A 288,358-nucleotide genomic window follows, 5' to 3' on the forward strand; every position below is an offset into this window, starting at 1 on the left:
GAATCGAAACTCCCAGCATATCGCATATGGCAGTGTAAACTGCCTGTTCTGCAGATGCAATGCGGGAACACGCTGTATATTTGCAGTGTGAACCGAGACTGAACCTAAATAAGAGACGTGGCGTCTTTTTGACCCCCCAGATCTTTTGATAAAGAGGACCTGTCCTGCTTATTTATATTAGTGCTGGTTCACATTACTCCGACTTGTCAGGCAACTTGGTCGCCTGACAAGTCGTGCTCCATTCTGTGCAATGGGAAACCGTTCTGAAAGGAGCGACTTGCATTGACTTCCATTATGTGAAGTCAGTGCAAGCCGCGCAGAAGTCACGGTGAACAGCGACTTGTTCAAGTGAGACACAGATGGCAGGAAAAAAATCTGACACGGGTTATAACCCTCCCTTACTCTATCCAAAACTGAAAAAAAGTTTTGCCTATAGTTATACTTTAATCACCACTGTGTTTATTTTTTTGCTAAAAAAAAAAAAAAAAAAAAAAAGCCATAAAGACCGAAAAATGTGAAAAAAAAAAGGTTTTCAGTGATGTGCGCTGATAGGCTGCACTGATGAGGAGGCACTAATATGCAACATTTTTGGGCACTGATAGGAGGCACCAATATGCAGCACTTATGGGCACTGATGAGGTGTCACTGATGAAGAGGCACTAATATATAGCACTTATGGGCACTGACAGGTGGCATATATGGGCAATGATAGGTGGCACGGATATGCAGCATGGATGAGCACTGATAGGTTGCACTTATGGGCACTGATAGGCTGCATTGATGAAGTGTCACTGATGAGGAAGCACTAATGGGCACTGATATGCAGCACTAATAGGTGGCATTTATGGGCACTGATGAGGAGGCACTAATATGCAGCACTTATGGGCATTGATGAGGTGGCAAAGATATGCAGCACTTATGGGCACTGATAGGCGGCACTAACATGCAGCATTTATGGCATTGATAAGGTGGTACGGATATGAAGCACTTATGGGAACTGATAAGTGGCACTTATGGGCACTGATAGGCGGCACTAATATGCAGCACTAATGGGTACTGATATGCAGCAATGATAGGCGGCACTTATGGGTACTGATGAGGTGTCACTGATGAGGAGGCACTAATATGCAGCACTTCTGGGCACTGATATGCAGCATTTATGGGCACTGATAGGAGGCACCGATATGCAGCACTAATGGGCACTGATATGCAGCACTAATAGGTGACATTTATGGGCACTGATGAGGTGGCACGGATATGCAGCACTTATGGGCACTGATGGGCGGCACTAATGGTTACTGATATGCAGCACTTATGGGCACTGATGAGGTGTCACTGATGAGGAGGCACTAATATGCGGCACTTATGGGCACGGATGAGGTGGCATGGACATGCAGTACCTTTGGGCACTGATAGGTGGCACTACTGATGAGCAAGCACTGAAAGGCAGCAATGACTGGCATCACTGATGATCAGTGCCCGGATTACCTGTACAGGTCTCCCACTGATCGTCTCTCCTCTCTGTCAATGTCAGGAAAGGAGAGTCAATAACGGGCATTTCCATGTTTACATGTGATGGGCTGTGATTGGACACTGCTGATCACATGGGTAAAGAGCCGCGGCGTTGGCTGTTTACCCAGATTGGGGATGCCCCGTATCCCAGGAACACAGAGCGCCGCTGCTCACCACGCTGTGCGCCCCCCATGGGCATGCAAACACAGCAAGAGTGGGACAGCGTCACAGAATGTTGTCCTGGGAGAAGAGAGCCACCCTGCCCCCGTCATTTGTCTGTATGGTGAGCGGGAGGTGGGTAAAAACCCAACAAACCTCTTATACTTACCTGTTCTGTGCACAGAGCAGCCCAGATCCTCCTTCTCGGGTCTCCCGCTGACGCTCCACCGAGTGCCACCACAGCAAATCACTTACTATGGGGTCACTTGTGCGGGTTCAATACTGAGCCGGGCTGTGTGCGTCTATTGACACACACAGTGCAGTTTAGCCCCGCCCCCCCAGCTCGCTGTCTGTGATTGACAGCAACAGGAGTCAATGTCCTCCTCCACATTTCTGTGCCCCCATCATAGCCTCATTCATGTCCCCATCAGTTCCCCTTACATTGGTGTCCCCTCTAATCTCTCCCCGTGCTCTGTTGGCGGGGTGCATTGAGTCTGAGGACTATAGCTGAGCGCCGGTCATTGTAGACCCCACATACAGGCCGATCCCCCTACACCCGGCCCGGTACCTGTAATATTGCAATCCTTATGAGAGGAAATCATTCAGATTCTGCTCCTCTCCAAACCGGAACTGCAGCTGAGACAACCGGAACCGGAAGTCTCCGCCTACTAGGGAGCGCTGCATTGTGGGAGTTGTAGGCACGCCGCGGAGTAGAATTCTGCGCATGCCCGCCGCTCTCCAGCCGTTCTGTATGAGTCGCTGTGTTCCCGATTCCTTCCCCGGAGTCCTGGAGCGCTGAGGGGGGATGGGAATGTTACACACAGTACTGATACTCCTCAGTCTTCTGTTCCTTACAGCGTAACTACAAGCAGCAGCTTTTTTCTTTCATTCTGTATAAATGAAGGGTTAGAACCCCTGACAGGTTTTTTGCTATCGGTGTCCCATAAGGAAATTTCTCTTCACTTCCTGTCCCATACCCAAAACAGGAAGTGAGGGGAAATCCCTGCAAAGTGATATCCCTGGTTGTCACCAGAACTAGTGTCCCCATTGGAGGATTTCCCCTCCTTTTCTAAGGGGGGTTGGTGAAATTCTCGCGCTGTCACTATTTATTACTATATGTCTCCTTTAATGCTGCAGGTAGTATTATTGGTAACCTACACAATACAGATACTTATAGCAGGGGGGAGTACCGCGCTTTAAAGGTGCTTAGTGAAAATTATTAAATCATATAAAATATATTGTATAAAGGTGCCTCAGTGCTTCTCAATATAATGGTCCCTAATATCCATATGTGCATCCCACCATCATTAATAGAAAAATATAAAACGGTATAATCAAATATAAATAAATATTCTCCAATATACAAATAATATCTTAAGGGTGATCTAAAAATGCTGAATAATAAATATAGTGCTTAATTAAAATCAACAATACATATGTAATCAAGTGATTAAATTATTAAAGTGCCAGTAGTATTAATAATGTCTAATAGGTGGACAACTAGTTAAATTAAAAGTAAACAATTATAGTGCTCCTGAATCCACAATAAATAATTGAGTGATATAAATATTAAAGTGCTGAAGTGTCCTTAACCACTTAAGCCCCGGAGGATTTTCCTGCTAAACAACCAGGGGGTATTTTGCGATTCGGCACTGCGTGACTTTAACGGACAATTGTGCGGTCGTGCGACGCTGTACCTAAACGATTTTGAGGTCCTTTTTTTCCCACAAACAGAGCTTTCTTTTGGTGGTATTTGATCACCTGTGCGATTTTTTGATCACGCGCTATAAACAAAAAAAGAGCGTCAATTTTGCAAAAATAACAATATTTTTCACATTTTTTTATATGAAATTCCCCCCAAAAAAAATGTAAAAATCAAAATTTTTTAACATTTTCGGCCAATTTGTTTTATGCTACCTATATTTGGTAAAAAAAATCGCACAAAGCGTATTTTGATTGGTTTATCGCATTTACTAACAAAGGGAAAGATTTTTGTCATTTTTGTTGTTTTTTTTTAACGCGTAATGGCGGCAATCTGCGATTTTTTTTGCGGTACTGCGACATTGCGGCGGACAGATTGGACCCTTGACTGACATTTTTGACACTTTTGGGGGTACCAGTGACATTTCTACAGTAATCAGTGCTATACATATGCACTGTTACTGTAAAAATACACTGGTAGTGAAGGGGTTAACTTTATTTGAGAGGGAGGGGCTGTGTGTATCCCTAGGGGCGTGATTCTTACTGTGATTGGCTGTGGCTTGAGCTGTATGCAGAGTGATCAACGGATCTACATACTAGATCCGTATGATCATCTCTCATACAGAGGGGAGAATGACAGGTGGCTTGTTTACACAAGCTGCCTGACTTTCTCCCTCTCCCCCGCCGATCGCAGAGTGGCCGGCGGACATCGGGTCCGCCTGTCACACGCGCGGGGGGGTCCGTGACCACGCGGGAGCGGGAGCGCGCCTCCGGCGGCACGCGCTCGCTCCCTAGACCCTCACAAGCTAGTGACGTAGCCCTACGTCACTTTGCCTGTGAGGGGCTGACCGCCGCCGTAGATAGTCGTGCGGCGGTCGGCAAGTGGTTAAGGGTGGTCTAAAAATGCTGAATAATAAATATAGTGCTTTATTAAAATCAACAATACATATGTAATCAAGTGATTAAATTATTAAAGTGCCAGTAGTATTAATAATGTCTAATAGGTGGACAACTAGTTAAATTAAAAGTAAACAATTATAGTGCTCCTGAATCCACAATAAATAATTGAGTGATATAAATATTAAAGTGCTGAAGTGTCCTTAAAATTGTGATCAAACAAATCTTTCCAAAACTGCATGCAGGTGCTCTTCCGTGCAGTGACCACTAGGTGTCCTAAGCGCTCACCTCAATTCCCTTTTAAATACGCCTTGTATTATATGCCTCAGAGTAATGCTCCTTCCTCCTCTATGGCGTGTAGGTACCGCTATTGGTGGCCGACTTCCCTCCTTATATAAATCGGTGTACCAGGAGATGTATATGGAACCTTTATGTCTCCAAAATAAACGGGCCAATATAGTGAAGTATAGCCAGTACTTTTTTTTAGAATAAATAAGAATAAAACTCACATTGTTTCCATCTTTCGCATTGCATAACAAACGAATAGTTGCCGATACGTCACTTCCGGTTGGCTATCCTACGCGTTGCGCTGCGTGCCGACGCAGCTTCTTCCAGGGATAACCTGCCCACCGGTGTGACGTCCTTTATAAAGCACTAGAGCCGGAAGCGGAAATTCCGCCATTTTCTATGTCTATATGTTGTTTATTATAGACCGGATATAATTCCTCGGCCATTTTTCTGGAGTCCCGTGTACACATCGTTTCTAATGCTTCCTTTTTCTCAAATTTACCCTTTCTATTTGTGATGATTCAATTCTTGTACTGATCTAAACCCCTTTATTATATAATTAAAATTCATTTATTAGTTTTATTTAAAATCTCGGATAAAATATATACTGATTTAAAACCCGGAAGTGATGTATCCGCAAATCCTTAATCCATATAACATATTGCTATTTACATTGTCTTTCAATTTTTCATGCATATTCATTTATATTTCCATTACCATTGTTCCTTATTTTCCATCCTTCTATTCTCTTCTCATTAACCCTAAACTGCCCCCTTTTTTATTACAACAATCTTGATGATGATATATTTCCTCTAAACTATATTTTTATTTATTCTACTATGTTTGCTTTTATGCTCCACTCTGTTTCTTATCTGAATTCAATTCTTATTTATTCCTCCCTTGAACCAAATCAATTTTTATTTAATTTTATTTCTCACTTAAATTATTTTTTATTTTTATTTTATTTCTCACTTGGACAACTGGGGTGTGATTATTTTTCTACCATCTAAAATATTTTAATATCAGTTTTAAAATTCCTAAAATGAATAAAATTATTTTTCTAAAAAATTTTTTTTTAAAAATCACTTATAAAACAATTCAGATCGAATTCTATATTTAACCCATTTGGTGTTAAACAATCTAATGTATGGATCCAGTTAGATTCCCGTTGGCTTAAAGTGCGGACTTTGTGGCTCCCTCGCCAATGCCTCTTGTATGGTTCAATCGCCCACAATTTTTAATTGTGAGGGATCTCTTCGATGGTGTTGATCAAAGTGCCTGGATACGCTGTGCTTGTCGTAACCATTTTCAATATTTTTCACATGTTCCTTTATCCTAATTCTTAGCAGTCTCTTGGTGCGGCAGCACTGGTGCGCAGCACTGATGGGCACTGGTTGGTAGCACTGGTGGCCACTGGTTGGCAGCACTGATGGGCACTAGTTGGCAGCACTGATGAGCACTGGCTGGTAGCACTGATTGGCATCAGTAATTGGCAGCACTGCTGGGACTGCACTGATTATCAGTGTAGATGTCCCTTTCACACAAGCCAGTTATCAGCTCTCCACTCTCCTCATGCTATCAGCGTGAAGAAAGGAATGCAGATTACCGAATTGTGTTTACATTGTGATCAGATGTGATTGGATACAGCTGATCACATGGTAAATGTCGGCTGTGATTGTCCCTGTTCCCTGATCTGTGATCAGCTGTGTCCGAAAGACGTATCGATCACAGAGCGCGCTGCAGGGGATGCACAGGCAGTGCGATCACAGGAGGACGTCCATGGACACCCTCCTGGCAAAGGAATTGTGGCCATCTTTTGGCTATAGTGTGGGCAAGAAAAGCTTAACCTGTTACTAAACCCAGGAGCCTGCAGTCACTATATCTGGTCTCCCCAGGATCCTGCAGTCACTATATCTGGTCTCCCCAGGAGCCTACAGTCATTATATCTGGTCTCCCCAGGAGCCTGCAGTCACTATATCTGGTCTCCCCAGGAGCCTGCAGTCACTATATCTGGTCTCCCCAGGAGCCTGCAGTCACTATATCTAGTCTCCCCAGGAGCCTACAGTCATTATATCTGGTCTCCCCAGGATCCTGCAGTCACTATATCTGGTCTCCCCAGGAGCCTGCAGTCACTATATCTGGTCTCCCCAGGAGCCTGCAGTCACTATATCTAGTCTCCCCAGGAGCCTGCAGTCACTATATCTGGTCTCCCCAGGAGCCTGCAGTCACTATATCTGGTCTCCCCAGGATCCTGCAGTCACTATATCTGGTCTCCCCAGGATCCTGCAGTCACTGTATCTGGTCTCCCCAGCAGCATGCAGTCACTGTATTTGGTCTCCCCAGGAGCCTGCAGACACTATATCGGGTCTCCCCAGGAGACTGCAGTCACTATATCTGGTCTCCCCAGGAGCCTGCAGTCACAATATCTGGTCTCCCCAGGATCCTGCAGACACTATATCGGGTCTCCCCAGGAGCCTGCAGTCACTATATCTGGTCTCCCCAGGAGCCTGCAGTCACTATATCTGGTCTCCCCAGGAGCCTGCAGTCACTATATCTGGTCTCCCCAGGAGCCTGCAGTCACTATATCTGGTCTCCCCAGGAGCCTGCAGTCACTATATCTGGTCTCCCCAGGATCCTGCAGTCACTATATCTGGTCTCCCCAGGATCCTGCAGTCACTGTATCTGGTCTCCCCAGCAGCATGCAGTCACTGTATCTGGTCTCCCCAGGAGCCTGCAGTCACTATATCTGGTCTCCCCAGGATCCTGCAGTCACTATATCGGGTCTCCCCAGGAGCCTGCAGTCACTATATCTGGTCTCCCCAGGATCCTGCAGTCACTATATCTGGTGTCCCCAGGAGCCTGCAGTCACTATATCTGGTCTCCCCAGGAGCCTGCAGTCACTATATCTGGTCTCCCCAGGACCTTGCAGTCACTATATCTGGTCTCCCTAGGAGCCTGCAGTCAGTATATCTGGTCTCCCACAGTACACAGAACATGGAAATGCAATAGTTTTAGTAAATGTAAACTGTTAAATACCTTTTCTCATCAGCAGTATAAAGTAGTCTTGTGACTTCTATCAGTGCCTGGTTAAAGCTTGTAGGAGGAGTTTTCATTCTGCTCTTACTGTCCTATGAGACTGCAGGACCCCTGACCCTGTGTCTAGACAGTGCTGATTGGCCCTGTGCTGATCACATGCACCCTCCCAAAAAAAAAAAAAAACTCTAGCAATACACACCAAACTGAGCATGTGCAGAGTGTCCCCTGGCCCCTATAATATCCGGAGATTGTTTGGGGACTGTGGAAGAAGGGAAGGATCAGGGAAGACAGAATCAAACAGCCTTTTTACACAATGCAGAGGATTAACCCCTTAGGTTCCACAGTATAAAAAGAATGCTTTACTGGCTGATTTTACTGATGTGGGTTTAGTATAACTCTCTGTATTAACGGTAGCATAGCAAATAGGGTCAATTTCCCTAACAGTTCTGAAGTGGGCAAATGCGATTGTGATCTGTGGTTGGGGTGTCATTAACCACTTGCTGACGTGCCAGTATGTGGCTGGACATCAGGTGGTCATACTGGGATGATGATGTTTTTTAGAGCCAGCGGCCGGCTCTCTTGTAAAAGCAATACTAGCAGCTAACTAGCCACTGCATAGCATTTACCAGCAGTGGGAGGGGACGCCCCCCTGTCGCCTTTCGCAGCTTTACTGGGAGTCCCCATCAACAAGCCCAAACTTCCACTGGTTGATCATAGAGCCAAACAAAGACTGGATCAGATTTGTACGGCTCTATGATATCGTAACCCGGAAGCAATGACCTGACATCACCTCTGGTTTATCGGGATGTAAGCGCCATTTTTAAAAATAAGGGTCCATTCACACTAGCGCAACTTGTCAGGCGACGGGGTCGCCTGACAAGTCGCGGTCGGTCGGTCGCCATTGAATAGAGTCGCTCTGACTTAGAAAAAGGGTCCTGTACTACTTCGGGGCGACCTGGAGGCGACTTGCATTGACTTAAATTATATGAAGTCCGTGCAAGTCGCGCCGAGGCCAAGTCGTGTCGCCCCAGTCTGAATAGGGTCTAAAAGGTAGGTGACTCCCATGCGATCAAAGTAGGAAATGTGGTGATAGCCTGGGTATAGCAAGCAGCGCCAATATAGTGTACCCAAACTATTTAAGAAGAAAAATGTAAAAAGGTGCGTCGCTACATGGATGTGATGGGAGATTCTTTAAATATTCAAAATACGTAAGAACAATAATTTATAAAGTGCATGTGCTAAATAAACGTGAACATGAAGTGTATTAATATATAAATAGATGTATAAATGCTCAATACAAATACATAGTAAAATAAATAATACATAAACAAAATAAATTAAAATAAATAAATTATTAAATAAATGTAAAATAAAGAATGATGATAAAAGGTGGTAATAATGAAACACCTTCACTCTTTCCCTTGAGAAAGTCACGTGATCTGTGACGCAACGCGTCGGGAGGCATCAGGGTGACGTCGACTTCTGGTTTTACGGCCGTAGCCGGAAGTACCCAACGGAATCATACCGCAAGAGTGCGGCTGCCTCATTGCTTCTGCCTATTGTTTCATATCGGAAATGTGAGTGTTTCTTTTCCCTGTTTTTTATCAATAAAATGAGTATTTGCATACTTCACTATTGGGCATTATTATCTTTTTTTGGAGTATACTGGTATCGTTGGAGCATATTTGAGATCGATAGCTATGGAATAAGGAGTGGAGGTCGGAGTGCATTTTATCTAAAGCTACCGGAGAAGCCCAGCATCTCGCCCCTAGGGGCAGATATCAGCTAAAGCGCCTTAAAAGGTGCAGTGAGGTGAGCGGCCACTGTATCTATATTATCACGGCTCACTCCGGATCACATCACGGGATATCCACAAATTGTCCTTGAGATTCACTAGTTGTCACCTAATTATATGTGCATTAAGGAACTCTACTTGACCACTGCACCAGCTTTATTTTTTTGCACATGGACTGTTAATTGCACAAGATATATATATTTATTTATTGATCACCGCACCAGCTGTATTTACTGCACATGGACTGTCAATTGCACAATATATATATATTTATTTATTGATCACTACACCAGCCCGATATTACACTTGGACTATTTATTTGCATGAGATATGTATAGTCATTTATTTATTCAATTATTTATCTGATTTTCAGTACTGTGTGTTCATCTATTTCATTTCTTATTTATTTGGATATGGATATTTATTATCACGCAGCGATTTGTTATTTATTAGTATCATGCATTGACCACATTTGATTTAGTTTACTCGGAATTATTAGTTATCACACCAGTTACTATTGATTTTACTCTATTTTCTGACAACTATGAATGTTCAGTTATTGGATTAACCGTATACAGCGTTTTTTCAATCCTGCGATTTCAATCGCTTGATGCTGTTATTCGGCATTCTTTCTGTGATATTGTTTTCTTTTCAATGATTTTTATTGAAATTTTTTAGCATACAAACGTGTGTTATAACAAAATAGCAATAATTGAAAAACGGTACGAAACCGTATAACAGTCCCAGTGGTCAGGTAGTACAGTCCGGGATAGACAAGCATAAAAATACAGTAGGAAACTTGTTATTTCCCAGGAGGGAGACCTTGCGAAGTGAGGGCTCAAGGACTCCCACACACGTGGAGATATACAGACGTCCCCCCGCAATGCGTCAGAACTCCAACAAACAATTTCAGCCTTCGCTAATTGATAAACATATAGGCTACTGCTAGATAGCTGGGCTGAAACCAACCTAGAAGATTAAACCACAGCCGATGACCACCGAGAAATCCTCAGCAAAAAAAAAAATAAAAGAAAAAGGCTGCTGAGAGACAAATATAGCGGATAAAGGAAATGGAGAAGAAAGAAGAAATGGAAAGAAAAGGCAAGAGAAAGAGGAAGAAATGGACCCAACCCCGCCCACCGGACCCCCACCTCCAGACCCAAGCGGACTACTTATTCGTTCCCAGTAAGATAATTGAGCCAGGGTTCCCACACTTTGTCGAATATGTGCATCTTATCATCCAGTTGAGCCGACAGCCTCTCATTCAGCATTATCCAGGATAGTTTGTGTCTAAGTTGCTCAAACCGCAGGACAGGAGACCTCCAAGATCTAGCAATCATAATTTTGGCCGCTGTAAAAATAAATGTTATAAGTTTCCTTTGCGCCCTGGTTGCCGTGTCCACCTTTCGTGATATTGTTTTCTATAACGGAAGTTGGATACATACTGCAGCAGCTTTTTTAGAATATTTTTATCTAGGACAGACACATATTTTGTTTTTGGATTCGGATTGACTTTTAGGATTCGGATTTTATACAATTATCATCTTATATCGTTTTTCTTAAGCCCCGTACACACGTACCGATCGTCGGCGAACGATCGGCCGTCTTTTGTCCCCGGGCTGTCGGTGTCTGTTGAAAAGTGCAAAGACAGCACAAGAATTTTGTCCGCCGACTGCAGAAGTGATGTCATGTGATGGTTAACTTTCCCTGTGTTTTTTCTTTTCTGAGCATGCCCAGTCTTGCAAATCTGCAGTCTGTCGGCCGAATTCTGTACTGACTGGCGAATAATCGGCCGCTCTGGTGTCGGCATACAAAAATTTTAATGCTTGCATGACAGATTCTTGTCGGCAGAATGTGCGCTGATGGCTGTCGGAGGCATCATACTAACAAGCCTACAATCGGCAGATCGGTCGTCGGCCGAAGCTTTTCGGCCGACGATCGGTACGTGTGTACGGGCCTTTAGACAGATATACATTTGGCTTTAGGATTTTATGACCTGATATAGTAGTTTTATACATTTTACCCATAAGTTATTTCGTGGATTTATCTCAGAAATAATGAGATATATTGAATGGTGATTTCCGTTATACGCAACTGTAGGAGTTTCTGCTGAGCGTTTGATATTGGGTGGCTCAGTTTTAGCCCCTCTAAGATTTTCTCCCACTAGCGCCGGCTCACTTTGTTATTTGATATTTATTGGTATTTAGTGATAATACTAGAGCTGGCTGCGTGTGGGATAGGTTTGATCCTAATCTCATAGCCATATAAGTTTCTCTATCAGCTGCAACACACTACAGGAATCCCTTCTATTTTGGATACCTAAGTGACAGCGCACATATCACCTCCTATTTATACAGTTGGTCAAATACCACCAAAAGAAAGCTCTATTTGTGGGAAAAAAAGGACATCAATTTTATTTGGGTACAGCGTCGCACGACCGTGCAATTTTCCGTTAAGCTAACGCAGTGCCGATTCACAAAAAATGGCCTGGTCATTAAGGGGTAAATCCTTCCAGTCCAGAAGTGGTTAATAATTGTTACCACCTCTTTGATGTATACTTGGCAATTGCACCATATGTGACAGCCTGTTCTATCTATGTCATGGCATTAGTAAAACAATAAAAACATAAAATAACCGTAAAATTCATTTTTACTGTTGAATTGTAGTTGACTAATATTTCCACTAGAGGGCAGCCTCTGACTTCAGCTTGTCACTAGGTCTATGAAGGGTACCATTTATCCAGGTCATGGTAGAGGTAGTAGTCAGTCACATTTACTGATCTTGTACTGAACCGAATGAGCTGCTCGGATAAGCAGTGAAGTGCTTTCAGCATTATAGAACATGTCCAGATAAATGTCACTACTGGCTAGTAACTCGCTGTTACATTGGTCAGTGACATAAGATTAACTACTTGTTGTCCAGGGCAGTTTTTTAGTTTTTCACACATACGTTCAAATCAGCTTTTTTTGCTAGTAAATTACTTATAACCCCAAACATTATATATTTTCGAAAAGCAGAGGCCACGGAGAATAAAATAGTGGCTGTTGCAATTTTTTTATGTCACACGATATTTGCATGCGAACACACATTTTCTAGAAAATATACACTAAAATTAATTTTAGGGAACAAAAACACAATATAATGCCCAGATTTTTGGTCAAATATAAAAGATGTGGTTTGCGTTGAATAAATAGATACCAAATATATCAAGACCCAAAATTGCGCATGTCTGTGAAATGGAGACAAACTACGGCACCTAAAATTGTCCACAGGAGTCCCTTTAAAATCGTTTACAGGTTATCAGTTTAGAGTTAATCATGAAGGATGGGCATTGCTGGCATACACTGGTCTGCTGACACGGGGACTGGTGTGGCGGTGGTGGGAATACTGTAGCTGGGATATACTGGTCTGCTGACACAGGGACTGGTGTGGCGGTGGTGGGAATACTGTAGCTGGGATACACTGGTCTGCTGACACGGGGACTGGTGTGGCGGTAGTGGGAATACTGTAGCTGGGATACACTGGTCTGCTGACACGGGGACTGGTGTGGCGGTAGTGGGAATACTGTAGCTGGCATACACTGGTCTGATGACACGGGGACTGGTGTGACGGTGGTGGGAATACTGTTGCTGGGATACACTGGTCTGCTGACATGGAGACTGGTGTGGCAGTGGTGGGAATACTGTTGCTGGCATACACTGGTCTGCTGAAACGAGAACTGGTGTGGCGGTGGTGGGAATACTGTTGCTGGCATACACTGGTCTGCTGACACGAGAACTGGTGTGGCGGTGGTGGGAATACTGTTGCTGGCATACACTGGTCTGTTGACACGGGGACTGGTGTGGCAGTGGTGGGAATACTGTTGCTGGTATACACTGGTCTGCTGACACGGGGACTGGTGTGGCAGTGGTGGGAATACTGTTGCTGGGATACACTGGACTGCTGACACGGGGACTGGTGTGGCGGTGGTGGGAATACTGTTGCTGGCATACACTGGTCTGCTGACATGGGGACTGGTGTGGCAGTGGTGGGAATACTGTTGCTGGGATACACTGGTCTGCTGACACGGGGACTGGTGTGGCGGTGGTCAGGAATACTGTTGCTGGCATACACTGGTCTGCTGACACAGGGACTGGTGTGGCGGTGGTGGGAATACTGTTGCTGGGATACACTGGTCTGCTGACATGAGGACTGGTGTGGCAGTGGTTGGAATACTGTTGCTGGCATACACTGGTCTGCTGACATGGGGACTGGTGTGGCAGTGGTTGGAATACTGTTGCTGGCATACACTGGTCTGCTGACATGAGGACTGGTGTGGCAGTGGTTGGAATACTGTTGCTGGCATACACTGGTCTGCTGACATGAGGACTGGTGTGGCAGTGGTGGGAATACTGTTGCTGGGATACACTGGTCTGCTGACACGGGGACTGGTGTGGCGGTGGTCAGGAATACTGTTGCTGGCATACACTGGACTGCTGACACGGGGACTGGTGTGGTGGTGGTGGGAATACTGTTGCTGGCATACACTGGTCTGCTGACACAAGAACTGGTGTGGTGGTGGTGGGAATACTGTTGCTGGCATACACTGGTCTGCTGACACGGGGACTGGTGTGGTGGTGGTCAGGAATACTGTTGCTGGGATACACTGGTCTGCTGACACGGGGACTGGTGTGGTGGTGGTCAGGAATACTGTTGCTGGGATACACTGGTCTGCTGACACGGGGGCTGGTGTGGTGGTGGTGGGAATACTGTTGCTGGCATACACTGGTCTGCTGACACGGGGACTGGTGTGGTGGTGGTCAGGAATACTGTTGCTGGCATACACTGGTCTGCTGACGGTGGTCAAAAAAACGTTTGCTAGCTGTACTGGTCTGGTGAGCTGGCAATTAGGAACACTGATTCTCGCTGTACTGGTCTGGCGACACTGTGGCTGGTGTGGTGGTGATCGGAGAACTGTAACTGACTGCACTATTAGGGTTCATTCACATGTGAGGTTGGGGGGGCAGTTTTATCACCCCTCAACCGCAACCCCCTTTACCTGCAAAGGCAGTGGCTGGGGGTGTACACATGCCGTGGCTGCGATCCTTTGCTTTTCAGTTCTGGCAAGATTTATACCCCCTGTATGCCCACTAATTGTGGCCCATCCAAGTCAATGGGTTGCTTGTGTGGGGTTCAAGGGGTGACAGCAGGTGATACAATGCCTCCTCACTGCCTGTAAAATGTTCTCTGAAGAGCGATCTGAACTCATGTGGACAAGCCCTTATGATGACACTGGTACTGGTGCGGCAGTGATCAGGGACACTGGGACTGGTGCAGTGGTGATTAGGGACACTAAGTGGGTGACGGTAGTTTGGCACACTGACTGGTGACAGTGACAGGGCTGACTGTCCTTGGCAATATCGCAGTCCCACTATAAGATGCTGACTGAGCCATTACTAGTAAAAAAACAAAAATATGTAGCAGAATACATATTGGCCTAAATTTATGAAGAAATTCGATTTTTTACATTTTTTTATTGCATATGTCTTATAGCAGAAATTAAAAAAATATATACATTTTTTTTTCATATTTGTCAGAATTTTTTTGTTTATAGCGCAAAAAATAAAAAACGCACAGGTGATCAAATACCACCAAATGAAAGCTCTATTTGTGGGGAAAAAAAAAGATATATAGTATTTTTGGTGCAGCGTTGCATGACCGCACAATTGTCAGTTAACCGGTTGCCGACCGCCGCAAGTACATGCGGCGGTCAGCCCCGGCCAGGCAAAGTGACGTATCGGTACGTCACTAGCCTGTCACTAGCAATTGTCCGTTAAATTCACGCAGTGCCGAATCGCAAAATAGGCCCTCGTCAGGAAGGGGGTAAAATCTTCCGCGGCTTAAGTGGTTAAAGATACGTAGTGCCATTTCGCAAAAAATGCCCTGGTTATGAAGGGAGGTAAATCTTCCGGAGGTCTATTGGTAACTCAAAAAAAAGGACTGTCCTGACAAATCCAGGACAATTGGCAAGTATGTAAAACAAGTAAATAAAATGCCATGTGTAGGTAAACTCTTGATTTTGAACAAAGGTGAGATTAATTTGCCTAAGGCTCCTTTCACACGAGCGGTGCACACGGCGGACTGCGTTTTGCTCAGCGGGGATCGATCCGCCGATCCCTGCTGAGCAGGCAGAGGACAGCTCCATCTCCGCTTACTTTGCAGAGACGCAGCTGTCAGATTCCCATTCTCCTCTATGGGAGATCGGATGATAACAGACTGCCTGTCTGTTTTCATCCGATCCGATCCTTCAGATGGATAGAAAATAGGGTTTCCATCTGTCCGGATTTCACAGATAGGATCGGATCGGAGAGCAGCGGGTGTCAGTGGAGATGTCTCCGCTGCTCCATAGAGGTGAATGGAGCATCCGATCAGGTCCGCCTGAAAAACTGACAGGTGGGCCTGATCGGAAAGCCCGTGTGAAAGGGGCCTAATCTCATCGGGGGATCAATCCGCCGATCCCCCGCTGAGCAGGAGAATGACAGCTGTTCCCCGCGCTGTGTGTGGAGACACAGCTGTCAGTTCCTCATACATCTCTATGCGGAAATCGAATGGGAACGGACCGTTGGTCCGTTCTCATCCGATCCGATCCGCTGGACGGATGGAAAATAGGGTTTCCATCCGTCCAGATTTGACGGATCCGATGTCAGCGGACATGTCTCCGCTGACATCCGATGCCCCATAGAGATGCATTGGGGGGACCGTTCAGATCCGCCAAAAAAACGGACAGGCGGATCTGATCGGTCAGCCTGTGTGAAAGAGCCCTAAGTAATCTTTCCTAATGATTGCATCTGTTCCCACAGTGTGAAAGCCAGAACTCACAGAGGAGAGCGCTGCAGTGTCATGTATGAGAGACCTGTATGGACGGTATTAATGTCTGGAGAAAGGAGAGAAAGGTAAGATCACAGTTCTAACAGGAATTAACTGTATCTGATGGATGTTGGAGTAGATGTAAACCCTAAGGCTACGTTCACATGTTAGCGTAGCGGATCAGGGGCAGAACACCGCGATTCTGCCTGCGATCCGGAAATCATTGCAAATCGCGGGACGCCTGTGCGTTGCTGTTGATTTGCAATGGCACCCCTAACGCTGTGCGATGTTGCCGCGATTTCCGCCTGCCAAATCGCGGTAACATCTCGCAAACAAAATCGTGGGTAGCATGACGCCACAAAAAAGGTACAAGAGCTCCTTTGGGGCGTCATGCGACCCGCGATTTTGTTTGCGTGATGTTACCGCAATTTGGCAGGCGGAAATCGCGGCAACATCGCACAGCGTTAGGGGTGCCATTGCAAATCAACGGCAATGCACAGGCATCCCGCGATTTGCAATGATTTCCAGATCGCAGGCAGAATCGTGGTGATTCTGCCCGCGGTCCGCTACGCTAACATGTGAACATAGCCTAACTGAATGATATTTAGTATGCCAAGTACTATTTATCATAAACTTGTTCTCTTTTTTTTTTCTCTATATCCCCTATTGAGGAATATAGGAATACAGTAAACCCCCGTTATATCGCGGTTCAGTTTTCAAGTTTTTTTTTCTGTAAGACCTATTAATATTATTTTACTAATTAAATCATTGTTAATTAAATATTTTTGTGTTTTCCATTGCTCTTGCTCTGTCTCTCGGTATCTTTTATATGTTTGAGGCCCCGTTCACATACGAGCGACGCTACTTCCAGGGGCGACCTCCGAGATCGCGGTGCGAGCAGCGCGCCGCGACCTCGGAGCGGCCGGCACGGACTTCATAACATTGAAGTCTATGACGGTCGCGCCGGGTCGCCCCAAAAGAAGCTCCGGACCCTTTTTCTAAGTCTGAGCGACTTGTGTCGCTCCTATTAGAACGGGTCCACAGCTTCCCTATGGTAGGCGACCTACGGCGACCTGTGAGGCGACCAGGTCGCCTCACAGGTCGCCTTAGTGTGAACGGGGACTAAATGTGTTTCTTTTGTTTTAAAAGTGTGTTTAAAGACCTTAAAATGCTTTTAAAAGTACAGAGAAAGTTATAAAAACATTCCTAGGGTGTATTTAAATAGAGTCTTTCTATTTTGCAGATTTTCACTTTTCGCAGGTGGGTCCGGAACGTAACCCCCGCGATGGAGGGGGGTTTACTGTATAGTAATTCTTGAACCTGTGGATTATAGGGTTGTCACCTCATCCCTTTAATCCAGGACATATTAATGACACGGGTTCTGAGGCTGATATAATACACATAAGGCACCAGGTGAGTTTAATTACCACCTTAATCAGACACAGAACCTGTGTAATTAATATGTGTGCCATGGTTTAAAGAGATGAGGCGGTAACCCTAGTGGATTAGCTGCCATCAGGAGGTGGATGCAGGCAACTAACATTACACTGGAATTCCCGGCTATTGCTAACTATGCTTAAAGCGTAACTCTACTTTTGTTGAGAGAGAAAAAAACATTCCCCACTGGGTGATCTCTGTACATTACAAGGGTTTTGACAAACTTTGTTGCAGATTCCCCTCTTTTGTTATTCTGAAGAAATCCCTGTTTGTTCCTCTGTGCTGAGTGGGTCTAATTATCAATCAGCTGTGCAGCTGCAGGGCACTAATGCGGAAATCTGCTGGGCCTGCATCCCTTTAGACGTGTTCCTATTGGGAGAATCTCACCAAAAATCACATTTTTATTGCAGGGGATGCCAGAGACGTGTATGTTAGTGCAGACTTCTGGGAAAATTGGTGAGCCAATCACACAAGCAGGAAATGATGTTTCTGGGGTGTGGTCAGTATACATTCTGTGTACAGAACAGCTCCAGGCGGCAATTTTCAGAAAATACAGCGGCTGCAGATTGAAAAGGAAAGGTAATTTTTAATAATATTCAATTACAATATGATTTGTGTCACAATTGTATACGCTATATAGATTTTTTTCTTTATTTGCCATTTTTCTTTCCACACAATTTTTTACAAACCTGCTCACACCCCCCTTCTAACTCCTATACTAACAACCCTGTGATAGGAAGGTGCTTATACTTACCTGTTCTGAGGGTGCTCTGCTCTGCTCATGTAATCTCCCCAGTGGCCGGCTTCAGGGAAGCAGAGTGATCATTGACAGTGGCTGCAATGCATGGGCAGTGACGTCCTCCATAGGCTTGCTATGGGTCATCAGTTTTTGGCTGTCCTTCCTCTCGCTTAAAGCCGCCACTTAGAGTCGATCATGTGACCGGACCGGAACGCCCCCAGAATAGGTAAGTAGTAGCCTCCTCCTTTCACAGGGTAGGGTAGCTAGTATAGGATTTAGAAAGGGAGTGATAGCAGTTTTAAGCATAGTTGGCAGTATTCGGGCACAGTGTTTCTCAACTCTGGTCCTCAGGGCCCACTAACAGGCCAGATTTTAAGTATTACCTTGAGGAGATGCAGACTAGAATACTGCAATCATGGAGCAGCAAATGATATCACCTGTGATGTATTTCAGTTTTCTTGCAAACCTGGCCTGTTAGTTTGCCCTGAGGACCAGAGTTGAGAAACACTGTCCTGGGATTCCACTTTAACCAGTTAACAACCACCCTATAGCAGAGTTACTGCTACAGGGCGGCCGTTCTGTGCAGAATCACGTGTATATATATATATACCGTATTTATTGTCGTATAACACGCACTTTTTCCTCCTAAATATGGAGGAAAAAATAACAGTGCGTGTTATACGCCGATATAAAAAAAAAAAGTCCAGGAAGCAGCGCCGAGGAGAAGGAAGGGCGCGCTGTCATTGGAAGTCCCACCTCCCATGCTGATGTCTATCATAGGCGCCGGGACTTCTGATGACAGTGCGTCCTTCCTTCTCCTCAGCCCCGCCCGCCCCCTTCTACCTCTCGGCGCTGCTTCCTGGACTTTTTTAAAAGTGATTCGGATAGTGTCAATGGCGCTGGCGAGGCTGCATGTATGGACACTGCGCTGGCAAGGCTGCATATATGGGCACTGCGCTGGCGAGGCTGCATTCGTGGGCACTGGTGAGACTGCATTTGATTTAAAAAAAAAATGTTCTGAGTTCAAAGCTGATTATTTTAAACTTCAGCTTTTTTCCTGAAATTTCTCTCCTAAAATTTAGGTGCGTGTTATACGCCGGTGCGTGTTATACGCCGATAAATACGGCATATACCTGATTCTGCACTTCCTGGTATGGGGTGCACACACACGCCGCTTCTGCTGTGGTTAGTCACAGCAGAAGAGGATCAGCAAGTGCCGGCCAATGGATGTCCACTGGCACCCGCTGATTGTCAAGGAGAGACATGGGACAGGGCTTTGTCTATGTAAACAATGCAGAGCTCCGACCTGTCAGCAGGGATGTGATGGATTTTCTTTCCCTGCAATAGACGCTGTAACTTTTGCGCAAACCAGGCAATATACGCTTTTTGAGATCCTTTTTTATTTTTTACCAAAAATATATAGCAGAATACATATTGACTTCAATTTATTAAGAAATTTGTTGTTGTTTTTTTTTTGTTTTTGTTTTAAATTGTATGTGTTTCATAGCAGAAAGTAAAATATACTGTTCAAAAAAATTAAAGTAACACATTTTAATCAGAGTATAGCATCAAGTTAATTAAACTCCTGGAATATTGATCTGGTCAGTTAAGTAGCAGAGGGGGTTGATAATCGGTTTCACCTGCTTTGGAGTTAATGAAATTAACAGCAGGTGCACTAGATGGGCAACAATGAGACAACCTCCAAAACAGGAATGGTTTCACAGGTGGAGGCCACTGACATTTTTTCCCCTATTCATCTTTTCTGACTGTTTTTCACTAGTTTTGCATTTGGCTGGGGTAAGTGTCACTACTGGTAACATGAGGCGATACCTGGACCCTATCAGAGATGTATAGTAACGAAGTAGAACTACTTAAGTACTGTACTTAAGTACCGAAATGCGGTATCTGTACTTTCCTAGAGTAGAATTTTTTTCTCCTACTTCTACTTTTACTTCACTACATTTTTTCGATGATTTCGATACTTCTACTCAAGTATTTTTTTTTTGTGCTGCATAGTTACTCGTTACTTTTAAAAAAATTACCACTGCCAGAACAGTAGATGGCAGGTTGCATAAAGCTCAAAAAAATGTGTATAATGTCATTTGTTAATCAGCGCATACGAAAATAAAGGCTGTGTATAATAAAAGCTGCTATACCAAATCTTTCCAATAAAAAGAAAATATGAAACAAACAAATAAATGGTGCTACAGCGCTTAAAGTGCATCAAGAAACTACTAACAAACACAGGTTAATCATTTGAATAAATCATTTGAAATAATAAAAACAATATGATGTTCATACTTTTGACTTCTTTCTTTAATAACTACATAACACAGTACTTGTACTTCTACTTTCAGTACTTGAGTAGAAATTTTTTTTCAAAACTACTGGTACTTTTTACTTTTAGTACTTAAGTAGCAAATTTTTTGAAAAAACTACTTGCAATACTTAAGTAAAAAAAATGTTGAATACTTTAGTACTTCTACTTAAGTAACTTTTTCTGCGAGCACTTCCACTTCTACTCAAGTAATTTTTTGATCGAGCACTTGTACTTTTACTCAAGTAGAAATTTCGAGTACTTTATACAAGTCTGGACCCTATAGAGACTGCACAGGCAGTCCAACTCCTCCAGGATGGCACATCAATATGTGCCTTTGGCCTTTGCCAAAGATGGGCTGTGTCTCCCAGCACAGTCTCCAGAGCATGGAGGAGATTTCAGGAGACAGACAGTTACACTAGGAGAGCTGGACAAACTGTCACAAATGCATTTCACATGATTCAAAGTGGAGGTGCACCTGGGTGAAAATTCCATGAAGTATTTATGCTCACTTACATTGGATATTCACTTCAAGAGACTGTGTTCACTTACATTGTTTGTTTTTTTGGGTTTGGAGACTAATATTAGGCTCCTTTCACACGGCCGCTCCGTGTGAAAGGTCCGCTGCGGGACTTTTTTTTTTTTTTTTTTCCACGGAGCGGATGACATTTGTGTCATCCGCTCCGTGTGCCCGCATATCATCCCATCCGTTTGCGGATGATATGCGGACCTAATGTAAGTATATGGCACTGCGGATGTCAGCGGATGACACCGCTGACATCCGATTTTCCTTCCTTTCCGTTTTTTACACGGAAGGAAAAATGGGGTTCTGTTCCATTCGTAAAAACGGAACAGAACTGACAGGAGGAAAATCGGGTGTCAGCGGATGGTATTCCTCTGACACCCGCAGTGCCATTCACTTACATTATGTCCGCAAATCATCCGCAAACGGATTGGATGATTTGCGGACACACGGAGCGGCTGTGTGAAAGGACCCTTAGATGTTTATATATGGACACTGTTTTCACTATTTTTATTATTTTGATTGTTTAGTGTGGCAATTTATGTTATCTTTGTTTATATCCATTCTGAAGTTGTCATTCTGATATCTCTGCTTGTGCTCTGGTGTCTTCCACAGCCAAGTCTGCTTCTGACAATGCTGGGCCTTTATCTCTCAGAATGCCCCAGGTGCCTATCACTATCTCTGATTCAGATTCTGAGCTTTTACAACCTGCCTCTAATGACACTGTTTTTGAGCAGATTCCATATAACTCAGATGTCCAAGCTGTTGTTTTTAATCTGGTGGGTGCAGTATGTTCTATGCCTTTAGGAGATTAACCTATTGTACCAGATATTTTTAATACGTTTTTTTTAATAAGTATTTTAAAGCTTGTGCTTCTGCAAATACCTTTCCCATACATTTAGTATTTGAAAATTTCCTCTGTGAGAACTAGGAATATCCCATGCAATCATAGTTTCCTCCTAACATTGTTGTAAAGCTTTTTGCCTTTGATGGAGAATTTATTAATAAATGGCCCCTGCCTTTCTGTGGACCCTATAGTTCTCCACTTTACCAGGCATACCACTACACTTGATGGTGTCTCTGCCTTTTGGGCACATTTTGAGTTTTGAAACTATGTCAAAATGGATCTTATCTTTTAAAAGAGTCCATCCCAACACAAGGGAAAATCTCCGTGTTCTGGAACTGGTGGATCAAATCTTTGCTGCACTACATTTCAATTAGGTTGTGTATTTTTTTTTTAAGGGCATCTAAGTTTTGTCTCATGCATGGCAGTAATGTCTGTTCACTTTGGATTCATGTCTGGGATGTAAGGGATATGTTTAAAGAACGCCTTGTTCAATTACCTTTTCATATAAGATGTTTCTTTGGTCATGCACTTGACAGTGACACTCCCAATCCTCCTGGTTCTTGCACTTTGTGCCTGCTAGAATGCAAGATTTCTTCAGCTACTACAGCCGTAATATTTCATAGGAGATCCAAGTATGTCTCCCATGTGAACCACAGATCTCAAAGCCATATACCATCTGCTTAGGAGTATAGAGCATGTGCAGTCTACTTTCTCCACGATAGGTGGCACTCATCCTCAGTGGCCCTGTAGCTGGGCAGCAAGTCAAGAGGAACACAGTTCCTTCTATGCTTTCCTGCATACTAGGTCACTAGGAAAGCAATCTGGTTGAATGCTACCGCCCCATGTGACTTTGGTGACCAGCTTGGGGCTGGCAGAGCCTATTTAATGCCCTGGCTCCCAAGTTTGTTACGCATTTGTGAGTTGGTATAGTAGGGAAGTGTACTCCGCCTGTTAGGGACAGCACTAGCGGTAGAGACGCTGACGAGGAGGAAAATCGTAGGGTTGCAACTCCGTGGATCTCAACCTGCTTGGGCAGAGGGTGGCCAGGCTGCTCTCTTAACAAACGCTGTGAGTCTAGCTGATGCCTGCTCTCTTCATTATTAAAAACATGAGTGAACCTAGTTGGGCAGCCTTCCCAATGGGTTTGTTGTAAACTGTTGCTGTTCTATTTCAATACAAGTTTTCCATTGCACTGGACTGTGTGAACTATTGCCGCTGCACCCCACCTACAAGTTTAACTCCATTTTAAGGGGTTATCGTTTCTTCGTTGCATTGGATCTCTTGAAAAGGAAGAATCAGTGAAAGGGGAGTGGGAAAGGGTAGAACCTTGCCCTGCTGTGTCACTGCCTATCTGAATCTCTGTCAGATACATAATAAATAAGGTTTATTACATTTGTGGTTGACGCGAGGATGGAGATGTAATCCACCATATTGGTGTATTCATCCAATAGAACAATCTCTGCTGCAAAGCTTCTCAGTTCCCTTGACTGTACAAGTAAGGTCCTCCATAAGTTTGACTGAATTGATTCTCGGAAATCATTGTGGCAAAGTAGGGGTTTTTTAAGGCCAATGTAAGAGAACGTTTGCTGTGCAAAGACGTGTTCCTGTCAGAAACCTGACAATGGCCAATGCGCATGCGCGAGTACGCGAACGTGCATTAGACATTGGCACCAAAGGGACTTTAAACCCAGCCCTTACACTGCTCTAGTGCTGCTTTGTCTTCAGCCTTGGATACCTGTTACCTGTTTACCTGCATCTTGTTCCTAGTTCCAGACCCGGCTTGTCCTGACGATTCTCTGTTCTCCACCTGCACCGACCTTGGCTTGTCCCGTGACCTCTCTTCCTCTCTGCTCCTACTGGCTTCTACGTTCCCGATTGGCTCCTGACCCGTCATGTCTTACCATGCTTCTGTCATTCCCAGATCTGTCCATCCTGCCCAGGAGGCTCCTCCTGTTACCCAGGAACCCCTGCTTCCAGCACCTGCTGCCTGCTCAACACCCTGCTCATCGGACTTCTCTGGCGACCTTCACCAGTGGCCATCATCCGCTTCACGCAAACCTCCAGGCACTCGTGCTACTCTATACTCCGGTGTCCCCTGTCTGCACTATCAGGGGTCCCGAGTCGGAGGCGCAAGGGAGGCCTTCCTCACAGTGTCAGGCTCATCTCCAGGTACGTGATAGCCAATGTGCAAGGATGCAAGCTCTAGCAGCATTCATAAAAGAAGAGCTGAAAACAATTGTATGTTTTCCATGTAATGGCATTGCGGTGTGACAAACGCAGGGTTATTGGAAATTTGGACCCTGTAAATTTGTGTGTAATTAGTTCCAACCCTTCCCAAAAGCCTAATATTTTGTGGCAAGCTAAAAAAAAAAAAAAAGTTTACAAATGGCGCCATCTCCTTCTCCACATTACCAACAAGATAGTGAATGGCCCGGAAAGGTGAAGCACAATAAGAATAATTTACCAGCACGTCAAAAATATGTACCCTGGTAGTTGTTACTGATCGATTTATTTAAGTGTAAAATTACATTATTCTATCCGCTTGTCCCTGTGAGAAAGCTCGCTGTAAAATCGCTTTCCCACTTCTGTAAAAAAACAAAGTGGTTGATCTGGTTTTGACCGATACCTTCTCCCACTTCCAGTCAGATTGCTGCGGCGGAAGTCCCCCCCCCCCCCCTCCGCAACCTTCTGGAACACGTCACAGGTCCCAGAAGGCTGCAGGACCATTCACATAGAGCAGTGGGCAGCTGGCTGTGAAGCTGCAAGGAATCACAACCAGCTGCCCACAGTTAACATGCTTGCGCCAGGACCCAAAGACAGATGAAGAAGCCTATCGGGTGAGCATGGCGCTGGACCCCTGGACAGGTGACTATCCTTTTACTAAAAGTCAGCAGCTACAGTTTTAATACAGGGCAAAGATATGCTATGCAGAGCAGACACAGACACAGTCCCACTCTCCTCTATGGGGCAATCGGATGGAAACGGGCCACCTGTAGGTTTCCATCCGATCTGCCAGACCAATGGAAAATAGGACCACCATCTGTTTTTGGTGAACAGGATCAGATCGGATGGCGGTGGGTGTCACCGGACATGTGTCCTCTGACATCTGCCACTCCATAGAGTACAACCCAGGGTCCAATCAGGTCCACCTGAAAAACCGACAGGCAGACCTGATCGGACTGCCTGTGTGAAAGGGGCCTTAAGGTCAGCTGTAAATGCACATATCCCTGGATCCATCTTTTCAGACCCCTAATCCCCTCCACAGCAGCACTCAGACTGGAAGAGAGAAGAGTAGGCAGTCTCAGTTCTACTACCTGATGAAGTTCTTTCTGTCTAACATTATGAGCAAACTTGTGTAATTGTTCATCACAAGGATGACCTCCCTAATAACAATTTGAGATGGTTTCTCTATCAGGCTGTATTCTTCTGCACTGGAATAATTTGTATATATTAAAATATCTTAAAAACATTGTAACATGTCACCTGTTTATTTGCCACCAAATACAACTCAAGACTTTGCACAGGACGCACAATGGTTGCAGATAGTGTGTGCTGAGTTAGCTAACGGCTGACAATTAGGCTGACACAGCTGCTATGACACGTTTATTTATAAAAGGTGTAACATTTCGGTTGCACCTTCTCAGCTTTTTTCCAGAAAAAGTGATAACAAGCAGCATTCTAACATGTCTTCTTTGTACAGCTAAGTATAGCACCTAAATTGCGACCAACTGTATTTGAGGAAAGAACTTCCATGAGTTCCCTGTGCTTTTAAAGAGATTGTAAACCCTCACCTTGTAAAACAAAGCATTCAGTTTAAAATAGAAATGAAAGGCAAAACATTTTTGTGTATAGATATAAAAAACATTACAGTGCATTGCGAAAGTATTCGGCCCCCTTGAACTTTTCGACCTTTTTTTTCAGGCTTCAAACATAAAGATATAAAACTGTATTTTTTGTGAAGAATCAACAACAAGTGGGACACAATCATGAAGTGGAACAAAATTTATTGGATATTTCAAACTTTGTTAACAAATAAAAAACTGAAAAATTGGGCGTGCAAAATTATTCAGCCCCTTTACTTTCAGTGCAGCAAACTCTCTCCAGAAGTTCAGTGAGGATCTCTGAATGATCCAATGTTGACCTAAATGACTAATGATGATAAATAGAATCCACCTGTGTGTAATCAAGTCTCCGTATAAATGCACCTGCACTGTGATAGTCTCAGAGGTCCGTTTAAAGCACAGAGAGCATCATGAAGAACAAGGAACACACCAGGCAGGTCTGAGATACTGTTGTGAAGAAGTTTAAAGCCGGATTTGGATACAAAAAGATTTCCCAAGCTTTAAACATCCCAAGGAGCACTGTGCAAGCCATAATATTGAAATGGAAGGAGTATCAGACCACTGCACATCTACGAAGACCTGGCCGCCCCTCTAAACTTTCAGCTCATACAAGGAGAAGACTGATCAGAGATGCAGCCAAGAGGCCCATGATCTCTCTGGATGAACTGCAGAGATCTACAGCTGAGGTGGGAGACTCTGTCCATAGGACAACAATCGTTGTCGTATACTGCACAAATCTGGCCTTTATGGAAGAATGGCAAGAAGAAAGCCATTTCTTAAAGGTATTTATAAAAAGTGTCCTTTAAAGTTTGCCACAAGCCACCTGGGAGACACACCAAACATGTGGAAGAAGGTGCTCTGGTCAGATGAAACCAAAATCGAACTTTTTGGCAACAATGCAAAACGTTGGTTGGCATAAAAGCAACACAGCTCATCACCCTGAACACACCATCCCCACTGTCAAACATGGTGGTGGCAGCATCATGGTTTGGGCCTGCTTTTCTTCAGCAGGGACAGGGAAGATGGTTAAAATTGATGGGAAGATGGATGGAGCCAAATACAGGACCATTCTTGAAGAAAACCTGATGGAGTCTGCAAAAGACCTGAGACTGGGATGGAGATTTGTCTTCCAACAAGACAATGATCCAAAACATAAAGCAAAATCTACAATGGAATGGTTCACAAATAAACATATCCAGGTGTTAGAATGGCCAAGTCAAAGTCCAGACCTGAATCCAATCGAGAATCTGTGGAAAGAACTGAAAACTGCTGTTCATAAACGCTCTCCATCCAATCTCACTGAGCTCGAGCTGTTTTGCAAGGAGGAATGGGCAAAAATTTCAGTCTTTCAATGTGCAAAACTGATAGAGACATACCCCAAGCGACTTACAGCTGTAATCGCAGCAAAAGGTGGCGCTACAAAGTATTAACTTAAGGGGGCTGAATAATTTTGCACGCCCAATTTTTCAGTTTTTTATTTGTTAAAAAAGTTTGAAATATCCAATAAATTTCTTTCCACTTCATGATTGTGTCCCACTTGTTTTTGATTCTTCAAAAAAAATTACAGTTCTATATCTTTATGTTTGAAGCCTGAAATGTGGCAAAAGGTCGAAAAGTTCAAGGGGGCAGAATACTTTTGCAATGCACTGTAAATACCTTTTTTTAATAAGTGATCACATATCCTCTGTTCTCAGCTGCATAAGACCTGGGGGGTGGGAGAAACAGCAGCACACTGATCCCAGTGAAAGGCTGTGTGTGTGTGTGTGTGTGTGGGGGGGGGGGTGGCTGTGTCATTGGGGGAGACCACACGCACACTAAGTTACCAGCTTAGCTAGAAAAGTGACCACTGTGTGGTCTCTTGCTTACAGTTGTAGTAAACTCCTGAATGTCATTTTTACCTACAGGTAAGCTTACAAGAAAGCTTACCTGTTGGTGAAATGAATATCTCCCAAAGGTGCACCGTTTAGGAGATATTCCAGTGAGCAGCAGCCGGTGACATCACCAACGCATGCGCTCTGAAGGAATGGCATACCCTTCCCGTTCCTTCAGAGCCGTGTGCTGTGGCCATGACTCCCGTGTGCATGTGCGGGAGTGACGTCATTGCGGCTTGGCCATTAAAGCTGCTGCAGCCCGCGAACCCAGAAGAAAGACCGGGTAAGGATGGCCTCTGCAGGGGTGACAGCATGCGGCTGGAAGGCTTCGTTTCAAGGTAAGTCTTTCATAACTATTATGTGGGTAATTATACTATTATTATTTATTTATTTATTTTTAACAGAAAAGTTTTAATTTATCTCAAAAAGAGAAAAACAATACATATAAAAAAATAAAAAGGTAAATTTAAGGCACAAAGTTTAGTTTAGTACAATAGATATAGAATATAGCTCAAAATAAGCATTTTTACAGTATATAATAGGCTTTATCCAGAGATTTGTATGGTCACCCAACTAGGTTAATGAGGATAATCAGTTCAGCTAGCCTAGGGGGGCAAGAGCTGGGGGGAAAGGAAAGGGGGGGGCATTTTAAAATAACCCTAATATCAATTATCTCAGGAGGAGAGGTCAGGGATTTTAAGGAATTAGGCATTAACCCAGGTACCCCGGATCTTATCAAACTTCTTAGGGTATTTTTGGCTCATATAAGGGAGTTTATATGAAGGTAAGACTGAATCCACCATAGCTCTCCATTGCGAGACAGTGGGAGGTTCACTCTGTTTCAGTTTACACAGGGTAGCCATCCTGGCATAAAACGTTGAATAGAATATAAACAACTGAGTATTGGAGGTGACAGTGTCACAAATACCTAAAAGAAGGATCCTAGGATCCATATCTACAGACAAACCCCCCACAGACTTTCTCGTCCACCACTGCTTCTTAGAACTTTTGGATGAGGGGACATGACCACACAACATGCATGAAGGTACCAAGCTGATTTGTAACATTTACTGCGAATTCTAAGAGTACTGCTCTTATTGGTCTAGTATTTTGGATAAGTATTTAGGACATTTATCAGTCTAAGTAGGGTGAATCCTTGAGAGTCTTTGAGGGGTGTAGTATGCTCGGTTAAGGACTTTTTAAGTTGGATATACCTATCGCTGTCTGATATCATCATTGGGATATATTGCTGAATGAGTTCATTCCAATCCTCAGTATTGAGGATGGGAATGTCCTCCCAACAGGTGTGAAACAGTCTGGTCCCTTTTACCAGTGTTTCTACCAAAGATTCTAAGATATAGAGAGGAAAGAATCTTGTCTGCATTGCTGGAAATGAGGAAACACTCCACCACATGAGACTGCACAGTCACCTCATCAGGAAACTGCGACTGTACCACGTGGCATAGCTGCAGGTAGCAGAAGAACATCCATGAGGGCAGTTGAGAACGTGGCTTTTAGACTATCAAAAAGTATCAGTCTTCCCTCTGGCATAATCTTCCCTACCTGGGGGTTAAACTAACGCCTAATAATGCCTCCTTATTCCGAGTAAACTATACACCCCCCTATGACTCCACTGAACAATATTTAAATAAATGGCAAGCTCATGTTCTTTCCTGGATGACAGTTCTCCCACGCATACTTTACTTTTTTAGGACCCTCCCGATACCGACCGTTTTTTTTCCGACAGCGTCAAACTCTCATTTACAAGTTTATCTGGAACAGAGGTGGGAACCGGCTGGCCCGATCCACCATGTACAGATCTAAGTGGAGTCCCCCACTTTCTACAGTACTATAGGGCGGCACTATTGGTGCAATTATATCACATTTTTTCAAAACAATATAGGCCTCACTGGGTCGACCTGGAAGCACAAGTTAGCCCGTCTTTTCCTTTAGACCTTCTGATGTGGCTACCTGCTAAGGAACGGAGGGCGGTGTTGAGTCCCACCTTATCCCACTCCCTACGGCTATGGGACATAGCCTGCAAGGCATACCCTCTAAAATCCTCCCACACACCCAGGCAGCCCCCCTTTTTATAACCCACACTTTATACCAGGCCTTCAGAGTTCTCTATTCACGTGGTGGGTCAACAAAGGCCTTTATAGAATAGGGCACTTCTTAGATCATAGAGGGGTGAGACCTCAAAGCTACTTTAGGGAAACGCTGAAAATGCCCCCTGAGGAATCTTGCCATCTACTCCAAATAACCCACTTCCTTCGGACCCTTAAAACTGATCAGACTGATATCACGACCAGAACACTGTATGAAAACAGGTGTATGGGCGGGTCTGGATCATGCGGATGGATCACAAATTGTATGGCCTATTCACTAACCCGGATACTAAGCCTTCATATCAACTGGCATGGGAGTCAGATCTAGGGGAGACCATTGAGGAGGAGGTATGGGACAGATGGTCGACCATGGTGCACAGGGGTATACTTAATACCTCATTGGTGGAAGCTAACTATAAGGTGCTGTCGCGATGGTACCTGGTACCAAGGAGGCTGGCAAAGTTGTTTTTAGAAACTTCACCCCTGTGTTTCAGGAATTATGGACAGCATGGGGACATGTACCACATCTGGTGGAGTTTCCCAAAGGCCCGACGCTACTGGTTCAGAGTGAATAATCTGATCCACTCAGTGACGGGGCAGAGAATTTACAGGGATGCCAAAATGGTGCTGTTCTCTGATTTGCCGGAGGAAATACCGAGATATATACGCTCTCTTATATTTTTCATTCTCCTAGCGGCCAAAATAATTATGGCACGTGCATGGAAAACACCTGGGCTCAATGTCATGCTATTGAAACATAAAACGTCGTAGATTATGCTTAATGAAAAGCTAGCATCTGCAAAGACAAACAACTTAGATTTGAAAAAGTATGGAATCCCTGGATTGCATATTTACAGGCCCCCTAGACATGACTTTATGGTGTGGGGGGGATCCAGTGTGGGAGGACGATTCTTCTTTTTTTACTCTCTTTTCTTTTTCTTTTTTCTTTCTATTCCTTTTGTTTTCTCTTATGTCTTTTTCCTCTTACTTGGGGTTCTTGCCTACACGGAGTAGTGTAGATTCCAAGATACGAGGCTCGGGCTTCGGATCTAAAGGTGGGGGTCTTTGCCTCATAGGTCACTATATGGGTGGATACAAGTTTGTTATACCATTACAGCACTTTTCATATTTCTTAGGCATGCCTATATGCAGGTTCCTATGTTTAGTATTGGTACGTACTGGAGTGAGGGGGCGCCGTGTCTCGCCATTGACACAGCTTGAACCCCTTCGGGGTGTCTGGGGCGGGGGGCCTTTACCCATCTGTCCGACAATGATATTGCACAAAATATGGACGCTGATCATGCCTGCCATGGCGAGGTACCCCTATTAGACTCTCCGTGTTATCTTTTCTGATAGAAATTGTACACTGTTTTGTACGATTGAGAACACTGCTGTTTGCTTATTTTTCTGTATGTTAAACATTTTTCTTACTTTTCTGAAAAAAAAACAATAAAAAATATTGAATACAAAAATCGGGATCGTAAACCAGGTTAAATCCTCCCATCCAGAACTCAGAGAAGATACTGAATGTGGTAATGTTGCACCGATATTTTTTTACCGGCAAGTTACGAGTACAGATACTTTTGGTCAAGTACTTTTGCGTGTGATTTGAGCCCATATAAATGGCTAAATTTGAACTGGAATGCAGTGCGATTCATGTGTGAATCTCATGTGGTTTCCCACACTGATCCTGTGTAAACCCAGGCTGAAGTCACTATAGCAAGCCTGGGTTCACACAGGAGTGGTGGGCAGTGTTGGGCATATAACTTAAAAAAAGTAATTAGCTAGTAACTGAATTACATCAGTAAAAAAATAACTAATTACCAGGGAAAGTAACTATTGCGTTACTTTAAAAAAATAATCAAATATGTCAAATAACTTGTATGCCCCCAATATAAAATATGTTAAATGAATGAAATGAACACTAAATAGAAGCAATTATTATTATAAAACATTGTACAGTAATCTACGCTATTTTAATGTTGCTGTGGGACAATGAGACACCTCTCAAATATATATTATTGTAAATATGATCATTACTATAGACAAGGCTTCCATATAAGAGTGTTTTTATAGCCTTGCCCTTGATATCATACGCACTGTCTGTACTGTACTGTGGTGAATCCTGATTCCTGAGTGGTATTTGCTGAGTGGCACTGGTGGTACCTGAGTGGTATTTGCTGAGTGGTATTGGCTGGCTGCGGGGTACACTGGTACCTGAGTGGTATTTGCTGAGTGGTACCTTAGTGGTATGTGCTGAGAGTGGCACTGTAGTACCTGTGTGGTTCACTGGTACATGAGTGGTATTTGCTGAGTGGTACTTGCTGAGTGGCACTGGTGGCACAGGTACCTTACTGGGTATTTGCTGAGTGGTACCGACTGGCTGCATGGTGGTGGTGGTACACTGGTACTGGCAGTGGTACCTGACCTGAGTCCTCCTGAGTGACTCCTGACTGAGTGGTGTTTTTTTTTTTTTTACTCGAGTGGTACCTGCTGCTGCTGCTGGTGGTGGTGGTGGTGGTGGGCAGTGGTGGCTGGTGGTGTGGCACTGGTGGGGGTACTGGCAGTGTGGTACGGTGATACCTGACCTGAGTCTGACTCCTGAGTCCACTCCAGTCCTGACTGTGGTATTATATGGGTTTTTTTTGGTACCTGCTGGCTGGTGGTGGTGTGGCACACTGGTGGGGTCTGAGTCCTGACTGTAGTATTTTATGTTTTTTTGTTGGTACCTGCTGGCTGCTGGTGGTGGTGTGGTAGTGGCACACTGGTGGGGTCTTTCTGGCTCCGTCCTCCAGGCTATCTGTGACTGACTCCTCCTGTGCTGCTGTCCCTCTGTCCTGCTCCTTCTGAGTCCTCCTGACTGAGCGCAGAGTGCAGTGGCTATGCCTGTGGATGACTGGATGGTGGTGGTGGATCGGGTACCTGTGGCTTGCTGGCTGGTGTGCTGTAACTCTGGTCTGGTCTCGCTCCACAGCCAGTACCGCGAGGAGCAGACAGCGCCGGCAGGGTCAAAGAGGAGTGAGGAGTTACACTACTACCTTTAGTGGTGGTAGATGTAATTGCGGAAGTAGAACTTCTGCTTTAGGTAGTCCTAACCCCCTGACATGCCACATTTGGCATGTCATTTTTTTGGGGGGGGGGAGCGGGTACCTAATTTTGACAGGTACCCGCTCCCACTTCCGCTCGGAGCGCCGCAGCGCCCTGAGTGGAAGTTCTCCTCTCCCCCTCCCTCCCTGCAATCTTCTGGGACATGTCAGAGGTCCCAGAAGATTGCCGGCCAATCAAGACTCGCATCGCAACTCGCGCATGCGCAGTGTGTACCTGGCTGTAAAGCCGCAAGCTGTCACAGCCGGGTGCCCACACCAGTAATGCTGGCACCGCCGAGACCTGAGGAACAGAACTGAGGCTTCGGGCGGCCGCATCGCTGGACCATGGGACAGGTGAGTGTGTGTTTATTAAAAGTCAGCAGATACACTTTTTGTAGCTGCTGACTTTTAATAAACACAAAGGGCTGGAACTCCGCTTCAAGTAATGGAAATGGCGGAAGGAAAAGTAATCAAACTGTTTACTAGTTACCTGCAAAAGTAACGGCCTTAGAATGGCCATTTACTTTTAACGCCGTTATTCCCATCACTGGTGGTGGGGGGAACCACATGCGATTTGGACAGGAATCACACCGCATTCCTGTTTAAATCACATGTAATTCTTTGCAGCATGATTTGAGCAAAGGTATAGGTTTCAGGTAACAGAGCATTTCCATGAGTATTCATGCAAATGCTCAGTATCGGCACCGATACCAGTATCCATGCCACCCTACTACATAGAATAAATAACACCGGTTGAAAAAAAATTTAAAAAAGAAATCAAACTACCAACATGCAGATTACACCACTTTCTCTAACATTACCCAAAGATCATTAGACTAAGGCACTTCTGTATCAGGCACTTTCCCCCTCTTTCTGCCCAGACCAATTTTCAGCTTTCAGCGCTGTCGCACTTTGAATGACAATTGCGCCGTCATGCAACGCTGTACTCAAAACACATTTTTTACCATTTTTTGAGACAGATAGAGCTTTCCTTTGGTGTTATTTAATCACCACTGGGTTTTTTTTTTTTTTTGCTAAACGAAAAAAGACTGAAAATTTTGGAAAAAAAAAAAAAAAAGTTTTTCTTTTTTCTGTTACAAATTTATGTAAATAAGTAAGTTTTTTTCTTGTGCGCTGATGAGGCGGCACTAATGTGCACTGATGAGGAGGCACTGATAAGCAGCACTAATAGGCAACCTTTATGGGCACTGATGGGCAGCACTGATAGACAGTACTGGTGGGCATTACTTATGGGCACTGATGAGCATAAAGGATGGCACTGGTGGGTCTCACTTATGGGCACTGGTAGGCATCACTGGTGGGCATCGCTGATGGGACTGCACTGATAATCAGTACAGTGATTATCAATGCAGATCCCCCTCGTCGTCAGGAGAGTCACTTATTGGCTCTCCTCTACTCACACCCTGTCAGCGTGAGTAGAGGCATGCTGATAACCGGCACTTTCCTAGTTACGCCATGATCAGCTGTGATTAAACACAACTGATCACATGGTAAAGAGCCTACACCATTGGCTCTTTACACTGATTGAAGATGCGGTGTGTCGGAGCGACACGCTGCGCGCACGGACGCCTTGTTTTGGAGGACGTCATAGGATGTCTAGTCAGAACGGGTTAACCTAATAACATAATGTAAAAACTAGTGATTGACCGGTATCATTTTTTAACCCCGATACCGATATTTTTTTTCATGTCTACAGGTACTGTGTGTGGAGGGATCTGGGGGTCTAAAAGACCCCAAACCCCTCCTCTGCACTTAAAGCATTCAAAACGCCAAGTTTGGCTGTTTTGAATTCTGTAAGATTTTGAATTCGGCGGCGCCATTACCCGGAAGTGATGTCATGACCGAATTCAAAGAAATGGAGCCTCAGTCAGATGGGGACCCGGTCAGACGGCGGCGGTGAAGCTAGGATGCTCGGGTCTTCCGGTGGGACAGGAGACCCGGGCGACCCACAGAAGGCGGCAGGAGGGGGGGGGACGTCCCCTGGCGGCAGGAGGGGGGGACGTCCCCTCCCGCTCCTTGGAATGACAACCGAGCAGCTTCTCAGCCGCAACGGTTGTCATTACAAGACAGTCGGCTATGGACACCCATACCGGGGTGATGCCTCTAGCTGCAGGCATCACCCCGGTACATGTTCTTTCCCAAAATATCGGCAATATCGGTAAATCAAAAGGCCGATTTCGATATATTGGGGAAAGTACATATTGGCCCTCGATATATCGGCTTTGCCGATAATCGGTCGATCAGTAAAATCATAAAAATCTGGACCATAAACCAGGTTACATCCTCACTTGCAGCACTCGGAGAAGATACTGCGTGCCGTTTTATTTTCTTTTGAAAACACAGAAGTAAAAAAAAAAAAATACATGTAATGTCTTTATATTTGGATAGTAACAATTTTAAAGTAATGCATAGTGCTGAATGGTTTACTAAATAAACGTAAAAGCTAATCATTAAGGAAAAAACAGGTTTAACTTGGTCATTTTGTAGGTCTTTGAAAGAGCGTCTTTCATAGTTTTCGGATCAGTTCCCCTGATCAAACCCTTTCATTGTTAGCAGAGCTATTTACGTGTTCTAGGCAATGATGCATGAAAAGAACTAAAAGAGAAAAATGGAACATTTCTGCTTGTCATCCGGCCACCTGAAAAGACGCAATTATTACCGATCGCAAAAATAATGCTGCTTTAACACTTGGAGAGAGCGAAGCAGCATATTGCATTTTGCAGACAAAGGTATCTCACCAGCCTAAGCTCTGAAAAAGACCCCTTTCAGCTGCTTGGATTTAATTTCAGCGCAGCCCCGCCCCTCCAAGCTCTGGATTGGCTGCCCCTCCTGGCAGTATTACCATACTCTCTGTTCTGTGTTTGTCAAGCTGCTACTTTGAAATAAGTTTGCAGGCATTGGAAGGGGGAGCAGCTCTGCTCTATGGGATCTCTTTACCTTTCTTCATAGGATTTGGATTTTTCTTCACATCAAGGAGGAACAAAGGCGTTGACCCTAAATCTTTAATATTTAGTTTCTTGTGGAAATTGCACGCTTGATTTTTTGCAGCTGACTGGAGTCTGGCAGTATTCTCGCTGGAGTAGCTGGATCTTTAAACGTCTACGTACCATGGAATGTTTTGAACGTCTCTTAGACTTCTGCAAAACATTTAAAATATCAATGCCTTCAGTGAAATGCATTACAGCCTAAGAAGCTTCGGTTGAACCTCAGGGTTTCCACTAGTAGTTTCCAGTTTGGAGTTCTTACTGGCCGCTATGGCTGGAGTGTACAGCTCTACCCTGAAGACCCTGGAAGACCTGACCCTAGACTCTGGCTATGGAGCAGAGGACTCTTGCAGGTCCCTCAGCCTCTCGTCCTCCAAGTCCAACTCCCAGCCACTGGCATCTTCCCAGCACCGTGGTACCTGGTGGTACTATTCTGGCTCCATGAACAGCAGGAATAGCAGCTGGGACACTATGAACTCTGCACTGACAGAGGACCCAGACCTGGTAGACCTTTTCTCCAGGTGCCACCGGCTCCCGGAGCTGGAAGAGTTCCCCTGGACAGATGAAGACATTGGCAAGCTGTTGAGGACTGGGAAAGGTGATGGTGGAGTCAGTTGGGACTTCTCCCAGGATGCTGTCAGGAGGATGTCCATCTTACTGAGGAGACCTCTGATCAGGATTTCTAGAGAAGCTCAGAGGCTGAGCGTTCTTCATGCCAAGTGCACTCGCTATGAGATCCAGAGCGCCATGAAACTCATCTTGAGTTGGGCACTATCCCAGAGTTGCACCCTTGCCACGGTTCGGGCAATGTCACTCTACAGCATGAGTGCAGGGGATGGCCTAAGGCAGGGCAAGTCTGCCAGATGTGGTCTGTCTTTGTCGGTGGGCAGGTTCTTCAGGTGGATGGTGGACACTAGGATATCTGTGAGGATCCATGAGTATGCTGCCATCTGCTTGACTTCCTGCATGGAGAACCTGTTGGAGGAGATCAGGAACCGTGTAGTGGCCAGCCAAGGAACTGATGGAGCAGAGATCTCTCTGGATGCCCTAGAAATGGCAATCAACAATGACGCAGAGCTGTGGGGGGTCCTACAACCCTACGAGCACTTAATTTGTGGGAAGAATGCCAATGGTAAGAGACAAGCTATATTTTCTGTCAATGTTTAACAGTGATTGGCATGGTCCATGTGCCTCTTAGTGTTTTCAAGACTTGTCTCCGAAAACAATTTTTGACCGTGCATTGCATCTACATTTTCAAATCCCAAACATTCTACCAAAAATGTATTTGTTCTGCAAACTTGAATTTAAACCCCTGTTGTCCAGCCTGTGGCCTTTTGGTATATGATATGCAGCCCTTAGACCTTAGCAGCCTCTCTTAGCAGATTAGGGTAATAACATTAATCTCTACCAGCCTCATGTAACATGTTCCCAGTTTCATATTGTCTTCTGCAGCATGGCTCCAGCCAATAATGTAGCATGTCCACACTCTCAGACTCTCATTTCCTTTATTAGGTTTGCAGTTTCAGATGGATGGTCCTCTCAAGCATTACATATATGGAACATTATGTGTGGCCCTTCGGTGATGTAAGGGGGTGCATTTGAGGCCCCCTTTGGTTCATAAGTTGACAACCATTGACATTTACTTGCTTTTTAACTTTTAAAGCAGTAGTTAAGTCCGCTATGTTTGTCTTTTTAGGGGCTCCTAGATGGGTTATGCCATAATGTACTTGTATGTACCACATATTAGCACTTGCCTGTTAAGTGGTGCCCTCCAATGCCACGGTGTGATCAGTTCGGTGAGCCCACAGCACTTCCATCTTTGCTTGGTCTTCCGGGTTCAGCGGCTTTTCCCTTTTCATTGGCTAGGCTGCGATGACGTCACTCCTTCGCATGCGCACGGGAGTCACATTGTCGCGACAAAGATCTGGGGTGTGGCTCAGTGTACATGATAGCTGACAGGCAGGAGGAAGCATTTATGACAGAACAGACCAATAGGCAGGGTATTTATGACAGAAGAGACCCTATCAGCAATTTTTAGCAACTTTACTACCACTTTAACATGTTTTAAATTAATTATCCAGATAATTGTATCTGGATGCAGTTCAGTCACAACCAGCTTGCATACAGGTTCAGCAGGAGTGCCTGAAATTGTTTTTCGAGGTGTTGCCAACTATGTAAATGCTACTTAGTGTATATATAATGCCAATCAGTATCTTCATGCACTCACAAAACTTTTATTTCAATTAAGGCCACGTTCACACAAGCGTACTTAAGCGCACACCTGCGTGAGGACCATGTTTGCCCGCATGGAATGCAGAGGTGTTAAGTGCATTCACATGCAAGCAGTCCCATTCATGTCAATTGGGATGCAGCGGCTGCACGGACACAACTGCTGCTACCAGTTTGACACCCATGTGGGTGTGTGCCCTAAATGTAGACAGTGCGAGTTCAGGGACAGGCAAACGCACAGATGTCAAATCGGGAGCAGCGGCTGGGACTGTGCAGATGCTGCGTCCCATTTGACATGAATGGGACTGCCTGAAAGCGGATGCACAGAACACCTGTGCGTCCCATGTGGGTAGACATGGCCCTTTGCATGTGTATACGCTTCAGTACACCCATGTGAACAAGTTGTACCAGTTTGCACCAAACTGTTATAGCCAATCAGATCTATGTTTAATATAGTCATATTAGAGACCAGCCTGTATTATTGCTACACTTTGCACACTGTGCTGCGCCTGCAGAAAGAAATCCAGTTAGCACTATACTTGAGTGCTTGTAGTAGTTGCATGGAGTAGCAAACCTTCTGTTTTCATGTCAGTGACTGACAGCATGCAGCTTGTATTCCACACATGGTCAGTCAGTGCCACTAGCTGTGTCTGCTGCAGAGAGCTGTTTGGATATCAGTGGGGTATGAGTACATAGACTGTCATTCATACAGTAGTGCAGTTCTTGTACAGCATGTAGCATCAACAGTAGGACCCCATTCACACTTCATGAAGCTGGAATGTTTTTTGGCGCGTTTCAGCAGGCTGCGCATAGGGCAGCCAATTCACTTTATTTGGCTAACTTACGGGCAACAAACATGCCTGAAGAACCTACTGTGCATTTTTGGTCATTTTTTGTTTTACAGCAAAACACGTGTCAAAACGGGACCCTGCTAGACATGTTTAGGGTGCATGTTTTGCCACTTTGGGGGCGTGTTGCTCATTTTAGCATTAGCTGGAATCGCATTTAGATCTCAGTTGCGCAAAGTTGCCCGCAATTTCAGTTGAGCAAAGTTTAAATGGGGCACACCTGGGCATTCTGAAAATGCAGGCATAACTGAGCAATGCTGCTCGCGTTTTCAAAAATGCAGCAAGACACGCTTATAATGGCATTATTTCCTAATGACACCCCAAATATGGTGCAATTTTGATGCGTTTGTTGCTTGACAAAAATGCGTGGAAATCTCTGCAAAACGTGGAACACTAACATGTTTGGCTCAGTGCCATAAAGTGGTACTTCAGCTCCTTTTGGCGCCATTGTCACACAAGAGAAAACAGGAAAAGTGCTTCTAAGTAAATTCTAAGTAAATTTTCAGAAGAAAATGTATTAAGACTCCACTTAAAATTTGTCACACAACAGGCAGCCTATTCAAGTCAGTAGGCTGTCGCATGAAAATGGGAAAAATGCGTGAAAACGCAGACAGTGATTATTGCTGTGGGTTATTGTTTCCTGACTACTGGTGCTACCCACTGTCAAAATACCTGAACAGTGCCTGCTTCTGATTGAATGCAATGTTCGGCCCACAATTTTCCATTTGCACTCTGCTTCATTCAAAGAAATTTGGGCAGATTGGTGCTGAGAGAGTCGCCCACTAATTTAATTTTGGCCGGTTTATTAGCTTTACTTGCCCTTCTGCGGCAGTAACAGGTCCAGGATCCTGCTGCTGATCCATCAGACTTTGCCACTTCTGGGCTTCCTCTTTGGCCATTGGAGGGCCACTGACCATGTCAATCCAGTGCACAAGAGTTACACCCCCAGCACCAGCTCTATTCTCAGCATGCCGAGAATGAACCAAGATGAATGCTGCACAGTGCATGCGCCATACATTGTACACAGGGAAAAACTGCTAGGAGTTAGGGGGGGGGTTTCCTTGCATGTGATTGGGTATTCTGTTCAAAGTGAAGCTTTCCTCATTTACTAAGTGTAGCAGCCTCCTAGGTAGGTGCTAGAAGAGAGTATAGTTTTTGGGTCTTTCTGCTTACCAGAGAGATTGCCAGGTAAATTTAGATTGCTCTCTGCCTACCAGAGAGCAGGATCCATTGGTAGGGTCTGCTCATGGTGCTCAGGTGCAGCTCAGCTTGTCTGAAATGTTTCACACTGGTCCAATGGGGATATTGGACAGTGGGAGGAAACCTGACAAGTGAGGGCACAGACATTGTTATAGCACTGTTGATTGGCAGAGGAAAGTGCCTCAGTGCATGCTGGGTGACTGTATAAATGCCAAAGGCACATGTGCTCAGGGTCTTCGGATGGAGAGCGCTGTCCCGGAGGGAGAGGGTGGCTGCCCCTCCTCTGTAGAAGCTGCCATACGGCCTCGGCTGATTGACCTGAGGGCCTTGACAGTCCGATAGGAACTGAACCCAGAGGTCCTGCAGAGCTGACTGAAAGTGAGATAATGGAAAAGATCTGATTCTGCCTACAGTGAGTACAGATCTGTGTCATGGGGCCTGTCGTGTGAGGGCCATCCCTTCAGTGGAAGAGTCAGTAAATGGGTGTCAGTCAAGGGGATGCTAGAGAGTGTCCTGAAGTAGTTGCATCAAGTCTGCTGCTAGAGAGAGCAAGAGGACTTAATTCTTCCATACAAGTGGCAGTATGATAAAAACAGTGTGACTGCTTCCACAAATAATCTGGTGAGGCAAAGTGAGAGTTGTTCTTATCTACTGTAAATAGTTTAGTTGGAGTATCCCACTATTCCCTTCTCTCATCCAAGTTCCACAATAAATATAAAACCAAAACACCCTGGACTGTTTGAGTAATGAGCAAACGGGGGTAAGGATGGATGAGTGAAAAATCTCCTAGTGACTGTCTGCAGGTAATCAGAGGGAGACCAAGAAGTCATCACACAGCAAGCCCTAAGGGGACAATGCTACACTAAGTCCTGGAGCAACCACACTTGCAGAGTGAAACTGCACTTTTCAAAGTGCGCAGTCTATTTGGCTTTAGTAAATCAACCCCCTAAGTCTCTATGAAGGAGATTTGCTGAAACTGGTGCTGCTGTGCATAGTAACCAATCAGCTTCCATCTTCAGCTTGTTCAATTAGGCTTTGACAATAAAATCTAGAAGTGGATTGGTCACTGTGCACACACCTGCACCAGATTGTGTGCTCCAGTTTTAGTAAATTTCCACATATGTCTCTTGTTCCTCCTCAGTTTCCTTCCTTTTTTGGTCTCATGGATTTACAGTAAATATCAAAAGTGTTATACTACACTAAACCTTTCACCTATTCTCTAAACCAGTTGCCTCCAAAATGTGGCCCCGGAACTGGATGTGGCTCTTTGCTTGTCTTTATTTGGCCCTTGGGGCACTGTTCCTCCCGATAATATGGGACACACTGTTCCTCTTACGGACACCTTAAATGGGGCACAATTTCTCCCACTGACACCAACGATGGGGCATTATATTTCCCCTACTGACACAAGACCCTATTCCTCCCACTGACACTAAGGATGGGGCACTATTCTCCCCACTGACACCAACGATGGGGCTCTATATTTCTTCCACTGACACAAGACCCTATTCCTCTTACTGACATCAACAGTGGGGAACTATTTCTCCCAATGACACCAAGACAGTTTCTTCTCCCACTTGCCACAGTCTGGCCCCTTTAAAGTCTGAAGTAAACTGGTCCTTTTTGTTTTGAAAGTTTGGAGACCCCAGTTTCCAACATTGCCTTTAAACATTGTCTTTAATGGTATGGAAGTAGTGGTCAAAAAACATTTGCTGTTTAGCCAATGTGTGCCAACTCTTGCAGCGGGGCCCCTGGCACTGCAAGGGTTAAATGCTCATTGGGTCTCAGGGTAGAGTAATAAACTGTAAAACGTACTCCTTACTCGGGCACTCTTCTACCAAGCTGTGCAACCGGTTCCAGAAGCCTCTTCTCTTCAGCACTCTGGTTGGCGGTTGTTCTCTGATGTCTTGCTGAAGGAGCAGCAGTGAGGATGGCAAAAACCTGCTCAAATCCTAGAGGGCTGGAGAGAAAAGCTGAGCACCTGAAGCCTGAAGGGGGAAAAAAAGTATTTAAGGTATTAAAACAATTATTGCAGTTTTCTCTTTCGTCCATTGACGGACACAGCTCCTGATCCCTAACCATTGGATTATACTGCCCCCTAAAGGAGTAGGACACTAGGCAGGAAAAAGCTTGACTATGCCCATGTGCAGTCCCAGTGGGTATACATCCACTCTCAGCTTTAGACACTCAGTTTGTTTCTGTCTAGTCAGGAGTAAGGACCTAGTTCCTTATTGGGGTTTTTTTCCTCCTTTTATTTTATTTTATTTTTATTTTGTTTCTGTGAGAACTACAATCAAGTGCCGGACTGGGCGACGAACTGGATAATATAGTGGTCCTTCGGCGTATTGTCTGACTGAAATGTGGTCTGCGGACTAGACTTCTAAGAAGGCCTTATCTGATCTCCCTCTTGTAGGGGGTCGCCTCTTTGGAGCGTTAAGGGTCTCACGGGGGAAAGAGTACTTTTCCTCCGCAGGCTACCAAGGGCAAGGAGCCCCGTCTTAGACTTAGGCCATTATCCTCGGCTCCTAAACGGCCTCTTCGTCTCTCAGGATCTCAAGATTAGGGATCAAAAGTCAGGGCCTCCACCAGAGGTTCCAAGAGGACCTGGTCTGGCAATCCACGAGCAGGCTCTTCCAGACCTGCGGACAAGGCTTCCTCTGCATGAAGGGGTGCCCTCACTTCACTGGTTTCCGGATCCATGGACCTCCCTGGTACAGATCAAGTGGGTCCATGAAGTTATTCGGTCCGGCTATGAGATCGAGTTCAGTCTTGTCCTCTGGAAAGGTTTTTCCCTTCCAACCTGCACTTGTCCCCAGATCACTTATGGGCTCTCTTTGGGGCAGTGCAAAACTTGTTTTTTCAAGGGTTAATGATTCCGACTTCTGAACATTTTCAAGGATTTTTTTTACTCAAACCTCCTTGCAGTCCCCAGGAATTGAGGGGGGGATGGGGGGTGCAAGGGTATTTGTTACTCAAATACCCTTGGTATTTGTTCATCTTTATTTGCACGTAACTGACACAACTGGACAGATTCTGAAGCTGAAACTCAAATACTTTGGCCACCTAATGGGAAGAGAGGTCTCATTGGAAAAGACCCTGATGCTGGGAAACATGGAAGAAAAAAGAAGAGGACGATCGAAAACGAGAGCGATTTAGATAGCATTATCAAAACAATGAACATGAAATTAAGCAAGCTCCGGGAGGCAGTCGAGGACAGAAAAGCCTGGCGTGCTGTAGTTCATGAGGTCCCAAAGAGTCGGACATGACTGAACAACAACAACTGGCACGTAGATGGGTTGTGTCCCTTACATTTTGCTATACCTTGTGCTATGCTGTGTTCCTCCTTTCATCTTCAGAAGTTGTAAATTGTTTTAACCACTTCCGGCCCGCACTATAGCCGAAGTACGGCTACAGCGCGGACTCGAATTTCCGGGAGGCCGTCTTTAAACGGCCTCCCAGTGACAGGCTCCCTGCGCGCTCCCGTCGAGCGCGTATCGGGGAAAATCTGTGTCGGCCGTGTCCCTTGGACACAGCCAATCGCAGATCGTGGTGAATGGCCAATCACAGCGGCCATTTACCACGTGATCGGACCCTGCAATGAGAGATGATCTCATATGTAAACATATGAGATCATCTCTCATAGCCAGCTCTCTTCCTCAGACGGAGACTGCAGTGTGAGGAAGAGGAGAGCAGATCACCGGTAAGGGGACACAAAGGAATGTATTCAGGGCACTGATCACCAGTGCCCTGATTACAGAAGAGGGGAAAAAAATGCCACAACTGCCCACAGTGCCCGCCATCAGTGCCCACAGTCAGTGCCCATAGTGCTGCCAGTCAGTGCCCATCAGTGCCTTCTCATCTAGACACTGATGGGCACTGACTAGCAGCACTATGGGCACTGAGTGTGGGCACTGATGGTGCTGCCCATCAGTGCCACCCGTCAGTATCCATCAGTGCCACCCATCAGTGCCGCCTCTCAGTGCCCATCAGTGCTGCCTCTCAGTGCCCATCAGTGCCGCCCATCAGTGCCGCCTCTCAGTGGCCAGCAGTGCCACCTCTCAGTGCCCAGCAGTGCCACCTCTCAGTGCCCAGCATTGCCACCTATCAGTGCCGCCTATCAGTGCCACCTATCAGTGCTCATCAGTGCGGCATATTAGTACCTCCTCATCAGTGCCCATAAGTGCCACCTCATCAGTGCCCATCAGTGCAGCCTATCAATGCCCATCAGTGCTGCCTCATCAGCGCACATCAGTGAAGGAGAAAAATGTATTTATTTTCAAAATTTACTCACAGAAAATAAGAAAAACTTTTTTTTTTTCAAAATTTTCTGTCTTTTTTCTTTTTTTTTGTAAGAAATAAAAAACCCAGAGATGATTAAATACCACCAAAAGAAAGCTCTATTTGTGTAAAAAAAATTATAAAAATTGCATATGGGTACAGTGTAGCATGACCGCGCAATTGTCATTCAAAGTGTGAGAGCGCTGAAAGCTGAAAATTGGCCTGGGCAGGAAGGGGGTGAAAGTGCCCAGTAGGCAAGTGGTTAATGTCAGTTTTTGAGGTAGCAGTTACTGGTAGAAATAGTTTTCCATTCTTTGGAAAGTGTGATGAAAAATTCAGCGCTATACAAACGAGTAAAAATGAATAACCCACTTTTTAGCAGTTCCACAATAATTCTCATTTCTGGCATGTAGAGTATGGGTTCCTTTAGGATATGCACCATCTTGAACACAAATTATTCCCAAATAGAAGCCGCTTATATTTCTCTTCTCAGCATTAAACACCTGGCACCTGGGATTTGTCCAAAACTGGCACGACCACATCATGGAACGGCGCAGTGGGAGTTGATGCGTTCCGCTTGTCTAACTCCTGTGCGTGTCTTAACGCCATAAGTGTTTCCTATTATAAATCACCGATGCCCACAGGCAGACAACTTATTAAAATGAAACCGTATGTCTGTCACTTTCTACTGTAAATAAATGGGGATTATTATAGGGTGAGTGGGCTAATTGTCTAAAAACCTGCTTTCACCCCCCCCCTCCTGTGTCACTATCTGTGTTTCCAGACCCTGACTGTGGAGTTTGAATATTAATGTATGCAAATCAAGAGCTGATGAGGAGAAGAGGTGGCAGGAGAGTCATTTAACAAGCTGGGCAGTGCATTGTGGATGTGACATATGGTGACTACACTAGTTGCCTTGCCAGAAGTCACTCCTCTCATAATATTGTAGGGCTAATGGGCTATATATACTAATAGCAATATATTTTCTTATGCAAAACTTTGCTTTGTCCACTCAGGGCAAAGCAACACGTTCTCTTTAATCACCCACCATTGATTTGCCTTTCCTTTGCTCTCCCACCACCTTGTTCACCTGTAAAGCCAAACTGATGTAGATATTAGTACAGTATATGTGGCAGAGATGCCTGCATTGCATTATGGGAACCAATCCCAATCACCATCCAGCAATCATATTTCACATGGTTCTTGGCTACTGAAGCTCTGACATTGGCTTGTTGAGAACTCTATGAAAGGTAGGCCTGGGTGCAACAAAAGCAACTTGGAGAGTTTAAAAGTGCATAGAGCCCTGGTACCCAACTTTGCACCCCAGGGGAGCCCTCTGACACTTATTGTGTGGCCCTCAAGAAGCTCTGACAACAGTAGTCTGTCTTCCTTCCCTACAGTATGTGCTCGCTGAGGCCAGTAAAGGAAAGTTATTCTTTAGAATAAGTTTCAGGTAAAGTGTGTTTTTTTTTTTCACGTAAAAAACCTTCAGTGTGCAGCTCCCCCCCAGCACTATCTCGATACGGTGATGTGGTTAAAAGCAGCAGCTCTCCAAGGTCTCTCCCTCCTCATTGGCTGAGACATTGGCTCCCGGTGCTGTCAATCACAGCCAGTGAGGAGGGAGAGGGGGGCAGGACTGAGACACACAGAGACGGCTCGGGAGCGAGCATGCACAAGTGCACTCAGAGAGCATGCAGCTTGCACTGGGAGCACTCGGCAAGGGGGAGGGGCCAGAATCACTTGCAAGGGACCTGAGGAGAGGAGGATCCAGGCTGCTCTGTGCAAAACCATATCACAGAGCAGGTAAGTATATGTTTATTTCAAAGAAAAAGGAACCATGCCTTTTAGAACCACTTTTAAATAGGTTTGGTTCATTTGATTCACAGTATCTTTGTGTTTTTCTGTATTGTCCATCTCTTCTTTTTTTTTTTCTCTCTTTCATGGAGAGAAAAATAATGGGGCACAAGTCCTTTTTTAAGGGGGCTGTGTAGAGCACAAATGTAGCTACACTGATATGTAAAGGACCTGTAATAGAGCTTTGATCTCTAGCAGTCTCATGTAATATATCTCCAGTCTAGGACTGTCTCCTGAAGCATGTCCCCAGTCCCCAATAACTTTCATAGCATGTCTCATAGTCCCTGACCATCTCCTTTAGCATGACTCACAATCCTTGACAATTTCCTGTAGTATGCCTACATTCTCTGACCGTCTCTTGTAGCATATCTGCAGCTTCTGACAATCTCTTGTAGTTTGCCCATAGTCTCTATCCATCTCTTCTAGTATGTCCATAGTCTCTCACCATCTCCTCTTGCTTGCCTGCAATCTCTAGTGGCTTTCTGTAGCATTACATTAATGGAATATTATGTGCAGCCCTTTGGCAATGTTGTGGTCTCATTTGAGGCGCCTTATATCAAGTAAGTTGAAAACCTCCAATGCTTAAAGATGTCAACATGAGATTGCACCATCAAAGTCAGGAAAATAAACCCCTTTTTACTTCAGCATGAGTAACATAAACAGTCTACCATCCACCTACAAAAAAAACCTGAAGGGAGAACACAGGTGAACAGAACAGAGGCCTGAGGAAGGAGCGCAAGCTCCGCAAACGTGTTGCCTGCGCCATTACGTCAGATCCGGGAGTAACGGTGGGAGAGCCCCTGTGCGTTCCAGACACCAGGAAGTGCCGGTAGTCACTGGCAATCACTCTGGGAATCGTTTTAGCAATCCTGATCACCGCACCGGAATGACGGACCCTTATACCAACGGATACCCCCATGTCTATTTACATGCTCCCTTGTGAGTACCCATGTATGTGATTTTACGCGAATAAATCCTTTATACTGCACTTAGAGTGGCGCCTGTGTTCTCCCTACAGCTGTTTCCAAGTTCTCTTCTACTTGTCATCAGTGCAGCCTACAGAGTGCTTTATATATGGATCATATATAGACTTGAATATATGGACTATATGTTTATGGACTGCAGATTACCTAAGTCCTACATTGAGTTCCTTTGCCATTTAGGTCCCTTGCGTGGAACCTGTGGGTCCCATTTTCCTCCTCTTTTTGCGCCAGTTTTTTTTGTTAAAAAAAACCTGAGAATGGCTAACTGCCAATTTACTAATTGCACACTAGGGTTTGGGGATTCCCATCTGCTTCTAGGGTCCTGCAAAGGCTGCAGGAGCTCAGAAAAAAACTTGCCTTGGTCTCCAGAGTTCACACTTTCTCATGGTTGTGAACCACTGCATACTTCCTCACAGACAGGAGTTGACTCCTTCCTGCTCCTTTTAGGTGGCTTACCCCGTTTAGGACCATAGTCCCTTTTAATCAGGGTTTGGAGGTTCTTTCCCACCCAAAAGTCTCTCAGGATCTCCAAATTCCGGGTCCCAAATGAGGATTTTTTTCTAGCTGGACTACCCTGGAACCCCTCACCCTGCATGGGTGAGGATCTCTGACTATTCAAACTGCATACAAGTCCTCCTTTAAAGGGACCACAACCCAAATAATGGTGAAATATATATCTGCGGTCCAGGACACATTCCCAGAGTACTGTACAATGGGTTTCCTCTGGGTACTCCAGTTTTCTTACTGGGGGAGAGGAGATTGGGGAAATGCTACCTCCTGCCTGCAGCAAACTCATGACATCATCTCGGCCTAGGCAAAGTCACTGGTGGAAGCTCAAGGAAGTCTCTTTAATAACATTTGTATATTGTGAGATGTCAGGAATGTATTTATACAGACTTATAAAGTTATTAGAAGGTCCACTTTAACACTTTGTAGCAGGTTCTCTTTTTGGTCCTCTTGCTGAGAACATCTGTAAGGGATTGAAACATGTAGCCATCCTCTTGATGTTCTTCTGTATTTTTTTAATTGTGCTCCTGTATTTCATCACCTCCTCACCATGGCACACAGGCCCGGAGTCTGCTTGTTGCAGGAGTGTTAAAGATTTCCCATCGTATCAGTGGCTGAAACCGCAAGTATTGCCGCATCTTCGGCCCAGATGTTTAAAACCCAGCAGGGCGTTGACTGAACACTTTCCAAAACCCCATTTGAAAGCTATCATAGCAATTAGGCGTTTTTTGGGAAGAGAGAAGCTTCTGAGCTGAAATCTAAAGCCACAAGCCGTCTAGCATCATCTTGTAGAGTAAACCGTGCGCAATAATACGTTCAAGAAATAGGGTACTGCAAAGCTGTGTTTCTCAGTGAACTCTAGCAGATGACTGAATACACAGGTGAAATACATTTGTGTGAGCTGCTTTTCCTGCCAATGGCTTTATCATTTTGTTTAGCCAGCCTTGTGATCTAGGCAACTCTGCCAGACAGCCCGCCAGGTCAGCGACTTCACTTTTATCTTTTGCTGTTTAGTAAACTGATGATGCTATCATTTTGATTTCTTTATCTGGAAGAATGTTCAAACTGTTGACTGACACCTGTTCACTGGACAAGGAAGGAGAAGTGGGGGCAGGTAGCACTGGAACTCTAGGGGTATCCTTTTAATATGGGAGCTGTAGTGGTATTAGGTGGGGTATCTGGATTCTGGACTGATATGGCGCTTTTCCACTGCATGGAACCAAACGGTTCGGCTCACTTTTGCGCTTTTCCACTGCATGGTACCACATGGTACAGTGTTGGAACGATTCGGTACGGTATGGTACGGTGGCGCTTTTCCACTACATGGAACCGAACGGTACGGCTCGCTTAAACAGTACCACCTCGGTTGTGGTTCCAAGAGGGCCGTACCGATACCATATCCTACAATCCTTTGCATGCAGCCTTGACTGTTTGTCACTACTAGCCACTGATTGGTCAGAGAATCATTGTTATCCCACCCACTTACTACTTTAGTGGAAAAGCAAACCGTACCGAACCATTCCAACACCATAACCATGCAGTGGAAAACAACACCGAGCCAAGCAAGGCCGAGTGGAGCCGAGCCGGTACTTGCAGTGGAAAAGTGCCAATAGTTTCTCCATACCAAAGGATATTCAGTTTCTTTTATTTGAGAATGAATTTTGAACTGAGGAGCTCACTGAGAAGTAATCATCCAGATATGAACTGATACCTACAGAAGGTAAGAAAAAAAAACTGTCACAGGTCCAACGCTATCTGCTGCCATAACCCTGGTAATTAACGTTGAAGTACGGACGTAAATACACGGTGGGCAGTAAGTGGTTGAATAGGTATATGGTACAGCAGCCACATATCTGGAATATGAAGTGTTGGGTGTAGTGTACATATTCTTTAAGATTAGGTTTAGGCGTATGGAAAGTTTGCACCTTATCAGGAAAAAATTGTAGATTTTTATGAAACTGTGTTTGGGATTTGGTGTTGTGACCAGTTTAGCTACAAACAGTGCTTGGAGTTCTTCAACCCTTTTTAGCAGTGACAGGTAGAGTATACATTCAGCATACTTCACTGACTCAGTAACTTAGGAGGTGAAGAGGTTATTTGTCCCACTGAGATACCAATTGGCCTTCTAGCAAGGGGGCCATGTATTTCACAGTGCAGCCTGTTATTGGTTGATAAGGCAGTATTGTCTTCCCTCTATACATTGATTCTTGTGGCTGGTTGCCAGTGGTGAGGGCTGCACATTCCAATCATGACCTGCTGTCGAAATAGCAAGCCCCAATTGGTTGGCTGCTGTTGCGGTGCCCACATGCTGGGTGAGAAGGCCGCGTGCCCTGTACGGTTTGCTTATTAGATGTTGAACATGCAGCTTGGTCAGCACATAACAGAAGGCCGTCTTTTGTCAGCTGTGATGAATGTTTTGACACGAGGTGAACATACCCACGATTATCCTATTATCCTAAGGGCTGCTATTTTCTCCCAGTCTGCACATATGTAAGCTGACCACACGGGCATTTATCTATATGAAAGTTGATTTACTAAAACTGGAAAATGAAAAATCTGATGCAGCTCTGCATAAAAACCAATCAGCTTTAATTTTTTTTTTGTTGTTGTCAAAGCTTAATTGAACAAGCTGAAGTTGGAAGCTGATTGACTACCATGAACATAGGGTTGCCACCTCATCCCTTTAAACCTGAACACACATGAATTACACAAGTTCTGGGGCTAATTTAAAGTGTAACTCCCCTTTCGTGGGGAAAAAAAATAGCAAATAAAGAAAACACAATATAGCGTATACAATTGCGACACAAATCATATTGTAATTGAATGTTATTAAAAATGACCTTTCCTTTTCAATCTGCAGCTGTTGTAATTTTCTGGAAATGCAATACAATATGGCCGCCTGGAGCTGTTCTGTACACAGAATGTATACTGACCACACCCCCAGAAACATCATTTCCTGCTTGTGTGATTGGCTTATCGATTTTCCCAGAAGTCTGCACTAACATACAAGTCAGATTTCTGGCATCCCCTGGTGAGATACTCCCAATAGGAACACATCTAAAGGGATGCAGACCCAGCAGCTTTTCTCGTTAGAGCTCTGCAACTCCCACAGCTGATTGATAATTATGAAACCACTCCCATTAGAGCCACTCAGGACAGAGGAACAAACAATGATTTCTTCAGAATAACAAAAGGTAGGAATCTGCAACAAAGTTTGTTACAATCCTTGCAACGTACAGAGATCACCCAGAGGGAAATGTTTTTTTTTCAACAAAAGTGGAATTAAGCTTTAATGCAGATAAGGCGCCAAGTGAGTTTAATTACCACCCTAATCAGCCACAGAACCTGTGTAATTAATGTGTTCGGTTTTAAAGGGATGAGGGGGCAACCCTAAATGCACAGCGGCACCAGATTTTGCACTCGCCAGTTTTAGTAAATCTCCCCCTATGTTACCATGCTCCAGTCTTTCTCAAACCAGAGGAACCCTAAAAATTGCTTTCTTTTCTCATGGATTCTCTGCTAATAACCACTTTAATCTACAGCTTACAGTGCCTTAGTGTAATTATCAGTGGGAGGAGCGCCCCTTACATTGGTGGTCAGTTGGAAGCAGGGCTTTTTTTCTCCGACAATAGGTACAGGACCCCCCCCTTCTGAGTCACTCTTCGTGCCTGCCCCCTACCCACCTCTGAGCACTGTCTCTTGGCTCCACCCCATACCCACCTCCCAGTACTGCCACTTTTAGAGAATACAAAACCAAGTATCATCTTGTGCAAAAGTAATTTGTATGGAATTTGATAGACTCCCCCCCCCCCCCCCCTAGCAACAACAGACCCCACAACAGCAACAATAGACTCTCCACGCAACAACTAACTCTCCCCCCAGAAACAATGAACCCCACACAACAAAATACCACCCCAGCAACAATAGCCCCCAGCAGCAACAACTGATCTCCCAGCAGCCAACATCAATACAATAGACCCTCCAGCAACAATAGACCTTCCCCTCAATAGTTGATCCCTCGCAGCAACATAAGACCCCTTACCAACAACAATAGACCTACCCAGCAACAATAGCTCCCTACCAGCGACAATAGATCCCTTAGCATCCAACATCAATAGACCATACAGCACGCCTTGCCATTAAATACCGTACATTCAGTTTTGGAGGGGCCAGAACTGCGTTCCCGCTAAAAAAAAAGCTCTGGTTGGAGGAATTTCACCCCCCCCCCCTTACAGGTAGCTAAAAAAAAGATCACTGATGTCAGTGGTTACTTATCTGAGTGGCACAGGTTGGTCATTGCTCAATTAACACCTAGTAACCCCTGGAGGATCCTAGTTGAGAGAGGATGCCATGCAGATTCAACCATAATTTGGGGATAATTCTTTATGCTTAGGACTAGCACATGCACAATATTTAAAAAAAAAAAAAAAAAGCCAAGAGGGGATGAATGTTGAATCCGTCTGACACAGACCGTATATATAAAGGTATGTATTTATAATGGCAAATATGATGAAGAAGGTTGTAAGGCAGGTGATTGTAAGTATTTATTAAAAGTACACCTCCTCTAAAGCAGGGTTAAGTGGAGCATGCATGAGGTCCGCGCTATATGTTCGGTGGGACCACATTTTGTTACTAGGAGTGAGGTAACAGAGGTATGCTGACTGATGGAGTGGGCGTATACTTCACATGTCCCTTCTAATGCTACACATACACCTGTTCAAGTGTGTAGGACAAGGGACGGTATCTTTGGAAGAACTCGGGACACAAGTGGCTTATCTCTGAGTTGGGGGACTACCTTAATAATCGACTTTTACATGACACTGGCCCTTGCCTGGTCCTGAGCATTGGTGAGCACGCCTTTGGGCAAGGTGTTACCCCTGTGCTTGGATGAGTGGCCCTGTTTATCACCTGGTGTGGCCTAAAGAACCCACCCCGGGGTAGGCCTCCTATGTGGCCCACACTTGTCTCCCAACGAGTTAATGAGGAACATGGAGGATGTGTCACCCGCCTGCTCTACATGCTTAAAAACAGTTCAACCATATGATTTTCTTTTATTAAGAGATTGTTTTGGTGAGATCTAACTCTACTCTGAATTCCCTGATTTGCAGTCCTGGTATGCCCGTTTATGGGCTGGATTTTATATTGTATAAATCATTACGGGAGGAGCTGGAATATTATTGATCAATATGCCGAGAAGGGCAGGAACATCCACAACTCCTTGGTAGACTGAAACACAGCTGAGAATTATTGGAGTTCAAGACATTTAGAAAGCCAGGGAATAACTTGGTCCTCAAGGCTTTATCTATAATTAAAGCAGAGTTCCACCCTAAAATAATACTTACCTACATCTTCTCGCTCCGGGTCACCTGAAAAACAAATGGATAATCGTAGTTTTTTTTTTTTTTTTACTTACCTGGTTTAGAAGAAAATATACTTACCTTACTTCCTCTTCCTCCCCTCGGCGGCCACGGCGATTCGTCACTTCCTGGCTTCGCAATGATTCCTGGGAGCTGAACGTCATCGCTCACAGGAATCAATGCGCCTGCACCGGCCCCAACGTCAGTTCCGGTGCAGGCGCCGTCGTAGCGTGCTAAACAGCTTCTGGGCATGTCCAGAAGCTGTGCAGGGATGACGCTGAGGCACCGGAAGTGACGGCAGAGCCGGTGCAGTGCATCGTGGGACCGAAGAAGAAGGAAGAGGACACAGAAGAGGATCGCGCTGGCTTCAAGCTGCCCACACCTGAGATGGCAGCGCTGGAGAAGAAATTTTAAAAGTAAGTATTTCTTCTAAAAGGTAAGTGCGACCCGGGACAGATCAGAGGCTAGCCATTGTGGAATGTACTAGCCCTGACTGTCCCGGGGGTATTTTTATTAAAAAAAAATTTCCCAGGGTGGAACTCAGCTTTAAATATCACTTTTGGTTTATGTTTAGGAACGCAATTACAAGCCAAGTTAAAATCACATCCATGCAGAAGTCATTGTTCTGTGGAGGACAGTACTGGCACAGATGTCCCATATGGAGTCCCTCCTACTTGTGCTTTGTACTTCACTGATGTCAATGTGGATGATGATGACTATATGACAACTTCCTCTCTGAGGTCTTTCAGTGTATTTGGCCACAAGTTTATGAGGCTCAGCCACAAGGAACTGGCAGTGGTTTGTTTCTCCTTTCCCTTTTCAGTAATTGAAATGCCCCTGGATCATTCTTCTAGTGGGTTTATTCTCTGCATCTGGTTCCCAGAAAACTCTCATGCCTGAGGACACAGAAAGGCCTGACTCAGGCGGAGATGACCTCATTATCCTTCATGTCCCGTTTTAGATTAGATTGCCTCTGCCAGGGTTGTGGCTTCAGGGACGCTGGGAAACACTAACAAAAAATGTCCACACAGTTCTACTCTTTAATAAGTTGGATGAATTGATTTTTTTGAGAGATAAGTGGTCACAAAACAAATTTCACAGCTTTTCTGTATCTTTATGCTGCTGTAAATCATAAAGTGTTGAAAGCATACACACAGTTACTCGTACCTCTTTATTCTATAAAACATATATTGTTGATCCTGCCAAAAATTCAGTGAGAGCTGATGACTTCCCGTGCTTTTTGCCTTTGCTGCACTGAACTTTCAAGCAATGTTTAAATTCCTCTCCTTGTCCCTATATCAGGGGTGTTTAACCTGCAGCCTAAGCCTTTGAATGCTGACCAACACAAAATCTTAAATGTACTTTAAAAATGTGTTTTTTTGTATGGAATTTTTTTTTAAAATGTGTTTACACTTAGCGAACACATGCGGCCAAAAAAAAATTTGATAGGGTCTCTCTACTGGACTTTTATACGTTTTTTTTTTTTTTTTTTTTATATCTTCCCAAAGAACAATATCTCACACAACCAAGCCTTATTAATATCATCAGTTTTCGGCAGCACCTATATTTGTCCATAGTATATAAAGCAGAGTTTTGGCCTCAAATACCTTTTTTAACTAAAAATACCCCTATAATACTAATCCATCGCCCTTTAAAGAACAGCTATTCTCATACTTACAAGGTGTATAGTATTGGATTTTTGTCAAAATCTTACTTTTAAAATAGCTGTCTGGGTGCGGCCATCTTGGATGTGGGCATCTGAAGCCGCAGTGTAATCTGCTGTGTCCTTCTTCCTGATTCCAGGCAGTGTTCTTGGAGTTCTTCCTGATTCCAGCCTCCTGGGAGTGATGACAAACAGCTCCCAGGATGCAATGCAAAGGCGGAAGTGATGTCGGTGGCCGTGGCCACAGAGGGGGGAGAAGGAGGAAGTACAATCAAAAATGCCCTGAAAATAAGGTAAGGGACCCCCGAAAAAAAATTTGAAAATGCCCAATTGTTGATCAGCATAGCGAGCACTCCAGGAATCACTAAAGTTGCAAAATAGGCTGGAACTCCACTTTAAAGTAATCTTCAAAATAGATCTTTATTCGCTACACATTAAATTACAGTGTTCCATATGTTAAAGCGGAGTTCCGGGCACAAAATCGACCTAATCGATTTTGTGGCCATCCGCTTGCTCTTCAGCTGAAACAGAAATGGGTAGTTAGGATTTTTTTTTTTACTTACCTTGTAATTGAAGAAAGAAAATACTCACCTCTCTTCCACTTCCTCCCTCGGCCGTACGGCCCGCGCCGTCTCTTCCGCTTTGCAATGATTCCTGGGAGCTGAACGTCATCGCTCCCAGGAATCAATGCGACAGCACCGGCCCCGCTCGTCACTTCCGGTGCGACGCCACAAGCCCAGAAGCTGTGTAGGAATGCGGCGACGCACCGGAAGTGACGAGAGGGGCCGGTGCAGGCGCATTCTGGGAGAAGATACGGAAGAGGACACAGAAGAGGATCGCGCTGGCTTCAGCTGCCCACAACAGAGATGGCAATGCTGGAGAAGAAATTTTATAAGTGAGTATTTCTTCTTGCAGGTAAGTGCGAACCGGGATAGATCAGAGGCTAGCCATTGTGGAATGTACTAGCCCTGACTGTCCCGGGGGTATGTTTATTGAAAAAATGTTTTTGTGCCCGGAATTCCGCTTTAACGTGTTTCAGCTTATACAGCCTTCCTCATAGCATCAGTATTGCTATGAAGAAGGCTGTATAAGCTGAAAAGCGTTCACATCTGGAACACAGTGTCATTTTATTTGACTGTTCTAGCCAGGACACTGGTCTCCAGCCCTTGAACTTTCAACATAGCAGTTGAGCTAGGGTAAGATTTGTTTCATCAACTATAATTTGTTAGCAACTATTTTTAAGGATGAAGCAAACTGAGGGCAAAACTAGAAACAAAATATCTTGATCGGTACATGATCTATATCAGTGATCGTTAACTTGTGATCTGCCCAACCTTTTCTGCTTTCCTTATTGATTAGTGTATTATTATTATTCGTGTATTTTATATGTGGCCCAAGACAAGTCCTCTTCTTCCTATGTTGCCCAGGAAGGTCAAAAGGTTGTAAACCCCTGCCCTAAATTATAGGGGGGGGGGGTTTGTAGTCCAACATGAGAGTAGCAGCCTAGGGTGGCAGTGACAATGTACAGTCTAATCACTGAAGGAGAGGAGACTGAGGAAATGTTTTCCCCTGTCTGCAAAAGACTGGCCGCATCTCAGCCTAGGGAACGTCACAGGACTGGGACTCCATTATTATTTTTTTATGATAAAAGGTAAAGCTGTGTGGAATGTGTGTACTTGGACAACATTGAATCTACATTTCCACTACAATAAAGGTGGTTGGAAGGTTTAAAGCGGAGTTCCGGGCACAAAAACATTTTTTCAATAAACATACCCCCGGGACAGTCAGGGCTAGTACATTCCACAATGGCTAGCCTCTGATCTATCCCGGTTCGCACTTACCTGCAAGAAGAAATACTCACTTATAAAATTTCTTCTCCAGCGTTGCCATCTCTGTTGTGGGCAGCTGAAGCCAGCGCGATCCTCTTCTGCGTCTTCTTCCGTGTCTTCTTCTCCCAGAATGCGCCTGCACCGGCCCCGCTCGTCACTTCCGGTGCGGCGCCGCATTCCTACACAGCTTCTGGGCATGCCCAGAAAATGTTTAGCAGGGAATGCGGCGTCGCACCGGAAGTGACGAGCGGGGCCGGTGCCATCGCATTGATTCCTGGGAGCGATGACGTTCTGCTCCCAGGAATCATTGCAAACCGGAAGTGACGGTGCGGGCCGCGGCCACAGAGGGAGGAAGTGGAGAATAGGTGAGTATTTCTTTCTACGAATACAAGGTGAGAAAAAAAAAAAAAAATAACCCTAACTATCCAATTCCTTTTCAGGTGAAGAAGAGCCAGCGGATGGGCACAAAATCGATTGGGTCGATTTTGTGCCCGGAACTCCGCTTTAACCACTTAAGCCCCGGAAGATTTTACCCCCTTCCTGACCAGGGGGTATTTTGCGATTCGGCACTGTGTGACTTTAACGGACAATTGCGCGGTCGTGCGAAGCTGTACCTAAACGAATTTGACGTCTTTTTTTTCCCACAAACAGAGCTTTCTTTTGGTGGTATTTGATCACCTGTGCGATTTTTTGATCACGCGCTATAAACAAAAGAAGAGCGTCAATTTTGCAAAAATAACAATATTTTTCACATTTTTTAAAATTTTCGGCCAATTTGTTTTATGCTACATATGTTTGGTAAAAAAAAAATCGCAAAAAGCGTATTTTGATTGGTTTGCGCAAAAGTTATCGCGTTTACTAACAAAGGGAAAGATTTTTGTAATTTTTGTTGTTTTTTTTTTTAACGCGTAATGGCGGCGATCTGCGAAATTTTTTTTTGCGTTACTGCGACATTGCGGCGGACAGATCGGACCCTTGACTGACATTTTTGACAATTTTGGGGTTACCAGTGACATTTCTACAGTAATCAGTGCTATATATATATGCACTGTTACTGTAAAAATACACTGGCAGTGAAGGGGTTAACTTATTTGAGAGGGAGGGGCTGTGTGTGTCCCTAGGGGCGTGATTCTAACTGTGATTGGCTGTGGCTTGAGGTGTAGTTACACTGATCAACGGTTCTACATAGTAGAACTGTATGATAAGTGTTTCTACACAGGGAGAACTGACAAGCAGCTTGTTTACACAAGCTGCCTGCCTTTCTCCCTCTCCCCCACCGATCGCAGAGTGACCAGCGGACATCGGGTCCGCTGGTCACACGCGCGGGGGGGTCCGTGACCGCGCGGGAGCGCGCTCCAGACCCTCCCAGGCTAGTGACGTACCGATACGTCACTCTGCCTGTTAGGGGCTGACCGCCGCAGTATATAGTCGTGCGGCGGTCGGCAAGTGGTTAAGAGGTCAGATGTATACGAAGGATAGACCAGTCCACAGTCACTGCTGTCTGATGTACGCATGAAAATGTATTAGGTGGGGGTGGGTGGTCGGTTCTTTTTTGACCCCCACACTACAACCTGACAGGTTATCGTATACAGTAGCCAGACAGAATTATCTTGTTTCTATATAAAGAGTCTCCAGACCTCTGACAAGCAATGAGATGGGGGAGGGGGGCCACCAAGCTTTTCAGTGACCATGAAAGGTCAATGACCCTTAGATTACTTGTCTGTGGGCAGCCAAGGTGGCTTCTGCTTTTGGCTTATCCCAGACACTTTCCAGCTCTATTGAAGACCAAATAGTACAGTGTAACCATACAGGTTATGGTAAGAAGGGACTATAGCAGTCAAAAAATTGGGTCTTAAGCCCTACTCCATAGAAGCCTTGGTTTCCATACACTGCACTGAGAATAGCCAAAAAGCCCGAAACAGCCCTATGCAGTTTGAAATAAATTGGTTTATATTGAACTGTATCATTGCAAAGGAGGAATATTTTTTAGATATGTGATGGAATGAGAAATGTAAATACCTTCTGTTCTGTGAAAGGTTTTACTGTGAAATGCAATAATATAAAGTTTTGGTTCAAGTTGCACTGCAACCATTCAGATTTCACAACCTGTAACAGTAATGAGCCAAACAAATCCTTCAGCCTGTAGTTTGACAAGATATTAGGCTGGCCATAGACGGTTCGAATCTCAGCCAATTCAGCAAGAACTGGCCGAGATTCGAACCATGTATGGGCAGGCTGGATTTACCCAAATTGATCAATTGATCAGCTTGGGTACAACCAGCCTGTCGGATTTTACATGCGATTATTGCTAGCGGCTGTTATAGTCACTAGCAATAATCACTGTGTTCTGATGAGGTCGGCTTCCCCAGTCCCCCTCTGCAGGTAGAAAACAATGGCTCTGCAGGAGGGATTTCCCCATCAACACAGTCAGTGTCAGGTTAGTTTTTGAAATATTGTTGACCCCAAAAAAATGTACAAACTATACTTGCCTCTACCAGTTGACATTTAAAGTAGAAGTCCACCCTAACTAAAATCCCTGCATCTACAGACCACCACAATCTAACACTAATCTATCTAGCCCTGTAAAGAAGAAATTAGTATACAGTAAATACCTTTTTTTTTTTTTTTTTTTTTTTTTTTTTTAAGCCGATCCGACCCGATCCCACGCTGAGCCATCAGCCATGGCTTTGCTGTGGAGGTGAGTGCAGAGGACACATCCGACAACGGATGCCCCATAGTAACTCTATGGGGGACATTACTCCCTACTCATTTCACAGCGGTTGTTGGCTGTGTCCTCTACAGGGCTTCCGCCGCTGGAGACTTGATCAGATCGGCTTCAAAAAAGATATGTATACTGATTTCTTCTTTACAGGGCTAGATAGGATAGTGTTAGATCATGGAGGTCTATAGATGCAGGGATTTTAGTTTTTATGGTGGTCTAACACTTTAACAGCCTGTTGTCTTCTAGAACCAAAGGTTTTGGGTCTACAAGTTTTTCTGTTTTATATTTAATGTCTCAAGTGTGGGATGAAAGATGGCTGTAAGAATCCTTGGAGTTTCCTTAAAATTCAGAAGGGGGCCCTGAGGAAGTTAATAAAACAGTCCTTAATTTACCAACTTCTGGAGCTGGATCCCATCCAGGCTGTGTTATCACCCTGAGCATGAGTATCAGTTTGAAATCCATATTAACTGCTGAGCGGGGACATGCAGCAGCTCGTAGGTGACAAGGAGCTATAAATTATTCCATGTGTAATGAAGCATGAACTAACTACAGGCTCTAGTTCTATGTTAGATTGGGGCTGGTCATAGAAGTAGAAGGTTTGATGTGTGGTTGTGTAGTTTAGCTAGGACAATGAATGTAGTGATTACAATTAGCGCAGTTACAAAACTTCAAATAAAATAAAATAAACCACTTAAAATGACATCCACTAATGTGAAAAAAATGTTGCACAGCCAAACACTGTGCTCCGTTCACATGTCAGCGTATGGATCGCGGCGCGATTCCGCCCGCGATCCGGAGATTATTGCAAATCATGGGACGCCTGTGCGTTGCCTGTGATTTGCAATAGCCCCCCAAACGCTGAGCGATGTTGCCGCGATTTCTGCCTGCCGAATCGCGGTAACATCGCGCAAAAAAATTGCGGGACGCAATACACTCCAAAGAAGCTCTTGTACTTTTTTGGGCGTAATGCGTCCGGCAATTTTTTTTTGCGCGATGTTACCGTGATTCGGCAGGCGGAAATCGCGGCAACATCGCTCAGCGTTTGGGGGGCTAATTCAAATCACGGGCAACGCACAGGCGTCCCGCGATTTGCAATAATCTCCGGATCGCGGGCGGAATCGCGCCGCGATCCATACGCTGACATGTGAACAGAGCCTGTAAAATGATTCCACAACACCTATAGTAAATTCCAAAATAAATCAGTGTAGCGCAGCAATTAAAACTATAATTAATAAACAGTCCAAAAGTCCCGTAAAGTTATATGTAACCATACACATCCACAAAATTGTGAATATATAATGAAAAAACAAACAAAATCCATCACTTTCTTTCATACAAAATAAAACTCGCTCCACTATTTACACCCCAGGCACATTTTTTTGCCCCTCCTCAGTTAGCGAAGAAAGTGTGTGCGCTTCTCAAAACTGTATCATCCGGTTCACCACCTCTAGTGGCACGACTCTGGCGTGACGTCACAAGCTCGATTCATCCCCTAGACGTGTTGCGCAAAGCTACTGAAAAAGCCCTATCACTTGGATCAATGCCTCTAGGGGAGGAGTAGAGCTTGTGACATCGGGTCGGAGTCGCATATAATATCCAACACATTTTAAGCGGTCCAGGAGCGCCCCTTCATCAGGGCTAGAAAAAACATAGGAACGTCTCCATATCAATCCTTGGGTCAAATTAACACCAAATGCCCAATAGTATTGAAAGTATAAAAATAATTGTCAGGTAATCTGGAATAGATGATGATTAATATACAAAAACCTCAGAGAAATGTGAGAATGTGAATAATTAACCATATAATTTCAGTTAATCAATTTTGATTAAAAAAAAAGTAACAATAATAATTACTCATTGGTGATCTTATGGTGTGTAGAAGCTGCTGGTCTAGGGACCAGATCCGCATTAATACTAGCATAACCAGTGAGATAACCCGATGGGTCCAGTGCCATTTTTCCACTTTCCTCAACTGTGTGTGTATGTAGACAACCAGGTTTCACCTTCAGTATCCTATGTAAGAGACAAGATGGCAACACCCATTAAAGGAACAACCGAGCTTCTAGAGATGGACTGGAGCAAAATTTCTGTTTACAGGATATGCATTGGTTAGATCAGCCATTCTCAACCAAGATTCTTCCAGAGATTGCTAGGGGTGCCTTTAGCTGTGGCTGATTGATCATCTTTCATTCCATGGTGCCTTCATAGTTTTGGAGCCGATGCCACTTGGAAGAGCTATCCCCATGACACCAATATTCTTTTTAGCTGCCTGTAAAGGAAATGTTCTGATGCCCACTGTAAAGGGTGTAAAGACCACCAACCTAAAGGGCATTTTCCCCACTGGACCCTAATGTTGCTGCCTGTTTCCAGGTTTTGGGCACATGTATCTGCACCCCAACCTCCTCCTTCCCTGTGATTTGACACAGCGGGAGTCTATCAGCAGATCCCAGCCAATGAATCATGTCTGGGACCTGTTGATCGGCTGTGTTGAATCACAGCCCAGAGCCCTGTGTTGGCAAACCACACAGAACTCTATGCAGAGGAAATAATTTGATTTTTTTAATATATATTTCTTACTGAATATGTTTTCTAAGCCCCGGTTCACAGTAGGGCGACCTGTGAGGCGACCTGGTCGCCTCACAGGTCGCCGCAGGTCGCCTCCCATAGGAAAGCTGCGGACCCGTTCTAATAGACCTAGAAAAAGGGTCCGGAGCTTCTTTGGGGCGACCAGGAGGCGACCGCCATAGACTTCAATGTTATGAAGTCCGTGGCGGCCGCTCCGAGGTCGCGGCGCGCTGCTCGCACCGCGATCTCGGAGGTCGCCCCTGCAAGTAGCGTCGCTCATATGTGAACCGCCGCTTAATGTTTCATCTTTTTTCGTTTATATAATAACAATTTAAAACCCAGTGGTGATCAAATATCACCCAAAGAAAGCTCTATTTGTGTGGAAAAAAATGATATAAATTTCATTTGGGTACAGTGTTGCATTATTGCGCAATTGCCAGTTAAATTAATGCAGTGCCGGGGGTAAAATCTCTCAGAGCTTAAGTTGTTATCTATTGGATTTCTTTACCACAGCCCTGGTTTTCTTTTTAAAAAAATGTAGTCGCTCCCTTCTAGTAAGAGTTTAACCTCTGCAAGAGCACAGATCTCAGAGCAGGCTTCAGTTTCCTTACTCTCGCTCTCTGACATGCCGGGCCTGGCAGTCCTTGCTCCCTGGGCCGAGCATCTTCTGCCAGTTCTCTGCTGTTGCCATGGCATCAAGGCCCAGACAGGAAATCATGGCAGGACGGGACAAGGTCCAACACACACACCAGGCATACTGTTCAAGTTTAAATTTGGGGAAAAAATTCCTCAGCAAGGAGAAAGGAGCCTCTGTTTGTGAACCTGAGCCGGAGTGCTACACCCTGACCTTTCCTTCCCGTAACGCAGAAAACATGACATTCTACTAGTACTACAGAACACACATTACAAGAGCGGGACAGAGAGAATTACGCAGAATGTCTGAGATTCTCGTTTATCAACTTTTTGCATTGATGCACATCAACTGAACTGTAACAAAAGCCACGCACCAGGCAATGATGTTTGTATGCCTAGCAGAGGTTCAAAAGACAGGTTCACTTTAGAATAAATGCTCTCTAACCCCTTAACCTATTCAAAGCTAAACCTCCCCATCCAGGGGGCTTCTTACCCTCTTCTGATGACCACAGCCTCCCGCAGTGTTGACAGCCTTGGTGCCGGTATTTTGTCAGGCCCTGCCTGCTCTTGTCGGGCCCTGCCTGCTCTCGTCGGGCCCTGCCTGCTCTTTTCGGGCCCTGCCTGCTCTTGTCGGGCCCTGCCTGCTCTCGTCGGGCCCTGCCTGCTCTTTTCGGGCCCTGCCTGCTCTTGTCGGGCCCTGCTTGCTCTTTTCGGGCCCTGCCTGCTCTTGTCGGGCCCTGCCTGCTCTCGTCGGGCCCTGCCTGCTCTTTTCGGGCCCTGCCTGCTCTCGTCGGGCCCTGCCTGCTCTTGTCGGGCCCTGCCTGCTCTTGTCGGGCCCTGCCTGCTCTTGTCGGGCTCTGCCTGCTCTTGTCGGGCTCTGCCTGCTCTTGTCGGGCCCTGCCTGCTCTTGTCGGGCCCTGCCTGCTTTTGCCGGGCCCTGCCTGCTCTTGTCAGGCTTAAAAAAAAAAAAAAAACATCAAACGCTCCTAAAAGTGGCTTTTTTGACATCCAGTGTGCATAAGGCTTTAAACATCAAGTAGATGGGCATTAAAAAATGGAATTCTCCCAATGGAATGTTGTAGCATACATAGTTTTCTTCCTCACATTGAGTACAGGTGCATGTTACACACAGATGTTGTTTTTTTTGGAGGGGGGGGGGGTGAGGAATGAGGGAAATAGCATTAGCTGCTCACAGAATGACTTGTAGGCTAGAGTTGTCCCACTTGCTGACTGCAATACGTGTGTGTGTGTGTATATGTATGTGTATGTGTGTGTATATATATATATATATATATATATACAGTATCTCACAAAAGTGAATACACCCCTCACAGTTTTGTAAATATTTTATTATAACTTTTCATGTGACATCACTGATGAATTGGCACTTTGCCACAATGTAAAATAGTGAGTGTACAGCTTGTATAACAGTGTAAATGTGCTGTCCCCTCAAAATAACTCAACACACAGCCATTAATGTCTAAACCGGTGGCAACAAAAGTGAGTACACCCCTAAGTGAAAATGTCCAATTGTAGCCCAATTAGCCATTTTCCCTCCTGGTGTCATGTGACTTGTTAGTGTTACAAGGTCTCAGGTGTGAATGGGGAGCAGGTGTGTTAAATTTGGTGTTATTGCTCTCACTCTCTCATACTGGTCATTGGAAGTTCAACATGGCACCTCATGGCAAAGAACTCTGAGAATCTGAAAAAAAGAATTGTTGTGCTACATAAAGATGGCTTAGGCTATAAGAAGATTGCCAAGACCCTGAAATTGAGCTGCAGCATGGTGGCCAAGACCATACAACAGCTTAACAAGACAGGTTCCACTCAGAACAGGTCTCTCCATGGTCGACCAAAGAAGTTGAGTGCACGTGCTCAGCGTCCTATCCAGAGGTTGTCTTTGGGAAATAGACGTATGAGTGCTGCCAGTATTGCTGCAGAGGTTGAAGGGGTGGGGGGGTCAGCCTGTCAGTGCTCAGATCATACGCTGCACACTGCATCAAATTGGTCTGCAATGCTGTCGTCCCATAAGGAAGCCTCTTCTAAATTTGATGCACAAGAAAGCCCACAAACAGTTTGCTGAAGACAAGCAGACTAAGGACATGGAATCCTGGAACCATGTCCTGTGGTCAGATGAGACCAAGATAAACTTACTTGGTTCAGATGGTGTAAGGTGTGTGTGGCAGCAATCAGGTGAGGAGTGCAAAGACAAGTGTGTCTTGCCTACAGTCAAGCATGGTGGTGGGAGGGTCATGGTCTGGGGCTGCATGAGTGCTGCCGGCACTGGGGAGCTACAGTTCACTGAGGGAACCATGAATGCCAACATGTACTGTGACATACTGAATCAGGACATGATCCCCTCCCTTCGGAGACTGGGCCGCAGGGCAGTATTCCAGCATGATGCGACCCCAAACACACCTCCAAGATGACCACTGCCTTGCTTAAGAAGCTGAGGGTAAAGGTGATGGACTGGCCAAGAATGTCTCCAGGCCTAAACCTATTGATCATCTGTGGGGCATCCTCAAATGGAAGGTGGAGGAGCGTAAGGTCTCTAACATCCACCAGCTCCGTGATGTCATCATGGAGGAGTGGAAGAGGATTCCTGTGGCAACCTGTGAAGCCCTGGTGAACTCCATGCCCAAGAGGGTTAAAGCAGTGCTGGAAAATAACTGTGGCCACACAAAATATTGACACTTTGGGCCCAATTTGGACATTTCCACTTAGGGGTGTACTCACTTTTGTTGCCAGCGGTTTAGACATTAATGGCTGTGTGTTGAGTTATTTTGAGGGGACAGCAAATTTACACTGTTATACAAGCTGTACACTCACTACCTTACATTGTAGCAAAGTGTCATTTCTTCAGTGTTGTCACATGAAAAGATATAATAAAATATTTACAAAAATGTGAGGGGTGTACTCACTTTTGTGAGATACTGTGTGTGTATATATATATATATATATATATATATATATATATACACAGTATATATATATATATATATATATATATATATATATATATAAAAAAGTACATTTATATATATATAAAAAAGTACATTTATATATATATAAAAAAGTACATTTTTTTGGGGCATTTCATATAAAAAATGTGAAAAATATTGTTATTTTTGCAAAATTTACGCTCTTTTTTTGTTTATAGCGCATGATCAAAAAATCGCACAGGTGATCAAATACCATCAAAAGAAAGCTCTGTTTGTGGGAAAAAAGGACGTCAAATTCGTTTAGGTACAGCGTCGTACGACCGCGCAATTGTCCGTTAAAGTCACGCAGTAAATAATCGCAAAAAACCCCCTGGTCAGGAAGGGGGTAAAATCTTCCGGGGCTTAAGTGGTTAAGTAAAAGAAAAAATATTTTTTTAAAAGAAAACCATGTTAAACAATTTCATATCAATACGCAGAGATGCACGCTGATGAGAATTTTAGTGACGGGGGAAGGTCCATTTTAAGTTTTCTCTTTACTTTAAAATTGCTATTTCCCATAGGACATCGGACCATGGAGTGAACATCATAGACCTTGTTCCGGTTTACAAGTGCTTCTGGTTTTGAATGATTTGCCACCTCCACAAGCAGGAGCTGGAAGTGTAGCGGCCTAAACTATATCCCATTATTAAGAAGAAGATACAGGGAGTGAACCATGTTCTCCCCCATATCGGGTTTAGAAGGCAGTAAGTGCTTCCACAAAAGCAGTCTTATTAGCAGGCAATTGCTGAGTCAGTCTTGCTGACATGTGCAGATGACCTCTGCAGAAATGCACTGACTGCTAAGAGCTTATATCCTGACTCGTCCTCTCTATGGCATGACAAAGGGTGGTGCAGTGCAGTTATCCCCCGGCCTGAGATGGGTAATCCACGTATTGTCATGTAGGCAGTTTACGGGTTTGCAGTACCTTTTCTTGCTGCTGAGGCTTGGCTATATTTGGTGGTTCATTTCTACATTATTCCCTGAAATAGAAGCTGTTCTGTTGTTAGAGACAAATGGAGGAGATGCATTTTCTGAATGATCGGCTTGTCATCGCTGCTGCTGATTGATGAACTGCTTGCGTGCTCCTTGAAGCTAAAAAAAATAGATAATATGCTGAGGCAGAAACCTCATTTATCAAAGTGTCTAAAATAAGAGCTGCCTGGTGCCACCTTGTAATTAGGAAGCAGTCGGATCCATTCCCGCTTTGGAATATGATTTTAAAAAATTAGAAAAGATGGAAGTGCCACATAGTCCAAAAATTATTTTATTCTGCAACAAAAGCCTACGTGTTTTGGGGGCTCAAGGCTGCCCCTTCATCAGGACTTGTAGACCAGGGGTCTCTAAACTTTCTAAGCAAAGGGACAGTTTACTGTCCTTCAGGCTTTAGGGGGTCTATGAGTGCCGCCTCATCCCGTGTCCATGAGTGTTGCCTCATCCCGTGTCCATGAGTGCTGCCTCATCCCGTGTCCATGAGTGCTGCCTCATCCCGTTTCCCTGAGTGCCGCCTCATCCCGTGTCCAATCCATGAGTGTCGCCTCATCCCGTGTCCCTGAGTGCCGCCTCATCCCGTGTCCATGAGTACCGCCTCATCCCGTGTCCATGAGTGTTGCCTCATCCCGTGTCCATGAGTGTTGCCTCATCCCGTGTCCATGAGTGCCGCCTCATCCCGTGTCCATGAGTGCCGCCTCATCCCATGTCCATGAGTGCCGCCTCATCCCGTGTCCATGAGTGCCGCCTCATCCCATGTCCATGAGTGTTGCCTCATCCCGTGTCTATGAGTGCCGCCTCATCCCGTGTCCATGAGTGCTGCCTCATCCCGTTTCCCTGAGTGCCGCCTCATCCCGTGTCCAATCCATGAGTGTCGCCTCATCCCGTGTCCATGAGTGTCGCCTCATCCCGTGTCCATGAGTGCCACCTCATCCCATGTCCATGAGTGCCGCCTCATCCCGTGTCCATGAGTGCCGCCTCATCCCGTGTCTATGAGTGCCGCCTCATCCCGTGTCCATGAGTGCTGCCTCATCCCGTTTCCATGAGTGCCGCCTCATCCCGTGTCCATGAGTGCCGCCTCATCCCGTGTCCATGAGTGCCGCCTCATCCCGTGCAGTGTTAATTTTGGCAGCAAATTTCAATTTAGTTTTAGTCTTAGTCTTAGGACTAAAATGGCATTTTAGTTTTAGTCCTATTTTAGTCTTCTGCAAGTGTTTTAGTTTTAGTCGTATTTAGTCGACTAAAACTCCAGTATATTTTAGTCGACTAAAACGCCCTACATTTTAGTCGACTAAAACTAATTTTAGTCATCTATAATCAAATGGGTGTAGTTCAATTGTAATTTGTAATGCATTATTTAAGCATTTCTCTACAATTTCCAAACTCATTATATACTACTGCTGGTCCTGGAGTGAAAAATCTAATATGTTATTATTTATGCTTTGAGCATGCACCAGTGTTAATTTTTGGCAGCAAATTTTGATTTAGTTTTAGTTATAGTCTTTTGACTAAAATGCCATTTTAGTTTTAGTCGTATTTTAGTCTGAAGACTAAAATGCCATTTTAGTTTTAGTCGTATTTTAGTCATCTGAATTGTGTTAGTCGACGAAAATGTTTTAGTCGGTTTTAGTCGACGAAATTAACACTGATCCCGTGTCCATGAGTGCCGCCTCATCCGTGTCCATGAGTGCCACCTTATCTGTGCCCATCAGTGAATAGGAAAAATTACTTTTTTGCAACATTTTATTACTGAAACTAAGAAAAAAGTTTTTTTTTAAATTTTGCAAAAAAAAATAAAAAACCCCAGTGGTAATTAAATACCACCAAAAGAAAGCTCTATCTGTTTAAAAAAAAACTTATAAAAATGTCATATGTGTACAGTGTTGCATGACCTCAATTGTCATTGAAAACGTGACAGAGCTGAAAGCTGAAAACTGGCGTGCGCAGGAACGGGGTGAAAGTGCCCGGTATTGAAGTGGTTAAAATTCCAGCAATGTACATAACACATTCCCCTCTGGGAGATCTTTTTTTTTTTTTTTTTTTGGGGGGGGGGGGGGTTATTTTTTCAACAAAAGTGGAATTACTACTTAAACAAGCCATAGAAAATGTGGAGATGACTGCAAACATTGTTAACCTTCTGAATTGGTTTCTCGGGTGGGTTTGTGAGCTGACAACTCCTCTGACTCTTTTATTCTTGTCCTCAAGTACCCAAATGCAACTTCTTCCCCGGGTTGAGGAGAGTGGCATATTCTGGGAAAGTTCTTGCATTGTTTCCCTACTTTATTTTACTTGGTACAGATGGAAGCAAGACACCGTCCTCTATAATAACTTCCTAATTACCTTTGTAAAACTCCAATTCAGTTTGCCCTGAAGGTACCAGCTGCGCAGAACAGACTAAACAGACACGGATTTTACTTCCTTTGTTAACGGATCTCCATTCCTAACATTTGTTTATCCCTATTCCTTCTATTAGTACTGGCCTCAGATGTGTTATTAAGAAACTGACTTGTACTGAATAATTCATTATTTTTCCTTGGTTTTTCCCTGTAATAAAAGTTTATTATTCCTGGGAAGATGTGTGGAACATGTACATTAGGTTGGTAAGGGCATTTTTTTATGGCAATTTGGTAGTTTCACCATATTTTGTCGTTCGATGGTTGGAGCTGTTCTGCCACCGTCAGATATTTTAAAAGGTGTATGCCTGGCAAACTGTGTATAGTCACATATAAAATAAAAAACGAATAAAATATATATTTACACGCTATATTACCAAAAGTATCGGGACGCCTGCCCTTACACGCACATGAACTTTAATGGCATCCCAGTCTTAGTCCGTAGGGTTTAATATTGAGTTGGCCCCCCCTTTACAGCTATAACAGCTTCAACTCTTCTGGGAAGGCTGTCCACAAGGTTTAGGAGTGTGTCTATGGGAATGTTTCACCATTCTTCCAGAAGCGCATTTGTGAGGTCAGGCACTGATGTTGGAGAGAAGTCTCTGCTCTAATTCATGCTTAAAGGTGTTCTATCGGGTTGAGGTCAGGACTCTGTGCAGGTCAGTCAAGTTTCTTCACCCCTAAAGCCCCGTACACACGCACCGATTGTCGGCCGAACGATCGGCCGTCTTTTGTCCAGTGTTGTTGTGTTGGTTGAATTGTGCTCTAGACTGCACACGAATTTTGTTGGCCAACAACAACCAACTGCAGAAGTGATGTAATGTTCTGGTCTACTTTCCGTGTGTTTTTTCTTCTCTGAGCATGCCCAGTCTTGCTCATCTGATGTTTGTCGGCCGAAATCTGCATTCCAGATTTTGTTCGGCCGAAAAGTCGCAGTCGGTTGTCGGAAGCATCATACTAACAAGCCGACAATCGGCCGATCAGACATTGGCCGAACATTTACGGCCGACAATCGGTACGTGTGTACGGGCCTAAACTCGCTCATCCATGTCTTTATGAACCTTGCTTTGTGCACTGGAGTACAGTCATGTCTGAACAGGAAGGGGCCATCCCCAAACTGTTCTCACAAAGTTGGGAGAATGAAATTGTCCAAAATGTCTTGGTATGCTGACGCCTTAAGAGTTTCCTTCACTGGAACTAAGGGGCCAAGCCCAACCCCTGAAGAACAACACCACACCATAATCCCCCCCTCCACCAAATGACTTGGACCAGGTCCATAAAGGCATAGACGAGCGAGTTTGGGGTGGAGTAACTTGAGTGACCTCAACCCGATAGAACACCTTTGGGATGAATGAGCAGAGACTGCAAGCCAGGCCTACTCATCCAACATCAGTGATGGACATGGACATGGATGAGCGAGTTTGGGGTGGAGGAACTTGACTGGCCTGCACAGATTCCTGACCTTCTCTCCAACATCAGTGCCTGACCTCACAAATGCTCCTCTGGAAGAATGGTCAAACATTCCCATAGACACACTCCTAAACCATGTGGACAGCCTTCCCAGAAGAAGAGTTGAAGCTGTTATAGCGGCAAAGGGTGGGCCAACTCAGTATTGAACCCTACGGACTAAGACTGGGTTGGCATTAAAGTTCCTGTGGGTGTAAAGGCAGGTGTCCCAATACTTTTGGTAAGATAGTGTGTAATAAATGAATACATTTTATTTATAAATTAATTATTATTTATATATAATATATATATATACAGTAAAACCTTGGTTTGAGAGTAACTTGGTTTAAGAGCGCTTTGCAAGACAAGCAAAATTTTCAAATAAATTTTGACTTGATATACAAGCGATGTCTTGATATACAAGTAGCCTCAAGTCACAGCTGAGTATAAAAGAGAAGAGAGGCGCCTCTAAGTGTAGGAATATGGTTAAATTTAATGAAGGTACAACATTTAGCAACTCACATGGTTGATGATTGGAACAGGCACATCTAAGGATGCAGGCATCAGGGGTAAAGCTGTCCACATAGACCACCCTCTGCAGCGTCACCTACGTCATCCTTTCCATGCTGCCCCTCGCTTTCAGATCTCTTTACTGCAGGGTGGTCTTCCCGGTCAGGATTACAGACTAGCAGCCGGCGGTGCAGAAGATGGTCTATGTGGACAGCTTTACCCCGGATGCCTGCATACTTAGATGTGCCTGTTTTATTCATCAACCATGTGAGTTTGTGAGTTGCTAAATGTTGAACCTTCATTAAATGGAACCATATTGCTACACTTAGAGGCGCCTCTTTTCTCTTTGATACCCTGTAGCTCCTGCTGGATTTTGCTTCCAATTCCCTTGTGGAAGTGGCTATTTGTGGATGGACATTTTATGGTTATATAACCTTTTTATATGGACTATAAATTGAAAGATTTATGAATAAATGGTTGTGGAACAAATCATCTGAGTTTCCATTATTTCTTATGGGGAAATTCGCTTTGATATAAGAGTGCTTTGGATTACAAGCATGGTTCCGGAATGAATTATGCTCGCAATCCAAGGTTTTACTGTATATATATATATATATATATATAACAAACAAAATGTTACAAAATATACATATAATTTCCAGTATTAGCACTACCTGTATTTTAAAATACACTGATTATATAAAGCTGATATATGCAGTTTCTGGTGCTTATACTACCTGTATTATAAATTGATTACATAAAGCTGATATGAGCTCTGTTTTATATTTAAAAATGCACTGAACATTTTTGAATGAATGCATTTAATTTTTTTTTTTTTTTGCTCTCCTTACACTATGTATTTGTTTAAAGTTCAGTTTTGATGGCAGGCAAATTGTGGGTCAAACAACCAACGTGTGCATGACATTGCATCTCATGTATTCAGCCAATACAAGTCACTAATCGGAGGCAAGTAGATGCTTCATGTTTTTAGGTTGGCCATTATGGACATTATTGGCCATTATGCAAAAACACACAAAAAAAAAAAACAGATGTCCAGGCCTTGGTATTTTTGCCCCACAGTCAGGTTCGGAAGTTTTTAGAGAGTAAAAGCTGCCATGTGATTCCCTCCAGCCTAATTGGAGCAGACAGATTTCTCCACACACCTCCCATGCAGGAGGTATCTGCCTGCATCTCCTGCCATATGTTCACAATTATGTGTATTAACCCTGTTTTCTGCTGATGGGGCCAGCAATAATCTGCTACCACCTCTCTAAGGCCCCTTTCGCACGGCTCTGTAGCAAAATCGCAGTAAAAACGCATTGTGTTTCCCATTCATTTCAATGGGGAACTGCTTTTTGGTGCATTTTTCAAAACTGCACCAAAGATGCAGCATGCGGGACTTTTCAAAATGCACTGCACTCAGTGATGTGAAGAGACCCATAGGATTTAAAGGGAAACATTTTTCTTGCGTTTTTATTGCAAGGTAAAAGCGCAGGAAAAACATATCCGTATAAAAGGTTCCTTAAGCTTACACACTAATCGTTTTTTTTTGTTCAATCCGAAAAAAAAAACCTGACGACTCAGGTCGGAGCCACTGTACTAACAATCAAATGTTAGTACAGCAATCTCCCCAGCTGTGCTATTGTGTTCTGACAGAGGAATGTCTCCCCACCAAAACACTTCAATCAGCACGGTCAGCGCTCTCAGCCTTCGGGAGCCAGTTGGAAGACATTTTTCGGTCATGACCCTTCAACAGAAGCTGGCCGTACGGCTGCCGTACACAAAGGTCGAATGTCCGCTGGTTTCTTTTGAAGGGCAGTGGCTTTGCACAGAGCAGCCCCGATCCTTCTTTTCTCGGGTCTCTCCTCAGCGCTCCTGGCCCCTCCCTGCCGCATGACCCCACAGCTTGCTATGGGGGCACCCGAGCTGAGCAGCTGCTCTGTGTGTCAATTCAGGCACAGAGCCGCAGCTTGGCCCCACCCCCTTCCTCTCCTCATTGGCTCACTGACTTTGGTTAATGACGCCCGCTGCAGTGTCTTAGCCAATCTGGAGGGAGAGTGCCTGGACTTCGTGGCTCTTGTGCAACATTGTTGGATTGAGGGGAACTCAGAGGGGTTGAGGAGGACTGAATGCATTAAGATAAAAAACCTGACTTTAGAACCACTTTAAGGTGATAAAGTCTCTGCACCTTTCCACCTACACTATATTGTGAAAAGTATTGGGACGCCTGGGTACTCTAACTAGTGTTCTTAGATAAAGCCTAGTACACACGGGCTAATAAAATCTGTCTGACATTTGGCCCATGTGTATGGCAGCCGGTCCGACAGAAGCCAGCCGCTCTTCCAGCTTCTGTTGAACGAGCATGCTGAAAAACAAACAGCCAACCGGCTCACAATCAGTGCTAGAGTGCTGATAGTGTGGTACTAGGCTTAAGTGCCGGTTCACACTACGTCGCTCCGACTTAGGGGACGACCTGTGAAGTTGCGTGCAGCGCGACTTTGGCGCGACTTGCACGGACTTCATAAAATTAATTTCTATGCAAGTCGCTCCAGGTCGCCCCGAAGTAGTACAGGACCCTTTTTCTAAGTCGGGGCGACTTGTGTCACTCCTATTAGAACCGGTCCTGTACTACTCAATGGACCGCGACGATGCGCGACTTGCCAGGCTGACCAAGTCGCCTGACAATCGTATTAGTGTGAACCGGCACTTAGTATAAATTAACGGTTTTCTCTAAGTAATAAATTTTACTTTGCCTGAGGAGCATTATTCCATGAAAGTCTTGCTGTTCATGTTGATTGATGGGGCTCTGTATCTTTCTCTTGTCTCTCATGTTGGACTGACTTGTACCAGATGACCAGTGCAGCGAGGGGTTAATATTAAGGGTTTTTAGGTTAGCAAAGATCAAAGGGAGCAAGCTGGGGGGCTTCCCACAGGATGACAATCCCAGCTGTTTCTGCTGCTTTATGCAGACATTTAACAAGCTGACACTACTAGAGCCAGGGGCCTTGTAAGTCCCTCAGTCATCAGGTGTCACTGGCTTGTCCGGTATGAAAGTGAACAGTTTGGAGCATTTGTGCGGGGATCCAGCTGTCCCCAGGTACCTACATCTTCCCAATTATAAAGAAAAAGTGCAGCACTTAACCAGTTCTGGCCCAGAAGGATTTGCCCTCTTAATGACCAGGCCATATTTTGTGATTTGGCACTGCGTTATTTTAATGGAAAATTGCACGGTCGTGCGACACTGTACCGAAATAAAATTGATGTCCTTTTTTTTCCCATAAATAGAGCTTTCTTTTGGTGGTATTTGATCACCTCTGCGATTTTTATTTATTGCGCTATTAACAAAAAAAGAGCGACAATTCTGGAAAAAAAAAAACAATATTTTTCACATTCTGCTATATGACATTCCCCCCAAAAAAATGTAAAAATCACATTTTTTTTATCCTCTTAGGCCAGGTTGTTTTCTGCTACATATTTTTGGTAAAAAAATCACAATAAGCGTATTTTGATTGGTTTGCGCAAAAGTTATCGTGTCTACAAACTAGGGAAAAGATTGATGTAATTTTTATTTATTTATTTTTTACTGATAATGGCAGCGATCTGTGATTTTTAGTGGGACTGCGACATTGCGGCGGACAGATCGGACCCCTAGCTGACCTTTTTGACACTTTTGGGGGGCCAGTGACATTACTGCGGTAATCAGTGCTAAAATATGCACTGTTACTGTAATAATGACAGTGGCAGGGAAGGGGTTAACCTAGTGGGTGATCAAAGGGTTAAATGTAAGCCTAGGGGAGTGTTTACTAACTGTGTGGGGAGGGGCTTGTGAAATGACCATAGAGACCTGTGATCCTGTATAGAAGGATCACAGGTACTCTCTGATCATTTTAGAGAGAAGAACGGTCGACTGTGTTTACAACAGCTGACCGTTCTTCTCTCTCTTAGAGGGGAACTCCAGCCCCATGCATTGGCATCCCTGCTGCCTAGTGGTTTCCCCTTAGCACCACGCACGCGACCGGCGTAGTCCTACGTCGGTTCGCGCAGGAGGGGCCGCCTGCGGCAGTAGAGCTGCGGCGGACGGTCTGGAACTGGTTAAAATAAGTGAAATCACATATAAAACTTCATAGGATAATCCGTAATAAAACCGTGAATTCAATGAAAATGAATCAAATGAAAGTCCACAGTGTCATCTGTGCAAAACTTGCACCAGTGGATTCTTAGGAAGCATAATATGTGTGATCTTCATCTTTAAATCCACAACAAGTGCAAGCAAACACCAACTCTTGTTCCCCCAACCGCTCTGAGGCTTACCAGAGAGACTGTGACCCGCAAATGAGAAGTCAGCAAGCGCTTGTTTTTTTCATCAATATGAAGCACCTTGGAATGGGGTAGATCACTGGTTCGCTTTAACTCTCCTGTACACTCCAGGCCAGGCATATAAGTATTAGTGATGCACGAAAATTATCGGCCAAAAATAGGGTTTTCAGCATTGTGCAGAAAAAGAAAAAAAAGGTGCAGATAATGGCTGAGGAAAACGCCTGCGATTTTGCCGCGTTTTTGCAGTGATTTTACCTCCATTTTGCCACCATTTTACCATGCTTATGGTGTGTTTTTCATAGGCCATGTGACTCAAAAAATGCATAAAAAATGTGACGCAGGTTAATTTTTTATGCATTCTTGCTGCATTTTCCATACATTTCAATGGGGAGGTGCATTTTGGTGTGTTTTTTTTTTAACTGACCAAATATGCACAAAAAATTGCAGCAAGCAGGATTTTTAACACTGCTTCAAAAGGCGTCTATTAATGGCCTCAATAAATTCTTATTAAATTTTAAAATTAATGATAATAATTAAAAAGTCGAATTGAATGAATTTATATATATATATATACACTGGTGTATTTAGGTTTTGTGCTGCCCTAGGCCTGACTAAACTTGTGCACCCCCTAATTTAACCACTTGCCAACCGCCGCAAGTACATATACTGCGGCGGTCAGCCCCTCACAGGCAAAGTGACGTATGGGTACGTCACTAGCCTGTGAGGCTCTGGAGAGTATGCGCACACCGCTGGAGGCGCGCTCCCGCGCGGTCATGGACTCCCCCGCGCGTGTGACCGGCGGACCCGATGTCCGCCGGTCACTCGCGATCGTCGGGTGGAGAGGGAGAAAGGCAGGCGGCGAATGTAAACAAGCCGCCTGTCATTCTCCCCTGTGTAGAAATAGTGATCATACGGTTCTACTATGTAGGACCGTTGATCACTGTTCCTACAGCTCAAGCCACAGCCAATCACAGTTAGAATCACGCCCCTAGGTAAACACACCACCCTTCCCTCTCAAAAAAAAGTTAACCCCTTCACTACCAGTGTCATTTTACAGTAACAGTGCATATGTATAGCACTGATTACTGTAGAAATGTCACTGGTAACCCCAAAAGTGTCAAAAATGTCAGTCAAGGGTCCGATCTGTCCGCCCCAATGTCGCAGTCCCGAAAAAAAAAACGCAGATCGCCGCCATTACGCGTAAAAAAAAACAAAACAAAAATGACAGAAATATTTCCCTTTGTTAGTAAACGCGATAACTTTTGCGCAAACCAATCAAAATACTCTTTTTGCGATTTCTTTTTTTTTTTTTACTAAACATATGTAGCATAAAACAAATTGGCCTAAAATGTTAAAAAATTTTGATTTTTACATTTTTTTTGGGGGAATTTCATATAAAAAAATTTGAAAAATATTGTCATTTTTGCAAAATTGTCGCTCTTTTTTTGTTTATAGCGCATGATCAAAAAAATTGCACAGGTGATCAAATACCACCAAAAGAAAGCTCTGTTTATGGGAAAAAAAGGATGTGAAATTTGTTTAGGTACAGCATCACACGACCGCGCAATTGTCCGTTAAAGTCACGCAGTGCCGAATCGCAAAATACCCCCTGGTCAGGAAGGGGGTAAAATCTTCCGGGGCTTAAGTGGTTAAATATAACCCACCCCTTCCTGTAAAGGCCACACCCCCTTCATGTTTATGACCCGCCCTGTCATCTGTAAACCACAGCCACAGTCTATCAGTGCAGCCTCATCAGTTCCCATAAGTTCAGCCTCATCAGTGCCCATCAGTGCAGCATATCAGTTCTGCCTTATTAGTGATTTGCCTCCTGGACCCTGACCTCCAGCCCAGTTCGCCCCATAAAACTGGCACTATACTAAAAGTGTAGCACAAGTCGGCGGGGACCCCTTTTGTGCGGGAGCTTGGAGTAGGCTGTTTTTTTTTCGTGTGGGGTGCAGCTTTTTTGCTGCCCCCCCCTGCAAAGTGCCGCCCTAGGCCAAGATACAGCACTGTATATATATATATATATATATATATATATATATATATATATATATATATATTTTTTTTTAATGCACAAACAGGTCAGGACTGCACACACCCAGTATGTACCTTGATTCTTCAGATGCTGATCAGGCAATTGAGATCACCCAGACTCCAGTATATAGAAAAACAATATGCATCCAATCTGCAGCAGATTTTTTTTTTTTACTTTCTTAATAAATATACAACGTGCTGCAGATTGGATCCATTTTGTTTTATTTATTTATTTTAGAATGTCCATTTCAGTTTCGGCACCAGAATTTTCATTTCGGTGCACCTCTAATAAATATAAAGAACAAAACAAAAATACTTCCCAAAGTGTAAATTCGAAGTATATTTGGCTCAAACAGGTTAAAAACACTCACATAAATACTCTGTATAGAAATGCATGTAAACATGTACAACTCAAGGATACACTTTCATGCACACGGAGGTCACGGCTTCTGGCTCCACCCAATGTGTTTTGTCATAAAGGACGTCATCAGGTGCACTACATTTTCTAAAACATCAAGGCTGAGCCTAGCCGAGCAAGATGGAAGGCCTTGTGCAGACATCTCCCAATAAAAGACAAGATTGTCTTCTTGTTCCCATGAGGTTTTTGTTGTCATTTGTATATTGCAAATGATGCTACCAGTGAGGGCATTTAAAAGGTACTGGATCATGCTGGAAGATTTCTAATTTCTCAGTGTGAGAAGGCCCCAATTCTCCACCTTTCTGTGGAGAATTGTGGTGGTTACACAATATTGTGTGTGCTGCTCAGTCACTGCTGGGCGAAGATTGTAATGGATCCCAATGTCCATTCTGATGAGGATGAAGCTGTCTTTCTTGGGGAAGTATCTGCCCATTTAAATGCTATTTAAAGTATAATTTCGGCCAAAACATTTTTTATTTTATTTATTTTTTATATATTGTAAAGGTTAAGAACCTCTCTCAGGTTTTATTTCTGCTTATGCAGATTTCCCTGCACTTCCTGTCTTTAGAGACACAACAGGAAGTTACTAGAAATGTCTCCAACATAGGAATTCCCACCAGAACAAGCCTCTTCATTGAAAGATATCCCCTTTACTCGTGTTCCAGTGGCCGTAAAATTTGTGATTTTCTATTTTTTCTATTTTATGTTTCAGTGACCATGGTAACCAGGACAAATAGAGAGGGTGGATCGCCCCAGCAATTTCACAGACAGCATGAGAAGCCAAGGGCTGGCCATACATGGGTCGAATTCCAAAAGTTTTCTTTCAAAAACCTTATCTAAGAATTTCTAAGAATTTTACGCTATTAGTGGGCCACAGCAACCGAATTTCCTGCACCCATCTAATTTGAGTGATCGGGCATGTGGAAAATTTTTTGAAAAACAAACAATTTTCTAATCAAAGATGGGGGAATTGTGTGAGAAATATAATCAAAAAAGAAATGCACATGAACACAAGAAAATAAAATTCCCGGAAAGAGAAGATTCCTGGCCACAAAAATTTTCTGTAGGAACATGAGGTGAAACTGAAGGCTTGGTTGGTCGAATTTCGAATTCTATGGTGGCACCATTGGATCACAAAATTTACAAAATTTCTGATTTTCGAGAAAAGAAAATTTGTTCGGAATCCGACCCATGTATGGCCTACCTATCAAGTCTAAGCCCTCTCACACTCCATACCATTCAATAAGAAACATTTGAAGGGAAGTCTTTTATATAATCACTCAACTCTGTAAAAATAAAAAAAAATAAGGCTTGTATGTAATCTTTTTTTTTTTAACCGGAAGGCTGATTAACCATTGCTGATTAAAAAATAAAAATACAAAATTCCTTCTGAAAACACTAGTTACCTGGCTGTCATTCTGATCCCTTTTGCTATAATAGAAGAGAGTCAGCAACATGTGAATGCTCTCTGACTTTCTTCATGCCTATTGCATGACACTTCAATGCAAGTTGGTCAGCATAACAGCCAGGCAACTTGGAGGACGGAAGCGGCGGCGCACTAACTGCTCTCGTGACACGTTTACAGAATCAAAGCAAACATTTGATCGCTATGGACCATAAAACCTTTTTATATTTGTGCGGCGCTATTCATAAATGTTCAGTTGACAATAAAAGAGGTGGAGATTTATGGGCTAGGAATACTTTTGCTTTGGCATTAAGTGTCACGCTTTTCTCAAGTGACGGGATGTTTAACCATGAATAACAATCCAATTGGAGCTCAATAAAACACTCATTAATAATGCCAGGCTCACATGGGTCTGCTTATTGCTGCAGGACGTTGCCTTGACAAGACATGGCCGATGATTTATGAGCCCTGAATGGGGCATTTCCATCAGCCTATTACAGATAAAAGAAGCCCTTTCCACATGGACAAAGCTAGTTTCTTTTTTTTTTTTTTTTTTGTGAAATGTAATTATGAAACACTCAAGGTTTGGAAATAACGCTGGAGGGTCTGCCGTCCCCCCCCAATAACACTTCAGCATTTTTGAACAGTACCCTGTTTATTTGCTTAATTAAGTGGGGTTTGTGTGGATGTGAATCATACTTCATGAGAAACAGGATTCCCCTAATAGACCAATAGATGGTGAGCAAAATTCAATCTCTTGTGTGTAAAGCAGGCCCTTCAGTAACTTTACAAGTCTATGTGCAAAAATACATGACAGTTTGTAAAAACAGTGTAAAAAAAAAAAAAAAAAAAAAAAAAAAAAAAAAAATATATATATATATATATATATACATATACATACACTGTATATATTCCTGAATGGGACCGACAGCTGTGGAACTTTTTGTTCCTCTATCTGAAGGTATCCCTCTGTGTTGATGATGGTTTATATGTGTCTATATGTATAAACATGTGTTGTGTGACTATTTTACTTTATTTTATCAATGAGACTTCGGTGTCACAAAGTCTTTGGCATTTTATTGATTTATGTTTTATTTCCTTACAATTTGTTTCAGAAATATGGCCTTTAAAGCGGTAGTATACTCGAAAAAAAAAAAAAAAAAAACCCTGCAAGACAAAGGCATAATGAGCTAGTATGCATAGCATACTAGCTCATTATGAAATACTTACCTTAGAACGAAGCCCCGACACAGACCCCCGGACACCGCTGCAGGAGCGGACATGATCCCTCGACGTCTCTTCCGGGTTCGGCGGCTCCGGCGCTGTGAGTGGCCGGAGCCGCGATGACTTTGCGGGAGTTTCCCTTTCCGGCAGCTTCCGGGCAAGGAACTCTGAAGGTCCGCCGGACCTTCAGAGCGCATGCGCCGCTAGCGCCAGCGGCTGCATGCAGTGCAAATATCTCCTAAACCGTGCAGGTTTAGGAGATATTAATCGTACCTACAGGTAAGTCTTATTATAGGCTTTCCTGTAGGTAAAAGTTATAAAAATCGGTATACTACCCACTTTAATGTCTATTGTCTATGGCCCTTTCCTGTTGCTAATAGTTAATTTGTGTTATCAAATTTTGCCTAATTGGACATGTGCACGTGAGCCTAGTTAGGCCCCTTTCACACAGGCGATCCGATCCGCCTGTCAGTTTTTCCTGCCCACAAAAGCCCAAGGGACTTCTTTTAAAATGTTTATTTACATTAAAATATTGAAAAGCAAATGCAACCAAAGACATCATGGCAGCTCCCTGTTCTGAGTGTTGCTCCTGTAGCCAGTGTGGTCCTTCCATATCATTTTAGGCTGCTGTTTTTCAGGCCCAGTTTGGCTTTTGGAATTTTTCTATAAAACTTAGAAAAGCGTTTTCCCTGGCTCTTCTGCTAGAGCAGGGACACGTTTGGTATCCTGTGTTTTGTGACCTCTTGCTAAGGTCCTGAACTGGGATTCCTGACCTTTTCAAAGCACCTGATCCCAACAAGGACTGCTACAGCAAAAAACACATGTTTCTGAGGACTGTGTCATCACATTAGACATGGTAGGGGAGAGTCCTTGGGTCAGCCTTGGGAATCTATAGTCTGTGGTCATATAAAAGAGACTGAGCATGTCCAGGATGTATGCATGGGTGCCCTATGATCCCAGAAAAACTTGGTGCTGTGATGAAGAACCGGCACCCATGGCTGCTGGTTCTGGCCCACTGTCTCACCTACCAGACCTTGTATTGACCTACCATTAGGCCCCTTTCACACATGGAGTCTGTTCAGATCCACCTGCCAGTTTTTTTGGCGGATCTTAACGAACGCCCCATGCATCCCTATGGGGCATCGGATTTCAGTGGAGACATGTCCGCTGACATCCGATCCGTCAAAACCGAACGGATGGAAACCCTATTTTCCATCCGTCTGGCGGATCAGATTGGATGAGAACGGGCAGGCGGTCCATTCCCATCCGATTCCCCAATAGAGATGAATTGGGACCTGCAGCTCTGTCTCCGCACACAGCGCAGAGAACAGCTGTCATCCTCCTGCTCAGCAGATCGATCCCCCGCTGAGAAAAACTGAGTCCACCTGACAGACTCCGTGTGGGAAAGACCCCTTATGATCAGTGCCCCACCAACAATAAGCAGCACATGAAGTAGTGGGCCAGAGTTATGAACACAGTAGCTGGTTGCTGTTTCTTCATTGGAATGCCCTATGTGTCTAGAATTCAGAGGAACTCTGCAACATATCAAAGTTGGAGGTGCCACCTTGGAAATGTAAGAGGATAGCTTACACAGACTTCTAAAGGGAGCGCTATTTATAATGCTAGTGTGCATCCAAGACACTAAAGCCTCGTACACACAATCAGATTATCGCACAAATTTACGTCCGTTTTTTGTTGCATGCTAGTCTCATATAGAGAGTAAGGAGGTTACTTTTATATGAGAATTCACATATGACAGAATTCATCTTCAGAAGTGATGTCATGTGTTGAATTGTTTGGTTTCCGAGCATGCGTAATCTTGCTCTTACAATTTTTTTCAAGCAAAAACTGTACTAATCAGATGTAAATTGGATGATGTGTTCACAAACGATAAACATTTTATAGTCTGCACATTCAGCTTTTGTCGTACCAAAATTCGGAATCGGCTGTCAAAAGCACCACGATCCGAAAATTGTCAGATCGTTCGTCGGCTGAAAAATTACTTCCGATTTTCTTATGTGCCTGAAGCCCCTTTCACGCACTCCGTCCGTCGGACGGATTCCGTTTTTCTCAGCGGGGGATCGAGCCGCCGATCCCCCACTGAGCAGCAGGAGGACAGCTGTGTCTCCGCGCTGTGTGCGGAGACACAGCTGTCAGTTCCCCATGCATCTCTATGGGGGAAATCGTCCGCTGGACGGATGGAAAATAGGGTTTCCATCCGTCCAGATTTGACGTATCGGATCGGGTGTCAGCGGACATTTCTCCGCTGACATCCGATCCCCCATAGAGATGCATGGGGGGACCGTTCAGATCCGCCAAAAAAACGGACAGGCGGATCTGAACGGTCCGCCTGTGTGAAAGGGGCCTTAAGGGGTTGATTTACCAAAACAGGAGAGTGTAAAATCTGGTGCAGCTGTGCATGGGTGCCAATCAGCTTCTAACTTCAGCTTGTTCAATTAAGCTTTGACAAAAAAAAACCTGGAAGCTGATTGGTTTCCATGCAGAGTTGCACCAGATTTTGCACTCTTTAGCTTTAGTAAGTCAACCCTTTAGTTCAGTGGTTTCCAAACTTTGACAAGTAAAATCTCCTGCGCTCAGGTGCTGCGTTAAAGGGACGGCTGTATTGCTGGCATCTAAGCTCTTGCTGCCCTCTCAGGACGATGGGTATCCGTATGACTGAAAACATAGAAAAACAAGAGAAGGGTGCAGTGACCTAGTGCAATATCATAAGACATTTATTGGAAAATTAAAAGAATTGCCATACATTATACTCACAAACGTAAGCTGAAAGTATGCATAAAAACTCATTTTGCAATCAGGAGACCTCCAGGACAGGGATGCTTTTCAGTAAAGCAGGGCATACGTGCTGATGGGGCTTACGCGTTTCAAGGTAGAACCCTCTTCGTCAGAGCCATAAATGACATAAATCTTTCCCCTAGTTTGTAGATACGATAACTTTTGCGCAAAGCAATCAAAATACGCTTATTGCGATTTTTTATTTATTTTTTTAACCAAAAATATGTAGCAGAATACAAATTGGCCTAAAAGGGGGGAATGTTATACAGCAGAATGTGAAAATCTTTTTTTTTTTCAGAATTGTCGCTCTTTTTTTTTTGTTTTTAGCGCAAAAAATAAAAATCGCACAGGTGATCAAGTACCACCAAAAGAAAGCTCTATTTGTGGAAAAAAAGGACATCAATTGTATTTAGGTACAGCATCGCACGACTGTGCAATCCTCCGTTAAAGTAACGCAGTGGCGATTTGCAAAAAATGGCCTGGTCATTAAGGGGGAAAATCCTTCCGGTCCAGAAGTGGTTAATGCAGACAAGAAAATACAAAGATAAAATCGATATAAAGGAGATTTGCACCGCTCAGCAACACAGTACAGCTCTGTCTGGCAAGGCAGGAGACCTGATTTTTCTCTGCCGCAGTTACAGGGGCTCCAGTCTCCCCCCAAAAAAATTAAAAGTCAGCGGCTACAAATGCTGCAGTTGCTGACTTTTAAAATAAGGACACTTACCTGCCCAGGGAACCAGCGATTTCGTCACCTGACTTGATTCTTCTGTTGGCTTCAGGTGCAGGCGCCGGCATCTTAAGTAAGGGAAACTGGCAGTGAAGTCTTGCGGCTTCACAGGTGGTTTTCTACTGCGCATGCGTGAGCCGTGGCGCACCTTGTGAATGATCCTGCAGCCTTATGGGACCTGGGATGTGTCCCAGAAGACTGCAGGGGAAGGAGGGGGGCCAAGTTCCGACTCGGATCGCTGCGGCGCATCTAACCGGAAGTGGGAGTGGGTACCTGTCAACAGGACTGCTGTTAGAAATCATGGGGCCTCGTACAGCCTACTTGGCAGGGCCCCCCCTCCCCCCCGAATATATCAAAGCAATATTTTCACTTAAAATACACTAAAATCATTATTAGCCGACACAAACATAATAGGGGACCTGTGTGAATTAGCCCTTTTTTAATTGTTTTTTTACATTTTTAAAATTATTTTATTTTACAACTTTTTAAAATGATTTATTACAATGTTTAAAAATTTATTTTCTTCACAATTTATTTTTTTACAGGATGGGGGAAGGGGTGATGTCAGACTGACAGGGGGGGGGGGCACACGGGGGGTTCAGAAACAGGCAGAACAGGGAGGGGGCAGGGGAAGCAATTACAGGAACAATGTCCTGTTTCTCTGTGTCTCCCTGCAGCAGCTGAAAGCCGACAGGAGGTGGAGAAACAGGCTTTCAGCTGCTGCAGAGAGCCACACTGGGCTTTCTTCTGTAATTCCCCCTTCTGTTCGGGCCCCCCTATGTGCTGGGGCCCCCTACAGGAGGACTGGTGGTCCCCCCCCCCCAATCAGTGGCCCTGCCTGTCAAAACCAGGTACCAGGATGCAAACAAAAAGAACCTCCCCTTTTTGGTGAAGTTCCATTTTCAGTAACACTTACAGGTCTTTTTCGCCTTCCTCTGGATCAACTGTGGGTATAGGATTGTATATATGGGATTGTATGGTTGGGTTTTCTTTAGTGTTTTTTTTTTTTTATTGGTTGAGCCAGATGGACTTTTTTCAACCTAACTATGTAAGGTTTTGTCCCTCCCCCACCCTATTAGTGGGCTGTAAAGAAGAAGCAACAGACTGATCAGCTAATCTCCGTCACTCTGCTCTCTCCTATCAACACGTTCCTTGTTCACACATGACTACTGCAGCACAGCTGATTGACTCCTTGTGCTCTCCATCACCCAGTCTGAGCTCTGCCGTACAGGTGATTGCAGGAGGCTGATACATTTAGGTACTTATGCCTCATACACACGCAACGATTATTGGCTGGGAATTTTCGGCCAACGTCCGATCGGCTGATTTTCGGCTTGTTAGTATGATGCTTCCGACAACCGACTCTGACTTTTCGGCGAAACAATTCTGGTGTGCAGGCTATAAAATTTTTGTTGGCCGTCAACAGAACGGCCGATTTTCCGTCAGTCAGTACAGATTTCGGCAGACAAAAATCTGATGAGCAAGACTGGGCATGCTCAGAGAAGAAAAAACACACGGAAAGTAAACCATCACATGACATCACTTCTAAAGTTGATTTTTGTTGGACGAGAAAATTAGTGTGCAGTCTAGAGCACATTTCAACCAAAAAACACAACTTGGACAAAAGTCGGACGATCGGTCAGCCGATAATCGTTGCGTGTGTACGAGGCATTACACTGCATGCATTGCAAAAAAAAGAAAACACATTTAATAATGAATATAAAGCAACAACAATTTTCTTTATATCTGCCTAGAGTTCAGCTTTAAAGGAGCCCTGCAAAGAATCATTTGCATATAACCTGGTCCACATAACATAAGCGCAGTGTAAATCTATTTTCCTGCTGCAAGCAACATCCTTTACACAGATTGTTCTTGCAGCAGAGAGACCTCTGAATGATAATTCCTCAATAGAAAGGCTGAATTGGAACCTGTCCCCGCTCTGTCCAGAGGAATTGTGCGATTCAGCGCGTCTCCCAGCGTGCTTTCTGCTCCCCAGAATAAATGTCCATTTTCTCACAGGCCAGAACAATGAGGCCCCGCTCCCGGCTCAGCCTGCACGGGCCCGCGCTTTGTGCCGGAGAAGAAGAAAATGTTCCAGCCTGAATAAATGGCTTTCTCATTGGGTGAATGGCTCCCTTGTTACATGCAGGCTGATGGATTGAACAGAGCTGGCAATGAATGGATGCTGTGAGGACCGCAACTGTGCCTACAGCGGCTTCAGTGTCAATAAACGCCGAGCCGGACGCCCAAACCTCACGCGAGTGTGGCAAAACCTAAACTGGTGATTTCTCTTTTTTCTGGAGTCATGAGGATTAAAGAGACCTGGGGGCCAGATCTTTCATTTCAACCATTTTCCCATAAGATTAGACGAGCATTTAACCACTTAAGGACCCGGCCTATTTCTGACATTTGTTGTTTACAAGTTAAAATCAGTATTTTTTGCTAGAAACACCCCAAAATTATATATATATTTTTTAGCAAAGACTCATAGAAGAATAAAATGGCGGTCATTGCAATATTTGTTTGTCACGCGGTATTTGCGCAGCAGTCTTTTAAACGCAATTTTTTGGGAAAAAATACATTTCCCTGCATTTATAAGAAAAACTAAACAGTAAAGTTAGCCCAATTTTTTTTTTCAATAATATGAAAGATAAAGTTACGCCTAGTGAATAGATTCCTAGCATGTCATGCTTCAAAATTGCGCACACTTGTGGAATAGCGACAAACATTGGTACCTAAAAATCTCCATAGGCGATGCTTTAAGAATTTCTACAGGTTACCAATTTTAGAGATACAGAGGAGGTCTAGGGCTAGAATTATTACTTGTGCTCTAACGATCGCGACAATACCTCACATGTGTAGTTTGAGCACCATTTACATATGTAGGCGCGACTTGCGTATGTGTTCGCTTCTGTGTGTGAACTCGGAGGGACGGATCGCTTTAAACATTTTTTTCTTATTTATTTTACCTTTTATTTTTTAATTTTTACACTGTCCCTTTAAAAAAAAATGTTTTGATCACTTTTATTCCTATTACAAGGACTGTAAACATCCCTTGAGCATGACAGGACCTCTTTAATTGTGAGATCTGGGATCAAAAAGAGCTCACATCTCACATCTACACTAATAAGCAAAAAAAAAAAAAGTCATTTTTTTTCATCATGAAAAAAATAGACACTTTAGGGCCATTGGGAGGAAGTGAAGTATGACGTCACTCCGGTCCTCCAAGACCATAGACTCAACTTCCTGCCTAGCAGGGGAAAGGACCGGATCGTTTTCCCTGCTACTGACAGCTCTGGTAAGAGGGGAAAAGGACTGGGAAGTGGCAGGATGGGGGGCACCTTTCCCACCGCCCATTAAAGTGATCGAGCGGTGAATCTGCCGCTGGGACCACTTTTATGTGAAAGAAGACCGCCCGCCCTGTAAAAAAAAAAATACCGGGGCTATGGCAGCTAACGTCAAAGTAGCGAAGTAAAACTGCGGCGGGCGGTCCGGAAGGAAAATAATGGAAAAGAAAAACATTGCATGCAAGCTTTTTAAAATACTTTTTTTGTGTGCTTTTACCTGCAACTTTTTAAATTAATGACATGGAGTCCTTAAATAAAAAATAAAATGCCACAATGCAAACACTGCCACAGAGCAAACACCCATCAGAACCTGTAAAGGTAAAAATATTCCAACTTTTAAAACGTTATATTGTTTTTAAAATTTTCAAGCTTAAGGGCGCCAACCTATTGCCCTTGGCTTTACTGTACATCCAATTATAGCTGGTATTCTAGTTTTTAGGAGAGGCTGGAGACCACGATTCGTCTTTTGGTGAATCCAAGGGCTTAATCACGCTAGTGGTTGGAGGGCAGTAAAACCCTGCAGCTCAGCTGTGTTTTTACACCCCACCTGTTGCTTTTGATGGGCATAACATCTGCCAAATGTGGCCCTTTTACCGTAATTGAATGGGGACACTTATTTATAAGCACCCCACAACCACATGCAATGCATGCGTTTTCAGTGCGGTAGTGCAGAAATCAGATGGTTAAGGGCTCTTTCACTTAAAGCGGTAGGATCCCGCTTTTTTACACTTTTACCTACAGGTAAGCCTATAAGGCTTACCTGTAGGTACAATTAATATCTCCTAAACCGGCACGGTTTAGGAGATATTTGCAGTGCACGCAGCCGCTCACGCGAGCAGGGCATGCGCTCTGAAGGTCCGGGGGGACCTTCAGTTTTGCTTGCCGGGAGCTTGCCGGAAAATCACTCCCACGCGCATGCGCAGGAGTGACATCATCGCGGCTCTGGCCAATCACAGCACCGGAGCCGCCAAACCCGGAAGAGATGCCGAGGGATCATGGTAGCGCCCGCAGCGATGTCCGGGGGTCCGTGTCGGGGCTTCGTTCTAAGGTAAGTAATACATAATGAGCTAGTATGCGATGCATACTAGCTCATTACACCTTTGTCTTGCTGGTTTTTTTTTTTTGCGTTTTTGGGTTTACAACCGCTTTAAAGAGACTCTCTCGGTGGGTGGTGAGCCAGGAGCGAGAAGAGGTGGATTGGGGCTGCTCTGTGCAAAACTATAAGTAAAACAAATGATGATATGAAGATGCAAAAAAAAATAAATAAATAAAATTTTCATTTATTTTCATTCATATATTTTATTCCATTGAAAAAACACGTAAAAATGCATTTATTTTTTTGCCGATGTGCGTTAAATTTAACGCAACTCATAATGCATTTTTTTTATGTATTTTTACTGCATTTTGAATTGTATTTTTACCCTGGACAAAGCACTTTCCACAAGCGCGTTGCATTTTTGATGCATTTTTACCATGGTTTCCATTCTTTTCTTTGGAAAGGTGCATTTTTTTTTTGTTTTTTTTCTTGCTGTAATAAAAGTGCAGCAAGCAGGACTTTTAAAAACGCAACTGAAATGCAATAAACCAGTGTGAAGAGTTCTATAAGATTTGGGGCCAGTTCACACCATGCCCACACCTAAATCTCACTGGAACGCACTGTGTATTCCTGTGTGATTCACACTGCATGCAAAGCGCACTCCATTTGCGATTTGCAGCGGGTGTCAATACAAGTTAGCGACACCCCAAACGCAATGCGTTTGCCTGCACCTGCCCACACCGCATCACATGGTACTTTTTCCGATTACAGTGCATTGTACAAAGTAGTTTGCGCACTACTATTGGTGCGCTGCGATTCAAAATCAGTGGGCTGAAATCACACTTCAAAGAACTGCATGTGAATTGCATAGGAATGCACAGCGTGTTCATTTGCCGGGATGGTGTGATTCACTTATCAAAGGGATGCATTTTTCATACATTCTTCTTACACTTTTTTTTTTTTTTAAGTGACAAACTAATCAGTGAGAGAGGGCGCTTAAGCAGACGGTGAGGATTCAATACAATGCCACCTCCTTCCCACCTTTCAAATGGTGGTTTCTGAAGATAGATCCAAACGTGGGTCGCTCTTCATAGAGCAAAGTGTGAATGAGCCCTTATAGTGATTTCAGCTGCTGCGACCATTTATGAGGGGCTCCCGCTCCCCCTGCTGGATTTATATTAAAGCGGAGTTCCACCCTGGGAAAGTTTTTTTTTTTTTTTAATAAAAATCCCCCCGGGACAGTCAGGGCTAGTGCATTCCTGGGAGCTGAACATCATCGCTCCCAGGAATCAATGCGCCTGCACCGGCCCCGCCGTCACTTCCGGTGCCGCAGCGTCATCCCTGCACAGCTTCTGGGCATGCCCAGAAGCTGTTTAGCAAGGTATGACGGCGCCTGCACCGGAACTGACGTCGGGGCCGGTGCAGGCGCATTGATTCCTGGGAGCGATGATGTTCAGCTCCCAGGAATCAGTGCAAGCCAGGAAGTGTTGAATCGCCGTGGCCGCCGAGGGGAGGAAGAGGAAGTAAGGTAAGTATATTTGCTTCTAAACAAGGTAAGTAAAGAAAAAAAAAAAAAAATTGCGATTATCCATTTGTTTTTTCAGGTGACCCGAAGCAAGAAGATGGAGGTAAGTATAATTTTAGGGTGGAACTCCACTTTAAGAATCGACCGATTATCGGCAACACTGATATATGGGGGGCCGATATGCATTTTCCCCGATATATCGGAGGTTACCGATATTGCCGATATTTAGGGAAAGTGCTTGTACAGGAGAGATGCCTGCAGCTAGAGGCATCACCCCGGTACCGGCGTCCATAGCCGACGGTCGGCTGTCTTGTAATGACAACCGATGTGGCTGAGAAGCCGCTCGGCTGTCATTACAAGGAGCAGGAGGGGACATCTCCCCCTCCCGCCGCCTTCTGCGGCTAGCCTGGGTCTCCCGTCCCGCCGGGAGACCCGGGCAACCAGCCGGCACGGCCGTCGAATACCCGATCAAAGCCGCATTCGGCTCTGATCGGGTCTCCATGTAAAAACCTGGAAGTGATGTCATGACATCACTTCCGGGTACTCAGCGCCAAATTAAAAAAAATGACAGCATTCAAAACAGCCAAACTTAGCGTTTTGAATGCTTTTAAGTGCAGAGGAGGGGTTTGGGGTCTTTTAGATCCCTCCACAACAGTACCTGTACAAAATAAATAAATAAAATGTTTTAAATGTCCGAAAATATCGGCCGATACCGATATGCGATAACCAAAATATCGGTATCGGCAATAAAAAAACGATATCGGTCGATCACTAATTTATATATTATATTATTTTATATTATTATGGAGAATGCAACAGGAACACACAAGGTGGGTGGGAAAATAACTCCTAAGTGGGTGGCAACAGATTGTGGAATAATGGCAGGGAGATTTCGTTGGTGGAATATCCAAAATGCTTAAGAAGCCAGGGGCTGACTCAGCTCACCAGACTGCATCTATAGCGATAATATCACTTTTTTTGGATGGCCTGACCCTTTAAAGTAGCAGAACACCCACTAACCACACTGGCGATGGAGGTGACATTCCTCCAGAGTGATAACATTAGTCACAGGCTCCGTCCCCACTTATTCTCCTTTTAACTTTTGTCAGAGGAAGTCTCTCCCACCTGTCACTCCACTGTCACACCAAGGCCAGTCTTGTAACAAACGGCTTTGTTATTTTTGGAATGCGGAGTGTTCTTTGGGTTCTATAGGAACTGTGACAAGCTGTAAAGGACTTCTCTCTAATGGAGAAGCCGGATATCGCTTTAAAATGATGAGCTCTTCAGATTACTGTGAAGGGTACAAGGTGTGATAGTTGCATGTGCACTTTCTTCAGCAGACATGTGGCCTCAGTTGCAAGTCCTTGACTTTTAGGCTCTATTCACACTTGTGCGATTTGTCATGCAACTTTGGACAGCAAAGTTGAATGACAAGTCGTTCCCCAGGTTTTCCAATGATACCCATTTATATATGTGCGACTTAAAGTAGTTCATGCATTACTTTGGTCTGATTTTCATGCAACTTAAAGCGGAGTTCCTCCCAAAAGTGGAACTTCCGCTCATTTACTTCCTCCCCCACTCCGGTGCCACAATTGGCGCCTTTCAGGGGGGAGGGGGTACCTGTTTTGGACAGGTACCCTTCCCCACTTCTGGAAGTCAGCACCGCGGCGCTGTCCCTCGAAAGTTCTGTCCAGCTTCCCTTTCCCCCACCGCCAAGCCAGTCAGAATGTGCAGTGTGCTTCGCGCATGTGCAATAGGGAGCCGGCTGTGAAGCCGAAAGCCTTCATTGTCGGTTTCCCTTACAGTGAATGGCGGCGGCAGCACCCAGCAGCTGATCCTGTTCATGCACTACTTCGGTCCGACTTTCATGCAGTTTAACCACTTAAGCCTCGGAAGATTTTACCCCTTTCCTGACCAGGGCCTATTTTGCGATTCGGCACTGCGTGACTTTAACGGACAATTGCGCAGTCGTGTGACGCTGTACCTGAACGAATTTGACGTCCTTTTTTTCCCACAAACAGAGCTTTCTTTTGGTGGTATTTGATCACCTGTGCCATTTTTTGATCATGCGCTATAAACAAAAAAAGAGCGTAAATTTTGCAAAAATAACAATATTTTTCAAATTTTTTTATATGAAATTCCCCCAAAAAAATGTAAAAATCAAAATTTTTTAACATTTTAGGCCAATTTGTTTTATGCTACATATGTTTGGTAAAAAAAAAAAATCGCAAAAAGCGTATTTTGATTGGTTTGCGCAAAAGTCATTGCGTTTACTAACTAAGGGAAAGATTTTTGTCATTTTTTATGTTTTTTTTCAAATGCGTAATGGCGGCAATCTGCGATTTTTTTTGCGGTACTGCGACATTGTGGCGGACAGATTGGACCCTTGACTGACATTTTTGACACTTTTGGGGTTACCAGTGACATAACTACAGTAATCAGTGCTATACATATGCACTGTTACTGTAAAATGACACTGGCAGTGAAGGGTTTAACTTTTTTTTAGAGGGAGGGGTTATGTGTGTCCCTAGGGGCGTGATTCTAACTGTGATTGGCTGTGGCTTGAGGTGTAGGAACAGTGATCAACGGTCCTACATAGTAGAACCGTATGATCACTATTCTTACACAGGGGAGAATGACAGGCGGCTTGTTTACATTAGCCGCCTACCTTTCTCCTGCTCTAACGGACGATCGCGAGTGACCGGCGGACATCGGGTCCGCCGGGCACACGCGCGGGGGGGGGGGTCCTTGACCACACGGGACCGGAAGCGAGCCTCCGGCGGCGCGCGCTCGCTCCCTAGAGCCTCACAGGCTAGCGACGTAGCCCTACGTCGCTTTGCCTGTGAGGGGCTGACCGCCGCAGTAAATATTTGTGCGGCGGTCGGCAAGCGGTTAAGGGCCATAGACTTCAATGTTAACCCTCAAAAACTGCATGAAAGTCATACCTGAATGTTATAAAATGAAACAGTTGTACATTATCACTGGTCAAAGCCAAAGTTGAATCCAAATTGCACCCACCTAAAGTTGTAAAAAAATTGCACTTCAAATTCAGCGCAACTTTGGCGTCGTATAAGTGTGAATGGAGCTCAATAAAGAGAAAGTGTTTTATATTACTTAGTTGATAAGATTGAATGAAGACAATAGTCCATCCAGTTCAACCTGTGTAGGTGTATGTGTGTCAATGTCGATAATAATTTCCCATATTCCTGTTTGTTGTGTTCTTTAAGATGCATGTCCAAGAGTCTTTTAAAAATATTGATACTCCCTGCTGCCACCACAAATTGTGGAAGAGAGTTCCACATCCTTATTGCCCTGACAGTGAAAAACCCCCTGCGCAGCTTTAGCTTAAACCGCTTCTCCTCCAATCTCATTGTATATTTTATTTACTTTTATATTTGGAACTAAAAATAAAAATTACATTTTAACTACTTGCTGTGCCCACCCACCGTCAAATGATGGCGGAGTGGTGCTGCTGTCGTTCTGGGAGGACGTCCTATGACAGAGCCCTAGAACGGCCGCTCTTGTGACGTGGCTATTTACCCATGTGATCGGCTGTGTCCAATCACAGACGGTCACATGTAAATGCGGAAGTGCCGTTTATCGGCGCTCCTCGCCACACACTCTGACTCAAAGAGGAGTCCAGGACAAGTAATCAGGGCACTGATTACAGTAAAGTAAAAACACCAGCATCAGTGACACCAATCAGTGCCCACCAGTGACCTCAATCAGTGCTCATTAGTGATTCCAGTCAGTGGCCATCAGGGCCTGCTCATCTGTGGTGCCCATCAGTGCCGCATATCAGTGCCCATCAGTGCCATCTATCAGTGTGGCATATTAGTGCCACCTAATCAGTGCCCATAAGTGCCGCCTCATCAGTGCCCATCAGTGAAGGAGAAAAATTACTTATTTACAAAATTTACTAACAGAAACAAGAAAAACTTCTCTTTTTTTTTTTTTTTTTTTTAATAAAAAATAAAAAACCCAGCGGTGATTAAATACCACCAAAAGAAATCTCTATTTGTGTGAAAAAATTATAAAAATGTTATTTGGGTACCGTGTTGCATGACCGCGCAATTGTCATTCAAAGTGTGATAGCACTGAAAGCTGAAAGTTAGCCTGGGCAGGAAGGGGGTGAAAGTGCCCTGTATTTAAGTGGTTAAAAAATGTATTTAATTTTCTTTGGGTTAATATGAAATCCGGTACATGAATATTTCATAGTAATATTTCAGTTCTTCTCTCCCCCTCCCTTCCTGCAATCTTCTGGGACACATCACAGCTCCCAGAAGACTGCCAGACCATTCAGCAGGCGCAGCGTGACTCACACATGTGCAGTAATCACCCAGCTGTGAAGCCGCAAGCTGTCAGCCGGGTGCCCACAGTTGAAATGCCGTCTCCGGGGAGAGGAGAGGGAGAGAATTGATGGTTCGGGTGACCACATTGCCAGATCCTGGGACAGGTGAGTGAGTAATAAAAGTACCAGATACACTTTTTGCAGCTGCAGAATTTTAATAAACACAAAAATGAAAAATGACTGGAGCTCCTCTTTACATGCCTACTGGGCACTTTCACCCCCTTCCTGCCCAAACCAATGTTCAGCTTTCAGCACTGTGGCACTTTCAATGACAATTGCACAGTCATGCAACGCTGCACCCAAATTAAATTTTTATCATTTTTTTGAGACGGAGCTTTCTTTTGGTTGTATTTAATCACCACGGTTTTTTTATTTTTTATTTTTTGCTAAACAAATGAAAAACACTAATAAATTTGTTTCTGTTTTAACATTTTGCAAATAAGTAATTCTTCTTCTTCACTGATGTGGGCTGATGAGGCTGCAGGACAGGGCCGGCCCTACCATGGGTCCCACTGGGTCCATTGGACCCAAGCAGCACTTGGTGAGGAGCGGCCAATGGACTCTCAAGATTTTTTTTCCAGCAGTTTTCTGTGTCGCCTGTTTGCGGCGCGTTACGGGTGGTGTTCTATCAGAATACCACTACCTATCAGGAATAACTTACTGCGCATGCGTCATTCATTCCAACATGGCCGCTATGCGTTCCAATAGGTATCCTAATGAGACAGAACACGAAGCAACAGGGGACATCTTCTTACACCCACACAAGTCTTGAATTGTACATTTGATTTAGCATTAAACTCACCTTATATACTGAAATAGACTATTCACCGTGACCAAGAGAAATAGTCTTTTTCACTATATAGTCAGTTTGTCGCTGAGAAGTGCGGAGTGTACCAAGATGGCCGTCGCCACCTTCTACCTGCAGGTTACTCGCTATATTTACTATATTACAATAATACTAGAAATATAATACTGGTATTCAGTATATAAGGTGAGTTTACTGCTAAAATAAATGTAAAATTCAGGACTTGCATGGGTGTAAGAAGATGTCTGTCACATTAGGAAACCTATTGGAACGCATGCCGGCCATGTTGGAACGCATGGCGCATGCGCAGTAAGTTGTTCTCGTCCGAACGTCACTTCTGGTAGCAGAATCTGATGGGTAGCGCTATTCTAAAAGAACAGTGCCATTTTCCCATCTCCTACTGCTGCCCATAGTGCAAACTGATGAGTATGAGGAGGCAGAGCGTCTCTTCTGGGGAACGTCCCTCACATGATCGTGGTGTGCGCCATGACGTCAGACATCAGCCACTCCATCTCTAACTTCATTAAATGTAACCATATTGCTACACTTGGAAGCGCCTCTCTTCTCTTTTAGACCCCATTCAGACTAGCGCGACTTGTCAGGCTCGGTCGCTCGCCATTGATTAGCACAGGACCCGGTCTAATAGGAGCGACACAAGTTGCTCCGACTTAGAAAAAGGGTCCTGTACTACTTTGGGGCGACCTGGGAGCGACTTGCATAGACTTCCATTATGTGAAGTCCCTGGAAGTCGCGCTGCACACTGTGCACCGCGACTTCACAGGTCGCCCCTCGAAGTCTTGTCTTGCAAATCGCTCTCAAAGTTACTCTTAATCCAAGGTTTTACTTTATTTAATATTTTCTAAATGTTACATTTATGTAAAATAATGGATGTGGGGGGCCTTTTGTTGGCTGTGATTTTTTTTTTTTTTTTTGGGGGGGGGGCAGCATTTCATTCTTGGACCGAGGCAGCACAATGTCTTGGGCCAGCCCTGGTAAAGGGCCATTGGAGCCAGGAGTGCCGGCAAGGGACCCAAGAGGAGGGGGATTGGGGTTGCTCTGTGTATAACCACTGCACAGAGCAGGTGAGTATAACTTGTTTAAAGAGGAAGTAAAGTCTTCCGTTTTTATTTTCTTTTTTTTCTTCCCTGCAAAGTAAATGCCTTCCCTGCTGGTGGCCGCATCCATCTTCGCCCTTCTTGCTTCCGGGTCTGCGGATTCCGGCTGTATTACTGGCCGGAGCCGTGTGACGTCACTCCTGTGCAATGCGCGAGGGTGCCGCCGGTGCTCTGAAGAAACGGCACAGGCGCCCGTTTCTTCATAGCGCATGCGCCGATTATGTCATCGGCTGCATGCAATGGTAAACGGTAAAAGTTTAGGAGATATTTACAGTACCTATAGGTAAGCCTTATTATAGACTTACCTACGGGTACAAGTTATAACGGTGGGTTTACAACCACTTTAATATTTTAAAAGAAGCTTTACAAACACTTTAACAAAAATATTAAAAGGTCATGAATGTAAAAGTTAAATCATTTATTGTTTTAAATTAAATGCTACAGTAATAACACAAAAACACACAGTACTTTCCCTTTACGAGTGAGCTTTACATCATATTATCTGGGCCTGCGTTTGGTCATTTTTATTTAGCCATTTTCTGTCAAACATGAGAATTTTGGCACGCTTAATAAAATCAGCTGTACGTGTGGGTTATACGATCCAGATGGGTTATAGGAGCCAAGAAATCAGTGTGTAACAGGGGTCACAGATGGAAAGTGCCCCACAATTGGGGAGGGGGGGGGGCACCAGATTATCGCATTACATGATCTGCAGTTGGCACAACCACTTTGTTAAAGAGTCAAATCTTTTTTTTCAGGCTCAGTGTTGAGGGGCTTTAGTTTCCCTTATAGGTTGTAGTACAGTATATGTGTCAGGAATGCGTTTGTATTCTCTGTCTAGGCAAGTTAAAGCAGTGTTTCTTATCCTCTTTTCTGTCAAGGCACCCTTTAATGATGGACAGTCTTGAGGCACCCCATACTACAGTAATATGTAAAAACTATTCTAATAGTTTTACATAATGCAGCAACATCCACAAGGCCAAGTAGGACACCCAACGTTAGGGGAGATTTATTCTTCCAAAGCAAATGCACTTTTGCAAACTGGTACTGACTAGTATTCCAATGTTTCTATTCTCCCTCAGCTTTTATTTGTCACTCAGCTAATGTGACCCCAACGCTGATGGAGAGGGGGCAGGGGAGGGTCAAACAGCGGTGCTATGCAGGCGACTTACCTCCTTCTTATCAACTGATGATGCCATTGGTAATTAGGTTGCCGGCAGCTAGAAGGATGTAATGGTTCACAATGAAAACCTGTCACTTAGTGTAACTAAAAGGCAGCCTTCATCCACACGCCGGCTTGTATACAAATTTCTGGGCAATTTTTAGCCATTTTGCCAAGGCACCCCTGAAGAAACCTCAAGGCACCCTGGTTGAAAAAGGCCGGGTTACAGTATAACCAAAGTCACAACTTCTTCTTTTTTTTTTTTTTTTGGAAAGAGTGGAGATGGATTAGAACACCTATTATGTGCTTATTGCTGTTTGCACCTCCATTGAGGAGATTCACCCTCTCTATTTGCAGGGATTTCCTCTCACTTACTGTTTTTGCAGTGCAACAGGTTGAAAGGTAAATCTCCCCAATGGGACACAGATGGCAAAAAAACTGACAGGGGTTATAACACTCCCTTCAGCTATACAAAATTGGAAAAAAAAAAAAAAGATAAAAAAAAGTTTTGCCTTTAGTTCTACTTTAACCACTTCCCGCCCGCCCTATAGGCAATTGACGGCGGGAATGTGGTTGCATTATCCTGACCGCAGAGTGGGGATCGGTGATGCACCGTGTCAGTCTGACTCCCCGCATCTCCGATCTCGGTAAAGAGCCTACTGACGTAGGCTCTTTACCATGTGACCAGCCGCGTCCAATCACGGCTGGTCACATAGTACACAGGAAGAGCCGTTGACCGGCTTCCCTCAGTATGTGCCTGACAGGTACGAGTAAAGGAGCGCCGATCTGCCGCTCCCATGACGAGGGGGGGTCTGCACTGGTAATCAGATCATTGATTACCAGTGCAGACCCTCGGGGGGGGGGTGCCACTAGAACCACCAGGGATGCCCACCCATGACCCCAGGGATGCCCACCCATGACCCCAGGGATGCCCACCCATGACCCCAGGGATGGCAATCAGGGCTCAGGGTGCCCCCCATTGCCCTCCCCATCAGTGCTGCCCGCCAGTGCCCTCCCCATCAGTGCTGCCCACCAGTGCCCATCATTGCCATCTATCAGTGCCGCCCACTAGTGCCTATTATTGCCCACCAGTGCAGCCTATCAGTGCCCATTAGTGCCACCCGTCAGTGCCAATCAGTGCTGCCTATCAGCGCCCATTAGTGCCCATCAGTGCCGCCTATCAGTGCCCATCAATGCCGCCTATCAGTGCCCAGCAGTGTCGACCTATCAATGCCCAGCAGTGCTGCATATCAGTGTTGCCTATCAGTGCCACATATCAGTGCCCATTAGTTCCGCCTATCAGTGCCGCATATCAGTGCCACTCCATCAGTGCCTCCTCATCAGTGCTTGTCAGTGCAGCCTCATCAGTGTTCATCAGTGCAGGAAAAAACTTATTTATTTACAAAATTGTATATTTTCAAACTTTTGGGTCTTTTTTTTTATTTGTTTAGCAAAAAAGAAAAAACCTTGCAGTGATCAAATACCACCAAAAGAAAGCTCTATTTGTGGGGGGAAAATGACATAAATTTGGTTTAGGTACAGTGTTGCATGACCGCGCAATTGTCATTCAAAATGCAACAGCGCTAAAAGCTGAAAATTGGCCTGGGCAGGAAGGGGGTGAAAGTGCCCGGTATTGAAGTGGTTAAAGTGATTCTAAAGGTTATATTTGCCTGCTCTATGCAATGTCAAAAAGGTGCATATATAAAAACCAAGCCTCATACATACACTAGCAGTGCTAATAAGCTCTTGCTTCCAGGACCCTCAAATATGTATAACAATCAATAAAACAATCAATTAGCATGAATGTGATTGTCCTGTTTGCTATGTAACATATGAAAAGTGGTTATTGCAGATGATCTTCTTTTTTGGATAGCCCGTCACCGGTTCTGGCTCCGCCCCCCTGCCAAGTGCCCCCCAATAGCCTCTTCCTATGGCGGCACTTGAGCAGGCTCATTTCCGAGCCATGCTCCTGTGAATGGACAGGAGCATGTGATTTGGTAATTGAGGAGGAGCTTGCCAGTAAACCTTGTCTGACCTATCTTGGGCAGCCTACATGAGTGGATCTAATTTGTCTATACAGCCTAAAGTGAACCTGTCATGAATGTAAAAGGTATTAAAATACTCTTCAGAGTAGGACTGTAAATACTTACCTGTACTGTAAAGCCCACTGGGAAACCAATACTTCCTGGAGTGTCAATTCTCCACATTCCCTACAGACAGTGCCCACTGGTTCCTCCAGCTGACCTTCACATCACTACATGGCCCTGCAGGAGAAACCACAGTGCGAATTTGGGGAACAGGAAATAAACATGACTAAGGCACTACAGATGTAATCTTCAACTGCTGTGACCTACAACCAACCCAACCCCATTTTACCCCAACTATCTATATAAAAAATGCCAAACACAATTGTTGGAGTATTGTCCCTTTTCTGTGTTTCAAGATATAAAAAACATTATAAATATTTTTTGTTCCTGATCTTCCCAGTGAATGGCCGTGCAGGGGGACATGTCTACACAAGTCTTGGCCATTGAAGGACAGGCAGGCTGTTCTCCCAGCACAGCCAAATAACTGACAACACTGGGATGCATGTGCTCCCATGCCTGGCGTGGTCAGTTTGCAATGGGAAAGCAGGGGGTCTGGTAGGATCACCAGGTATTTCACACAAATGAAGCAATACAAAAACAACAGGATACTTTTTTAACACAAGTACATGGTAATACAGACACATATCAGGAATATGAAATGTTTGGGTAACATACTCTTTTAATTCTGTATATCATTATTTTTATTTATTTTTTTTTACAGCTTTTTATTCAGCTTAAAGCGGAGTTCCATCCAAAAGTGGAACTGCCGCTTTAAATAGTCCTAACCCCCTGACATGCCACATTTGGCATGTCATTTTTGGGGGGGGGGGGGCGGGTACCTAGTTTTGACAGGTACCCGCTCCCACTTCCGCTCGGAGCGCCGGGGCGCCCTGAGCGGAAGTTCTCCTCTCTCCCTCCCTCCCTGCAATCTTCTGGGACATGTCAGAGGTCCCAGAAGATTGCCGGCCAATCACGTCGCGTAGCGCAACTCGCGCATGCGCAGTGCGTACCCGGCTGTGAAGCCGCAAACTGTCACAGCCGGGTGCCCACATCAGTGATGCCGGCGCCGCGGAGCAGAGAGGGAGAAGACGGTGCATCGCTGGACCGTGGGACAGGTGAGTGTGCGGTTAGGCTGGAACTCCGCTTTAAGTGCCCATTCACACTGGAGCGACTTGTCAGGCGACTTGTCAGCCTGACAAGTCGCGCTCCCTCGCGGTCCATTGACTGCTACGGGACCCGTTCTAATAGGGGCTCCGACTTAGAAAAAGGGTCCTGTACTACTTCGGGGCGACCTCGGGGCAACTTGCATAGACGTTCATTATATGAAGTCCGTGCAAGTCGCGCCGAAGTCGCGGTGCACTGGACTTCACAAGTCGCCCCCGAAGTAGTACAGAGTCGTGCCGCTCCAGTGTGAATGGGCTCTTAAACTCAATCTAAACTGCTACAACACACTGATTAGAATTTATGGTATTGATGTTTCAGCTCAAAATAGTCTGAGAGCTCCTCTGTTATACAGTATATACTGTATTACTGTATATGAGGGGGTGAGAGACAAAAGCGTATTGTGCTTGTGACTTCATTAAACATAGTACACATGTGTCAGTCGGCCTGGGTCTGACTCCAGCATTGCACAGCGCTCACTCAGCCTCTTGTGTTCCCGCTCATTAACAGCAAGGCTGCTATTTATTTTTAGTGTCCAGCTTGATGCTCCGGAGGGGAGGGAGCGTAGACGGCAGACCCCCTGGAGATAACCACCGCTCAATAGTCAGATTGTGTATGACTCCCACCCTACGCCTGCTGACTGCTTTCCCCTTTTAACGACACAAGGGTTAAATAAAGTTTTGATGAAGTCAATTATTGTTTGGGAATCCCCTGTGACCTGGAGAAGTAAGGGGATAGCTCCTGTGGGCGATTCTATATGGATATGCAGGCTTGGTATGCAAGAATTTCCCTTAGCAAGCACCACGTTCTTGGAATTTGAACTAAAGATGTACATAACAGTATATTATATAATAGTATAACGTTTGTTTAAAGTAGACGTAAGAAATATTGGTTTTTCATCTTGGTTTGCTGATCTCCTCCAGCCTCTTCCCAGTGTCAGCCAGACGTTCGTGGACTGAGGACACTGTCCCCGGACCAAGTCTGTCCCCAGTTTTTTTCCCCAGCAGGCAGGGCCGGCACCAGCATAAGGTTAGGCAGCAAGGATGGGCGGCAAAATCTGATTTCCCAGTCACTTGTTGGGGGAGAGGAGAGGATTGTGTAAAGTTCCAGCAGGCTGCCATCTCCAACAAAGCCTTTGCGGTCAGTAGGTGGGGAATAGGGGAGAGGCTCCACAGGGTACCCTCCCTGTGCTGTCACTCTACATGTGCATGATATCTGCACTGTGTACGTAGTGCACTCCTAATTTCTGCTATGTGTACGTAGCGCACTCCTGAGTCCTGATCTCTGCACTGTGTACGTAGCGCACTCCTGATCTCTGCACTGTATATGTAGCGCACTATTGAACCCTGCACTCTGTACTTAGAGCGCACGCCTGAACTCTGTACATAGCCCACCCCTAAACTCTGCAACGTTGTGCTATCCTAAACTCTGCACTCTGTACATCAACGCCCTCTGAACTCTGCACTCTGTACGTTGCGCACCCTTAAACTCTGCACATTGCGCACCCCTAAACTCTGCACTCTGTACATCGCGCGGCCCCTGCACTCTGTACATCATGCACCCTTACACTCTGTACATCATGCACCCTTACACTCTGTACATCATGCACCCCTGAACTCTGTACATCGCGCACCCCTGCACTCTGTACATCACGCACCCTTACACTCTGTACATCGCGCACCCCTGCAATCTGTACATCGCGCACCCCTGAACTCTGTACTCTATACATTGTGCACCCCTAAACTCTGCACTCTGTACATCGTGCACCCCTGCACTCTGTACTCTATACATTGTGCACCCCTAAACTCTGCACTCTGTACATCGTGCACCCCTGAACTCTGCACTGTATAAATTGTGCACCCCTAAACTCTGCACTCTGTACATCGCGCACCCCTAAAATCTGCACTCTATACATCGCGCACCTCTGAACTCTGCACTCTGTACATCGCGCACCCCTGAACTCTGCACTCTGTACATCGCGAGCTCCTGAATTCTGAACTCTGAACCTAGCGCACCCCTGAGCTATGCACTCTGTACATAGCGCACCTTTGTGCTTCTTTGGTAAGAATAAAACACAAAATATGCATTGAAAAGTTTTTTTATCTTCTTAACATTTGTTAGTCATATCCTAAAAAATTGTGAGAAGTATCTTTTGTTCATCTCATGGATGAAATGGGAAAAATAACGTATATGTCATGCGATCATTCAAAAAAAAAAAAAACACATACCACATACACTGAATATAAGAGTATGTCCCCGGATTTAATTTTAAAAATCTGGTAACCTTAGTCTGCATTCACTCATTACAGTGTTGGCTGCAGATCATTGCTCTGGACTAGCTTTCTGATGTTGGTGGACCATGCTTGCATGATGCTTCGGCATGGCCACCAGGGGTGCACTTACAAGGTGACAACACAGGGGCACAGTTGGCAAACAGTTGTCTCCCTTTAACTGGAAGTGCCTTAACAAGGACCTTCACAGCAGAATCACCATTTTTTATGATTCTGCAGATTCTAAAAGCTTGTAAAATACTTTTAAATTGCATTAACATGCTAAAGTAGAACTAAACTCTCATCTATATGGTGTGTGTTCTCTATATACAGGCGCATCTCAAAAAATAATTTTAGTAATTCAATCCAAAAATTAAAACTCATATATTTTATATAGATGCGTTACGCACAGAGTGATATAGTTCAAGCGTTTGTTTCTATTAATTTTGATGATTATGGCTTCCAGCTAGTGAAAACCCAAAATTAAGTCTTTTAGAAAATTCGTTTACATATGACCAATAAAAAAACTATTTTAAATACAGAAGTGTTGGCTTACTGAAAAGTATGTCAGTATCCTATGCACCCAATATCCTTTGCACCCAATACTTGATTGGGGCTCCTTTGGCATGAATTACTGCATCAATGCAGCGTGGCATGGGAGGTGATCAGCCTGTGGCACTGCTGAGGTGTTATGGAAGCCCAGGTTGCTTTAATAGCGGCCTTCAGCTCATCTGCATTGTTGGGTCTGGTGTCTCTCATCTTCCTCTTGACAATATCCCACAGATTCTCTATTGGGTTTAGGTCAGGAGGGTTTGCTGGCCAATCAGGCACAGATCATTAAACCAGGTATTGGTAGTTTTGGCAGTGTGGGCGGTGCCAAGTCATCCTGGAAAATGAAATCATCATCTCCATAAAGCTGGTCAGCAGAGGGAAGCATGAAGTGCTCTAGAATTTCCTGATAGAGGGCTGTACTGACTTTGGACTTGATAAAACACAGTGGACCAACACCAGCAGATGACATGTTTCCCCAAATTATCACTGAGCGTGGAAACTTCCCACTGGACCTCATGCAACTTGGGTTCTGTGCCTCTCCACTCTTCCTCCAGACTCTGGGACCTTGATTTCCTAATGAAATGCAAAATTTTCCACAGTCCCTGATGATTTGGGAAGCCGTGTCATCTGCTGGTGTTGGTCCACTGTTCTACTTTAACCTTCCTAGCGGTATTCCTGAGTGTGACTCGGGGTTAGATTTTAGAGCCAAAAGCGGTAACCCCGAGTGGGGAAGATCGCTGGATGCTGGAAGAGGTTTTACTTACCTTTTCTCCGGGATCCAGCAATGTATGCGGCGGCGGAGCTTCCTCCCGATCGTCTGCGAGCCCCGGCTTCCGTCTCCGGCGATGTGACGTCCGCCGGGGGGTGGAACCGGCGGCAAATTCAAATGTAAAAACACACCAAACACACTGATACCATTCAAAATAAAATAAAATCACATTACATTGCCCCCCAGTGCCCTTTCCTGCAGTTTTACTGTACTTTTTATGTAAATATATGTGTGTGTGTATATATATATATATATATATATATATATATATATATATATATATAGTATATATATATATATACACGTGTATATACATATATATGTGTGTGTATATATATATATATACGTATATACTGTGTGTATATATATATATATATATATATACATACACACACACACACACACACGTGTGTATGTATATATATATATATATATATATATATATATATACGTAATTCTTGTGAATGAGCAGCCCAAAAAAACTGTATACATTATATATATATATGTATATATATATGTATGTATATGTGTATATATATATATATATATATATATATATATATATAATATATGTATACATAATATATGTATACATACACATATATATATATATATATATATATATATAATATATATAATAAATGTATACAGTTGGTTTGGGCTGCTCATTCACAAGAATTACATGCAAAATAATGGTACCGCTTTCGGCACCTAAAATCCAAAAGAATCATACCGGCAGGGAGGTTAACCACTTCTGGATCGGAAGGATTTGCCTCCTTAATGACCAGGCCATTTTTTGCGATTCGGCACTGTGTTACTTTAACTGATAACTGCGCGGTTGTGCGATGCTGTATCCAAATAAAATTGATGTCCTTTTTTTCCCGCAAACAGAGCTTTTTTTTTAGTGGTATTTGATCACCTGTGCGGTTTTTTGATCATGCGCCATAAACAAAAAAAGAGCGACAATTTTGAAAAAAGAAAGCAGTATTTTTCACTTTCTGCTATTAAACATTCCCAATAAAAAAAATTTAAAAATCTAATTTTTTCATCATTTTTGGCCAATTTGTATTCTGCTACATATGTTTGGTAAAAAAAATCCCAATAAGTGTATTTTGATTGGTTTACGCAAAAGTTATCGCATCTACAAACTAGGGGAAAGATTTATGTCATTTTTATTTATTTTTTTTTTTACTATAAATGGCGGCGATCCACGATTTTTAGCGGGACTGTGACATTGCGGCGGACAGATCGGAAACCTAACTGACATTTTTGACACTTTTGGGGGGTCCAGTGACATTACTACAGTAATCAGTGCTAATAATATGCACTGTTACTGTAATAATGACACTGGCAGGGAAGGAGTTAACACCAGGGGCGATCAAAGGGTTAAATGTGTACCTAGGGAGTGATTCTAACTGTGTGGGGGCCAGACTTGGTGGATGGAAACAGGGCTTCTGTGTTCTGAGATAACAGGAACACAGGAGCCCTGTTTCCATCAGTGACAGATGAGCGGTGTGCCGTATTTACAACGGCACACCGCCTTCTGTCAGTCCCTGCAGCGATCGCCGGGTTACCGGCGGCCTCCGGACCCATTGCTTAGTTGCAGGGCTAGCGTGATCTTGCCGCCGGTGGTGGAACACACACCCGAGACCCTCTCCCGTGAGCCATGGTACGGGTACGGCGGTTTGTGCAGGAGAGCCAACCTGCCGCAGTATATCTGCGGCAGCTGGTCGGGATGCGGTTAAGCAATGCAGTGAGGATTAGCCAGGTATATTACTGAAAAGGATGTAAGAGCTCCACCTGCTGGCTACATACCTGAAATATTAATATGAAATATTAATGTGCAGTATTTCATATTAACACAACAAATTAATTACATTTTTTAAATGTTTTTTTTTTTTTTAATTCTAAATATAACAAAATGAAAAAATAAGTTTTGCCTATAGTTCTACTTTAAGATCTCAGTGCCAGCTGCCATCACAGCTTCACATTCCCTCTGCACCATGATGTCCCTTTGACCATCCTACTAACCTCTGAGACTTCACCTCCTCCACAGGCCAAGCCATGGAGAAGAAGCTAAGCTGTGTGTTCCCTAAATGATGTCACTTATGTAAGCAAACACTTCAGCGGAGAAATTGTTCCAGGAAATTGTCCCTTGTGCTTCACTTTCCTGTGTCATTATGAGTGCCCTTTTTTTCACACTATTGAAAAAACATTCGGCACAATCCTTTTTTTTGTTCACATTTTTGGACCGGCCCTCCCATTCCTTGGAACACGTTTCAAGGATAGCAAAACTGTTTGTTCCATATGAAATTTGGGGGTGCTTAAAGGGAATATATATTCTTTTTTTTTTTTTTTGGTACACATGTAAGAGATCTACTTAATTCACCTTTTGCAAAAAAAAAAAATAAAAAATACAATAAAAATAACAATAAATTCACCCATATTGCAAAAAGCAACAATGTGCAGTTATTATTATTAATATTATTTTATTTTTTTGCGCTTGAGCCTACTAAGCATATAGGAAATGAAATGCCCTGGCTCCTACAGGCCCTTCTCCTGCCCCTGGTCCACACTGAGGTACAGACATTCAACTATGGAGCTAGAGGAAGTATCACTGAACTTGTGTTCCATTGAATGGTATTGGGTGCTACTCTCTGGCGATTCCAAATTTAATAAAAGCCGGCAGATAGAAGAAACCCCATATTCTCTAATTGGGGGAATTGGTTTACATATGAGGGCTATTTAGTCTCGCCATTGGCACTGTCTGAGGTATCAGTCAGGAGGAATGCCACAAAGAAAGCTCAGCCTCAGGGAATCTAGTCTCATGAATTATATTTTTGGAGATGTTTGTTATATATTTTTTTCCTTTACAATTGCTTTAAGGCCAGTTATAGTTTGCCGTTTGTTTGTACTGTTCTTTAGCTGCAAAAAGAAAGGTGCACATTGAACAGCAAATTTTTACCATGCAACGTGAAAAGAACTGTCCATTTTTAAATGCTTAAAGCGGAGTTCCGGGCACAAAAACAATATTTTTTTTTTTGTGCCCCTCCGCTAGTTCGACATTACCTGAAAAGGAATTGGATAGTTATTTTTTTTTTTTGTTTACTCACCTTTTAATTGAAGATCGTAAATACTCACCTCAGAGTACTTGTTCCCTCGGCGCCGCGGCTCACCCCGTCACTTCCTGTCTCGCTATGATTCCTGGGAGCTGAACGTCATCGCTCCCAGGAATCAATGCACCGGCCCCGCTCGTCACTTCCGGGCGACGCCGCATTCCCCTGCTAAACAGCTTCTGGGCATGCCCAGAAGCTGTGGAGGAATGCGGCGCCGCACCGGAAGTGACGAGAGGGGCCGGTGCGGGCGCATTCTGGGACAAAAAGACGCGGAAGAAGACACAGAAGAGGACCGCGCCGGCTTCAGCTGCCCACAAGAGAGATGGAAACGCTGTGGAAGAAATTTTATAAGTAAGTATTTCTTCTAAAAGGTAAGTGCGAACCGGGACAGATCAGAGGCTAGCCATTGTGGAATGTGCTAGCCCTGACTGTCCCGGGGGTATGTTTATTAAAAAATTACTTCTGTGCCCGGAACTCCGCTTTAATATGACTCCTAAAACGGTTATATCATTGTGTTGCACCATTCTATCTGTTATCATTAAGCCTTGACAGAGGACAACAGACGTCATCGCGTTAGTAATGGACATGGTGTGTAACGGACATTTTCTTTGGAAAGCATTGATATTTTGAATGGTTTTTAATATCCAACAATACCAACTACTGCCAGATGTGACCGCCAACTCTGAGACCAGAGCAGGCTTCTGTCATACTTCAAGATAAGAAGGGTAAATTTGCTAAAGGAATGGAGTATGTTCACTTTGCAAAGTATATGTTATCATAGCTTAAAGCGGAGTTCCGGCCTCAAATACCTTTTTAACTAAAAATACCCCTATAATACTAATCCATCGCCCTTTACAGAACCGCTATTCTCATACTTACGTAAGTACATTATTGGATTTTAGTCAAAATCTTACTTTTAAAAACGCTGTCTGAGCGTGGCCATCTTGGATGTGGGCATCTGAAGCTGCAGTGTAATCTGCTGTGTCCTTCTTCCTGATTCCAGGGAGTGTTCTGGGAGTTCTTCCTGATTCCAGCCTCCTGGGAGTGATGACAAACAGCTCCCAGGATGCAATTCAAAGGCGGAAGTGATGTCGGTGGCTGTGGCCACAGAGGGGGGAGAAGGAGGAAGTACAATCAAAAATGCCCTGAAAATAAGGTAAGGGACCCCCAAAATAAATTGAAAATGCCCAATTGTTGATCAGCATAGCGAGCACTCCAAGAATCACTAAAGTTGCAAAATAGGCTGGAACTCCGCTTTAATTACAGTGGAACTACACTTCATCTGAGCACCACAAACCAAAAATGCTAATTCATTTTTATTATTCAACGCAAACTCACCCATCCATTCATGTCTCCATGCTTTTTTTTGCTACGAAATCACTCTGATAAACACCCCCCTAGCATTTTTAGCCATGGCCATCTTGAGTAAGGGCGGATGATGCATGTAGCATTTACTTCCTGGAATCCATCTGCCCTTAGCTCAGGCAGGAAGGCATGCTTAGGTGTGACAGCCCCTCCTCTAAATAAAATAAATGCCCATTAAGGATCCTGGGATGTATGACCTAATTTTGGCCTAGGTCAGAAACCAGGAAGCAACTGAAGAAAAAAAATCTATCTATTTACAAATGCTAGCAGCAGAAGGATTAAAAATTGTCAAAGTTATTAGAGAGAGTATAGTTCCATTTTACCCATGGCAATCTTCAGACAATTTTGACCAATTTCAACAAATTTTCAGTCTAAATGATCTAACAGATTAATGCAACCAGCCACCCACATGTCAGTTTGTTTAATTGCCATTGGTTAAATTTGCAATCAAAGGGATAATATAACCTTTAGTCCCGGTTCACACTAGGGCGACCTGGTCGCCTCATAGGTCGCCGCAGGTCGCCTCCAATAGGGAAGCTGCGGACCCGTTCTAATAGGAGCGACACAAGTCGCTCCGACTTAGAAAAAGGGTCCGGAGCTTCTTTGGGGCGACCAGGAGGCGACCGCCATAGACTTCAATGTTATGAAGTCCGTGGCGGCTGCTCCGAGGTCGCGGCGCGCTGCTCGCACCGCGACCTCGGAGGTCGCGGTCCGAAGTAGCGTCGCCCCAGTGTGAACGGGGCCTTAGCCAGCGCAGGGAAAAATACCAACAATTACAGTGATTAAATAAAACAGAGTTGTGCAAAACAAAAGGCTAATATTAATAGTATGGTGTGAGTACCTGCGCTTATGGTGAAAAAAATAAATAATAAAATATATGGTGTATAATAAATAAGCTGCAGCTGAAAAAAAGGGAGTGTCTCTATAGACCGCATTCACACTGGTACGACTTGGACCGCGACTTGTCAGCGGTCCTCACGCTCCCATTGTGTAGTACAGGAGCCGTTCTAATAGGAGCGACACAAGTCGCTCCGACTTAGAAAAAGGGTCCTGTACTACTTCGGGGCGACCTGGAGGCGACTTGCATTGACTTCCATTATGTGAAGTCCGTGCAAGTCGCGCCGAAGTCGCGCTGCACACGACTTCACAGGTCGCCCCCTAAGTCGGAGCGACCTAGTGTGAACGGAGGCTTAAAGTGCAAGTTAATAAAGTGTCAGCGCTGCTTAAATGTGCATTTGTGTATCCATATACTAATACATTAAGTCAATAAACCTTGTGCAATAAATATCATATAATGAAATCAATAATTCATCAATGATAAATAAATTACAAAAAATATTAAATAAATAAATAGTCCATCAATAAATTATGAATATAATGTGCTCAGTGCTTCTTCCTTTTCAAGAAAAAGTGCTTGGTGCTTTGTGCTCATAATCTTCATCACAAAAAAGTGCCAAAAATTGCTTGCAATCCGTGCTCCTCTCTTGGTTCCCCACTCACCAGAAAAAAATGGTACTGTATATAAAGCGCCTGTAACCACACTTGAAAAGACCAAGGGAGACTGCAAATCCTCTTGCTGCACACACTGCAACTACCAATTGTAGGGAAAGGTGGCTCTCGTTATCTTAGATGACCTTCTGGATACTCCCCAGCCATGTGAGAAAAGAAATCTCCATAGTGAAGTACCATTAAAACGTATGATTTATTTGAAATAACATTACACTTATAAACAGATGGAAAACAAATTGCCTTGTATTAGTATTCCATGGAGGTGGGCGCCACTTCCGCGTCCTGCTCTCGAAACACCGGAAGTGTTCCTGCAATAAGATACATCTAACTGCATGCTCCCAGCCCTCCTGCAATAAGATACATCTAACTGCATGCTCCCAGCCCTCCTGCAATAAGATACATCTAACTGTACGCTCCCAGCCCTCCTGCAATAAGATACATCTAACTGCACGCTTCCAGCGCTTCTGCAATAAGATACATGTAACTGCATGCTCCCAGCCCTCCTGCAATAAGATACATCTAACTGCATACTCCCAGCCCTCCTGCAATAAGATACATCTAACTGCACGCTCCCAGCCCTCCTGCAATAAGATACATCTAACTGTACGCTCCCAGCCCTCCTGCAATAAGCTACATCTAACTGTATGCTCCCAGCCCTCCTGCAATAAGATACATCTAACTGCACGCTCCCAGCCCTCCTGCAATAAGATACATCTAACTGTACGCTCCCAGCCCTCCTGCAATAAGCTACATCTAACTGTATGCTCCCAGCCCTCCTGCAATAAGATACATCTAACTGTACGCTCCCAGCCCTCCTGCAATAAGATACATCTAACTGCATGCTCCCAGCCCTCCTGCAATAAGATACATCTTACTGCATACTCCCAGCCCTCCTGCAATAAGATACATCTAACTGCACGCTCCCAGCCCTCCTGCAATAAGATACATCTAACTGTACGCTCCCAGCCCTCCTGCAATAAGCTACATCTAACTGTATGCTCCCAGCCCTCCTGCAATAAGATACATCTAACTGTACGCTCCCAGCCCTCCTGCAATAAGATACATCTAACTGCATGCTCCCAGCCCTCCTGCAATAAGATACATCTAACTGCATGCTCCCAGCCCTCCTGCAATAAGATACATCTACCTGCTCGCTCCCAGCGCTTCTGCAATAAGATACATCTAACTGCATGCTCCCAGCCCTCCTGCAATAAGATACATCTAACTGTACGCTCCCAGCCCTCCTGCAATAAGATACATCTAACTGCACGCTCCCAGCGCTTCTGCAATAAGATACATCTAACTGCATGCTCCCAGCCCTCCTGCAATAAGATACATCTAACTGTACGCTCCCAGCCCTCCTGCAATAAGATACATCTAACTGCACACTTCCAGCGCTTCTGCAATAAGATACATCTAACTGCATGCTCCCAGCCCTCCTGCAATAAGATACATCTAACTGCACGCTCCCAGCCCTCCTGCAATAAGATACATCTAACTGCACGCTCCCAGCGCTTCTGCAATAAGATACATCTAACTGCACGCTTCCAGCGCTTCTGCAATAAGATACATCTAACTGCATGCTCCCAGCCCTCCTGCAATAAGATACATCTAACTGCATACTCCCAGCCCTCCTGCAATAAGATACATCTAACTGCATACTCCCAGCCCTCCTGCAATAAGATACATCTAACTGCATGCTCCCAGCCCTCCTGCAATAAGATACATCTAACTGTACGCTCCCAGCCCTCCTGCAATAAGATACATCTAACTGCACGCTTCCAGCGCTTCTGCAATAAGATACATGTAACTGCATGCTCCCAGCCCTCCTGCAATAAGATACATCTAACTGCATACTCCCAGCCCTCCTGCAATAAGATACATCTAACTGCACGCTCCCAGCCCTCCTGCAATAAGATACATCTAACTGTACGCTCCCAGCCCTCCTGCAATAAGCTACATCTAACTGTATGCTCCCAGCCCTCCTGCAATAAGATACATCTAACTGTACGCTCCCAGCCCTCCTGCAATAAGCTACATCTTACTGCATACTCCCAGCCCTCCTGCAATAAGATACATCTAACTGCACGCTCCCAGCCCTCCTGCAATAAGATACATCTAACTGTACGCTCCCAGCCCTCCTGCAATAAGCTACATCTAACTGTATGCTCCCAGCCCTCCTGCAATAAGATACATCTAACTGTACGCTCCCAGCCCTCCTGCAATAAGATACATCTAACTGCATGCTCCCAGCCCTCCTGCAATAAGATACATCTAACTGCATGCTCCCAGCCCTCCTGCAATAAGATACATCTACCTGCTCGCTCCCAGCGCTTCTGCAATAAGATACATCTAACTGCATGCTCCCAGCCCTCCTGCAATAAGATACATCTAACTGTACGCTCCCAGCCCTCCTGCAATAAGATACATCTAACTGCACGCTCCCAGCGCTTCTGCAATAAGATACATCTAACTGCATGCTCCCAGCCCTCCTGCAATAAGATACATCTAACTGTACGCTCCCAGCCCTCCTGCAATAAGATACATCTAACTGCACACTTCCAGCGCTTCTGCAATAAGATACATCTAACTGCATGCTCCCAGCCCTCCTGCAATAAGATACATCTAACTGTACGCTCCCAGCCCTCCTGCAATAAGATACATCTAACTGCACGCTCCCAGCGCTTCTGCAATAAGATACATCTAACTGCACGCTTCCAGCGCTTCTGCAATAAGATACATCTAACTGCATGCTCCCAGCCCTCCTGCAATAAGATACATCTAACTGCATACTCCCAGCCCTCCTGCAATAAGATACATCTAACTGCATACTCCCAGCCCTCCTGCAATAAGATACATCTAACTGCATGCTCCCAGCCCTCCTGCAATAAGATACATCTAACTGTACGCTCCCAGCCCTCCTGCAATAAGATACATCTAACTGCACGCTTCCAGCGCTTCTGCAATAAGATACATCTAACTGCACACTTCCAGCCCTCCTGCAATAAGATACATCTAACTGTACGCTCCCAGCCCTCCTGCAATAAGATACATCTAACTGCACGCTTCCAGCGCTTCTGCAATAAGATACATCTAACTGCATGCTCCCAGCCCTCCTGCAATAGGATACATCTAACTGTATACTCCCAGCCCTCCTGCAATAAGATACATCTAACTGCACGCTCCCAGCCCTCCTGCAATAAGATACATCTAACTGTACGCTCCCAGCCCTCCTGCAATAAGATACATCTAACTGCACGCTTCCAGCGCTTCTGCAATAAGATACATCTAACTGCATGCTCCCAGCCCTCCTGCAATAGGATACATCTAACTGCATACTCCCAGCCCTCCTGCAATAAGATACATCTAACTGCATGCTCCCAGCCTTCCTGCAATAAGATACATCTAACTGCACGCTCCCAGCCCTCCTGCAATAAGATACATCTAACTGCACGCTTCCAGCGCTTCTGCAATAAGATACATCTAACTGCACGCTCCCAGCCCTCCTGCAATAAGATACATCTAACTGCACGCTCCCAGCCCTCCTGCAATAAGATACATCTAAAGCCCCGTACACACGTACCGATTGTCGGCCGTAAATATTCGGCCGAAAACCGATCGGCCGATTGTAGGCTTGTTAGTATGATGCTTCCGACAGCCGACAGCGCATTTTCAGCCGAACAGAATCTGTCGTGCAAGCATTAAAATTTTTGTTGGCCAACACCAGAACGGCCGATTGTTCGCCAGTCAGTACAGATTTCGGCCGACAGACAGCAGATTTGCAAGACTGGGCACGCTCAGAAAAGAAAAAAGACAAGGAAAGTTAACCATCACATGACATCACTTCTGCAGTCGGCTGTTGTTGGCCGACAAAATTCGTGTGCAGTCTTTTGCAGTTTTCAGCAGACACGACAGCCTTGGACAAAAGACGGCCGATCGTTCGGCCGACGATCAGTACGTGTGTACGGGGCTTAACTGTACGCTCCCAGCCCTCCTGCAATAAGATACATCTAACTGCACGCTCCCAGCCCTCCTGCAATAAGATACATCTAACTGCATGCTCCCAGCCCTCCTGCAATAAGATACATCTAACTGCATGCTCCCAGCCCTCCTGCAATAAGATACATCTAACTGCACGCTCCCAGCATTCCCCAGCATATAAATTGAGTTGCGCATGTGCTCAGCTTACAGTGCCAGCCCAAGCCCTGTATGCCGCGTTGACTAGCACAAGAGCTATTCAGTTGTGTTGCAGTGCTCATGTGCCAACATGGAGCATGCTGATGGAAGGATAGAGCAGAGTGACGGGCTAGGGGAGAGATAGGACCTGTATGTTTTTAAAGCGGAGTTCCACCCAAAAGTGGAACTTCTGCTTTAAGGCCTCCTCCCCGTCTCCTGTTTGTGAAACTGAACTTTTGGGGAGGGGGGGGGGGGCATCTACCCGATTTTCCAGGTATCTGCTCCCACCTCCGTTACGGTCACCTTAGGCGATCGGAAGCGAAAGTTCTCCTTCCTGAAGTCTTCTGGGACACATAACAGGTCCTAGAAGACTTCATGCGCTGTTGCCACCCTTCTATGAAGCGGCAAGCTGTCAAAGCTGGGTGCTCATAGTAGAGATGCTGGCGCAGAGGAAGGACAATGGGCGAACACGGCTAGGGTGAGTACACCGCTGGATCATGAGACAGGTGACTGGCTGTTTATTTCAAGTCAGCAGATACACTTTTTGTAGCTGCTGACTTTTAATAAACAAAAAAATTACTGGAACTCCACTTTAACTGCATCAGAGAAAAATCAGATCTCCTGACTGAGCTGTGTAAAATCTCAGTACTAGAACCCTTTGGAAGATAAAACTGCTCTCATATATGTATTTCATCTGTCCATTTATTATTTTGTCTGGAGTTCAGCTTTAAATGTAAAACCTGTTTTAATCCCTGGAGTGTATTTCTAATTACAAATAATATTCAGTCTGCATTTGACAGCAGAGGGGTTACAGCATGCGGGTGTGAGTGTATTTCTGTAGCGAAATTAATGGTAACATTACAAAATCCGTGTGGATTATTCATACTATTTTCCTTGGCTTGGGCACAAAGAAAAACAGCCTCTCTCATTCAGAATCTTGGTTTTGTTTATGTAATAATATTGGAGATGAAACCGGCAGCTTTCCCATTGCCCTCTGCTGTCCACCTGCCAGCGGGAACTGACCACAAACAAGTCATGGAGACACGTGTAACCCTGTGCATGCTAGTACAGTTTAGAACTATATGCAGCGGCGTATAAGCGGCCAGCAGAGGGCGCTGTTGCATCTGGGCCCCTGCTCCTAAAGGGCCAACAGGGTTTACCAAGCTGTATCCAGATGCATTCTCTATTTCCATTACCTTGAACACGTGTCTTCTCTAAATAACCTCTCCTGGTGGAGTGAGAGCCTAATGTGCAAGGCGGTGTGGTTATAGGAAGTATTAGGTACGGAGAAGGTATTGTAAAGATTGTTGAGTTTTTTTTTTACGTACAGAAGGTAAGGGGGTGGGCTTGGTTATAGATAAATGCAGGGGTATAAAGAGGAATTGGAGATAACAAACTTGGAGGAGCTTATAGAGGATTGAAGCTGGACCTGGGTCTTACTTTGTGCCAGGACCCGTTGCCTCAAGCTAACTCACGTGTGTAGCGCTAACCCCACAGGAGCTTTGGGCCCTTATTCCCCCACTCACAACATACACAACTAGGCACACAGCATTTTCGGCATTCTTCTCTGGCTCAAATTTTAGTCTAGGAGTTTATTTTTGCTAATTGGAACAGTAACTTATATAGGGGTATGGAGTGTGGGATCCCCCTGGGACTGTAAGACTGCACAACTTTAGGATTGCCAGGCTTCTGGCTGCTCTGGCTATATTGCACAACCTCTGGCTGCACTGTACTCTCTTGACTGTGTTGTACAACTCCTGGCTGTCTTGCACAACTGACTGCACTGCACTTGCTTGGGAGGTAAAATCACCCCACAGTCACTTCTCCTCTGTATAGCAGGATCAATTACTCACTTGGTCCCTGAATAGTTGGGCTTCTTCCCACCAACTCCCTTCTGACTCTGCTCAGTTTCCGGACACAGCTCTCTTTGGTAGGCCCCCCAGTTAAGCCTACTTTGGGCCTCAATGTCTTCAAAGGCTCCTCTTAGCTTCCTCTTCCCTTGGTGCACAGGGGTCTCCTCCTGAAGGACTAGATCCAGGAACTCTGCACCTTGGCTGCCAGGCCTCAGAATATTTATGGTCTTTCTCTCCACCTTCTGGGCACCCCTCCCTAGGTATTGGCTGGAGTCTCTTAAATATTCAGGCTGTCTGTCCTGCTCTACCACTCGCTATACTTCCCCTGAACAGCCCTAAGCAACCAACTTCTGCACCACTGTTCACAGAGGAGCCTTACTAAATTTACCTAGCAGCCTACAGCCCTAAGGCTCTGTTCACATCTAGGCATTGCTATTTTTACAGGCATTTTTGTGCAGGTGTTTTTAAGTTGACAAGTGATCAATGAAAAAAATAAAAACGCCTGTAATCTCCCAAAACAGAAGCTCATGTACTTTTTTGAGCGATGGGCGTTTTGCTTAAGGCGACAGAACGCTTAGATGTCAACAGGTGCCATTGAAATGAATGGGATTTGTCTTGTTGGGCGTTTGTGAAGCTGAGGCTTAGAGCAAAAAATCACCAAAAAATGCCTAGATGCAAACTATGCCTTAGCAATCAACTCCTGCCCCACTGCGGAGTCTTAGCAATCAACTCCTGCCCCATTGCGGAGCCTTACCAATCAACTCCTGCCCCACTGCGGAGCCTTACCAATCAACTCCTGCCCCACTGCGGAGCCTTACCAATCAACTCCTGCCCCACTGTTTACAGAGGAGCCTCACTAAATTTACTAAGCAGCCTATTATAAGCTAGGAGAGTGTTACTGAGCTTAACAACTAGATCTAATTGTTTGCCCCCTTAAAGTCCCTTGTAAGGTATTGCCCCATGATCACAGATCTTAGTAGTAGCACAGTTTCCTACACAACTATAGCTTTCAGTTTTTTTTTACCTGGCATCCATATGCCAATGCATTGATGCTGGTGCCAACAATTTTGTCCTTTAATATATATATATATATATATATATATATACATATATATCGCACCAGAGATTGATTTTCTGCAGAAACGTTGTTGACATGAGCACATTTGAAACAAACAAAGATAAAATTCCCAGTTCAATTTGCCAACCAGTCTGCTTACCAACTAAATTGGCCTGTCTAACAGTTTGCGTCAATACAGGGGTTTAGTTAGCACACATTTGCAAACGCATGTGAAAGCTGCAGGGCCACGTCAAGGCTCCCTGTTACCTGCAGTCCTAACTCTAATGAATTTTAAAGAGTCTCCACAGTGGGAGCGCATGCAAGCTAATGGATAGATAGGGGGCAGGTGAGCCTGGAGGTGGCCCATCCCTCCTGAAAGGTAATTGGGGGCATAATGGAAGCCCAGCTGATAGTATTACAGCAAAGGCACCCAGTATGTCCACTCACCAGTACACATATACAACAAAGAAAATGGCCTCTGCCCCCACCTATAACTGGCCTTCATAGCAAAGAACACATGGAAGGGCAACGCAACATGAGCACATTGTCCGCACTGTTATTTATATATATATATATATATATATATATATATATATATATATATATATAACATTTTGAGTGCTAAAATTTAATGTTGATTTTATTGTTTAGGGGATAGTTTTAGGGGTTAGATTGCTTGAGGTTTAGGTGTTCTGTTTAGAGGTTGGGTTGAGGCTAGGTCTTTGGTTAAGAGGTTACCTTCTGTACTTCTTCACAATACCTCCTCAGTACCTACCACCTCCTACTTCGTATAACCCCGCGACCTTGCATATCATCTTTCCACTCCTCCAGGAGAAGTCTTTAGGATAAGACACTTGTTCAAGGTGATGGCAATGGAGAGTGCATTTGGATACATCTTGGTAAACCCAGTTGGCCCTCGGGAGCAGTGGCCCAGTTGCAACAGCACTGTCTCTACAATCTATTTGAAGACCCCTCATATAAACCCTTCTAGCAAGCACAGGGTCAGTTTGAAGTAAGGGGTTGCACCCCAAATTTTTGGAAAATTGCCAGCTTCAAACTGGTCTGATGTGAATGAAACCTTGTTGATGAATTTACTTATTGCCAGCATCTTATTTTAATATCATTGTTGTCCCTTTAAGAAGGCTCTGCAATCTAGAGCTTTTGATGAAGTAATTGTCCTGTATTTAGAATGTGCAATGAGGAGGTTGCAGGGGGTGGAAATGTGAGCTGCCAGATTTAGTTGATGAAAAGAGCAGCAGGCCTCCTTTTGTTTGGCTGCCATCGCAGGAAAACAAACAGGTTGTAATGCTGAGCTTATCTCAGTAGCTGGTACCCTGTGGAGACAAGATGCTAATCATGACCAGAGTCCCATCTATGATACCTCCATGGAAAGCCTTGAAATATAGCCCACACGCTCTCAATATGGAGTACGATGGTGCTCAGAAGCCATTTTACCACCACTGTAACTAAATTCTGCTGGCAATTTGGAACTTAGAACTTTGTGGTTATAGAAAATGATTTCTTTTGTTAAAATGTAAAACATATGTGGCTAATTTCCAGATCAAAAAAAAAAATGAAATGTGGAAACCAGAGATTATATCAGTACAAACTCCTGCAACTGAAATATGAGTTACCGAGACTCGAGTTAGCTGAGGACAGCGAATAAGGAGTTTATACGGATTATCCACTGCGTTTGTACTAACACAGTATGGAGTGTGCGCTGATATTGGGACAATTAATTAAAGCCCAACTCCAACTCCAACAATTAGTTTTTTTTGTTTTTTTGTAAATTCGCCATGGGAAAAGTATTTAGTACAGAGGACTTCCAAAAATTTGAATCTCTTTACTTATAACTGTCTCGCCTATTTGAAAAGATTAGATTCGATTAAATAGGATGTGAATTAAAAGACCACCTGAAGTACATATTTGCTGCAGTTTTAAGTACCCGGGAATGAAGCCAATGGTTTTGCTGGCTTACCAGAGAGCTGATCGAGGACTGGAAGGTCCCTGTTCAGCTCTATGATTTAGGAAACCGAAAGCAACTAGTATTTTGTCACTTTCGGTTTCCCCGAATGTAAACAGCGCCACTTTTAAATCGTGAATCTTTACGTGATCAGATGCTTTTAAAGTGTTTGTTACCCTAAAAAAAAAAAAAAAGAAGACCCTGTCCCTTTAAAGCATGAATAACAGCACAGTGCTTGTGCTGTGCAATTTTGCCCCTTCTCTGTGTTTTTTATTAAACAAATGCCAGCTATACCTGATTTCAGAGCGGCGCTCACGTGCCTGGCCGGCGCTCTCCTTCTCTCCTCCTGTCGTCCTGACCGACATCAGTGGGAGAATCTCAGCCCCACCTGCTGCAGCTGTCAGACGAGGAGAGGAGAGAGGTGGCCGGTCACGTGAGCGCTCTGAAATCAGGTATAGCCGGCCATTTTTTTATTAAATACCGAGACAGAAACACACAGTATTATATTAATTTATAACAGTGGGTTAACAACCACTTTTGGAGCAGAGGAGACATCTTGGGTCTAATAGACCCCAGATCTCTCCATAAAGAGTACCTGTCACTGCATATTGCTGTCACAAGGAATGTTTACATTCCTAGTGACAGCAATAAAAGTGCTAAAAAAAAAAAAGAATAATAATAAAAAAATGTAAGTGCCCCTGTCCCCCCATGCTCACGTGCAAAGGTGAACGTACACGTTGGTCCTGCACGCATACATAAATGAGATTCCACCACACGTGAGGTTTTGCCAGGAACATCAGAGTGAGAGCAATAATTCTAGCATCAGACCTCCTCTGTAACTCTAAACTGGTAACCTGTAAAGGCTTTTAAAGAGGTTGTAAACCCAGAAGAAAAAAAAAAACCCTGTAAGACAAAGGCATAATGAGCTAGCATGCATCGCATACTAGCTCATTATAAAATACTTACCTTAGAACGAAGCCCCCGCAGTGCCGCCCGCTCATCAGGGACACGGCCGACATGTTCGGCCGTCCTGCTTCCTGGTTCGCGTCCTCCAGGCCATCTGATTGGCCGGAGGCGGGATGACATCACTCCCACGCATGGGCGCGGGAGCCGCCGTTTAAAACACAGGGCTCTGAAGGAACGCTGATGACGTCATCGGCTGCGTTAAAAGTAAATATCTCCTAAACGGTGCAAGTTTAGGAGATATTTACAGTACCTATAGGTAAGCCTTATTAAAGGCTTACCTATAGGTACAAGTTAAAGGAGAGGGTTTACAACCTCTTTAAAGCGTCCCCTATGGAGATTTTTAAATACCGTAGTTTGGCGCCATTCCATGAGCGTGTACAGTTTTAAAGCGTGACATGGTAGGCATCTTTTTACTTGGCATAACACCATCTTTATAAGTTACTAAAAGACTGGGTATTATATTGTGTTTTTTTGCATTAAAGTGTTTTTTTGCCAAAACAGTTGCTTTTGAAAAACAACTGTGTAAATATCGTGTGACGTAAAAAATTGCAAAACTCACCATTTTATTCTCTATGGCCTCTGCTAAAAATATATGTTTGTAGGTTCTAAGTAATTTTCCAGCAAAAAAATACAGATTTTCACATATAAACAAAAATTGTCAAAAAAAGGCCTAGTCTTAAAGTGGTTAAAGCTTGTTCTTGGGTTGTGAATGATGTTCACAATGTCCGTGGGTTATGGCAGTGAGAACTGTTTCTTGCCAAAATTGCTGCATGTCTAGGTTGGTGACAATAGTAGCTTATCTTTCAGACAAACTCATTCTATAATGACTGTCTGGGGTTTGTGGGAGAACAAGTCACCAAGAACCTTTTAAGCATTGAGCTTGACGTAGGATAATACCGATCCTCTCCCACCTAAAATAGGCCATTCATTCATGATCAGTCTGGTGCACAGTCTTGACTATACCTAAAAACAATTTACACCTATGTCCTAAAACTGAAAAATGGAAAATTCCAGGTTTAGTGTTTGGCCTCCTCCAGGGTCATCCTGAACTTTGTAAATCATTTGATGCAGGCAGAAAGACCCTGTCATTATCCAGCTGTCAGGGCTCTTGACCTCTGAACCAATTTTAAGATGTAAATGTTTGGGTCTGGCCTTAAAATGAGTGCTCTGCTTAACTCAGGAAGTATTTCTAGATTCCCGAACCCAGGGGCACAATATTGCCAAGAGACGTTTGTTGACTATTTCCCTCTGTAGCTGTATCATGTAACCTTATACAGTAATTCTGAATGGGCCTTTTATACAGTAGCGGTAACACTTGTTCTCACAATGTTCCCTGATATTTGGAATTTTTAATTGTGGGGAATAAACCTTTTGGATCTAATTGATATTAGTGTGCGATCATTGTACCTGTTTGATGTTCCGCTGTATGAGCCAGACCAGGACCTCAGGACTAGAGGGAAGAGTGGATCATCCTGGAGCTGTGTATAGTGCTTTGGCCTTATATACAGACTACAACAATGCAAAAATATATGATGACTAACTTTATATACGTCCTGGACATAGGATGGTTCCCTAGACCAAGCAGGGTATTATTGGCACAGGCCCCCCAGATACCCACTGAATTCTGCCATTTATACGTGCACATCCTGGGAGACTTCTGACCTGGCCAGACCAGCTTCCCTAAAGTTTGTTGCCTGGACCCACCAGGGTACTATTGGCAAAGAACACCCCACCCCCACACAGTACCTGTCACAAGTTAGCCTACAGTTTTGTCTGTATATTCTTACCTCCTTGCTGCAGTGCTTCTGTCTTGCTTCCCTTCACATGTGGTGTTTGGGCTTCTATGGGTGTCGCCTGCTCCACTGTGGGTTATATCCTGTTCCTGTCAATTACTTCCTGGGTAACCTCCCTGTATGCTTCCCTATATATACACATGCTCAGTGCACTGCCCCTTGCTTGAGCAACATCGCTGTTCTCTGAGCTCCCATCCGTGTATCCCTTGGTTATTGTATCTGATCTCCTGTGTACCGACCCGGCTTCGTTTCTCCGTCTATGGTTGTCTGCTGCCTGTCCTGACCTCGACTTGTCTCTTGGATCTCCTTATAGTCTCCTGTTTACCCTGCACATGCCAGCGGTCTCCACAACCTCAGCTGGGCCTACCTGGGGGCCGCGACCTGGTTCCAGTCTGCTGCAAGTCCATCCCCACCATCAGGGGCCCTGGTGAAGAAGCAGGCTGGGGCTTAGACTCCACGCCCTGGGGAATCCTGAGCTGGGGATCTATAAGGGCTCACTACCACAGACTCGTTGACAGTACCCACTGGATCCTACCATTTTTATGTGCACACCCTGTGAAACTCTCCCAAGGTTTATTACCTAGACCCACCAGGGTAATATTGGCACATGACCCCCAGAGTATCCACTGAATTCTGCCATTTATACATGCACACCCTGGGAGACTTTTGCACTGGCCTGACCAGCTTCCTCAAGTAGTTCATCTCATACCTGCTTCAGGCTTGACAACACTGGAACCCAATGCTTCACCCAACACAATTAGTGCCGTATGCAGAGGATATCCCTATCTTTTAGTTAGAAGGAAGTGTCCACACAATAAATACCTTAACTATTTACTAAACGCAGCTAATTACATACAGTGGAGAAAACAATTATTTTATCCCCTGCTGATTTTGTACGTTTGCCCAAGAAATTAGGGGTCTATATTTTTTATCATAGGTGTATTTTAAATGATAGAGACAAAATATCAACCAAAAATCCAGAAAAAAGTACATGATACAAATGTTATAAATGAAGTTGCAGCTCAGTGAGTAAAATAGATATTTGATCCCCAAGCAAAACATGAGTTAGCACTTGTTGGAGAAACCCTTGTTGGCAAGCACAGAAGTAGGACATTCCTTGTAGCTGGTGACCAGGTTTGCACACATCTCAGGAGGGATTTTGGTCCACTCTTCCTTACAGATCTTCTCTAAATCCTTAAGGTTCCTTGGCTGTCTCTTGGCAACTCACAGTTTCAGCTCCCTCCAAAAATTTTCTATAGGATTTAGTTCTGGAAGCTGACTATGATACATGGCCCCATCCATCGGCCCCTCAATGCAGCAAAGTCGGCCTGTACCTTTCTCAGAGAAACAGCCCCAAAGCATAATGTTTTCACCTTTGTGCTTGACTGTAGGGATGGTGTTCTTAGGGTCATAGTCAGCATTTTTCTTCCTCCAAACACGGTGAGTTGAGTAAATGCCAAAGAGCTAAATTTTGGTCTCATTTAACCACAGCACTTTCTCCCAATCCTTCTCTGAATCATTTGGATGTTCATGGGCATGACTGTACATGTGCCTTCTTAAGGAGGGATACTTGCCGCTTAAGCTTGCCTATTGATGTGGGGGCTTGAACTTGGTGACATTGTCCCACAGTTGGACCTTCTTTGGTGTGATTTGGTGACAACGCTATTATGTGTATGTTTGTGAGTTTGTTTTTGTCATTTAGTATTTCAATAAAGTCCGCAAACGCTACTGGTGACTGATGGACGGGTTACTTTTTGGCCCCATCGTGCACTGCACTATACTTCCTATAGATATTGGATATTGGACACATATACATAGACATACGCGGCTCTCTCTCAAGTTTGGGCTAGCGTTGCCATGTCATTTAATATCTGATTTCCTCAAGAAAGTACTACATATACTTCAAAGTCCTTGATACAGTCACCCTTATAGTGCTTGTTGAGGTGCAAAATTTTGACCATACCTTGTGAGTCCCCCGAGGATCAGCAGTAACTTTCACCAGCCGCCTTTCAGCAGGCAACATCATCCTGCTGGCAGCGTCATCCATACTATTTGTATGCACAGTTTCTCTGTCTTTTGCTCTTCACGGCACTCTACTGTACACGGCCATCTTGCCGCCTTGAACATATACCTGGAAATCCCAATAATCCATCTATATACCCCTGAAGAAAGGTGATCCTACCTGAAACGTGTCGGGTTTGGAGGATTTGCACATGTCACATTTACAGTCATGATTGACACCGCATACAAACCGTTGTTCCGTTTTTTATTCCTAACAACTTAGATTATATATATATATATATATATATGTATTTGTCTCTATGTCTGTTGATATTTGTTTTTTTTTAACCACTTGCCGAACGCTCACTCGAGCTCTACTGCGGCAAAGTGGTTAGTTCCCGTCCAGCGATGTAGACCTACGTCGCTGGACTCCTCCCCTTGTGGGCGGAGGCTCGCTCCCGCTGTATTCAGTCACAGCGGGAGTCGGGCCAGGGGAGGAGCAGCGGCGATCGCCGCTGCTCTTTCCCGATCGTCGGGGGAATCGAGTCTGGAGATCCGCCCGCTTGTGTAAACAAAGCGGGCGGATATCCTAAGTGACAGACAGTGACAGATTGCAGGGTTCAGCATAGCTGAACATGCGATCTGTCCCTGTGTCACTCAGTCACCTCCCCCCACACATGTTAGTAAGCACCAGGCATACATTAACCCCTTGATCACCAATAAAATTAACCCCTTCCCTGCCAGTGTCATTTTTACAGTAACGGTGCATATATATAGCACTGATTACTGCAGTAATGTCACTGGTATCCCCAAAAGTGTCAAAAATGTCAGTCAAGGGTCCGATCTGTCCGCCACAATGTCGCAGTCCCGCAAAAAAAATCGCAGATCGCCGCCATTACTCGTTAAAAAAAAAACACCAAAAATTACAGATATCTTTCCCTTAGTTAGTAAACGCAATAACTTTTGCGCAAACCAATCAAAATACGCTTATTGTGATTTTTTTTACCAAACATAGGTAGCAGAAAACAAATTGGCCAAAAATTTTAAAAAATTTTGATTTTTGTTGGGGGAATTTCATATAAAAAAATGTGAAAAATATTGTTATTTTTTTCAAAATTTAGGCTCTTTTTTTGTTTATAGCGCAAAAAGTAAAAATCGCACAGGTGATCAAATACCACCAAAAGAAAGCTCTGTTTGTGGGAAAAAAAGGACGTAAATTTTGTTTGAGTACAGCGTCGCACGACCGCGCAATTTTTAGTTAAATTCGCACAGTGCCGAATCCCAAAAAGTGGCCCAGACGTAAGACAGCAAAATCCTCCGGTGGTAAAGTGGTTAATGTATTAAATAAAATTATATTTTTTATACTAATCGGATGTGTGGTAGCCTACATAGTCCCACCCCAAGGGGGATTCCTTGTTGTTTGCACCAATATAGGGATGACGGCAACCCACATCCTGTTTTCCGAATAACCGGGGATTCCTCTATTTCTATTTCAATAAAGAGTCGTTTGATAATGCACTAGGCTTTTGTGCCCTCCTACCTATTTTTACAGTTTTCTCTTGGGATTCCCCAGGTGGGAAGCTTGTGTGCCTTCTAAAATGCACTTGGAGAGCACTTGAATTACATTCCTTCCTTTGTGTTGTTCTTGTTTCTGGAGTGCTGGAGCGTATGAAGATACTTTATAACACCCTACTACTCCGGGAACTTCCAGTGACTATCTGGAGTACAACACTGCCTGCCCGCTAAAAGGGGGTCCCTGAACCTTCTCTCTTTACTAACTATGGAGACACCTCATGATCAAGCCAGGGAACTACACTAGGCAGTCCCGTCCCCCTACCCTACAACACTATACTTTTAGGTACATAGGAAAAACAAACACGAAAGTAAGGTAAATACCAAACTGAATGGTGGCAGTGTACATCTGTCATGTAAAAGTGCCAAGCACTGCAGTATATTCCAGTGAGAGAGAGTCCATCATTCCCCCCGTACCTCCTCCTGGGCCCAGTATGTTGTCACTTGTGGTCTATACAAACAGCTCTGCTTTCAGGCCTGCAGGAAATTATTCTATACAGGCTTCCTTTGGCTCGCCATACAAGCTTGTCCTGTCATACACACACAGCTTTTTTCCAAAGAACAGGATTCTGTGTGTTCACCGTACAAAGGACAGATTCTACTCAGGCTTGTGTGTATATCCCAGAGAAATGCACAATTCATAAAATAAACAGCACACTGCGGCCTCTGGCAGGGGGTACTAACCCCTTGTGTACCTCATAGAGCCATAATACCATCTACAAGCAACTTTAGTGTACGCACACACTGCTGTGTCCTGGGGCAGTTTATGATGCATATGATGGTGTTGAAGGATGTAGGCTATGTTCTGTGAGCAGATGGTGTCCGGGTCAGGACTTGGTCCAAGGATTTTGTTTAAAGTATTTTTTAAAGGTTTTTTTTAATCATCTTGCTGTTCTGTATTTTCATTTCTGCATTACACATTTTGTAAATTCTTCCTAAAGAAAATAAAGCTACACTGCATCTGATCAACACAAACCAAAAAACGATATTAAGCCCCGGTTCACACTTGTGCGTGTGCGGGGTTTGCATGTAATGTCGGAGCGCACTGCTCCGACGTTACATGCGATCGGCTGTGCGGTGCGAGTTTAGCCATACACTTTGTATGGCTAAATTCGCACCGCAGCCGCACCAAACACGCACAGGGACCCTTTTTGGAAGCCGCATCAGGATCGGATCGCACAGCGGTTCACACTTATGCGATCCGATCCTGTGCGAACTGCACGATCGCACTGCGATATGCGATCAAACTGGGGGTGTCGTTAAGATTACATTGACACCCCCAGCGTATCGCATATGGCAGTGTGAACTGCCGGGGGTGCGTGTGCGATGCGGGAGCAGGCTGCGGATTCGCAGCCTTCCCGCACTCGCATAAGTGTGAACCGGGGCTTACCGTATATAGTCGAGTATAAGCCGAGGCACCTAATTTTACCACAAAAAACTGGGAAAACGTATTGACTCGAGTATAAGCCTAGGTGGGAAATGCAGCAGCTACTGGACCACCACAAGACCCAAAACGGGGGGGCTGCTGGCATGGTGCAGGGACTGCGGACATGGTACAGAAGATGCAGGGCTGTGGGCATGGTAAAGGAGATGGTACAGGAGATGGTTCAGGCATGGTACAGGAGATGGTACAGGCATGGTACTGGAGATTGTACAGGCATGGCACAGGAGATGGTACAGGCATGACACAGGAGATGGTACAGGCATGGCACAAGAGATGGTTCAGGCATGGCACAGGAGATGGTACAGGCATGGCACAGGAGATGATACAGGTATGGTTCAGGCATGGCACAGGAGATGGTACAGGCATGGCACAGGAGATGGTACGGGCATGGTACAGGCATGGCACAGGAGATGATACAGGTATGTCACAGGCATGGCACAGGAGATGGTTCAGGCATGGCACAGGAGATGGTACAGGCATGGCACAGGAGATGGTTCAGGCATGGCACAGGAGATGGTACAGGTATGGCACAGATGGTACAGGAGATGCAGTGCTGCGGGCATGGTACAGGTGATTTTTATTCAATGCAATCAGTTTATTTGTATTGAAAATCGATACTTAACCCCTTCCTGCCCACACTATTGCCGAAAGACGGCTACAGCACGGCTCTCCAGTTCTGGGAGGGCATCCATGGATGTTCTCCCAGGACCGCGCCTCCCGTGCGCTCCCTGGTGCACGCATCGGGTGAGCTCTGTAACTGCTGTGTCCTTTGGACGCAGCTGATCACGGTAAAGGCCCAATCACAGTGGCCCTTTACCATGTGATCAGCTGTGTCCAATCACAGTTGATCACATGTATACAGACTTGCCAGTTATCAGCATTCCTTTCCTCACACAATGTTTCTGTGTGAGGAAAGGGGAAGCAATCACCGGAAAGGCTGACAGTGCACAGTGAGTATGTTGTGTACACTGATATTCAAGGCACTGCTCATCGGTACAGCCTCAGCAGTGCCCATCAGTGCAGTCTCAGCAGTGCCCATCAATGCATCCTCAGCAGTGTCCATCGGTGCAGTCTCAGCATCACCCATCAGTGTAGCCTCAGCATCACCCATCAGTGCAGCCTTATCAGTGCCCATCAGTGCAGCCTCAGCAGTGCCCATCAGTGCAGCCTCAGCAGTGCCCATCAGTGCAGTCTCAGCATCGCCCATCAGTGTAGCCTCAGCATCACCCATCAGTGCAGCCTTATCAGTGCCCATCAATGCATCCTCAGCAGTGCCCATCAGTGCAGTCTCAACATCGCCCATCAGTGTAGCCTCAGCACCACCCATCAGTGCAGCCTTATCAGTGCCCATCAGTGCAGCCTCAGCAGTGCCCATCAGTGCAACCTTATCATTGCCCAAAAGTGCAGCCTCATCAGTTCACATCAGTGCTGCTCCATCAGAGCATATCTGTAAAGATGAAAAATGACATACTTGCAAAAATGTTTAACAGAAAGCAAGAAAAACTTTTTTTCTCTAAATTTGTGGTCTTTTTTGGTTTATTTAGCAAAAAAATAAAAACCCCAGTGATGATTAAATACATACAGAAGAAAGCTCTATTTTTATGAAAAAATGATGAAAATGTCATATGGGTACAGTGTTGCATGATCGCACAATTGTCATTCAAAGTGCGACAGCGCTGAAATCTGAAAATTGGCCTGGGCAGGAAGGGAGGCAAGTGGTTAAGAAGACACTTTTTTTGATGTCATCACATGTACATAAATCACATTTAAAGGGTTATAATTGCCAGGTAAAGTGCCACGTCTTCCTTTTATTAATTCTCATATGGAAATATTCTGGCATGCTCTTGGGACATTTCCTGAGACCAATCCCTAAAACTCAGGTTGTCCATGGAAATATGACACACTTAGCGATACCCACATTTCCTGCATGCACATATTGTAACAGATTATTGGGCTTTTGATTTTTTTATAATGATATATTTGTGTAATGGTATAATGATATTTTATTTTTATTTTTTTGAGAAAACAAGGGAAGGTTTGTTTGTCTTTGGGTTGGTTTTTATTTGGTTGCCCACTTTCAGCCGGCGCTCCCTCCTTTCCCAGGCTGCAGGAAATGAGCGGAATAGTTTGTTTTACAGTCTCTGCGGTTTGCCCAGAGAGAGGATTATTGTGTCACCGAGCGCACAGACACACTCCGGGGCCATTAACACTGGAGCAAATGTGCAGCCGTGGCCCAGAGCAACCAATACCATTCCTTTTGTTTACTGAAAAGCTGAAACCTGATTGGTTGCTCAACCTTTACATATTTTCTGTACTTTGTTTTTGTCATGTGGGACCCTTGGGCCCTTTGTCTGTAGGGGAACTGACTTTGCTGGGTCCTTTGGTTGTGATGCTGGCAGCGAAGGGGTTAATTGGAGGAGCTGGGTCTCTAGAGGCAGATGTGCTTCCATATTAATAACAATTTAACAGTTCTGGCATCAGCAACACAAATGGAGCCGTGTGTGGAAGGTGCTGATCAGTGGACACAATAATTGTCTCCAGATGTGAGAGAGCCAATCCCGGGACAGGGCCCAGAGATCCGCCACTAACCCTATGAGTGCTGGAGGAGGGGCGCAGTGTAACCCTATGAGTGCTGGAGGAGAGGTACAGTGTAACCCTATGAGTGCTGGAGGAGGGGCGCAGTGTAACCCTATGAGTGCTGGAGGAGAAGCACAGTGTAACCCTAAGAGTGCTGGAGGGGAGGCACAGTGTAACCCTATGAGTGCTGGAGGAGAGGTACAGTGTAACCCTATGAGTGCTGGAGGAGAGGCACAGTGTAACACTATGAGTGCTGAAGGAGAGGCACAGTGTAACCCAATGAGCGCTGGAGGGGAGGCACAGTGTAACCCTATGAGTGCTGGAGGAGAGGTACAGTGTAACCCTATGAGTGCTGGAGGAGAGGCACAGTGTAACACTATGAGTGCTGAAGGAGAGGCACAGTGTAACCCAATGAGCGCTGGAGGAGAGGCACAGTGTAACACTATGAGTGCTTGAGGTGAGGCACAGTGTAACCCATGAGTGCAAGAAGAGAGGCACAGTGTAACCCTATGAGCACTGGAGGAGAAGCACAGTGTAACCCTATGAGTGCTGGAGGGGAGGCACAGTATAACCCTATGAGTGCTGGAGGAGAGGCACAGTGTAACCCTATGAGTGCTGGAGGAGGGGCACAGTGTAACCCTATGAGTGCTGGAGGAGGGGCACAGTGTAACCCTATGAGTGCTTGAGGAGAGGCACAGTGTAACCCTATGAGTGCTTGAGGAGAGGCACAGTGTAACCCTATGAGTGCAGGAGGAGGGGCGCAGTGTAACCCTATGAGAGCTGGAGGGGAGGCACAGTGTAACCCTAAGAGTGCTGGAGGGGAGGCACAGTGTAACCCTATGAGTGCTGGAGGAGAGGTACAGTGTAACCCTATGAGTGCTGGAGGAGAGGCACAGTGTAACACTATGAGTGCTGAAGGAGAGGTACAGTGTAACCCTATGAATACTGGAGGAGAGGCACAGTGTAACCCTATGAGCGCTGGAGGAGAGGCACAGTGTAACACTATGAGTGCTGAAGGAGAGGCACAGTGTAACCCAATGAGCGCTGGAGGAGAGGCACAGTGTAACACTATGAGTGCTTGAGGTGAGGCACAGTGTAACCCATGAGTGCAAGAAGAGAGGCACAGTGTAACCCTATGAGTGCTGGAAGAGAGGCACAGTGTAACTTTGCATTTGCCAAATGAGAGGCACAGTGTAACTTTTTATGTGCTGGATAATAGGCACAGTGCAACTCTGCATGTGCTAGTTGAGAGGCACAGTGTAACTTTGCATGTTCTTAATGAAAGGCACTGTGAAAGGCACAGTGTAACTCTGCAATCACTGGGTAAGAGGTACAATGTAACTGTGCAGGATATTTTCATAACTCCTCCCAAGAGCCAACCCACCGCTTTCATAAAGGCTGAGGGCTCTGGAGAGGAGTATTGAGGCAGGGCATTCTGATGTCTGTAGGAAGCTTTGTACAGCACCCTGACAGCCCCTCCCACCAGACATGATCTGCCTGTGATGCATGGAGAAGCACAGAGACCAAGTGATGACATTAATTGGTCTAAAATAAGACCTGTAATAAAAATAAAGAAAAAAAAAAAGAAATACATTTTATTAGCATGTTAATGAGGGGAGGAACAAGGAGCCAGGGGAAGTAAAATATAAGCAGATTAAACTTCAGCTTTCAAGCCAATAGACATTGCAGTACCTGTTGCTCTTATACAGAAATCAAAGTACGGCGGCCAAGCTGCTGTCTGTCTGTCTGTCTGTCTGTCTGTCTGTTTCCCAGATCTGGGAAGATAGCTGATCTCATGTTGATCCAACAGAGAATCTGGGTGTGATTAGCAGCCCCAGGCAGTGGTGGAGTCACAACCAGGCTTCCTGGCATGGAAAGACCGGCAGGTGGAGGGAACTACACTGAGAAGTCCAGGATTATCTGTCCATCTCATTTTGTTACAGGAAAAGCATTGGTTGCCTTAATGTTTTGTTCTCAGTGTCCATATTTACACACAGACTAGTGCAATCTATTATTCATAGGCTTCTTCCAGACTGTGCGGGTACAGGGAGTGTATACTGCAGGCATTGTACACTGTTGTCTTATTGGACAACTCTTTTACTTCTGATTTATGGTTCTGGGTTTTCCAGATTACTCTCCTTCAGACTTTAGAGGGGCCACAATATGACCAGTGGGAGTAAAAAATGCCATAATGTCAGTGGGATTAAACAATGCCTCAGGCTTGGTTGTCAGTGGGGTTATAAAAATGACTGTGGTCGGTAGAAGGGGAAATAGTATTGGTGAGAGGAATAGTGCCAACTGTTGATATTTGTAGGAAGAATAGTGTCCTGTCATTAATGTCAGTGGAAAGAATAGTTCCTCAATGGTGTCAATGGAAGGAATAGTGTCTTATTGGTATCAGTGGAAGGAATAGTGCCCCATCATTGGTGTCAGTGGGAGGAATATAGTGCCCCATCATTGGTGTCAGTGGGAGGAATATAGTGCCCCACCATTGGTGTCAGTAGTAGGAATAGTGCCCCACCATTGGTGTCAGTAGTAGGAATAGTGCCCCATCATTGGTGTCAGTGGAAGGAATAGTGCCCCATTATTGGTGTCAGTGTGGTGAATGGTGCTCCGTATCCGGTGTCAGTGGAAGGAGTAGTGCCTCTTCGTTGGTATTAGTGGAAGGAATAGTGCCTCATCATTGGTGTCAGTGGAAGGAATAGTGCCTCATCATTTGGTGTCAGTGAAAGGAATGATGCCTCATCTTTGGTGTCAGTCGAAGGAATAGTGCCTCATCCCTGGTTTCAGTGAAAGGAATAGTGCCTCATTCCTTTTGTCAGTCGGAGGAATAGTGCCCCATTGTTGGTATCAGTGGAAGGAATAGTCCCCCATCATTGGTGTCAGTAGTAGGAATAATTCCCCATCATTGGTGTCAGTGGGGGGGTGACTGGGACAGACCCAACTGGGACAGACCCAACTGGGACAGCAGGGGCTTATGGAGAGGACTGCAGGGTAACCTCTTGCCTACTGACTATAGTCCCTGATATTTGAAAGAGCTACAAGCATTTAGGAAGATGTCCTGTTCTATATTGTAAGTTGACATGTTATTATCACATTTAACAGTCAATGAAGCCATGTTGGTCTCTACTAACTTGAGATTCAGTGAAAAGATGGATGTGGAAAGAAAGCTGTTTAATGAGATTTGTTGCCAGATTGTCTGGATTGGTAATTCCTTGATTAATCAAGCCTTGCTGTTAATTAGCTTACTAGGTAATTAGTTCACTGTTTAATTAGGTTACTGTTAGCTGCTAGCTGTTCATTAGATGTACTGTTAGGTATACTGATGATATTACTGTTTAAAGTTTGCATTGTTTAGGATAATGTGATTAGGCTCTTATGTGATTTTGTGTGGTATAATTTCTGTGTGAATTTACAATAAAGAGTTCCAGTTTGCACCTAAGCTAGTGTCTAGTTCTTGGGTGCAATTCTCAGCTATAATAACTGGTTTCTGGTTCCAGAGTGGAGGAAGCTGTATCTTGGGGGAGGCACCCAAGTGGAGTAACAGGCGATCCCTCCCATCCCTGATGTCAGTGAAAGGATTAGTGCCCCTTCCTTGGTGTCAGTGTATAAAATAGTAACTCATCATTGGTTCCTGTGGAGGGAATTGCTGTCAGTGCAGGGAATAGTAACTCATTGTTGGTGTCAGTGGGAGGAATAGTGTCCCATCCCTGGTGTCAGTGAAAGGATTGGTGCCCCATCCCTGGTATCAGTGAAATAAATAGTGCCCCAAGGGTTGGATAAGAGCAATCAAAGTTCCACATCTGGCCCATGGGCTGCAGTTTGGAGACCACTTGTCTAGTTTATAAATAAAGCAGGCATAACGTTTAATAAACTCTCCACTTTTAGGCCTACGATGCTCCCTATACGATAAAAAAGTCAGCAGAACCCCCTTTGGCAGTAGCTAGTAAGTCAAACACCCCTTACATTGGGGATCAGGTGGAGGATTGCTTCTTACCTTAATGGTCATTGGGAAAAATGCTCCTTCCATAGGTGGTCAGTGGAAAGAATGCCCCATACATTGGAGGCCCATTACATTGGAGGTCAGTGGGAAGAATGTTCCTTACATTGAAGGCCCATTACATTGGAGGTCAGTGGGAATAATTTTCCTTACATTGGAGGCCCATTACATTGATGGTCAGTGGGAAGAATGCTCCTTAGATTGGAGGTCAGTGGGAAGGGAGATTTCAGCAAGGGGGGGTTGTACTGTGAGGAAGAGAGGATTTATGCTTAGGGGGAAGCTTGCAGATTAGTATATTTTTTTATATACTAAAAGGAATTTTTTCTGACAAATAATGCAATTAGGCATATTCGCCCTGGGCTCTAGATGGCACTGCCCTGAACCATAGCCGTGTCTCTAATAAAAGTCATGCACACCCACTCAATCAGTATGTTGGTTGTCATGAAAACCTGGACCTGGGATTGGAGACTTCATTCCACCCAAATCTCTACAAAGTCTCCAGACTCCAGGACCCGAACCGGATTATACCAACCTCTAAGGAAACTACAAATCCAGTTTCCTCTGTATGAGACGAGCACCCTGGAGACCTTTTACCAGCCTGGATAAGAACCCAGGTGACACATAGCCCTCTGCCTGGCAGGGCACAGCACTGTCACTATATACATGAAGCTTGCATGGAAGGACAGTATGATACATCTGAATATCTTCTCCATTAACTCTGAAATGTTTTGCTTTGCTAGGTAATACAAGCTAGTTGGTAAATAATAGAGCTTACGATCCAATTCTCCAAAGTGGACTGTGAAAGCCATATACTTGCAAAGCTAATCATATCGTATTCTCCTTTTTGGAACCTCTGTGATGATGAGGCTCTTGGGTTTAATACAAGCTAAAATGGATCTGTTTTCAAGCACTTCTGGGCTTCAGTCAAAAGTAAAGCAGATGGAGTGTTTAGGTGCGAGCTTCCAGCTGGAACACTTTGGAACCTCCAGGGGGATTGCACTGGTTTGGCAGGCATTGCATATGTGCTGTATATTGTATTGTTTGTTTATAGCCCAGTTCTATCTATCTCATACAGATGTCCGTCTGAGCGTGGTCAGGCCTCGTTCTCCTTGTCCCCAGAGTACTGACAATGCCGGTGGAACGTCCTCCTTGAGCGCCTCAGTAATCAGTCTTTGCGGGCACTTTCTAATCACTGGCACACAGAAAAAGTCTGTTTTGCCAAATTTAACCTCATTTGTGCTGCCATCCTTCAAGATGACAATGTAAAAGCACGATGACAAGCAAAAATAAAATAGTGAAAGGCTAACCCAGGAAATCCTGCAGCTGTGCAAAAGTTGACACAATTTACCTTAACGACTTGACCTCTGGAAGATTTATCCCCCTTCATGACCAGGCCATTTTTCGCGATATGGCACTGCGTTACTTTAACTGAAAATTGCGCGTTCATGCAACACTATACCCAAAAAAAATGTATTTTTTTCCCCCAAAAAAATAGAGTTTTCTTTTGGTGGTATTTTATTTTTTGCTCTATAAACTAAAAAAAAAATTAAAAATTTTGAAAAATAATAATAAAAAAAAAAAAACTATGATTGTTTGTTTCTGCTATAAAACATGTACAATAAAAAAAAAAAAAAAAAAAAAAAAATCAAATTTCTTCCAAAAATTAGGTCAGTATGTACAGTAAACCCCCCTCCATTGCGGGGGTTACGTTCCGGACCCAGCCGCGAAAAGTGAAAATCCGCGAAATAGAAAAACCCTATTAAAATGCATTGTAGGCATGTTTTTTTTACTGTCACTGTACGTGTAAAAGCATTTTAAGGTCTTTAAACACACTTTTAAAACAATAGAAACTAATTTAAACACATAAAAGATACTGAGAGACATAGCAAGAGCTATGGAAATCACAAAAATATTTCATTTTTAATGATTTATATAGTAAAATAACATTAGAAAAAAACCGCAATATACCGGGACCGCAAAAACTAAACCGCGATGGAGCGGGGGTTTACTGTATTCTGCTACATATTTTTGGTAACAAAAATCCCAATAAGCGTATATTGATTGGTTTGCGCAAAAGTTATAGCGTCTACAAACTATGGTGTGTATATATACTGGAATTATTTATTTATTTATTTTTTCTTTTTTATACTAGTAATGGCGACGATCAGCAACTTATAGCAGGACTGCAATATTGCAACAGACAATCGGACACTAATTGACACTTTGTGGGAACCAGTGACACTAACACAGTGATCAGTGCTAAAAAATGTGCACTGTACAAATGACACTGGCTGGGAACGGGTTAAACATCTAGGCCAATTAAAGGGTTAACCATGAGCCTAGCCAGTGTATATGTGTACTGTGTTATGTGCTTTTACAAAGGGATGTGCTGGATTTTTTTCCCTGCTTTGCAGGGACACAAAATCCATCACTTTTCCCCTGTCAGAACAGAGATCTGCATTGTTTACATAGGCAGAGCTCTGTTCTGTATCTCTGCCCAACAATCGCTGACGGACATCCATTGCCTGGCACCCACAGATCCGCTTCATCTGTGAGTAATCACAGCAGAAGCGGCCCGCTTGTGGCGTGTGCGCATGCGCCCCCTAGAGGGAAGTGCAGAAACACGTGTATATATGTGATTCTGCGCAGGAGGACCATCCCTGTAGCAGTATATCTGCTATGGGGCGGTCCAGAACAAGTTAATCTGGGTTTTATACAATCCACTGTGACTGTATTCAGCAGAATTTACAGAGTGATTTTCACACAGCCGCCACTAATTGTAATTCTCTGATCACCCTCTCTTAGAACTGGAATGCCTGCCATTAGAGATAAAGGATAGCTGATCTCCTTCTTAAAATGCTAGTTGCCTGGCTCAGTATGGCTTCAGTGCTTTCTTAGTCACTGTCCTGGAATATTCAATAAACTTGAAAAGAGTGATGTCAGAACCCCAGCTCTCCTGGGATGTGTGTTTGTTATTGCCACTTGTGTCCCCAGTGGTGGGATTTCTTTCACTTCCTGTTTTGTCTGATACCCGTCAGAAGGGGAAGTAGGGTGGTATTGGGGTTGATAAACTAAAACTGTAAAGCATGTTTAGTTTGCACAGTGAATTTTCAGCATGCAAATTCATTTTCAATTGGTTTAGTGAATGTGGTGAAAATTCTGTTTGCAAAGTACAGTATACCCAATCACATGCAGAGAAAGGAAAAAAAGGAAAACATTTTGCTTGAAGATAAAAGACAGCACAGCTTCATTTCATTCACTAAGCTAAATTAATATTCCCTTTGCAAAGAAAACATTCTCTTTTTTTCCCTAAAAATCAGCCACGTTCAGTCACTTCCTATTTTGTTTGAGAGAATTCTCCCGACTTCCTGTCTGTTTGCTATATGTCAAACAGGAACACAGGCAGCAATAAAAAAAGGAAATGAGGTTAATGTGAGGTGACAGGGTCTCTTTAAAACTTACCTTCTGACCCAGGTATACTCACCTATATACAGTGGGGAAAATAATTATTTGATCCCCTGCAGATTTTGTATGTTTGCCCACTTACAAAGAAATTAAGGGTCTATAATTTTTATCATAGGTATATTTTATATTATATAGATGCAGAGATGTATAGTAACTAAGTAGAACTACTTCACTACTGTACTTAAGTACCGAAAGGCGGTATCTGTACTTTCCTAGAGTAGAATTTTTTTCTCCTACTTCTACTTTTACTTCACTACATTTTTTCGATGATTTCAATACTTCTACTCTGATATTTTTTTTTTTTTTTTTTGTGCTGCATAGTTACTCGTTACTATTATAAAAATTACCACTGCCAGAACAGTAGATGGCAGGTTTCATGAAGCTCAAAACATGTGTATTATCAGCGCATACGAAAATAAATGCTACTGTATGTATAAATAAAAGCTGCATTTGAAATAATAAAAAACAATATGATGTTCAAACTTTTGACTTCTTTCTTTAATAACTACATAACACAGTACTTGTACTTTTACTTTCAGTACTTGAGTAGCAATTTTTTTTCAAAACTACTTGTACTTTTACTTTCAGTACTTGAGTAGGAAAATGTTTTAAAAAAACTACTTGCAATACTTAAGTACAAAAAATGTTGAATACTTTAGTACTTCTACTCAAGTCACTTTTTGATTGAGCACTTCCACTTCTACTCAAGTCACTTTTTGATTGAGCACTTGTACTTTTACTCAAGTATGGGTTTCGAGTACTTTTTACAACTCTGTATAGAAGGGATATCATTCAGAACTCCAGATAAAACACATGATACCAATGTTATAAATTGAGTTGCAGTTCAGTGAGTAAGATAAGTATTTGATCCCCAAGCAAAACTTGACTTAGTACTTGGCGGAGAAACCCTTGTTGGCAACCACAGAAGAAAGACATTTCTTGTAGTTTGGTTACCAGGTTTGCACACATCTCAGGAGGGATTTTTGTCCACTTTTCTTTACAGATCTTCTCTAAATCCCTAAGGTTTCTTGGCTGTCTCTTGGCAACTCGAAGTTTTAGCCCCCTCTATAAATGTTCTATAGGATTAAGGTCTGGAGACTGGCCAGGCCACTCCATTACCTTAATGTGTTTCTTCTTGAGCCACTCCTTTGTTGCCTTAGCGGTATGTTTTCGGTCATTGTTATGTTGGAAGACCCATCCATGACCCATATTCAGTGTTCTGGCTGGGAAAAGAAGGTTCTCGTACAAAATTTTACAATACATGGCCTTGTTCATTGGCCCCTCAAAGTGGCAAAGTCGGCCTGTACCTTTAGCAGAGAAACAGCCCTAAAGCATAATGCTTCCACCTCCGTGCTTGACTGTAGGGATGGTGTTCTTAGGGTCATAGTCAGCCGTTTTCTTCCTCCAAACACGGCGAGTTGAGTTAATACCAAAGAGCTCAATTTTGGTCTCATCTGACCAAAGCACCTTCTCCCAATGCTTCTCTGAATCATTTATATGTTCATTTGCAGACTTCAGACGGGCCTGTACATATGCCTTCTTGAGGAGGGGGACCTTGGGGGCGCTACAGGATTTCAATTCATGGCAGCGTATTGTGTTACCAATGGTTTGTTTGGTGATTGTGGTCTCAACTGCCTTGAGATCATTCACAAGCTCCTCCCTGGTTATTTTGTATTTCTTCCATTTGAGAATAATCACGCCAACAGTTGTCTCCTTCTCACCAAGCTTCTTGCTGATGGTCTTGTAGCCCATTCCAGCCTTGTGCAGGTCTACAAGTTAGTCTCTGATGTCCTTTGACAACTCTTTGGTCTTGCCCATGATAGTGAGGTTTGAATGGAAGAAAGCGATTCTGTAGACAGGTGTCTTTTATACACTTAACGAGTTGTCGTTAGAAGCACCTTCTTAAATTGACAGGACTAATCTGTGTACCACATGAGTACCTACTGTAGCCAGTGGATTTTTGGTTGATATTCTGTCTCTATCATTTAAAATACACCTAATGATAAAAAATATAGACCCTTAATTTCTTTGTAAGTGAGCAAACTTACAAAATCTGCAGGGGATTAAACAATAATTTTCCCCAATGTAGTGCTCCCCCTGTCACACCTTTCTTCGTTGTTGCTACAGCAAAACACCTGGTGTTGGCTGGAGTTAACACTTACAGATGCCGATGATGCAACAATGCCAAGCCCAAGTACCACATCATGGGATTAGATGACGTACTTCACCACACCTGAAATCTCTAGGTACTGTATACTGACGTGGCTATTAAAAACATAGAGCGGCGTGGGGGCACTCTAAAGATGAGTATAACTGGGTTGGTGGTAGGGTTTAAACTAAAGAGACCCTGTCAAAAAATGACCAAGCACATATCTGTAAAGAAGGAACCTGCTGCCTCCACCACTTCTCGAACCCTGGGAAAACACCTCCTGAAGTCGCAGGAAAACGAACAGTTCCAAGAATGTCAATCTTCGTGGTCCCTCCTCCCTTCCTTTCAATGCCAGAGACAGTGGGGTCAGCAGGATGAACCAGTGAGAACTGCAGAGTCACATAAGGGTTGGTTTTCTAGTTGAATTTAGAGGATGGTTTCTCTGGATCAGAGCAGTGTTCAGCAGGGAGAAAGGAATTCTGTTTCTTCTCAACTGGTACGTGCTTGGTTCAGAGTTTTATCATTCTGTGACTGGTCTCTTTAAAGCAAATCAGTTGCTAGACCATTCATTTCAATTACAATCCTCCCATAAGATTACATGCGCATTTACCATATCTTATACATGTTGTTTACCTTCTGTTCGTAGACATCCAAAAGCTCTGAGATTGCTGTTGGGTGCCTCCATCTTGGATGTGATGTTAGCAGCCCCAGCAGACTCGGAACTCTCCGTGTCATTATACTGTTCCCCAGTGGCGGCTGGTGCTCAAAATTTTTTGGGGGGCACAAACAGAAAAGTGAGTGACCAGCGAGCTCCCAATCAATGCAGAGTGCCACAGCGTGCCCCCAATCAATGCAGAGCGCCACAGTGTGCCCCCAATCAATGCAGAGCTCCACAGCATGCCCCCCAATGAATGCAGAATGCCACAGCGTGCCCCCCAATCAATGCAGAGCTCCACAGCATGCCCCCCAATCAATGCAGAATGCCACAGCGTGCCCCCCAATCAATGCAGAATGCCACAGCGTGCCCCCAATCAATGCAGAGTGCCACAGCATGCCCCCCAATCAATGCAGAATGCCACAGCGTGCCCCCCAATCAATGCAGAATGCCACAGCGTGCCCCCAATCAATGCAGAGTGCCACAGCATGCCCCCCAATCAATGCAGAATGCCACAGCATGCCCCCCAATCAATGTAGAGTGCCACAACGTGCCCCCAATCAATGCAGAGTGCCACAGTGTGTCCCCCAATCAATGCAGAGTGCCACAGCATGCCCCCATCAATGCAAAGTGCCACAGCATGCCCCCAATCAATGCAGAGCGCCATAGTGTGCCCCCAATCAATGCAGAGTGCCACATCATGCCCCCCAATCAATGCAGAATGCCACAGCTTGCCCCCGCAATCAATGCAGAGCGCCACAGCTTGCCCCCAATCATTGCAGAGTGCCACAGCATGCCCCCATCAATGCAGAGACCAGCGTGCGTGCCCCCTTCAATGCAGTGTGGGCCCCCCCCCCCCCGAGACCAATGCACTTACCTGGCGGTGGCCTCTCTTCAGTCCCGGCGGCGGCTTCTCCTCACTCTGTCCCCCGGCGCGTCTCCTGCAGTCCTCCCGCTCCCGCCTCCTCCTCGGCCAATGGCATGGGGTTTGCCTTGCAGCCAATCAGGAAGCATGTATCGGACGCACTTCCTGATTGGCCAGGAGGAGGATCGGTGTGGCAATAGCGAATTTTCATTCGCTATTGTCACACAATGGGTGGGCTCGGGGAAGCACTGCTCTGCGCCCCGAGCCCACCCTTTGCATCACCCTATTAGAGCCTCTGGCTCTAATCAGGTGATGTAAAAAAAAAAAAAAACCCCATTAAGCTCCATGCGTCCGGCGCCCTGCATGCAGATTAGGGGGCCGGATGCATGGATGGGGGTGCGGTGCCCCTGCGCCCCCAACACACCGGCCACCACTGCTCTTCTCCAGCAGCTGAATAAAGGGTTATATAGCAAGGTGATGGGAGGGGCAGAGGAGGTGGGCCAGCACAGAATGGATTCCCAGAGGAGGAAGGGGCTATGATGTACAAGGAAGTAGGGGGCTATGCTAGGAAATTGACTCCTCCTTAAACTATCAAATTTACTAGTAAGTACAAAGGCTCATCATTGCTAGTGAATAAAAAATATTTATGTCAAATGCTGCAAGGAAGTATTTAAAAGTTAAGGATCTCTTTAAAGTCATAGTCCTTGAAAAATATAGTAAATGCACCAGCAACAATAATATAAAGTGTATTTATTAAATTTTAGCATTCCGACCTGCAGAGAATTTAAACTGCTTCATAAGTGTAACGCACAGGCTGTATTGCTTCCCCCCGTCCCAGGGCCGCACAGAGATACTGACATTCTGTAATGGGGCTGGAAGAAGTAATGAATAAACTACAAGTGCAGTGCCTGCTCTGCTGTGGTAATTCAGGTAAGGGGGAGCGGTTTATATTTGGGGGTGCAACATGAAACAAGGTCTACAAGGTAGACAATGCCTTTAAAGAAGCGTTGTCAATATGTAGATATTGGGCAAGACAGGGTCTCTTTAGTTTATCCTGGCAGTATCTAAACTACTAGCTGGGTCCGTCCCAGTGCCATCAAAGGGCGAATGGCTGATCTTTTAATGGTCACGCTAAGTAACTCTGGAAAATCTTATTCCCTGATAAATCATGGCAAACATGGCTCTTGCAGTCAATGAGCTGTCATCTGGCAGCAATTTAACGCTCCTTTTCTATCTAGTAACTTGTGATCTGAATAGCAGTCGTCCATAACCTCCGTTTTATGGTGTATCCATTCCGTGAAGAGCGCCGTGGCAGCCGTAAGGCGAAATACCGTGTACTAGAATAGTTTCCTTGTCTGCTCAAGTTATTAAATTTCCCAGAAAGATATTTGGAAGAAACATTTCCATCCTTCACCTCTAAAATCCTTCCTGCTTTTTGTTGCCTTCGGTATGGCTGAGTGGAAGAATATAAAGGAGGGCTCTGCGCCAACAGGTTATTCATGTCTGCTCTTCAAGAATAATGACAGGTTTTATTTTTAATGGCCTTAGTCTGCTCTCTGATCTGGAATATGTCTTATTTTATGTGTTATTTGGAGCTGCTACATAAAAAAATGGGCATTGTTTGTCGCAACTAGTTAAGATATTAATTTACTCTGTCTAATCCTAAGGCTCCATTCACATATAGGCGTTTCGGATCATGGGCAGAATTGCCACGATTCTGCCCACGATTCTGAACCATTGCAAGTCGTGGGACACCAGAGCGATTCCCATGACTTGCAATGGCACCCCAAATGTGGCACGATTTTGCCGTGATTGTAGCCCGACGAATCGCGGTAAAATCACGCAAACAAAATTGGGGTATGCCTGACCCCCAAAAGAAGTTCTTGTACTTCTTGCGATTCTGTTTGCGTAATTTTACCGCAATTCGTCAGGTGACAATCGCGGCAAAATCGTGGCGCATTTGGGGTGCCATTGCAACTGACGGGAATCGCTCGGGCATCCCGTGACTTGCAATGGTTCGGAATCGTGGCAATTCTGCCTGCGATCCGAAATGCCTATATGTGAATAGAGCCTAAATTATTTTAAAGGGGGAAGTATAATTGTTAGGAGCAAACTTAAAGCCCAACTCAGGGCAAAAAAAATATTTTCCCATGAAGTGAGGCTGTGCCTGCACTGCAGAGTTGTATAAAGTATTTGAAACCCATACTTGAGTAAAAGTACAAGTGCTCGATCAAAAAGTGACTTGAGTAGAAGTGGAAGTGCTCTATCAAAAAGTGACTTGAGTAGAAGTACTAAAGTATTCAACATTTTTTGTACTTAAGTATTGCAAGTAGTTTTTTAAAACATTTTGCTACTCAAGTACTGAAAGTAAAAGTACAAGTAGTTTTGAAAAAAAAAATTGCTACTCAAGTACTGAAAGTAAAAGTACAAGTACTGTGTTATGTAGTTATTAAAGAAAGAAGTCAAAAGTTTGAACATCATATTGTTTTTTATTATTTCAAATGCAGCTTTTATTTATACATACAGTAGCTTTTATTTTCGTATGCGCTGATACTACACATGTTTTGAGCTTCATGAAACCTGCCATCTACTGTTCTGGCAGTGTTAATTTTTATAATTGTAACAAGTAACTATGCAGCACAAAAAAAAAATATCGGAGTAGAAGTATTGAAATCATCGAAAAAATGTAGTAAAGTAAAAGTGGAAGTAGGAGAAAAAAATTCTACTCCAGGAAAGTACAGATACCGCCTTTCGGTACTTAAGTACAGTAGTGAAGTAGTTCTACTTAGTTACTATACATCTCTGCTGCACTGCTTGGGTCAAATGCTCCTTTGTCCAGGGCTGAGCAAAAAACTACTCATTCGTTTCTTTGATTCTCTGGAAAATGGCGCTCCCACAGTCCAATGGTGGACTGTTCCTGGTCTATGGAGCCTGCTCTGGGCGTGATGACGTCAGGAACCGTTCACTATTTCAAGACCACTGGAGCATGGGGGTGCCGGACTGGTACTTGTGGAGGGAGGATTAAATTAGTAACTGTATATCTCCACTCTCTTCTCCCCTGGAAAAAAACAAGCATTTAACCCTTGCAGAAAAAAAAAGCATTTAACCCATTTAGTGCTGGCACAGCCCCACTGCATGGGAAAAAAAAGTTTTGTCCTGAGTAGGGCTTTAAGTGGAACTCCAGTCAATAGACACTGTACATATAGGTAAGTGGTTTTACCTAGGAAAATAAGGGCTTAAACTGTTTACAGTTTGCCCTTCTTGGTTCAACCCTTCCCCCTTCATCACCATGCTAATGACATTAAAAAAAAATTCTGTTTTCATTACATACCTCATTTTAGACCCAGTGATGTCTGCTCTCTGTGCTTTTCTAAGCAATGCAGACAGATCATGACTGGTGGGAGGAGCCATATATAGCTTCCTGAAAACCGCAAACTGCCCTAGGCGCCACCCACGTGCAATGCTGAACATCCATGACTGAAAGAACTGATATCCAACAAATTGAAGTTGGAAGAGAAGTGGTTTAACCTTAAACTATGTGGGGGGTTCTTTACTGTCAGAGTGGTAAGACTGTGGAACTCCCTTCCACAGTTGGTGGTGTCAGCAGAGTGTCAATAATTTAAAAAAACTTTGAGATGGGGATCTTAGCGAACGCAATATACAGGGATATAGAATGGTATTGAGATAATACACACCCACGCAGGTTGAACTGGATGGACTGGTGTCTTTATTCCACCTTACCAACTATGTAAGTATGTATGAAAGGGGTGGGCTAGGGACAGTCAAGCTGGGGAGGAAAGGGCTAAATTAGGGGTTCTCAACCTTTTGAAGAGCAAGGGCCACTTAAGTGATTTGGTAACTGGTTGGGGGTCACAATGAAATGAAATGGTTCAGAATTTCAAATTCTTTATTTTGAATAGCATAATGAACATTTTTCTCCTGCAGCCGCTGAATGCCTATGGGAGGGAGAGGAGTAGCTGGCTTTCAGTTGCTTCAAGAGGAAAATGGAGGGGATCGGCTTCTGTATATGCCGCCCCCGTCGCCCCTCCTGTCCAAGTGTAAAACAGAATGAGACAGGGAGGTCATGCTGCCGGGGCCAGCTCGATGCATTCTGACGCTCTGCAAGGCCGGGCCGCTATGCCCAGATTGCAATCAACAGGTCGCTGACCCTGGGCATGCGCTTCCCTGATTTGAGCTGAAGTGGACAGACCATGGACTTTTTAGGCTATCTCTGTCCACGAGAGATTTGCATGTATTAACGGAGCTCGGTGGTTCTCAACTCTGGTCCTCAGGACCCACTAACAGGCCAGATTTTAAGTATTACCTTGGGGAGGTGCAGACTAGAGCAGTGGTCCTCAACTCCAGTCCTCGGGGCCCATTAACAGGCCAGGTTTGCAAGATAACTAAATTACATCACAGGTGATCTAATTTGCTGCGCTGTGGTTGCAGTATTCTAGTCTGCATCTCCCCAAGGTAATACTTAAAATCAGGCCTGTTAGTGGGCCCTGAGGACCAGAGTTGAGGACCAATGGACTAGAGCAGTGGTCCTCAACCCTGGTCCTCAGGGCCCACTAACAGGCCAGGTTTGCAAGATAACTGAAATACATCCCAGGTGATATCATTTGCTGCTCAGTGATTGCAGTACTCTAGTCTGCATCTCCCCAAGGTGATACTTAAAATCTGGCCTGTTGGAGGGCCCTGAGGACCGGAGTTGAGGACCACTGGACTAGAGTACTGCAATCAATGAGCAGCAAAGTATATCACCTGTGATTTATTTCAGTTATCTTGCAAACCTGGCCTGTTGGTAGGTCCCGAGGACCGGAGTTGAGAACCACTGAGTCGTAGCTTATTGAAGCTCAGCTCAGCTATAGCCCAATATTGGGACATGCCCCTTTGCTATCTTCTCTTACATCAACAGCACCACCCTGTGATGATGTCATTTATCTTATTTCTTCCTTGGTTTGAGGGAGGTTGAGGTCCACATCAGAGGGCTCCGAGGGCAACAGGTTGAGCACCCCTGGGCTAGATGATTCTCTATGTCCTCCAGCCAGGAAATGAGGTGGGCTCTATCTGAAGCAACAGCTTCTAATGCACATTGTAATGAACTTGTGCGGTAAAATCAGAGTAAGCCATTTCAGTTCAGGAGAAAACCCTGTACAATTGCAAAAGACTGAAGGGAAGGCTGGAGGTAATCTGTAAATTAGTTCTGCTGCCTCTGCCAAACACACTCTGCCAAGCCTTATAATCAACAGGGTGACACCACTGTTCATTTCTGCAGCCTTTCAGCTTCTTGTATCACCCGTGTGCCCACCGAAGCCTCCATGCTCTAGTATGTGTCCATGTCTGTCTGTCCCATTCCTCGGCCTTGGCTGCTCCTTCTCCCCTCTGCTTATTACCAGGATCACCGGTATCTGGTAACCTTAGCTACGTTCTTCAATGGCCTTGGCTGCTCCTTCTCCCCTCTGCTTATCACCAGGATCACCAGGATCTGGTAACCTTAGCTACGTTCTTCAATGGCCTTGGCAGGTTTGCAATTCTATACTATTTTGGTTGTCTTTTAGTAATGAATCCATGATAAGGAGTGTAAAGGAAAGCCTTGGGCCTCCCCACTGCTAAGGGTGCTGATGCTATTCCAGGTTTGAGATAAAGTTGACCTAAAATGTGAGTTTCCCATGAAACAATAAGGTATTTGTTACCAAATCACTTTATCCTTCTTAATAAAATACCGCTTCTTTCTTACTTCAAATTAAAAACTGCCAAGCCAATGCATGTGACCTAAAATCTGGGCAAAGATCACATGGACCTTCAGGTGCACTATGGTGTTTCACTTCATTAGAGGTTGCATTTAGGTTCAATTAGAGAATATATATTATAATTAATAGAGTAACTCCACTTTTGTTGAGAAAAAAACATTTCCCCCTGAGTAATCTATGTACATTACAAGGATTTCAACAAACTTTGTTGCTGATTCCTACCCTTTGTTATTCTGAAGAAATAACTGTTTGTCTTTGTCCAAGTGAATCTAATAGGAGTGATTTTATAATTATCAATCAGATGCTGCACCTGCAGGGCTCTAATGAGGAAAGTGGCAGGGTCTGCATCTCTTTAGATGTGATTTCCCATTGGTAGTATCTCTCCAAAAATGAAATGTTTGTTACAGGGGGTGCCCAAATTTTTACTTGTATCTTAGTGCAGTCTTCTGGGAAAATCGGTGAGCCAATCACACAAGCAGGAATTGACATATCTGGGGGGCGTTCTGTACACATTCTGTATACAGAACACCTCCAGGTAGACATATTGCATTGCATTTTACAGAAAATGACAGCGTTACAGATTTAATTACCATTTAATTTCAATATGACTTGTGCAGCAACTGTATGTGCTATATTATTTTTTTTTATTTTCTATTTTTTCTCCAAGAAAGTGAAGTTACCCTTTAAGTCTATGTCATGCAATGAAATTCTTGTGACCAATTATCCATTTTGTTTTTTTTTTTTATAGAACAATTGTAGTGTAAAAAATATTGTTTTGTCTTGTAATTGGAATGGCGCCAAGCCCACTGATTTCATTTTGTCTTTTAGGTGTCCTCTCACTCCCTCCATACTTCAGCCCATATAAAGACAATTCTGTTGCCAGAGATGACACCACTGACGCGTACACGCACCTTGAACTGCGCACTTTGGAACAATCACTCCTCGCCACATGTGTTGGAAGCATCTCAGAGCTGAGTGAGTAGGGAAAATAATATTGAAGAAATGAAGCATTTCATTGGAAATTAGATATACTGTATAATATATACTGAACAAAATTATAAATGCAACACTTGTTTTTGCCCCCATTTTTCATGAGCTGAACTCAAAGATCTAAAAATAAAACGGGATTCATCCGTGAAGAGAACACCTCTCCAAAGTGCCAGATGATATTGAATGTGAGCATTTTCCCACTCAAGTCAGTTACGACGACGAACTGCAGTCAGGTGGAGACCCCGATGAGGACGAGGAGCATGCAGATGAGCTTCCCTGAGACGGTTTCTGACAGTTTGTGCAGAAATTCTTTGGTTATGCAAACCGATTGTTGCAGCAGCTGTCCAGGTGGCTGGTCTCAGGCGATTTTGGAGGTGAAGATGTTGGATGTGGAGGTCCTGGGCTGGTGTGGTTACACGTGGTCTGCGGTTGTGAGGCCGGTTGGATGTACTGCCAAATTCTCTGAAACACCTTTGGAGACGGCTTATGGTAGAGAAATGAACATTCAATTCAGGGACAACAGCTCTGGTGGACATTCCTGCAGTCAGCATGCCAATTGTACACTCCCTCAAAACTTGTGACATCTGTGGCAATGTGCTGTGTGATAAAACAGCACATTTTAGAGTGGCCTTTTATTGTGGCCAGCCTAAGGCACACCTGTGCAATAATCATGCTGTCTAATCAGCACCTTGATATGCCACACCTGTGAGGTTGATGGATTATCTTGGCAAAGGAGAAGTGCTCACTAACATTTTAGATTTAGACAGATTTGTGAACAAAATTTGAGAGAAATAGGCCTTTTATGTACATAGAAAAAGTCTTAGATCTTTGAGGTCAGCTCATGAAAAATGGGGGCAAAAACAAAAGTGTTGCGTTTATAATTTTATTCAGTGTATACTATAATTGATGTGGCAAAGGGAAAAAATAGACCAAGCACATCTAACTAGTGTGTGGAGAGGTGCAGCGTGGTGCAGCAGCAGTAAACACTCGGAGACCTGATGCAAGAACAGAACTAACTGTTTTGTAGTTTAAGTCCAAGCAAACACAACACCCGGTGGGGAGACAACCCGACAAAGTGCACTCACAGGATGTTGCAGAGAACAGGGTAGCAGCAGGTCTCGGGTGCTCTGACAGCGTCTGTCTTGAGGAATAGAATGCGTCCAAATGGGGAGGCTTCCAGGAAGCATGGCGTATCCCTGCTCTTTCCTTACTCCTCTTGAACCTTTCCCTACCGCTATCAGGGTCCCTGTCAGATGGGTGACCTTTACCTGCACTACAAAATGTGGTCACTTCCCCCACCTATAACTGGTCTTAACAGTAAGGAGTAATGGAAGGGCAAATGCACACCAAGCCAGGGCCTTAAATAGTCTCTGCCTGATCCAAGATGGCTGCCAGTGTCACATTGGGCGGCAGCATCTAATCGGATATCTCCCCTAGTGACCCAGGAAACAATAGAGGAACCATGTTCCTCTTGACTTCACCTCCAACTGCAGTGAAGAAAATAGACTGCATCTGCTTTCAAGTGCAGACAACCTGATTGGGGCCAAAGAGTTTAAAAACAAAAGTGGTCAATCGGGTTTAGGAAAGCAACCTATTATCATTTAATTAATACAATGAGATCAAATCAGCCCTGCTTCAATTTTTCGAATGTAGCTGGGAAACCTGGTCTTTCATATATCAGCATCTCACGGACAAGGATATATTTAACAATAGAAGTCCAAGTGGCAAAATCTGGTGGAGTAAAAGCAATCCATCATTGTGCTATAAGGTTTTGGACCAGACCTATGTCTTGTGTGCAGATATTTGCACTGAGGATGGAAAATTTGTTAGGCAAAGCAGGCACAACGTAAAATCTAGGGGGGTATGCAGTCTGGAAGACTATATTAATCAGGTTTAGCACAACTAACATGTAGTGGGGAAAACTTTCAGATCTCAAAAACATTTGAAGAAGGTCTTCTGGCACCTGTCCACATCTTCCACATGTCAGATTGGGCCTACAGCCATACTGGTACAATTTTTTATGGGGTACGATAGGTTTTATGACAGCCATCCTTAACCAGGGTTCCTTAGAGCCCTAGGGCTCCTCCAGAGGTTTGTAAGGGTTCCTTGAGCTGTGGACGATTTACCTCCGATATGATAATGCCTAGGCAGTTCCAGGGCCAAGCCGCATGGCAGAGCCAGCTGCATGACACCATGATCTAGCTGTCTGTAAGGGTGGTGACCTGACCACCAAGGGCAATGGATGTAAGTGGTCTTTTTCCCACTCATCCCAATGAATTGCATTTAACAGGGGTTCACTGAGACAAGCAAAATATTTTAAGGGTTTCTTTTGGGGTAAAAAGGTTGAGAGAGGCAGTCCTATGCAAAATAAACAGCTGGGTAAGCTTTTTGGACAATGACACCATCAGTAGTGCCTCTAGGGTGAATGCCCACTGCTTACCTGATATCTCACCTAGATCCTCCCCCCATGGAGGATAATTATTAGTGTTTAGAACTGCAGTAAGGATAGTGTCATAAAGTGGTTATAAAGGTTCATTTAACACATCATACTTACCTGCTCTGTGCAATGGTTTACACAGAGCAGCCCTGATCCCCTCTTCTCAGGTCCACTGCTGTCACTCCTGGCTCCTTCCCCCTGCCAAGTGCCCCCCATTGCTCTGAGCTATGCTTTTGGCTGTGCTGTGTTGACCATCATCTATGACATTGTCCATAGCTATCTCTGAAGGCTACAGCACCACGCCGCTCTATGTTATGAACAATAGAATTGGGTCCAGGTTCCATAGTCCTGTCTTGTTTATGTTATCCTGATACAGAAGGGTTAGTGAGCGTTGTCACCCTAGGACAGGTAGCGTGTTACTTGCAGGATCACCAGGGTCAAATTTAAAGGAAAATAAAGCTTGAAAAACTAAAACAAATGCAGCTACTAGCTTTTAGAGTCCATTCACACTAGCGCGACTTGTCAGGCGACCAAGTCGCCTGACAAGTCGCGGTTAGTCGCTCGCCATTGAGTAGTACAGGACCCGTTCTAATAGGAGCGACACAAGTCGCTCCGACTTTGAAAAAGGGTCCTGTACTACTTTGGGGCGACCTGGAGGCGACTTGCATTGACTTCAATTATATGAAGTCCGTGCAAGTCTCGCCGAAGTCGCAGTGCACGCTGTGCACCGCGACTTCACAGGTCGCCCCACAAAATCGTGTCACGCCAGTCTGAATGGGCGCTTAGGGGCTGGTAAGGTACAATATATTACATTTTTATTTTTTGGTTTAGATACGCTTTACATTGTTACACTCTGCAGTTGACCCCAGGTACATAAACTGAGGGTACATGTAGCATGTGGCTCTGAATATGATATTTATTCATCATGAAAGGGAATTCTTTATTCATGTCTTTGTGTTGTAGGTGACCTGGTATCCCGGGCCATGCACCACATGCAGTGTCTTAACACATTGAGGCCCGGCATGAGCCCAGTACGCCAAGCCCGCCACCCCCAGCAGCACATCACCTGGTCCCCAGGCTCCCTGCACACACTGTACTACTTCCTGCGCTGCTCACAGATGGAATCCATGGAGAATCCCAACCTGGACCCCCCCAGAATGGCACTTCACAATGAGAGGTAAGGATGCCTGAATATGTGACTTGGCAACTTTGCATCTAAAATGCAACAATTCAGAATACATTTTCTTATGATGTATTACTCTAATTCGTTTAAGAATGACGTAAAAGATTCAGATGAATAGAGAAATAAATTAGAGGACAAAAGCAGAAGTGAGTGACTAAATTTTGGTCTAAACATTTTCCCTGTGTTTTGTATGTGCCAGTGTGTAGCTAAAGACTGTCTTTCTATCTGTGTCCCATCATGTAGAATTTTCTGGCGCCGGTCCCTTGGACAATGGACAGGGACACAGACAACAACAAAATGCTAACAAAGGCTGCGATTGTTCCTTAATCTACAAACATGTATTTCTTTCTCGTTCATTGAGGGACGCAGGAAGTCTTAAACTTTCAGGTTATACTGCCACCTACAGGAGGATTGTACACTAACAAACAAAAAAAAAATTGTAGACCAGCCCAGGGTATAATCTCTCCTACTACCAGCATGATTTTTGCTACTGTCCTAGTAGGATGGATGGATTTTATCTCTCTCTATTTTTTACTAGCACTTTTTTCTTCAATCAGGATTCTACACCACTGCTGGAGGCTTTCCTTCCAATTCACAGTGATCCATAGTTGCCAACATTTGAAAAAAATTTCCAGGGACACTTTGCAGCACAGCTATCGATTACTTACCACACCCACTTCCATGAAGCTCCGCCCACTCCGCATAATTATTCTCTGCCTGCTTATCATCAGATTATAGGGTCTACTCAATAAAGAGAGAATTACAGGAAATTGAAAAGGGAATTTCAAATTTAAGGGCAAAGTGGAAGAGTTGGAATAATTCTCCCATTCAGCAGCACTACTTCTGCCTAAAGTTTAAAATTCTCATCACAATTCCCTGCAATTCTAAAATGTGAAATGTGCTCAGGTGTGACCATACAAATAATGTAATATGGAAATATAAATAAAGTGCAAGGTGTAAATAATTACCTTAAACCTAATTATACTATCTGCTATAATTAGGTTTTAGTGCCGGTTCACACTACCGCGGCACGACTTCGGGGGCGGCCTGTGAAGTTGCGTGCACTGCGACTTCACCGCGACTTGTACGGACTTCATATAATGAATGTCAATGCAAGTCGCTCCGATGTCGCCCCGAAGTAGTACAGGAACTACTTTCTAAGTCGGAGCGACTTGAGTCGCTCCTATTAGAACGGTTCCCGTAGCACTGCATGGACCGCGACTTGTCAGTCTGACCAGTCGCCTGACAAGTCGCGGTAGTGTGAATGGGCAGTTATCGCACCTATTTACACCTTGCACTTTATTTATATTTCCATATTACATTTTTTTGTATGGTCACACCTGAGCACATTTCACACTTTATTCACCTGTCATGTTACCAGATATTTTTTCACATAAGCTTGTTGCTTTCATCCTACCTACCTTCATGTCTGTGAATGTGTCTTCACTCTCCAGGGGTCCTTCTTTGCCCTGCTGTGGCGACTGGCACCGGCGAGGCGCTGCCGAGAACGAGTGCCTTTGATTTAAAAATGGCGCCAATTGGCGCCATTACGTAACTGCTCATACGCCCGCCCGATCTTCTACGAGCTTTCCCGAGCCCGGCAGGTATTTGAACGGCGTATGCGCAGTTACGATGTCGGCCCGCAACAATCGGGCAGCCCGATTACCGGCGCTTGCCGGGACAATGTAAATTACCCGGGACAGGCTCCTATTTCCCAGGACTGTCCTGGCAAAAACGGGACAGTTGGCAAGTATGAGTGATCCATCATGGTCATCCTCAGCTTAGCTTTTTGGACCACAGCCCATCCAGGCACCTTCGGACTGGACAATTTGGGGCTAGCCATGAAGTGGCTTTTGGGAACTAGGTTCTGCATGCAGAGCCTTTCTGACTCCGTTCTGGTTTAATTTCCCACCAGTAGTTAAATGCGCTAGTGGGAGTGTTGATATCGCCTGGGTGGAGTCTGGCCTGCAATTTGTGTTGTCTTTCCCCCCAATACAATATTGAGGAAGCATTTCCCTAGTACTACTCCTGTCTGTAAGAGCCATGTAGAACTTTAATCTTCAGTCTTTTCCTGATGCCCTTCTACTATTGTCACCTTCAGCCATCTGACCTTCTGGCCCTACAACTGCTACTAGCTGACTGGTTTTCGTGGGGTCTCAAGCAGGGCTGTCTTTTCCATTGGGCACGCCCGGCGGTTGCCCAGGGGCCCCACTTGCCAAGGGGCCCCCCACACAGGGTGGCAATTACACTGCCCCCCCAGGCCAGTCTCCAGATTAGTTTACCTGGTGGTCTAGGGCCCCCCCCCCGTTGTCCGCCGGGCCCCCCCGCTGTCCTCCGGTGGCTCTGAGTCTCCCTGCACACTGGTTGCTAGGAAGGCCAGCCGATTGGCATCTAACCAGTGACGTTCTTAGAGGACCCATCATGCACAGCGGAGGAGGATTCTCCTCGTCGGCTCGTCCTCCTCTCTCCGCGCCTAGAAGATGGGCTCCACCCACCTCCTCCCTTCATGTGCTGTGCAGCCGTTGTGGAAGGTAAGCAGACTGCTGCAGCGTCTTGATTTTTTTTTTCTCACTCTCTCTCCATCGACTGCCTGTGCCATCCTTGTCCTGCCCTATATATCCTCTGTGTGCTGTGTGTGCCATCCTATTCCCTCTCTCTCTCTCTCTCCCCCTCTCCCTCCCTCTCTCTCCCCTCTCTATCTCCCCCCCTCTTTCTCCCCCTCTCTCCCCCCCTCTCTCTCTCCCCCTCTCTCTTTCTCCCCCCCCCCTCTCTCTCTCTCTCTCTCTCTCTCTCTCCCTCTCTCTCTCCCCCCCTCTCTCTCTCTCTCTCCCCCTCTCTCTTTCTCTCCCCCTCTCTCTCTCCCTCTCTCCCTCTCTCTCTCTCTCTCTCTCTCCCTCTCTCTCTCCCTCTCTCTCTCTCGGGGCCCCAGTGCACTGCATTGCCCGGGGGCCTATAAGGCTCTTAAGATGGCACTGGTCTCAAGGCTGTGCAACTTATCCAAACCTACTCGTTGCCTAACTCAGCTGCATCCTGCAACATGTCTGATTTTAGACAATGAGGAGGGTTGGGAGAGAGTCCCACTGTTTCAAGTGCCCCACTGTGGTGCCTTTGGGACCGGAAGGGTGTTATTTGCAGGATCACAAGGTGAAAATAACATAAAAAAATTGAGAAGTAAAAACCAATGCAGCCACCTAATCTCAGTACTGGTAAGCTGCTTTATATTACATTTATGTGTTTGAGTTTAGATACCCTTTTAGGCAATATGACAGTGCAAGGCCCTGACACTCTGAAAATGTAGGAGAAAATGACATAGGATTTGCATTAAGCCTTGATGAGAGGTTCCAGATTAATATTTCTGAGCTCAGCTGAGCTGTGTTTTTGGCTTTCTCTGGATTCTGTAAACCTGGATCGGGGGCCTGGTGCTTGAAGGTGCAAAAGTGTCTTGGGTGGGACGGAACCTTCAATCCTATGTCTGGATTTTTCTGATGCCAGCAGTCTGTGTGAGTACTCGGTCATTATATACTTTAGCCTGAGTACAGCTAAGGGTTCCCAGTTTGGAGACAGCTCCCATATTGGAGACGTGAGGGACTAGTAAGAGGAGAAAAAAAATAAGAAAGAAAAACAGCACAAAAACCCTATTAAACTGTTAAATAATAAAAAAAATGTAATAAATAAATAAAAAAAATAATAGGGAAAAAAATAGAGAAAATAAAAATACATTGGAAAAAAATAAACAAAAATAATAAAAATAAAAATCCTAAATGAAATATGAAAATTGAATAAATCCAATGCATCCATTAAATTTTCTATTTTCATATTTCATTCAGTATTTTTTTTGTTTATTTATTTTATTTTCAATGTATTCTTCATTTTTTTATAAATTATTTTTATTTTATTTATTTTTTTTATTCAACAGTTTTTAGTGGGGTTTTTGCATTTTTTTCTTTTCTTTTTTTGCCTCATTTACTAGCTTTCACTGTTTTTCTCACAGCTGCATTTACTTCACATTATACATTAAATAATTATCGGTTGGGTAGTAGCGCTGTTATTGTGTTTTTTTACTTGTTTTTTAGTAGGAGGAGGAGCAGTGCTGCTAACAAGGTAGCTCAGTATTTTCAGATAACTATTCACATTGATGTAGAAGAACCCCTGTGTGGGCAACTGATGTTTATGTGAACTTTTCGTTTGTTCAATAAAAGTGAGCTACCATGCCCTAAGGCTCCATTCACACCTGGGCGTTTTTGAGTGTTTTTCAGCTCCAAAAACGCTCAAAAAAAAAAACATTCCAAAACGCCCAACAAGTAAAACCCCATTCATTTAAATGGCCCCTGTTCACATCTGAGCGTTTTGCAAAACGCCTGTAGCTGAAAAAAGTACATGAGCTTCTTTTTGGGCTGATTACCAGCGTTTTTGATAGATGTCAATGCCTGCCTCCAAAAACGCCTGAAAAAAAAGCCTGAAAATCGCAGTAAAATCGCGGTAAAAAACATGCGAAAACGCTACGCTCAAATGCAAAAAAACGCACACAAAAAAATTGCGGGACGCATTACGCCCAAAAAAGTACAAGATTTCTTTGGAGCGTAATGCGTCCCGTGATTTTTTTGCGCAATGTTACCGCGATTCGGCAGGCGGAAATCGCGGCAACATCACACAGCGTTTGGGGTGCTATTGCAAATCACGGGCAACGCACATGCGTCCCGCGATTTGCAATGATTTCCGGATTGCGGGCGGATTGCGGGCGAATCGCGGCGATTCTGCCCGCGATCAATACGCTGACATGTGAATGCAGCCTTACAGATATAAGATCATCCTTACCCTATCCAGTTGGTGATCCCAATTTCTTCAGCCATCCCCTGAGGGAAAATCAATTGGCCTATCTGAATTTGTCTGACCCTTCCAAGGTAAGCCAGCTTCAGAAAAGCTGCCCATCCACATTCAAAACCAAGTGTACTCAGGTGATCCAAGCATGGATTTTTATGGAAAGATTTATGTAAGATGGAGCTTTTCAACAGTTGGACCAAGACTACGTTGAGGCATCTTCTGATGCCTGCAGGTGGCTTCATATTACTTATTATTACTTATGCTGGCTTATCTTGGTTGGTTATATTTTATGTACAAGCTGCAATGCCGAAACTTTCCAGCAGGTGAAGTTGAGTGATTAGAAAACTTTATCTCTGCACTCTGGGTCAACTTTGAAGGAGTGCATGTGGGGGGCAGCCTGTGTGTGCATTACTACTCTGGGGGGTCTTTAGCAAACATGGAATTTCCAGGATTCTTTGAAATCCCCCACTAAGGCTAATAGGTTGTTTTGGATGATGGCACGTCATTAAATAAAAGCCTGTACGTGTTTCCCTTTCTCTGGATAGATTTTCTCAGTAATTCCATCTCCTGTGACACGTGCTTCATACAGCTGCAGAAACATCTCCTCTCAAAAGTTCAAATGGGGACATCAGCCAAGCCCCCTACCTTGTTGCCACCCCATTCCAGATTACACAATGTGAAACATTGCAGACCCCTCTACTGCTGTGTCCCCAAACTGCTTCCATGTGTTCCTGTGAAATCAATATCATCCGCACCTAATAAAGAACAGCTAAGAGCTCACTGACGCTGTACCTCACGGGGGGATAGTGTACTCAGCGGACACGGGTTCATGGTGATCACACATAGTTATACTGGATTAACAGCTAATGGATGCTGATGGCAGATAGAGATAAATGGACCCATCTACAACGCTGTTTTGGATTGATCATCATGGCTTGTTATCCACACAGCCTGAATACAGTTCCTTCGCAGATTCTGATTTCTACATCTGCTACCATTTTTACTAATGCTATTATTATTTCAAGTAGATAGATGACAAAAAAACAGTTCCTGGTGTTTTCCTACTATTACTACATGCCTAATGTATAGGCTGCATTCTCAATATTGTCACCACTGTCCCAAGAAAGGATAGGCTGCATTCTTGGTGATGACACCGCTCTCCTGAGAAAGGATAGGCTGCATTCTTGGTGATGACACTGGTCTTTCGTAAAAAAGATATGCTGCATTCTCAGTGATGTCACCGCTCTCCTGAGAAAGGATAGGCTGCATTCTTTGTGATGACACTGGTCTTCCATAAAAGGATAGGATCATAGGATGCATACTTGGTGATGTCACTGGTCTTTCATGAAAGGATAGGCTGCATTCTTGGTAATGTGTCCACTCTTCTGAGAAAGGATAGGCTGCATTCTTGGTAATGTCACTGGTCTTCCGTAAAAGGATAGGCTACATCCTTGGTGATGACACTGGTCTTCCGTGAAAAAGATAGGCTGCATTCTCAGTGATGTCACCGCTCTCCTGAGAAAGGATAGGCTGCAGTCTTGGTGATGTCACTGGTTTTCCATAAAAGGATAGGCTGCATTCTTGGTGATTACACTGGTCTTCCATAAAAGGATAGGCTGCATTCTTGGTAATGTCACCGCTCTTCTGAGAAACGATAAGGATAGGTAGGCTGCAGTCTTGGTGATGTCACTGGTTTTCCATAAAAGGATAGGCTGCAGTCTTGGTGATGTCACTGGTTTTCCATAAAAGGATAGGCTGCATTCTTGGTGATGTCACTGGTCTTCCGTAAAAGGATAGGCTGCATTCTTGGTGATGACACTGGTCTTTCGTAAAAAAGATAGGCTGCATTCTCAGTGATGTCACCGCTCTCCTGAGAAAGGATAGGCTGCATTCTTGGTGATGTCACTGGTCTTTCATGAAAGGATAGGCTGCATTCTTGGTAATGTGTCCACTCTTCTGAGAAAGGATAGGCTGCATTCTTGGTAATGTCACTGGTCTTCCGTAAAAGGATAGGCTACATCCTTGGTGATGACACTGGTCTTCCGTGAAAAAGATAGGCTGCATTCTCAGTGATGTCACCGCTCTCCTGAGAAAGGATAGGCTTCAGTCTTGGTGATGTCACTGGTTTTCCATAAAAGGATAGGCTGCATTCTTGGTGATTACACTGGTCTTCCATAAAAGGATAGGCTGCATTCTTGGTAATGTCACCGCTCTTCTGAGAAACGATAAGCGGCATTCTTGGTGATGTCACTGGTCTTCCGTAAAAGGATAGGCTGCATTCTTGGTGATGACACTGGTCTTCCATAAAATGATAGGCTGCATACTTGGTGATGTCATTGGTCTTTCCTGAAAGGATAGGCTGCATTCTTGGTGATGTCACTGGTTTTCCGTAAAAGGATAGGCTGCATTCTTGATGATGTCAATGGTCTTTCCTGAAACGATAGGTTGCATTCTTGGTGATATCACTGGTTTTCCGTAAAAGGATAGGCTGCATTCTTGATGATGTCAATGGTCTTTCCTGAAACGATAGGTTGCATTCTTGGTGATATCACTGGTCTTCCGTAAAAGGATAGGCTGCTTTCTTGATGATGTCAATGGTCTTTCCTGAAATGATAGGTTGCATTCTTGGTGATGTCACTGGTCTTCCGTAAAAGGATAGGTTGCATTCTTGATGATGTCTCCGCTCTTCTGAGAAAGGATAGGCTGTATTCTTGGTGATGTCACTGATCTTCCATGAAAGGATAGGCTGCATTCTTGGTAATGTCACCGCTCTTCTGAGAAAGGATAGGTTGCATTCTTAGTGATGTCATTGGTCTTCCATAAAAGGATAGGCTGTATACTTGGTGATGTCACTGGTCTTCCGTAAAAGGATAGGCTGCATTCTTGATGATGTCACTGGTCTTTCGTAAAAGGATAAGCTGCATTATTGGTAATGTCGCTGGTCTTCCGTAAAATGGTAGGCTGCGTTCTTGGTTATGTCACCGCTCTCCTGAGAAAGAATAGGCTGCGTTCTTGGTGATGTCACTGGTCTTCCATAAAAGGATAGGCTGCATTCTTCGTGATATCACTGGTCTTTCGTGAAAGGATAGGTTGCATTCTTGGTAATGTCATCAGACTTTCATGATCAGATGCATTTCTTTTTTATATTTCTTTTTTTTTTTTTTATTGAAAGGTGTGTAGAGTTATACACACAAAAATTGTGCCATCTAATAAAGTCCCGGGAAATCTAATATTTGATTTTGGTTAAGAAACTCAGTGCATAGAATATCACAATGTAAAAATTAAAGGTATATAGAAGCCACATGTTTCAAAACTCACCTGGATCTGTGCGCACCTAAGAAGAACATTTTGGATGTATATATGGGAAATAGGAAGTGGAGGAGAATGAGAAAAGGGGAGTAGAGAAGATAGAGAATGAGAGGAGGGGAAAGAATTGGGGGGGGGGGCATTGAAGGGGGTCACCACTGGGGGAGCAATTGAGAATAGGCTGCATTTTTAGTGATGTCACCAGTCTCTTGTGAAAGGATAGCCTGCATTCTTAGTGATGTCACAGGTCTCTTGTCTCTTGTGCATAGATAGGCTGCATTTCTAGTGATGTCACCAGTCTCTCATGAATGGATAGGCTGCTTTCTTACTGATGTCACTGGTCTTTCAAAAATGTATAGGCTGCATTCTTAGTGATCTCACCTGTCACATGAATGAATTTGTTGCATTCTTAGTGATGTCACAGTTCCCTTGTGAATAGATGTGATGTCAGCGGTCTCATGTTAAAATATAGGCTCCTTTCTCAGTGATGTCATTGGTCTCTAGTAAATGTATAGGCTGCTTTGTTAGTGATGTTCCAAGTCTCTTGTGAAAGGATCGGCTGAATTCTCAGTATTGCCACTTGTCCCTTGTGAATAGAGAAGCTGAATTCTCTGTGATGTCACTGTTCCCTCATGAATGAATAGGCTGCTTTCTTAATGATGTCACCAGTCTCTTGTGAAAGGATAAACTGCATTCTAAGTGATGGCGCTGGTCCTTCGTGAATGTATAGGTTGCTTTCTCAGTAATGTTATGGGTCTCCTGTGAATGGATAGTAATGTCACTAATGCCTTGTGAATGGATAAGTTGCATTCTCAGTGATGTCACTGGTCCCTTTCGTGAATGGATAATCTGCTTTCTCAGTGATGTAATTGGTCTTTTGTGACTGCATTGGCTGTATGTTCAGCAATGTCACTGGTCTCTTATGAATGGATAGGTCTGTGCTCACAATGATGTCCCTAGTGTCTAGTGAATTCATAGGCCACATTCTCAGTGATGTCACTGGTCTCCTGTAAATGGATACAGAAGGAGGGCTGAAGAGCAGGAGCACATACTAAGAGGTTAGAATCCAAAGGTTGTTTATTTCATTTAGAATATATCCACAGGATCTGTGCGTGTAGCCAATGTGTTTGGGGGTCCAAGCTGTCCCCTTTATTAGGATTTCCATGGTATATACAATGGCAAATTACATATGCTGATGAGCATTCCATTAAATACCTTGCAGCATAATTTTAATAATCCCCTAATTTTCCATTCTACAAGCAATATGGGCCCTGATGAAGCTTTGGACTTCTAAAATGTTTTGGTTACATCTGCACATCCTATGTATACCTTTTTTTGTGAAATAATTGGACTTCTTGGGTGTGGTGCTTCTGCACTTCATTCTTCCCCCATCTTCATCCTAAAGGGGCTTTGAGAGTTCTTCTCTACTGGAGAACTGCCTGCTCAACATTAAAATGCTGCAAATCACCAACTCTACATGACCTATGGAGAATTACTCTAAGCTTTTAGCGCAACCTGTCCATCTCTCATAAATGAAATGGATAGGCTGCATTCTCAATGTCACTGGAATCTCGTGAATGGATAGGTTGCATTACCAGTGGTGTCACTGGTATTTCATGAATAGATAGGCTGCATTCTCAGTGATGTCACTAGTATCTCGTGAATGTATAGACTGTATTCTTCGCTATGGTACTGGTATCTTGTGAATATAGATAGGCTGCATTCCCAACTGGTATTTTGTGAATGGGTAGGCTGCTTTCCCAGTTATGTTATTTGTACCTCGTGAATGGATAGGCTGCATTCTTAGTGCTGTCATTGGTGTCTAATGAATGGATAGGCTGTATTGTAAGTGATGTCATTGGTATCTAATGAATGGATAGGCTGTATTGTAAGTGATGTTATTGGTATCTAATGATTGGATAGACTGTATTTTTAGTGATACCACTGGTATTTTGTGAATGGGTAGGCTGCTTTCCCAGTTATCTCATTCATTTCTCGTGAATGGATAGGCTTCATTCTCAGTGCTGTTATTGGTATCTCATGATTGGATAGGCCGCTTTCCCAATTAAGTCACTGGTATCTTGTGAATGGATATGCTGCATTCTTGAGGTCACTGGCCTCTTGTCATTAGATTGTCTGGTGCCCCCCCCCCTTTTGGATGAACACATAGGACAGCCTTAGCAAAAAGCATATTATGACATTTTCCTGTACCTTCCTTATTTTGCAGCCCTCCAAAGAACCACTGAAGGATCTGTAATTCTGCTGTTCAGTTAAACAGAATTTCTCGACATATTTTTAAGCTGTAAATTTTTCATTTGAAAAATGTCCCTGGAATTCCAATGTAGTTACCACACAGACGGCCTTGCTTGAATTACACAACTGCAGAGCAATTAAATAAAAACATAAAGTGTAACACAGTGAAGACCTTTGCCAAATGGTCCGAATACCATTCCGCAGGAGGTAGCTGTGCGTCTCTCCTGGAATCTGCTATACAAATCTAAAAAATGTGTTTTGTTATCAGACCCGGCTGACGCTGAGGGGTGCAGGCTAAGGTATATCACTGCCATAATGGGATTTTGTCAGCAAGTTTATGAGTTGGCATAAAACTTCATTGACAGCTTCTCCTAAGTGGTCTCTCAGGCTCCTGAGATTAGAGTCAGCTCCAGGATGGAGGCCGGGGTCCGGGCTAGCACATACAAAGAGCTTCTAGATTTGAAATAATTACAGTTTACAGGGTGTACATTCTGTAGCATGTAACAACATTTGTAATCACATGTAAAACTTTATTTACATGTAAAACATTTTAGTATTGAATTCATATTGTCAAGGTAATAAACTTGTTTGTTGTGATTAAAAAGCAATATATTACTGACCCTATTCACTGAGTCTGCTACAAAGGAGCCATAGTATCACTGCTGGATTCTACAAGGTTTTCCTTTACATCATACAAAGTACAGTATACCTGAAGGAGTTACAACACCCTCTTTTGGCTTTATGTAGGCAGTGTTTGGGAAGCAGAGCCAAAAGAGACAAAAAAACAGGAAAAAGGAGGAATAAAAAATGTAGGCTCCAAAAAAGACATAAAATGGAAAAAGACAATTTAGGCGCAAGAGGCCTTACCAGATTAGAGGTTAACGGTCAAGTGTTGGGAACCTGGATGAGAGAATAAAGTTTCTTGTACGTCAATTGGGCTAAATTATAGGAACTCTTGTCATGACAGTGTAGATCAGGGATCCTCAAACTACGGTCCTCCAGCTGTTGTGGAACTACACATCCCATGAGGCATACCTGCCAACTGTCCTGTTTTTGCCAGGACAGTCCCGGCAAATATGAGCCAGTCCAGGGTAATTTACGTTGTCCCGGCCCGTTAGTCGGGCTGCCCGTAAATTGCCCATCACAGGCAGCCGGTGCCCGTAAAAAAAATGGTTGCGGGCTGAAACTTTAGGCAGAAGTAGTGCAGCTGAATGGGAGAATTATTCCAACTCTGCTACTTTGGCCTTAAGTTTATATTTCCTTGCATTTTTCCACTAATAATGTTGAATGTTACTGGATTAATTGTTTTCTTGAAGTTAATTCTAAGACACTTTACCATTGTTTTGCATTCTGTATGACTTTTTTTATTCTTGAATAAAGTTTAAAATTGTGAAAAAAAAAAAAAAGTTTGAAATTCCCTTTTCAATTTCCTGTAATTCTCTCTTTATTGAGTAGATCCTATAATCTGACGATAAGTAGGTGGAGATTAATTATGCGGAGTGGGTGGGGCTTCATGGAAGTGGGTGTGGTAAGTAATTGATAGCTGTGCTGCAAAGTGTCCCTGGAAATTTTTTCCAAATGTTGGCAACTATGCATAAGGCATTGTAAAACTCTGACATTCACAGACATGACTTGGCATGATGGGATGGGAATTGTAGTTCCTGAACAACTGGAAGGCCATAGTTTGAAAACCCCTGGTGTAGAGGGTCTGTGGGATGGTAGGATAGTTAGAAAGAAAAAATTGTTGGGCCTATACAGTGGTATGGCGTTTCCCCTGTTTTGGTATCGTTTGTCTTTACCATGGCTTGGTCTCTTGGGAAGGCAGAAAATGATAAATTTTGAGCTCTTCTCGGGCCAGTGGGGGGCTGCTGGGGACAAAATTGATCACAGTCAAGCCTTTAGGTTAGCAGATAACAGATACAATGGTCTGGCTATAACATGTCTAAGTTCTTTGAGAACTCTCGGGTGCAAGCCATCTGATCCTCGTGATTTATTAACACTAACTTTTTCTAGTCATTTTTTGGGAAGGCAGAAAATGGTCAATTTTGAGCTGTTCTCAGGCCAGTGGGGAGCTGCTGGGGATAGAATTGATCACAATCAAGCCTTTAGGTTAGCAGATAACAGATACAATGGTCTGGCTATAACATGTCTAAGTTCTTTGAGAACTCTCGAGTGCAAGCCATCTAAGCCTCGTGATTTATAAACACTAAGTTTTTCTAGTCATTTTTTGAACACGAGTTAGCCACATGGGTACATTCAATATATTGCTATTAACATTACTATCTTGTTTATTATAACCCTCGTTTTCATTTGTATAAATGGAGGGGAAAGTCTTAGTGAGAACTGTCAAATTTTAAATTCACTTTTTCTCCTACTGACAATGGTTCCCAAACAAATAGGCTTAGAGCCCAACAAACAGGGACACAGACAGCAAGAAAACAAACAGAGATTCTTATCCTTACAAAACTAGAAAAAAATGGCTGGAGATATCCTTTTTTTTTAAATCAGATTTAATTTTTGCAAATATAGTATTTTAGTATGACAAAAGGTAACATACGTACACAAACCTACAATGATCAAACTGGTCATAATACAAAAATGCAGGGCAGTCACCAAAGCAAATGCAAACAGCATTAGGATAAACAAAGTAAATGCACTAAATACACATTTTCCTTCAAACTACACACCAACCATAGAAATCACAAGGAGCATTTATGAGAAAAGGAATTCTTGTGACGATATCCAGGGGGATTATAGCACAAAAAAGGAGATTAAAGTCAAGATAAAGTTTTGGTATCATAGCAAACATCCCTATTCAGAGTCTACCGATAAATGTAGGATATAGAATACATAAAAAAAAAAAAAAAATGAATACATGAAGAAATACGGTTAAGAGGAATCACAATCCCATTCCCCCTCCCCAACTGCCAAGTCCAACCACTGAGACCACATTAAGATAAATTTAGTGGGAGTTCACATTTTTCATGTCATTTGTTCATAGGAGATAAATGTACTTAATTCAGTTATCCAATCTCCAACTACTCTACTGTATGTTCTGCAAATAGGGATCTAAAAATTGCTAGAGCTTTTGTTTTTTTCAGTTGCAGCACTCTTTAAATTGCAAAATCCAGAAGCACCCCAGGTCTAAAATGTAAAATATGTAACTGTTACTTATCAATGGGAAACCCGAGCCTGGGATAATGAATAGAACCGCTCTGATGAAATTAACATCAGAAGCCCCCCAAAGGCAGAGTCCCCCCATCAGGTCAGAGCCCTCCCATCACATCAGAGTCCACCCATCTCTTCAGAGACCCCCCTATCCTAGTGTCCTCTGACTAAATCAGAGGACCCCCCCAGTCACACAGTTACCCATCACAGAGACCCCCAATCACAGAGACCCTCATTACTGTGCCCCCCCAAACACACAGTCCCTCATCACAGAGCCCCCAATGACCCAGTCCTCCATCACAGAGCCCCCCAATCACACAGTCCCGTATAACAGAGCCCCTCCATTCACACAGTCCCCTATCACAGAGCCCCCCAATCACACAGTCTCCTTTAGCAGAGCCCTCCTAATCACACAATCTACCATCAGAGCCCCCCTAATTACATAGTCCCCCACTACAGAGCCCCACAATTTCACAGTCCCCACTTTACATTAGAGCTCTACCCTTTGGCTGCATCAGCACATTAGAGGGTGGGAGGTGGAGCAGGTCTAAAGGAGCTAGACTTCCGCCCTCTCCTAAATGCTGGGGGTAGGCCTGCATATCATCTGCCCTGGATCAGCGTCATGCATTATCAAGGTCCAGGCAGGCTGCCCACCAAATAATAGCAATTAATGACGCAAAGCATTGTGGACCTAGAATGTCATTGGATGTTATGGTGCTGGAGGCCGGTCCACCCACACCATGGCAACTCATGATGCTAATTCAGAGCAGACTGTATAATTTCCTTGAGGAGCTCAAACAGCATCTCATTTGAGAAATGCTGCACTAGAGTGCTATGTGTTCCCAAAGCAGATGTTTCAGAAGGGACTTAGAATGTACGCTGGGGTTATACTTTAAACTTAAAATGTGCACTTATCCTTTAAATTCTTCCTGCCACTCTCCTTGCCTAGTCTTTAACTCACTTACCACCAATCCAGCGAAATTTCAGTTTTTTGGCCTCCTTGGCTCTGCTTTTCAAAATTTTCTCAGCCAGACATGTGCTTGAAAACCAACTCTCCATTCAACTCCAAATGAAGTATGGAGTACCAACTCTACATAGGATTGAATGTATATTTTAGGTCAGGGATCTCGCTTGATCAGGAATGGTTTCATAATAGACTGGAGGGGGCGGTATGGGAAAAAAAGCTATACATGTATTGGATTGTCATGCATTTACCCTGCATTTGGTATAAAAACTAAACTCCAGACAAACGTTAGACTTTTGAATGGCATGAAGAACGTTAGAACCTCTGTGAAATTTTGCTGTTTTTGTCCCTGTTGAAAGACTTTCCGCACCTCCTGTGCTTGTAGGGGTAAAGATTTTGCTGCATTTATACATACGTATCTAAAAGAGGTTCCAACGCTTCATTTTATCAATCACTGAAAGAAAGGTGACACTATGACAGCTCGGTAGTAGCAATCTTGTATAACAGTTTAATGAATTGTCTGAAGAGCTTGCATTTACTCCCCCCCAGGCCGTTCATTCTGCTGCCACCCCTCATGGAATGGATGCGTGTAGCTATCACATACGCTGAACACCGCCGCAGCCTGACCGTAGATGCTGATGACATCAGACAGACCGCCAGACTGCTCCTCCCTGGCCTGGACTGTGAACCAAGACAGCTCAAGTAAGTGACAGCAGAGCTGGGCTTTATACTGCTGGCTGGAGGCATCTCTAACAATACTCATAGACAGGAGATTTGTATTTCCACATCTGACCAGTTATGGTGAGACTTGGATGTCTATGCATCATGCACTTAGCAGCAAAAACTATTCAAATGTCTGTGTTTTCTTTTATGTATTTGTCTGACTGGGGTTGCCCCTAAAGTGGTAGTAAACTCAGTTTTTTTAACTTGTACCTACAGGTAAGCCTATAATAAGGCTTACCTGTAGGTACAGTGAATATCTCCTAAACTTGCATTGTTTTGAAGATATTCACACTGCATGCAGCCGAGGACATCACTGGCGCATGCGCTCTGAAGGTCCGGCATACTGTGCTGGACCCTCAGAGCTCCGTGCTGTAGCCGAAGGCTTCCGCATGCATGAGTTGGCAGTGATGTCATTGCAGCCTTGGCCACTCATGTAGCTGGGGGCCGCGAACCCAGGAGGAAGACCAGGGGAAGATGGAAGTCCTGTCATTGACAGCGCGCTGCTGGAGGGGTTCGTTTTATGGTAATACATAATGTGCTAGTATGCACTCTAGCACGTTATGACATTGCCTTGCAGGGAATGTTTTTTTTAAAGAAGTAAACCCTCTGAAAAAAAAGTGAACAAAAAAAAAAAACCTGTAAAGACAAAGGCATAATGAGCAAGTATGCATCGCATACTAGCTCATTATGAAGTACTTACCTAAAAAAACAAAGCCCCCGCAGTGTCGACAGGATGGCCGACATGTTCAGCCATCCTGCTTCCTGGATTGCTTCCTCCGGCCATCTGATTGGCTGGAGGCGCGATTACATCACTCCTGCGCTTGCGCGCGGGAGCCGCCGTTCACGGCATAGGGCTCTGAAGGACTCCTTCAGAGCGCAGGCGCCGATGACGTCATTGGCTGCATGCACTTATAAATATCTCCTAAACATGCACCGTTTAGGAGATATTTAAACACCTATAGGTGAGCCTTAATATAGTCTTACCTATAGGTAAAAGTATTTAACGTGGGTTTATAACCACTTTGAGCTGCGGTTTACCTTTTCCAGAAAATAGCCTATTCAATCAGAGGGCCCTAGTAGATATTAAGAATCTGTGCAGCTTTGTAAATGATCATTTATTTTATTCTTTTACCTGTAGGCCATTTGGGTCATCATGGAAGCCTGGCTAACAAAAACCCTAGTTAGCAACCCCCTCACCCTGCCTTGTTGCTAGGATGTGAAAACCATTGGTAGGGAAGAATCGTCCAGCGGTAGCAAACAAGGCAGAAGTGGTAGTTGCTATCTAAGCGTCTTTTAGACCGGCTTCTGAGGGGACCCAAATGTCCCACAGGTAGAACAATAAATTAATGATAATTTTTACAAAGTTTTTTTTAGCTATGGATAGAGTGGGGAAGGTGAAATATAATATTTATGTCTGTGACCCCATTGGGGGAATTTCCCTCATCTCCTGTTTCTGTGACACCAGTACTAGAAATAGGGTCATCAGTTGTCACTGGGACAGGAAGGCAAGGACAACCTAAAAAACATAGTTAAAAGTTCTTCCAACCCTACCCCACTCTACTAAAAAATTGTATTGCCGGTTTCCCCATTGAAAAGATTTAAATTAAAGTGTTAAATTCTTCATATTATATTATAAAATGAATAAAGATTCAGCAGGGATGATGGAGACCCTCTCAATTGGCACAGCTGGTGTGCAGGACTGGGATCTCATCAATAGTCTCTGAGATAAAGAAGAACCTGTTGTGGTAAAAACTGAAATATCTAGTTTGGGTAGGCTGATCCTTTAGATTGTAATGTTTACATACCTCATTGGTAAGCCCTATTTGACAAAATTTGCTGGATCACATGACCAGACAGGATCAAAATAGCCTCTTTCGGATGGGGCAGACTCTGTTAAGCGGATTCGCCTGCTCAGCAGGGGATCTCTCCGCTGATCCCTGCGGAGCAGGCGGATGACAGGTCAGTGTCTGCTCCGCTAAGCAGAGCGGAGAGACACAGCCCGCTGTTCTGTATGGGGCGATCGGATGGAAACGGATCGCCTTTCTGTTTACATCCGACTGTCATCGAATCCGCCGAATGGATGGTGAATGGATCCCTAAACATCTGTTTTTAGCGGACAGGATCGGATCTGATGCTCCTTCCTGGAGGGGAGGGAGGAAACGGGGAGGAAACCTCTTTAGTAATATAGTTAGCCTGCTCTTTCACTTTAATGCTAAGTGCATCTCACTCAGTTTTCTCTTAGTACCCCTGCAGAGTCCAACCTGTTGATTCTGCCGGTGAAGTCCATCTAATGCCTGTAATGGGGTGGCAACAATGCCACGCTGCTTCTGAAATCAGAGCAGAGTTGCCACTCTCATTAGGACTGTGCCTGCTTGCACCACAGTGGGTTCAGATGTGGCAGGGGGGCGTGTCTATCAGCATTATCACTGCTGGTTCACAGGTTTGTAATTTGGCAATCAACACCCGACCAAACCTAGTCCTACCCAATGCTTTCTGGATTGACAGCACTTCCTCTGTTGCTGAAACCACCCCCCCCCCCCCACACTGTGAGTTGCAGTGCCTGGGATGGGGAGCGCGTGAGACATAAAAAAATGTGAGCCCTAGTCAGCGGAGGATGATTTTTACTTTATGAATCTTGTTACTATGTGTAACAGGTACTTGCTTAGACTGTCATACAGAAGCCTTTATTTTACTTGCAAAGCAAACCAGAGATTTTGGAACCTCAAGTTCTCCTTCTACAAGTGCTCCTTTCATTTCTCAGAGTGCCAGAACCACTATGATCTCATATTTGTGAAGATTGGATGACCCCTGCTTGTCAAAGAGGATTGGGTCACCAGAAGGTTCTACATGCATGTCCCACTGACAGTATTTCCATCCACATCTTCTATCCCTCCTTATACTCTCTTTAGAATTCCTCTGTTGTCTTTTATAGGCCGGAGTGTTGCTTTAGCTCCCTCAGACGCCTGGAGGCTGGAGCAGCTGCTGAACGCTTTCAACAGGACCTGGGATTCCGAATGCTGAACTGCGGGCGCACTGATCTGATTCCTCAGGCGGTACGAGCACTGGGGCCTGAGGGAATAAACACCATGGATGATCAGGTGAGGGTGTGTTATATACAGTATGTGGCGCTACCCCCTCAGGGGCTGCTGGTTTAAACTGGTCCTCCCCCTAAATGGACAGAGGCCACCAGCCACCCAAGGAACAGTCCATTCACTGTGGCTGCAATAAACAGTCTAGGGGTTGTCAGCTTGTGATTTATTGCTGGTAAAAATGTTATCAAGAGTGGGATTAGAGCATGGAATATTGCAGAACAGTTAGTATCTAGCAATTAGAGGACAGTCTTTTCCTTAAGCAACTGTGAATATTGGACAGTAAGGCCTCACAGCCAGGGACCATGAGGCAAGTCTCTTTTGCATCTGGTTACCTTGCTCCACTTTACAGCAATTGGTACCGGTCCCAGAGTGATCTCAGGAACACAGCACAGTACAGGAGAGCACTCTTATCTAAAGCTCACAGTCTAAGTCACTGCTGATGACAGGGAATGGCCAGTATATGAGACCCCATGAGAGCTGTCCCAGTTCAAGCTTCCTTTGGCACATATATTTCAAAAGTCTCAAGGAATCAGTTTTGGGTCATTACAAGTCTCCAGGATAGCTGCCACCTTCCAGCCTCCTCCAGACACAACCCAGTGAATAATCCAGTCCTTCTCTATACCAGATGCCTTTGGTGAAGTCCTGCAGACAGTTCCAGGATCCCAGCTCTGCCAACGCTGAGACCTCACAGAACAGTAACACCGTCCATAGGCTACCCTGGGTGCATTTTGTTATCCGCTTCCCTAGACACCATTTGGACAAACCTTCGCAGGGATTGGCTAGGCCCTGATTAATATTTAGGCTGGTTATTTGAATTCTCCCTCCCTAAAGCCTCGTACACACGCATCGAAAATCGGCAGGGAATTTTCGTCCGACGACCGATCTGCTGATTTTCGGCTTGTTAGTATGATGCTTCCGACAACCAACTCTGACTTTTCGGCCGAAAAAAATCTGGTGTGCAGGCTATAAAATTTTTGTCTGCCGTCAAAACACGGCCGATTTTCGTGCAGTCAGTACAGATTTCGACAGGGAAAAATCTAATGAGCAAGACTGGGCATGCTCAGAGAAGAAAGAACACAAAGAAAGCAAACCAACACATGACATCACTTCTGAAGTAGAATTTTGTTGGGTGAGAAAATTTGTGTGCAGTCTAGGCACATTCCAACCAACAAAACACAACTCTGGACAAAAGACGGACGATCGGTCGGCCGATAATCGTTGCGTGTGTATGGGGCTTAAGTTTTAGAAACTTCTTCTGGAGGCAGGGGAAGCAATCAAACTCCCAGCCTGTGAAATCCTGAACATACCAGGCTAAACAATAACTGCTCCCTTGATTAGGAGTGAAATTGTAAGAGGGGGGAAAAGGTAAACTTTTCTCATACCGGGTAACTCTAATAAACTCACTTTGGACTCTTAGAAGTTGAGCATCTCCACTTCTATTTGTTTCATTACAACTTTCAGCTGCCCTAGCTGTTTGGAGCTGGCACCCTTTGGTTGGTGCGGCAGGGTTGAGAAACCTAGAAAGAAGAATTCGGGGATTGTCTGCAAAGTACTACTGGCCAACAGTATTACTTCAGTTGCAGATGAATTATTTTAGGTTGGCTTCCATTCTCAATGTGGATCCCTGTTTCCCTACATACAATGCCAGGAACATAGCTACAGTATATTAAAGAGTGGCTTGGAACACCTTTATAGCTGCCATAGCAGGAGTACACCATCCATCAAAAGACATAGTCATTTTTCAGGAAACTTTCCACCACCACTGCCAAATGTCAGTTTTGGTTGGGCTAACTAAAGCTATTCCATACTACTAATCTTGACGTCCCCCTTATTATTGCTAGTTCCTCGGTTGTCTTTGAGTGACTGCCTAATATCAGTGTTAGAACTCGTGTTCCTCACAACCCAGCACAGTGGATCCAAACATAGTTGAGTCACAGGATCAACCTGATAGCCAGGCAACTAAAAAATTCAGTAGGAGGTCAGTGATGGAAGCATACATATTTCTCCCAGTAAAGGTTTCCATTAAACCATCTTGGCCAGTCACAATGGACTAAAGACATTTTTACATTCATTGTGCTTTCCTGTATAGCCCTGGCTGTGGCCAGGATAAAAAAAAAAATCACTAGTAAATGTAATGTAAATTTATCTGCAGGATTTTTTTATGCTGGCTCAAGAAATACCATGTGCTGACTATGAAAAATCTATTTTGGCAGCAGCTCTGTGCAGAGTCCTACGTGGGATCATATGACTGACGTACCTGGACAGCGATCAGACAGCTCTATTATGGTTTAAAAAGATGTTTTGTCTAACTGAAGAGCAAGATAATGCTTTAAAAATGCATGCTGATTAGGGAGCATCTATCATTAAAGAGACCCTGTCATCAACATAAAACTTTGTGGGTATAAGCACAGAAAAATCAAGTATTTTAAATGATTGTTTGCAGTATTTTCCTTTCTTTGAATTATATTTTTATTCAGTTGCAATGTGCCTTCAAACGTGATAGAAATTTTGACTACTCTGGGAAGAGTTGATTCCCTAGCACACCGCCCTCCTTTTTTGCATGTCATATGCCTCCCTTTTCTGGGTGTCTATTAACTGTCTGTGCTGACCCAGCTCTTCCGCCCCTCCATTCACCTCCCTAAATACCCTTTAATGCAGCTAATAAGGGTAAATAGAGGGAAAATACTAGTGTATTAGTGTTAGTTGAGTGCTAGCTATGGGTCCGCTGGGGATGGTGACATCACATCTAAGATGGCGGTAACCAGCAGCAGTCTCAGGGCTTTTAGATATCTACACAAGAGAGGCTTTTACCAGTAAATAAAATTAATACAGTACAAGCATTAAATGCACATTTAAACCTAAGGTTAAGTTTTGTTGAAATGAATGGCTACAGGGTCTCTTTAATGATAGCTATTATAAAAAGATATATATACAATACAGGAAATATGTGTTAACAAAGGTGTTTTTTAAATTAATGTTAATGTAAAGATTTTAATCACTTTCTCTGTGGATAAAGTTAAATTGATTAGAAGGTCCAGATGTACCATAAGGATCTGGGTCACTCATCTGACCACTTGTCTTTATGAGTCATTCCAATTACTCAATCTATCACGGTTATGTGACTAGTATGTCAGTATGCCAATAGTGACACAAACTACCAACTCTTCTTAGTGAGCTGGAGTGAGAGAGACAAGGGTTACATAAGGAGGGTATTTTATGTTAAATAGATTATATGAATGGATAGAAAATGGGATGGACAGATTGAAGGATGGACAGATTGAAGCATGGACAGATTGAAGCATGGACAGATTGAAGCATGGACAGATTGAAGCATGGACAGATTGAAGGATGGACAGATTGAAGGATGGGTAGAAAGAGGGATAGATAGAATGAAGGATATATCCAAGGATGGACAGATTGAGAGGTGCATAAATTGAAGCATTGGATAGATTAAAGGATGGCCAGATTGACGGATGGACTAACTGAGGAATTGATAAGTTGAAGGATGGACCAATTGCAGGATGAATAGATTGAGGAATAGATAGATTTAAGGATGGCCAGGTTGAGGGATGGACTAATTGAGGAATTAATGGATTGAAGGAGGGATAGAATGAGGGATCGGTAGATTGAAGGATGAATAGAATGAGGAATGGATAGAATGAGGGATGGGTAGATTGAAGGATGGATAGAATGAGGAATGGGTAGATTGAAGGATGGATAGAATGAGGAATGGGTAGATTGAGGGATGGATAGAATGAGGGATGGGTAGATTGAAGGATGGATAGAATGAGGAATGGGTAGATTGAAGGATGGATAGAATGAGGGATGGGTAGATTGAAGGATGGATAGAATGAGGGATGGGTAGATTGAAGGATGGATAGAATGAGGAATGGGTAGATTGAAGGATGGATAGAATGAGGAATGGGTAGATTGAAGGATGGATAGATTGAGGGATGAACCGATTGAAGGACAGAGTGATTGAGGGATGAACAGATTGAAGGATGGATAGATTGAAGCATGGATCCAAAGATGGACAGATTGAGGGATGGATAAATTGAAGAAGAGATGGATTGGTTGAGAAATGGATGCATACATTGGGGGATGGAAAGATTGATATATGAATACATAGATTATTTCCATCAAGCTGATCACATTCATCATTTTACTACCCATGAACAATAAATAATAATTCTCTAAATCCCCTTTAATATGTAAACATTGTTTCTTTTCCAGGGTTTGACGCCGCTCATGTACGCCTGTGCAGCTGGGGATGAGGCCATGGTGCAGATGCTGATAGAAGCTGGAGCTGACCTGGATGCTGCGGTAAGAAAACCACTTGTGGGACTGTGCTTAAAGGGTTGACAGTCACTATGATGGCTGGGTACCACCAATAAAAAGAATAGGTCCCCTAGATTAGAAAACAATAAGGTCCTTATTATATTTATAGGCTTCCTTATAAATATGATGCATGTCAAAAACAGGTTAATTTTTATATGTGATTAAGTGTTTCATAAAAAAAAATGGTTCAATAAAGCTTGGAGAAAAAAAAATTGATTAGTTCACCTAGTCAAAAAAACCTTCAGGGGCCATCACACCTGAGCAGTCAGAAGCACAATTTCACATTTCCACTAGAAGTGCATCAATGCTTGACACTAGGATTCCTTTATATCCAATGGTGCCAGTTACATAGTTACATAACTACATGTTAAGTTACATAGTTACATAGTAGGTGAGGCTGAATAAAGACAATAGTCCATCCAGTTCAACCTGTGTAGGTGTGTGTGGCCGTAATCATCTCTCATACCCCTGAATGTTCTGATCCTTGAGATGTACGTCTAAGAGTCTTTTGAAAGCCACCATACTTCCCGCAGAAACCACCTCTTGTGGTAGAGAATTCCACAATCTTGTAGCCCTAACAGTAAAGAACCCCCCACATTGTCTGAGGTTAAAATGCTTGTCCTCTAATCGCATTGTATGCCCTTGAGTCCTCATGCAATCCCTTCGACTGAATAGCTTTTTTTCTATGCTGAGATCACCATTGAGGTATTTATAAATTGCTATCATGTCCCCTCTCATGCGTCTCTTCTCCAGGGAGAATAAATCAAGCGATTGCAGATGCTCTTCATAATTAAGGTCCTCCAATCCCTTAATTAGTTTAGTTGCCCTTCTCTGGACTCTCTCCAGCTCCAACACATCCCTCCTGAGGACTGGCGACCAGAACTGGACAGAATACTCCAGATGTGGTCGGACCAGAGTTTTATAAAGTGGAAGGATTATACCTGAGTGTGGCCTGAACCTTGAAGCTCATCCCTTGAAGCTTCTTATGTAGCAGAGTTAAACAAAGAAAGAAGAAAGCTGCGCTCAATACACTAACCGACGTAAAGGCTGCCAGTACAATAGTATAATCAAACCATAAAGCAATTGTGTTCAAGTACAGCGCCACATAGAAAAAATTAACCTAAAGGTAAAGGAAATAAACAAAGTCCAAAAAGTCCATCTAAGGCTGAAACTCAGGTGCAGAGAAATATACACATAGATTCCAACACCATTCGTGCAGATACACTCCTGACGATCACCACGTGCATGAATAAGGTTGTCTCCTTACCAGAAATGTAGACCCCATGTTAAGGAAGGTCTACCAAGCATGAGGTGTAGGACGATCATCGAGGAAGGGTCCGCTCCGAATCAGCCTCCAATCCTCCTCTGAATTTTCAAACAGGACAATGGACTTTGTTAACTTCGTAAACTCCAAGTGATAAACATTGATGTTCCTCCAAAAATAAATGGGGGCTCACATGGTGAAGTACGTACAAATTTATTACATAAAATAAAGGTTAAACACTCACATGTTATCTGCTTGATACAAGCATGTAGTAGCAAAAGTTGGCCGCAGCTATAGGCGTATCTGCATGGGTCTGGCGTGCCTGACGCGTTTCGTCCTACCATAGGCGTTGTCAAAGGCCTATGGCAACGCCTATGGTAGGACGAAACGCATCAGCCCCCATGCAGATACGCCTATAGCCGCAGCCAACTTTTGCTACTACATGCCTGTATCAAGCAGATAACATGTGAGTGTTTTACCTTTATTTTATGTTATAAATTTGTACGTACTTCACCATGTGAGCCCCCATTTATTTTTGGAGGAACATCAATGTTTATCACTTGGAGTTTACGAAGTTAACAAAGTCCATTGTCCTGTTTGAAAATTCTGAGGAGGATTGGAGGCTGATTCGGAGCGGACCCTTCCTTGATGATCGTCCTACACCTCATGCTTGGTAGACCTTCCTTAACAGGGGGAGACAACCTTATTCATGCACGTGGTGATCGTCAGGAGTGTATCTGCATGAATGTAGCAGAGTTGCATGTTTTGGCCCGAAAAGACTTCAGTGGGATAGTCCTAAATTGCATGAAACACATGTAAAACCTGCCTTTTTTGAGCATTTTCTTGCTTGGTAACAAGCTTTCCATTGGCTAAAAATAAGCAAAAAGGAAATCACTCAAGTCTGAAATGCATTTAAACAATCCAAAAAAAAAAAAAGTAAAACAGCCAAACACCTAACTCAAGTGTAAATGGAGCCTCAAACATTGTTTTATATATGGGACAAAAAAAAAAAAAATAGAAAGTTGTAATGGAACCAAATATACCCAAAAAAGTGGTGCATGCAGATACTGAACCCTTTCTAATAGCCCCCTTGTATGTGAGATCACTTTCTGATATTTCTGGCTCCTAATGGCATATTTAGGTATCAAAGAACAATTGTAATAAAATCATTTATCCGTTCCCCACCCCATGTATTACAACATCGTATTGGAACACTCCAATGACAAGTAACAACTAGCAATATAATTACATTATAATTGAGTTTGGCAAGCCAAATACAACATTACAGACAATCTAGCCCCAAAATATGTTTTTACTTGGTGTCCCTTTAAGCAGAGGCAGGGTATGGCTGAAAGGCTGCTTCTGTTTCACAAGGAGGTTATATTGTGGCTCTTGTGGTTTTTTATTATTTGGAAAGTCTGCTTAGTTCTTCAACAGTATGCTGATCCAATTAGAGAATATTCAGGCTTGGGCAGCTCAAACCAAGTCTTTGAAGATTTTATTTTTTTGTAATTCCTGTTTGTTACCACAGGGCTATATAAGGGTGTTAAAAAGCAATTAAATTTAAAACACAAATTGTGTTACATAAAGAAGTGATTCATTATGTCGATAGTATGCTTGAGAAAACTCCACCGTTAATGACAGAACTGGGGATTTTGGTTACATTAACATTTGCTGTGTAGTGGTCTATAGCCTGCTAGTCTCCTGTAGTCTCTTTTATTTATATTTAGGTCTGTTCAATAGCTGTAAAATCAAGTTGGCCTGCCAGAAATCTTGTGAGTTGATAACTTATAATGCAGCACCCTTATCAGTTAAAAAATTTCCAGTGATCTCTGCGGAATTAAAAAAAAAAACTACAAAACACCTCCTTAGATAAGATGGAGAGAGGAGGGGGAAGTGTTTTGTTGTCTTAACCACTTCCCGTAAATCGATGTAGCTCTACGTCGGCTCGGAGAAGGGGTTATACCGGGGTGTTGCCTGCAGCTAGAGGCATCATCCTATTTTTTAGAGCTGGTGGTCAGCTTTTAGGTGATAACAGCCGATGCGGCTCGGGAGCCGCTCAGCCGTTACCCCAGCGAGCGAGAGAGGACGCCTCCCCGCCGCCTTCCGCGGCTCTGCCCGGGTCTCCCATCCCACCGGGAGACCCAAGCAACCAGCCAGCACCTCCGCTGGCTGGTTGGGGTCCCGATCAAAGCAGAATTCGGCTGTGTGTCTGATGTAGATACCCGGAAGCAGCATCATGACGTCACGTCCGAGTTACTTGGCAGCTAAAGGCGCCCAATTTAAAAAAAACTGTCAGTATTCAAAAATGCCGATTTCGGCATTTTAAATACATTGAAGTGCAGTGAAGGGGTTTGGGGTCTTTTAGACCCCTGATCCTTCCATTACGCTTGTTCTGTACTTCTTGTCAAATATTTTGTATATCTTTTTGACTGCCTAATAAAGGAATTTCAGAAAAGAAAAATATAGTCACCAGTCCTGAGAAAAGGCAAAGCTGTCACATTGCCACTCTAGACCTGAAGAGTTCCTCTGAAATGTGTCCAGTTCTTAAAATCCCTGAAAGATTTTGAAATCCTTCTCTAAAGCTGTCCTAATCCTGGCTGCCTGGCAAATGTTAGCTAGAGCCTGGAAACAATCGTTTCTCATTTTACCTGAGATCCAACAAAGGTTAATTGGGACCATGGTCCACAAGAAGCCATGCCAAATTTACTGAGGTTTGGGACCCCCTAGATATCTTATCTGAAGTTATTCGCAGAAGTTCTTTAGCCCTTAATCCGCTGGCCTACGCAAGACTACTTCTTCTCCCTTCCCTCCCTTCTAACTTCTTCCCTCTTCTCTCTGCCAACCCCAGGCAAGTATCCCCCTCCCATCTTTTTCTTCTCTTGCCTTCTGTGATTTTCTTCCCTACTAATTTTGCTTTTCTTTGCTCATTCTTCTCTGTTTTAGTGCCTCTGCTACAAATTGCATGGCACCCCCCCCCCTACACTTAGTACCATGGAGCGTCCTTCATTGGCACCATTAATTCCTTTAAATTTCGTGCTAGTCATGAACTCTTCAGTATATTATAATTTGCATACAGTATATCTCACAATATTGTGTCCTGGTAAGTTTTATATAGTACCACCTCTGTACACTGGTTTCTATGCTGTTATTATGCTTCTTCATAATAAATTAATTGCGAAACCAAAGCTGTCCCAACAGCTAGATGTAGATTGGGGTCCTTGCTGTGTCTCCTAGCATAGCACTATCCTGTCACATGAGCAATTCATCAGGACAAGAACCAAACTGAGAACTTGGAGGACTCTTAAGGTGCCAAAATCTGCACTCTGCATTCCTTTTTAGCATCTAGGTGTATCAGCAGGTCAATATTAGTAGTAAATCTTATGGTTTACTTTTTCTCAGGTGCCCAGCAGTTCCCCACGACACCCATCTGTGCACCCTGACACCCGGCACTGGACTGCATTGACGTTTGCTGTCCTCCATGGGCACATATCAGTTGTGCAGGTAAGTTGGAACAAGTCAGCTACAGACGCACATGTCCTAAACTGTGATGAAGAAAAAAAGTTGGGGAAATTGCACCTGAATGCATCAAAAACGCGCATGCAGAAACGCATTCTGAATGCAGCAATTGTGGTGTGAACTGACCCTTAGTTTTTGGATGGAGTACAAAATGGTTAGAAACACATCAGTCCTCTCCCTCAAGCAGGGGAGGGCTGGCAGCCTTAGGCCTGGGGGGCAAGCCCAGTCAAGTGGCCCATTGAACCATCAAATCAGCTCGCCATCCATGCCCACCTGGTTTCATAACAGATATTGATGTTATGAATCAAGACAAACATAATGCAATGTGGTAACATAATTTAATGTTAATAGCAAAAAAGGAGGTTTAACAAAAATACATGACATCACGCCAGGCGGGGCCTAGGAAGCTCCTGTCGGATGGAGATCACTCTGCCTGACAGGAAAGTGACCATGTTAGCATTGTGCCAGCCGGGTACAGGAGCGTACTCTACACACTCATACCGTGCCGCTGCAGCTCTGCAAATATTACATTGTGTAGCAGCGACTGGCAGCTGTATACAGTGTCTGGCCCCTACATTTGTCCAGCCGTGAGTGCGACCTTTTTACCCAGCATCAGAGTGGCCCAGGGGGCAATTGCCACCCAGCCCCCCTTCCCAGTCCTCCCCTGCCCTCAAGTAGTGATTTAAGGTCCCTATTGCACTTTCCTACATACACATACTAGGGCCAATTTAGACAGGAGCCAATGAAACTACCAGCATGTCTTTGGAGTTTGAGAGGAAACCAATGCAAGCACAGGAAGGACATGCAAATTCCATACAGACAGAGTCCTGAACAGCATTTGAGCCAGGAAACCCAGAGGTGCAAGGCAGAAGTGCTAACTACTGTGCTCCCCCCCTAAAGTCTGGGATTAATTTTACTTGTGATCAACAAGATAAGCCAACATGTTTCAAGGATTGCAAAGGTCCCTCTTGTTCTGGGCTGTAGATGACAGAAGATTGAGGTCTGGACTGGGCTGCGAGATAGGAGAAATAATTAATGTGAGGCTAATGAAATGCCAGTTTCAGCTAATCTTCAGCTGTCCCAATGATATCAGGATCCCTCAAAAGGTCCCTAAGACTAGAAATGAGCCTATTAATCAACTATCCACCAAATATCATAAAATACCCATCAGTCCAGCGCTTAGTGACCCTTATCAAAGTGATGGAAAATTGCACAGTTGCCCCCCAGAACAGAAATGCAAAGTAATTCTTCCAAATTTGACACCCATTTCAGTGTCAAATATCTAGAAAGGGATTTTCTGTCACTTTCTGCTGAGTTGCTTGGACAGGAAGTGAAGGGAAATCTCCTCAATGGGACACAGACGTCTGTATCTAATCCCTACTCTTTCTAAAATGTAATGAACACATTTTTGTTTTGATGTACTTTGTACAGGGAAGCTGTCTTGCGATGTCATTGCTCTACACAAATAACGATTGCCGTATATTAGTGAGTGTTATCTTATTGTAAGCCCAGCCTGATCTCCTTTGCTTTTTCCCCACAGTTACTCCTGGATGCCGGCACCAGTGTGGAGGGCTCAGCCGGGAACAGCAGAGAAGACAACTATTCAGAGACCCCTTTACAGCTGGCCTCTGCTGCAGGTACTCCTTACATCCACCACTGGCTGTCATCACATTTCTGTCACCTTTTCTAACTCTAGACCTGAACCCTGGCAGTCTCTGCTATCTCTCAGGGATTCTGTTGGTGAGAGTTCCCAGGTCTGCATACCTTTCCATGTTCATTTTAAGGGGTTCCCACCATCCATACTCATGCACACTTGAGCTCCAAAACGCTGCTTTTCCAGACGTTTGAGCTTTTTTTTTCTCTAAACGCCTCTAAACGCACTCCTGTATTAACCACTTAAGCCCCGGAAGATTTTACCCCCTTCCTGACCAGGGCCTATTTTGCGATTCGGCACTGCGTGACTTTAACGGACAATTGCGCGGTTGTGCGACGCTGTACCCAAACAAATTTGACATCCTTTTTTCCCCACAAACAGAGCTTTCTTTTGGTGGTATTTGATCACCTGTGCGATTTTTTTGATCATGCGCTATAAACAAAAAAAAAAGAGCGTCAATTTTGCAAAAATAACAATATTTTTCAAATTTTTTATATGAAATTCCCCCCCCCCCCAAAAAAAAATGTAAAAATCAAAATTTTTTAACATTTTCGGCCAATTTGTTTTATGCTACATATGTTTGGTAAAAAAAATCGCAAAAAGCATATTTTGATTGGTTTGTGCAAAAGTTATTGCGTTTACTAACAAAGGGAAAGATTTTTGTCATTTTTTTGTTTTTTTTTAACGCGTAATGGCGGCGATCTGCGATTTTTTTGCGGTACTGCGACATTGCGGCGGACAGATCGGACCCTTGACTGACATTTTTGACACTTTTGGGGTTACCAGTGACATTACTGCAGTAATCAGTGCTATACATATGCACTGTTACTGTAAAATTACACTGGCAGTGAAGGGGTTAACTTTTTTTGAGAGGGAGGGGTTATGTGTGTCCCTAGGGGCGTGATTCTAACTGTGATTGGCTGTGGCTTGAGCTGTATGAACAGTGATCAACGGTCCTACATAGTAGAACCGTATGATCACCATTCATACAAAGGGGAGAATGACAGGCGACTTTGTTTACATTAGCCGCCCGCCTTTCTCCCTCTGCACCGACGATCGCCAAGTGACCGGCGGACATCGGGTCCGCAGGTCACACGCGCGGGGGGGTCTGTGACCACTCGGGAGCGGGAGCGCGCCTCCGGGGGCGCGCGCTCGCTCCCTAGACCCTCACTGGCTAGCGACGTGGTACTCAGTCGCTCTGCCTGTGAGGGGCTGACCGCCGCAGTAAATAGTCGTGCGGCGGTCGGCAAGTGGTTAACGGATGTTTCCATGCACACTATAGGCGTTTACAGGCATAAAAAACCCCACCAAGTAGCTTTTAGGAGAGGAGCTTTTGAGCATAAAAATGCTTAAAAAAGCCTATTCGCTCATATACACGCAAAAAAGTGCCTTAACGCTAGGTGCAATTATGCATATTAATACGTTCTAATGGGCAGTTCAACTCTGGCCAATAGAATGGATTAATACCAGATGTACAAACAAGCTTAAATGCACATAAATGTGCATGCAAAAACGTAGCTTTTTAAAACGTTTTTCTGCTGTTGATCTGCTGTAGGATAAAAAGCGTCATAGAGATTACAGTGTGGATGTTGCCTTTATGTGGGACACGCATGTGAACAGGAAAACCCAAAGAATCCCAGGTGGACAGGAACAGAGTCAGAAATTATGGCAGGGAGATCCGACTGTTGGAGTAACTTAGACCACCAGACTCCACTTTTGTGTGGCTAGTCCTTTTGCATAATGCTAGGTCCACTTAAAGGGTATTTGAGATTGACTGACGCACACCAGGGGGCATATCAAAAGTATTTTCTAACGTAAAGGGTTACATAATGTAATAAATCTCAGAAACTGTGTTCTAGAATAAAGAGGAACTTTAGCCTGGCTGATGCTAGCCCTTACCCAACCTCCCAACTAGCACCTCCATCTTTGAAAGTCTAGTGTGTGTGCAGATGTACCAAAGGGCTCTGCCCAGCCTTTGGGATCTGGCAGAGACCTGCGGCACATCTACACATGCCCTGAGTTTCCCAGCCCATGCGCAAACAACATAGATACAGGATCTCTATGTCATTGCCATCTTGCACATGCACCCTGCATGTGGTGAAGGTCTTTGCCAGGTCCTTAAGGCTGGGGCATGCATGAGATCAAGTGCAATGTCATTCTTAAGGGGAAAGAGGAAATGCTGTGCTAAACAAAAAAGTTCAAAGCACTTTAAATAAAAAAATGTATCCAGTTATGGAAGACGGAGGGTTCTGGAGCTAGGTGCAAATATTGTTTTTTTTTTTGGTGGTCTGCTTTAGTAATTAAACAGTTATACATGATAGATCTAGGAGTTTTTGACCCTGAGCTCCCCTATTTTACAAGACCCATAAGAGAAGCTGCCAGTATTATAGATTGTATTTATTACCCTTCCTGAAATACAGGAAGTAGTGTACAGATGGATATGGGAGTAGGCTTGTGGTTGTCACAGCTGTTTGCCAGTTGTCTGCGGTAGGACTTCATTCCTGATCTTTTTTTTTAGGTAACTATGAGCTGGTCAGTCTGCTCCTGGACAGAGGTGCCGATCCCCTCCTGAACATGCTGGAAGCCGGTCGGGTGTCATCCTCACTACATGAGGACATGAACTGCTTCAGCCACTCAGCCGCACATGGGCACAGGTACGAAACCGGGCAATTCAACACTTCCACTTCTACAAGACTCTGCTTTTACCTGTATGGTTCTAGAATCAAATGTAGTTAATTATGAACATTTATTTTCTGTAAATATTCAGTAAACATTTCTTAATACTTACTTTCCCAGACAGCCTCTGTTTTATATATATATATATAAAACAATGAACATCGCAGTATATAACGTTTTGCTTTCAAATTGTACAACTAAATACCTCCATGTCACAGGTCTGAGCAATTAAACAGCCTTTTAAACACAGAGCAAATCAGAGCTAGATATCTCCATTTGGAGTCCCATTCAGAGTTCCCCCTTACATCTGTTGTTCCCATCAGAGTTCCCATCAGAGTTCCCCTTACATCAGATGTCCCCACCAGATTTCTACATTACATCAGGTGTCCCCTTCAGAGTTTACCCTTACATCAGGTGTTCCCATCAGAGTTTCCCCTTACATCAGGTGTCCCCATCAGAGTTTCCCCTTACATCAGGTGTGCCCATCAGAGTTTCCCCTTACATCAGGTGTCCCCATCAGAATTTCCCCTTACATCAGGTGTCCCCATCAGAGTTTCCCCTTACATCAGGTGTCCCCATCAGAGTTTTCCCTTACATCAGGTGTGCCCATCAGAGTTTCCCCTTACATCAGGTGTCCCCATCAGAGTTTGCCCTTACATCAGGTGTCCCCATCAGTGTTTCCCCTTACATCAGGTGTCCCCATCAGAGTTCCCCCTTATATCAGGTGTCCCCATCGGAGTGTCCCTTTACATATGGCGTCCCCGTAAGAGTGTCCCCTTACATCAGGTGTCCCTATCAGCTCTCAGCACATACTGTATATGCATAACAAAGAAGAATGTAGAAATAAATGAAGAATAAAAGACAATGCAGTTGAGAAGATTATATCCCACCATTCATGCGTCACTGTCCACATTTCTGCTACTGCATAAGGCTAGGTTCACATCTATGTGAGTGCGAAACTGCGTGTAAATCCCGTGCATTCCCACACTCGCAGCAAAAAAACACTGCTGTTTAACAAACACACAGTGGGCCATTAGTTCCTAATGGCATCATTCCCCCCACCCCACCTTACGTTCTCACTCTCTCATACTGGTCACTGGAATTTCAACATGGCACCTCATGGCAAAGAACTCTTTGTGGATCTAAAAAAAAGAATTGTTGCTCTACATAAAGATTGCCTAGGCTATAAGAAGATTGCCAAGTCCCTGAAACTGAGCTGCAGCACAGTGGCCAAGACCATACATAGGTTTAACAGGACAGGTTCCACTCAGACAGAATAGGCCTAGCCATGGTCGACCAAAAAAGTTGGGTGCACGTGCTCAGCGCCATATCCAGAGGCTGTCTTTGGGAAATAGACGTAAGAGTACTGCCAGCATTGCTGCAGAGGCTGAAGGGGTGGGGGGTCAGTCTGTCAGTGCTCAGACCGTACGCTGAATACTGCATCAAATAGGTCTGCATGGCTGTCGTCCCAGAAGGAATCCTCTTCTAAAGATGATGCACAAGAAAGCCTGCAAACAGTTTGCAGAAGACAAGCAGACTAAGGACATGGATTATCAGAACCATCTCCTGTGGTCTGATGAGACCAAGATAAACTTATTTGGTTCAGACGGTGTCAAGCGTGTGTGGCAGCAACCAGGTGAGGAGTACAAAGACAAGTGTGTCTTGCCTACAGTCACGCATGATGGTGAGAGTGTCATGGACTGGGGCTGCATGAAGGCTGCCGGCACTGTGGAGCTACAGTTCATTGAGGGAACCATGAATGCCAAAATGTACTGTGACATAATGAAGCAGAGGATCATCCCCTCCCTTCGGAGACTGGGCCACAGGGCAGTATTCCAACATAACGACCCCAAAGACACCTCCAAGACGACCACAGCCTTGTTAAAGAAGCTGAGGGTAAAGATGATGGACTGGCCAAGCATATCTCCAGACCTAAACCCTATTGAGCATCTGTGGGGCATCCTCTAACGGAAGGTGGAGGAGCGCAAGGTCTCTAACATCCGCCAGCTCCGTGATGTCATCATGGAGGAATAGAAGAGGACTCCAGTGGCAATCTGTGAAGCTCTGGTGAACTCCATGCCCAAGAGGGTTAAGGCAGTGCTGGAAAATAATGGTGGCCACACAAAATATTGACACTTTGGGCCCAATTTAGACATTTTCACTTAGGGGTGTACTCACTTTTGTTGCCAGTGGTTTAGACATTAATGGCTGTGTGTTGAGTTATTTTGAGGGGACAGCAAATTTACACTGTTATACAAGCTGTACACTCACTACTTTACATTGTAGCAAAGTGTCATTTCTTCAGTGTTGTCACATGAAAAGATAGAATAAAATATTTACAAAAATGTGAGGGGTGTACTGACTTTTGTGAGATACAGTAAATATACCTGTATATACTCATGCTATATTGATAGCTGTTTTTGCTTTATGTTTAGTTTATAGATTGACAGACAGGCAACCAGGATGTTGCATATTGTAACATTGTATAGTAACAAAGCAATTTTTTTAGTTCTGTTGCACATTCCAAATATTTGTGATAGAAGTTTGCTGTATTTGTGATGGACTCTCCGTATAGTTTAGCACTAGCGCCATCTACTGTCTGAAAAGTGGTAGTTGCCTATGCCAAAGCTAAGCCAGAACAACACAGTACACAGTATATACAGTATATAGGGCATGCTTTATTTTGACAAATAAAGAAAATGAACTTCTTATTATTGATAATTAAATTTTGATGTCATTTCCCCCAGAGCTTGTATGTAATTATCCCCTGTGTTTTATAATCTCCCAAATCTTTTACATATTTGGACCATATTATTATTTATTATTTTTTTTTATATAGCACTGAAAATCTAGGCATTGTTTCACATATTTTACATGTGAAGTTTGGGGAGCACACAATCTAAGGTCCCTGTCTCACATACATACACATACTAGGGCCAATTTACAAAGGAGCCAGTTAACCTAGCAGCATGTCTTTGGCATATCGGAGGAAACCCACACAAGCACAGGGTGAATATACTCCCTCCATGCAGACAGTATCATGGTTGGGATCCTAACCAATGCCCCTATTGCTGCCAGGCAGAAGAGCTAACAACTGAAAGCCACTATGCTATATTGTAAGTATCATATCTTGCATTGTTGCTTCAGCACCCAAGTGCCCCAGAAAGATATTCTGAAATAATCAGTAACTGTACACACTGTCTCAAACTGATCTGAGCTTTCAGTTCTTAACAGGACTTCAAGAGTAAATGTGCTCATACAAAGTCCCACTATAATCATTACAATATGACTGTACAATCTTTGTACAGTCAACTTCAGATCTACCATAACTACACTATGTTACCAAAAGTATTGGGACGCTTGCCTTTACACGCATGTGAACTTTAATGACATCCCAGTCTAAGCAAGTTGGGTTCAATACTGAGTTGGCCCACCCTTTGCAGCTAAAACAGCTTCAACTCTTCTAGGAAGGCTGTCCACAAGGTTTAGGAGTGTGTCTATGGGGATGTTTGACCATTCTTTCAGAAGCACATTTGTGAGGTCAGGTACTGATGTTGGAGAGAAGGCCTGGCTCGCAGTCTCTGCTCTAATTCATCCTAAAGATGTTCCATCAGGTTGAGGTCAGCCCGCCCCAAACTCGCTCATCCATGTTTTTATGGACCTTGCTTTGTGCACTGGTGTGCAGTCATGATGGAACAGGAAGGGGCCATCAACAAACTGTTCCCACAGAGTTGAGAGCATGAAATTGTCCAAAATGTCTTGGTATGCTGATGCCTTAAGAGTTTCCTTTACTGGAATTAAGGGGCCAATCCCAACCCCTGAAAAACAACCCAATACTATAATCCCCTCTGCACTAAATGATTTTGGCAACTGCACAAAGCAAGGCCCATAAAGACATGGATGAGCGAGTTTGGGTTGGTGGAACTTGACTGGCTTGCACAGAGCTCTGTCCCCCACCCAATAGAACACTTTTGGGATGAATTAGAGGGCAGACCACAAGCTAGGCCTTCTCTCCAACATCTGTGCCTGACCTCAAAAATTATCTTCTGGAAGAATAGTCAATGAGATGAATTAGAGCGGAGACTTCGAGCCAGGCTTTCTCTTCCACATCAATGTCTCACTTCACAAATGTGCTTCTGGAAGAATGATCAAACATTCCCATAGACACACTCCTAAACCTTGTGGACAGCCTTCTCAGAAGAGTTGAAGCTGTTATAGCTGCAAAGGGTGGGCCAACTCAATATTGAACCCTAGGGACTAAGACTGGGATGCCATTAAAGTTCATGTGTGTGTAAAAGCAGGCGCCCCAATAACTTTTTTTAATATAGTGTGTGTAATATGAGGACCTACCTAAACTATCCAATCAATTTGTATCCAATCAGGCAGACCCTTGCATTGTATACTTGTTGGTAGATCCAAAGAGAATTGTACAATCAGGCTGTAATGTGTGTGGTGATCCTAAGAACTTAAGATCTTAAGTTCTTAAGAACTGGAACAATCTCAGCCACCAATCAGAATCAGACATGCTCTGAAAGTTTGCAACTAGCTGGTGGCTAGGGAAATACTTCAGCTCCTAGTTAGAAGAGGTTCACACATAATACTCAGTACCCTGCTCAGCTTTAACATTCATAGGCTTTCGATACATATCTGTCTTTTATTATGTTCTTATATATTGGCTGTAGAGATCAGGCAGCATTCACTCTCTTCTACTTTCTAGGAATGTCCTGCGTAAACTGCTGACTCAGCCCCAGCTCTGTACGGGAGATGTCCTCTCCCTGGAGGAAATCCTGGCAGAGGGGGTGGAGAGTGACACCTCCAGTACCGGCAGCTCCGATCAGGGTCCGATCCGGCTCTGTAAGGCCAGAATGAAGGCACTGCAGGAAGCTACGTACTATAGTGCAGAACACGGATATCTGGACATCACTATGGAGCTGCGCGGCCTTGGTAAGATTCTGCCAGACCATGATCCACATCCCCTCCCCTTATTTGCCATACAAGTAAGTGTGACACTCGTAGGACTGTGCCAACACAGAGCACTGGAGTGTTGTGCCATTAAAGAGAATTGGAGTGCTGTGCCAGCATAGAGCATTGGAGTGCTGTGCCAGTATAGAGCACTAGAGTATCAGTAAGCATTAAGGCCTTGTTTACATGGGTGTACTACAGTGTTCACCCATCAGACGGCCGTGTCTACCAACATGGGGATGCACAGGCGTTGCATGCATTCTCATGCGGGCAGTCCTATTCATGTAAATTGGGAAGCAGGGACTGCACAGACACAACTGCTGCTCCCAGTTTGACATCCATGCAGGTGCGGATGCATGGCCATGAATGCAGGCAGTGTTTATTCAGGGCTGTGCACACATGGGTGTCAAATTGTGTCCGTGCAGTCGCTGCTTCCCAATTGACTATAAGAGTCGGTTCACACTACCGCGACCAGAAAGTCGCCCCATGAAGGAGCGACTTTTTAGCGCGACTTTAGGGTGACTTTGAAGAGACTTTTGAAGAGACTTTGAAGAGACTTAAATGATAGGCGACTTTGTCTGTGGGGAATGCCTGGGTAATCTTTTTCTTCTTCCTGGAAAGTCTGATCAGTCGCTTGAAAATAGATAAGGATCCGACTTAAGCCCCGTACACACGAGAAGAAATTTGGCCGAAAATTTTCGTCCGACGACCGATCGGCCGATTTTCGGCTTGTTAGTATGGTGCTTCCGACAACCGACTCCGACTTTTCGGCCGAAAAAATCCTGGTGTGCAGGCTATAAAATTTTTGTCGACCATCAAAACACGGCCGATTTTCGTCTCATTAGTACAGATTTCGATGGGGAAAAATCTTATGAGCAAGACTAGGCATGCTCAGAGATGAAAGAACACATAGAAAGCAATCCAACACATGACATCACTTCTGAAGTAGAATTCTGTCGTGCGGGAAAATTCATGTGCAGTCTAGAGCACATTCCAACCAACAGACACCACTCTGGACAAAAGACGGACGACCGGTCGGCGGAAATTCGTTGTGTGTGTACAAGGCTTTAGACTTCAATGGGAGTCGCCTCTATGTGCACAAGTCGGATAGAGGTCGCCTTGAAGTAGTACAGGAATCTTTTCTGAAGTCGAAGCGACTTCAGTAGTGCATATTAAGACGGCTCTCATTCATTTACATTGAATTTGTAATGACAAGCGACTTGGGGCGACTTGAGGTCGCACAAGTCGCGTCCCAAGTCGTAGTAGTGTGAACCGGGTCCAATGGTTTGGGGTCAAGTGTATCGATTTACAGTTATACATTGTTTTAAATGTTTTTATATATTCTTTAACCATTTTTTGTTTATTGATTAAAGCTTTATGGGTTATACAGAGACTTTACCTATATTTTTAAACTTGTTCCTTTGCAAATGAACATTTACTATGGGGTGCACCCATGATACAGGTTTTCCAGAACACTTTGGGGTCGGTTTATAAAAAAAAAAAAAAAATAGAAATTTGACAAACATTTGCACAGCTGCAACAAATGTGCCTTATTTTTTCTAATGTGATTATTTCCTATGATCGTCAGTACCATCTAGTGGTACTTTCCTTATTAGAGTATTTCAGGAAAATACTGCATTATAGCTACTAGATGGCGCTTACTGTTACAGTAAATTATCGTATTAGACTAAATACATCAATATTTAGTTGCTGCTGACTGTGCAAACAGTTGTCACATTCGCCAGTATGCCTTGGATTTAATGTTTTTAGAAGATAACCACCTAATATTCCTTTATGTATTATAGGGGTGCCATGGAAGTTGCATGTGTGGATCGAGTCCCTGCGGACCTCTTTCAATCACTCACACCGATCGATTATGGAGAACCTGCTGCAAGAGTTCAACAGCATACGGGAGGAGGATTATAACGAGGAGCTCATTAATGAGGGCCTCCCTCTTCTCTTTACAATATTCAAGACCACTAAGGTGAGAAAGATTTGTATCCTGAGCTTCATAGGGAAGTACCTATTTAGGGGCCCACAGAATGTGGTAAGTTGCCAGGACTCAAAAATGCCATTGTCATTGTTTTATTGTAAAAGCATCAGGTCTGGAAGTCAGGTAGGTTGGTACTGACTTTGTCTCACTAGGCTTTTGCAATATATTGATAAAAAGAGCATTTTGGAGTGCTGGTGACTACATTCCACTGGATTCTTCAATGGTGCCACAAGCACACACTGTCCTAATTGAAATAATATATACCTGTGCTAAAATTCCAGTAGCTTGTACATGATTATAATCCATCAGCTGCTAAAGGGGTATGACCACATAAATTCTGGATGAACCTTCTGCACACTGCTTTACACCCTTACAACCAATTGGAAGTGAAAACAGAATTTTAGAAATGTCTGTGAATTTATTAAAATAAAAAAAATAAAAAACAGAAATATCACATGTACTTAAGCATTTACTCGGTACTTTGTTGAAGCACCTTTGGCAGCAATTACAGCCTTGAGTCTTTTTGGGTATGACGTGACAAACTTTGCACAACTGGAGATTTTCTGCCATTCTGTGCAAATCCTCTCAAGCTTAGTCATGTTGGATGGGGGAAGTGGGTGGACAGCCATTTTCTGGTCTTTCCAGAGATGTTTAATAGGGTTTAAGTCAGGGTTCTGGCTGGGCCACTTTAGGACATTCACAGAGTTGTCCCTAAGCCCCTCCTGTGTTGTCTTGGCTGTGTTCTTAGGATCAATGTCATGTTGGAAAGTGAACTTTAGGCCAAGTCTGAGGTCCTGAGGCAGATTTTCATTTAGGATATCTCTGTGCTTTGCTCCATTCAGCTTTCCTTTAACCCTGACTAGTCTCTTATTCCCTGCTGCTGAAAAACATCACCACAGCATGATTCTTCCACTACCATGCTTCGCCGTTGGGACAGTATTGGGCAGGTGATGAATTTTGCCTGGTTCCTTCCAGACATAACGTGTTGAATTGAGGTCATACAGTTCAATCCTGGTTTCATCAGACCAGAGAATCTTGTTCCTCACCGTCTGAGAGTCTTTCAGGTGCTTTTTTGCAAACTCTAAGCAGGCTTTAATGTGTTTTTTGTACTGAGGAGAGGCTTCCGTCTAGCCACTCTGCAAAAAAGCCCAGATTGGCGGAGGGCTGCAGTGATGGTTGTCCTTCTGGAACTTTGTCCCATCTCCACACAGGAACTCTGAGGGACCATCAGGCTGTTCTCCCCCGACTGTTCCATTTGGCCAGGCCACCAGACCTTGGAAGAGTCCTGGTTGTGCCAAACTTCTTCCATTTGAGAAATATGGAGGCTGCTGTGCAATTGGGAACTTTTAGTGCAGATTTTTTATTTTTTTTGTTGCCTTTCCCAGATCTGTGCCTTGCAATAAACCTGTCTCTGAGCTCTGCAGGCAGTTCCTTTTGACCTCATGGCTTTTGCTCTGATACAGTATGCATTGTCAGCTGTGAGGTCTTTAGAGAGGTGCGTGTGCCTTTCCAAATCATGTCCAATCAATTTAATTTACCACTGGTGGACTCCTATCAAGGTGGGGGAAACATCTCAGCAACGATCAAGAGAAATGGGAGGCATCTGAGCTAAATGTTGTGTTGTTGCAAAGTGTCTGAATTCTTATGCCAATATGATATTTCAGTTTTTCCTTTTTCATACATTTGCAAACATTTCTAATATTCTGTTTTGACTTTGTCATTATGGGGTACTGAGTGTAGATTAATGAGAGAAAATTAATTTAAACAACTAGTATTAGGCTGCAACATAACAACATTGAAAGAAGTGAAGGGGGTCTGAATACTTTGATTGCAATACATGTTTAAGCCGACCAACTGCATTAAAATAATCCTTCTCTGGCCAGTCCCTACTCTACTCTGCAAAATGCTCCAGTGGATATAGTGACAATGGGGCAAACATAGACACAGGTTGGAGGAGAGATAAAAGGTTCAGATCTTGCCACCTGCAATGCAATAGACACAAGAGATACCTATGCTCCATTTCCAATAGCTTGCACATGTATATAATCTGTCTGGTGGCAGTACCCTTATTGGTCACATGCTAAAGGAGATCCAGCTCACTAACGGATAATTAGGGTGCCTGCACACATATTGCAACCCAATCCTTCGATTTCCCATTTGATACATTTTTTTTGAGCTGTTTTGGTGTATTTGAAATTGTGTTGACACCATCCTCATGTACATTGGCTTTACCACCATCATTTGTATACAGAGCTGAACAAGATATTTATTAATTTCTAAGTTGTTTTCTAGGGGCCTTCATGCTCAGAGTTTAACAGAACAAGTTTTTTTTTTTTAGAAGCGAGTGCTCTCTGATTGGAGGAGAGCAGGACATGACCAGATCCTCTCCTCCGGCTTCAGATTCTCGGATTTAGTGGAGCGCAGAGCACATTTATAAAGAACATTGCTGTGCTTTATAAAGGTGCAGTGCATTGCCATATGGCTGTGGGCCCACCCAACCATTGCCTTTAAATAAGCCCCTTAATTTCTTCTGGAGTCTCCAAGGTGCATAAGAATTTTAAGAAATAAAATATCAGTATTGGAGTTGACGGATAAAATAAGTACATTGTAATATGACACGTTTTACTTTTTGTCCTGCAGAGTGATGCTGTATCGCAGCAAGTGGCCGCCATCTTTGCTCATAGCTATGGAGACAGCCCAATTCCCAAGATTCCTGATATACACAGGGCCCTTCCCGCCCGGCTTGGTGAGAACTGCGAATCCTGCTAATTAGGTGTATTTGCTTCTAGTATAGGTATGGGGATCTCTGATTAATACCATATTGTCTGACAGATCCCCACTTCCTAAACAACAAGGAGATGGCGGACATCACATTCCTGGTGGAAGGAAAACTCTTCTATGCTCATAAGGTCCTCCTGGTCACGGCCTCCAACAGGTAATGCAGTATAGCTGTAGCGGTATAGTTCCACATATATCTAGCAGCTTCCAGTAATAGTAATGAAGGTGGAGAAGACTTTTGGCTCTCCTTGCAGTCCTCCCTGAACCATTGTGCAGAACAAAGAGTCCGAGGTTAAACACTTACTGACATTCCAGTGTATTAATATATGTAAACTATAGAATGAAAAAGGCAAGCCTGCAAAAATATAAGTAAAGGGAAAACATTTTTAGTTTTGGATAGAGTGGATGAGGGATTAGAACCCCTGTCAGGTTTTTGTTTCTGTCTGTGTCACCATTCAGGGAGATTTACCCTCTCCTTTTGTCCTGGTCATTGGTATTTACCTAGAGTGAAAGGAAATCACACATTTTAGGATGTCACCAGAACAAAAAGAGGGGACATTTTCCAATGGGGTACCAGTTCTGGTGACAACCAATGATTCCCCAATTCTGGAGGGATTTCCACTTACCGTTTCCTCCAGTTTTGGCTATGGAACAGGAAGTAAAGAGTAATCTCCGTAATGGGACAACGATGGCAAAACACACTGACAGGAGTTATAACCCTCCCTAATCAATCCAAATAGGAAAAACATATTTTAATTTTAGTTCTACTTTATGATGGGCTTTGGGTTGCCTATCAGGTATATCAGGCAACCTGAAAAATGCAAGTAAAAGTACTGAAATTTAAGTATTTAAATGCTTACTTGCAGTGTTTTCCTTCTATTTTTTTTTTTAATTTGACTACTCCAGGAAGAGTCATATCCCTAGCATTGCACCCTCCCTCCTTGCATGTCATAACCCTCGCCTCTTCTAGGAGTGTCTAATCACTCTCTGTGCTAGCCCAGTTCCTCCATGTCTCCCATCAAATACGTAACAACATTCTAGGTAGCTTGGGATTGGCAACCTCGGCACTCTAGCTGTTGTGAAACTACAAATCCTATTATGCCTATGGCTGCGAGTCTTGCAATGCCTCCTGGGACTAGTAGATGAAGTACTGAGGTTGCTGATGCTTGCTTTAGAGCAGGAATCCTCAAACTACGGCCCTCCAGCTGTTGGGGAACTACACATCCTATGAGGCATTGTAAAACTCTGAAATTCACAGACATAACTAGGCATGATGGGAATTGAAGTTCCTGAACAACTGGAGGGCCATAGTTTGAAGAACCCGGCTTTAGAGTGTCTCTTGAGTGAAAGCTCATTGTTTCCTGATGGCGGTACCCAGCAGCAGTCTCAGGTGTCTTTGGATGCCTAAAATATGAAAAATGCACAAATAATCTTCCACATGATTTTGGTGGACAGCCCGATCAGGTCTGCCTGAAAAACTGACAGGCGTACCTGATTGGTCCATCTGTGTGAAAGGGGCCTTTGCGTTGTAGCTTGCAACAGGAAGTACTGTTGCTGGCAGGATCTCCAGGCAAGAAATTTTGCAACAATTTAACACATTGTAATACATTTATTTTATATCCCAAAAAATTTAATTAGGTGTAAATACACATTGGAGGAGATTTACTAAAACTTGAGCGCACAGAATCTTGTGCAGCTCTGCATAGAAACCAATCAGCTTTCAGGTTTAATTGTCAAAGCTTAAGTCTCCATTCACATCTAGGCACTGCTATTTTTACAGGCGTTTTTGCAGCAATTTTGCAGCGTTTTTGTGCAGGCCTTTTGAGTCGACCATTAAAAAGCAGTGAAACGCCTGTAATCTGCCAAAAAATAAGCTTGTGTACTTTTTGGAGCGACAGGCAATTTGCTTAAGGTGACAGAATGCTTTGATGTGAACACAGGCTATTGAAATGAATGGGATTTGTCTTGTTGGGGGGTTTTAAAGTTGAAGCTTAGAGCAGAAAATCACCCAAAAATGCCTAGATGTGAGCCTAATTAAAGAAGCTGATTGGTTACTATGCACAGCTGCAGTTTTAGCACATCCCCCCCCCCCCCCCCATTGACACACAATAAATCTCTTATGTGAGTTTAGTGATCGCATTTACATATACAATAATTGTTCTTATTTGTTTTCAAATCAGATAGGATCCTTAAATTATATATGTTTTTTTCAGGTTTAAATCTTTGCTGACGACTTTAAGCGATGGGGAGGATTCTTGTCCCACAATTGAAATCACAGATGTTAAGTACAGCATTTTCCAGGTACGCACAGTTCCTGCATAGAGAATTCCTTAATATTTACCATTGGGTGAAAGGGAATTTTTTAAAAAGCCCGTACAGGCATAATGAATTTTGAAGTTGGAGAATATCACTATTCTTTGTCAGCAAGGTCAGAGCTACCCTTAAAAGATAAGTTGATCTTTATGGTAATATTTCACGTTAAACCTAAATCTTTTAGGGTGAAACATGAAATATGGTCATAGTTCTCCACCCCCACTTACAGAATCCAGGGGTTCTTCTCCCTGCCCATATTGAATTTGGTGCTGCTGCACATGGCTCGGCCCGCACAACCACGTCCTTCATTCAAAGATCTGTGAAAGAAAACACTACAAGTCCCATCTGCCACTACGGCCATGGTACTGTTGTTTTCAACAGAGCACAGGCGCTGTGACATTATCACACTTGTAGTTCATTACATACTTTCTTTACTAAAGGTCTGCATCTTTAGATGGGCCTATGGAGGAATAGTCTGCAGGAGTCAAAGCACTGAAATGATTGCAGCTAGAAGCCTATGTAGACTTCAATGCAAAATAAATAAATGCACATTTTATTAATCAGTATTGATCCTTTTATTTATTTATTTTGCAAAAGGTGGAGTTAAAGCAGAGATTTACATGTCACAATTTTTACATAGTTACATTGCTCCAGCTTGCATCAATGTAAGTGTGTTTGTGCCATAACTGTGGGATCTCCATCAAAGCCGCAAATCACTGTAGTATATAGTAGGCATCTCCACTAGCTTCAGAGTCTCGTGCCAAGCAGATGTCCTGCTGCATTGTGAGCATAGAAGGTCACTTGTTCGGCCTGGGTGTCATTTAGGGTACACCTTGCATCTCAGTGAATGCAAAGCATTTTCTGATTGGATGAAGTTGAGAGGTGGGATGGTGACATTAGGATCACCACCTTGTCCAATTAGAGAACATTCTTTGAGAAAATGCAAAGTATTCTCTGAAAGTTGCCCATGCCAAGCAAGCAACCTCCTGTGTGTGGTAAGAAGCAGGGCAGCTGACTGGCATGGGACTCAGAAGCTACTGTAGACAGGGCCGGACTGGGAATACAATTCAGCCCTGGAAATAATTTCATATCAGCCCCATAGCATTATTATACCGGCCCAACAGCATAACGCCATTATTTTCTTGTTCATAAAAGGGAAAACCATGCATTTTAAAGCACATTTGAAGAGTGTATTATGTATAGATAAGACAGACATGAAAGCACATAGGACTTTATAAATATAAGAGCAAACTTCTTTCCAGGCTCCCTCTCAGAGACTGCAGACACGATAAAAGAGATGGTCAGAGGCTACAGACATGTTACAGGAGCTTGTCAGAGGTTGTGGACATGGTACAGGAGATGATCAGAGGTTGCAGACATGTAACAGGAGATGTCATGGGCTGCGGACATGTAACAGGAGATGTCATGGGCTGCGGACATGTAACAGGAGATGTCATGGGCTGCGGACATGTAACAGGAGATGCAGGGGCTGCGGACATGTAACAGGAGATGCAGGGGCTGCGGACATGTAACAGGAGATGCAGGGGCTGCGGACATGGTACAGGAGATGCAGGGGCTGCGGACATGGTACAGGAGATGCAGGGGCTGCGGACATGGTACAGGAGGTGCAGGGGCTGCGGACATGGTACAGGAGATGCAGGGGCTGCGGACATGGTACAGGAGATGCAGGGGCTGCGGACATGGTACAGGAGATGCAGGGGCTGCGGACATGGTACAGGAGATGCGGGGCTGCGGACATGGTACAGGAGGTGATCAGAGGTTGCAGATATGGTATAGGAGGTGATCAGAGGTTGCGGACATGGTACAGGTGCCTGAAGAGGAGAGGGGGGCAACTAGAACATGTTACAGGAGATGCAGGGGCTGCGGACATGGTACAGGAGATGCAGAGGCTGCGGACATGGTACAGGAGATGCAGGGGCTGCGGACATGTTACAGGAGATGCAGGGGCTGCGGACATGGTACAGGAGATGCAGGGGCTGCGGACATGGTACAGGAGATGCAGGGGCTGCGGACATGTTACAGGAGATGATCAGGGGCTGCGGACATGGTACAGGAGATGATCATAGGTTGCAGACATGGTACAGGTGCCTGAAGAGGAGAGGGGGGCAACTAGAACATGTTACACCCCAAATATTGGGGGAGCTACACTTAGATTGAAATTCAGCTGTTCCCTGCTGAACTAAAGAAATCTCAATGTATGAGTAGCCAGCTTTACCTTATTCCTTGCTCTTGTAGGCTTCCTCCAGTGCTGTAACTTGTCCCCTTCAGCTTCTATGTAGAGTACTGGCTGTGGTCACACTCCAGCCTCCCAATCATCCTATACAGGGTTAATGTCCCTGCATTGCATGTGATGATGTCAGGACTTTGTGTGGAGGAAGAGAGCACTGGAGCTGTCTGCAGCATGGAATAAGGTAAAAGAGGCATTTCTCCCCCTCCCCCTCCCCACACCTACACTGCATGGGTGGACTTTTTTTTTATACTTTCCTATAGTTGGCTCTGTTATGTAATTTCATTCAGTGCTGTTTATACTTCGATTTTTCTAATAGGTTAGGAATATGCTTAGACTTCTGAGGTGATACATAGATGTATTCCATATACATACTATAACTTATTATATAAGATGTGTGTGTGGAATACATCTATGAATCACCTCAGATGTCCCAGTATATTCCTAACCTATTCAAGAAAGTCTCTCTCTGTCTGTCTCTCTTAGTAAAGCTGCAATGTAAGGTGCAGGACAGGTTTACATACAGCATTGTACAGGGTAGAAGGCAGAGAAGGTCAGGACTCACGGGGAGAAGATGAAGGCTGCCATCCATCTGTCCTCTCAGATCTTCACTCAGGGAGAGTTAGAATGTGCTGGGCAGGAAGCAATGATCGGGACTGCATTCTGTGTAACTTCTTCTAGCTCCGCCCACCTGTACTGGAGCTCAGTGAAAGCCCCGACTCAGCCAGCTGACAAAAAGAGGCGTGGCTGCACTGCAAAAGCATATCACTCCGCCAGACACCAGTTCTAATGAAGTGGGCGGCACCCGGCCGGCGGCCGCTGCTCTTGTGAGAAAAAAAAAAAAAAAAAAACATCCCTCAGCAGCTCAATAGCCGATAGCAGCCCCAGGGCAGCCGGCCTCCCGGGGAATTTCCCGCTATCCCGGCAAGCCAGTCCGGCCCTGACTGTAGATCACTGGAGTAGGGATTTTTGGCTTCCAGGGGGGATCCCACAGGTATGGCACATACATATGTACATTGTTCCAAGCTGATCAAATGTTATTATGTATATATTGGCATGCCTAAACTTCAGCTTTAACTTTTAAAATAAAATTCAAGTTGCTTAGAGTTGCCAGATCAACCCATAAGAGGGATGACACCCTGGTGGGTTCAGCCGATTCGCCTCCATCCACAACTGAAAGTTCAGTATGGAGATGTTGGCACACAGAGAAGTTTCATATATTTCTGAAGGTCTGTTGTCAGAGATGGTGCACCCTCTGTGCAGTGCTCTGCCCACTCATCACCATAGTTGGTATGAGAGAGATTCTCTTGCTTGGCTTTGCTGGGTCTCCACTTTTTGATACATGGGGTCAGCTGGATCTAAGTTTTGGGTGGAAGTGTTCTTCTTTTGCTGTTCTAGCAGAGTATTATATGCTGGCAGATACACAAATGCAGAAATATTCAGAGACATTAGGACCCCCCCCCCACCCCAGTATATCCAGGTTTGTCGTTTTCCAAGAAATCAGAGAATTCCGCTACAAGCATCCTGTTAGTGCTCCCAAAGCCAGAGAAGTGTAACCGTCTTCCCAGGTCAAAGTCTTGGCTGCCTTTTCCTGAGCTCCCAGCTTGATGGGGAATACAGGTGTTCTCTCTGCCATGGAGTTATCAGTAATCTGCTCGCTTCACACTCTTCTCCTGCCTCCAGTCCATTCACTTTTCCAGATGGAGCGGCCCCGGGGACACAGTAATTATCGGGCGATCCCCCCTTCCAGGTCTCAGGCTTCGGTTTCCATTGAATACAGATGAACAGAAGAGCTAAAACACAGGACAGGGGGATCTGGAGAAGAGATTCTGCTGATAGATTCTTATAAACATTATGTACCCAGGGACATGAGATACATATCTGTCCTCTGCAAAACAAACTCACAGAATGGTCAGCGAACCGCAACTAAACCAACAGCTGCAGTTTTATACACCAAAACAAAGATGTTTTATAGTACAGATTACCCGTCTTTACATTTTCTTGTTTCCTTTATTCTCACCTGGTGATCCTGCCAGTAACACACTCCTGTCCTAGGGTGACAACACTCGCTGTACTGTATTTATGCAGGAACAGCATTGTCACCCTAGGACTGGAAGTGTTAACACTACAGAACACCCCCCCCCCTGTCCTCTTCATCATAACATAGGGGGGAATGCAGGCAGAGAGCACAGGAAGTATCAGGTCAAAAGGTTTCTGGCAGGATCAAAACAGTCTATTTTACACTTGGGAACAGATTAAAAAAAAAAAAAACAAAGCTTCCCGTGATATATTTAAAATTATATATATATATATGTATGTATGTATGTATATATATGTATGTATGTATATATATATATATATGTGTGTATATATATGTATGTATGTATATGTATGTGTGTATATATATATATATATATATATATATATATATGTATGTATGTATATGTATGTGTGTGTATATATATATATATATATATGTATGTATATGTATGTATGTATGTGTATATATATATATATATATATATGTATGTATAAATATATATATATATATGTGTATATATATATATATATATATGTGTGTGTGTATATATATATATATATATATATATATATATATATATATATACAGTGGGTACGGAAAGTATTCAGACCCCCTTACATTTTTCACTCTTTGTTATATTGCAGCCATTTGCTAAAATCATTTAAGTTCATTCTTCTTCCTCATGAATGTACACATAGCACCCCATACTGACAGAAAAACACAGAATTGTTGACATTGTTGCAGATTTATTAAAAAAGAAAAACTGAAATATCACATGGTCCTAAGTATTCAGACCCTTTGCTCAGTATTTAGTAGAAGCCCCCTTTTGATCTAATACAGCCAGGAGTCTTTTTGGAAAAGATGCAACGAGACTTTCACACCTGGATTTGGGGATCCTCTGCCATTCCTCCTTGCAGATCCTCTCCAGTTCTGTCAGGTTGGATGGTAAACGTTGGTGGACAGCCATTTTTAGGTCTCTCCAGAGATGCTCAATTGGGTTTAAGTCAGGGCTCTGGCTGGGCCATTCAAGAACAGTCACGGAGTTGTTGTGAAGCCACTCCTTCGTTATTTTAGCTGTGTGCTTAGGGTCATTGTCTTGTTGGAAGGTAAACCTTCGGCCCAGTCTGAGGTCCAGAGCACTCTGGAGAAGGTTTTTGTCCAGGATATCCCTGTACTTGGCTGCATTCATCTTTCGCTCGATTGTAACCAGTCGTCCTGTCCCTGCAGCTGAAAAACACCCCCACAGCATGATGCTGCCACCACCATGCTTCACTGTTGGGACTGTATTGGACAGGTGATGAGCAGTGCCTGGTTTTCTCCACACATACCGCTTAGAATCAAGGCCAAAAAGTTCTATTTTGGTCTCATCAGACCAGAGAATCTTATTTCTCACCATCTTGGAGTCCTTCAGGTGTTTTTTAGCAAACTCCATGCGGGCTTTCATGTGTCTTACACTGAGGAGAGGCTTCTGTCGGGCCACTCTGCCATAAAGCCCCGACTGGTGGAGGGCTGCAGTGATGGTTGACTTTCTACAACTTTCTCCCATCTCCTGACTGCATCTCTGGAGCTCAGCCACAGTGATCTTTGGGTTCTTCTTTACCTCTCTCACCAAGGCTCTTCTCCCCCGATAGCTCAGTTTGGCTGGACGGCCAGCTCTAGGAAGGGTTCTGGTCGTCCCAAACGTCTTCCATTTGAGGATTATGGAGGCCACTGTGCTCTTAGGAACCTTAAGTGCAGCAGAAATCTTTTTGTAACCTTGGCCAGATCTGTGCCTTGCCACAATTCTGTCTCTGAGCTCTTCAGGCAGTTCCTTTGACCTCATGATTCTCATTTGCTCTGACATGCATTGTGATCTGGAAGGTGTTATATAGACAGGTGTGTGGCTTTCCTAATCAAGTCCAATCAGTATAATCAAACACAGCTGGACTCAAATGAAGGTGTAGAACCATCTCAAGGATGATCAGAAGAAATGGAAAGCACCTGAGTTAAATATATGAGTGTCACAGCAAAGGGTCTGAATACTTAGGACCATGTGATATTTCAGTTTTTCTTTTTTAATAAATCTGCAACAATGTCAACAATTCTGTGTTTTTCTGTCAGTATGGGGTGCTATGTGTACATTCATGAGGAAGAAGAATGAACTTAAATGATTTTAGCAAATGGCTGCAATATAACAAAGATTGAAAAATTTAAGGGGGTCTGAATACTTTCCGTACCCACTGTATATATACTGAACAAAACTATAAAAAAAACACTTGTTTTGTCCCCATTTTTCATGAGGAAGCGTTACAGCGGCTGCACTGCCACCCGATTGCTTCCACAAACCCCCCAGTGACCTATCGGGGGCTTTTAACCACTTGCCGACTGCCTAACGCCGATCTACGTCGGCAGTCAGCCCCTCACAGGCAAAGTGACGTAGGGCTACGTCACTAGCTTGTGAGGGTCTAGGGAGCGAGCGCGCGCTCCCGCTCCCGCGTGGTCACGGACCACCCCGCGCGTGTGACCGGCGGACCCGATGTCCGCCGGTCACTCGGCGATCGGCGGGGGAGAGGGAGAATGTCAGGCAGCTTGTGTAAACAAGCCACCTGTCATTCTCCTTGCTGTTAGGATACTGATCACTCGGATCTAGTATGTAGATCCGTTGATCAGTGTCCATACAGCTCAAGCCCCAGCCAATCACAGTAGAAAGCACGCCCCTAGGGATACACACAGCCCCTCCCTCCCAAATAAAGTTAACCCCTTCACTACCAGTGTATTTTTACAGTAACAGTGCATATATATAGCACTGATTACTGTAGAAATGTCACTGGTAACCCCAAAAGTGTCAAAAATGTCAGTCAAGGGTCCGATCTGTCCGCCCCAATGTCGCAGTACCGCAAAAAAAATCGCAGATCGCCGCCATTACACGTTAAAAAAAAAACAACAAAAATGACAAAAATCTTTCCCTTTGTTAGTAAACGCGATAACTTTTGCGCAAACCAATCAAAATACGCTTTTTGCGATTTTTTTTTTACCAAACATAGGTAGCATAAAACAAATTGGCCGAAAAAGTAAAAAAATTTTGATTTTTAAATTTTTTTTGGGGAATTTCATATAAAAAAATGTGAAAAATATTGCTATTTTTGCAAAATTGACGCTCTTTTTTTTTTATAGTGCGTGATCAAAAAATCGCACAGGTGATCAAATACCACCAAAAGAAAGCTCTGTTTGTGGGAAAAAAAGGACGCCAAATTCTTTTAGGTACAGCGTCGCACGACCGCGCAATTGTCCGTTAAAGTCACACAGTGCCGAATCGCAAAATACCCCCTGGTCGGAATGGGGGTAAAATCTTCCGGGGCTTAAGTGGTTAAAGCTTCGCCTATAGAAAATATAGGGTACTGTGTTTGTCGCCATTTCACAGGTGCACGCAAATGTAAGATTTGACATGTTTGGTATCTATTTACCAGAAACTGGGTAATGTATTGCATTTGGATGCACTAAAATTAAATAATTTGTGTATTTTTACTGAAATGTTGCATGTTGTAGACCTTTAGGGTAATATTGTGTGAAATAAAAAATTGGGTCTACCACTGTTTTATTCTCTAGGGTGTCTGCTTTCGGAAAATCTATTTTGGAGGTTTTATGTAATCTTCAGGCTTAAAATTATTTTTTTTAAACATGCAAAAAAAGGCTCTGGCAGTAAAACCTTCCCCACTCTATCGAAAAAAACCTAAAAAAGAAAGTTTTTATCTAGAGATGCACTTTAATATTTTCCTTTTCTGAAGTCTTTAACCCGGTAATGTGATACTGCAGGGACCTCCTCCTCCTTCTCCTCCTTTATGTCTGCACCTCGGCAGTCTATCCAGTGGTCCTCAACCCTGATCCTCAGGGCCCACTAACAGGCCAGGTTTGCAAGATAACTGAAATACATCCCAGGTGATATAATTTGCTGCTCAGTGATTGCAGTACTCTAGTCTGCATCTCCTCAAGGTTACACCTAAAATCTGGCCTGTTAGTGGGCCCTGAGTTGAGGACCACTGGTCTATACTGATGAAGGGCACCTCCTGGTGGACTAAATTGGTCGCTGGATTATTTTAATGATAATACCTAGGATGGACTAGCCAAATAAGAAATGATAGGGGCCACCATTGGTGTAGAGACCACTACTGGATACATTTGGAGGAAAGCTAACTGTCCTTTTTTCCTCCTGCAGATGATAATGCAGTATTTATACTTTGGTGGTACAGAATCCATAAAAGTGCCAATGTCTGCTGTTCTGGAGGTAAGAAGATATGTTGGATGTATTTACTAAGCACCAGTACACTTTATATCTTTATGTAAGTGTTACTAATACCCTTGAAAAAAAAAATGTATGTTAAAATGTGACATCTGTACAGAAAATGTTATACACTATATTACCAAAAGTATTGGGACGCCTGCCGTTACACGCTGATGAACTATAATGGTATCCCAGTCTAAAGGCCCGTACACACGATAAGAAAATCTGAAGGGAAATTTCGCCCGACGAACGATCTGCCGATTTTCGGATTGTTAGTATGGTGCTTTGGACAGCCGATTCCGACAAAATCCTGATGTGCAGGCTATATAATTTTTGTCGTCCGTCAAAACAACGTCCGATTTTCGTCTCATTCATACAGATTTCCACGGAAAAAAATCTTGAGAGTAAGACTAGGCATGCTCAGAGACAAAAGAACACATACAAAGCAATCCAACACATGACATCACTTCTGAAGTAGAATTCTGTCCTACGGGAAAATTCGTATGAAAAAATGGATTTTTGTAAGAACTTACCGTAAAATCCTTTTCTCTTAAGCTCATTGACAGACGTAGTCTTCTTGATTCTCAAGAGCTGGGTTATGTTGTCTCCGCAGGAGTAGGACTAGGCAGAATGACAAAACGTTCTGGCTCCACCCTAGGGGGCAGTCACTGAGGGTATATCCTCCCTCTCTCTGCTACAGGGAATCAGTTCTGTTTAAAGCAGTACAGAGAAATTAACCCAACCCAACTCAATGATAGAGGGGCGGGTACTACGTCTGTCAATGAGCTTAAGAGAAAAGGATTTTACGGTAAGTTCTTACAAAAATCCATTTTTCTCTATCGCTCATTGACAGACGTAGTCTTCTTGATTCTCAAGAGCTGGGACATCCAGAAGCAGTGCCACAAATGAGGGGTGGGATTGACAAAATCAAATCCAATCTAGTAGGCCCAACCGGTGCCAAACTAGAAGTTTTAAAGGCTCATTATAAACAAAGAATGAGACTAAAGAAAAATTTTCCAACGGAAAAAACCCTCGAGGTAGACCACTGGTCTCCTCAAATTGCGGCCTGCAAAACCTTGCGGCCAAATGAGGCATCAGACGATGCCATTACATCAACTTTATAATGTTTAGAGAAGGTATGCACCGACGACCAGGTAGCCGCCTTGCACACCTGGACCACTGACGCCTGATGGCGAAAGGCCCATGACGCACTAAGTGCCCGAGTGGAGTGCGCCTTAACAGGGAACGGGGGCTCCCGACTCTTAATAGAATAAGCCTGCACTACCGTCTGTCTGATCCATCTGGAAATGGTCGCGGCAGATGCAGGCAACCCCTTTTTGGGTCCATCTGGGATCACAAAAAGTGAATCCGTCTTGCGAAACGAGTCTGTCGTTTTCAAGTATACCCTGATCGCCCGGACCACATCCAAGGAGTGCAAAGCAAATTCCCGAGGATGACTGGGCTTAGGACACAGGGAAGGTAATACAATTTCTTCATTCAGATGAAATTCTGAAACTACTTTTGGTAGGAAGGATGGATTCGGACGAAGAACCACCTTATCTCTATGAACCACCAGATATGGTGAACGACAAGATAATGCGGCCAGTTCTGACACCCTGCGTGCAGAAGTAATAGCCACCAAGAAGGCCACCTTCTGGGACAACGTGGGTAGAGGAATCTCCCTAATATCTTCAAAGGGAGGTTTCTGAAGAACCGACAACACTAAATTAAGATCCCAGGGGGGTAACGGCGCGTGCACTGGCGGAGCCAGATGTCGCACCCCCTGGATGAAATTCCGCACCAAGGAATGAGTAGCCAAAGGCTTCTGAAAGAAGATGGCTAATGCTGAGACCTGACCCTTGATAGTACTCAAGGCCAGTTTCTGCTCAACCCCTTGTTGCAGAAAAGCCAATATTCGACTAATCGAATAAGACCGAGGACGGAACCCCAAAGGTTCACACCATGCAATGTAGGACTTCCATGTGCGATGATAAATCTTTCTGGAAGTCGCTTTCCTTGCTTCAACTAGAGTAGGAATAACTGAAGCTGACAAACCTTTGTCCTTCAGCACCTGGGTCTCAATAGCCAGGCCGTTAAAGCCAGCGATCGTAAAGCAGGATGGAAGATCGGTCCCTGAGACAGTAGATCCTCTCTGAGAGGAAGTCTCCACAGGACGTCCGCCACCAGTCTGACCATGTCGGCGTACCAAGCTCGACGAGGCCAGTCCGGAGCTACCAGGATTACTGGGATTCCTTCCTCCTCTACCCTGCGAAGAAGTCTTGGCAGTAACGCGAGAGGAGGGAAGGCATATATTAGCTGGTATTGCCCCCACGGGGCGATCAGTGCGTCTGCGGTTTCTGCTAGAGGATCGCGGGAGCGAGCCACGAATCTCTGAACTTTCCTGTTGAATCGTGATGCCAACAGATCCACATCCGGGGTGCCCCACCGTAGGCACAACTGGTGGAAAACGTCTGGATGGAGGGACCATTCCCCCTGATCCAGGGTCTGACGGCTGAGATAATCTGCCTGCCAATTCTCCACCCCCGGAATGAACACCGCAGAGATTGCTGGAACAAATCGTTCCGCCCAGCGAAGAATGCAAGCCACTTCTTTGGCCGCTCGGACACTCTTGGTGCCCCCCTGGTGATTGACATAAGCCACGGCCGTGGCATTGTCCGACTGGATCCGAACCGGGCTGCCCTGGAGCTGCTCGGTCCAGTGAATCAGACAAAGTCTGATCGCTCTCAGTTCCAATACATTTATCGGTAATCTGGATTCTTCCGGGGACCAAAGTCCCTGGGCAGATAATTGACCGAGAATTCCTCCCCATCCGGATAGACTGGCATCCGTGGTCACTATCGTCCAATATATTGGCAGAAATGACTTTCCCTGGCTGAGCATTGGAGACCGAAGCCACCAAACCAGAGACTCTCTGGTCTGTTTGCTCAATCGTATCTGATTGTCCAGGGATTCCGGATTCCGATTCCATCTGAGGAGAATCTCTTGCTGAAGAATTCGGGTATGGGACTGGGCAAATGGGACTGCTTCGAATGAAGCCACCATCAACCCCAGAACCCTCATGCAAGTCCGAAGGGAAGACCAGCTGTTGGACAGTAACAACTGGACTGCTGATTGAATCTTTCGAAGTTTCCCTACCGGAAGAAACACTCTTGTCCTGACTGTGTCTAGAATTAGACCCAGATATTCGAGCCTCTGGGTGGGAACCAGAAAAGACTTTTGCTGGTTCACCAGCCACCCGAATTCCTGTAAAGAAATCATAGTAATTTCTATGTTTTGTAGCAAGGTCTGAGGAGACTCTGCATGAAGCAGAAGATCGTCTAGGTAACCTAGAATCGATATACCTCTTTGGCGCAGAAGTGCCAACATTGGGGCCAACACTTTTGTGAAGACCCGCGGAGCCGTGGCGAGACCGAAAGGTAACGCCACAAACTGATAGTGGTTCTCCTCTACGGAAAAGCGTAGAAAACGCTGATGTCCTGCGAAAATGGGAATGTGAAGATAGGCGTCCTTGATGTCTATGGACGCTAGGACATCCCCTGGATGCAGGAAGGCTGCTACCGTGCGAATGGACTCCATTCTGAATCTTCTTATGTTGACGAAAGAATTGAGTGCTCTTAAGTCCAGAATTGGACGCACTTTGCCCTCTTTCCTGGGTATTGTAAACAGGTTTGAATAAAACCCTTGAAACCGTTCTGTCCAAGGAACGTGGACTACCACTCCTTGTTGTAGTAGATCTGTGACTGCTCTCCGCAGATCTTCTAGACGATCCGGAGATAGTCGGATATTGGAAGGGAAGAATCGCGCCGGTGGGAGAGATCGAAACTCGATCTTGTAACCTGACTTTATGACTTCGCAAACCCATTAGTCCGGGATTCTGGAAAGCCATGGATCCGGGAACCGGCGAAGACGTCCCCCCACCCCAGTTATGGGTGGGGGCGCACCTTCAGGCTTTGGATGGTTTATCTTCAGGTCTGGAGGGGGCGGGCTTTTGCTTGCCCGACCAACGACCCCTGACGCCTCCTGTAGGAACCTTGGAGGACTTAGTTTTTTCACCCGCTGGACGAAAAAACCTCTTGTGAACAGAAAAAGAAGGCCCTCGTCTTTGACGAGTTCCTCTACCTTTAAAATTTTGCGGTAAAAAGGTGCTCTTTCCACCCGTGAGATCCTTAATGATCTCATCTAAGTTGGCTCCAAATAGACGTTCTCCTGAAAAGGGGATATTAGCCAATGCTTTTTTGGAACCTTGGTCGGCTATCCAACCTTTTAGCCACAGTGTACGCCTGAGAACCACTGCTGAGACTGATGCTCGCGCCATTAATGGAGTGGCGTCTAACGCCGCATCACATACAAACTGTAACCCCTGTATCATTTGTTCCAACAAATCTGATACCGCCTGAGGGACTTCTTCTAAGTCCCGGCGTAACCACTTGGTCCATTCAGTTACAGCCTGCGAAACCAGACCAATAGCAATTATTGGCCTGAAAGCTGATCCAATCAAGGAAAACATGGTGCGAGACATAGCTTCTATCTTGCGATCCACTGGATCTTTAAAAGACGGAGCGTCTTCTAAAGGAATAACCGTGGCTTTATTCAATCTAGCAATTGGTGAATCCACCACAGGTGGTTCTGTCCATTTCTTAATAAGGGTTTCCTCAAACGGATAACGCCTGTCAATGCGTTTGGAAATATTAAAAGTGCGTTTTGGCAGACGCCATTCTTCATCGATTGGATTGCCAAAACATTTGGGCAATGGAAAAACCTTTGCCACCTTGATGCGTTTTTTAGTCCCAAAAGGGATCTCAGTTTCAGCTATTTCTGATGGAATACCCTGTAACCTTAAAGTCTCTTGAACAGATATAATGAGTGCGTTTACCAACGCTTCCTCTCGGGCTATGGCAGATGCCGAAACATCCTCCTCACTGTCTGAAGAGACAGGACCCGAGACACCAATACCAGATGAAGTACCTGCAACTGCAGAAATAGGCTCAGAGTCTGAATCCGAGGTTTCAGATAATAAGGGGTTAGGCGGGGGTCGCTTTCTTGCGCCCTGTCCCTGACAAGCCACTTCCACCCGGGACACAAAAGTTTCCATAATGGCTGACAAAGATTCAATTGTCAATGGGGTGCTGGAGGATCCCGCAGACCCCTCGAGGGGATCCGGAGGAGATACATGAGTGGCAGGGTCCATGTTAATACAGGACACTTTTGCCAGCAATAAACAAAAAAACTTTTTTTTTTTTTTGTGTGTCTCCCCCTAGCGCAATAGCGCCCCTCAGAGTACCTGCTTCTCGATCCCAGAGAGAGAGAGAGGGACCCCCAAGGCTCACCAACCGATGCAGTGCAGTTTCCAACAAACTGCAGCCAGCGTCTGTCTTACACAGACTGGAAGGAGCTGTTTGCTTTTTCCCGGGCAGAAGGTGTGGCTCCGCCCCCTGTGTACGCCTTCCGGCGTTCCCAGCCCTCCACGAGGAAGCTGGGCTCACAAAACATGGCCGCCCCCATAGAAGAGACATAAGACTCCAAAAACATGGCGGCCGGCGTGACCTGAGGACATACATGCATTCGGTCTACGGCAAAATGGCGGCGGACCGCCGATATCGTCTTCCCAGCACATCCACCTGCACTCTGCTGAGAGGTGACCTATGGATCTACAGAGATACACTGCACATAAGGTAGGATTATACCTCCTATGTTTGCTGTAATGTTACAGTCTGCTGGGTAGAGTGTTAGCTCTTGAACCAAGTCCACTTCCTACAAACACATGCTGTATTACAAGGGGGACTTGTAAGTGTCAGATATATACTGACCATATATGGAGGGGCCCATAATATATACTGCCTCATAAATGAGGAAAAAAAGGGAACGTTTTACTCACCATACCGAACCGACAGGCACCCTCTCTTCATAATACCCTCTCCACCGAGGTGGGGGTTTGTGGACGCCTCGACTCTCTGGTCCTGGCGTCCAAGCGAGCTTTTAACTCGCAAAGTCAGTCCCCTTACTGGGACTCCGTCGCGGCCGACTCAGCGCACTGGTCTGCACGCGCTTTTAGGCAGAAACCGGGGTGACCACTGGATCTCACATCCAGCCCATCGCCCGGCCCCGCATACTTACTTGAATATGTCGCGGCCGACCAAGCGCAATGCCTGGTCTGCACGCGCTCGTAGGCCGGCTGGGGAGACCACAAGTGTCGCCCAGTCCGGCATTTTTGCTTGAAGATCTCACAGGAAAAAAACACTGGAGAAAACTACCTAAAAAATGTCTTTTTCTTAAAGAAAAAAAGTCTTGCCAGGACCAAAAGATCCCAGCAAGGAACTTAGGTCCTTACTCCTGACTAGACAGAAAAAAACTGATTCCCTGTAGCAGAGAGAGGGAGGATATACCCTCAGGGACTGCCCCCTAGGGTGGAGCCAGAACGTTTTGTCATTCTGCCTAGTCCTACTCCTGCGGAGACAACATAACCCAGCTCTTGAGAATCAAGAAGACTACGTCTGTCAATGAGCGATAGAGAAATAACCTCTTCACTTTCCACATCAGACTACCATGCCACAAAAAACGGACGACAGATCGTTCGATAATCTGATCGTGTGTACGGGGCTTTAGTCTGTAGGGTTCAGTAATGAGTTGGCCCACCCTTTGCAGCTATAACACCTTCAACTCTTCTGGGAAGGCCGTCCACAAGGTTTAGGAGTGTGTCTATGGGAAGGTTTGACCATTCTTCCAGAAGCGCATTTGTGAAGTCAGATACTGATGGGGTTGTTTTTCAGGCGTTGGGCTTGGCCCCTTAGTTCCAAAGTATGAAAAAAAAAAAAGAAAAACATACTCACCTCTAGTCCCATGTCAGCTTTAAGACCGAGAACTGAGCGATCTCATGATCACTGATTGCTCAGTTCTTGCTCTGCTTGGAGCGGAGAGCAGTGACAGTCATTCACTGCTCTCTTTTCTGCTCCTCCAGGGCTCAGAGCCCCTGAATGGGGAGGCGTCAGGCAAAGCTGGCTCTGCCTCTCAATCAGGAAGCTGGGTGGATCCTGGCAATATTGTCAGGATCCTTCAACCCAGCTCAATCCCACACTGATGGGGACGCATTTCCAACAGCAGGATGGAGAGGGCTGCAGACCGGTCACACAGGACCTACAGGCATGCCTTGAAAATTAAACAAAAACATCAGTTCTCATGTTTTAAAAAAAGATGTTGAATATATTAGAGAAGCTGGAAGGCATAGGTAATATTTTTAGAAAGGTGAACTAACCCTTTTAGCACTTTATCCACCTGCATTTCACACCTTCCTGCTACTTGGTGTGGCTGTGAAAATAGTGATGTGTTTGGTTTATTGTAGGGATGATTGTATAAAGCAGTGGTCCTCAACTCCGGTCCTCAGGGCCCACTAACAGGCCAGATTTTAAGTATTACCTTGGGGAGATGCAGACTAGAATACTGCAATTACTGAACAGCAAATTATATCACCTGTGATGTAATTTAGTTATCTTGCAAACCTGGCCTGTTAGTGTGCCCGAGGACCGGAGTTGAGGACCACTGGTATAGAGGATATACTTTACCCTTTCATCTGCTTCCATAGTCTGTCATTGTAATGCTTTCATTTCAGCTCCTGTCTGCAGCAAGCCATTTTCAGCTGGACGCTCTGCAGCGGCACTGTGAGATCTTGTGTTCCCAGAACATCGACACTGACAACTGCGTCAGCATTTATAAGTATGCCAAGGTGAGCCCATGATGGATTTCAAGTTGCTAAAGCTTTGGTTACCCCAACATTTTCTATTCCTGATATGCCATGTATTTGTATGAGAAAGTCTCCTCTTCTCTTTGCATTACTTCCTTTGTGTGACATCCCTGATGTTCCTGCCAGTCCCTCTATTTTCCTATTAAAACTGATCACACTAGGCAGGAGAACACAGCATGAATCAGTTCTCTAGCTATGTTGGGAACTCAGCCTGCCTCCTATGATTAAATTTGTGATGACCCGCCATTCACTGGGAATACCAGTGTGCTGCTGATTCACCCCCCAGCTCCAATGCAGCTGAGAAGAGAGGTAATGTGATCACCTATAAATAAGAGGTATTTATAATGTTTTTTTTTTTTTTTAATTCATCCACAAATGTTTAAACTGAATGGGTTGTTTTACTAGGTGAGGGTTTACACACAGTTTAACAAAACCCTTCCTATGCTCCATTTATGGTTTATATTGGTCATTATTTGTACAGTGGGACATCACCCTTCATAAAGCCCCAGAGAGAAAACCACGTATCTGAAGGAGCGCACATTCTGAATGTTTGCAGAGTAATTATGATGTGACATTTTGGCATTGTATATGTTTATTCTTTTATATTTGTGTTATTGTATGAAGAGTAGAGATTTGCAGATTAGCCATTAATAAGGAGATAGAAATTGGCTACAACAATGTGGAAAGGCTGCAATGCACGGCTTGAATGTTGGCTGATTCCTGCTGACTTTGGCGCTGTGGGTGCCCATTAACACAACCGACCTTCTGAAAGTGAATTGCTCACTTAACTTTTGTTGAAAATTGGCAGCCAAACAAGGTGTGCATCCAATCAGATGTAGGCATACATTTTCTGATAGGTGCTGGCTGTCAGAATAAAATATCCACCAGGGAGGATTTGTCCATCCACTCTGGCGTAAACAGAGGAATCTGTTGGATCCTTTCAAAATAGAGTCGGGTGGAGCAGAGGCATACCTAGCGTCTACAACGCCCTTGGCGAGGAGCTGTATCAGCGCCCCACCCCCGAGAAAAAGAGAGAGAGAGAGAGGGGGGGGTGACAGAGAGGGAGAGGGGGTGACAGAGAGAGAGAGGGAGAGGGGGTGACAGAGAGAGGGAGGGAGAGGGGGTGACAGAGAGAAAGAGAAGTGGGGGGGTGACAGAGAGAAAGAGAAGTGGGGGGGTGACAGAAAGAAAGAGAAGTGGGGGTGACAGGGAGAGAGAAGGGGTGACACAGGTGACCCCCACATTATAACCTGTTATGGTGAAGACTGGAAATCAGCTGACCGGAGGGGGCATACAGGCTGCACACTACAGAGGGTTGGGGGGGGGGGGTATATCCAGGGCAGATACATGTTGAGCACAGCTCCCCGGGGGACACACAGCGGCTCCCTGTACCGGAGAAGCTCCCGGAAGTCCATGTAGGGCTCCGGGATTGGAGCCGCACGCTGAGCGGAGGGCGCATTAATCACCGCTAACACTGACAATTTTTTTGCGCCGCCCCCCCCTCAGCGGGCACCTGTCTGGCCAACCCCTTGGTACGCCCCTGGGGCGGAGTGCCTTTCAGCTAATTCTATGAATAAATACAAAGCTTCTGCTAATTAGCTGAGGCAGAAATCCCGACAACCCCCTCCCTCCCTCAGCCAATCAGAACAAACATATTCACTCATACAATACAAATGTCTGGGTGATGCTCAGCCTGGCCTGATTTATTTTCCAGAGAACGGGACGGGAAGTTCCCATCGGAACACAGCGAAGGCAATACTTAGTTTGGTCCAAACGAACCTGTAAACTTCACGAAAAGCTGGAGATCAGCTTTAAAGGACAACTCCACTTTCGTGGGGGGGGGGAGGAATAGTAAATAAAAAAATAAATAATATAGTGTATACAATTGCGGCACAAGTCATATTGTTATTACAGACGTCCTTTCCTTTTCAATCTGCAGACACTGTCATTTTCTGTAAAATGCAATATGGCCACCTGGAGGCGTTCTGTACAGGGATGGGGTGAACTGCCCCCCTGAAAATGTCATTTTCCGATAAATAGAGTTTTATTTTGGTGGTATTTGATCACCTCTGCCTTTATTTTTTGCGCTATAAACAAAAAAAGAGCGACAATTTTGAGAAAAAAAACAATATTTTTTTTTCGGCTATAAAACACACCCAATAAAAAAAAAGAATTAAATCTAATAAAAAGGCCAAAATCTAATAAAAAGGTCAATAATAAAATAATCTAATAAAAAGGCCAATTTTTATTCGGCTACATATTTTTGGTAGAAAAAAATCCCAATAAGTGTATATTGATTATAAACAAAAGTTATCGCGTCTACAAACTATGAAATATTTTTATGGCATTTTTATTTATTTTATTTTTTTCTAGTAATGGCGGTGATCAGCGACTTTTAGCAGGACTGCTACATTAAGGCGGACAAATTGGAAACCTGACACTTTTTTTTTTTGGGAACTAGTGACACTATTACAGTGATCAGTGCTAAAAATATGCACAGTTACTGTACTAATGACACTGGCAGGGAAGGGGTTAACAACAGGTGTAATAAAATGTTTAAGTGTGCTCCTAGCTCGTGCTTGCTAACTGTGTGGGGGATGGTCTGACTGGATGAAGACAGAGATCGATGTTCTTCCTTAGCAGGAACACAAGATCTCCATCTTCTTCCCTGTCAGAACGGTGATCTGCCTTGTTTACATAGGCAGATCGCCGTTCTGCCTCTCTGGGGAAAGATCGCAGGTGGCCCGCGGACCCGCTGATTGGCATCCCCTGTGTCCGAACAGCAAGTGATTGCTCCTCCGGCGGCTCGCGTGCACCACCCAATGGCTATTGTACAAAATGACATACAGGTACATGATTTTGCACAATAGAGCCGGCCTGCGGCAGCACATATACATTAGGTGGTTGGCAAGTAGTTACGGCTCCATTCACACTTGTGCGACTGGTCATGTAACTTTGTACATCCAAGTCATTCCCCAGGTTTTCCAATGATACCCATTCATAGCTAGCTATACATATACTGTATGTGCGACTTAAAGTTGCAGCAACTTCAAAGAAGTTCATGCATTACTTTGATTCAACTTTCATGCAACTTGAGGGCCATAGACTTCAATGCTAACCCTCAGAAGTTGCATGAAAGTCGTACCTGAATGTTATACAAAGCAACTTGTGTCCAACAGTAGTCCATTATCACTTGTCAAAGCCAAAGTCGCACTCCAAAGTTGGTGCAACTTTGGAGTTGTACAAGTGTGAATGGAGCGGGCTGCATGGAGTCGCATGACCAGTTGTTTCTCAATGATAACTATTCATATACAGTATGTGCAACTTAAAGCCGTATCCAAGTTGCACCCATCCAAAGCTGCACTCCAAAGTCAGCGCAACTTTGGGGTCATACAAGTGTAAATGGAGCCTAGGTAAATTTTTTATGTTTCGGTTGTAGCAGGAGGCCATAACCCGTGTTCTCTCATTCAGGTTCACAATGCCGCCGAACTGGCGCTTTTCTGTGAAGGATATTTCCTACAAAACATGAGGACGCTGCTGGAGCAGGAATCCTTCAAGCAAATTATCTGTGGACGTAACAGCAAAGTGCAAGGATTGGACATTCTGATGGACTTGAAACATACACTGACCAATCGGATCAAAGACATTTACATATCCTGTCGGGTGTGAAGGTCATGGGGCAGTCCAAGTTATGTTGGTCTTTATAATTGGCCATTGTGGGTGTTGAGCTGAAACTGGGGGGGGGGCTACACAGCCAAGAACAAGGCTGATGTAAAGGAATCTGGAGCTGTATGTATGTTTTTGTAGATAGGCAGTGCACATATATATATATATTTGTATAAAGCGGTTTCCCCCCAGGGTCAGGGCTCTGCTTCATGTGCTTTGCAGAAGATTACAGCCAAAATCTCCCAGGATTAATTGTACAGAAACATGGAAGCCTCTCTTGTATTTGTTGGGTCGTTGGGCTATTTTTGGTTTTCAGCAATGTAAAGAAAGTTGCACATATAATAGAGCCCCCTGGGGGTATGTACTGATGTGGGGGGGGGGGGTAATTAGTGCAGATTGGTAGTCCGCCCACTAGTAACCAGAAACATGGCGGCCTCCGAGGTGGTGACAACTAGAGGGCGGACTAAATCTCCACTAATCATAGCATCTACTGGAGTGTAAAGGCTGCCGGAAGTTGTGTGGAAACACCAAGTGTTGGAAATCTCCAATTATTCCTGGTGTACACTCACCGGAAATAATGTGGTTGGAGATCTCGGCAAGTTGGAGAAGTTGGTACTGGCCACCTCCATGATTCTCTAAAGCCACGGCCTGTACTTATAAATGATGACACAAGACAGTGTGTGAAATGACTGTCATGATCAAACACCAACCCCCCCCACCTCCCTGGAGGGAAAAAAAAGACGGGCCAGGATATCCCGTAAGGATGCAACAATTACAGCTCAACCAATGGTACAGTTGTGTCAGCAAACTTGATTAGGTTGGCCGTGTCCTTCAAAGGGACCTGTCAGGAGAGCGGTGGCTCCATCCTGCACTGGAAGCCCTCAGAAGCTATGCTTGTTGCAGGGCAGAGCTCACATCCTCTCACACTGCGATGGGCCTGCTGGAAGTAGCCCCACTCCCCGGATTCAGCAGGATCTTGCAGTAATGGAGGGGGGGGGGACCCCTCTCAGTGGAGCCCAGATTCCCCCCCTCCTCTATAATAATAGCACAGTGTTTGCACCTTATAGAGCACCTGAGCGATGTGTATACCAGGAGTGGATATCTAGTGTTTTATTGGCAGATTGTAACATCTCATTACCAAACTGTAATATGTTTTGTTCTAAAAGAAACAGAGATTATTGGTTATCAAAAAAAAAAAAAGTTTTTATTGGACTAAAGTTCGATGTCACTTTTCATACTGATGTAACGTTCCACAAAATCAGAAAGCACATTTATAGACAAACAATAAAAACAAACGTGTAAAACTTTTACAGGTGTACCTTCTAACAGAATATTCTGTACAATCTGAAAGTGGTGAGAAAACTCATGCAAGTATATGGAAGCAGCCAATCCAATTGCTCTCATAGCAAAAACAAAAAGGGGGGGGGGGGGGAACAAATGAGGCAAAGCAGAGTGAGTAGCCAATCCCTAAACTCTCTCTTTTTAATTTTAGTTTTAATAAATAACACTGACAGGTAGGGCTTTAAAGCCAGAAGAGGCCCTACTGGTCTGTTCTGTCATAAATGCTTCTCCCTGCCTGTCAGAGGTAATCTACAGGGAGCCACACGTGTGCAGTCACTAAGTGACTCCTATGCACATGTATGGGAGCGACACCCATCATGGCCTGGCTATTAAACCTCTTGGGGCTGAGCACACGTAAATATGCGTCCTCTCTGTGGGCGGGCCTTGGCGCAGAGCGGCCACATATTTGCGTGCATTAGTGCAAATAGAGCTGTGGCAAGAGTGCACACCCCCACCATAGTTACCGGCAGCTAATGGAAAGCTCCCAATCGGGAGCTTTCCGATCATGTGACAGCCAATCACGCTGGTCACATGACTACAAGGCGCGGCATTCTAAACTCCTTAAAGGGTCAGCAGGCGCCAGCTCAATGGGTTAAGCAGCCAAACACAGCAAATCCGGCAGGAAGACCAGGAGAAGAAGTGCCCAAGACCAGCTGGAGAGCTTGGTTTGACAATAAGGCTGGCCATACATTATATAATTTTCTTTTAGATTTACCAAAAGCATATAATGAGAGGTCAAACCTAAACGCTGTCAATTTGTATGAAATCAGGCCGGCCCTTGCACTACATAGTTGAAGGTAAATCTAAAGGAAATCAAATGAGAAAATTGTAGACTATATGGCCAGCTTGAGTTTACTATAATGTGCTTATATATGCTTGCACACTAGCATAAACCTCCTGGGGTTCTATTAAAAAAAAGAAATGAAGCAAAGTTTAATTCCGCTTCAATGAATGTATTCTCATTATGGAGCAGTGAGCAGGTGTAGTGCACTATTCCAGAGCAAACATGGCACGCTAGTCACACACTGCCTGCTTCCATCACAGCCCAACCACACCATTGTCTTCACGCACCTGCTGCACATTTGTCTCTTGGGGGGGGGGTGTAGAGGGCTCCTGCTAAGCCTACAAAGTATTACATCAAATATGATATCCCAGGATCCCTTAAGAGCTGCATTCTTTTTCAAAGTGTACTCACAACTGGCTTCAAGAGACCACATGGGGTGTAAAAGTGGGGTTGATTTACTAAAACTGGAGAGTGCAAAATCTAGTGCAGCTCTGCATGGTAGCCAATCAGCTTCTGACTTCAGCTTGTTCACTTAAGTGGAGTTCCGCCTTCCCCCTCCAAAAATTAAAAGGTCAGCAGCTACACATACTGTAGCTGCTGACTTTTAATATTAGGACTCTTACCTGTCCTGGAGTCCAACAAGATCGGCTGTCGGGTGCTGCCGCCGCCATTGCTGTTAAAGGAACTCGGCAGCGAAGCCTCGCGGCTTCACGGCTGGGTCCCTACTGCGCATGCGCAAAGCCCACTGCGCTCGGTAATTGGCCAGTGCAAGGTCCAACGGAAGTGGGGACAGAGAACCTGTCAAAAACAGGTACCCACTCCCCCCCTGAAAGATGCCAAATGTGGCACCGGAGGGGGAGGGAGGAGACAGATAAGCGGAAGTTCTACTTTTTAGTGGAACTCCGCTTTAAGCTTTGACAATAAAAACCTGGAAGCTGATTGGTTTCTACGGAGAGCTGCACCAGATTTAGCACTCTCCAGTTTTTAAAAAAATTAACCCCAATGTCTCTGGGAATGACTACTAACTGCAGTTTCTCACCACCTTATTTTTCACATGCTTTCTAACACTGGACAGAAGTACAGGAATAAAAATCATTGCATGTCTGCTGACATTCAATCCACCAGGTAAGAGGAGCAAAACAGCATTACATTTGACTTTATAACATGGACTTGTTCTCTAGCTTTGTACAGCTTACATATATACAGTTCTTATGGTCTATATAAGTTTATACACAAGGCACGTATACAGAGGCATTAACACCCCAACTATATACAGAATCATCAAGGAATGAGCCTGATAATAGTCCTCCCTCCTGTCTGCTGCAGGTACCAGGATGATGGCCTCCTCGCAGTGACTGTACAGGATTGATCACCGCACACCCCCTTATATATCAGCAATGCCCAGACCGATCACTTTCCAAACTTCTGCTTCTTGTCTTTGTTTTTCTTCAGCTTTTTCTGGAACTTCCCACCGCTCTTCTCCGGCTGCTCCAGTTTCCGTTTCTTATCACTGAAAGGATCAATTTCAGAACATTACTGGAGTCTGTGAAATAAACTTACAGGCACCAACGAATTCCAGCTGCTTTCCATACAGCTACCATTTGTGTCAAAAGTAGTTGATTTCAGGGTGCTGTAACCCCCTGTACAGCAGTGCCCAAACTAGGAAGGGGAGAAGCAGCAGTGACAGCCAATCAGGGCTCTAGTGGTCTGTGTAGTACCGACAGTTAAAGTGACACATTGCAAGCAAGGTAGCGCATATTATGACTTTATCATTGTGTTGCTGATACTTAACTATCTTATCAGCAAGACTGGGGGGGGGGGGGGGGGGTACCAATCTGTGACTTCAACACAGCCAGTTTGATGACATTATCTGAAATGCCATGGTCTTGGGACGGTGCCATGTTGCCCAGAGCTTAGCTATAATTACAAAACATGGGTACCATCATAGGCGGGTACAGGAATTGCCGGTTCCTTCTACTTCCAAGGCCCCGCTCTGCAGTGCTGCCAGATTCTCTCTCCCCCCCCCCCCCCCGGCTGCTGTGGGGGAGGTTTCATGATGCAGAATGGGGGAAGAGGATAGTAAAATAGTTCCCTTTTTAAATGAGCACAATAAACACAATCACTCACTGTGTTTAGGTTTGTGAATGAATAGAAAGCCGCTCAGCACAGAGCACTTCCCATTCATTCAATGCCCCATGCAGCTGAGGCTTCAGAGAAAGGCTTTTGGGTGCACATCCTAATGCAATAGGCTGCACACACCTATGGGTACAATAAAACCGCCCCATAGATGGATCGAACTGATTCATCAATGGGCAGGCTGGTTGTACTGAAGTCAAACCATCAATTAACCTCAGTAGAACCAGTCTGTCAGATCTTTTGCATGTGATCACTGCCGTGGGCTACAGCAGCCAGCAGTAATCATTGTGTTCTACCGGCAGGGAAGGCTCCACATTAGCACTGCAGGAGGGATTCCCCCATCAACACGGTTTGAGAAATCCAGCAATCTTTTTCGTGCAACCTGTGGTTGCAGCAAAAAAGTGAATAATCTATTGCTTGCTTAACCACTTCAATACAGGGCACTTTCACCCCCTTCCTGCCCAGGCCAATTTTCCCCTTTTAGCACTGTTGCATTTTGAATGACAATTGCGCGGTCATGCAACACTGTACCTAAACCAAATTTATGTCATTTTCCCCCCACAAATAGAGCTTTCTTTTGGTGGTATTTGATCACCTCTATGTTTTTTCCTTTTTGCTAAACAAATAAAAAAAGACCGAAAAGTTTGAAAAAAAAAAAAATTTTTTTTTGTTTATGTTATACAATTTTGTAAATAAATACGTTTTTTCCTGCACTGATGAGCACTGATGAGACTGCACTGACAGGCACTGATGGAGTGGCACTGATGGGCAGCATTGGTGGGCACCGATAGGCGGCACTGCTGGGCACTGATAGGTGGGCACTGACAGGCGGCACTGACAGGCAGCACTGATGGGCACTGATAGGCGGCACTGGTGGGCGACACTGAAAGATGGCAATGATGGGCACTGGTGGGCAGCACTGATAGGGAGGGCACTGGCGGGCAGCACTGATGGGGAGGGCAATGGGGGGCTCCCTCAGCCCTGATTGCCATCCCTGGTGGCCATAGTGGGCATCCCTGGGGTCATAGGTGGGCATCCCTGGGGGTTCTGGGCATCCCTGGTGGTTCTAGTGGCACCCCCCCCCCCCGAGGGTCTGCACTGGTAATCAATGATCTGATTACCAGTGCCGACCCCCCCCCCCCGTCAGGGGAGCCGCCGATCGGCGCTCCTTTACTCGTGCCTGTCAGGCACGAACTAAGGAAAGCCGATCAACGGCTGTTCCTGTTTACTATGTGACCAGCCGTGATTTGACACGGCTGGTCACATGGTAAAGAGCCTACGTCAGAGGCTCTTTACCGAGATCGGAGATGCAGGGTGTCAGGCTGACACCTCGCATCACCGATCGCCGCTCTGCGAGCCCTCGGGGGGTGCGCAGAGCTTTATTATCCTGCCGCCGTCATATGACGTCCGGTCAGGAGAATACAACCACATTCCCGCCGTCAATCTGCAATAGGGCGGGCGGGAAGTGGTTAAAATAAGGGAATGGATAGCTGTAATAATAAGTGGCTGCAGGTGAAATCAGGAATCTGGAATGGAAGCAGGCTGCTGTGCTGCAGTGGAGGATCTATGGCAGAGATCCACTTTTACCCTGTAAATAAAATAGCAGCATACTGACCTTTTCACACTGATAACAGATGCAGTCTTGCCAGTCTTTTTTAGAACGTCGTTCCACTCGTCATCGTCCCCCCGGATTACATATCTGCAGATAAAGCAGAATTTGTCTGTCTGATGCATATTCAGGATTCTTAAAGAATGGCACTCAGTCCTGGGACTCCCGGCTTCCCCACAATCACTCAACAATTTCACTTACTGCGATAGATCGATTCCTTTCAACTTCTGCACTTCCTCCTTGTGCTTCTGCTGAAACTCCCTGGCTGCCTCTTCCTACAGGAACAACAAATCGCAATGTTCAGGGGAGAGTGAAAGAGACCAATCAAAACAGCTTAACAGACCAGACCAAATCAAATCTCACCAGATCTTCATTGAGGGATTGCAAGGTGGGCTCCATAACCACCTCCTTGACAGCCCCCATCTGTTCCTCAACAGCCTTCTCCTGAACCCGGTTAAATACCTGGAGAAATACAAACATGGAGTAATAGGGATAAATACTAAACTAAGGCCTACAAGCTGGTTTATAAATCACACCTTCATGTATAAAACGCAGCATTAATTATATACGCTTAAAGTGTTACAAAACCCACAACAGTAAAATCAGTCTGTATTATAAGGGGTTAACCATCCACATCGTGTAAAAAGGCTGTGTGATCCTCCCCTCCTTCCACTGTCCCCTAATAATTTCCTGATAACACAGAGTCTATGGAGTCAGGCTGCACATGCTCAGTTTGATGTGTATTGTTAGAGAAGTTTTATTTTTCTTGGGAGGGTGCATGTGATCAGCACAGGGCCAATCAGCACTGTCCAGACAGAGGGTCAGGGGGGTCCTGCAGTCTCATAGGATTAGTCAGAAAACTCCTCCTATAAGCTTTAACCAGTGCTTGGCTAGACACTGATAGAAGTCATAAGACTGCTATATACTGCGGATGAGAAAAGGTGTATCAGTTTATATTTACTAAAATAATTGCATTTACATGTTCTGTGTACTGTGGGAGATCAGATATAGTGACTGCAGGCTCCTGGGGAGATCAGATATAGTGACTGCAGGCTCCTGGGGAGACCAGATATAGTGACTGCAGGCTCCTGGGGAGACCAGATACAGTGACTGCAGGCTCCTGGGGAGACCAGATATAGTGACTGCAGGCTCCTGGGGAGACCAGATACAGTGACTGCAGGCTCCTGGGGAGACCAGATATAGTGACTGCAGGCTCCTGGGGAGACCAGATACAGTGACTGCAGGCTCCTGGGGAGACCAGGTATAGTGACTGCAGGCTCCTGGGGAGACCAGATACAGTGACTGTAGGGTCCTGGGGAGACCAGATACAGTGACTGTAGGGTCCTGGGGAGACCAGATACAGTGACTGTAGGGTCCTGGGGAGACCAGATACAGTGACTGTAGGGTCCTGGGGAGACCAGATACAGTGACTGTAGGGTCCTGGGGAGACCAGATACAGTGACTGTAGGGTCCTGGGGAGACCAGATACAGTGACTGTAGGGTCCTGGGGAGACCAGATACAGTGACTGTAGGGTCCTGGGGAGACCAGATACAGTGACTGTAGGGTCCTGGGGAGACCAGATACAGTGACTGCAGGCTCCTGGGGAGACCAGATACAGTGAATGCAGGCTCCTGGGGAGAACAGATACAGTGAATGCAGGCTCCTGGGGAGAACAGATACAGTGACTGCAGGCTCATGGGGAGACCAGATACAGTGACTGCAGGCTCCTGGGGAGACCCGATATAGTGACTGCAGGCTCCTGGGGAGACCAGATACAGTGACTGCAGGCTCCTGGGTTTAGTAACACTTTAAAGTGTATGCAAACAATGAGCATCTCTTTTTTGCTTACTGCTGTTAAAGAAGAACTCTAGGAAAAAATATGTTTTTAAATTCTGCTGGCACACAAGGAGTTTGGTGCAATGAGGTGTATTCCACTCCCTAGAGCGCTTGCTTTTTTGTTTTGCAGTATACGGTTTCACCGAACGCCACACAGTATAGCTACACCCCAGGTGTCTACACCCCAGTAGCTACACAACTACAGGTGTCCTTGCACAACAGCCGTAACCTTGTTTGCAGCTGCACTGCATGCCCATCCTCCCCCCGTGTCCAATCACAGAACACTTTGCATTCTGTGCACCAATTCGTTAAATCTATAGCTTTTTCTGACTGGGCAGGGGAGGAGGGGATTGCAGATCAGCTGCTGTGTAGAAGAGCCGTATCTCTGTCGGTTCTCAAACAAAAGAGATTCAGGAGGTGGAATACACCGTGCAATTAACTCCTTGTATACCAGAAATTTTAAATGCTCATTTTTTCCTGGAGTTCTTCTTTATATTTACCATTGAAAGTGTTTTTCTAATATCGGTTTGACAAGGTCAAAAAGAAAAAAACAACAATGCTGATTCTGTCCGAAATCTTGTGAGCTGACTGCCTGCACCGTTGCACTTTTTTTTCCTTACCTGCAAAGCAAAGGTATAATGTGCATCGCATACTAGCACATTATGTGAAACTTACCTGAAAACAAAACCTTCCAGCGATGCAATGTCATTGCTGGAGACTGCGCCCATCTATACCTGGTCTTCCTTACGGGTTCGCAGCTCCCGCTCTGACTGGCTGAAGCCGCGAGGACGTCACTCCCGCGCATGCGTGCGGGAGCCACCAGACACGGCACACTGCTCTGAACAAACAGCATAGGCAGCCATACCTTCAGAGCGCATGCGCCAGTGACAAACCTGGCTGCTGGGACAGTAAATATCTCCATAACGGTGCATGGTTAGGAGATATTTACACTACCTATAAGTAGCCCTTAATATAGGCTTACCTATAGGTAAATCTTAAAGATGGAAGTTTACTTCCTCTTTAAGAAGCCCATAGATTATGCAACATGTGGAAGGAAAGAAAATTTCTCGATTCTTCCATCAACACAGTCAGTGTTAATGGGGGAACTCCTCCCACAGAACTATGATGTTCTGCCGACAAGGAGTGCAGGATGACCTCCCTGCCAGCAGAACATAATGAACACTGCTAGCTGTTATAGCTGCCGGCAGTGATCACATGAAAAAAATTCCGACAAGCTGGTTGTACTGAAGTCAATCGATGGATCAACTTCAGTGCAACCAGCCTTCCCCCGTAGATGGATCAAATCTCGGCCGGTCCCTGCTGAACCATCCATCCATTTCTGGCCAGATTTTCACTGTCCCAAGCTAACTCTCTGGACAACAAAACCCCCAATCTGGTATAGAAAACAGAAGAAGAAGAGGTAATCTCTAGTCCTTGCCTAGGGTGACAACGCTGCTCCTCCACAGATGCAGTATGTTGAGGGAGTGTGTCTTCCTGTTACTGGCGGGATCACCAGGTGACTCCCATAGAAAACTCAATCTATTCATAATTCGGAGCGTTAGTAAAGTTACCTGGACAATTTTTCGGATGACGCGGTTAAAGAGACCCATTAGCTGACTGACCGGCAGCTCAATCTCCTTCTCCAGCTGATCCACAGACTTGTGCTGCAGCCCGATTCCCAGCAGCAGAGCCTGGAGAGAAAGAGGAAAGGTCAGGATGACGATCACTACAAGGACGATCATAACAGGCGTGGTAGAACATATCTGCTTTCTCCAGAGAAAATACACCAAACCAAGGGCATCTTCTCCATCCACCAACCGAGGACATGCTGGCTAGCAGGACGTTGTCCTACAACCGAGGACACGCTGGCTAGCAGGACGTTGTCCTACAACCGAGGACACGCTGGCTAGCAGGACGTTGTCCTACAACCGAGGACACGCTGGCTAGCAGGACGTTGCTTCCTCCATCTGTTGTAACACCCACACAGCACTTCAGGACTAAGCGAAATACAATGCAGGGCTACTCACATTCTGGGCAACCGACAGGTTGAAGCTTCCAAGTCGCTGCAAGAACACCAATCGTGCAACGGGGGGTATGAGATCCATGATGAGGTGATAGTCCACCATGTTCTGAGAATACATTTCTAATCTCTTCAGGTCGTACGGTGTAAACGAGGCTTCCAGCTCTAAACGAGTAATCGCTGAGAAGACAATGAAAGTCAGCAGATTTAATGATGCTCAAGCCCAAAACACAGAGAAAAAAAACAAAAGACAGAAATGATACTTGGAACGCACAACTCTGAGATTCTTTCTTCACGTTTTTGTTCTGTAATATATTCAGCGCCACCGATGGGGAGAAAGTGCTAAACTGATAGGACAGCAGAGATAGGAAACGTCTTCGGAAATCTGCATGAAAAAAACAATCCAAGTGAGAGTTCGGTACAACGATGAAACCACCTAATCCGAGGTCTGATCTGATAGAGGAAGATGCATGCGGGGGATCGCCCTCTCTCTGCATGGAGGAAAACCTCCACGGTATGCAGTTCATGTTATTAGAACTATACTTTTTAAAAACTTTAACCACTTAAAGACTGGAAGGTTTTACCCCCTTAACCACTTAAGCCCCGGAGGATTTGGCTGCTCAAAGACCAGGGCCTATTTTGCGATTCGGCACTGCGTGAATTTAACGGACAATTGCATGGTCGTGCGACGCTGTACCCAAATGAAATTTACGTCCTTTTTTTCCCCACAAACAGAGCTTTCTTTTGGTGGTATTTGATCACCTGTGCAATTTTTACTTTTTGCGCTATAAAACAAAAAAAAGAGCGACAATTTTGAAAAAAATAACAATATTTTTCAAATTTTTTTTATATGAAATCCCCCGCCCTCCCCCCCAAAAAAAATGTAAAAATCTAAGTTTTTTAACATTTTAGGCCAATTTGTTTTCTGCTACATATTTTTGGTGAAAAAAAAATTGCAGTAAGCGTATTTTGATTGGTTTGCGCAAAAGTTATTGCGTTTACTAACTAAGGGAAAGATTTATGTCATTTTTATTGTTTTTGGCGGCGATCTGTGATTTTTTTTGCGGGACTGCGACTTTACAGCGGACAGATCGGACCCTTGACTGACATTTTTGACACTTTTGGGGGTACCAGTGACATTACTACAGTATTCAGTGCTATACATATGGACTGTTACTGTAAAAATGACACTGGCAGGGAAGGGGTTAACTTTAGACATCCAGGGGTTAAGCGTGTCCCTAGGGGCGTGCTTCTAACTGTAAAGGGGCGTGGCTTTTGATGTAACCACAGACATATGATCTCTGCAGTTACATCAGGGAGAATGACAGGCGGCTTTGTTTACATTAGCCGCCTGCCTTTCTCGCCCTCCAGCGGGAGATCGCAAATGACCGGCGGACATCGGAGCCGCCGGTCACTCTCGCTGGGATGGCAGTGAACAAGCGGGGGCGAGTGACCTACCCATACGTCACTTTGCCCAGGGGGGCTGACCGCCGCAGTATATGTACTTGCGGCGGTCGGCAAGTAGTTAAAGGCCAGGCCATTTTTTGGGACACAGCACTGTGTTACTTTATGGACAATTGCGCGGTCGAGCAACGTTGTGCCCAAATAAAATGTCCCTTTTTGTCCCACAAATCGCGCTCTCTTTTAGTGGTATTTGATCACCTCTGCGGTTTTTGTTACGCTAAAAACCAAAAAAAGAGCGACAGTTTTGAAAAGAAAAATGTATTCTGCTATATATATTTGGCAAAAATATCCCAATAAGTGTATATTGATTGGTTTGCGCAAAAGTTATCGTATTTACAATCCATGCCATATTTTTATAGAATTTTTATTTTTTACTAGCAATGGCGGTGATCAGCGATTTTTAGAGGGACTGCAACATTGCAGCGGACAAATCGGACATCTGACACCTTTGGGAACCAGTGACATTATTACAGTGATCAGTGCTAAAAAAAAAAAAATGCAGTCACAGCACTGATTATTCTGGCAGGGAAGAATTTACCATCAGGGGTGATCAAAGAGTTAAGTGTGTCCCTAGGGGGTGCTTACTAACTGTGGGGGTTACATTGATTGGGGGAAGACAGAGATCCTGGTTCCTGATTAGCAGGAACACAAGATCTCCATCTTGTCCCCTTGCAGAATGGGGATCTGCCTTGTTTACATAGCCAGATTCCTGTTCTGCTTCTCCCAGGGATGATCACATGTGGCCAGCAGACTTCGGGTCCACCGGACCCTTTGATTGCAGGTGGACAGTGGACATCACAGCTGGACCTGTGATTGACATTCCCACTAGCCAATCACGACGCAATGGCGCCTTCGGCGGCACAATGGCGCCATCTAGTGGCTATTGAACAAAACAACATACAAGTATGTAGTTTCATGCGATTGCGCCACTTTTCCACAGTATATAGAAGGCGGCCTGAGGGCACTTTCATTTTTTTAAATTTTTTTAATTTTTTTTGATCACTTTTATTGCTGTCACAAGGAATGTAAACATCCTTTTGACAGCAATAGGCATGTGACAGGTATTCTTATGAAGGGATCTGAGGTCTAAAAAAACCCTAAATCCCTCCCTGAAAGCATTCAAAACGCCAAGATCTGCGCCGTTAGATGCCGGTAAACCAGAAGTGATGTCATGTCATTGCTTCCGGGCTACCACAAGGGCAACCGGATCAAAGCTGACCCTGGCTTTCTTCAGGTCCCCGACTAGTAGGCGGACATGCCAGTAGCTCAGGTCTCTCGGTGGGACAAGAGAGCCAGAGTGAGCCGCAGAAGGCGGCGGGAGGGGGCGTCTCTTCCCGCTGCTTGTAATAACAACTGAGTGGCTGGTTAGCTGCTCCGGTTGTTAAGACGGTCAGCTCTAAAAAACGGTACTGGGGTGGTAACAACCACTTGAAGTCAAACGCGGTACAGGTACGTGATTTGGCAGCAAGTGGTTAACTCCTGTTCTGCCGTTCCCCCACTGGCACTGTCTGCTCCTCCTCTTTTCCAAATGCCCCACACAATGCCGCTCCCCCCACATCCTCCCATCGGATTTGATTGAGAGCAGTAAAAAGCCTCCAGTGAATAATGAAGAGGGGAGAAGAACTGCTGCAGATCGGACATTGCTGGATCAAGAGAGAACTCAAGTTGGGTAGAGCTGCTTTTTACACATTCATACCTTTCCAAAATGCTGTCAGCCATGGCTCCTGTTCCGATTCTTCCTCTTCCTGAAGACTCTTCAGCATAATGCAAGAGTGCTCCCCCGTGAGGTCATTCTGAGGTAAGACAGCATGAGGTTAGGTAGCAGATATTTTTTCATCTGTCTGGTGAAGAGGCTTCATCACCAATGGCACGAACTATACCAGACTGAGAGCACAGAATAAACAGACAACCATAATAACCACATGTAAGCGCTGAATGAACCCAATGGGTAATGGGTGATGATGACAACAGTTCATAAATGGTCCAACACCGTTTTCTGAATCTGAAGAAGAGCCCCGCCCGAAACGCGTTGTCAGGACAACAGATGGCAGCTGCATTCCCCTTCTGCTTCCCCCTTTTTTCATCTGCATTCTATCAGCAGTTCAAGCCACCTACCATCAGCGTCTCAAGCCTCTCTTTGGATGGCCACTCCTGGTAGTACTGACATCACGTCCAGCTCTTCTCTGGCCGCGGATGGGCCCTCCGGCTTGTCACGACCGACAATTGTGACACCATCACCGCTACACTCTTCTTTTGCCTCTCTTCCGTCTGGCACCATGCAAGTCTGGCCGTCCTCCTCCGCGGCTCACTGGGACACCCTTACATCACCCTCTCCACGGCTTGACGTACAGCATGGCCACCTGTACCTCTGCACCGTCCTGGCTGGTCCCATGTCTCCAACAGTGAGTTGGTTGAGAATTATTCTGTCAGTCATCCCTACCCTTTTAGGTGCAAACCACAGATTTGGAGCCCTTGCAATAAGGCTTGCTATGGTCTTATTCACAGTCACATTATTTGGGAACTGTCCTTTAATAAACGTTTTTATACCATAACTACAAAAAGGATGTTGCACCATTTATGATAACTGTTGTCGTCACCCATCACCCATTGGGTTCATTCAGCACTTACATGTGGTTATTATTGTTGTGACTTTACTTATGGAGCACCCATCCTAGTGCACCATTTCCACACAGCTGCTCTATGACCCCCCATGTGCCAACTGTCCCCCCCATTATGGAGGGGGTGCAGGTCCTGGTAATTTAGCGCCGGACTACTTTCTGTGCTTACAGAACAAACAGACTTCTCACACCCTGAATTCTTACATCACTATGGGCAGGGCTTTTCTTTCTCAGGGAATAGGTGCAGCTCATCCTGAGTTAACCCTGGTCTCCACCCCCCTACCACTTAATAACAAGAAAAGCCGTAAAATAGATCCACAATAATACCCCCCAGCAACAATAGATCCATCCCAACAACATTAACTGCCCCTCCCCAGAGGATTTGTTCGCCAGAAACAATAGACCCCTCCAAAATAACAACCCAACAACAAAATACCCCCCCCCCCCCCACGAGAGGATTTGTCCGACATCAACAATAGGATCACCAAGCACCCAGCAATAATAAACTCTCCAGTGACCGGCAACAACAGACCTCTCCCAATAGATTCCCCAGCAGCTAACATCAACAGACCATCTAGAACACTTCAGCACCTCTTGCCCCCACATACATTCAGCCTGGGTTCACACTATTGCGGACACAGATATTGCATGTTATTCACACAGCATTGCTGTGCAGATCACATGCGATTTCTGTGCGATGTGAATTCAGCCATACAGTTTGTATGGCTGAACTCGCATTGCATTAACATGAAAATGCTGCAGGAACCTTTTTCTTCCGACACTGGAATCGGATTGCATGGGACTCGCATTCACACCCATACGATCCAATTCCTGTACGAATTTACAGTTCACACTGATCTGCGAACCGATCTGGCATTTACTTTGTATTGCCACCGGCAGCAGTTTGCAGAGGACAGTGTGAACTGCCTGCGGGGGATATGCGATGGAATCTCGCTGATTCCTGCATCACAATAGTGTGAACCCAGGCTCGGTGCTGGAGCTGCCAGAACTGCGTTCCTTCTGAAAAAAGGCCCTGGGTATGGTAGAACAAATAATCACAAGTGTGTTATTCAAAGAACCTTTGTGTAGTTTGCACAGTGTGCTATGGAAAAGCTGTTCAGTCATAGCCAACACTGGAGACTATTCTGTGAAGTACCTTTGGAACTCTCACACAATTGTCCCCAAAAGGCCAATTTACAGATTTCCAGCAAAAACTGTACTATGAATCAACAACAGCCCTCAGAGAAAATTCACTTTAGATTCCAAATATGTAATGAATGATTACAAGCAGCTAATGTAACAGGATTGAAAGTGCTGATAAACTAGATTTAGATGAACAGGAGGGGTGGACTGTACGCAGGATGCAGGTCTGTAAAGCAGGAATATACAGATGCCTTTTTACAGCTCAGTGTACATAGAATGCACCCGGCGATCCCCCCCAGACAATGAACAATTCACCTTGCAGCTTCCTGGGCAATAACTGGCATCCCTTCTCTGAGGACTTCCTATTGTGAGCAAGACTGCCGGTGGCATTTGGCAACCCAGGAAAGGAAGATATAGGACGGGGGTAAAATGAGCCCATGGGACGGGGGTAAAATGAGCCCATGGGACGGGGGTAAAATGAGCCCATGGGACGGGGGTAAAATGAGCCCATGGGACGGGGGTAAAATGAGCCCATGGGACGGGGGTAAAATGAGCCCATGGGACGGGGGTAAAATGAGCCCATGGGACGGGGGTAAAATGAGCCCATGGGACGGGGGTAAAATGAGCCCATGGGACGGGGGTAAAATGAGCCCATGGGACGGGGGTAAAATGAGCCCATGGGACGGGGGTAAAATGAGCCCATGGGACGGGGGTAAAATGAGCCCATAGGACGGGGGTAAAATGAGCCCATAGGACGGGGGTAAAATGAGCCCATAGGACGGGGGTAAAATGAGCCCATAGGACGGGGGTAAAATGAGCCCACAGGACGGGGGTAAAATGAGCCCACAGGACGGGGGTAAAATGAGCCCACAGGACGGGGGTAAATTGAGCCCACAGGACGGGGGTAAATTGAGCCCACAGGACGGGGGTAAATTGAGCCCACAGGACGGGGGTAAATTGAGCCCACAGGACGGGGGTAAATTGAGCCCACAGGACGGGGGTAAATTGAGCCCATAGGACGGGGGTAAATTGAGCCCATAGGACGGGGGTAAATTGAGCCCATAGGACGGGGGTAAATTGAGCCCATAGGACAGGGATAAATTGAGCCCATAGGACGGGGGTAAATTGAGCCTATAGGATGGGGGTTAAAATGAGCCCATAGGACGGGGGATAAAATGAGCCCATAGGACGGGGGGTAAAATTAGCCCATAGGATGGGGGGTAAAATGAGCCCATAGGATGGGGGGTAAAATGAGCCCATGGGTTCAATCAATTCTGAGGTCATTACACTATTGTACAAAAACCAACTATGAAAAACTCACTGGAGTCTGACGCAGATATACAGGAATAAACCCAGCTCGCTTCCAGAACCTGAAGAAGAAAATATGGATTAGACGCGGATTCCAACAGGCAGCTGATCAGATAAAAAACAATAGACAATATTTAATAAAAACCACAGAAGATTTATGGGGCCTTGACAGACCACTAACATTGATCAGTTCCGTAAGATAGAACATGGAACATTCCTGAACTTTACTTTCTGGGTTTCACTATTTACCAGGAAAGTGCAAAATTCTCTCCTAAGCTGTTTTCAATATTTTTATGAAAGATTTTCATAGAACAAAAATAAAGAGATTCCAGCATTGATTTTGAATACGCAACTACCACAATATGAATTGCATACTGTATAAAAATAGAAAGTCATACTTTAATTCTGCATGAGTACAAAGCGAAGGACAGTGTATGGGAACAATCAGCATGGGAAAAGGTTATGCCATGTGGCTCTTTTCAAAAAGAGAAGCACGCTGCCATGGTGGTGAGAACGAGCGTCCATGCTCTGGTATATGGGGCAAGCTTTGGGGGAAACTAAATCCAAGCACTGCATCATGAAAAAAGGCCACATGCCGAAACCCCCCACCCCCCCCCCCCCCCCCGTGGGTATTTTGAACCAGGCTTAATGAAGAAGGGACAGAGGACCATTAGATTGGGGGAATTTACACACACACGGTTACATTTCTTTAAATTAGCAATGTCTCTAAGTAGGTTACTTACTTCAGTAGTTTTGGTGTTAATCCGTAGGAAACCCCCAGATAATCCAACTTCTCCGCTGGCCTCTCACTGAGCCGAAGCAGGAGGGGCGGCAAGTTCTTCCGAGGTGTCACCATCTCCTCTAAAAGGCTGACTGCCTACAAGGGGGAAGCATATGACATCATATGACATGGGTCATCACACAAACATTACTCAAACACCAATGCCGACCGAAAATCCGAACAAGAGATTCTCACCTCACCGCTTATAGGAGTGATTTCTTGGGGCTTATTTAGGACATTCTCCTCCAGGCAGGTGAACTGTCCCTCATAATACATCTGCAGCAACTGCAATGCTTTGCTTCCATAACCCATCTATAAGAAGGTAAACACAATGTCATAGATTTCCCAGAACAACAATTAGAGATGATATAAGGAACGGTCTTCTCTGGGTCTTACTCATCAAACTGCAAGTCAGGCATAAACCTCTGAACCATTCTGCTTTGTCAGGAATTTGTTGGGCTGAGTCACCAGCTATATGTCCAGAAGTTTGTTGGCACCTATCACACCTACATTATGGTCAAAAGTACGTGGACATACCCAGTAAAGGATTCTGTTCATGCTACAACCTAGAAAGACATTTTCTGTTCCAGTATGACTGCCCATGGGCACAAAGCTTCATTAAGGCATGGCTGGAAGAGTTTGGAGCGGAGAAATTCAGGTGACCTGCAAAGAGCCCTGACCTCAACCCTACTGAACATCTCTGAAATGAAATGCAATGCTGATTGGAAGCCAGGTCTACTCATCTAGCCTCATTACTCACACCGGACCTCACAAATCTTGGCTGAATGAGCACAAATTCCCCCAGACCCACTTCAAAATCTTGTGGAAAGCCTTCCAAAAAGCATGGAGGCTGTTATAGCTGCAAAAAGGGGACCAGCTTAATCATAATAGCCATGGTTTCGAAATGGGTTATCGAGATTATATAGGTGTGATGGTCAGGGGTTTTCAAACTTTTGGCCATGAAGTGCACCTCCCCGGGCAGCAAGATCTCCCTGAAAAAATGCCTCTCTCTGTTCTTGCCCACTCTTCCTATAGCAATTACTACATATAATTAAAAACATACCTTATGCCTCGTTTCCACTAAGCAGAACGGTTTGGGTCGGTACAGTTTGGAAAGGTTACAATGGTCCGGCCGATTCAGGGGAGCATTTCCACTGCAAGTCGGGCCACCAGGGGCCATGCGGGGTTTACACCAAATGAGGCGTTTGTTTTACGCTTTCATTTGACGTGAGCATTGAAGTTTTCCTGTCCGCCAATCAGTGGCATCTATCGTTTGACGCCAGTAGCTCCGCCCTAACCGTACCGCACCATTTCCTATGGCCCTACATCTGAAGGAGGACCACGAATGGTGCGGTTTGGTTCGGTTGTATGGCCCACTTTCATAATGGAAACACTCAAAATTAGCGTACCGTACCGAACCGCTCAGTGGAAACTAGGCATTAGGGAAATAGGACATCCTTTCAAGGACAGCAAGGTGCACATTTTGGAAAGACATCCAAAGTAGAACAACGATCACTAAACTGCATTTACCACTCTACCTTGGTGATTTGACAACAATTCAACCCCTTCAGCCGTGCAAGTTAAAGGATTAACAGCTATGCAGACTTCCTAAACCAAGAATCAGATTATGAAACTAGAACAGGTTGGTTCTACAACATCCACACCTCCTGCCCTGTTCCTGGACAATCATCTACACATCCCATGGTGATGGGGTTAAGATGTCCACCATGCTACCTGTGTGGATTTAAATGTTGTAGTAATTTCTGACACTCATTGAAACTGAAGAAGCAGCTTGGAGAAGCTACAAAACATGTTCAGGATTACATAATAAGTCCAGTTGAATGTGATTATTAAATAGATAGCTAAACCATCACCTGGATAAATGGGAACCTTCACAGACAATTTGTCTTTATATTGGCAGTAATCTTCTCACCATAATAAAATGTTGGATCAGTTTGGACACTAACATTCTGACACATAGTGTTAGACATTGTAGAGACACAATATGAATGGACAGATTCTGTATTTACCCAACAGATATTCTGAAAAGGATAAAATGAACAGAATTGTATTACCCCTTGGTAGTCTGGATGGACAGCGATCCTCACAACTCTGCCTCCAGATAAACTGCCAAAATCTGGATCTTGAAACTGAATAATGTTGGAAAACAAAGTATTAAAAACAGATGTCATAGTTAAAGCCCAACACCAGACATGCAATCTAAAAGACCCTCAACCCTCACTTTGTGTCCTCCTTTTTATAGATTACTGTTAAAGCGGTAGTATACCGCTTTTTTTGACTTTTAACTACAGGTAAGCCTATAATAAGGCTTACCTGTAGGTACAATTGCAGGTTTAGGAGATATTACCACTGCATGGAGCCGCTGACGAGTGCGGCACATGCTCTCTGAAGGCGGGCCTTCAGAGCTCCTTGCCAGGAATTGCCGGAAAATTACTCCCGCGCGCATGCGCCGGAGTGACGTCATCGCGGCTCCGGCCACTCACAGCGCCGGAGCCGCGGAACCCGGAAGAGACGCCGTGGGATCATGTCCGCTCCCACAGCGGTGTCCGGGGGTCCGTGTCGGGGCTTCGTTCTAAGGTAAGTAATTCATAATGAGCTAGTATGCGATGCATACTAGCTCATTATGCCTTTGTCTTGCAGGGGTTTTTTTTTTTTTTCATTAGAGTATACTACCGCTTTAAAAAATATTTGGATGCAGGCACGCCCTGCTATATTACCACTCCAAAGACCCCTCACTCTCTTGGAAGTTGATAGATCTAGTAGGACCAGGCTTGTAAGTAGAGCACTGAAAGTAACACACAACTGGGGACTGTTCATCGGATCAGCGCATGTTCTGGTGGTATACTGCAATTTATGTCTACATTGGTGTTGTAAGTAGAGCGTAAACTCTTGAAGACAAAGGACTGAACTCTGACTTGAAAACTATAGCAGTTTATTTGTAAATCCATAGATCTATGACAGAAAGAAATACCAGAGACAAAATAGTTGACGCGTTTCACAAAATCAGATTTGCTTAATCATAACTTGTAAGTGGAGCAGACAGAAGCTGGAGGTACAGGTCATTCAAGGAGTGGGCACTACTTGGCAGGCTGCATCATCATGCAGATTTCTTTATATACTGTCCTCTAGTGATGACCACAACAGAGCTGTGGTCTACAGGGGCTGTGGCCCTGGCTTCCAAGGCTGCTTGGGAAAGGGCTGGATGCAATTCAGTTTGAAAGTCAGCAAGCAGCCTTAGGCTGTAGTGCAGGGGTGCGCAAACCTGTGGCCCTCCACCCCGGCGAAACTACAATTACCATCATGCCTCTGCCTTTGGGAGTCATGTTTGTAACGGTCAGCCTTGCAATGCCTCATGGAACTTGTCATTTTGGAACAGCTGGAGGGCCACGGGTTAAGCACCCATGCTGCAGTGCAACAAAGGAGCACAAACTAAAGCCTTGTACACACTTTGAGTTTTTTTTTTTTTTCATTCAAACCAGCGGCTGAACAAAAAAAACAAACTGAAGAGCTCGGGAGGAGATCCTGAACTAACTATCCGATGTTGGTACAGCAATCTCCCCACTGAGCTATTGTGTTCTGACATGGCCCTGACCCCCCCAGGACACATCAGTCAGCGCTCTCCGCCGATCGAATGCCAATCAGCAGACTTTTTTCGGTCATGCCCCTTCGACAGAAGCCAGACATTGAGCCGCCTTCTGACAGACCAGAAGCCGTACACACTTGGGTGAATGTTGACCGGTTTCTAATGAACTGGCCAATACCGCTCAATATTCAGATTCTGAGTATGGGGCATAAGAGACCCACAGGGTGTTCAAACATCAGCAATACCGCTTTACCACAAACGCTACATTTCTAAACTACTGAAGAAATTAAAAGGAGAGGCTTCAAAGGAAAGCTGTCATGAGAGAATAAGACTTCCATTGCTGACCTCTCTATTTGAGAATACTTTCCTGGCTTTCATACTTAAGCTTTGGCTTCAAAGTTGAGCGGAATTGCTTCTAAGGCTAAGTTTCCACTATTGCGGCTACAAGGTCGCGCTACTTCAAGCGCGACTTTGTAGTGCGACTGGTTTGCGGCTACTTCTGGGGACTTCAGTACGACTTCCTTCTATGAGGGACAAGTCGCCCAAAAGTAGTGCAAAAACATTTTTTCAAGTTGCAGCAGTTAGAACAGACCTAATTGTAAATAATGGGTTTTGACTTGTCATGCGACTTGACATGTGTCAAGTCACACAAGTCGCAATAGTGGAAACGGAGCCTTACACTTATATACACCATGTTTGTTCCAGGTCCATGACGCAAAACTATTAAATTCACACACAACCATTCAACTAGTATATACAAAAGGAAGTCAGCAATAGCAGCCCCATACCAGCTTAAGGACAGAGTCATTTAAATCCATACTGGGACAAGGCATACAGAAGCTTCAAGGTATACATATAAACCCCAGGGAGGGGTACATACCTGCTCTGACACTGTCCAGGGGATGAGATCCCCAGAAGCTTTCTTCCCCCGAGAAAGACTGTTCATAACTGACTGACGGGAAATTTCCCCCTCCAGACAGACCTACAGAAATGACACAGAGAATATTGTTATTGGAGAAGACAGTAGATGGGTGTCTGAGTCGCCCATAGAACCCACCTTCCACATGCCATGAATAGCATTGCTATGGGCAACATAAGACCTTCCCCCAGTACATGAAAACCAGCATTCCCTTTCGTAATAAACTTTGCTCCAATTCTACACAACGCTTAGTGGTTACCTGAAGTACAGCCAAGACCTCTGGCAGGGAATTCTGGGTAGGAGGTACTGGTGGGAGGAGGCAGAAGAGGTGATGAGCCGGGGCGTCGGAGAGCATCTGAAGATCATTGGGTGAATTCTGTAACGACCGCAATCATTAGACACAGATAAAGTCCCATTCCTTGACTTACATTCTCCTGATTTATCTTGACAGCTGAATCTATTCTATATAAAAGAATTAAAAGCCCATACCTTGTAATGAGAAGCAACATAAAGGGCCATTAACCTCTGCAGGAACGATTCGGATGCCTTGTGGTAGCAGAACAGAGTGTCCCGGTTTACGTAGTATCTGACACAGAATGTTAAGTAAAGTCTTGGGACCGACCTTGTTCAATTTATTCATAAACAGCATTGAGGTCGGGATCAGTAGTTCGTTATCGGTTTTTGCAGATGACACAAAATTGGCCAGGGCAATAACTGCACAGCATGAAGCAGATATCCTACAGAATGACCTGGACAAAATTACGGAGTGGGCAACTACATGGCAAATGAGGTTTAACGTGGAGAAGTGTAAGGTTTTGCACTTGGGGACTAAAAACATAAAAACACAATACACGTTAGGAGGGGAACCCTTGGGGGAATCAAAAATGGAGAAAGATCTGGGAGTCTTGGTTGATGATAGATTAGGCAACAGCATGCAATGTCAAGCGGCAGCTTCCAAAGCCAACAGAATATTAGCATGCATAAAGAAAGGGATGTATTCCAGAGATAAGACTATAATCCTTCCACTTTATAAAACTCTGGTCCGACCGCATCTGGAGTATTCTGTCCAGTTCTGGTCACCAGTCCTCAGGAGGGATGTGTTGGAGCTGGAGAAAGTCCAGAGAAGGGCAACTAAACTAATTAGGGGATTGGATGACCTTAACTATGAAGAGCGTCTACAATCGCTTGATTTATTCTCCCTGGAGAAGAGACGTCTGAGAGGGGACATGATAGCAATTTATAAATATCTCAATGGGGATCTCAGCTTAGAAAAAATGCTGTTCATTCGAAGGAATTGCATGAGGACTCGAGGACATACAATGCGATTAGAGGAGAAGCGTTTTAACCTCAGGCAACGTGGGGGGTTCTTTACTGTTAGGGCTACAAGATTGTGGAATTGTCTACCACAAGAGGTGGTTTCTGCGGGTAGTATGGTGACTTTCAAAAGACTCTTAGACTTGCATCTCAAGGATCAGAACATTCAGGGCTATGTGAGATGATTACAGCCACACACACCTACACAGGTTGAACTGGATGGACTATTGTCTTTATTCAACCTCACCTACTATGTAACTATGTAACTATGTAAATCTTGGATATCTTAGACCCGGTTCAAACTGCCACGACTTGTCAGGCGACTTAGTCCACACGGCCGCATCATTCATTTACAGAGTTCTGAGAATGAATGAACTACAAATACCAACATCCTTTACATGTGAAAATGCTTGTCTGTACGATGTATGGGCTGACAGCTCATTGAGTCCTGCATGGCACCAGTGATCTGCTGATCACTAGTGCAATGCTTTCTGGGGTTCTACAAAAAAAAAAAAAAAAATAGTAAATGCACATTTTTTTACCTGCAAAAAAATGTGCATTTTTTTTTTTTTTTTTAAAAGGTGAACTTACTCTTTAAACTTCAGTGATCTGAACTGGATGGATTGCTTTGGGTCTCTTCAATGTCATCCTCCTTACTGCTTTTTCTGGTGTTCTGCTGAATAGTTTTGAACATCTTAATGTGTCAGATCAGACAGTGCACAAACATAAATGGGCACAGTTCTTATGACTCGTCAGTAAGGTATAAAAAGGATACAAAGAACAGGTCTCAGGCAGGGGACACCCATTTATCATCCTGCTGATGTTCAGGCAATCTAAACACAGTAATTCATTCAGCCATTTCTCCACGGAGTCTCCTGGAGCGTAACGTATAGATTCCTGCAGAGATACTTCATGAAGGGTCCGAGCTGGGAGGAAGGAAGGGACAAAAACGAACATAAATCAACAGGAAAACCGTTTGATTTTCAGATACAAGCATAAAAAAAAAAGAAAAAAACGCAAAAATGACTTTCAGAAATGGTTTGCAAAAAGCTAAACACTAAACCGGCTGCTGTAAGTAAAAAGAAAACCTTTATCAATGCGTCTTACATGTCAAAGTATCATTGAGAAAATCTTAGATTAAATAGATTCCTTTTGCACAGCACAGGCCTATTTTGAGTATACAGTATATACACACCAGTTATGCCACCAAAGGAACTTACAATCTAATGTCCTTTCATTGGTAATGTGGACACATGGGGGGGGGGGGGTCAGTATAAAGGTGGACTCACGGTGATCCTAGTAACGGATATATTTGCCTAGGGTCCTTTTGTGTAAAGTGGTTGTAAAGACAGAAGTTTTTTTTTTTATCCTAATGCATTCTATGCAAGAAGTTAAAAAATAACCTTCTGTGTGCAGCAGCCTCCCCTAACACTTACCTGAGCCCATCCCGATCCAGCGGTGTTGAAGGAGAGTCTTGGCTGCCTGGAACTCTCCCCCATTAGCTCCCATTACTGTCAAAGTTAGTGATCCAATGAGGAGAGAGAGGGGCGGGGCCTAGCCGGGGCTCCGTGTCTGATAGGACACATGGAGCTGTGAATCAGCTCAGGTGCCCCCATAGCAAGCTGCTACACTATGGGGGCACTCGGCAGGAGGGAGGGGCAAGGAAAGCCTAAGAGGGACCTGAGAAGAGGAGGATCCTGGCTGCTCTGTGCAAAACCAAATGCAGAGCAGGCATGTAGAATGTTTATTTTTAGGCAAAAAAAAAAAAAGACCTTAGTATCATTTTAACCTGTCACAAACCTAGACAATTTAAACTGAAGATATGATGGAAAAATGCAAAATTAGAGGCGAACATAAGCGGTCAAAACAAATCACATGATCCAGAGATATTAGCAGCTGAAGTTATATAGTACAGTACTGTGCAAGTGTTTTAGGCAGGTGTGAAAAAATGCTGTAAATGAAGAATACTAGAAGTGTTGATAATTTTTATCAATTAACCAAATGAAAAGTAAATGAAAAGAAGAGAAATCCAAACCAAATCAATATTTGATGCGACCACCCTTAGGTAGATTTGCATACGGTGTTTGAAGGAACTCGGCAAGTAAGTTGTTCCAAACATCTCGGAGAACTAAGCACAGGTTTTCTATGGATGTATGGTGCCTCAAATTCTTCTGTCTCTTCATATAATCCCAGCCAGGCTCCATAATGGTGAGATCAGGGCTCTGTGGGGGCCAAACCATCACTTCCAGGACTCCTTGTTCTTCTTTACACTGAAGATGGCGCTTAATGCCATTGGCTGCATGTTCAGGGTTATTGTCCTGCTGCAAAATAAGTTTGGGGCCAATCACACGCCTCTCTGATGGTATGGCATGATGGATAATATTGGATGGATAATATTTGCCTGTATTTCTCAGCATTGATCCTGACCAAATCTCCAACTCCATTTGCAGAAATACAGCCCTAAACTTAAAACTTGCAGCAAGGAACCACCACCATGCTTCACAGTTGCATGCAGACACTCATTATTTTACGGCTCTCCAGCCCAAACTGCCTCATGCTACGGCCAAATAGTTCACATTTTAAAAATCATGGGTCCACAGCAGCTGCTGCCATTTTTCTGCACCCCCGTTCCTAGGTTTTTATGCAGATTTAAGCCACTTAGCCTTGTTTCCACATCGGAGGTATAGTTTTTTTGTCCGCAATTCTTCCACGAAGACACTTCTGGCCAGACTTTCCCAGACAGTAGATGAGTGTATCTGGGTCCCACTGGTTTCTACCAGTACTTTGATGGTGGCACTGCTGGACATCTTCGGATGTTGAAGGGAAGTTAGCATGATGTGTCATCTCTGCTGCATTGTCTCCTTGGCCGACCACTGCATCTACGGCCCTCAACATTGCCCGTTTCTTTGTGCTTCTTCAAATGATCTTGAACAGCACATCTTGAAACCCCGGTCTGCTTTGAAATCCTTGGGAGAGACCTTGCTGATGCAGTATAACTACCTTGTGTCTTCTTGCTGTGCTCAGTCTTCCCCCATTGTGTAGGACCTGTGACATGAAATCACCTTCCACAACCTAATTACTGTGCTTCAACCTACCTATGAAATTGATGATCTATAGTTGGTAAATCGTACACCTAACTCAAATCCTACAAAATCCCTGACTTGGTGCAAGTGTACAAAGTGTGCAAGTGTAAGAATTGAAGCTGGTTTGAAGTTCTTTAAAGGGTGGTCACACCAAATATTGATTTGATTTAGATTTTTCTTCTGTCCGCTCACTTTGCATTTTGTAACTTGATAAAAAATAAACCATAAAATATATATTTCTGAAAGCATTCTTAACTTTACAGCATTTGTTCACACCTGCCTAAAACATTTGCACAGTACTGTATATTAGAGATCGACCGATTATTGGCAAAGCTGATATATTGAGGGCCGATTTGCACTTTCCCCGAAATATCGGAATCGGCCCCGGAAGTTACCGATATTTCGGGAAAGTGCTGTATCGGAGTGATGCCTGCAGCTAGAGGCATACCCCCCCCTGGTACCGGCGTCCATAGCCGACAGTCAGCTGTCTTGTAATGACAACTGATGCGGCTGAGAAGCCGCTCGGATGTCATTACAAGGAGCGGGAGGGGACGTCCCCCCGTCCCACTGGGAGACCCGGGCAACCAGCCTGCACGGCCGCCGAAGACCCGATCAAAGCCGCATTCGGCTCTGATCAGGTCTTCGGCGGCCGTGCAGGCTGGTCGCCCAGATTCGGCTCTGATCAGGTCTCCATGCAAAAACCCGGAAGTGATGTCATGACATCACTTCCAGATACTCTGCGCCAAATTCAAAAAAAAATGACAGCATTTAAATCAGCCAAACTTGGCGTTTTGAATGCTTTTAAGTGCAGAGGAGGGGTTTGGGGTCTTTTAGACCCCCCGATCCCTCCACAAGAGTACCTGTCAAGTAAAAAAATATATATATATTTTTTTTAAGTGTACCAAAATATCGGCCGATACCGATACGCGATTACCAAAATATCGGTATCGGCAATGAAAAAATGATATCAGTCCATCACTACTCTATATCTCCACATTTTCTGTAAAAGCATAGCAGCACTTAGACTGGGAGAGGGAGGACCAATCAGGCATTGCTATAGTGTGGAGGACCAATCAGGCGTTGCTATAGTTTACATGTGCTGAGCAGGAACATGCTGACGGAAAGAGAGAAAGACCCTCTTCAGGCTTCTGCTCTCCTTCACTGTCCAACCCCTTTGCTGAGGGCCGGGAGGTGACCCTAGACAACTTGCATACCTGTAGTAGAAGTCAGGTCAGCAGCCTGGATGTGCTGGGTGTCAGGGCTGTGTAAATCCCAGGACTGGCTGAACAGAAGTATAAATCTTTTAGCAGTTAATCAGCTGCTGTATGTGGGTTTCTAACGTGTATTTAGCGATTTGTCAAGATTTTATCAATGTATTAAGCGCAGTACTCTACCTGAGGCCAGGAGCTGGGTGCTGGTGTTTTTGTTCTCTGCAGTGTTGGAGATTTGACTTTCTGCACTCTGCTGGCGAAGCTGTTGGATTAATTTGAGTGACAGGGAGCGGCCAGTGCCTTCATACCTAGAAAAATTATAAAAAGGTAAAAAATAAATAAATAAAGCAACGTACATTTTTTTTACCATAACCCACACTTCCATGTGATCTCCACTCCCTCTTCCTAAGGAACTCACCCATTGATTGTGGAAGCCATGAAGACCAGGTACGGCCCCATAAGACTCTTTACTAGAAGCAGAGGGATGGCGGCTGCTTCATCAATCACCACCAGTTCTGCCTGACCCAACTTTACAGCATCTGCCGGATGGATGTACTAAGACAGAAACAAGAGCTTATCAACATTAGCATCTCCTTGATAAATAAAACATCATAGGCCGGCCAAACACAGTTCAAATCATGGCTAGTTCAGCAGAAACCAGATGAGATTGGAACTATTAGTGGGCAGGCTGTTCCAGAATTTACCAAGATAATCGATCAACTTGGGTACAAAATCAGCCTGCTGGATTCGCTTAAGATTATTGCTAACAATACTCACTGTCTTCTCCCGGCCGGGGTGGCTTCCCCCCGCAAGAAGACAATAGCTCAGCAGGAAGGATTTCCACATAAAACCTGTCTGTGTTGATGGGGGAATCGAGTGAATTGCTTTCCTGCAACCTCAGGAGGCTCAATGGCTCAGGAGTCCCAATTAAAGCGGTTGTAAAGTCAAAAGTTTTTTCTATTTTAATGCATTGTATGCATTAAAATAAACCTTCTGTGTGCAGCAACCTCCCTCAGCCCCCCCCCAATACTTACCTAAAGGTTAATCTAGATCCAGTTATGTTGCAGGAGTGTCTCGGCTGCCCGGGACTCCCTCCGCATTGGCTGAGACAGCAGCACGAGGCGATTGGCTCATGCAGCTTTCAAAGTCAGTCAGCCAATGGGGAGTGAAAGGGGGCAGGACCATGGCTTTGTGTCTGAATGGACACAGGGAGCTGTGGCTCAGCTTGGTGCTGCTTGCTGTGGGGGGAGGGAGGGGCCAGGAGAGCTGAAGAGGGTCCCGAAAGGGAAGGATTGGTGCTGCCATGTGCAAAATCACTGCACAGATCAGGGAAGTATAACATGTTTGTTATTTACCACTTAAGCCCCGGAAGATTTTACCCCCTTCCTGACCAGGGGGTTTTTTTACTGCGTGACTTTAACGGACAATTGCGCGGTCGTGCGACGCTGTACCTAAACGAATTTCACGTCCTTTTTTCCCCACAAACAGAGCTTTCTTTTGGTGGTATTTGATCACCTGTGCGATTTTTTGATCGTGCGCTATAAACAAAAAAAAGAGCGTCATTTTTGCAAAAATAACAATATTTTTCACTTTTTTTTTATATGAAATTCCCCCAAAAAAATAATGTAAAAATCTAAATTTTTTAACATTTTCGGCCAAATTGTTTTATGCTACCTATATTTGGTAAAAAAAAAAAAATCGCAATAAGCGTATTTTGATTGCTCTGTGCAAAAGTTATCGCATTTACTAACAAAGGGAAAAATCTTTGTCATTTTTGGTGTTTTTTTTTTTTAACGAGTAACGGCGGCGATCTGCGATTTTTTTGCGGTACTGCGACATTTCGGCAGACAGATCGGACCCTTGGCTGACATTTTTGACACTTTTGGGGGTACCAGTGACATTACTGCAGTAATCAGTGCTATACATATGCACTGTTACTGCAAAAATGACACTGGCAGGGAAGGGGTTAACTGTATTGGACAGGGAGGGGTTAAGTGTGTCCTAGGGGCGTGATTCTAACTGTAGTGGGACAATGCTATTGGTGTAAAAACAAAGATCAACGGTTCTACATAGTAGAACCGTCTGATCTGCATTTTTACACAGGGGAGAATGACAGGCGGCTTGTTTACATAAGCCGCTCTGTCTTTCTCCCGCTGTACCGGCGATCGTAGTGTGACCGGCGGACATCGGGTCCGCTAGTCACACTCCCGCACTCCTCCCTGAACGAGCCGAGGCGGGCGCACGCTCGCCCGCTATTGGCTCTAATAGCAGTGACAGGAGAGTGACGTAGACCTACGTCACTCTGCCTGGCCGGGGCTGACTGCCGCAGTAAATATACTGTGCGCAGTCGGCAACCGGTTAAAACCAAGACTTTAGTATCACTTTAAAGCAGAACTACACTGCATCTGAGCACCACAAACCAAAAACAGGAACTAATTCATTTTTAATATGTAAAGCAAACTCCCCATCCATTTATTTGGCTGAGAAATCACTTTGAAAACCACCCCCCAAGAATTTCTGGCCGTGGCCATCTTAAGTGAGGGCAGATGATTCATGTAGCATTTACTTCTTGGAATTCATCTGCCCTTAGCTCAGGATGCTTAGCTCATGCAACAGGAGGGTGTGCTTAGCTGAGAAAATCCCCTCCTTCCATGAAGACTGGGATGTATGACAATAATTGCCTAGGCATGGAAACCAGAAAGTAACTGATGGAAAAAAAAAAAGTTTAAACACAAGTAAATATAATCTACCTTCCTATCTATTTACTAATGCAGGGGAAGGAGGAACCCTGATGGAATAGGCCTGAATCACTGTCTGTCTGATCCATCTGGAAATGGTCTCAGAGGAAGCAGACAACTCTTTCTGAGGCCCATCTGTGAGCAAAAGTAGGGTGTCTGACTTCCTAAATGACTCCGTAGGTGCCAGGTACACCCTAATCGCCCGGACCACATCCAAGGCATGCAAAGCAATTTCCGTTGGATGTCTTGGCCTGGGACACAGGGAAGGCAACACAATGTCTTCATTCAAATGAAAGTCAGACACAACCTTAGGAAGGAATGACGGACAGGGGCGAAGAACCACCTTATCCCTGTGAATCACCAAGTAAGGTGAATGAAAAGATAACACCACCAATTTTGACGCCCTGCACGCAGAGGTGAAAGCCACCAAAAAGGCCACCTTCTGGGACGGCGTAAGCAGGGGAAACTCCTGAAGATTCTCAAAAGGAGGCTTCTGGAGGACTGAGAGCACCAAATTGAGGTCCCAAGGCAACAGAGACTGCACTGGAGGGATCAAGTTCCTAACTCCTTGAAGAAAAGTACGCACCGTGTAGTATGTGGCCAAGGGCCGTTTATAGAAGACCGCTAAGGCTGACACCTGACCCCCCCCCCCCCCCCAGTCACAGAGCACCAATGGATCCTCAGCAGAGAGGGAGAGGACCCCACCAGACTCAGCACCCCGCAGAAACCAGGCACCGCAGCCACCAGGAGAATCTGCATGAGCGGCGATCAGGAAATGAAAGGATCCAGGAGTCCGCACCAGGGGATGAGGTGGGGCTCCCACCGCCGAAAACACTGCCCAGAAGGCTCCACATGGCTGCCGCTGTTTCTATGGCAAACCACTGCAAAATGTCCGCCGGACCACATAAACATGGCTGCCGTGCATTGCAGCACAAGGCTACAACAAAATAGCGGCCTTGCGAGGCATCACCAGGACCCAGGAGGAATCCCTCGGCCTCAAGAACAGGCCTAGCAGGAGCCCCCATACATACAGCCCCCCCGCACAGTTAATCGTCTGGTCACCAGCAGCACACCCCCCCCCCCCCCCGCATAGCGCCCTGCCCCCATCCCAGGTGGTGGTCCAGACCACCCACACAGCCCCAGCATAAGGGGAGGGGGGGGGGGGGTAGGTTGGGGGGACAAATAAGGGAGGGAATGCCCGCTGGCAAGGAGGGGAACCCAGGGATCCGACCGTCCCATGGAGGGGCCCACATCCACCCCAAAACCCTCCAGAAGGAGAGGGGGGACAGCTACTCACCATACCAGGAACCAAGCAGGCACCGCTCCAGACAGAACCCCTCACCCATCGAAATGGGGGGCTGTCGGCCAAGAAGAACGCTGCGACTCAGGCCGAGACCCGGTCGTATGTGACCTCGCAAGGCCTTTAACTCGCAGGCCAGCCCTTGACCTAGCGTGGAGCTGAGGTCTGCGTGCGCTGGCCAGAATGGGGTGACCACTGGATCTACATTATGTAGCCCTCCCCCAATCCGGCAGTTGATTGTAGATCTCACAGGAAAAAAAACAAGAAAAAAATTGCCAGGACCAGAGATCTCAGCAAGGAACTAGGTCCTTACTCCTGACTAGGCAGAAAAAAAAACTGAGCACCTATAGCAGAGAGGGGGAGTATACCCCCTGGGACTGCCCATAGGGGTAGCCAGATTTTTTTTCTGCCTAGTGTCCTACTCCCCCTATAGGGGGCAGTATAACCCAATGGTTAGGAAGATCAGGATCTGTATCAGACAATGAAAGACAGAGAAATGTATGGGCTTGGATATGCTTTAAAGGCTGAATAATCACAATGCTGCACATGTCCAATTGTGATTGGCTCATTGTGAGGTCACTAGCACCTCAAAATGAGCCAATCACATAAAGAGTAAGGGATTCACAAAAAATTACTTACTGGCCACAGAGGCCAATCAAATATTAACCCGCCCAAAGTAGGCCGACTTTGATCTTGTCCCGTTCTGCTCACCTGTATGGTCTGCCGATGCTCCTTGAACACATTGACTCGGACCACAGCTTTCTCAAACTCGGGGTTCAGGGACTGGATGATTTCATAGTCCATATGTTCCTATAAAAAGGTGTCACATACTTTGATGTCAGACAAGGAATGTCAAATATTTTCACAGAATTAGTATTGCTTTTATTTAAATTACCAAGAGAGGCAAGGAGGCCACCAATGCTGAATACCTTTAAGCCCAGCCTGCCATCTACACACCCCTAGGGGGCCAGATCATTACAAAGGCTGGGCTCACAGTACTCTAGGAATGAGGGGTGCCAAGACGTGATCACATAAGTGCTGTTCAGTTCTGGATTGCCCAATAACTATTCGTAAACGGACGGAAGGGGGGCTGGGGGGAAGGGGTAAATAGAGCCATAGGGGAATACACAAAGCTCAGAGGAGAAGGGAAGAAGCCTCACCTGGTAATGCAGCGAGTCAAAGCCTTTAAAGATGAACTCAAACAGGGTGTGCAGGTTATCAGGGCTCGGAGAAGTCACAAAAATATTGGAATAACTGAAAACAGACAAAAACCAATCAAAAAGCTATCCGGTGTACGGGATCTAGCCATGTTTATTCCTGATCATATAATTATTCCTTATCATATAAGATCACAAGGCTAATCGCCACTGCAGAGCTGAAAGTAATTAGAAACAAATACAGGGAGTGCAGAATTATTAGGCAAATTAGTATTTTTGAGGATTAATTTTATTATTGAACAACCATGTTCTCAATGAACCCAAAAAACTCATTAATATCAAAGCTGACTATTTTTGGAAGTAGTTTTTAGTTTTACCTATTTTAGGGGGATATCTGTGTGTGCAGGTGACTATTACTGTGCATAATTATTAGGCAACTTAACAAAAATCAAAGATACAGTATACCCATTTCAATTATTTATTTTTACCAGTGAAACCAATATAACATCTCAACATTCACAAATATACATTTCTGACATTCAAAAAACAAAACAAAAACAAATCAGTGACCAATATAGCCACCTTTTCTTTGCAAGGACACTCAAAAGCCTGCCATCCATGGATTCTGTCAGTGTTTTGATCTGTTCACCATCAACATTGCGTGCAGCAGCAACCACAGCCTCCCAGACACTGTTCAGAGAGGTGTACTGTTTTCCCTCCTTGTAAATCTCACATTTGATGATGGACCACAGGTTCTCAATGGGGTTCAGATCAGGTGAACAAGGAGGCCATGTCATTAGCTTTTCTTCTTTTATACCCTTTCTTGCCAGCCACGCTGTGGAGTACTTGGACACGTGTGATGGAGCATTGTCCTGCATGAAAATCATGTTTTTCTTGAAGGATGCAGACTTCTTCCTGTACCACTGCTTGAAGAAGGTGTCTTCCAGAAACTGGCAGTAGGACTGGGAGTTGAGCTTGACTCCATCCTCAACCTAAAAAGGCCCCACAAGCTCATCTTTGATGATACCAGCCCAAACCAGTACTCCACCTCCACCTTGCTGGCGTCTGAGTCGGACTGGAGCTCTCTGCCCTTTACCAATCCAGCCACGGGCCTATCCATCTGGCCCATCAAGACTCACTCTCATTTCATCAGTCCATAAAACCTTTGAAAAATCAGTCTTGAGATATTTCTTGGCCCAGTCTTGACGTTTCAGCTTGTGTGTCTTGTTCAGTGGTGGTCGTCTTTCAGCCTTTCTTACCTTGGCCATGTCTCTGAGTATTGCACACCTTGTGCTTTTGGGCACTCCAGTGATGTTGCAGCTCTGAAATATGGCCAAACTGGTGGCAAGTGGCATCTTGGCAGCTGCACGCTTGACTTTTCTCAGTTCATGGGCTGTTATTTTGCGCCTTGGTTTTTCCACACGCTTCTTGCGACCCTGTTGACTATTTTGAATGAAATGCTTGATTGTTCGATGATCACGCTTCAGAAGCTTTGCAATTTTAAGAGTGCTGCATCCCTCTGCAAGATATCTCACTATTTTTGACTTTTCTGAGCCTGTCAAGTCCTTCTTTTGAACCATTTTGCCCAAGGAAAGGAAGTTGCCTAATAATTATGCACACCTGATATAGGGTGTTGATGTCATTAGACCACACCCCTTCTCATTACAGAGATGCACATCACCTAATATGCTTAATTGGTAGTAGGCTTTCGAGCCTATACAGCTTGGAGTAAGACAACATGCATAAAGAGGATGATGTGGTCAAAATACTCGTTTGCCTAATAATTCTGCACTCCCTGTACAAAATAATATAAAATCTAATCTTTACTTTAGTCACACATTAATTCAGCGTGGCGCCATTGGCTCCTGCTGCTGTCAATCAAGATCAGTGAGCCAATGAGGGTAAGAGGGGCGCACCTGAACCGCAGCTGTATCTCTGAATGGACACAAAGAGTAGGGTTTCGGCTCAGGTGCCCCCATAGCAAGCTGCTTGCTGGGGGAGGGGATTACGCAGGAGGGAGGGGCCATGAGCACCAGTGTGGGACCTGAGAAAAGGCTCTGGGCTGCTCTGTGCAAAACTAATGCACAGAGGGGAAAGTATGACATGTTTGTTATTTTTAAATTAAAAATAACCTTTAAGATCACTTTAAAGTATTTACTGATCAATCTAGTGGCCATAGTGCAGTATTTTCCAAATCCATGCTATTCTTACTAATGAAGAGCATCCAACCTGGGAGAGAGAATAGCCTAGGTACCTTTCCATTTTGATGGCATTTGCACACAAAAAAAAAAAAAAAAAAAAAAAAAAAAAAAAAAAAAAAAAATCGCACAGGTGATCAAATACCACCAAAAGAAAGGTACAGCGTCGCACGACCGCGCAATTGTCCGTTATAAGTAACGCAGTGCCGAATCGCAAAATATGGACCTGGTCATTAAGAGGGCAAATCCTTCCAGCCCAGAAGTGGTTAAACCAAAAAAAAAAACTCATAGTGTGTGTACCAGGCTTAAAGAGGTTGTAAACCTCAAATTTTTTTTTTTTTTTTTAAAGTACTGTACACCTGAAAGAGAAACACATAATGAGCTAGTATGCATCGCATACTAGCTCATTATGAAATACTTACCTTAGAACGAAGCCCAGAAGCGCCGACCGCTCACCTCTCCCATGGGTGACATGATCTGCCACCCTTCTTCTGGGTTCGCGGCATCTGGCCATCTGATTGGCTGGACCCGCGATTACGTCACTCCCGCGCATGCGTGCGGGAGCCGACGGTCACGGCACGGGACTCTGAAGAAACGGCACCAGCGGCCGTTCCTTCAGAGCGCATGCGCCAGTGACATCACCGGCTGCATGTAAGGTAAATATCTCCTAAACGGTACATGTTTAGGAGATATTTACAGTACCTATAGGTAAGTCTTATCATAGGATCACCTATAGGTACAACTTGCAGAGGAGAGTTTACTTGCTCTTTAAGTGTCAGTGGCCATTATCACTGTGTATGTAGAGGAAGGGAGTGGAACAATGGCCAACCTACTATTGATGTAACCTGCTGTTTACACATTTGATACTACTTTATTGTAACTTTCAAGAAAGAAAAAGGTACTGAGAAAAAAAAAAAAAAGAAGAAAAGCAAAAAAATAGCAAACAGAATAAAATGAAAATAAAATCTTACCCAAAAGCCACAGCACCCGCGATCGCCAATCCTAGTGCTGCCGACTTGCCGCGACCTCGAGCTGCTGTCAGGGCCACTGTACTGCGAAGGGTCTTCTCTGATATCGCTTCTATAAACTTCAGAACTGCCTTGGCCTGCAGAAAAGGAGGAATGTGGAAGAAACATTGAAATGGAAGACTAAAAAGGTACACATAAGAAAAATTGTAATCATCAAAAATAAATTGCAGTATACACAGCGGTGGGATAAACAGCCTGAAAATCCAAGCTGTACATAAAAGAGCCCCTGTGTTGTCATAGTTACACAACACTGAAAAGATGGAGTGTAGGAGATGTATGCGCTATTTTTTTTTTTTTTTAATTATGAACAAACACCTTTAGGCCTCGTTCACATTGGGAGCAGTAAAAACAGGCAGTTGATTTGTGTTTTTATCACCCTGACTGCCCCTAAACTGTACAATGGGTGCCAGAGGGGGTTCCCTTTGCTTAATGTCACATATGTGTAATGTTTCACTTTGCAGGCAGTACTGCCGCCAAACTTGACCCATTAGGCCTCATTCACATGGGCGTACCCAAGTGGCATACCTAAAGGCAGAAGGATTTTTACTTTAAATGCAATCTCTGCATTAAAGAGGAAGTAAACCCTCCTCTGACACTTTTACCTATAGGTAAGCCTATGATAAGGCTTACCTATAGGTACTGTAAATATCTCCTAAACATGTACCGTTTAGGAGATATTTACCTTAAATGCAGCCAGTGACGTCACTGGCGCATGCGCTCTGAAGGAAGGGCCGCTGGTGCCGTTTCTTCAGAGTCCCATGCCGTGACCGTCAGCTCCCGCGCACGAGCGTGACGTCAGCGCGGCTCCCACCAATCAGATGGCTGGATGCCGCGATCCCGGAAGACGGGTGACTAGACATTTCGCCCGTCATACAGGTAAGCGGGCGGCACGGCGGGGGCACATCATAAGGTATTTCATAATGAGCTAGTATGCGCTGCATACTAGCTCATTATGTGTTTCTCTTTCAGGTTGCAAAAAAAAAATAAAAATAAATCTATGGGTTTACAACCTCTAAAGCGGAGTTCCGGGCAGAGAAGTCATTTTTCACTGAACATACCCCCGGGACAGTCAGGGCTAGCACATTCCACAATGGCTAGCCTCTGATCTGTCCCGGTTCGCACTTACCTTTTAGAAGAAATACTTACTTATAAAATTTCTTCCACAGCGTTTCCATCTCTCTTGTGGGCAGCTGAAGCCGGCGCGGTCCTCTTCTGTGTCTTCTTCCGCGTCTTCTTGTCCCAGAATGCACCCGCACCGGCCCCTCTCGTCACTTCCGGTGCGGCGCCGCATTCCTCCACAGCTTCTGGGCATGCCCAGAAGCTGTTTAGCAGGGGAATGCGGCGTCGCCCGGAAGTGACGAGCGGGCCGGTGCCGTCGCATTGATTCTTGGGAGCGATGACGTTCAGCTCCCAGGAATCATTGCGAGACAGGAAGTGACGGCGGAGCCGCGGCGCTGAGGGAGGAAGTACTCTGAGGTGAGTATTTACGATCTTCATTTACAAGGTGAGTAAACAAAAAAAAAACCTAACTATCCAATTCCTTTTCAGGTGATGGAGAACTAGCGCAGGGGCACAAAAAAAAAATATCGATTTTGTGCCCGGAACTCCGCTTTAAGGTACAAAACCTTCTGTGTGCTCTTCTGCACTGAGTGTGACATATTATTAAAAATAAAAAAAATTCCCTTCACAATCAATTTAAAAATACACCCACGGGTGTGATAGGTCGTGTAACCATAATATGATCATCCGCAAATGGCGCCTCCACAAGGAGATTAGAAGCAAAATCCAGCAGAAACCACAGAGTATAAGAGAAGAGAGGCGCCTCTAAGTGTAGCAATATGGTTACATTTAATGAAGGTTCAACATTTAGCAACTTACATGGTTGATGATTAAAACCGGAAACATCTGTCCACAACATAGACCATTCACTGCACTGCCGGCTCTCACCGCTGTCAGTCTGCAATCCTGACCGGGAAGACTACCCTGCAGTAGAGTGATCTGAAAGCGAGGCTTGAAGTGCTCGTGGAGCGCAGTGTGGAAGGGATGATGTTGATGGCGGTGCGAAGGATGGTCTATGTGGACAGCTTTACCCCGGATGCCTGTTTTAATCATCAACCATGTGAGTTGCTAAATGTTGTACCTTCATTAAATGGAACCATATTGCTACACTTAGAGGCGCCTCTCTTCTCTTTTATACTCAGTTGTGACATGACGCTACTTGTATATCAAGACAACGCTTGTTTATCAAGTCAAAATTTATTTAAAATTATGCTTTTCTTGCAAAATGCTCACAGACATAAGCTGGATACACACTATCCAACTTTTGTGGTTAGATTTCCTTCAGATTTACCTTTTCTATATAGTGCAAGGGTCTGCCAGATTGCATACAAATTCAAAGTGTTTAGGTTTGACCTCATATTATATGGTTTTGGTAAGTCTGAAGGAAAAAGTCTTCAGAAAATCTTATAGTGTGTATGGCCCTTAAGTTACTCTCAATCCAAGATTTTACTGTACCTAACAGCTGCTCTAGAGGCGTCCAAACATACCAACAGGAGCTTGCACTGGCCTAGGAATAGATGACTGGCTGAACGAGCAAAGCTCTCCAACCCTTCCAGGTAATGTCAGAGCTTACCTGCTGCTCCCTCCCATCCTCAGTACATTAGTACCCACCCTTCATTACCATGGGATGTCCTACCGGCCAGTAGCAGTGTGTGGAAAGTGGCAGACAAGACGTCACTTTTTTGGTATGTGATGCCCCATACACACGTGCAGATTATCTGCAGACTTTTGTCTGCAGACTTACCAAAACCATATAATATGAGGTCAAACCTAAACACTTTCAATTTGTATGCAATCCGGCAGGCCCTTACACTACATAGAAAAGGTAAATCTGCAGACAAAAGTCTGCAGATAATCTGCACGTGTGTACGGGGCATAAGATTTACAAGATCTGGCATATATGTGCCACACCCCTAATGGAAAATCGAAAAAACAAATTGGATCTGGAAGGATTCTTAAAGGAATTGTAAAAGGTAGAAGTTTTTTTTATCTTAATGCATTCTATGCATTGGGTTAAAAAAAAACCTGTGTGCAACAGCCCCCCTAATACTAACCTGAGCCCATCTTTATCCAGCTTGCAGCTAGAGGCATCACCCCGGTACCGGTGTCCATAGCCGAAGGTCGGCTGTCTTGTAATGACAACCGATGCGGCTGAGAAGTCACTCGGCTGTCATTACGAGGAGCGGGATGGAACGTCCCCCCCCTCCTGCGGTTCGCCCGGGTCTCCCATCCCACCGGGAGACCCGGGCAACCAGCCTGCACGGCCGCCAAAGACCCGATCAAAGCCGCATTCAGCTCTGATCGGGTCTCCAAGCAAAAACCCATAACATCACTTTTGGGTACTCGGCGCCAGATTCATAAAAATGACAGCACTCAAAACAGCCAAATTTGGTGTTTTGAATGCTTTTAAGTGCAGAGGAGGGGTTTGGAGTAAAAAAAAAAAAAAAATAATGTTAAGGCTCCATTCACACTAGTACGACTTGTCAGGGGACTTGTGTGCCATCAAGTCGCCCCAAGTCGCTTGTCATAACAAATGCAATGTAAATGAATGAGAGCCGTTTTAATATGCACTACTGAAGTCGCTCCGACTTCAGAAAAGGGTCCTGTACTACTTCAAGGCGACCTGTGATCCGACTTGTGCCAATAGACTTCAATGGGAGTCGCCTCCAAGTCGGATCCTTATCTTTTGTCAAGCAACTTGTTATCAGACTTTCCAGGAAGAAGAAAGAGATTAGCCAGGCATTCCCCACATTGCAGCCATGCCTACAGTTCCTATACCATTATCTCTGCCTGGTCTGTGCGAGTGGCACTGGTGGACACATAAGTGGCACTGGTGGACACTGATATGTGGCACTGATACGTGGCACTGGTGGACACTGATACGTAGCACTGGTGGACACTGATACGTGGCACTGGTATGTGGCACTGGTGGACACTGATTTGTGGCACTGGTGTGCAGTGGCACTGGTGGACACTAATACGTGGCATTGATATGTGGCACTGGTGGACACTGATTCATGGCACTGATTCGTGGCACTGGTGGACATTGATACGTGGCACTGGTGGACATTGATACATGGCACTGGTGGACATTGATACGTGGCACTGGTGGACATTGATCCGTGGCACTGGTGGACATTGATCCGTGGCACTGGTGGACATTGATCCGTGGCACTGGTGGACACTGATTCGTGGCACTGGTGGGCAGTGGCACTTGTGGACACATACGTGGCACTGGTGGGCAGTGGCACTGGTGGACACTGATTTGTGGCACTGATTTGTGGCACTGATGGACACTGATTCGTGGCACTGGTGGACACTGATACGTGGCACTGGTGGGCAATGAGGAAATGAGTAAAAAAAAAAACAGAAAAGGGGAATTAGGTCACAACACATATTCTGATTGGCCAAATACAAAGTCATCTATCATATAAGTCGCTTTAAATAATTCACAAGTCGCGCTGAAGTCGCAGTAAAGTCGCTGTAAAAAGTCGCTCCGTCATGGGGCGACTTATGGTCGCGGTAGTGTGAACCGAGTCTAAATGTACGAAAATATCGGCCGATACCGATACGCGATGACCAAAATATCGGTATCGGCAATTAAACAATGATATCGTTGATCCCTAGACTCCACATCATGTCCTCGGTTCAGTTTTTTCTTTGTGCCATCACCGGCCTTCTCAAAATCACAGATTCAAGATCCCTCACCCCGGTCATCTTTCATACCCAAATGTTGATCATCAAATTATAAAATGTTTTGTAAATCAAAACCCAGCGAGTCCTCCAAGTCAGATTTACCTGGTCGAGTGTCTTGCAGTTTTCGACTAGAACCCCAACCGGCTGTGTGTCCTGGAGACTGAGCTTCACGTCCTGCAGCTCCTGCTCCTCCGGGGTCAGGCTGCTCTCCTGAAAATAACATTGTTATAAAAGGATTGAGATACTGCTGAAGTCCCATACAAGGTCAGTATATAATGGAAGAACAACCACCTCATCATCACATACACAAAATAAGAAAACTGCAGAGCTTGAACTGTGATTTTTTTTCTATCGGACATACATAACATCCCTGAAGCAGATCTAAAATCAAAAGCAAACAACTGGATTTTTGTCATACCGTAAAATACCAGCTCAGAGGGACGTCGACTCTCGAAAAAATCTTAGCCCATTCCGTCAAGGTCTGGGATACCAAGGTGATAGCAAACACAGTCTTAAAATTGAACCGGCCGCACTGAAAAGGTACTCAGCTCTTTTGTCCAAGGGATCCTTAACCACTTAAGCCCCGGAAGATTTTACTCCCTTCCTGACCAGGCCCTATTTTGCGATTCGGCACTGCGTGACTTTAACGGACAATTGCGCGGTCGTGCGACGCTGTACCTAAACTAATTTGACGTCCTTTTTTTCCCATAAACAGAGCTTTCTTTTGGTGGTATTTGATCACCTGTGCGATTTTTTGATCATGCGCTATAAACAAAAAAAGCGACAATTTTGCAAAAATAACAATATTTTTCAAATTTTTTTATATGAAATTCCCCAAAAAAAAATGTAAAAATCAAAATTTTTTAACATTTTAGGCCAATTTGTTTTCTGCTACATAGGTTTGGTAAAAAAAATTGCAAAAAGCGTATTTTGATTGGTTTGCGCAAAAGTTATTGCGTTTACTAAGGGAAAGATTTTTGTCATTTTTGTTGTTTTTTTTTTTTACATGTGATGGCGGCGATCTGCGATTTCTTTTGCGGGACTGCGACGTTGCGGTGGACAGATCGGACCCTTGACTGACATTTTTGACACTTTTGGGGTTACCAGTGACATTTCTACAGTAATCAGTGCTATACATATGCACTGTTACTGTAAAAATTACACTGGCCGGGAAGGGGTTAACTTTATTGGAGAAGGAGGGTTTAAGTGTGTCCTAGGGGCGTGCTTCTAACTGTGAAGGGATGTGGTTGGTTGTGTAACAACAGAGAAATACGATCCTGCATAGTAGGACTGTAAGATCTCTGCTGTTACACAGGGTAGAATGACAGGCGGCTTTGTTTACATTAGCTGCCTGCCTTTCTCCCTTCAGAGCGGACGATCGCGAGTGACCGGCGGACATCGGGTCCACTGGTCACACGCACGGGGGGGGGGGGTCCGTGAATGAGCTAGAGCCTCCCCCCTAGAGCCGCACAGGCTAGCGACGTAGTACTCTGTCACTTTGCCTGTGAGGGGCTGACTGCCGCAGTAAATATACTGTGGGCGGTCGGCAAGTGGTTAAAAGACGAGGAATCTTCCACCGGCAAAAGTGTGGCCTTATTTAGCCTGGAACCGTTAGTTTCTTCAGAAAAGACTCCTCAAAGGGATATCTTCTAGCAAAATGCTTCACTATTCCAACCGTGTGTTTTGGGGAACCCCACTGACTAGTGACAATCTCGTCAAAATAGGCAGGAAAGGGAAAAAACCTTATTCACCTTGGAAGATTAGCGGGTGCCAAATTTCACCGGCGTTGCCGACTCAGCCTCCAACTTTAAAGTTTCCCGCATTGATACAATCGGGGCCTCCACCAGCACTTTTTCAAGCGCAGCTACAGAGGAGGACAACTCATCCTCACTATTAGAGCACTCTGCATGCGTGGACGAGACTCAGTGGGCTGACTTTAGTCCGCTGCGCCAAATCCACCTCAGAATCTGAGGAAGCAGAGGATACAAGTGAGAGGAGCTTTTTGCCAGGTCTCCTTTGTAGGGCCATATCTACTTTGGCTACTAGTGACTGCAGGGCTGCCGTCATGGCTGCCAGGGCAGACAGACCCAGAGAGTCCCACAGCTTTCTGTGCACCCCTGTGGCACTAAAAGAAGCAGCGCACCCGCGACGCTGTATAAAGCAAGGAAGGATAGTGTACAACCAGAGACTCACCACCTGAGCTGCAAAGCGCGTGCTGGAAAGGGGGAAACGCTGACCTGACACTAGAGGCCTCCACAGCCTCAGCACGGTCTTTGACTACAGGAAAATGGCCGCCAATGAAAGTCTATGGGGAAACCAAAAACATGGCTGCTGAACTACAGAAACATGGCCGCCAAACCAGGAATCACAGAGACCACTGAAAAATGGCGGTACCACGCGGTGCTGCACGGGACCCTGGACCCCAGGGAGGACCATCCCAACAATTTCACGGGGGGGACAGAACTCACCAGGCAGGCGCCACTCCCAGCAGTCCACTGCACCATCTTGGAATAGGGGTGCTGCGGACTGAGGTACGCTGCGACTCTGGTCGCGACTGTTGTGACCAGTGCTATGCAACCTCGTGATGGGTTTCACTCGCCGTCAGCCCCCGTCCACTAGGAATATGTCACAGCCAACTTAGCGCTCGCAGGCCGGACTGGAAAGACCATAAGGATCTAGAAAATCCAGTGCGTTGCCCAGTCTGGCTGTTGATTGTAGTTCTGACAGGAACAGTTGATTGTAGTTCACAAAGGAACAAAAATAAAGAAAAAAGTAAAAAAATTCAATTTAAATAAGAAAAAATGCCAGGACCGCAGATCCCAACAGAGAGCCAGGTCCTTACTCCTGCACTAGGCAGAAAAAAACAGGAAGTCCTATATCAGGAAGTGATGGTATACCCTCTGGGACTGCCCCAGGGGCATAACCAAAAAGGTTTCCGCCTAGACCTACTCCTAGAGAGCGAGAGCATAAGCCCAATGGTCTGAAGACTTGAAGCTGTGTCTGTCAGTGAACGAAAATTAAATAAAATATTTTCTACTTTCTGTTATAAAACATATCCAATAAAATTTATTTTTTCATAAATTTTGAGAGATAATAAACTTTTTGTTTTTGTGGACACTGGCAAAGTTTTGATCATGATAAAGATACCGATCTGTACAGATGCTATACTAGTAATGCCGGTGATCAGCGACTTAAAATTGTGACTGCGACAGTGTGGCGGGCTATCTAGGCCAAACTGATACTGGCTGGGTCACTGACGTTGCTGGTGACACTAATACACTGATCAGTGATAATACTCCACACTGTACTGATGGCACTGGCTGGGTGACAGGGATGATCAGGAGGGCAATCAAGAGGTTAACTGTGAGCCTAATACAGGGCATGACAAGTTTGCTTTGAATCTAGGAGCCAGCTAAAAGTTAGGCGCCAGGTTTTTTTTTTCCTTTTCTGGCTGTTGGGCTTTAAACTTCCCGCCCAGACATCCAGGGCCATCTTACTAAAATCATGGGACCCTGGGCAAAGTAATGTACTGGAGCCCCTATAAGCCTGCCATAATTAATGCACCTACTCAAGAATTACAACCCACTACTACTGAACGCAACCCATTCAAATAAAAGGGTCCCTGCTGCAGCATTTAAGGTGACATATCACCTCCTCACTGCCTGTCAATTGTCTCTGAAAAGAATTCTGTGTGTGGATTGCTTTTCAGTGACAGTCTTTTTTAATCAGAGACTCAGAGCAGCAGAGGGGGCGTTAGTGAAATTGTCAAGGGGAGAGGTGGTGTTTAAACTCGCTAATTTTCCAGCCTCTAGTGTGCATGTACTTCAATTTTTCAACTGCCCTGCACACCTTAACATACACATAGAAAACGAGCGTGTGTGTGCGCATCAGTGGGTGGAGTATAGATGGGGCTGATGGAGCAGGCACAGCAGAGATTGGATAGGTCATAAGGAGGCGGGGCAAAATCATTGGCCTCTTCAGCAAACTGCACTGTTCACTTCGAATTGAGATGTGCAGTTAAATAGACACAAAAAAAAAAAAAATAGTAATTAATCGGTCAATATTAAATGTAGTCAGCAGGATGGACAATAAAATCCAGACTGATCTATAATCAGAAATGATACTTTTCTTCATATGTCAGAAGGCAGCATCAGTGCACGCTCAGGGCTGCATAAGTAGAACACTACATCCTGCAACCCCGGCAGTGAATGTGCTGACAAGCCCAGCCGCCAGGACGCAATTTCTAGTCACCATGGCGACCTGTTGCCTGGGGTTTGTCAAGCCCTGGCCTAAAAAGTGTAAGCCTGCTGCTTTTACTCACTGATCTGGCTGGGTTTCTCTCCCTGCTTTCATTTCTGAACTGAAGGGAGAAATCCAGCCACAGCATATGTTTACAAACACACAGATCTGTGCTGTGATTGGCCACAGCTGACCAGCAGGTATACAGCCAAAATGGTTGGCTGTAACCTGCTGACAAACTCACGTTGGGTCCAATCCCAGCGCAGGTCCAGCAGGGGGCGCACACATGTACGCCTCTAAACCAGGAAGTACACCTTGACGCACAGGTATGTCAAGGTGCCTGGCTATGCCGCCCGCTAGCGGTAAATGTACTGCTAGCAGACGGCAGGTGGTTAAGCAGATATAGCCCAAGAGCTATCAAGATGCCAACTTACCTGTGTCTTTGGCGGAATCGGCTTTATGTTGGCAATATGGCTGGAAATAGGCAGGATATTCAGCTGATCATCAATCACCATACAGTTCTTACAGGAGGTCAGAGACAATATAAACCTGTGGGGATTGGAAGTATATCAATACACAAAATTCATCAAAAACTCCTCAAACCAGCCAAATGTTTCAGATACACAAAATATGCTGCAGTAAGGCTAAGTATACACTACTGGTTGAAGGGGGAGCAGTAAAAAAAGATGGTTGGAGCAATGTGTTTACTGTGCCCCCTTGAGCTGCAAAGGCAGCAAGATGGGGTTGTACACTTGCCGTGGAGGCGAAGCTTTGCCATATGTCAAGATTTTTATCAACTGCTGCTTTCTGCCGAACACGTCCCAGTGAATGGGGGCCGCACTGCATGAAAATTACAAAGCGGTGACGTGAGCTTTTGGGGAATAAACAGATGGTGAGGAAACATATCACTGCCTGTCAAATGCCCTCTAAAAATCGATCTACTGCGGATCGTGCTTCAAAGGGCAATGCTTGTATAAACAAGCAAGATATAACATTTTGAATCGCAGAACAAATCATCTACCTTTCATTAAAACGTCCCACAACGTCCTGATGTGCTTCTGTTCTGTAGCGAGAATGAACATCCTAGAGAAAGAAGACAAGAAATGAGTCACTGCTTATTTCCTCACTGACAACACTGAGATTTACAACTCAGGATCAGGAACAATATGTGTGTGTGAAACTTTTTTATGCGCTACTAGGAGAAGGTTAAAGAGCAGCTCAGATGCTCTTCTTCTCGGGTTCCCCGCCGCCGTCCTGGTTCCTCCCCCTTGAGCAGTGCCCACATGCCCTGGAGGCACCCCTGCTCTATGCATCCATAAGACACAGAGCCACCCTCTCTCTTCGTTGGCTCACTGGCTGCGATTGACAGCAGTGGGAGCCAATGGGGGGAGTGGGCCGCTGCACACAAAGGTTTTTTACCTTAATGCATAATACGCATAAAGGTAAAAAACCTTCAGCCCCTTACAACCACTTTAAAAAAACATTTAACCCCTGTAGCGCCCACTGCAGGAGTAGTAGTACATGTTCTTTCCTGCCCAAAGTTGAGCTTAAACCAAAATTACTGATTCCTACATCTATAACTCCTTCCATTCTGAGCAAATTTTTACATTTCTCTCATACATGTAAAAATCAGCATTTATTTTTGCTAGAAAAATATATATATATATATACACACACACACACACACACAATATATATATATATATATATATATATATATATATATATATATATATACACACACACACACACACACACACATATATATATATAAATAGATACACACACATTATATATATATATATATATATATATATATATATATATATATATATATATATATATATATATATATATATATACATACACACACACACACTATATTATATATATATATATATACACACACACACACATATAAATAGATATACACACATTATATATATATATATTTTACGCTGAGGCCCTGGAGAATAAAATGGTTGTTGCAATTGTTTATGTTGCACGATATCTGCACAGAGGTTTATAAAAAGATCAAGATTTTCTGGAAAAAAAATACACTTTAATGAATTTTAGTGCAAACAAACAATACTGCACGCAATATTTCTTAAAATATAAAACATGACGTTGTTGCGGGTAAACAGATACCCAACATGTCATGCTTTAAAATGGTGTACACCTGCAGAACAGCGCCAAACTACGGTACCTAAAAATCTTCATGCGGCTTTAAAAGCCTTTACAGTTTAGAATTACATAGGAAATCAGGGGCTAGAATTATTGCTCTCTTTCTGATGTTTGCGACGATACCTCACGTGTGCTGCAATCACTGTTTACATATGCGTGCTGAACCTACCTGCACATTCACATTTGCACATGAGCATGTGAGCGCTGTTCATTTATATTTTTTCATTAAAAAAAATATATATATATATATATATATATATATATATATATATATATATATATATATATATATATATATATATATATATATATATATATATATATATTTTAACATTCTACTTTTTTGTTTTTTGATTGAACTTAACTGCTATCACAAAGGATGAACAACATCCCTTGTGATAGCATGGGCCATGACAGCTCCTATTTATGAAGATCGATTTGATTGGATGCATTACAAGCTGGTAACAGCTTGTAAACAACGAACCAAAATCGTAAGTGACAAAATCCTTGTTGCTTCTTCCATCACAGAGGGGAGGCGGATAAAAATGTACCTTCCTCCCCTCAGCAGGCGGTAGTACTTTAACCTTTACAGTGCGGAGGGCCTCACTACAAGGGTTTATGTGTTGTGCCTGAAGTTGGGCTTATGCTTGAATACCGGGCTATTTCTGGCAGAATATATTGGTGGGTTTTGCAATTTTTATGACACACAGTATTTGCGCAGGGGTTTTTCAAAATGCAATTTTTCAGAAAAAAAACAAATTTTTTGCAAAAAAAAAAAAAAAAAACAATACATAACCCAGTTTTTTTGGAAAATATAAAAGATGATGTTAGCCTGAGTAAATAGATACCAAACATGTCACACTCCAAAATTGTGCATGCTAGTGCAGCGGCAACAAACTATGTACATTTTACTTTCCATAGGTTACCCTTTAAAAGCGTTTACAGTTTACCACTTTAGACTTTAGGCCTGATTCACACCTATGTGGTTTTTGGTGCTTTTTGCAAAAATGCACTACAGTCCATTTAACACGGATTCCTATGGGACACATTCACATATATGCTTTTTTAAGCCGATGCATTTTTGGGAAGGGAGCTACATGCATTTTTGCAGCTTCTCTGTTGGAGTCCGTGGAACCAAAAAAGCACCGTAAAAAAAGTCTCTGACCCTTTCCAAAACACAGCAGCTAAAAAAAAGCATAGTTGTGAACGTCTCACATAGAAAACCATGTTAAATGGACTGTAGAGCGTTTCTCCAAAAAGCACCAAAAAACGCATTAGGTGTGAACCAAGGCGTACACAGGAGGTCTGGTTTTAGAATTACCGCCCATGATCTGATGTTTGTAGTAATACCTTAAAATGTGTGGGATGATTGCTGTATGTGTGCGTGACTGACATGTATTTCGCTCATGTCTGCAAGCACGGGGGGGCGGTGGTATTTTCATTTATTTTTTTATTATAATTTGTTTTGTTTTTTTATACGGTTTTAAAAAAAAAAAATTCGTATCATTTATTGCTGTCATGTGACAGGTACTCTTTATAGAGAGATCTGGGTTCTACAAGATCCCCAAATCCCTCCATTGCACTTAAAAGCATTCAAAACACCAAAAATCTGCATTTTTGAATGCTTTCGACTTTTTTTCTTTTTTTTTTTAATCGGTGCTGTTGACATTCGGGTAAATTGGAAGTGATGTCATGTCATCTCTTCCGGGTTACTATACAGAACAGCTGATGAAAGCCGATCCCAGCTTTGTCTGGCTAGCCACTGGAAAGGAACAGGAGAGCCTAAACAAACAGCAGAAGGCGGCTGGAGGGGGGGGGCGTTCCCTACCGCTGATTGTAATAGCAATCAAGTGGCTAGTAAACCAGTCCGATTGATATTAAAAGAGAGCCGACCTCTGACCCAAAAAAAAAACAGTACTGGGGTGATGCCTACAGCTGCAGATCACCCCGGTACAACCACTTGACACACCAAGTACGTGACTGTTCAGGAAATAGGTTTGTTGATGCCCTGCAAATGCGTAGATCTACAAATATATCATTCGTAAATAAATCTGTTGACCCCCCCCTTGGATTACATAAATCCTGCAGTGACCTCAGGCCTGACATACATACCATGGTCATGGTGTACAGCTGCTTCAGGGAGCTCATCGTACGGAGAAGAAGCACTACAAGTCCACCACCTTCCACCGTCTCTATGGTACGAGCCAGCAAGTTGGGGGTCAGAGCCTCAAAATCCTAAAAAATAAAAGAAAGACTTACTGTGACAACTCTGTACAAACCTGAAAGACAGACCCAGATGACGGAGGATGGACATAGACATTCCCATGACACCCATTTTAAACAGGGATGAGCTGGGTTTGGTCCAAACTCTGTTCTGCAGAACCCATGGGAAGAGGTCACAGGATCCCAGCCTTGGCCAGCGATTTCCCGGCTTGCACACGAAGGGGCGGGACATCACTGACCTGCATGTCTTCATTTTGTCAATGCCATTGCCCTAATATGGCCATACTTGGTCCATGACATGATGAACATCCCTGCCATGCAGCTCAACGTTTGCCTCTGCCAGCGTTCATGTGACACCTTCCTTCAGCTGAACTAAGTTTGGAGCAAACCCAACTTATCACCACTTATGACTGGCTTTTTTATGTGATCAAACTAAGAACAAGTGAAAACATTTAGCACGCTTTCATGTTACCGTTTGGCGCCCATTTCTGTATATCTAGACCAGCCAGCTTGTCCAGCTAATCCTGAGGAACTCTGTGGGGTTCATTCACTAAAACTGGAGAGTGCAAAATCTGGTGCAGCTGTGCATGGTGGCCAATCAGCTTCTAACTTCAGCTTCTTCAATAACACTTTGACAATAAAACCTGGAAGCTGATTGGTTTCTATGCAGCGCTGCACCAGACTTTGCACTCTCTGGTTTTAGTAAATCAACCCCTGCGCCTCCTGCCTTAGAGAACTGAAAAGGTCACTGCTGAGTGAAAGCCCAGGAGTGACCAGAAGAATGATCTAGGTACAACATACCTGCAAGACGCACATGCCGAAGGTGTTTCCCAGAATCTTGTGGGTCTCATTATAATAACAATAGCGGATGTTGGTGGCGGCAATAAACAGCTCAAACGGGTCGTCCTCCTTGATGTTCAGAGTGCCGCTCTTTATCCTCTTCTGTAGTTTTCTCATTTTCTTCTTCCGGTTACTGCAGAAGAAAGGTGTATGTGTCACAAACCAACTCCAGAGAGGGCATGTCCTGGGTTATACACATTGGACTCATTCAGAACTACTCCAAAGACGGCACATGCCGGGTTATAAACAAACTCATTGGGAAAAACTCCAGAGAGGGCACGTCCCGGGTTATAAACATTGGACTCATTCAGAACAACTCCAGGGACGGCACGTGCCGGGTTATATACATTGGACTCATTTAGAACAACTCCAGAGACGGCACGTGCCGGGTTATACACATTGGACTCATTCAGAACCACTCCAGAGACGGCATGTGCCGGGTTATAATCATTGGACTCATTCAGAACCACGCCAGAGAATGCACATGCCAGGTTATATACATTGGACTCATTCAGAACCACTCCAGGGACAGCACGTGCCGGGTTATATACATTGGACTCATTCAGAACCACTCCAGAGACAGCACGTGCCAGGTTATATACATTGGACTCATTCAGAACAACTTTAGACCAGTCATAAAAACTAAATAAAAACCACTGATTAAGACTACCTGGCTGAGAAATAACAAAAACGATTTTCCCACTGGCTGAGAATGGTTTCCAGGATGCTTTGGGTGGGACTGCAGCCTCTTGCCACTCCAAGCATTGAGAAGTCGTCAGAAATGTTCATAACTAAAACTAATCATACACTATATAATCTGATTGGATGATCACCTTTCCCTTATGACCGGACAATCAGATTGTATAGTGTATGGTCAACCTTAGACTCATTATTCTATTGTAATTTTTTTTTTGTTGATAGAACTAAGAATGTTTAACCACTTGTCTATTAAGGTACGTTTAGAAACAGCATGGTAGACAAGTGGTTAAATCAAGCTCACAGCTGCTGTTGCCAGCTTTAAGAGCTGCTGAAGGGCTACAGGGCTCTTAAATTCCTAGCAGCACCCGTGGTAGTTTCCAGGCTCTGCCATCCCTCTGGGGAGCCCGGGACTCCAGGAAACGGCTTCCAAAGAGAAAGCAGGATTCACTTGGGGAACTTCAAGTGATTGTAAAGTTATACTTACCTCCTCTGTGCAGTTGGTTTTGCACAGGGCGGTCTGGATCCTCCTCTACTGGGGTCCCTCTTCACTGCTCCTGGCCTCTCCCTCCTTTCGAGTGCCCCCACAGCAAGCAGCTTGCTAGGGGGGCACACAAACCGAGCTGCAGCTCTGTGTGTCTATATAGACACAGAGCTGCCCTTCGGCGCCGCCATCGCTCTCTTCTGATTGGCTGACAATGACAGCAGCAGGAGCTAATGGCCCCACTGCTGTGTCTCAGCCAATCAGGAGGGAGAGTCCCGAACGGCCGAGGGACCCATGGATATAGCTGGATAAAGAGGGGCTCAGGTAAGTATTAGGGGGGATGAGGGTGGCTGCTACACATAGAAGGCTTTTTATCTTAATGCATACAATGCATTAAGATAAAAAAACCTTCTGACTTTAAGACCACGTTCACTTCCCCAATCCCTCCTGCGATTAATATCTCTGGAAACAACATGGATCACATTGATGTACTTTACAGCTGCTTTACATTATCCACACAGGAAAATGTTCTTGTGCAGGCTGGTGTCCGTGCTGCATAGACTTCTGTGGGCGGTGTTTACTTTTTTTTTTTTACTTTTCATGCATTTCTATTAGTGATCGACCAATTATCAGGAGGGTCGATATGCACTTTGCCCGATATATCGGAATCGGCCTTTTGATTTACCGATATTGCGGGAAAGTGCATGTACCGGAGTGATACCTGCAGCTAGAATCATCACCCCGGTCCTGGCATCCATAGCCGACGGTCGGCTGTCTTGTGATGACAACCAATGCGGCTGAGAAGCTTCTCGGCTGTCAATCCAAAGAGCGGCAGTGGACTCCAGCCCCCCCCCCCCCCCCCACCCGCCGACTTCCGTGGGACAGGAGACCCGGACATCCTACCTTCACCGCCACCGTCTGACCGGGTCTCCATCTGCACCGCAGCCGTCTGACCGAGTCTACATATCTTTGAATTTAGCGCCACCGAGTACCCGGAAGTGATGTCATGACATCACTTCCGGTTACTGGTGGTGCCAAATTAAAAAAACTTATAGCATCCAAAACAGCCAAACTTGGCGTTTTGAATGCTTTTAAGTGCAGAGGGGGGGGATTGGGGTCTTTAACCCCCATAATCCCCCAGATCCCTCCACAACAGTACCTGTAGACATTAAAAAAATAAATAAATACCGATATCCGATGACAAAAATATCGGAATTGGCGGTAAAAAAACTATATCGGTCGATCAATAATTTCTATGCACTGCAGCACGGTGCAGAGAAACACAAAGAGTTTCATTTACTAAAGACAAAGACTGTGCACTCTGCAAGTGTAGGGGCACTCATTTTTCCCCCAGAGCTCAATACATTTAATAAAGCTCTGTTGATTCCATCATCCAATCAGGTGCAAGCAAAAATCTTTTTTATTTGGGTATTCTTCACAAAGTGTAGCTTTGGAATATTACATTTACTAAGAAAAATGAGTGCAAAGTCTATTTGCCTTTAGAAAAATCAACCCCAAGTCTTGACAAACAGCTGCAGAAGAGTGCTGAAAATCACAGACATGTTGCAGATTTTCACACCGCAACACTCTGCCACCTGCATTCCAGTGTGAACAATTGTTTTCTGGGAGGTTGATTTACTTAAATTGGAGAGTGCAAAATCTGGTGCAGCTGTGCATGGTAGCCAATCAGCTTCTAACTTCAGCTTGTTCAATTAGGCTTTAACAAAAGGCCCCCGTTCACACCAGAGCGATTTTACAGGTCAAATCGCATGACAAGTCGCAACCTATTCTCAGCAATGGCACTGTTCAAAACGCTGCAACTCCGACTTTGCAGTGCCGCTTCGATTTAGCCACTTGCCGACCGCTTACTTTATATTTACGTCGGCAAAGTGGCAGTCCCCGGATGAATCATGTTAATAAACGTCATCTGCCTAGGAGGAGCTAGGGGGCAAGCGAGTGCTGCCCCCGATTGTCAGCGGGGAAGCCAGTGCGGGTGCCAGGCGGCTCCGATTGCCGCCTGACACCGGTGATCTCTCCCCGCTGACAGAGAAGGACGGACAGCTGATGTAAACACAGCCATCCCTTCTTCTCCCTAGGATGATCACAGAGGCTATGTGATCCTTCTATATAGGATCACATGTCTCTGTGATCATCTCACAAGTCCAACCCCCCCACAGTTAGAATCACTCCCCTAGGCTTACATTTAACCCCTTGATCACTAATAGTATTAATTCCTTCCCTGCCAGTGTCATTTTTACAGTGCATATTTTTAGCACTGATTACTGTAGTAATGTCACTGGTCCCCCAAAAAGTGTCAAAAATGTCAGTTAGGTGTCCGATCTGTCCGCTGCAATGTCGCAGTCCTGCCAAAAAAAAAAAAATCGCAGATCGCTGCCATTATTATTAAAAAATAAAATAAAAAAAAAACAATAAAAAATGATATAAATCTTTGCCGTAGTTAGTAGACGCAATAACTTTTGCGCAAACCAATCAAAATACGCTTATTGCGATTGTTTTTACCAAAAATATGTAGCAGAAAATAAATTGGCCTAAAATGTTAAAAAATTTAGATTTTTAATTTTTTTTTGGAATGTTATATAGCAGAAAGTGAAAAATATTGTTTTTTTTTTTTTTGCAAAATTGTCACTCTGTTTTGGTTTATAGCGCAAAAAAAAAAAAAAAAAAAAAATTGCACAGGAGATCAAATACCACCAAATGAAAGCTCAATTTGTGGGGAAAAAAAGGACGTCAATTTTATTTAGGTACAGCTTTGCACGACCGCCCAATTGTCATTAAGGGGGAAAATCCTCCGGTCTGAAAGTGGTTAAAAAGGAAGTTCCTGCACTACTTTTGGCAATTTCGGGTGCGACTTGAATAGACATTTATGCATGAAGCTGCACAGATGTCTTCCAAGTTGCACTGACATATGGCTTTAAAATCGTGTGATTTCAGATGAAATTGCACAATTTCAAAGCCGCATTTAAAGCGGTTGTAAAAACCTAAAAAAAAAAAAAAAAAAAAAAAAACCTGGAAGACAAAAGGCATAATGAGCTAGTATGCATCGCATACTAGCTCATTATGAATTACTTCCCTTAGAACGAAGCCCCGACACGGACCCCCGGACACTGCTGAGGGAGCTGACATGATCCCTCGGCGTCTCTTCCGGGTTCGGCGGCTCCGGCGATGGGATTGGCCGGAGCCGTGATGACGTCACTCCCGCGCATGCGAGCGGGAGTCATTTTCCGGCAAGCTCCCGGAAAGGAAAGCTGAAGGTCCGCCGGACCTTCAGAGCGCATGCGCCGCTTGCGTGAGCGGCTGCATGCAGTGCAAATATCTCCTAAACCGTGCCGGTTTAGGAAATATTAATTGTACCTACTATAGGCTTACCTGTAGTTAAAAGTGGAAAAAAGCAGTATACTACCCTTTAACATGAACCGAGGGTAGAGCTGCATGATTAATCGTATGAAAATCGCGATCTCGATTCACCCCCCCATGACGATCTAAACCTGACATATGCTCGATTCTTTGCATAGCTATGAGGAAGCAGAGAGAACAGCTGTGGAAAAAAAAAGCCTCCCGGCAAACGCCTATCAGCATTAAGGCTCGGTTTCCACTAGTGCGGCTACGAAGTCGTGCTACTTCTAGCACGACTTCGTAGCGAAAGTAAACTGCGGCTTCAGTGAGACTTGTCCCTCATATATAGAGGGAAGTTGCACTGAAGACGGCTCAAAAGTAGTGCACAATCTACTTTTGAAGTCGCCGCAACTGAAGCCGCAGCAGTGGAAACGGGCCCCATTGAAAACAATGGGTTTTGACTTGCTGTGCGACTTGACATGTGTCAAGTCGCACCGCAAGTCGCACTAGTGGAAACCGAGCCTAAGTCTTCCAGTAACTATAAGCAAAATGATTACATTGTATCTTTTCCTTCCCTCTGCCAGGGAGAAAGGAAGTTTAACCTCTTAAAGACTGGATCTTTTTCTGACACTTGTTGCTTGCAAGTTAAAATCAGTTTTTTTTTGCTAGAAAAGTACTTAGAACCCCCAAACATTTTATATATATTTTTTAGCAGAGACCCTACAGAATAAAATGGTGATCGTTGTAATATTTTATGTCACACTGTATTTGCGCAGCAGTCTTTTTTCCAACGCAATTAATAGACTTTAATGAATAAAAAAAAAAAACGTAACAGTAAAGTTATCCCAATTTTTTTTTGTTACACAGAGAATTGTGATCTTTATTCCAAGCTAAAAAATCATGATTCTCATTTTGGCCAGAATCGTGCAGCTCTAACCGAGGGTAAAACCTAGAAGTTGATTGGTTTCTATGCAGAGCTGCACCATATTTTGAACTTTCTAGGTTTAGTAAATAATCCCCCCCCCCCCGTGTGCCTTGTTGAGACCGCCATTTTTCTACCGCAGAAAAACACTGATCCCTGCACAGGTGTGAACAAGCTCTCAAAGCTGATGAGTATTCTACCTTATCCTAGACCCAGTGAGAAGCTCACAGTGTGCAGTGAAATCAGAATCAGCACTTTCAGTACAGGAGAGGAGCCGGACGGTACAACTGTGCAAGACTGAAGGGAAGGCTGGGAAGTGCAATAAAGGGGAATCTGAGCACAGACAGATCCATGGAAGCTGAGCACAGACAGATCCATGGAAGCTGAGCACAGACAGATCCATGGAAGCTGAGCACAGACAGATCCATGGAAGCTGAGCACAGACAGATCCATGGAACCTGAGCACAGACAGATCCATGGAACCTGAGCACAGACAGATCCATGGAAGCTGAGCACAGACAGATCCATGGAATCTGAGCACAGACAGATCCATGGAAGCTGAGCACAGACAGATCCATGGAAGCTGAGCACAGACAGATCCATGGAAGCTGAGCACAGACAGATCCATGGAAGCTGAGCACAGACAGATCCATGGAAGCTGAGCACAGACAGATCCATGGAAGCTGAGCACAGACAGATCCATGGACGCTGAGCACAGACAGATCCATGGACGCTGAGCACAGACAGATCCATGGACGCTGATTTTTGGAGATCTTACCTGCTGAAGCCCAGCTCTTTCTTGTAACACCAGAGTACAGAGGGCCGAGCTCTGACTGCAGCTTTGGAGAGCATGTGATGGAGAATGACCACCTGCAGAGAGAGAGACTTGGTTACTTTACAATCATAGAAGGCAATCGGCATGTACCATACAATACAGACAGAAATCAAAGATGACCGGCATAGGGTGGTAATCCCCAGCATCCAATAAGATATCTTGCACCCGCTGCAGGCTACCGTTACACTGGTTACTGATTTATTATTATACTGATTTATTATTTGGCTATTGGAGTCTCAGATTAGCGACTCAGCAAGCAGTGAAGACACAAACTTCAAAAGTGGGTCAGCAATGGTGCGGAGTGCAGCTGGACAGGGTTTGATTATTGCTGGGTCCCCCAACATACTACCCGGTCCTCTTCTCTGGGTGAGATTCCTATATGCGTGTTTCTGTTCAGCATCCAGGCCACAAAATAAAATAAAAAATGCAGATCTCCACTTTAAAACCTTTCTGTATCTCCATCCCATTCAACAGTTATATAAAAAGTTATTGTCTCATAGCCGGATCACCACAGGTCTCTCCCCTTATTAAGCATTATAAGGGGCACAGCAGGCCATTCCGGTGGACAGGTCAGGTCCAGGCACTGGAGTCACTGAAGGAAACCAATAGAAGCCTGCAAAGCATTGCATCAGTGATCAGCAGATTGTGGGTGCAATGCAGGACCCCTGCAGACGGTCTGTGTAAGCAGTCTGCTCGTACAGGCAAGCTGGTACACAATGACAGGGAGAAACAAACAATGAACCATACAGAGCGCTCAACATCACCCCGATAGTTCACTGAGAACTACAAGCCGACAGCTGCAAAGGCTGTCGGTACTTGTAGTTCTCACACTCGCAGAACTCTGAGATTGAATAATGCGGTCGGGTGGGCGCAAATTATTTATAGTGACAGCGAGTTTGGAGAGAAGATCCTCGGGTCGCTGTCACTAGAGGCAGCAGGTCAGGGAACGGCTGCAGCAGTTTGAACATGTTACCGCCAAAAAAACAGTGAACTTATTCTTTAACCGGTTGTGAAACGCAAACCGCATATATACTGCAGCAGGGCGGCCCTCCTGCGCGAACCAATGTAGGGCTACGTCCATCATGCGCCAGCAGCTAGGGGGCGAGTGCACGCTGCCAGTGGCACGCTCCCGCCCCCACTCGGCAGCGGGGACTCCGATGCACGGGGCAGGCGGCTCCAATTGCCGCCTGACACCCGCGATCGCTCCCCACTGAGAGAGAAGAATGGTCAGCTATTGTAAACACAGCTGAACATTCTTCTCCCTGGAATGATCACAGAGTGCATGTGATCCTTCTATATAGGAACACAGATCTCTATGGTCATTCCATAAGCCCCACCCCCCCACAGTTAGAATCACTCCCCTAGGCTCACATTTAACCCATTGATCACCCACAGTGTTAACCCCTTCCCTGCCAGTGTCATTATTACAGTAACAGTGCATATTTTTAGCACTGATTACTGTAGTAATGTCACTGGTACCCCCAAAAAAGTCAATTACGGGTCCGATCTGTCCGCTGCAATGTTGCAGTCCCGAAAAAATAAAAATAAAAAAATAAATAAATCTTTCCTGTAGTTAGTAGATGCAATAACTTTTGAGCAAACCAATCAAAATACGCTTATTGTGATTTTTTTTTACCAAAAATATTTAGCAGAAAACAAATTGGCCTAAAATGTTAAAAAAAAAATTTAAATCATTTTTTTGGGAATGTTATATAGCAGAATGTGAAAAATATTTTTTTCTTTTTTTCAGAATTGTCGCTATTTCTTTGTTTATAGCGCAAAAAAGAAAAATTTGCACAGGTGATCAAATACCACCAAAAGAAAGCTCTGTTTGTGGGGAAAAAGGGAAATCAATTTTATTTGGGTACAGCTTCGCACGACTGCGCAATTGTCCGTTAAAATAACGCAGGCAATATGGCCTGGTCATAAAAGAGGAAGTAAAAAAGAACAAAAAAGAAGAAGCTGCTCAGTGCCTGTGGACATTCCCATCCAGGACTATTCATCCATCAATTTTATGGTATTTTTTCCCATTTTGGCTTTTTTCCCATCTTGGTATATTTGCCTTGCTTTTCTCCCCTCCCCCTCCCTGCTGTCTCCATTTATTTATTCACTCCTCATATGCTGGTGGTATTTTTAGCGCTCTAGCATTGTTGTCTTTTATTAAAGAGGGAGTAAACCCTCCTCTGCAACTTGTACCTATAGGTAAGCCTATGATAAGACTTACCTATAGGTACTGTAAATATCTCCTAAACATGTACCGTTTAGGAGATATTTACCTTACATGCAGCCAGTGACGTCACTGGAGCATGCGCTCTGAAGGAACGGCCGCTCGTGCCGTTCCTTCAGAGCCCCGTGCCGTGAATGTCAGCTCCCACGCGCATGTGCGGGAGTGACGTCATCGTGGCTCCAGTCAATCAGGTTCGCGGATGCCCCAAACCCAGAAGAAGGGCGACCGAACATGTCAACCGTGAGAGAGATGAGCGGGCGGCACTGCGGGGCTTCGTTCTAAGGTAAGTATTTCATAATGAACTAGTATGTGATGCATACTAGCTCATTATGGGTTTCTCTTTCAGGTGTTTTTTTTTTTTTTTTTTCATTTTCTGAGGTTTACAACTTCTTTAAGCGGGAAAATCTTCCAGTCCAGAAGTGGTTAACTGAGGATCCTCCGGCGCAGATAGGCACAGGCAGCCTGAGGGGACAACTCATAGAAGACTTACCTCTGCTCCTCCTCCATGTGAAATGATTGACCCCCTGGGGATGTCTGTGCATGTCGGCGCAGGCAGCACCCGCACATCAAACTAAACAAAACTGGCAACCTCTCCAATTTATATCTAGCTTTTAGAAAAAGGTGCACATGGAAGGGCTTTGCACAGAGGTAACAATACAAAATGCAAACTGCACAGCTGGGTATCACAAAAAAAAGGCACTGTAACAATTTGTTAAAAACAAGGTTTGGGTTGCACAACATTCGCAAATGTATGTGGAAACTTCGCTGCCTCATCAAGTCCTCTGTGTAAAGAGTAATACTAATTCTAATCGATGGGAGTTTCCATGTTGGAGCATATATAGCAATGGATAAGTAAAGGGCAAAGATGCTTGGAGGCAGCCCATTTCTCCTTAAAGCGGAGAGCCACCCAAAAGTGGAAGTTCCACTTTAAGGACTTCTGACCCCCTGACAATGCACACTTGGCATGCCATTTTTTTTTGGGGGGGTACCTAGTTTTGACAGGTACCCACTCCCACTTCCGCTCTGGCCTTCTAGGAGACTTGAGCAGAAGTTCTTCTCTCCTCCTCCCCCCTCCCTCCCTGCAATCTCCAGGGACACATTGCAGGTCCCAGACAACTGCCCGGCCATTCAGGACGCGCAGTGCTCACCCAGCTGTGAAGCCCCAAGCTGCCACAGCCGTGTGCCCACTAGTGATACTGGGGAGAGCCAAGGAAGATAACTGAGGCTTCGGGCGGTCGCATCGCTGGATCCTGGGACAGGGGAGTGTGTATTTATTAAAGGTCAGCAGTCACACTTTTTGTAGCTGCTTACTTTTAATAAAACACAGAAACGGCTGGAAGTCCGCTTTAAAGGCGCAGGGACACACCAGAAGCCCAGCACAACACAATGGCAGCTGAAGGCGTCCATAAGTTACCCCGTTATCCGATCCTGGGAGCACACAATATGGTTGCTCCAAGGGACCATGCAACAGAAAGGAGCCACCCTAGATATGGATGTCAGAAACAAAGCTTGGGGAACAATCTGATTATGAAAAAAAAAAATGTATAACCTCAAGGATCAATATATGTTACACAGGGAGAATATGCAAACACCAACATGGAATGGTTGGGATTTGAACCAAGGATCCTGATTCTGGAAGGCAGAAGCCCCCATACTGCCTGCAAGTACATATACTACAGATGGACTGGACAAGTTTATGGTCAGAGTAAGATGCGATGAAACTGGAGAGTGCAAAAGCTGAGCAAGGTGGCCAATCAGCTGCTAACTTCAACTTGTTCAATTAAGCTCTGACAATTAGCCCTCGCTCACATTGAACGCGGGTTTGTAATGGTGCGAGTTCAGCTGGACTAGCAAATTTTCAAACCTGCATTTTAGGGCGAATTTGGGGGGCGATTTGAAAGACATCTGCGTGGGTTCCTGAACAGATATCTATTGAAATCGCCCCCCCACGTCGCAAAAAGTAGCGCGGAAACTACTTTTGGAAATCAGTGGGGAGCCGCAAAGTTGGCGTCGCACCAATTGGGACAGTGCCGTTGCCGGCAATAGGCTGCGATTTGGCATGCGATTTGGCATGCGCCAATGTGAACAGGTGCTAAAACCTGGAAGTTGATTGGCTGCCATGCACAGCTGACCCAGATTTTACACTCTCCAGTTGGCTCTGGGTGGAAAGGTTTTTTGCATTTCATTTTTACAATATAGCAGATCCAGAGGGTTTATAAATTCAGTTCATCTCGCTTTGCTAGTAGGGAACAAGCACTTTGAAAGTGTGAAACGTGTCCATCTCTGTATCCTGCCTACCTTTGATGAATGGTAACCACTTGCCGACCAATCCACGCAGATTTACTGCAGCAGGGCAGCGCATAATCACGTAGAGCTACATGATTATGTTCACGCGGTCTAGGCAGCGCTCCCACTGTGATTAGACACAGCGGGAGCCAGACCGCGGGAGGAGCTGGTGCGATTGCCGCCGGCCTCCTGCGATCTTCGGCTAGACTGACAGGAGAGCCGTCTGGAATGTACACAATGCAAGACAGCTCTCCTGTCAGAGACGCAAGGAAAAATCGTATCGATCTCTCTGTGCCTCTGTTCAATCAATCCCCCCACACAGTTAGTAAGCACATATAGGGAACACATTTAACCCCTTTATTACCCCTAGTATTAACCCCTTCCCTGCCAGTGTCATTTATACAGCATATTATTTAGCACTGATTACTGTATTAACGTCACTGGTCCCCAAAAAGTGTTACTTAAGCTGGCCATACACTAGCCGAAAAATCGTGCAAACCCAGTTCCGAAAAATTGGCCGTGAGAGCAGACGATCGTGCCATCATGTAATGACTGAATTTCGAACGATAAATCATTCAATGGACAAAAATTAATTCAGTTTGTCACATATGCCTAGTGCAAACAGGTCGGCCGAGAAACACATTAACCTTTCAATTTATAACAGGGGGGAGTACCGCGCTTAAATTATAAATTTCTGAATTGCGTAGGTTACCAATAACAGTACCTGCAGCTTTAAAGGAATTTAGGATTCATATAGAGTGACAGCGCGAGAATTTCACCAACCCAATAACCTTTCAATTTATCATTCGTTTATCGTTCGGTCAGCGGATTTTCAAAACTGCTCCTTCGATTTTTCGGCTCTGAAAAGTTCAAAGCAATTTTCTATTTGTGCCCATTAACTGGACGAAAAATGAACGATCGGACTAAATGACAGATTTTCTAAACGATCTTTCGGCTAGTGTATGGCCAACATTAGTGTCAGATTTGTCCCCTACAATGTCGCAGTCATGATAAAAAAAATCACCGATTGCCGCCATTACTAATAAACAAAAAAAAAATACAAAGTCCAAAAATCTATCCCATTGTTTGTAAACGTGATAACTTTTGTGCAAACCAATTATCATACGCTCTTTGGGATTTTTTTACCAAAAATATGTAGCACAATACAAATTGGCCTAAACTGATAAAAAAATTTGATTTTTTACATTTTTTTGGGAATGTTATATAGCAGAAAGTAAAAAAATATTGTTTTGTTTTTTTTTTTTCCCCCAGAATTGTCGCTTGACGGCAGCAATTGTATTGTAGCAGAATACAAATTGGCCTGAAAGGATGAAAAATTTTATTTTTACATTTTTTTGGGGGAATGTTATGTTATATAGCAGAATGTGAAAAATTGTTTTTTTTTCCCAGAATTGGTGCTTTTTTTTTTTTTGTTTATAGCACAAAATAAATGATTTTTAATTTTTTTGGGGGGAATCTCATATGAAGGAATGTGAAAAATATTGTTTTTTTTGTTGCAAAATTGTCACTTTTTTTGTTTATAGTGCAAAAAATAAAAATTGCACAGGTGATCAAACACCACCAAAAGAAAGCTCTGTTTGTGGGAAAAAAGGACATCAATTGTATTTGGGTACAGCGTCGCACGACCGCGCAACTGTCCGTTAAAGCAACGCAGTGCCGTTTCGCAAAAAATGGCCTGGTCATTAAGGGGGTAAAACCTTCCGGAGCTGAAGTGGTTAAAAAAGGATCTTCCTAGCAGCTGGTGGTGTGCGGCCGATTTCTCCTTCATTTCACCCCTCATTGCTGTGTATAATGAGCGGCAGACATAGAACCCAAACAACCCCCCGGGATAACATGACCGTTTTTATAAAACTAAACGCCATTACCTGATCCTTCCCATGGTCCCCCACAATCACAAAGAAACTTCTGTGCTTCTCAGCAACTCCATTCTCGATCAGCACCCGGATCCGATTATCAATCTTCTTCCTCTGCATTGTGATTGGTTAACCTGGGGATTCCAATGTCTCATGTTAGTCTTGTAAAAGCAAACTATATCACATCTACACAAAGTATACAGCAGCTTTACATGGATGAGCACCAGACTCCTTAATGCAGGATATTGTTTTTAACATTGTGAGTGTAATTCTACTTCTTTTTTTTTTTATATACAATAAATTGTGATCCTTCTACTGCTCACATTGCCCCTGGACCTCTGGCCATGTACTGTATACACCAGGGATTCCCAAACTACCGCCTTCCATTTGTTCAGGAACTACAATTCCCATCATGCCTAGTCATGTTTGTGAATGTCAGATTTTTACAATGCCTCATGGGACGTGTAGTTCCCCAACAGCTGAAGGGCCGTAGTTTGGCAATCCCTGGTATTCACCATAAACTTTAGACTGTACTGTATTTTGTATTGCTGTAATCATTTTTATATGAATAAATGGCTGTGGAACGAATCGCCTGAGTTTCCATTATTTCTTATGGGGAAAGTTGCTTTGATATGAGAGTGCTTTGGATTACAAGCATGTGTCCGGAACGAATTATGCTCCCAATCCAAGGTTTTACTGTACTTCTAGTTTGTAGACACTATAATGTTCATGTAAATCAGGGATCCTCAAACTACGGCCCTCCAGCTGTTGCGGAACTACACATCCCATGAGGCATTGTAAAACTCTGACATTCACATACATGACTCGGCATGATGGGAATTGTAGTTCCTGAACAACTGGAGGGCCATAGTTTGAAGTCCCCTGACGTAAACCAATCAATATACAATCAATCCCACCCACTTATTGGGATTTTTACCCAAAAATATGTTGGACGTACATCTCAACGCTCAGAACATTCAGGGGTATGTGAGATGATTACGGCCACACACACCTACACAGGGTGAACTGGATGGATTGTTGTCTTTATTCAACCTCAACTACTATGTAACTATGTAACAGAATACATATTGGTCTAAATTGATAAAGACATTGGGTTTTTTTTTTTTTATTGGATATCTTTTATAGCAGAAAGAAATATTGTTTTTTTTGTGTATAGCGCAAAAAATAACCGCAGAGGTGATCAAATACCACCAAAAGAAAGCTCTATTTGTGGGAAAAAAGGACATCAATTTTATTTGGGTACAGCGTCGCACGACCGCGCAACTGTCAGTAACAGTAACGCAGTGCCATACCGCAAAAACGGGCCTGGTCAGGAGTAAATCTTCCGGAGGTCAAGTGGTTAAAGAGGAAGTAAACTTCCATCTTTAAGTTTTACTTATAGGGAAGCCTATATTAAGGTTTACCTATAGGTAGTGTAAATATCTCCTAAATTATATTTACTGTCCTAGCAGCCAGTTACATCACTTGTGTATGCGATCTGAAGGAACGGCTGTCCGTGCCGTTTCTTCAGGGCAAAGTGCGGGAGTGATGTCATTGCAGCTCCAGCCAGTCACAGAGCCAGAAACCCAGAAGGAAGACTGGGTATGGATGGAGGCTGCCTCCACCAATGGCATGGCATCGCTGGAACGCTTCGCTTTCAGTTGTGTTTAACTACTTCCCGCCCACCGTCAAATGATGGCGTTGTGGTGCGGCTCTCGTTCTGGGACAACGTCATATGTTGGTGCCCCAAAACAGCCGCTCCTGCGTGCCTGCGGCGATCATGGCTGCGCTGTGTTGCTAGGACACGGCGCGACCCCAATCTTGGTAAAGAGCCAATGACTTGGCTCTTTACCCATGTAATCGGCTGTGTCCAATCGCAGCCGGTCACATGTAAAGCTGGATACACACTATACAACTTTTGTTGTTCGATTTCCTTTAGATTTACCTTCAATTATGTAGTACAAGGGCCTGCTTGATTTCATACACATTAAAAGTGTTTAGGTCTGACCTCATATTATATGGTTTTGGTAAATCTAAAGAAAATTGTATAGTGTGTATCCAGCTTAAAGCGGAGTTCCAGCCTTTTCTGTGTTTATTAAAAGTCAGCAGCTACAAAAAGTGTATCCGCTGACTTTTATTAAACACACTCGCCTGTCCCATGGTCCAGCGATGCGGCCACCCGAAGCCTCAATCCTCTCCCTCTGGTCTCGGCGGCGCCGGCATCACTGGTGTGGGCACCCGGCTGTGACAGTTTGCGGCTTCACAGCCGGGTACGCACTGCGCATGCGTGAGTTGCGCTGCACGTCTTGATTAGGGCTGGGCGATAAAACGATACCGATAGGTATCGCGATAGTCCCGTGCTCGATAGCAATAAGAAAACTTGAACGATAAATCGAAAAGTCCGCTCCGACGGGTTTAAACTTTTAAAAATGGCGCCGCCCGGCGCCAACACGTCATTGCGCATGCGCCGCCGCCGCTCGGGAGAGGCCGAGAATAGCCGAAATTACACGAGCAGTGGCGGCGGGTGCGCAATGACGTATCGGCGCCGGGCGGCGCCATTTTTAAAACGAAGGCGCCTCTGGAACAGGTAAGTGAAACAGCTTCACTACCTGCTGTTATGCAGGGCTGCGGGCACACTACAAGGGATGCAGTGCTGCGGGCATGGTCTACCTGTACCATGCCCACAGCACTGCATCTCCCGTAGTATGCCCACAACCCCGGATCCTCTTGTACCATGCCAGTACCCTGCATTCTCCTGCACCATGCCAGTCACCCTGCATTCTCCTGCACCATGCCTGCCACCCTGCATTCTCCTGCACCATGCCTGCCACCCTGCATTCTCCTGCACCATGCCAGTCACCCTGCATTCTCCTGCACCATGCCTGCCACCCTGCATTCTCCTGCACCATGCCAGCCACCCTGCATTCTCCTGCACCATGCCAGTCACCCTGCATTCTCCTGCACCATGCCAGTCACCCTGCATTCTCCTGCACCATGCCAGTCACCCTGCATTCTCCTGCACCATGCCTGCCACCCTGCATTCTCCTGCACCATGCCAGTCACCCTGCATTCTCCTGCACCATGCCTGCCACCCTGCATTCTCCTGCACCATGCCAGCCACCCTGCATTCTCCTGCACCATGCCAGTCACCCTGCATTCTCCTGCACCATGCCAGTCACCCTGCATTCTCCTGCACCATGCCAGTCACCCTGCATTCTCCAGCACCATGCCAGTCACCCTGCATTCTCCTGCACCATGCCAGTCACCCTGCATTCTCCTGCATCATGCCAGTCACCCTGCATTCTCCTGCACCATGCCCGCCGCCCTGCATTCTCCTGCACCATGCCCGCCGCCCTGCATTCTCACCCTAGGGTCCTTATTTTAAATGGGTAATAAAAAATATCAATATATATCGATATCGACCGATATGAAACACTGATATCGTGATACAGTTTTCAGCCATATCGCCCAGCCCTAGTCTTGATTGGCCAGCAAACTTCTGGGACCTCTGACGTGCCCCAGAAGATCGCAGGGAGGGAGGGGAGAGAAGAGCGGCGCTCTGAGTGGAAGTGGGAGCGGGTGCATGTCAAGACTAGGTACCCGCCCCCCCCCTAAAAAAAATGACATGCCAAATGTGGCATGTCAGGCGGTTGGGACTACCTAAAGCGGAAGTTCCACTTTTGGGTGGAACTCCGCTTTAAATGTGGAAGTGCCGTTTATCGGTTCTCCTCGCCTCACACTGTCAGAGTGTGTGGCGAGGAGAGCCGATCAGCGACTCTTCCTCAAAGAGGAGTCTAGGACAGGTAATCAGGGCACTGATCATCAATGCCGATTACAGACACGTTAAAAAACAGTGCCCACCATCAGTGCTCATAGTGCTGCCAGTCAGCGCCCATGAGTGCCTCATCAGTGGCCATAAGTGCAGCCTATCAGTGCCCATAAGTGCAGCCTATCAGTGCCGCCTCATCAGTGCCCATAAGTGCAGCCTATCAGTGCCGCCTCATGAGTGCTCATAAATGCAGCCCATCAGTGCCGCCTCATGAGTGCCCATAAATGCAGCCTATCAGTGCCGCCTCATCAGTGCCCATAAATGCAGCCTATCAGTGCCGCCTCATCAGTGCCCATAAATGCAGCCTATCAATGCCGCCTCATCAATGCCCATAAGTGCAGCCTATCAGTGCCCATAAATGCAGCCTATCAATGCCGCCTCATCAGTGCCCATAAATGCAGCCTATCAGTGCCACCTCATCAGTGCAGCCTATCAGTGCCCATAAACGCAGCCTATCAGTGCCTCCTCATCAGCGCACATCAGTGAAGGAGAAAAAATTACTGACAGAAAATAAGAAAAATTTTTTCTTTTTTTTAGTAAGAAATAAAAAACCCAGCGGTAAATAAATAGCACCAAAAGAAAGCTCTGTCTGTGTGAAAAATATGATAAAAATGTCATATGGACACAGTGTTACATGACTGCGCAATTGTCATTCAAAGTGTGACAGTGCTGAACACTGGCCTGGGCAGGAAGGGGGTGAAAGTGCCCAGTATTGAAGTGGTTTAACATAATGTGCTAGTATATGATGCATACTAGCACATTATGCCTTTGCCTTGCAGGTAAGTATATATAGGTGCAGCTGTTTACAACCCCTTTACTGTACCATTATTATACATGAGAAGGTTTATAGAGCAGATGAACAGAATGACAAACAAGGCGAACATGTTCAGGGATAAGGGACCTCCCTTCACACATCACCTACAGAAGACATATCTGTACTCTATTCCCCTCCATATAACCCGCCCGGGACCCCGGATCCCCCATCTCACCCATTACATACCCTGCTATCAGGCAGCCAGGTACCACGTGCACAGTGAGCTAGGACCCCAGGCTGTCCTCGGCGCCTGACTTCTTTCCGAAGGGTCCTTCCAATCAGAGTCGCCTTCATGACGTCCCGGCAGCATTCCGGAAGCCATTTTGTTGTAGCCTGGAACATGCGTTGCATGGTAGACTATTGAAAAATGGCCGACTCCGAGCCACATTTTCTTCAGTGCCAGTCACATGGCTGCGAATGTATTGTGCAGTTTGAGTTCAGACTTACAAACAATCCATTTTGGTTGATGGAATTATTCGTATTAGATCTCTCTAATTCACTTCCTGGATCTGCAGTTTATGGTGCTACATTCCCTACAAAGTAGATTGGGCGTACAAAGAAACTGTTGCCTTTGCCAGACTATTTTACCAGAAATCTTCCCTCAAGAACATTATAATGCTAATTAAAACAATAAAAATAAATGTGTGTGGGGAGGGGCAAAGGAGCTGGACCAGCACAGACAGTAATTGAACACTAGCAGGCCAGGGAACATTTAAAAAAAAAATATGAGAAGGAAAATACTGCAAATAAGCATTCAAAGTACTGGATTTTTCTTTTATCCTTAACTTTTTATAAGTCGACTGTTTTTTTTGGTTCTGTGAGTGCAGAAAAGTTTACATTTTAGTTTTTATTTCAGTCTGTGACCCCATACAGGAGATTTTCCCGCACTTCCTACTCCTGTGACCCCTGCATAAATAATGAGTGTGTTGGTGTAACAGGGCCAGGAAGGCAGATGTTCCAACCCTTCCCTAATCTAATAAAAATGTGTCTGTGTCCCCATTAGAAAGGTTTCCCATCACTTCCTGTCCTGACACACAGGATGTAAGATGGCATTAGCAGCCCCTCCTGGTGACTCCATCTCTCAGGGACCCCATGGATGTGGGCGCTCTGCCATGGGAGAGGTAACTGGCTTCCGTAGTTGTGTGCTCAGACCCCGGGCTCATTGCGCCTCATTGCTAGCCTGCTGCTGTGATGGCTGCACTACCCAAATGTAAGGCAAAAAAGCCAGTGACCAATGAGGGGCCACCTGGCTTCTATTTAATGGCCCAGCTGGTAAACATAGAATTTGTTACTAATGGTATTTACTGAGAGATTGTAGAGCCACTGTATATCCTGAGAATAGCTGGAAACCCTATAGACCAGAGGATCCAGCCCCCATAGTGTCCCCAATCTCCCACACAACCCCCCCCCCCTCCCACAGTGCCCAGCACTGCCCCTCAGCCCCCATATAGTGTTCCCAATCTCCCACACTGCCCCCAAACTCCCCCCCCCCCTCCCACAGTGTCCTGAACTGCCCCTCAGCCCCCATAGTGTCCCCAATCTCCCACACTCCCCCCCTCCTCCCACAGTGCCCAGCACTGCCCCTCAGCCCCCATATAGTGTTCCCAATCTCCCACACTGCCCCCCTCCTCCCACAGTGTCCCGCACTGCCCCCTCACCCCACATATAGTGTTCCCAATCTCCCACACTGCCCCCAAACTCCCCCCCTCCTCCCACAGTGCCCAGCACTGCCCCTCAGCCCCCATATAGTATTCCCAATCTGCCACACTGCCCCCAAACTCCCCCCCTCCTCCCACAGTGTCCTGAACTGCCCCTCAGCCCCCATAGTGTCCCCAATCTCCCACACTCCCCCCCTCCTCCCACAGTGCCCAGCACTGCCCCTCAGCCCCCATATAGTGTTCCCAATCTCCCACACTGCCCCCCTCCTCCCACAGTGTCCCGCACTGCCCCTCACCCCACATATAGTGTTCCCAATCTCCCACACTGCCCCCAAACTCCCCCCTCCTCCCACAGTGCCCAGCACTGCCCCTCAGCCCCCATATAGCGTTCCCAATCTCCCACAATGCCCCCAAACCCCCCCCCCCATCTCCCACAGTGTCCTGCACTGCCCCGATATAGTGTTCCCAATCTCCCACACTGCCCCCACTCCCCCCTCCTCCCACAGTGTCCCACACTGCCCCTCACCCCCCATATAGTGTTCCCAATCTCCCACACTGCCCCCCTCCTCCCATAGTGTCCCGCACTGCCCCTCACCCCCCATATAGTGTTCCCAATCTCCCACACTGCCCCCACTCCCCCCTCCTCCCACAGTGTCCCACACTGCCCCTCACCCCCCATATAGTGTTCCCAATCTCCCACACTGCCCCCCTCCTCCCATAGTGTCCCGCACTGCCCCTCACCCCCCATATAGTGTTCCCAATCTCCCACACTGCCCCCAACCCCCCTCCCCTCCCACAGTGTCCTACACTTGCCCCTCAGTCCCCATATAGTGTTCCCAATCTCCCACACTAACCCCAACCCCCCCCCCCCCCCCACAGTGTCCCACATTGCCCCTCAATTAATGAGAAAATGCCAAGTGCTCCCTCAATGGCACCCAAGCTGAGTGAGCAATCTGCTGTGTTCACAATGCAGCAGAACCATGGCTTGGCATGAGGCCTGGAAGCTAGTGAAGATCAGTGTAGTAGCGGTTCCTACTACAGTGATTTCCATCATCCAGGGGATCCCACAGGTATGGTTCATACTTACACTGGTCCGAGCTGGACCCATGTTACTACACAAACATTCTAATAGCTGGAATTCAGCTTTACAGCAGCTCAGTGACTTTGAATGGGGCATTAAAGCAGAATCCCCACCCCCTTTACCAAAAATCCAAGATTCATATAACTATGCATGCATATTTCAAAATATCTGCAGGTCAATTTGTAAGTTAAATATTTATTCAGCTAAGTGAAATGTACCTTCTGTTCTGTAGAGGCACTGGTGACATAGCCAGGACCTCTAAATTAGCAGCCTGTACAGTAGAGATCGACCGATTATCGGCAAAGCCGATATATCAGGGGCCGATATGCACTTTCCCCGATATATCAGAATCGGCCCCCGAGGTTACCGATATTTCGGGAAAGTGGTTGTACCGGAGTGATGCCTGCAGCTAGAGGCATCACCCCGGTACCGGCGTTCATAGACTGTCAGCTGTCTTGTAATGACAACCGATGCGGCTGAGAAGCCGCTCGGCTGTCATTACAAGGAGCGGGAGGGAACGCCCCCCTCCCGCCGCAGCTTGCCCGGGTCTCTCGCCCCACCGGGAGACGCGGGCAACCAGCCTGCACGGCCGACGAAGACCCGATCAAAGCTGCATTCGGCTCTGATCGGGTCTCCATGTAAAAACGAATTCTCTCCTTCTAGACCAGCATTGGGCGACGTCACTTTAGGGGATCCTAATGCGCATGGCAGGAGGCAATTTTCGGAGCTCTGACTTGCTGCTACCTTGATGTAACACCTCCGGGGGGCGGGGCTTGGCTGTCACTGTGTCCGGTCCTTTAATGTCGGGGTGTCCAGCTGTCTGCAGGAGAGAGCGCTCTATCTGATCAACGAGGCCAACAAGATCTATGGGGCGTCTGCCCAGGCTCTCAATGCTGCCGCCTTGGTGAGTCCTATGCAGAGACAGAGGGGGGGCTCCTGTGTACACAGCTGTTCGGCTTCTAGTGGTGCCAGAATGACATCACTTCCGGGTACTGGCGCCAGTTTCAAAAAAATGACAGCATTCAAAACAGCCAAACTTGGCGTTTTGAATGCTTTTAAGTGGAGGAGGGGTTTGGGGTCTTTTAGACCCCCAGATCCCTCCACAAGAGTACCTGTCAAGTGATTAAAAAAAAAAAAATTAATGTACAAAAATATCGGCCAATATCGATATTCAATGGCCAAAATATTGGTATCAGCAACAAAAAAACAATATCGGTCGATCACTACTGTAAACTATTCCCTTTGTTACTTGGAAATGGACATTATATAGGCTTGAATGTTGGCCGAAATAAGTGGGTACAGAAGTAACTGACCAACATTGGGCCCGTGTGTAGTGTATACAGGTCCTTGTGTGACAGAAGCCACTCTCACCACCGGCTTCTATCGAATGAGCATGCTGGAAAACCAGCAGCCAATCGGCATTCGATCAGCACTTGCAGCCAATGTACGTGAGCGCTGATAGGTGTGTTCTAGCTGGTTCTATGCAATGTTAAACAGCGAGCTCTTCTGGTTTTATTTTGATTAGCCCGCTGGGTTGAACGAAAACAAAAAAAATGGCCAAGTCAATCCCCTGACCTGAATCCGATTGAGCATGCATTTTACTTGCTGAAGACAAAACTGAAGGGAAAATTCCCCAAGAACAAGCAGGAACTGAAGACAGTTGCAGTAGAGGCCTGGCAGAGCATCACCAGGGATGAAACCCAGCGTCTGGTGATGTCTATGCGTTCCAGACTTCAGGCTGTAATTGACTGCAAAGGATTTGCAACCAAGTATTAAAAAGTGAAAGTTTGATTTATGATTGGTAATCTGTCCCATTACTTTTGGTCCCTTAAAAAGTGGGAGGCACATATACAAACTGTTGTAATTCATACACCGTTCAACTGATTTGGATGTAAATACCCTCAAAGCTGGAAGGCTGCAGTTAAAGCACATCTTGTTTGGTGTATAGAGCCAAAAAGATTAGAATTGTGTAGATGTCCCAATATTTATGGACCTGACTGTAATTGCTGTAGTAGTGGTAAAAGCAAATAATTGCTGTAGTAGTGGTTGCGGTAGAAGCATATAATTGCTGTATAAAGGAAAATGAATTGGCAGCACTCCAGGTTGAGTCAAAATCCATATTTATTTACTGGACATCCAAATTATGACAATCGTGACAAGGTAGACGCGTTTCACACACTGACTGTGTGCTTAATCATTAGGCCGGGGCATGCACCTGTGTGAGTCATCAGGCAATTACACCACCTTGAGCAGTGAGTCCTTGTCTCTTCAAGTATAATTGCTGTAGTAGTGGTTGCGGTAGAAACATATAAACGCTGTAGTAGTGGGTGCGGTAGAAACATATAAACGCTGTAGTAGTGGGTGCGGTAGAAACATATAATCGCTGTAGTAATGGGTGCGGTAGAAACATATAAACGCTGTAGTAGTGGTTGCGGTAGAAACATATAATCGCTGTAGTAGTGGTTGCGGTAGAAACATATAATCGCTGTAGTAGTGGTTGCGGTAGAAACATATAATCGCTGTAGTAGTGGTTGCGGTAGAAACATAATCGCTGTAGTAGTGGTTGCGGTAGAAACATTTAAATGCTGTAGTAGTAGTAGAAGCATATAATTGCTGTAGTATTCACCACTACTACCAGCGATGACTGCTGTCTTCCATTCCGTGCCAAGCAGCTGCCCTACTACAATGTAACCACAAGAGCTTGCTCAGTTGCTTGGCAAGGGGCCATTCACAAATGCTCTACATTTTTCCTCAATAAATGCAAAGTGTTCTGTGAATGGACATGGTGGAGATCATGACACCAACTCAATATAGCTCTCAACCGTGAGCTGCTCAGTGAATTGATTACAGCACACAGACTGTCACCGCAGGCACTCACACCGCCTCGAGGGAGACCATGAGTAACATACCATCACTGACTCTAGGTGGTTGTCAGTGGGGTCATATTGGCTGTATGCAATGGAGGGGTTGGGATACTCATTCATAGGACGACCCCTAGGGGCTACAGGCTGGACCTCACACACCTATGTGAGTCTGCTTCACCCTTTACCTGTTGCAGCCGAGACCGAGGGCTGAGTTTTGAGTGACCATGCTTACACTGTTTATTGCTGATCATCGTAATGGGCCGCTGGATATGTGATGAAGAGTTTGCGATGTACCTCCCATTCCAAAGATACATTATTTTTCTTCGGTGCTCTTATAGACTTTGTTTCAATCCACCGCTGCATGTAACAAAATTAAGAGATTGGTTCACATCTTTTCATCTGAGTATTTCTGGACTATCACGCTGTCGGGTTGGTGCTCTCTTCACCCCATCGGCACGTTGTGGAGTCGGACACCTCATTCCCCCATTGTGGTCTGAGTCCCGGTTCACACCACCGCGACTTGTCAGGCGACTTGGCCGCCTGACAAGTCGCGGTCCATTCTGTGCTATGGGAACCGTTCTAATAGGAGTGACTCAAGTCGCTCCGACTTAGAAAATAGTTCCTGCACTACTTTTGACCGAAGTAGGAGCGACTTGCATTGACTTTCATTATGTGAAGTCCGTGCAAGTCGTGCCGAAGTCGCGGTGCACGGCGACTTCACTAGTCGTCCCCGAAGTCGGATCGCCATAGTGTGAACCGACACTTAAGGTGAGGTGCAGACCCACATACACTCCAGAAAGATCATTACGGGAGCACAGTG

General features: G+C 44.7%; 3 protein-coding genes across 3 annotated transcripts in view; 1 reads left to right on the top strand and 2 right to left on the bottom strand.

The window, feature by feature from the left end:
- Positions 1-2,314, bottom strand: part of TFIP11 (tuftelin interacting protein 11) — a 59,281-nt gene extending 56,967 nt beyond the window's left edge. Inside the window, exon 1 of the mRNA XM_082269868.1 lies at positions 2,240-2,314. The gene's annotated coding sequence lies outside the window, so the exon portion shown is untranslated. The remainder of the gene's footprint in view (positions 1-2,239) is intronic.
- Positions 2,315-35,692: 33,378 nt separating this feature from the next.
- ABTB2 (ankyrin repeat and BTB domain containing 2) lies at positions 35,693-215,131 on the top strand. The gene is made up of 17 exons (XM_082269867.1): positions 35,693-37,141; positions 147,206-147,352; positions 150,768-150,981; positions 166,049-166,201; positions 169,155-169,320; positions 173,548-173,637; positions 178,319-178,420; positions 179,976-180,072; positions 182,608-182,743; positions 187,483-187,709; positions 189,533-189,711; positions 192,361-192,466; positions 192,553-192,655; positions 194,712-194,799; positions 203,293-203,361; positions 210,983-211,096; positions 214,586-215,131. Exons 1-17 carry the CDS (start codon positions 36,280-36,282, stop codon positions 214,781-214,783), a joined length of 3,051 nt encoding a protein of 1,016 aa, XP_082125993.1. The 5' UTR covers positions 35,693-36,279; the 3' UTR covers positions 214,784-215,131.
- A 3,153-nt stretch (positions 215,132-218,284) lies between these two features.
- On the bottom strand, positions 218,285-277,419 carry NAT10 (N-acetyltransferase 10). The gene is made up of 28 exons (XM_082270334.1): positions 277,305-277,419; positions 270,849-270,940; positions 264,576-264,747; positions 263,664-263,786; positions 260,389-260,450; positions 259,802-259,916; positions 255,231-255,338; positions 250,317-250,450; positions 247,151-247,244; positions 246,702-246,800; positions 242,371-242,507; positions 242,136-242,260; positions 238,434-238,584; positions 236,834-236,930; positions 236,604-236,720; positions 236,306-236,407; positions 233,897-233,971; positions 232,017-232,133; positions 231,784-231,917; positions 231,054-231,102; positions 227,668-227,764; positions 224,782-224,892; positions 224,515-224,687; positions 224,059-224,178; positions 221,014-221,112; positions 220,852-220,925; positions 220,657-220,740; positions 218,285-218,415 (listed from the first exon to the last, which is right to left on the bottom strand). The coding sequence occupies exons 1-28, from the start codon at positions 277,410-277,412 to the stop codon at positions 218,316-218,318; spliced, it is 3,069 nt and encodes a 1,022-aa protein (XP_082126460.1). The 5' UTR covers positions 277,413-277,419; the 3' UTR covers positions 218,285-218,315.
- Between the last annotated feature and the right edge of the window lie 10,939 nt (positions 277,420-288,358).

Source organism: Pelophylax lessonae, assembly GCF_965119305.1.
Source record: "Pelophylax lessonae genome assembly, chromosome: 10".
Classification (NCBI taxonomy): domain Eukaryota; kingdom Metazoa; phylum Chordata; class Amphibia; order Anura; family Ranidae; genus Pelophylax; species Pelophylax lessonae.

What these genes read in the sequence shown, in the direction of transcription:
- ABTB2 (XM_082269867.1), top strand. Translation starts at nt 36,280, where the DNA reads ATGGCTGGAGTGTACAGCTCTACCCTGAAGACCCTGGAAGACCTGACC. An exon ending in TGTGAACCAAGACAGCTCAA is followed by an intron (nt 166,202 to 169,154) that starts GTAAGTGACAGC and finishes TGTCTTTTATAG; the next exon opens with GCCGGAGTGTTGCTTTAGCT. An exon ending in GGCACATATCAGTTGTGCAG is followed by an intron (nt 178,421 to 179,975) that starts GTAAGTTGGAAC and finishes TTTTCCCCACAG; the next exon opens with TTACTCCTGGATGCCGGCAC.
- NAT10 (XM_082270334.1), bottom strand. Translation starts at nt 277,412, where the DNA reads ATGCAGAGGAAGAAGATTGATAATCGGATCCGGGTGCTGATCGAGAAT. An exon ending in GCGGGTGCTGTGGCTTTTGG is followed by an intron (nt 247,245 to 250,316) that starts GTAAGATTTTAT and finishes GTCTGTTTTCAG; the next exon opens with TTATTCCAATATTTTTGTGA. An exon ending in CACCCAGCTCCTGGCCTCAG is followed by an intron (nt 238,585 to 242,135) that starts GTAGAGTACTGC and finishes CCTTCCTCCCAG; the next exon opens with CTCGGACCCTTCATGAAGTA.